The 218,593-nt window shown below is 37.3% G+C and overlaps 1 protein-coding gene, 1 non-coding gene and 2 pseudogenes across 3 annotated transcripts; all 4 read right to left on the reverse strand.

Moving 5' to 3' along the window:
* Positions 1-19,659: 19,659 nt before the first annotated feature.
* LOC111762570 (small nucleolar RNA SNORA73 family) lies at positions 19,660-19,864 on the reverse strand. Its single transcript, XR_002795661.1, has one exon. It is a non-coding gene; the product is annotated as a small nucleolar RNA SNORA73 family (small nucleolar RNA).
* A 22,805-nt stretch (positions 19,865-42,669) lies between these two features.
* NTN4 (netrin 4) lies at positions 42,670-158,341 on the reverse strand. Of its 2 annotated transcripts, none has more exons than XM_058308562.2 (10): positions 158,239-158,341; positions 154,957-155,486; positions 121,677-121,955; positions 85,049-85,175; positions 80,034-80,222; positions 59,503-59,716; positions 59,040-59,152; positions 49,458-49,526; positions 46,552-46,722; positions 42,670-44,082 (listed from the first exon to the last, which is right to left on the reverse strand). In XM_058308562.2, exons 1-10 carry the CDS (start codon positions 158,291-158,293, stop codon positions 43,946-43,948), a joined length of 1,884 nt encoding a protein of 627 aa, XP_058164545.1. In that variant the 5' UTR covers positions 158,294-158,341; the 3' UTR covers positions 42,670-43,945. The 2 variants fall into 2 exon arrangements, with proteins under 2 accessions (XP_058164545.1, XP_058164544.1); XM_058308561.2 differs by having other exon boundaries at positions 59,040-59,155.
* On the reverse strand, positions 83,033-84,903 carry LOC139440204 (DNA-directed RNA polymerase I subunit RPA43 pseudogene; annotated as a pseudogene).
* LOC111762569 (U6 spliceosomal RNA) lies at positions 106,632-106,725 on the reverse strand (annotated as a pseudogene).
* Positions 158,342-218,593: the final 60,252 nt, after the last annotated feature.

The following is a 218,593-nucleotide window of genomic DNA, read 5'->3' on the forward strand; positions in this document are numbered from 1 at the left end:
GTATGATTTCAATCTTTCTGAATTCATTGAGACTTTCTTTGTGGTCTAGCATATCGTCTATCTTGGTGAATGATCCATGTGCACTTGAGAAAAATGTATATCCTGCTGTATTTGGGTGTAGTGTCCTATATATGTCTATTAGACATATAATATAATGAATGAACTAATATAATGTTCAAAGTTTTTGTTTCTTTATTGATTCTCTTTTGAGATGTTCTGTCCAAAGTTGATAGTGGTATATTAAAGTCCCCCAGTGCAATTGTAGAGGCATCTATTCTTTCACTTAGTTTTTCCAGTGTTTGCCTCACATATTTGGAGGCACCCTTGCTAGGAGCATAAATGTTTATGATTGTTCATTCTTCTGAAAGATTATCCCTTTCACTAATATGTAGTGTCCATCTTTGTCTCTCACAATTTTTTTTTGCATTTAAAGTCTATTTTGTCGGCATCTATTCTTTCACTTAGTTTTTCCAGTGTTTGCCTCACATATTTGGAGGCACCCTTGCTAGGAGCATAAATGTTTATGATTGTTCATTCTTCTTGAAAGATTATCCCTTTCACTAATATGTAGTGTCCATCTTTGTCTCTCACAATTTTTTTTGCATTTAAAGTCTATTTTGTCTGATATTATTATAGCTACTCCTGCCCTTTTTTGGTTATTGTTTGCTTGTAAGATTGTTTTCCAGCCATTCACTTTCAACTTCCTTGAATCCCTGGATCTAAGATGTGTTTCTTGTAGACAGCATATAGATGGGTCATATTTCCTTATCCAAACTCCCAATCTGAATCTTTTGATAGGTGAGTTTAGTCCATTGACATTCAGTGTTATTATTTTCAAGGAATTATTTTTGTTAGCCATATTTTCTTTGGACTTGTGTTTGTCATATTTTGTTTGTTTTTTCTTCTCTTTTTGTCTTTTTAATTGCTCTTACACTCTCCTCCAACTCTGCCTCTCCTGTTTTTTTCTTTCTTCCTGCAGAACTCCCTTTAGTATTTCTTGAAGGGCAAGGTTCTTGTTGTATACTCTCTTCATTTCTGTTTATCTGTGGATATTTTGAACTCACCATCATTTTTGAATGCTATTTTAGCTGGATAGAGTATTCTTGGTTGGAATTTTTTTTCTTTTAGTACCTTGGCTGTGTCATACCACTGCCTTCTTGCCTCCATGGTTTCAGATGAGAAATCAGCACTTAATCTTAGGGCGCTTCCTTTGTATGTGAGCGTTCTTTTTTCTCTTGCTGCTTTTAGAATTTTCTCTTTGTCTTGAGCATTGGATAATTTGACAAGCATATGTCTTGGGTAGGCCTGTTGGGATTTATGCTGTTCTGGGTGTGTTGTGCTTCCTGGACATGTACATGCATCTCCCTCAATAGGTTTGAGAAGTTTTCAGCCATTATTTCCTCCAACACCCCTTCTGTCCCCTTTCCCTTCTCTTCTCCTTCTGGGATGTCTATAATCCATATGTTTGTGTGTTTTGCATTGTCATTCAGGTCCCTAAGTCACAGCTGGATTTTTTCTATCTTTTTATCGATCTGTTCTACTATCTGTTTGATTTCAGATGTACTGTCTTCCACATCACTAATTCTCTCCTCTGCTTCTTCTAATCTCCTGTTATTTGCTGAGAGTGTATTTTTGATTTCTTGAATTGTGCTGCTCATCACCATCATATCTGTTATCTTTTTGTGTATGATTGCAATTTCTTCTGTATTCTCTCCAAGCGTTTTCTTCTTATTCTTAATCTCTTCCTTTACTTCATTAAATTGGTTGCTAATATATGTTTTGAGAGGTTTAATTACTTGTTCAATATTCTGCTCCTCTTCCTGGTTTTTAGTTTGTTCATTGGAGTGGGCCATGTTTTCCTGATTATTGGTTTGGTTGTAGTTTTTTGTTACTGTCTGGTCATCATTTTATCTTGATGGGTTTAATCAGTTCCTTAGCTTCTTTGTCTAATCTTGCGGTTTAATTAGTTGTTGTTTTTGCATAAGCGTTATGTCTTCTCTTTGTCACTTTGTTCTTATTCTATTTTCTTGTTGCTGGAAAGGAAAATATTAGGACCAGGGAAAGCAAAATGAGTAAGAAAAGAAAACGTATAAAGTAGTATTGATACTAGATGTTAACAGAGGAACCATGTGAGATCTAGGTGAATGGATAATAGACTCATGTAAGCTGTGTAGAGTTATAGCAGTAAGTAGAGTAACTATAATGAGACAGTCAAATGAATATGGGGAGGAATATAGTATGAATTAAAAGGCCAATGTTTTCATGAGAGAGGGAAAGAGAAAAGAAAGACAATAATATGAAGAGTGAATAAAAGACAGAAAACAGAACAAAGGTATTAGAAATAAAAAATCAGACAATTTGGGGGCCAAACAAAGGGAGGTGGAATGTAAGAGAAACAACAGATAATGGAGTATAGAAAGATATAGGGATAGTGTTGGTGGTCAAAATTAATGCACACAGAAAAGAGGAAATGGAGGATGAGGAAACACAGCAAATGTGAAGTGCTCCCTGCAGCACCTATTATATTAAAAAATAAAAATAAAAAAGAAGAGAAAGGAAGAAAAAGAAAAAAGGGAAGGGTTCAAAAAGGGGGTAGGAAGCAAGCAAGAAAAATAAAAGGAGAAAAAAAACTAAAGAAAAGAAAAAGGGCCTTTGGGGGATAAAGAGGGAGAAAAAACCAGGAAACAATGCAGCAATAACCACCACCACCACAAAAAAAAACAATGTTTCAAGCTAGGAATCCTCTTTGCAGTTAAATAAAATGCTTAGGTATCTAAAGTTCCCCCTTTCTCCCTTCCTCACTTCCCTCTCTCCCAGGGCAGCAAGAAAGCTGTATGAGGGGTCCAGTAGGAGATTCAAGTGGGTCCTTGGTGAACCAACTCAACACAGAAGACAATGACTCTTTATTTCCAGCAAGAGAGCACCTACACCTCACCAGAAACCCCAAATATGCTATGGAAGCTTGGAAAGCATGTCCTACAGTCCCTCCCCCTTAGGTGTGCTAGGAGAGGGCTAATTGATTTTCTGACTCCACCTTCTCCTAACCCAAGTTTCCTATCCCAGGGTGTTTAGGTAAATTGGGGTTTCTCAGCAGATTGGCTTCTCTTTCTTCCCAAGCTCTCCCCAAGTCAGCTGGTATGCTCCTCCAAGCTCAAAAGAAAAAAAAAAAAAAAAAGCGGAGGGCTAGGGTAATCATGGACCTCAGACGGACCTCAGGGCATGCTGGATTTGGGAATGGGAAGTCTGGGGTATTGAGGACTCAAGGTATGTGAGTCTGTGGAGCGTGGGCTATCGGGGTTTAAGGGATATGGACCTGGGAACCATGCATCCAGTAAAGAAGGATTTTAGGAACACTGCAGCACAACCAACAGTCCCCAGGGATCGCCGCAGCTGTCAGCCCTAGGAGAAGGGTCCTGCCCATAACTTCTGACCTCTGTGTCAGAAACCCAAAATTTACCTCTTGCAAGAACCTCTTCTGTCACTGTCTCACCAAATCGATGTCCAGACACCTCCTGCCCTGCAAGTCCCAAAAATAGCCTGCTCCTGCAGGACTCCAACCCCACCAAGCCGCTTCTTTGCTCGAGAGATTATGAGGTGCACTCACTCAGATGCCATCTTGCCCCGCCTCCTCTTATATTTTTTAATGTAACATTTTTTGTGATCTATGAATCTTCAAAAAAATACAATTAAAAAAATGATGGGGGTGCAGGTGTGGGGAGTGGGGTATATGGGAAACTCTTATATATATTTTTTATCCCTCCCCCCTTGCAGCTTTTTTGAGTGCTGTCGGCTCTCTGTGTTCATTTGCTGTATATTCTTCTGTGTCTGTATTTTTTATTTATTTCCCCTCCCCCTTACAGCTTACTTGCTGTCTGCTCTCTGTCTGTATTTATTTATTTTATTTCCCCTCCTGCCTTGCAGCTTGCTTGCTCTCTACTCTCTGTTTCCATTCACTGTGTGCTCTTCTGTGTTTTTGCTTGTCTCTCTTCTTTTTGTTGCGTCACCTTGCTGAGTCAGCTCTCCAGGCATCTGCAGGCCAGGTGGTGCTCCACAGTGTGCGGGTGAGCCTGCCTTCACAAGGAGGCCCCGGGACGTGAACCCAGGGCCTCCCATATAGTAGATGGGAGCTCATCTGATTGAGCCATAGCTGCTTCCCATGATGTTTTTTAATGTAACATTTTGTATGATCTATTAACTTTAAAAAAAAAGGTAGTTAAAAAAAAATCTGATCCTGGAGAAAAATTCAGAAACTGATTCATATGGATCAGGTCAAATTAATAGCCCAGAATAATAATTGAGCACTAACTGTATCATAGGCATTTCCTATATGTTATCTGATTTAATCCTCACAACAACCCTGCAGAGTAAATATTATTATTCCCACATTATAGATAAGGGAATTGGAGTTCAGAGAGATTAAATGTAGAATATGAAATCAGATTGCTACTATTTTGTTTTGAGTTTACACAGTTTTAGCTTTGCAGATCAAAAGCCTATCTTTATCCTTGTTAACTAAAGCAAATAGGGTGTTCAATAAATATTTGAAGAAATAAAGCTAAGAACTTAGTTTGAGGAGTTTTGCATAGAAAGGAAGGTAAAGAATAGAAAAGATTGAAAAGGTCAAGGTTCAAGGCCAGGAATGGTTACAATGGAAAATCAAGCTCAGAAGGCAAGAAATAAGGCTAGGAGATAGGACATGACATCAGGAACCAGGTACATACATGAGACAAGATTTTCAGAATGAGAATCTTCTACAGGATTAAATTCATTTCTGAGTGTAGAGGGATACCCATCAGATTTTTAAAATTCTGTTGGGTAGAAGGTAAAAATACTGTTATTTCAAAACTGCAGTATTCTGTCCATGAGATAAGCCTTAAATATTTACTTGGAACAGACTTTTTAAGGTTTTGGAAGAACATTAAGGACCCTTTAATTATATAAATGCATAGTGTATACAAATATGAAGTATATATATGTAGCATGTAGTATATACAAATGTAAAGTAGATATATTTGGGAAACTTTGGTTTCAAGGAGCTAAATTGTGTATTTAAAAAATACATCCTTTATAGTATAGGCAAAATTTGGTCTCTGCAGAGTTTCCCCCACCCCTTTTACATTTTAATGATTCTGAAATTGCCAGCTGCGCATAAGAGCTTTTGCAACCAGAGGAAATTTATTGCATAGTTACCATTTTCTGTATACATAGAAACTTAGCCCTGCATAGAAATTTCTATTATGTGTCACTTTAGTCAAATTATTTGCATAGAACCATAAATATTTAATTTAAATTTGGCCCCATATTGTCATTTAAAGTAGCTTTAAAAACTTTACACTTTAATGTAGCATTGAAAAGGAAAGTTGCTATATGTCCAGAAAACATGGAAATAAAGCTATAAGGTATACATTTTTATAATCAAACAAAAGTTTGACATCGGCAGACTGGATTACTGTCTGTATTAGCCTGATTAGCAAAACCACACATGCTTTACAGGTCTCAAGCAGGGGAGGCACCCAGAAATATTTGTTTCATTTTGTCACTGGGAAATGTGTAAACGGATGATGTGTCATGGGCTTGGCAATGCAATTAAAGATTGTGGAAATTGCCAAATATAAGACAGATTGGTATGTCTGATTCATGCATCATGAAAGACTTAGGCACTAAATATGTATGAGAACTTCCTAGCTAATATTCAAGAAAAGCTCTCTAACTTCCAGTCACATGTAATTCAATTAAGAAAATAAAAAAATAAATGCAGAATACAGTAAACATGCTGGTATTATTTAATGCACCTTAAAATTATCCTGTTAATTCTAAAAATGATCAAGAAGGACCAGCAAGTGTTAGGCCAAATGGAATGTCAGCATGTGACCATGTATCATGCTGTCTGTGAGAAGTGATTAAGAAGTCTATGACTAGAACAAGACTTAGGCTCAAACTTTGATTGTAATACTGCATAATAAAGTAGAATATAACTGTATAGGTAAATGTATGCTGTTGTTGATTAGTAAAACATTTTTGTGTAACTTTAATATTTTTCTCCTTTTTGAAAAAAAACTGCATTAAATTGATCATGCATCTGAAAAATTGATGGTATTTTGGAGTCAAAGAATTAAAAATGTCTCTTTTCTAGGTATGGATCAAGCTTCTTCTGTCTGTTACCACTTGCTTTTTCTTATTTGTTACCACTTGCTTTTCTTGTTAAGCAGGTGATACCAGATAGTCCAAGCCAAGACCAAGAGAATTACAGGAAAGGGGTATAAGCATTATTTTTAGCTCAGCAGCATAAGAGAGACTATAAAAAGAATTGGATTGAACTTGGCAAAACTCAGCTTGGACTGTTAATGCCTGACTTGTGCTGTTATTTAGGAAGGAATGACCCAGGCTTTTGGAAATGTGTTGAGGTGATTATCCTTGAGGCTGTCAGGGTGAGAGCTTACCTTTGTGTGTTAGGGGTGGTGGTTTCCATGACAGCAGAATTTCCCCACCCCCCATCAGTCATCTTGGAAGAAGCAGATCCTAGGACAGGAAATAAGGACTTGAATGAGTCTTAGACTGAGGATGAGCAGATAACTCTTTTCTCTCACTGCAGCTTTGGGCATTTTGCTTTGGCTTTGCTGTACAGAAATGCCATTACATTACCTGTGGTGGGGGTGACCAAGCCTTGCCACATAAATGCAGGTTGAGATTTAGGAATGGAGGTTCCCTGAGGGTCCCTAGTGTTGGTGCCGGGTCCTGTAGGATCAGAGGAGCCACACCTTATAGCAGTTGTAAATTACTCTCTGTGCCAGTGATTCAAATAGTGCATATATATCACCTGGGGAGTTTTTTATATATATAGGTATCTAAGAGCCACTTTTAGAAATTCTAATTAAGTCAGCCTGAAGTAAGGTCCTTAATCTTGTTTGTAACAAACACCCCAGATGATTCAAATGCTTTTAGTTCACATTTTAGGAGATCATTTTATGTTGTTTTTCTTTTGATTACTTTTGAACTGCTGTTGAATTTTTGATATAGATGGTAGTCTGCTATGATGAATTACTAGAAGGGCCTTTTGCATGCTTGACAAGGCATGGCAAAGGGGAAGGCAATGCTTCAACCCTGGGCCACAGCAGTGGGAGCAGTGGTGGTGACCAAGCTGAAGATATCTATATTTGCTAGAGTGGCTGTCTCATTAAAACCACCAGGAGAGGTAGCAGTCCTAGTTAGGCTGCTGGGAAGGTAACAGAATTGAAGTCTACAAGGACTTTTTCAGGGACAAGAAATAAGCAGAAATAATTTTGGGGTCAAGGATTCAGACAATTTAAGATAAAAGGGCTCACGAGCAGAAGGTAGTTTCCAAAAGAAGGGAAGATCACCCATTCTTCCTTCCTACTCTACCTTCAGAAACATTATTAGCCAATAAAGACTGATTTGTTTCTCTCAAGGGTGACAAACAGAAAGGGAAGACAGCCTGGATAAGATATGATCTGGAACCATTCTTATCAACTAGGGCTTCTTTGGTAGCTCCTAGGGGTGCTGGGGGGACGTTTTCCAGTATGTGTGGCTGGTTCCACACCTCACATTGCCCTCCTGGTTCCCCAAATCTTCCGTCAGCTTTGCACCTGGAAACTTCAGCATCGCCTCTAGAGGGCGCTTGGGTCTCCACCAAAGCCGGAGTGGCCTCCTTGGTTTGCGATTCCACTCACCTGCTGAAAAATTCCTTGTTTCATGTTACACAAGAGAGGAAGGCTTGGGGAGTCCCGCTCAGTGTTCTGCACTCTTTTCTTCATGGACTCAGTGCCAGGTTCCCTCTCTCTCCCTTGCCTCAGGGAGAATTTTCCACAGGTACCCCCTTTCCTGTGTTCCCCCTGCACTTTAGAGTGTTGATGGTAAAACCCATCATTTTCTCCCTGCAGGATCTGTTCTCAGGGGTCTAGTGGTCTTAGCAACAACCCTAATGACGTGTTTTTCTGTTGCTTCAGGTAGGGCAAAGGACCATAGAGGCATAGAGGCTCAGGTAAAGCTGCAGGGATGGATCCCAAATCATGCTAATGTAGATATGCAAACTAACCTTGAAAATTTCCACAGGAAGCATCAATAATATTAATTTCCAGGCAGAAATAAGTGAAAAGAAGTTGTTTTCTGTCAACCCAAAGAAAGGCAGTTTTGGCCTTTTTAGTCCTCAGTAGATTGTTTGCTTGAAGTGAAAAAAAAATGTTCACATGGAATAGCTGTCATTAATATGGGTGACCTAAAGGTTAATATAACCAGGGAATGCTTTTCATTGTTCTGTATTGTTTGTTTCCCTTTTGTGAAATTCTGTGGCCAGGGAACTGCATAGTTTCAGTGTGCGGTCCAATAGCACATTACTAATTGCATACTTTAAAATACAGATTTATGTTGGTTTGTTTGGCCAAACCAGGAGAGAAAGCAGTGTAGGGGGTTATAAAGCGTCAAGGTTATAAACTTCATGGAGCTTTCAGGCAAATGAGGAATTTTTATTAATTCTTTAAATGCAAATGTTTAGTAATATCTCTACTTGTCACACCCCCTGCAGCGCTGCAGGTAGGAAAGGATTGCAACCTGCTCAGTTGGGGGCCAACTGGAGAAAATATTTGTGATTATTCAGAGGCTTTCTGTTTCCAAATAGTATAGCTGAATATAAAAGACCCTCCGTTGCCCCTGACTCCTTTCTTAAAGCAGAGGAATTCCTCCCATTTGTCCCCTTGGCAGGACACATTTTCGAATGAAATCAGCAAGTATCTTGGCAGGCACCCACAATATCAGGTAAATTGTTAACTATCTGACTATTCTTTTACAACACCAAAACTAAGTGTAATGTTAAAGCAAAACCTCCGTATTTTAAACTAGTGGTTCATAGTCCTGTTTTCGATGCCCCTAGATACTCCTTCATAAGAACTTTAAAAGTGCGCTTTCTTATTTCTTGTTTTTTCATTTTTCTTTTTGTACAATAGAACAAATGTCCAGACCTAGAATGATAAATCAACATGTATCAATCACCTTCACACACCAGTGAAGGACATGGACTACCAGGAAAAAAAGATTCCAAATATGTCTTCTTGTGACCAAGTCAACATGGGACAAACTTTTCACACACTATCTGATTACCTGAACCACATACTATTCCTGACCTGTGCTTTTGTATATAATGCATACAGTAGAGTTTTGATGGTTAAAGGAGGAGGAGGAGGTTGTGTAACAACAGAAGTTCTTAACCTGTGAGCTGCAGACACCTGGAAAATGAGATTTAGAGACAGGATTCTACAATCTGCAAGTACAACAAACATTGTCTGTTGCCTCAATAACTAACAGGTCTAGCACAAATTTATGTGCTCTATGTGATTAGGTACCATATTGGCTCTTACTCGCTTTTACTTCTTCAGTGCCTTCCTCAGTGCCTCATATACATTAGGCACTCAGTAAAAAAAAAGAGTAAGAGGAAATAGTAAATGTGATTTTCCTAAAATAAGTGCCTTTGTAATAAAATATAAATTTATTTAAAAACTATTATTAAATTCATACTTTGTCATTGTGGTTTCTTAACAAATACTAACAGCACAAATACTAACCTAGAGGGTCTCAAAATTTTTTATGTTAAAAATGCCTGCAAAGGTTAGAAACCACTCATATCCAACTTCCCTGACAGAAGGTCATCCAGTCTTGACTATTTATATTGCCATGCATCTCATCTCTTCAGGATGTGATATATTTCATTATTGGGCAGACAAAAGTATTAAAAAGTTCTTCCTTATTTTGATCTGATATCTGTCTTCCTGCATTTTCCCATTAGTCTTATTGATTCTAGTTTGGAGAACTAGAGGAATGGCCCTTATCATTTGCCAGCTTTTCAGTTTTTTAAAGTAACTTATTAGAAACTAGAGTCTTTGTCAAATATAACCAAAATTCCTCCTTTTGAGGAAGCAGATTTGGCTCAACTGATAAGAGTGTCCGCCTACCATATGAAAGGTCCAGAGTTCAAACCCAGGGCCTCCTGACCCGTATGGTGAGCTGGCCCATGCACAGTGTTGATGCGCACAAGGAGTGCTGTGCCACACAGGGGTGCCCTCCGTGTAAGAGAGCCCCATGCGCAAGGAGTGTGTCCCATAAGGAGAGCCACCCCACGTGAAAAAATAAAAAAGCACAGTCTGCCCAGGAGTAGCACTGCACACACTGAGAACTGATGCAGCAAGATGACACAACAAAGAGACACAGATTCCTGGTGCTGCCGACAAGAATGCAAGTAGATATAGAAGAACACACAGCGAATGGACACAAGAGAGCAGACAATGGGGGGGGAGGAGGGGAGGGAAATAAAAATTCCTCTTGAAATTTAAAATGGAGCAACATTAAAAGTTTGCTGCTTTCTATGAATTCTGGGTCTTAAAAGACATGGATAGCTATAAAAAACACCTGAGGCTTGTCATTTAGGGCACTGAACGAAAGTGTGAAGCGTTATACAGTGTGCAATGAATGCCTCACTGCCAGAAACTTCATTTCCAGAGGTAGAAAAAATATAGGTAATAAAAAGTTACATTCTCCCATGTAGAGCTCTGCCTCATTGCCACCCCATCTATCTGTGGACATGATAGATCCTCCCTCCTCTCCCAGGTACTCACCACAAAAAATTTCAGTAGTTGAATAGGCTGAGCATGCCTTACCTATGTCCAAAAGATGGGGTTCCATGGCCTCTGCGGGAGAGGTCATACTTGAGGCAGTGCCTCACTCTCTCCTCCCATCAGTCAGCACCGATGAGGCACCTACCCAGCTGCCCTTAACATCTCTGCTCTTTCCCACAATCTGTCAGGTATGGAGAAGACTTGAAATTCTCCCCCACAATCCTCTGTGTGCATTGGCCAACTTTTAAAAACATGCTTTGAACCCAAAGCTATCACTATGATTCATTTTCCTTCCCTTTTCTGTTCTTTCTAGTTTCCATTTCATTAGATATTTGGAGTATTAAACAACCAAACAAATAAACTTTTCTTTCTTTCTTCTGTCTATATTCTTCTCCCTTTTCTCTCCACCATCCTGCCTTGTGTCCCACATACACCTGATTTCCTTCTGTGATTTGTTTGCCAACAATACCATGTTTCTGATTTATTCATCTTAATTAGAAGTGAAAGTCAGTATGAAAACGGGCTCCTGTCTTCACATGTTGATGGAGAATTATTATACTCAGAACACAATGGGCCTCGTGCTAGGTCATACTCTAACGAATGCCAAAGGAGAGCTGACTATTGAGTGAAAGACAAAATAACAAAACAAGCTAGTTGGAGTTGCCAGTCTATACTTGGCTGCCTCTTGAGTTTCCCTGATTATCAAGAGCCAAAATTAGCTCTAAGTGGGAGACTTGCTTTCTATTTTCTAACTTCTACTGCATGTCAACTCATATGGACATTTCAAAAGGATCCTCAGGTTCAAAATAATTTGCAGTGAATACAAATACTTTATTTCTAGTTTTGGCCTTTTTTGAAGGTCTACAAAGGAATTTTGTACTTGATGATTAAATAAAATGTATGGGAACCAATATCTAAATTTGAGATTAGACTTGCTTCTATAAGATCCTGAAAGTTTAGCTCCTCAGTGTTTATTTCTACAAGTGATTCTTTGGTAATACCGACTCATACCATGGAATAAAATCAAAAGGAGCTACCTTTACTTTTTAAAAAATATTTTATTCTCTTACCTTAAAAAAAAAACCACTCCTGTGTACTCAGAGTTTGTCAGTCTTCCTTTAATTCTTTTGAACCGGCACCTTGTATGTGGGAAGCTGATACTGGACCATTGAGCCACATCGGCTTCCCTGAGTTGGTTCTTCTGTCTGTTTTTGCTTGTTGTCTGTTTTGTTTTTTCAGGAGACCCTGGGGAATGAACATAGGACCTCCCATGTGGGAGGTGGGTGCTCAACTGCTTGAGCCACATCTGCTCCCATATCCTTTATTTTTACCATTAATTTGTTATTAATTCTAGTAGCAAGGAAAAATTTTATTCAATCCAGGTTTTCACTGTATTATTTTTAATAATTTAACAGTCACAATTAAATAGCTACTTTGGCTGGTTATTTAAGTACTAAATACCATATTTCAGGTGTTTTACAAATATTCCATTTAATTAAAACTCTGTAAGGTAAGTTTTATTATTCTCCTTTTGCAGCTTGAGGAAACTGAGGTTTAGAGAGATTAACTAACCAGTGTGAGGTTAATAGCAGGTGGCAGCCAACTTGGCTGGCTAATTCAGAATGATTCTCTTAAAATGTAAGTCAGAGTATGTCGTTCCTCTGCTGAAAACCTTCTAAAGACTTCTCATCTTACATGGTAAAATCCAGACTGTTTACAGAATCTACAGGGCCCTTCATGATTGTCTCTCCTCCCCACCAACCTATTCCACCTCATCTTTTTAACTCTTCCTTTTGCTTGCCCTGCTGTAGTCATACTGGCGTCTTAAGTGCATTTCCGTAAATGTACAGAGCATTCTGCTTGGGCCCTTTTCTTGCTGTTCTTTCCCCAGATATCACATGGTTCACTTTCCTCACTCCTTTCAATTCCTTTTTAGGCTTTGCTCAAATGTCTTCTTATCAGAAAGGACTTCCCTGACCATAGCACATATAACTCACGACCTGATATTATCATGTATTTATTTGTTTGTTATCTCTTTTGTCTCAGTAGAATGTAAACTCAGTGAGCTCAGGGACTTTGTTCATATTATTCACGGTCATATCCCTAGCACCTAGAACAGTACCTAGCACATAGTAGTTGCTCAATTACAGTTGTTGAATTAGTGAATAATGACTCTTGGTTGTATCAGGACAGTGATGCGAGTCACCTGTTCACACACATCATAGCCAGACTTGACAACCTATAGGAATAAAATGTAGTCATTGAGAAAGGTCAACAGTAGTAGCTGATATCCTGTTTTATGATATGGACATTGTGAAAAGGCTTGCATTCTGGATCTATTATTTCCTAGCTGCCTGCAGCACGTTTCTCAACTCATTTTAGCCTTAGTTTTGTCATATTAAAACGGGGATAATAATTATTATATGATTGCCAGATAATTATGTAGAGTACCAAGCATATTGTCCAGTTCAAATTTCCATTTTACAGTAAATCAGAAGCTCCCCACTCGGCTCTATAAACCTTTTTGGCTTTTTATAATTTCAGATATCTGATTAGTCAGCCAATAGGTCTGAAAGGACTATTTAATAAACAGGATTTATTAAACAGGATTTATTAATGCCAATGTCCTCTCCTTCCTGTTTGAGCATGTGGATGGTATGAAATAACTGTGCTGATTTATTGAGTTAGCTTTTACAATGTTGTTTATGCTGCCCAGTTTGATAAAAATCACTTCATAATGGGGATTAGATGGTACAAAAATGGCAGTGGTCTCTGCTGGATTTGTCATATTCTTTTTTTTTAACCAAAAATCTCCAGCATGCCAAAAGATTGCACAAAGACTTATTATGAATTTCCAGGACTTAATAAATTAGCTATTGTTATGAGATAACCTCAAAACCTTAAGAGATCCTGGCTAAGAAGTAAAAAAAGATATGGAGCAAAATATGAGCACATTGGTAAAAATATTCTAAAGCCTATGTAGTATTTGTTCAGATTTGAGTGGAAAGTGGCATAACCACAGGAATGTACATTAATAAAAGCAATAAGCTAATTAAATAACACACAAATGTTGTATTGTCTGAGTATTAATGACTGAAGGTCATGTCTTAGTTTATACTAGTCAAGGGAATTTATTAAGGGAGTATTACTTGACAGGAATATTTTTGCCCTACAAATTATGTGCAGTTAAGATAATCAATGTTTTTTTTCTATGAGCAGAAACATAAAGAAAAGAAATCTCTGCAACATATATTTTTTGCTTATTATATTATGGTATTTAGCTTGCAGGACCTTGGGAAGAGAGGAGAAGGAAAAAGAAGAGGAGAGGAGGCAATCTTCATTAGGAATTAAGCTAGTGTTCTAATCAGGTGGCTATAATAAGGGCAACTGAGTTTTGTTCTGGTTACTGGGGTTTAATACCTGACAAAGCAGGAAGCAAATGAGCACTCTGCCATGTGGCTTCTTTAAGGAAACATAGCTGGTGTCCCCTGTATAGAGGAGCCCCATGCGCAAGAAGTGCGCCATATATGGAGAGCTTCCCTGTGTGGAAAAAAACGCAGCCCACCCAGGAGTGGCGCTGCACACATGGAGAACTGACGCAGCAAGATGACTCAACAAAAAAAAAGAAACGAAATTTCCCAGTGCCGCTGACAGGAAGAACACACAGCAAATAGATACAGAGAGCAGACAAGTTGGGGGCGGGGGAAGGGGAGAGAAATATAAATAAATAAATCTTTAAAAAAAAAGAAATATATCAACAGTCCAAAAACACAAAGGTGGGTCTGGAGCTGGGGTTCCTGGCAACTTTGCTGTATATCTTGGCATTTGTTTTGTATTTACAGCCTAAGCAACAGACATGAAGTAATGAAGCAAAGGAGGGAAGTACAAAATAATGACCATAACATAACGTTACTATTTACTCTGGGGTTTTTGATAAGTGGAGGATGGAGGAGAGATGAAGGAGTCATCTCTACTGCATCTGCCTTTGGCTCATCTGTAGCCCAAGCTTGTTCCATCTAACAGACCACAGTTACCCAGATTGCACAATTGATACTAGAGAGTAACAAGGGCTGTGAAAAAGATGTGATGTAATCATCTTTTCAAGGAAACTTACTGGGACTAGTGATAATAGCTGAGTGTCAGAACCCCTCAGTTTTGGTCATGAAGAAGGAACTCAATAAATATTTGAAGCATCTTGAGTCTTACACAGGCTCCAGTCAAGAACTCCATTCCTTTACCGATATAACCCAGGGTGTTGTAGTACTATGTTGGGGGAACTAAGAGATACCCAGAGCTAGTTTTCCTCATGTGTCCCCTGTTTCATCTGGGGGTGGTAGTAGGGATGAGAGTCATGTAGGAAAGGGCAAGAATACACTCAAAGACATGAGACTAAAGAAGAGGAAATGGGCTTGTGTCCTTCCTCAGAGATTCAAAGGGCTGTCCTCAAGAGGCAGCTTTGAGTGGTCTTTAGGGTCTAAGTAGATTAATTCAAAACTGTCTTTGGAAAGAGCTATGGCATACAATTTATGCAAGCAACATGGACACTCAGTGGAGAAACTGCTATGCGCTACCCTTTAACAAAGGCACTGCAGAATAAAGTGTAACTCCTGAGGCAACAAGGTACGGCAGAGTATATGAGAGCTCTGCCACTAGGGGTAGCTGCATTGAGCTTTAGACTGAAAAGATTTTGGTCCCTGTCAGGCAACAGTACTCAATCTGGGTATTACAAACTCTGAAGTAAATCAAATAATGAAATACTCTGGGAGTAGAGACCAGAGTTAAAGATGTTTTTGAAGATGCCTAATATAACGTGAGAACACTCCAACTTTGTGGGTCTGCAATAAATATTACCTTGTTTGCAGAACAAAAGATGAAGGCAGAGATCACAAAAGGAACCTGTAGCAGGGAGATGCAACTAGAACTCAGGAGTGGTGGAATTCGACAGCATTGATGTCGTTTTATGCAGGAGAACCACACCACAGTCAAACAAGGTACCATTGGATTCAGGGAAACAAATATTTCACTAAATGGCAGGACTCAGAGAAGTTAAGCAGTTTTCCAATTTAATCCTTTGTTAACAGTTTAAACCAAGGTTAAAGTGGAATACTTGTTTCATATTTCATAGTCTTTTCTGATTTGAATACTGGTATCATTACTTCTTAATTCCCAGTTTTATGATTTTCTCCATTTCCCACTAGGACCAGTCGGATAAAGAATAAATGTCTGTCAGACAGCAGGAAAATACCATGCATAGCAATTGAAGATGAATGTGCTAGGGAAAAACATCATGTCCCTATAAATAAGGAAAATGACTTTTCATTTTTAACTACAGTTCATTTCAAGCAATTCTTATGTTCCAGAAATAACACTTGCTCATCTTTCTTTAGATGTTGGACACCCAGGTGTGAGAAGGTAAGAAAAATTCTCCGAGACAAATTACTGTGTAATACTAATAGTAATAATTCATTAGGTGAGGAATTTGTTGGTGTGTTTGCCTTTAAAATTTCTTGGAAATGGTGCAGACTGATCTACACGATGGGCACAGTGCTGCTTTTCAGGATTATTGCTTGTACACACCCCATTTCTGCCTCTTATTAAGATTCATTAGAGGGCCCAAGTGGGACTTGAGGTAGGATCAGCATTTTCAGAAGGTAGAAAATCCCTCAGATGCCAACCCTGAAGTGAGGAAGACTAGAGAAGGAGAACAACGCCTGTGTCAATATGTCAGGATCTGTCACCATGTTGGACTCCATGAACTTCTCATGTGCTGTGAGTAGTCTGGGAGAATGGACAGGGATGGGGATGGGGGAAGGAGGACAGAAAGCACTGGGGGGACAATTCGAGCAATAGCCTAAAATTGTGAACATGCCTAATAGTCCGTGGTTCCCATACTGCTGCGATTGGTGGGAGGAGTTTCTTATACAGGCACAAAAGGAAAGGTAATACTTCTACTGTTTCTCTTAAATAAGTGAGTGCAAAGATGGAGGACGTAGATTTTGCTTAGGAAGTTATAAATCAGCCAAGGGCAGTCAGGCAAAGAGGAAACAGTCAAGAAAGATGTCAACAGCACCAGCACCAGAAACTTAGTCTAAGAGAACACAAAGCTTCTCTTGAGAGGTCAGGATTTGGGCAAGAATCTTAATAACAGGACCAGGATAACTTGGCCTCTTTCCCACCAATCTCCTCTCCCTCAAATCCATCTTATACAGCAGTTAGATTTTTCTTTCAAAGCAAAACTTGGTATATATCACTCCCTGATTTAAAAACAAGCAAATAACAACAGCAAAACCACACAAAATTTTGCTTAAAGGAAGAAGTTCCAACTCCTTAGCCAGTTATTCAAGAACTTTAACAATTTGGCCTTAAACTAATTTTCCACCCTCATATTCAACTACTCACCTTCCTATTCATGCTGTTCTGGACAGAGTGGTCTTTTTTACATTCTAAACACAATTTGCTTTCCTATCTGAGAACCCCAGATGAGAGGGTGAGGTCTTACCCTCTCAACTGCCCTATGTTGTCTTCCTAGAAAACCTGGATTGGTGGACCATGTTTCCAGTTTCAGTAGTCACTTCTCAGTTCACATATTTTTTAAGCTCTTAGTGACATTTGACAGTCTCCTTGAAATACTGCTCTCTCTTAGCACTCTTATTTTCTCAGTTTCTTTCTGCACTTGCTGGTCCTTCTAAACCCTTGCTGGGTTTTCCTTTTCTGTTGACTAGTAAGTGCTGAAGTTCCCAGAGACTTTTTCTAAGGTCCAGTTGTTTTTCTACCTACATTCTTACCCTGGGCGATCTCCTCTGTGGTAGACTACATTATTGGCTCCAATTTCACTCCTGCTTCCCCACCTCCTGCATCTAGAATCTCATCAAAGGCAGAGTGTACTTCTTTACCCCTTGCCATGGAGCTTGGACATGTAACTTGCTTTGGGTAATGACATATTAGCAGAAGTGAAGGTGTTTCATGAGCCTAGGTCTTTTTTTTTTTTTTTTAACTTTAAAAAAACCTTTTATCGTTCATACATGGACATACATAAACAATAAGTGTAGAGTAAAATTTGTGAACTTACAAACAAAATGCATATCACCATACAGGGCTCCCATACAATACCTTGCATTGTTGTGAAACAATTGTTATAAACTGTGAAAGAGCAGTGTCAAAACATTACTACTGGGAAGCAGATTTAGCTCAACTGATAGAGCATCTGTCTACCGTAGGGAAGGTCCAGGGTTCAAACCCAGGGGAGAGAAAAAAATAAATCTTTAAAAAAACGTTGTTACTAACTATAGCCAATATCTTACACCTGGTGTATTTTTTCCCCCAACCCACCTGGTTAATGACACCCTGTATTAGTATTATACACTTGTTATAGTTCTTGAGACAATGTTCTCATATTTGTTCTGTTAACCACAGTCCATCTTTCACCACAGGATTCATTGTGTTATTCAGTCCCATGCTTTGTGCAGTGCATTCAAAGTGTACACTCAGTGGCTCTGATATTTACCACAGAATTGTGCTGTCATCACCTCAATTTTAGAACATTTCGATTACTCCAAAAGGAAAACTTCCATACCCCCTTATCCCCCCATTGTTGCTTAGAATTGATATAATATAGTCTTGCCATTGCTGCAAAAATATTACTGTTAACTACAATCCATAGGTTACATTAGTTGCAATTTTCCCATGTATCATCATGTACTTCATACTTTGTAAAGGAAGACATGCTTTTTTTTTTAAGGAGTTCCTGGGGATTGAACCTCAGACCTTGGACATGGGAAGCTGGTGCTCAACCACTGAGTTACATCCACTCCCCTGGAAGAACATTCTTATACTATTAACCACAATCTTCACCCACCACCAAAATCACTGTGTTATACAATCCCTACATTATTCTCTAGCTTCCTTATAATTGAAATATTATATCCATAGACTATCCCTCTCAGCCAAAATCAAATTTATAAATCAGCAGTGTTAGTTAGACTCACTATAATGTATTACCATCGTCTATTCATTTTCACACATTTATAGTAAACCTTTTTAAAAATTCTATGTACATTAAGCATCAGCTCCCATTTTTAACCCACATTCAATTTCTTAGTAACCTATACTCTAGAGTTTACCTCCATGAGTTTACTTATTTTAGTTCATATTAGTGAGACCGAACAATATTGTCCTTTGGTGTCTGACTTATTTCACTCAGCATAATGTCCTCAAGGTTCACCCATGTTGTCATATGCACCCCAATTTCAATTCTTCTTCCAGCTGAATAGCATTTCATTGTATGTATATATCATATTTTGTTTATCTACTCTTGTTGGTTGATGGGCACTTGAGTTGTTTCCATATTTTAGCAATTGTGAATAATGCTGCTATGAACATTGGTGTGCAAATGTTAGTTCGCATCCTTGCTTTTAGTTCTGAATATTTTCCTACTAACAGGATTGCTAGGTCATACAGCAGTTCTATATTTAGTTTCTTGAGGTACCGCCAAACTGTCTTCCACAAAGGTTGCACTATTCTACATTCCCACCAACAGTGAAGGAGTATTCCTATTTCTCCACATCCTCTCTAGCACATGTAATTTTCTGTTTTTGTAATAATGGCCATTCTATAAAGTGCAAAATGATATTTCAGTGTAGTTTTTTTTTCAAAATCATCTTTATTTGAATTCATAAATACATTAGTTTAATAGGATAATCTACTTTGCTCTTATTCTAGGAATACATGGGTTATTTAGTACATTTGATATTAAACTGGTATATGGTTTTGGGGTGACCTGAAAATTTGCATTTCGAGCCAATTCCCATGATTCTGTCTTTAAGGCTGGAATTCTTTGATTTACTCAGTCTTTTAAAAAGCCAAACATGGAGATAGGTGTGCCAATTTTCAAACCCTCCATGATCATCTTCAAGATTATATAGGATCCACTTTCCCACCTCGTATTTCAATGTCAAGGTTTTGACTCCTCTTCTATTCTCAAATCTGAGGTATTTTGGAATTCTTTGGAGAATTCCTGGATCCAGACTGGGATGCTCGAGAAAACTGTTTCCTGCATGGTTTTTCTCCTCAGTCATTGTTAATAAGACTCAGAGAAGTTGTAGGAATATGCAGGTGCAGGCTCAAGAGGCCGACTTCATCTCCAACGTTGTGGAATGGGACTGTACATCACTGGGCTGAGCCCTATGCTCCCCTGCGCCACCTGGACAGAGCCTGAGGAGAGGGACCTCCCGGGGTATCCACGTTGAATCAGTGTAGTTTTGATCTGCATTTCCCTAGTAGCTAAAGATGTTGAACATTTTTTTCATGTGTTTTTTGGCCATTTATATTTTCTCTTTGGAGAATTGTGTATTCAAGCCTTTGGCCCATTTTTAATTGGGTTGCTTGTCTTTTTATTGTTGGGTTCTATTATCTGCTTGTATAACATGGATACCAAATCCTTATCAGATATGGTGTTTCCAAACATTTTCTCCCATTGAGGAAGCTGCCTTTTCACTTTCTTGACAAAGTCTTTTGAATCACAGAAGTGTTTAAGTTTAAGAAGGCCCCATTTATTTATTTTTCCTTTTGTTGCTTGTGCTTTGGGTGTAAGGTTTAAGGAATCACAAGATCTTGAAGATGTTTCCCTACATATTCTAGGAGTTTTATGGTTGTAGCTTTTATATTTAGGTCTTTGATACATTTTGAGATAATTTTTGTAAAAGGTGTAAGAAAGGGGTCCTCCTTTTTTCTTTTAGATGTGGATGTCCAGTTTTTCCAGCACCATTTGTTGAATAAACTCTTCTGGCCCAGCTGGGTAGGCTTGACAGCCTTGTCAAAAATCACTTTGCCATAAATTTGAGAATCTATTTTTGAACACTCAATTCTATTTCATTGGTCAACCTATCTATCTTTATGCCAGTACCATGATGTTTGTTTTTTTCTCTGTAGCTAAGTAATGTGCTTTAAAGTCAGGGAGGGAGAGTTCTCCAACTTTGCTTTTTTAAAAGATATTTTTGGCCTATTTGGAACCTATTACCCTTCCAAATAAATCTGATAAATGGCCTTTCCAATTCCGTAAAAAAGGCTATTGGAAGTTTTATTGAGATTGTGTTGAATCTGTAGATAAATTTGGGTAGAACTGACACCTTAACAATGTTTAGTCTTCCAGTCCATGAACATAGAATACCCTCCCATTTATTTATGTCTTTCCTGATTTCTTTTAGCAATGTTTTGTAGTTTTCTAAATACAAGTCCTTTATGTCCTTGGTAAAGTTTATTCCTAAATATTTGATCCTTTTAGTCTCTATTGTAAGTGGGAATTTTTTCCCTCACTTCCTCTTCATACTGCTCATTAGCAGTATATAGAAATGCTACTCATTTTTGTATATTAATCTTGTATCCTGCCACTTTGCTGAACTCATCTATTAGTTCTAGTAGATTTGTTGTGGATTTTTTCAATATTTTCCATATATATAGGATCCCGTCATCAACAAATACTGAAAGTTACTTTTTCCTTTCCTATTTTGATGCTTTTATTTCTCTTTTTGCCTAATTGCTTTAGCTAGAACTTCTAGCACAATAATGAATAACAGTGGTGATAATGGGTATCCTTGTCTTATTCCTGAACTCAGCAGGGAAATTTTCAGACTTTCTTTATTGAGTACAATGTTAGCTATGGATTTTTTCATATAAATATTTTATCATGTTGAGAAAGTTTCCTTCTGTTCATATCTTTTGGAAAGTTTTCATCAAGAAAGGATGTTGGATTTTGTCAAATGCCTTTTCCATGCAATTAAGATGATCATGTGACTTTTCTTCCTCAATTTGGTAATGTGATGTACTGATTAAATTTTTGTGTGTAGAACCACACTTACATACCTGGGATAAAACCCACTTGATCATGATATATAATTCTTTTAATGTAATGCTGGATTCAATTTTTTGTTGAGGATTTTTGCATCTATATTCATTAGAGAAACTGGTCTATAATTTTCTTTTTTCATGTTTTCTTTATCTGGCTTTGGTGTAGGGGTGATGTTAGCTTCATAGAATGAGTTTGGTAGCATTCCCTCCTGTTCTATTTTTTGGAAGAGTTTGAGCAAGATTGGCATATATTCTTCTTTGAATGATTGGTAGAATTCATCTGTGACGCAATCTGGTGCTGTGCTTTTCATCTTTGGGAGTTTTTTTTTTTTTTTTTTTTTAGTTAATTTTATTCTTAGGTAAGCTTTAGATTGCATAAATGCTACATAAAAATATAGGTGGTTCCCATATACCCTACCCTCTCTCCCTTTGGTAGGTTTTTAAAAATAATTACTTAATTTATTTATTTATTTCTCTCCTCCCCCCCCCCCCCCAGTTGTCTGCTCTCTGTGTCCATTCAATGTGTGTTCCTCTTTGTTCACTTTTATTCTTGTCAGTGGCACCAGAAATCTGTATCTCTCTTTGTTGCATCATCTTGCTGCATCAACTCTCCATGTATGCGGTGCCACTCCTGGGTAGGCTGCACATTTTTCATGCAGGGTGGCTTTCCTTATGGGGTGCACTCCTTGCATATTGGGCTCCCCTACATGGGGGACACCCCCGCATGGCATGGCACTCCTTGTGTACATCAGCACTGCATGTGGGCCATCTCACCACTTGGATCAGGAGGGCCTGGATTTGAACCCTGGACTTCCAATGTAGTAGGCAGACGCTCTATCCACTGAGCCAAATCCACTTCCCTGGTAGGTTTTTGATGACTATTTCAATCTCCTTAATTGTGATGGGTTTGTTGAGGTCTTCTATTTCTTCTAGGGTCAGTGTAGGTTATATGTGTGTTTCTAGGAATTTTTCCATTTCATCTCATTGTCCAGTTTGTTGTTGTACAGTGGTTCATAGTATCCTCTTTTTAAAAAAAAATAATTTTCTTTATTTTTAAATGATACTTAGATTACATAAATGTTACATAGAATGTATAGGGGATTCCCATATACTCCACTCCCCACACCTCCCACATTTTCCCATGTTGGCAACATCTTTCATTATTGTGGTACATTTATTGCAATTGATAAACACATTTTGGAGCATTGCCACTAAGCATGGATTATAGTTTACATTGTAATTTACACTCCCACTCAACTCTGTAGGTTATGGCAGGATATGTAATGGCCCGTACCTGTCTTGTAATGTCATTCAGGGTGGTTCCCAAGTCCCGAAAATGCCTCCATATTACACCAGTTTTTCCCTCTCTCTACTCCCTCCACATCAGTGATCTTTCTTACATTGCTAGAATCACAATAAGTCTATAGTAGAATACTAGTAAGTCTACTTTAGTGCATAGTTTTTTACCCAATCCTGAGGACTCTGTGATGGTGATGCCCATGCCACCTTTAATTGAGAGGGGACTTCACTCGCATAAGGCTGATGGATGGACTCTCTTATTTGCAGTTGTATACACTCTCGGTTCCGTGGTATGTTGTTTGTCCATAGTCTCCTCCTTTTTATTTGTCCTGGGTGAGTCCAATGAACTGGAGAGTAGGTGTTGCAACTCCATTGTGATACAGGGCCCAGCTGGCACATGGACAGCCCCAAGATTTAAGTCTCTTGGATGTAAACCTACTAACTCTACTACTAATTATAGGTTCAGATAGAAGGACAGAAGAGCCATGACTAGGGAAATCACAGATGAATCAAACTCTGTCACACTGGGGAACATAAATTCCAAAGTAAGGCCCACTGGCAAAGGACAAAACTCATGAGCTATCTACCCTGACTATAGTGTCTGGATGTTTCCATAGCCCTCAGGAGCTCCTCTATTTGGGGTAGTATCTACTTTGGTTGTCAATGAGATGCTGCTGAGACATGCATAGGCGTTATCTCTGGAATGACCTCCTGACTCACTCTGAAGTCTCTTAGCCATATAAATTCATTTGTTTTTACCTTTCCCCTTTTTGGCCAAGGTTTTTTCTTTTTCTTTTCTTTTTTTGCATTGTTTGTTGGTACTTGATGGCAATCCCTTGATGCCAGGGAGGCTTATACCCAGGAGTACTGTCTCATGCTGGGGGGAAGCATTGCATTTATATGCTGAGTTCAGCTTAGAGAGAGGCCACATTTGAGCAACAGGAAGGATTCCAGTAGGTAACTCTTAGGTATACCACAACACTAGGCTAAGTTTCAATTTCAAGAACAAAGACTTATAAGCATAGTCATCAAGATCAAGGGCCCATCAATGGACCATCCTCCTTCACTAGTCATCGTTAGTGAAGGAGGGATTGTTGCTGTTTCATTAGAGAATGTGGCAGAGCTCCCATGATGGGAATTTGATATTCCTTTGGTTATTGGGTAAATCTCCACTTACTGTGACAATGCCCCATGAACATTTGAACACTTTTATACACCTGATATGTATGTCCAGGTGAGCTTTCTCCCATCACTGACACCCCACACCAGTGATCCTCCTCTGCCACAGTTGTAACCCTTCTGTGATCCAAAACTTCTTCAAAAATGAAGCCAATAAAATAGCCAAATACAATTAATAAGAAAATGAAATAATAATGATAGTTTTAAACTTCAGAAATAAAATACAGAAAAATTTTTTAAAAACTAAAAATAAAATAACATTTAAAAGTTTGGATACTAAAAGATAATGAAAAAATATTAAATTTTTTTTTGACATTTTGCCTTTCATCACTGTAAGATCTGTTGTCCTGTATGTACAGTGACATTATTTTCTTCCATTTATTCCCTCAGTGTCTTACTTTTTTTCATTTTGTCTTCAAAGAAGTTTTAGGTCACAATAAAGTCACAAACAGAATACAGCATAGTATCCTTTTATGATCACTTTTATTTTTTGTGGGGTCAGTAGTAATGTTCCCCCCATTTCTGATTTTATTTACATCTTTTCTCTTTTTCTTTGTCAGTCTAGCTAAGGGTTTGTTGATTTTGTTGATCTTTTCAAAGAACCAACTTTTGGTTTTGTTGATTCTTTCCGTTGTTTTCTTTTGTTTTTTTCTCTATTTCATTTATTTCTGCTCTAATCTTTGTTATTTCATTCCTTCTGCTTGCTGTGGGCATCACTTGCTGTTCTCTTTCTAGTTCCTCCAGTTGTATAGTTAGGTCTGATTTTAGCTCATCTTTTTCAAAGTAAGCATTGAAGGCTATAGAGTTACTTCTCAGTACTGTCTTCACTGCATCCCATAGGTTTTGATATGTCATGTTCTCATTTTCATTCATCTCAAGGTAGTTACTGCTATCTCTTGGGATTTCTTATTTGACCCACTGATTGTTTTTTAAGGAGTATGTTGTTTAACCTCCTTATAAATTTGTATAATTTCAATCTTTTAAAATTTATTGATACTTGTTTTGTGATTCAACATATGGTCTATCCTGGAGAAAGATCTATGAGAAGAATGTATATATTGCTGTTTTGGGGTACAATGTTCTATATATGTCTTTGAGGTCTAGTTCTTTTATCATATTATTCAAGTTCTCTATTTCCTATTGATCCTTTTTCCAGTTGTTTTATCCAAAGTGAGAGTGTCATATTGAAGTCTCCAACTATTATTGAAAAAATATCTATTTTTCTCTTCAGTTTTGCAAATGTGTGCCTCATGTTATTTGGGGCACTCTGGTTAGGTGCATAAATATTCATTATTATTATTTCTTCCTGGTGACTGCTCCTTTTGTTAATATATAATGTCCTTCTTTATCTTTTATAGCAGTTTTGTATTTAACGTCTATTTTACCCTGTAAGTATTGCTACTCCAGCTCTTTTTTGATTACTTCTTGTGTGGAATATCTTTTTCCAATCTTTTTTTTTTTTCCAGTCTATTTGTGTCCTTGCATGTAAGGTGAATTTCTTGTAGATAGCATATAGATGGCTTATATATATATTTTTATGCACTCTGCCAGTCTGTGTCTTTTGAGTGGGGAGTTCAAGCCATTAAAGTTTAATGTTATTACTGTGAAGGCATTACTTTCATCATCATTATATATTTAGACTTTCCGTTGACCTATCTTGCTATTATCTGTCTTTTTACCTTTTTTGTTACTCTTATTAATAATCTTTATTTCTACATTCTCCTCCAGGTTCTCTCTCCTGTCTTTTTCTTTTAGGTTGTAGCATTCTCTTTAGTATCTCTTGTAAGTCCAGTCTCTTGATGACATACTCTTTTTTTTGTTTGTTTATTTATGAAGACTTTAAACTCATCCTCAGTTTTAAAGGACAGTTTTGCTGGGTAAAGAATTCTTGTCTAGAACTTTTTCTCTTTCAGAACTTTTAATATTTGTACCACTGCCTTCTTGCCTCCATGGTTTCTGATGAGAAATAAGTGCTTAGTCTTATTGAATGTCCTTTGTATGTGATGAATTGTTTTTCTCTTGCTGTTTCCAGAATTCTTACTTTATCTCTGGCATTTGACATTCTTAATAGTAGATGTATCAAAATAGGTTTATTTGGATTTATTCTGTTTGGGGTGTGTTGTCCTTCTTGGATATTAATAGTTATGTCTTTCATAAGGGTTGGGAAATTTTCAGTCATTATTTCCTCAAATATTTTTTTCTGTTACTTTTCCATCCTCTTTTCCTTCTGGAACATCTATAGCATGCATGTTTGTGCATTTTGTATTGTCATTCAATTCCATGAGGCCCTGTTCCATTTTTTCAAATCCTTTTTTTTAAAATGGTATATCCATATCATTGAATTTTATTCAGACATAGAAAGGAATGAAGTATTGAAACATGCCACAATATAGAACCCTAAAAACATTATGCTGAGTGAAAGAAGCCAGAATGAAAAACCACACATTGTATGATTCCACCTATGACAAATTTCTAGGACAGACAAATCCATAGAGACAGAAAGTAGATTACAAATTTCCAGGTGCTGAGGGGAAGGGGCAATGAAGATTGAATGCTTAATGGGAATGGGGATAGAGTTTCTTTTCTGGGTGATGGAAATGTTCTGGAATTAAATGTAGTTGCATTACATTATACATGTACTGTATATAAAAGCCACTGACCTGCGTACTTTAAAATGGTTAAAATGGCCAATTTTCTCTTATGTGAATTTTACCTTAAAAAGTCAGAAATTGACCTCCTCCTTACACAGTTCTCCATAAAAAGAGTAATAAGAATATCTAACATACCTAGATTTTGTAACCATTAGCTAGATTTTTTAAACTCTCAAATCTCAGAGTTATTACTACATCTACCTCTTGTTTCTTAATATTCCCTTTCTCAACTCCAAAGATGCATTTTGGGTATATTTATGAGTCTCCAATTTATTTTGTGTTATTTTTCCAGTTTTCTAAATTGTCTTATATGTTCAACATGGTAGAAGAGGAGATATAGTAGAGAAAAAGGCCAGTGGAACCCAGGCTGGGATTTTCCCTGCTAGTTCATTGCTGAACTTTGTAGCCCTATGAGGTTATGGAGAAGATCAAGGGTAAAGTAGCCAAGGTAGGATACTTGGCACAGAGCCAGGCAATTATTCTGTCTTTCTATCACAGGCCTATCATTAGATTGAAAATGGCATCCTCTCTTGGCCCACACAAACCAGCATCAGTGTGCAAACTTGGGAACCTAGAGCAGGTGGATTTTGTCCCCAATTTGCCCCCTTGTCTGTGGACATTTCCACCACCATACATGATGCCCAAACTCTAGCAAGGGCTTCTTTTCTTAGAGAAAAGTATTTCTAATCAGCATTTATAATCAGCTTGGATTATAATCCAAGGTGGTTCAACTTGCTTGTCTAGAGAATATGTCCTGTAGTTCAAGGCCAGGCTTCAACTCTCCTTTGTAGTCTATGCACATGTACAAGGATGGGATGGGATTAAGTAGAGAGTCAGTAATTTGTTAGGTACTCTAAAGACTTCATTGACCTTGTACTAGTCAAGGTTCTGTAGTGAAACAGAACCAACAGGAGATATCTGTAAATAATATGAGATTTTATAAAATTCTCTCACATGACCATGGGGATGCACAAGTCCGAATTTCTCAGGCAGGCTGCAAACCAGGGCCTCCAATGAAGCCTTTGATGAGTGTTCAGGAGATGCTGGCTGTCCAAAGTAGAGCTTGAAGTTCTCTCTAAATGCTGAAATCACTTCCCCTTTTAAGGCTTTCAACTGATTGGATGTCACTCATTGCTGATGGCAATCTCCTTGGTTGATTGTAGATGTAATTAGTCATTTATGCAATCAGCTCACTGATGATTCAAGTTCATGAACTATCCTCATATTACATTTAGCCCAGTGCTTCCCTGACGGAACAACTGGGTACCATTGCCTGGCTGAGCTGACACATTTACCCAGCTATCACAGACCTTGACAATATATGCATAAAATCAGCTGTCATCAGGAATTACATCCCCAGTGGAATTTACCACCTCAGTTTTCTTGTAAACATTTTTATCTATGTCTTTCTTTGTTTCTGGGCTGCTAAAGTAAGTGTCATACAGTGGGCTGGCTTACAGCAGGCAATTTTTGGCTCATGGATTTGAAACTAGGAGAAGTCCAAAATCCAGATACAAGCAAAGTGAGACTTTCTCCCTGAAGACTGTGGGATTCTGGAGTTGGTTGCTGTCGATCCTTATGTGTTTGAATTTACTGTCACATGACAATGTACAAGCAGCATCTTCTCCTTCTGGGTTCTGTTGACTTCCAGCTTTTCCCTGTGTCTTTCTCCCGGTTGCCTTTCCTTCTCTATACGGCCTCCAGTAAGACCCATCCTGATTCAGTTGGTCACACTTCAACTAGAAATACAGCATACTTCATTTTATTGTGCTTTGTTTATTGTACATTGCAGATATTATAAATTTTTCAAATTGAAAGTTTGTGGCAATCTTGCATTGAGCAAGTCTATCGGCACCATTTCTCCAACAGCATGTGCTCACTTCATGTCTCCGTGTCGCATTTTTGTCATTCTCACAGTGTATCAAGCTTTTTCATTATTGTTATCTGTTATGGTGATCTATGACCAGTGATCTTTGATGTTATTATTGTAATTGTGCTGGGGGTGCCACGAATCTTGCCCATATTAGACAGCAAACATAATCGATAAATGTTGTGTGTTCTGACTGCTCCGCCAACTGGCTGTTCCCACCATCCCTCTCCTCCTTGGGCCTCCCTATTCCCTGGAGCAGGTGGTATAGGCTTTTAGACCCAAGGCTGCACAGAAGCCCAAGTGTCATGTGGGACATAGTGCTCCAAGTACACGAGTTCTAACTGCAAGGATCCCACTTGATTCACCTGGTAATTGATGGTGTTATGGTGGTGGGTGGGCTCATTTTTTCCATTTTTCTTTCTTTCTGTTCTCCTGTCTTTTCAAATTCAGATACTCTGCCCTCCAATTCACTTATTCTCTGTCCTCAACCAATTCAAATCTGCTATTATATGCCACCAACATATTTTTAATCTCCTCTATTGTGTCTTTCATTCCTGTAAGTTCTGTTACTTTTCTTTGCAAACTTTTAAATTCTTCTTTGTCTTCAAACAGTGTCTTCTTAATATCCTTAATCTCTTTAGCCATCTCATTGAATTTATTAAGGAGATTTGTTTGGATATTTGTGATTAGTTGTCTCAAATCCTGTGTTTCATCTGAAGGTTTAATTTTTCCCTTTGGGCCATATCTTCCTGTTTCTTTGTATGGCTTATAATTTTTTGTTGGTGCCTTGGCATCTGATTTTTTAATGTGTTTCTTCTGTGTTCAGTTTCTCTCTTTAGCCTATGGCTTTCTTATTGGTTGGCTTTTTGCTAAAACTTCCTCTTTTCTTCCTCTGTGAATGTTAGTCTGTTCTGTTTGTTTTTTTATTAGATTCTGTATGTTTTTAACACTCTCTTTATCTTCTCTTGCAGCTATTTCCTGGAAGACTAATTTTGGTAGACGTGTCCCCCTGGAGACAAACTTCCCAGCTCTGGTTTTCCAGGCAAAGAGGCTCAGGGGACCTGTGAAGGGAGTGTAGATCAATTCCAATGTGCTGTGGAGAAGAGACCCTAAAGGCCTCCAATCTTCTCTTTGCTGTCTCCCCCAATCTAAAATTTCCTCAAGTACCCAGCAGGTAGCACTCTTTATTCAGTTGTTCCCTGCTATTCTAAGGTTATACCCTCCCTTTAATTCTCAGCTGACTTAGCTCCTGGTGGGGACATGGTTGAGGCTGAGGTTGCCAGCCTACCTGGGATGAAACTATTGCACAGCAACCTGCCACTGAGATCTGAGTTCTCTGATCAACTGTCACCCACTGTGCGGCCCCCGTCTCCCATGGGTAGGTGGTTCTGCCTGCACTGCCTTCAGAGAGAGTGATTAGATGACTTTTGGTTCCTCTCCTTCCTTGGAGATGAGAGTGCAGCAGCTCTTCAAGGTGAACAGGATACACCTGCATGCACTGCCTGCAGAGAGAGTGCACACTTCTTGTCCTTCTAGGGGGCGTAGGAGCCTAGTGTGCTGTGGCCCTTTTAAGATGGACAGGCCTGCGAGAAAGTGCGTGCCTCTGTCTGTCCAGGGGTGCAGAGTGTGCAGTAGCCCTTCAAGGTGGGCTGGGTGAATCTGCTGCCGATGAGGAAGTGCGCGCTTCCCCTTCTTCCATGGGGCTCTGGGGTCCAGTGTGAATCTGCCTGCTCTACCCTGAGAAAGTGCTTCAGACTATATCCAGTTTCTACTCCTGCTGGGTGTGGGGCCTAAACTGTGGCTTTCCAAACAGGGTCTTCTGTATCTGATTCCTACTGCCCTAGGGGACCTTGTGTTTTTCACTTACCCCTGCTTCCATTCCTGCTGGAGGGGGAGACAGCACAAATGCTGCTGGCTTCTTGGTGGCTTCGGCAGATTTAAACCTCAGCTGTGCTCAAGATTGGACTCTAGGTAGCCAAATTTGCCAATCAACAACTGTAGTTTGTGCCAGGCCACTTAACCTCCCCTGCTTTTGGGAAGGAGAGCTTCTGCTTCCAGCCAGAGTGGGTCCAGAGGCAGCAGTCCTCTCCAGTGGGGGGTAGGCAACCGTCTCTGCACCATGGAGGAATCTACCGAGGAATCTTCACCACAGATGGTCAGTCTGCTCTTCTGGTTCTTCCCTGGAGAGTACACTGTGTTGTTCTGGTCTCTGGAGTCCCCTAAATGGTTCCTCCGACTGATTATTTGTTGCTCTGTGGAATGAGGTGATTGTTAGAGTTTCTACTTTTGTTGCCATCTTTGGTTGGTCCTCTTAAGCCTAGGTCTTTCTTATGGTCACCTATGTTTCTGCTTGCCCTCTTGGGCATCTGCTATTCCCATTGCTAGGTTTGTTTGCTTGGTCCCAGGAGGATGACATATAAACTGGAGTTGCCCCAGCTGACCCATAGACCTGTAGATAGAAGCAGAAATACATAGACTGAATCCTAATAAACCTGCAGATGTAAGCAAAAATAAACTATTGTTGTTTCATGCTGCTGAGTGTTGAGAATGGTTCGATAATTGGCAATAGCAAATAATATGCTATCTGTTACCTATGACTCCCAAATATACATCTCTAGCCTTGAACGCTCTTCTTTGTGCTCTAGACTTATATATCCAGCCAACTACTTGGTGTCTCTATTTGATGTCTAATAGACATCAAAACTAAACAAATCTAAGGTGGAACTGTATTTTCATCCCTAAAATTGCTTTTTCAGTCCAAATAAATGACACCACCGTCCCTCTAGTTTTTCAAGTCAAAAAACTAGAAATCATCCTTGATTCCCCTTTTGTCACCATTCCATCTATAATTCATCAGTAAGCCCACTGGCTTTCTTGCAGAAATGCTACATATAAACATAACCACTTCTTTCCATCTTCATTACATACCATCTCTTGTTTGAAAAACTTTCAAACCCTTTTATTGATCTCTCTGCTTTCATTCAATCTATTCTCCACATAGCCAGAGGAATCTTTTAAAAATGTAAATCAGGAGAGTGGATGTAGTGAGTGGTTGAGCGCCTGTTTCCCATGTACAAGGTCCTGAATTTAATCCCTGGTACCTCCTAAAGAAAAAAAAAAGTAAATCAGATCATATCATTTCCCTTCAATTGCTTCTCATAATATCTAAAATAAAATCCAAACTCTTGCACAGCTCTCATGCCCTGGCCTCTTCCTGTCTCACCTCATTTCATGTCACTCTTCTGCCTCACTGGTCATATTGTATGCACTAAAGACACTCGCAACTTGTTCTGATCTGGGGAACATTGTACTTGCTGTTCTCTTTAATAAAAATGCCTCTGCCCTTCCCGTCTTTTCCCCATTAGATGGCTGTTGCTGTCTCTTTGTCGCTGTCTCATTGGATGGTTCCCAACCTCAGTATTTCCTCCTCATAGAGGACTTTCATGGCCATTTTATTTTAGGGAGCTGCACATTCCCACTATCTTATTTGCCAGGTAGACTGCAAACTGTTGTGCTGCCCAGTACCCCTTCAACAAATGTATTGCTGCTCAGCTGCTTTGGGCAGACAGATATCAGATCCTTTAGGGAGTGCTTCATCTGTAGAGATCTGGCTTGCTTAATGTCATGCTCCTTCCTAGGTGGCCCACATCCAGTGGGGTGTGTGAAGGCCTGGACACTTTGACCCAACTTGGGATCACCCTGAAGGATCATTCTACTCCAGGACCCTTGGGTGGTTGGCTGAGGTTGTCATTGGACCCGCTCTGCAGCTCGACAGCTCCAACTGTCCACTTCTGGTTCCTTTCATTCCCTTCCAGAGATGTTGATCCCAAGAACACCCCTTAATAAACATTTTGCATCTTAAACCCAGTCTCAGTGTTGCTTTCTTGAGACCAGGGAAATTTTATTTCCTTCATAGCATTTAAAACTACTTGAAATTATTTTATTGATTTGTTTGTATGTTTATTATTTGTTTTTCCTACTAGAATGTAAGTTACCTACATGCAGAGATCTGTCTGGCTTCTTAACTATTGCATCCTCAGTGCCTTAAACAGCCTGGTGCATCATCCTTGTAATAATAGCAAACATCTAGTATTATTATATGCCAGGCACTGTTCTAAATACTTTACCTGTATTAATTCATTTAATCTTCACAACAAACCTGCGAGGTAGGGCCCTGCTAAGTCCCCTGTTTTACAGACTAAGGAGCTAAAATATAGAAATGTTAGTTGACTTGACCATAGTCACACAGATGGTAAGGGACAAAGCCAGTATTTGAACTCAGGCAATCTGGGTCTAGAGTCTGTGTACTTAGCCACTCCACTATGCTGTCTTTTGAAGTAGCTGTTCAATAAACGTTTGTTGAATGAATAAAGAAAGAAAAGGAAGTAGTTGTCTATGTTTTTCCTAATCTGGGAGTCTTACCCAATTTATTCATTTGGCAAATATTTTTTTGAGCACCTACCATATGTCAGACACTGTGACGTGCATAGGTGGGATACAATATGAACAAAACAAATGTGATGCCTACCCTCAAGGAGCTTGTACAATCTAATTAGATTATTTCCATTAAATATAAATATAAAAACAAAAATATGATTACAAATTACTACTTTCCCTCTTTCTAAGGTGGTGGTCTAAAAGTAGAACCTCTGTCACTGCTATCCATAATGTTTAGTTTTCTTTTCATATCACCCATACCTGTTCTGTAGAGTAGGTTGTTAGGTAATGATGGCAGGATTTATTACACACAACGATTTTATTTTTAAAGATTTTAGGATAGTCATAATTTCTCAGCCTTGGTTGGAAGAAGAGAATAGAGATAATGAAGCTCCTACTGTCAATAGTATTCTGGATATAGGAAGTTACCTGGTTCCTTACCTTAGGCCTCAATTCCTGCCCCCTCCAGGCAAGTGATCCAGAGGATTAGAAGAAAGAGAGAGATTCAGGGGGAACCAGAGCAGTTGGCCGCCCTGCAGCCTGGGAAAGCCTGTGTCGAAGAAGTCTTACAGTGTGATGATTAAGAGCAAGGCTCAGGTTCAGACCTCAGCTTGTGTTCTCTCTCTGACACTGTCTGTAATATAGTAGCCTAATTACTTGAGCTGCCTTTTCCTCAAGTTTAAAATGGGAATGATAACAATAGTACTTGCCTCAGAAGTCAGCATCAAGTTGTAAAGATAATGCATATAAAGCAGCTCTCAGTGGCATTATTTAGATTTCAGAGGAGTCTGGGCATCTGAGTCATCCCAGCTGTTATAAACCTCAATGTGGAGTCTATCCCAACTGCCTAGGGAAATTCAAATACTGCAAGGTTGACTGATAGATCCAATTCAAACCACCTTCTCTATAACGTCTTCCCCAGGTCCCCATTCAGGGCTTCCTTTGCACTTATTTGTAGTTCATTACTAGCACTTCTTCCAGTGTGATGTGCTATACTATTGCTGGTTCATATCAGACCTCTGTTTATGAGTATTTGACTTGCATGTCCTCCCCCTCCTGTGTTGTGGTAGTTGAGAAGGTTTGGTGATCGCAGTATTGAGGGCCAGGATGCCAGACTTTTCTGAGAAGGAATGTTTATTAACACCCAGCCGAGCCCAGAGGACTTCTGTCCAAAGACCGAGCCCAGAGCAATATTTCCAGGTCCTTTTTATACAGAGGATTTAGGAGTGGGGGTCAAACGGTGCTTTGATGCAAAAAGGATTTTCTTTGTTAGTTTCAAAGCCTGTAGAGTCTATATCACTTAATTGGCTTTCCTGAACCAGGCACAGTTGGATGCAGAATTAGATAAGTTTGCATTCATGCACAGACCATATTATCTGTACCCCTCAGTGTCTTGTTCCAAATTATCGGAATGGGCCATGTGCATTCTCATATAGAAGGAAATGTGTCCTCAATCAGTGGCACAATGTAGAAATGGTTTCTCTTTGTAGAGTGTAATAATTACTCCTGCCACGTTATGACTCCTGGCTATAGTAACCTGATTAAGTACCAGGTGAAGTTGCTCAGGGACACTTCCTAATGATGGCGTGTGTGTGTGTGTGTGTGTGTGTGTGTGAGAATGTGGAGAATTTGTTGTTGTCATTGTTCTGCCTTAAGAAAAATTGCTGGTTTTGTTTTTTCTTTTCATTCTCCTCTCTTCCTTTAGAGAGGAAAAGTTAGGCAAAGAAAAGTTAGGAATCTTCCTAAACGGGTGAGTATGAGGTTTGCAAGGGAGATTCAAACAAAGGTAATTTGGAGGATGCAGTTGAGCCTGGAAAAGACACAAGAAAATTTGACTTTCCTGTCCCTGAAAGGAGTGAAGACTTTTCTTTATAACATTAAATAACCATGAATGTGGACTTCCAAAGCTTAAGAAATAAAAAAAAAAAAAACATTCTGCACAATTCTCCAGATCACAAATAATCTACTCATTGCTCAAGAATAGCAATGCTTAATGTTGAGAATCTTCAAACTTCTGAAATCCGTCATTGCCCAGAGCCTCAGGACAATTCACAAAGCCCAAGGTTGACCTCCCTATAGAAGCAGCTTGCAGTTCATGATAAATAAGGCAAGAAGGGAATTTATAGAGTTAATTACTAGGCTTTGGTCTATAAAATGTACAAGCACACATGGCTGGTGGTGGGGCTTTGACGTGAGTGGAGCCTCGAATTCTTTCTTGGGGCTTTGACATGAGTAGAGGGACTTGAAATCTTTCGCGGCTGGCATGTGCTGGAACTTCCCAATGACTTGAAAGAATGCCTAGAATTTCTTTTTATATTATGATCACTGTTATTTCTCACAGAAGCAAGTGAATCTTCCTGAGCTACCATGATGTGAGTAAATGAGCCCCTAGCAAGCTTGTGGAGACACAGCTAACCAGTGCTCCATAGCTTGTGCAAGCAGGGAACTCCGTTTTTCTCACACATGGGTGTCAGGCAGAGCTGTTGTAAATCCTTAAAGCCAACAGGAAAATTAATGAGTGGAGAGCAGAACCTTGTCAGCTCCATAATGGCGATGGGAGGAAGAATTCTGCTGCTTCCCCCTAGGCATTTAGGGTAACTCAAAAAACTTCTGCTTTGTGCTTATTATCCAATTAAAACAGCTTTCCACTCTGAATAATTTTGCCATTGATTGCTTTTAAATCATCTGGGGAAAAACACTGTTCAATACAATCAAGATGATGGGGTCTATTGTATTGAATTTTCCTTTTAGTGATAGAAAAAGATTACTTTTCTTAAATTATTTAGGGCATTAACCAAGTGCTCACAATTAAGCCCTGCAATGTGGAGAAAGAGCAGGATTACTTTGCTATTTTTGAACATTCTCTCTTTCCCACTAAAATGCAAACTCCCTGATAGTAGGGATTTTTTGGTTCACTGGTGTATTCCTACGGCCTAGAACAGGACCTACTACATTGGAAGGCCATAAGAAATATCTGTTAAATTAAGAATGAAGATCTACAAGCCAACAAATGCTATTGAGAAGAGAGCTCAAAGCAGTATTATGTAGCTGAAGGCACATAGGATTTGGAGTCAAACAAATACCAGTTTTGATATTTGGCTCTGCTAATTATTAGCTGTGTGTGACTCTGGGCAAGTTACTTCACTCCTCTTAATCCCACGTTCCTCATCTGTAAAATGGGATAATTCTTCAAAAGGAAGAGTAATTGTGATAATGATTGTGATGGTATTTGGCACTCCAGATATGCAGGTCCTACCCCTACCCATCCATAATTCATGTTGCTTCAGTAAGGAATTTATACAATAGGTCATCTACTCATTGGGAGAATTACAGCACACATTTATTTTCTGCCACAAAATAGATTACAAAGCAATCTTCATGTTATAGGTATTTATTATTTTGTTTTTACAAGTGTGCTGTTTATTTTCTGTCCCAAAAAGGAAAACATATTTCATAACGATTGGACTATGAGCCCTGAAAATTCACCCATGGCTAATATGAAGCTTTAAACACTACTCAAATGGCTTTTACCTGGATAATATTTGGGAGTAAGGGAAAACTTGGGAGTGTTTCCTAAACTTGCTTTTCTTTCTTGGGGCATTTGGTGAAAGCTGCAAAATTTTGAGGAATGCAAACTAAGTAAATATGTCGAAAACACAAAAACAAATGTATTCACTGTATTTTTGCTGCAAACTTCTTGGTACAACATTTATCAGAGTCAGAGAACATGCTGATAAAAATATCCAGTTGTGTATTCTCAATTGTTATCAAAAGCTCTCTAGGTAGCTGAATGTCAGTGCAGGACAAGTCTCCATGCATAAGAGGTTGGAGAATGTATGTGTGTGCACATGGTGTGTGTGAATGTTTCTGATGTTAAGGCATTCTATTTGCTGTAATGCAAGTTGTGCACATTTCCTAGATTTCTCTACCCATACCTACCAAGGAAAATGACCTGAATTTTATCTTTTGTTTACAGGAATGGGAAAGGAAAATGCAAAGCCTGTGTGGATTATTTTTATTTTATTTGTGCCTTGAACCCTCATTTCTGAGAAAGGTTAAAAATGTTAGGCAGCTCCATGCCTTTCTTTGCTGATGTCACTTCTTTTTCACCTTTCTTCTTACTTCTTAAGCCTCTGAATAGGATACAACTGAGTGTGTGAGCAGGACTGGCACTGCCTAAATGGAAATTAGGAAGCTTCCTAAGCAGCCTGATTTATGAGGCATTGAAAGGCAGTTTGACCAAAAATGTCTCCTCCACTGGCCTGCTACCAGTGCCTGAAATTCCCATGATTAGAATCACCCATTAAAAGCTTTCTGCAGGCATGCATAGTTTACTTGGGTCAATAAAACATTGTTAGGGGGAAAGAAGGAAGTGGGAAAGTAACTCATTAGAATGATTTATTTTATCTTATCAATCAATCTCAATCTCTTGGTCAAGACTAGCATCTTGACAAGTAAGAAAATTTTTTAAGGCTGGAAGAAAAGTTGGGAGCTTAGTGTTCTATAGCATCTTGGTGAGAACTCTGAGTAGTAGAAGACAATGGGTTCCTGGAAAGGGATTAACCAAAGTGGATTGAGGCGTTAGATATCAGAGTCACTGTTTGGTACTTCACAATTCTGTTGATGATATTAGGAAGCAGGGGACATGACTGCTGCAGGGATATCCTTTGAATTCACCTCTTCCACCACTTCAAGTTTTGGGTAACCATAAAAGTACAGTACTAATGATTCTGTTATTCATAAAATAACATACGTGATGAAGGCTAAATAAATTTCTGACCAAAGAGATACATTTGCAGAGACAGAACTAATGAAATACTTAAGACTATTCTAAAAGTGTGTTAGAGAAATGCTTTTCAAATTCTTGTCTAAAAGCCACCTATATCTGAACCACTTTATTTATTTATTTTTAAAGAATTTAAAATTTTTAAAAAAGTATTTCTCTCCTTACCCCCCCCACCTCCCATTCCCCACCTTCCCCCCAGACCCCCACCTCCCCTGTTGTCTGCTCTTTTGTGTCCATTAGCTGTGTGTTCGTCTGTGTCCACTTGTATTCTCAGCGACACCGGGAATCTGTGTCTCTTTTTTGTTGTGTCATCTTGCTCCATCAGCTCTCTGTGTGTCAGGTGCCGCTCCTGGGCGGGCTGCACTTTTCGGGTGAGGAAGCTCTCCTTGCAGGGCGCCCTCCTTGTGCATGGGTCTCCCCCACGTGAGGGACACCTTTGCATGAACCACTTTAAAATGTTACCTTTGGTCCCCACCCAGACCATCTGAACCACTCTCTGAGGTAAAGGCCTGGTATTCTGCCTTTTAACAAACACAACTGCTGATTTTTTTTGCATACTATTTGAGAATCATTGGTTTGCAGGCTTCAGTAGAGCAAAAAGGTTAAAAGTATGGATTCTAAAGGAAGTGAATCAGAGTTCAAATCCTAGCTTTGTTATTTACTATGTGACCTTGGACAAGTTCCTTAACTCCTCTAGTCCTCAGTTTCCTCCCAATAATAGAACCTGTTTCACAAGGTTTTTAAATGTAAGGTCTGTGAAGACAATCCACTGTACTAAAATTTAGCACAGGGGGGTGGGGGGCATACTGGAACCTCTTCTATATATATATCTTTTAAAGATTTATTTATTTATTTATTTCTATCCCCTTCTCCCCTCACCCCAGTTGTCTGTTCTCTGTGTCTATTTGCTGCATGTTCTTTGTCCACTTCTGTTGTTTTCAGCGGCACAGGAATCTGTGTTTCTTTTTGTTGCACCATCTTATGTCAGTTCTCCGTGTGTGCGTCACCATTCCTGGGCAGGCTGCACTTTCTTTTGTGCTGGGTGGCTCTCCTTACGGGGCGTACTCCTTGCGCGTGGGGCTCCCCTACGCGGGGGACACCCCTGCATGGAAGGGCACCCCTTGTGCATGGGCCAGCTCCACATGGGTCAAGGAGGCCCAGGGTTTGAACCGCAGACCTCCCATTTGGTAGACAGACACCCTAACCACCAAGTCCACCGTCCTTATATTTTTAATGTAACTTTTTTTTCTGATGTATATATCTTTTAAAAAAAAACCAATTTAAAAAAATGATGGGGTGGGGGGGTGGGGAGTGGGATATGGGAACCGCTTATGTTTTTATCGTTTTTTATGTTTTTTAATGTAATGTTCTTTGTGATCTATTAACTTTAATTTAAAAAGTGTAAAAATTTTTTCAAAAAAATAAAATAAAAATAAAATTTAGTACAGTGCCTGGCACAAAGTAAGGGCAAAAGTGATAACCATTATTAAAATAAGCATATATATTGAAAAAGACTCTTAGGCAATGCTTACTGGTATTAGTGATTTTTTTACTAGGTACTCTATAAAAGTTGAATTTAAAATTCAATTTCAGGGTATGGCAAAATTAATTGGTTTCCTAATTTCCTAATTACCAATATTAAGGTTTCCGTATTGCTTATCTTCTGTAGCTTTTCTGGATCTTCAAACACAACAGGGTTGGATGAAAAATTCTAGAAATAAATATTTTGAAATATCTCACATAAATCATGGTTTCTAGAAATGAAGAATCGATTGACCGAATGTACTCTACTTTGAAATATTTTGCATATCTTACTAGAATAAACCCCGATTCCTTTTTTGGCTGTTGATTTCCTTTACTCTCTTCTGTCTTTATCCCTTGTTTCTTGCCTCCTGCTTTCTTTCCTTGGTTGGCAAAGTGCTTATGTTCCTATTTTTTCATGTTTCTTTTTGCCTTTCTGGGTATAACTCCTTCTCATTCATCTTGCAAGCAGAATTTCTATACACAGCAAAAGTCAGAGCTGAAAGAATTGATTTGAAATGTAGTTGAATTTCACAATAACTCATTCAAGGACATTATTTGATAAATGCAAAAGCAGACTTTTACCTAAATGGATCTCAGAAAACCAGACAAAGAGGAAAAGAGTAAAGGTAAAAAAGAGGTTCTTATCATTTCATCTTAATATGAATTATCATAAACCTATTATATATTGCCCTGGTGGCAATATAACAGTGATAAAGGTAGTAGAAAAATGATATAATTGCAGAGCAAAATAATGGGATATGTTACAATTTGGAGTATAGGAAAAGAAAAATGGGGGAAATGCTGCCCTTCAGTACTCTTCTCTTAACTGTGATACGAAAGAGACAGTCAATGAGGAAAATGGTACAGTTATTTTTACCTCATGTGTACTCTTTTTTGAATGCCAGTATCCCCTTTTTAGTTGTTGAAATATGAACTCTGGGAATCAGAATGCTTGGTTCAAATTCAGGCTCTGCAATTATTAGCTGAGTATCTATGGACAATTTACTTAGTCTTTTTGTGCCTTAGTTTCCTTATCTGGGAAATGGAGATAATAATAACACATACTTCAGGGGGATTAGGCGAATCAAATGAGAGTAACACATGTAAAGCACTTAATGAAGTCCCTAGCGTGTAGTAAATTCAGAATTATTGTTTGCTATTGGTATTATCTCTCTTATTTTTCATTCACAAAGTTTGAATTCCTTGATAGTGTACTGGCTGAGAAGGATGTGTCCAGGGGGTTTCTGGGCAGATCATTTTACTCATTCTGTGAATATTTACTAAGAGTGGCTATTTTTCTTTCTGGGAGGTAAGATTTCCTGCCTGCCCTCTTGTTCAGATGAGTGCACTATGATTTGATCATTCCTAATAAGCACTGACATTTTTGGATTTACGAATTAATTCATACTAGTGATTAAACTTTGGAACTTAGTCACCCATCTGTGATTACATATTTAGAAACTAGAGATGTTTTTGGCATTTACCAAAAAGAGTCCTCTCTCAACATAATACACATCTCACATTTTAGAAATATCTGTTTGTCCCAGTACATATTTCTTTCTTTTCCATGACTAACAAATTCTGCTCTTTAAAATGATTCAGTATATATGAACTGGCTAATAATAAATCTGGGAATTTGAAACTTAAAAAAATTTCAGGTTTCAAATAGTCAATAATTACTTCTCAAAAAGTAGGGAGATGTTTAAAGTCCTTTAGTGAAAGGCGAGAGAAAGAGGGACCAAAACATCATTTAAAAAAAGTATTCCCAAATAATTATTTGAGAGACTTAAAAAAATCAGTAATACAAGGTACACCCCTTTGCTTCTAATTCCATTTTTATCATACCAATCTTCCTTGCAAAATTGAAGTTGTTCATAAATATTTTCCTTCCAAACTGTGGGAAATGAGTTATGAGTAACTTTGGCTCTTTGATAAAGTTAGGTTAGGGACTGCTTATCACTGAAACAAAGAACACAAAAGCAATTCAGTTCTGGGACCTCAGACAAAACGCACTGGCAGGGATGGTGCTCACAGTCCTTGTTCCTGGACATTCCAGAGGAGTGACAAAGGGAGAGGACAAGGAATTTTCAAGGTTCTTTTTCCCACCCTTCAGACTTGATAAGTCTCTGATCATCTAGAAAAGCATATGTTTTGCGAGAACCCAGGATATCTGTGTGTCCCAAAGAACTGTGTTTACCCATAATAGGTTTTGTTGTCTGTTTAAGAGACAGATGGACACTAATTTTTGGACTCGCGGTCACATCCCCACAGATTTGACCTCATCAGTAGACACTATTAAAAGATTGCCCTATTATTGAAAATTTCCATTGCATCAAATGCTAAACATTAGTAACATTCCTCTACAGGGAAAATGACATAATAAGAGGGCAAAGACCGCACTGACTTCAGGCAAATTACGCTGCTAGGTATGTGGAGATTACATAAATAATCTGCTGACTAATACAGCCCAGCAGTATGTGGAGTAAAGCCCTGGGGACAGAGACTCTCTGAGCAGTTCTTGAAGGAAATGTTCAGGTTCATATGAAGCCATAGATGGAAGTTTTATTTGACTGTTGCCTTGGTGCCGAGATGGTTATTTTGAAAGATGCTAAGGAGGAGAAAATGCATATGAGAACTATGGCAATATGACAGAATGGGAGAGAGTCATGAGGGGGCTGGCTGACACTCCATTTTGCTGTTTACTTTTACAAATGGGGAAACAGGCTCTCTCTCTTTCACTTTGGAAGCCAAACAGTATTTAAATTTAAAACTAAAGTGGAAGGGCTTCAGGTGATTTGGGAATTAAGTCATTGAAGGGATGATTATAACTATAATCTCCCTTTTGGAATGTGGCCAGAAAAGGTGCTTGAAAGATCAACTAAGGAAGGAGAATCTAGTCAAAGAGGTCTGGGAAGTCATATTGAACCCCAACAATTTATTAAACTAGATAAAATTAAACTTTTAGCTATGATTTTACTTGAACATTCTTTAAAAACAATGGGTTAAATTTGTTTTCAAAAATAAATTGTGAAAGTATATAAGAACGGTTGAAGAACAGTCAAGCAATGCAGATGTGTATAAAGTAAAAAGGGACGATTTCCATCCTCTCTCTACAAGGGCATACACCGCTGTAATCTATCTTTCATACCATTTGAAACACTAAAATGTTAACAGCTATTAACAACTTCAGTACACTTGGGTTAAATGTGTTTTTCCCCATTATGCTTTTCTGTGTTTTCTACAATGAACTTGTATTTCGTTTTTAATTAGTTAAAAAAGTTAATGTAATTTTGTTTTTTTTCTTTTTCTTTTAGTAAATGTAATTTTAAATATGCAGTGAATTTTAGAAATAGGCTCTTGTTTGATTTTCTTAATTTAAAGAATTAGATTTGAGTTTCCTCATTAAGGGAAGGAAATCTATTTAGAATTATTGAAAGAGTGGATCAAGAAATGAGACACAAATCAGGAGATTATATTCCTTTATTACACATTTGAAATATAAAAACAAATTAACAAAGCAATATATATATATTGCAAGTCCACAGGACCTCAGAGAAAAATATGTTCAATATGTGAAGTTAATCTTATGGCACTTGGTTTATGTTTTGATATTCAAGTACAGCAGAAACTGTATGTAGATTGATTATGCAGGGGTACAGAAGATGAATAATAATGATAAACTATCATTTGGTGAACTATCACATACATTGTATTAAAAAATGGGTAAATATAATGACCATACACTGTAAATAAAGACAGGGAAGAAACTGTTTTAATGGTCAGATTTAAATACTAAACACAAAAATAAAATAAATTCTGTGTCTACAATAATTTTTTAAGTGTATTTAAGTGCATTACAAATAAATGAGCTTTTTAAAATGTAAGTTCCATTTCTGCTTTATCTAAGTGCATTTCTACACTTATGATTTCTTTCTCTTATTTTAAAGTCTCTTCTCATTTAGTTTTTTGAAAAAGATTCATCATGGCCAATATCTGTGGAATCTAACCTCTAGGCTGAAGCTGAGACTTCATGCAAACATATTTTCCTTTAAGGTTGCATCTTCACATAGCTTCTCCAAATGTTCAGAGTTAAATAGTACAAATTTCTTTATGTGGTCACTTCTGTCCACATGTAGTGGCAGTGCTTCTGTTTCAGTAGGTTTTCTTGCATGCCCTTTTCTTTTCTTTCTATCTACAACAGTCTCCAAGCTTTCACAACACAAGTGGTAGGTAGTAAAGTGCTTTATACAAAGAAATACTATATACATGTGGAGAGGTTCCATTTAACACTCCCACAGACCAAAGTTCATACACAATATGCAAGAGAAGGCTCTTTTTAAGAAATACCTTTCCTGATAGTAGGGTTAGGGAATCCTTTTAATCTCATTGATTACTTTAAGTAGCCTCAACAGAAAGTAACATATCTGAAGGTGGGGGTAGTCCTTGTTAGATGGCTAAATATCATGCTGCTATTAAAAATATTGTTAATAGTTATGAATTTTGGAATCAGTTCCATAGAAAACAGGTATCGGCATTGGGTTTCTCTTTCGTCTTTTTGAAGCAAAACTGTATTTAAACATGGATCCCGATGAGAAAAGTTAGACAATGCCCATGCATTGGAACATTTCTATACATTTTGGCACTTAAAAAAATCCAGTTTCATTTTCAAGGTCTATTTTCCATTAAGTTTGTGTTTTGTACATAGAGAAGTGCCCTTCTGTGCTATATGCCTTTATTGCTACTTGCACTCTCTCTTTAAAATATCCATGACTTTTCTTCCAAGAGATGGTTTCCAGTGCTGGACAAAACTTTTCATATTCACAACTAGTTTGCCTGTTCTTACATCCTCATGTCCTGCTACAAGGTACTCCAAACCTGAAAGAGAACAAAATTAGGGGCTTTATGGCATCATACGTAACTGAATGGGGATATTTGACTTTACCAGTTTCATATATTCATGGTTCAATTCTTTTCTTGGTTTTGATATTGCTTGTTATCTATAAGATAATAAAATCCTCATTTGAAAAATACAATAAATTAATTTTAGGAAACATTAATGTTAAATCTAGAATTTTAAATGAATTTACTTTGAAACAAATAAAATAAGTACTGCAGGAATTTATTATTAAAGTATAAATACAAATTAAGCTAATAAAAAAGATGAATAAATGATAGAGCAGCATTATAATAAAAATTAGCCTGTAAAATAATGTTTTCTGTTGCATTTCTTGTTATTATTTACATTTTATCTTCCTCTCTATGCTTTTGATAGATACTTTGTTATATATTTGAGGGAGCAACATTTATATTGTAGCCATAGAAAAAGCAAATATACTTTAGTGCTGTACTTAGTATTCTAAAATATATGGCTGATGAATGAGTAGATGTACGGATGAATGCAGGACTGAATTAATTTGCAGGGTTGGCCAATTACAGTGCTCCTTTTCAAAAGTAGCAAAGGAAGCAAGTTGGCGTGTAAGGTTTCAGAATTTTCTTATCAGCTTTCTTTGTCCTTAGCTATTGAACTTATAAAAATGGAAAAACAAAGTAAAATGAAAGAGTGTCTGGTTTTGCTTTGGCAGGTTCCAGTCTTTTCTTCAAAGCAAGTAAACATGTTTTCAAGAATTCTTTGAATAATTGCTGTTATGTTTTCAATTGTGATGAACTCAGTAGATTTTTTGACTCGTTTGGCAGAAACCTGATTAGGAAGTATTGTTCACTTCCTGGAGGGTGGCTCAGATGGTTAAAACTTTTGTTTATAATGTCTTACTAAAAGATTGGGCAGACCTTTCTTTCTTTTTTTTTTTTTCTTTGATAAGGTTAGAAAAGTACTTGTGGGAAGAGCCCCTAAGCCCAGATCACTGGGAAATAGAATTGAGTTAACGATTCTTAGTTTGTTTTTCTTTATTTATTTTTTATTTTAAGTTAATGATTCTTAGTTTCTGATATTCAAAATTAAAGATTCTGCTTCCCCCAATTTGTTTCTTGGAACAACATTTTTAAAAATATGTTTTTTATGATTTTAAATATCTTTTCCTTATTAAAATTCAGATTAATTTAAATAAAATTCTGAAGAGGGTAGAAAAGGGTGTTAAGTTGGTCAACAGTTGAAAAAAATCAAGAGTTTTATGTCATTGTTTACATTGTTAAGGTTGGGGTGTATTTTACTGACAGCTTGCTCTCTCACACTCACTCTAACTGGTTATCTCTACTTTCTCATATTTATTAATAAAAGACTACAAGACTTCATATTAACATAGCTGTGGTTTCCTGTACTTATATTTGGAAGAAATTAGACTCAGAAAATATTTTATGCTCCTGTTTCATCAGCGCCACTGAAAACACAGATGGCAACTATACAAGCAGGGAAATACAGAGGACTTAGGGGAAATTTTTATTTGTTTTACTAGAACTTACTATCTGGATATTAATGGTAGATATGGGGTACTATGATAAACATCTAAATCCTGTCCTCAAATTCAGTGAGAGTGACAGAGAAATCAGCAACTGATGACACAGGATGAAGGCTGTACTTGTAGATTGTAGGGGTAAGAACCTGATGCTTACTTGCTTGTCTCTACCTCTGCCCTTTTGTTTTTTAGGTGCAAATCAAATTTTCCTCCATCCTAAGGAGTTTCTCTAAGATTCTACAATTTTGTTTATTTCTGTTGTTTCTAATTTAAAACTAAAATGATCATTTAATGAAAAACAAGATGATGAGAACTTGAGAGTTGTTCTCTATCCAGGAGAAACAGATGCTTCTCATATAATAGTAAAAATGAATTCAGTATTATTTGCACAGATGGAAGTTTTGCATTTGAACTTCCTTTGGGAGCAGGCTTTACCCAGGGCACTGTAATAGGACCTAGCTTTCAGATAAAGTGTTAGTGGCAGATAAATTCATGAAAGTGCTCTCTATGCTACTGGCACCTGACATTATTATGACACTTTGCTTTTAGGACAGAGAGTATTATATTGATGGATTTATAAATATTATATTTTACTTTTATAGAGCACATGGAAGAGAAATAATTTTTTGATGTCAGTTCAAAGAATTCCATTTGGATTTTCCTCAGAATTCAGATGGTGAAAAGGACAGACACTATTTCCGAGTTTATTTAGCTTGTGGTTCAGAGACTGTAAGACAAGCAGTAAATCAGTAGAGACAGGGTATACTTAGCTCAGTAGATATTTGCTAAAAGAATAAACAAATACATCAACTGTTTTTTCCATTAAGCTAAAGAATAGTGAGGGGGAAATCTTTTTTTTTTTTCCCCCTAAGCCTATCAGAGTATTGCATTTAATAAGGCCAAGATATTTTACTACATCAAGTCTAATACTCACCAGGATTGAGGATTGGACAAGTACAGCCTCTGTTAGTCCATGATTCTGGATATAATGTTCGCTTTCCTCGTAAAATCTTCAATTTGGTAGATTTTAAGACCTTTTTAATCTTCACGTTGACCTCAGCATGAGAGCCTTTATCATGAGCTGATAAAATTTTTATTTTTAACACTGTAACAAAACAATTCCAAAAGTCAAAATGCATTGAGTTTCACATTATCTTTTGATGTTTGAACATCAGTTTAAATATGGATTTCAGACTATAGTGGAAAGTGATTCAATAATGATGAGAATGTGGAAATTTGTTTTAAAAAATCATTAGGCTCATTCATTTTTGCTTTACCACATTTGATCTATACTAACCATACTTTTCCTTCTATGAAATTTTTAATTTTCCTATTTCCCACATGCTAAAAGAATATCATCCATTTGCCTATTGCAAATATAATCTTAAACACATTCAGTTATCAAATTTAAATAAGAAAAAGATGCATAAGATGTAGAATTGTTATCTTGACTTTTATTTAGATTATGGCTATATTCTACTCTTATGGCTGACTGTGCATAATTTTATGACAGAGAACAAAATGTTATTGCCAGAAGATATCTTCATATTCTGAGGAGATTAAATAATATTGTTGTTCACTTAATTTTTTCCCCTGGTGTAAAATGCAAGCTGACTAGTGTTTGGGAGATTGTCCCCCTCTACCAGATAGCAAGCTCCAGTATTTATATGACATATGTGATTATGCTCTTCCATCTATGAAATGGATGTGGCTGGGGATTAGATAATAGAATAAGTTGGGGGTATAGATAAAACTAGAACTAAGGAACATCAGGATGCAAAGTTCTACAGCATTAGAAGAGTTTTTACTGGCACTTCTACATCTTGATGGAAGACTGTATGTAATAAGAGAATCTTATCCTGGCTAGTCCCATACCCTGAGAATATGGCTGGTTGTTAGGCAAGTATCTTTATAGAATTATAAAATTTAGACTTCTAAGGGATATTAAGAACTCATCTAATCTCATTTTAGTAAGTTTTAGAAATTAAGTGAGTTGTTCAAGTTCACATGGTTGGTTGGTTAGTGGTAAAATCTGGACTACAACTCTTGATGTGATTAATTCATGATGAGTACATAGCACAGTGTCTGGAACATGGTCAATGCTTAACAAATGTTTACTATTATTCCACTAGGCTGTAATGTCAAAGAGCAGGGACCTTGTCTATTCACTACCACAGCTCAATAAATACTTGCTAAAGGAATAAAAGATGGGAGTGGATGTGGCTCAAGCTGTTGAGTGCCCACCTCCCACATGGGCGGTCCCAGGTTTGGATTCTGGGTGTCTCCTGAAAAAAAACAAAATAAACAACAAGCAAAACAAACAGAAAAACTATCTCAGGGAAGCTGTTGTGGCTTAGTGGTTGAGCACCAGCTTCTCACATATGAGATCCCGGGTTCAATTCCAAGCCCTGGTACCTTAAAAAAAAAAAAAAGGGAATCAGAGAATGAATCAAGTGTTTTTTCCATTAATGGGGAGAATGGGGAGAGGGAAACCAATTTTTTTCCCCAAGACTGTAGGAATATTGCTTTTATGAAGGCCAAGATTATGTCATTCCATTAATATGAAGCTCAAGTTCTCTTTTAAATAGAAAATCATCCAGTTATATTAAAAGATGGCAACATGGTTATTAGTACGTTCAGTCAGAGAACTACCAAATCTATGTAACAAGGAGAAAAACATTGATACTTTCACTGAACTAAATGACTTTGGATGAAATTGTCATGTTTTTAGGTTTTAATTATAAATGCTATACCCTCTAAAGTACCTGTCCTTTATTGGGCACTATACATTTCAGAACTTTTCTCCTATTATTTAGCCAAGTTGGGAGGCAAAGGGAGGGAAATGTGCATGTAATTTTAACACTGATTTTTAAAATCTTGTATTAGATTTAATTAAATCTAGAGCCTAAGGACTTGGTTTCTGAAATCATGGCTTAAATTTTTCTCTTCATTGTAATGCATATTTTAGGCCATATAAATTATTAAACAATAAAATGCCTCAGACACTAGGCGAGGCTCTAGGTTGGCAAGATAAGTTATCTTGAATATATTTAATAGTAAATATAAAGCCATTTAGAATTATTAGTAAGCCTTTACTTAGGCAGTACCATTTTCTTTTTTCTAAATGAGATGTTTTCCTGGTGTTTGAAAGGTAGAGGAGTCTAGAGCTTACAGAGGTTAGGGAAGAGACACAGAGAGAACTAGTTTCAATGCCTCACAGATATATTAAATAGATCCTCTTCCTCTGTACCATTTACTGAGCATTTAATATGTGATAGGTAATATGCTGTATGCATTTTGAAAATCTCATTTCATAAAGAAGATGGCATGATCCCTAGCTTATAGATGAGGAAATAGGTTTAGAGAGGTTAAGTTACTCACCCAATAAACCAGAAGTCAAACCAATGCCTGAATCCAAAGCCTGTGCTCTCAATTACTGTGAAAAAAAACTGCCTTAAACTTGTTTCTGTTCAATACTACTACATGATAAACTAGCACAGGAATCCTTTATGTGGCTAGAGATGTCCCCTTTAAATTAATATGGCATATAGCATCTATCAGAAAGGATTATATGTCCTGACGTTTTTCTTTTTCCTATGTTTGCCTCTTTCCCTTATTGTACAAATGCTTGACAACCATCCTGCCTTCACCTGGAAACTCAACACCATGTGCATTAGGAAAATCCAGGCCAAGGCCAGAATACTGTGTTTATTATCACTATATAAGATGAATGCTTTGATTTATTGAGAGTATTATGGGATAGACCTCCCATTTCCTGAACAACTCTTTGTACTTAATTTGAATAGGTTCTCAGAATCATTGAAGGACTTTTAAACTTACCATATGAATATTTCATTCCACAGAATGCCTTGGAGTTTCCTAATACCTGTTCTTTACATTCACATTTACCTATAAAAAGTAAAATGAAAAATGATGCTAGTTATTTAGAAAGGAAAAAACAGGTGTCAGCAAATAAATGCAACTCTTTAAGGCTCAGGTGACTCATACAACATAATCCACGACTACCAAGAAATCATGAAAAATCATAAAAGGATACTCACTTTCTGAGTTGAATTAATTATTGAGACATAAAGGAAGGCAGGAATAATTATATATTTTAATGCTTGTAATTAATGTCATGATAAATACTGCTCAGTACTGATATTCTATGCCATTGGAAAGAACAACTGAATGGATAACTTATTGATAAGATATTTGTCTTTTTTTAAAAGCAGGTACTTTTTTAAAAAATAAAATTCTATTGAAGTATATCATTCACACATGAGCATACATAAAACATTTGTCTTTTCATAATTAATGTTCGCCACACAAAATTCAAAATAAAATGATTAGACAGTCCATTTAAGCTAATGTCATCCAATTATACAAGTACTTATTGAGGATCTATGATGTGCAAGGCAAGGTATTCTAAAATTCAGCATAAATAAAGATGAACCAGATACAATTCTTGCCTTAAGACTTACAATCCAGTAGGGCAAATAAAACAAATATATACAAAGTGATGAATTTTCTTAGAGACTACAATATGCTTGGGGTGGCACATCACATATAGTTTGGGAATATGGGTAAAGTCTTTATTATAGAAGAAGGATTTGAAATGAACTGTGAAAAAGAGTAAGATATTTTCTCCTGACAGTAAGACTATATATTGCAACTAGTATGTATGAGAGATTTTCCAGGCACTGTGGAAGACATTCAAAATGCCTCCATATATAGTCTATAGCATTATTATACTTATTTCTGTGTCTGTTTCCTGGCTAGACTGTGCTTTTGAGGACAATGATCATGTCTTAATCATTCTTATATTCCTAGAACCTAGAATAGATTTTCATTTTTATCAATTATAAAATTAGATGTAAAATTCCCTCTTCCTTTTTAACCTCCCCTCCTGCCCTCATGCATTCCATTTCATAGGTAGTGAGCGGTAATAATAACAGTGGCTAACACTTAATGGGGGGCACTCAATACAGGGCAGGTACTATTTTAACCATTTTACTGTATTACTCATTTTAGATTCTGACAAATAGAAATCTGGCAGGAAGGTAGAAACTAAAGAATGAGCAAAGAAGCATTTAAGTGAGAAAGGACAGGGCACGTTCACTGAAGAGTGAGTAATTCTGTTTATCTAGGATACAGACTGAGTTGAGTTGAATAGTAGAGGCTACCATGGAGGATTTTGGTTGATACACAATTAGGAACTGAATTTAATTTGGTAGAGGAAGGGGAATTTTCAAAGTTGTCACCTTTTAGTGCCTCCTCTAAACCATTCACCCCATAAGGAACTTTACAATTATAATCTTTTTTTTTTTGAGTTTTTAAAAAATTTTATTCTGGAACCACATAGACAACCTAAAATTTTTCATTTTAACCATTTTCAAATATTCAATTTAGTGGTGTTAATCACTTTCACAATGTTCTGCTACCATCATCAACATCCATTACTAAAACTTTTCCATCACCCCAAACAGAATAAGTCACTGAATTTGGAGATGGGTTGTTACACAGCAAGAGACAGCTGATACATTCATCAGTGAATACCATATACCTAAAAAAGAGAATAAGCAAGTCTTTATTAAAGTCATAAGAAATACTCTCAGATTTTTTTTAAGATTTAAAAAGCAAAGTGCAGAAAAACGTAAGGTATAATTGTTTGTGTGAATGCATTTGCATGCATTTTGAGAAGATACACCTGGAAAGGTACACATAAAAACTAATATAAGTTGGTTGCTTATAGAAAGGTGAACTGGATGGCTGAGGGCAACGTGATCTTGTTTAATATTTACAATAAATTTTTGAGATAAGTACTATCAATGTATGGAAAAAACGAAGGATCAGAGAAATTAATAAGCTCTTCCAAGAGTTGTGAAAAGTACTAAAATAAGTGAAGCCTGATTTTAAGCATGGATCTAGGAGAATTTGAAACCCCTGCTCTTTATACTATACTGTTATTCCAAGTCAGAAGTCATATAGCTCTGAACTAGAAAGATGGGTATGGGTCTAAAAAGGAAGAAATATCAGTGACACTGCAGAGTTAGGTTCTATAAATCTTGTCGATTGATTGGATGAAGGCAAGGGAAAAGAAGTGTAAAAATCAACTTGAGGCTTTCAGCCAAGGTGACAGAAAAGATTATAATGTCCCTAATAGAAACAGGGAAGTTAGGAGAAGGTATGCACTGCAGGAGTGTATAAGTTAGGGATTTTTTTTTGGTTTGTCTAACTTGATTCTTGAAAGGATATGAAGTAGCTCACAGAAAGGAGGAAGAAAGGAAAATTTGAAGAACCTGGACTCAGAAAGGACAAGAATCAAGAGGGCACTAGAGATCTAGTTAACAGGAACTGGCAGTCTCTTTTAGGGCTTCACCATTGAGCAATATGAACATTAATCATTTTCAGACTTTGTATCTTTCAGCTCAAGATTTAAATTCCAGGGAAAAAACATCTGATAGGCCTTTCCAAGACTGTATTAAACAGAGGACGGATGGTTTCCCAAAGAAAAATTGAGTTGAGGTACCATGTGAATAGCAGAAAAGAATCAGGATCTCATCAGGCAAAAACAGCAGAGGTCTAGTTTGAGGAGAATATAATGCATTAGCGATGCTGACAGAACAACCAAGTGAAAATGAGAGTATGGTTCTGGTAAGACCGGTTAGGTAGTGGTAACAAGATGGAAAACATCAACATATTGGCTCTAGTTAAAGCTGCTATAGAAATCAGAGAATGAGATTTGCAAGTGGAAAATCACAGTGGAAATCAACAGTGGGAAAGAGAAATTAAAATCAGCTGTTGTGGTTTGTTAAATAATAATGCTTAGAAACTAAACACAGCGGAGAGGATTACTCATTCAGAAATCTTAGTAACCTGAGTAGATAGCCTTAGATAATTCCAGTAAAGTAGGAGAGTATGGTGAGCTAACATACCATAAAACCTATTAGAACTCCAAGTGGCCTATATTCTTCCTAAACATAATGCTCTTCTCTTTAGTCCTTCATTTTTAGCTCAAATGAACATATTTAGATCTGTTATTTGAAGATCTTTTCTTTGGCTCCTTCCCAACATCCCCTTTCATATGGTTAGCATTTAAATATTAAAATTCATTCTTAAATGAATCTTTGTTAATTTGGCCTCAGCCCAGATGTGTTTTCTAAAAAGAAATCTGGAAGGAGCATAAACTATTTAGTTAGACTGGGTTATTAAAACATTTAAGGAAAGAGCATTGTTTATAATTCTGTATTAAAGCCAGTTTCATTGTTCAGGAAATGAAATTTTATATTTGGTATTCTCTACGTCACCAGAAGTAGTGAAAATTAAGGGTATCTTGTTGATCTAGTACATTACACTCCTGGTTGAAAGCTGTTTTATGGAATCAATGGTACAGAGATAGGTAGGCAGGCCCATATATTTGAGGATACAACTTTAAAACAAAGGTAATACCACTGGGCTTAGGAAATTGGTTATTATTTTTTTGTTGGAAAAAAAAAAAAAGGTGCCCAGGAGCATTATTCTAAACCCAAGGGATTATCACTATTGAGCAGGAAACTGAACATATTCTTCAATCTGGAGCTCATCCAGATGAATTTCAGAGACTCTTTGGGGACATCACTGACCTAACAGCTGTTGTGGGCATGAGAGTCTGGAGTCATTATGTTGCCAGCCCTTTATGTGCTTGATTGGTATAGTGCCAGCTCCCTGGTAACATAAAAGATTGGCTTAGTGAACGTCTGATAGTGCTAAAAACTTGATTATTACAGATTTAGATTAGTGGACAAAGGTGGAGAATTATGAAAATCATTGTGTTAGAAAAATAGAAGAAATATTTAAAAAGAGATCTTTAAAAGCATAAAAATAATAGAATTCAGACTATATGACAGCTTCATGTTATCTTATCATTCCCACCTTCTTTCCTGTTGTGAATTAAAATGAAACCCGTAGTAAAATGGTAAGATTATGTTAAGTGTAAAGGTCATGTACAGAATTGCAAATACCAGTGTTTCTCAGATTTGAATTCTGTATTCTTAAATGGACCATGAATTCTCTATGAGAATGTTATAAAATTGTGGTTTCTTTCTTATCTAAGGGATGAATTACTGGATGGATAGAATTTAGGTAGTGAGTATATGCATATACAACTCAAGTATTCTGTATGTCTAAAGATTTTTATAATAAAAAAACAGGTAAAAAATTATCATAGAGACTCTTAATCAACATGGCTTTGTAAGTTCATACTTTAACTCATCCTCTGCTGAAAACACATAGCAATGTTAGATTAAATAAAAAATGAAAAAGACAGTCTATTGGGGAGTGGATGCAACTCAGTAACTCAGTAGTTGAGCACTGGCTTCCCATGTACAAGGTCCCAGGTTGGATCTCCAGCCGCAGTACCTCAAAAAAAAAAAAAAAAAAGGACATAGGTCTTCGGTCAGTATCTGCTGTTGCTGTCTTGAAATGCTCAATGGATTTTTGAAAAAGGGGCTCCACAATTTCATCTTGCACGGGGACTTGCAAATTATGTAGCTGGTCCCATAAATGGCCTAGAAACTGAACAAAGTTACCCTCCTTGTTTTCAAAGAATAGATGTAATAATCAATATAATAATAGATACAGATATAAGAATCAATATAATATGATGAAATTAGATTAGAAATCATGTATAAAAAGATGGTTTAAAATCCCTATGTTTGGAAAAGTAAATATATCCAGCTCCATAGGTTAGAAAGGAATTCTTAATGGAAGTTACATAAGATTTGGAACTGAATGATATTGAAAATAGTGCATACAAAAACTATGCAGCTAAAGGGGACTAAGAGAGAAATTTTTAACTTTAAATGTACTTGTTAAAAATAAGAAAAACTAATAGTAAATGAGTTAATCATTGGACCCACAAAGCTCGAAAAAGAGCAAACAAAAAAAATATGAACAAGAAAATAAAGATAAAAAATTAATGAAATAAGAAACAATGAAATAATACATCAATTTAACCAAAAGTTGTTTTTTGAAAAAGCTAATTAAACTCAGCAAGATTAATTAAGACAAAAAGAAAAAAAGACACAAATAATGTTAAGAGACAAAAAAGGAGACCTAACCACAGATTGAGTAGATTTAGTAAACATTAAAAGTGAATACTAGGTATAACTTTATGCCAATGAGATTTTAAAAAATTAAATGAAATAGATAATTTTCTAGAAAAATTTAATTATCAACACCAACTCAAAAATAAAACCTTTAAATAAATTAATAACAAATATATTGAATCAGTAATTAAACACATCCCCTACTCAAATTCACTATGCCCAGATGACTTTACAGATAAATTCTACCAAACATTCAAGTAGCAGATTATTCCATTTTTATATAAATTATTGCAAAGAATAGAAAAAAACACAGTGGAGAGGTACTTCTCCTAATTCACCCAGACTTAGTACAATGTATTATAAACCACTATCAATTATAAACATAGATACCAAAAATTGAACACAAACAAGCAAATAGACAAAAAAACAAAGTGACTAGCAGATAAAATTCAGCAATGTAAGACATAAAAATATATCATGGCCAATAGGGCTTATTCCAGGCCTGAAAGAATAACTCATAACAGAAAACCTTAATATTATTCACATTAACAGTACAGAAGAAAAAGCATATATTTTTTTCAATAGATGCAGAAAAGCATTCAACAAAACACAAAACTTATTAATAATAAAGTTAGAAATATAAGAGAATGCTTTTTATTTGAGAAAGTCTAACTAGCAAAACTCAGTATCAAATATTCTCACTGGTGAAATTTTCAAAATATTTTTATTACATTTGGGAACAACATTGCATCGGAGACATCACTCAGTGCAACCACGCAACCAGTTCTTTAGTTATAAGAACTAAAAGAAGAGACAATAATTGCCTTTATTTGCCAATGGAATAAAAAACTATTAGAATTAATAAGCAAGTTCAGTGATTTTGCCAGATATGAGATCAAAATACAAAAATTAATAGTGCTCCTGTATATCATTAATAACAATTTAGACAATTCAAATAAAAAGCCCTTCCCAATAGCAACAAAATCTAAGGTATCCAGGAGTAAACTGAATAAAAGACAGCCAGAGCTTTTTGGAGAAAAATTTAAAAATATTTTAATTTAACAAATGGAAAGATATTTCATGTTCGTGTTTGGAACTACTCAATATTATGAAGCTACCATTTTTACAAAACAATCTATAAAGTCAAGGCCATTGGAATCAAAATCCCAACAGAGTTTTTTGTGGGGTTTAATATGCTTATTCTAAAATTCACACAAAAGAGCAAAAAATCCAAGAATAGCTAAGATGCTTTCAAGGAAGAAGAACAAAATGGATAGACTTGCCATATCAGAGAGCAGGACTCATTATAAAGCTGTAATAAGCCATTGTGGTAGCTCATGAAACAAAATAGAGAAAAGATTCAGATCCATACATATATGGAAACTTGATATATGACCACGTAGCATTACAAATAATAACCTCAGTTACTCACTTCCACGGTCATATTCTAGATTTTGTCATTATCTATAACAGCTACTCTTCCAATTACAAGCATCCCATTCTTTGACCATCACTCCTTTCTTTCTAGCTAGCTCCCAACTCCAACAATCCTTTGACCCCACTTAAACCCTATTATCTATTGGCCCTCCCCCTTTTCACCTTCATGTCCCTTCTTACCCATTTAAATCCCACGAATGTCATTATAATTATTTCCTTGTCCCTCTCTTGCTTTATTCTTGCTTGGCAAAACCTTAATCCAGCTTAAATCCAATTGTTTGTTTATGCCAACATCCACAATGCGAATGTCACCAGGGAAAATATGCAACCATGCTGACTATGTTACTTTAAATGCCACATTACTGTTCAAAACCCTCCAATGGCTTCCATATTACACAAGGTCAAAGTCAAAATCCTTCCAGTGGCCTATACAGCCTCCATTACATCTCGATCTCCTCTTTCCTATTCTCTGCCTTGTACACTCTTTTCCAGCCACGTTGGCCTTCTTGCTGTTTCTTGATTACACCAGACATATTATATTCCCACTTCAGGGCTTTTGCACTTGCTATGTCTTCTGCCTAAAATCTCTTCTCTCTATTATCTGTAAATCTTATTCCCTTACCTCCTTTTTTTTAAATTTTAAATGTTTCTCTCTCTAAAATGTCATCTTTTTATAGGACTTTCCCTGATCACCCTAATTAATAATATAACCTTCCCAGGCACTTCATATCCTCTATTTTCCTCCTTATTACTCATCAACATCTAGTATACTAAATATTTTACTTATTTACAGGAATTTTTGTTTATTTTATTCACCAACTATATGAACAGGATTGACACCTAACATAGGTGTTCAATAATACTTGTTAGATGAATGAATTCATTAATATAAAGAATTCCTACAAATCAATAAGAAAACTACAATAGGAAATTCATAGAAAAGAAAACCTGGATGGCCAAGAAATGATGAAAAGTTGTGAAAACTTCTTAGAAATCAGGAAAATGCAATTTAAAAGGGTGAGATTCCATTTCATACCAATCAGATTGGTGCAAATGGAGAGATTTATAACATTAAATTTAGAAGTTGGATAAATATGCAATAATTTAAATATTTACAAAGCGCTTAAAACAGTGCCTGACCCGTTGCATGAGCTATGTAAAAATTTGTTAAACAAAGTGTTAGTGAGGATGTGGAGCAATAGGGTTTCCTACCTTGCTGGTGGGATGCAAATTGTTGCAGCCACTTCAGAGAGCAATTTGGCAATATGTGGTGAATTTGACAATAAGCATACCCATGACCCCAACAGTGTCTATATTGTACACTAGAGCAAAGGTCAGGAAACATTTTCTATAAAGAGACAGTTAGTAAATATTTTAGGTTTTATTGGCCAAGAGGCAAATTAAAAATATTGTGTAGGTACTTTTATAACCATTTAAAAATGTAAAAACTTTTCTTAGCTCACAGGTAGCTTTCATGCTCTGCAAAGCCAGGTGGCAGGCCAGATTTGTCATGAGGGCCATAATTTGCCAGCCCCCGCTCTAGTAAAACTCCTTCTAGTAACACTCCTTCTAGTGATAGCATTATATATAATAATGAAAATTGGATCATCTTAAATGTCAAACAATGAGAATAAAAAGTGGCATGTTCATATAATAGAATGGATAAATCTCAAAAACATAAATAGGTAAAAAAAGTTTTCAAAGCAAGGAAAGTTATCATGTACATGAAATTTTAAAAATACTCAAGATATATATAGGTAGTAATGTAATTAAAACATGAATGAATGATAAACACCAAATTCAGGGTAGTGGTTATTCTGTGGTGTGTGGGAGGGTAGTGAGTTAATGGCTTAATACACAGGGGGAGGGAGGGCTTCAAACGTGTCTGTAACATTTCAAAAGAAAATATGGAACAATTACGGCAAAATGTAAGGTTTGATAATACCAAAATGTGTGTAATTGGGTGTTCATCATATAACTTTTTTGCTGTTTGTAATGTTTCCTAATACATATTTTTAACTTATTTTAAGTTTGATTTGGATTATTTGGTGAGCACCCAACAACCAAGTGACACAAGGTTTCATACCAACATCTGTGTTTATGTTAAGGAGTTAGTTGGTGTAAAATAGACCACTTGATTTTCTAATGTGAAAAAGGAAAAAATAGAAGTGGGCTGAATACAGAAATTATATATTCACCCCAATATCATAGCATGCTTTTCAAATGAAGGAACAGAAAAACATGACAGGAAAACTGAATCAGAGGAAATATCAGTAAAGACTTAGTAAATTCCAAGAACCATATGTATATAGTGAGCAGTGTTTTGGCTTCAGGAGAGATAATTTTTTTTTTCAGAATCAATTAATGTTATTCATTTGAATTTTATTGATCTTGTTATTTGGTTAATATTTAGCTTATAAAATTATTTTTGTTTTATAGTTGTAAAAAAGCTATAGACATAAGGTGTTCACACCTAGCTTTTGCTTTGTACGTTTTTAGTTACACTCTGTCTGTAAGAATATTTTCCCTTTTAAGTGGATCTGCATATTTCCAAATCTGATAATTTGGTTAGCTCTCAAATGTGTGAAAAAGTATGCTTAGAGAGAGAACACACCAAAGTGTTAACAGTGGGTAGTGAGATTTGGGGTGACTTTTTTTTTTACTGTGCTGTTTTGCATTTTCCAGTTTTTCCATAATACCTAAATACATTTCTCTATAATAAGAAAAAGGAACAAAAGCTTGTTAAAATTTCCTGCTAGCTATATTTAATCGTTGCACGCTTATGGGCTTACTACTTTATTAAATCTCATAACTAAAAAGTTTCACACACAGAATTCAAAAGCTGTTTCCTAGTTTGTCACAAATCACTGATACCTGATCAAATCTGTTGCCTCACCTGAATGTCGAAGTGCAGAAAATCCTTGTTCATCCTCCCATTCCCACGTTGGTTTGCTATTATTGTGCATGGAATGGAAGTCAGGAATTTCATGAATCCAATCTATGTCTGTGCTGCTAACAAAATGGAAAATGATGAAGCACTTTTTAGGGAATTTCTTAGAACTTGAATAAAATGAATATATTTAAACCTTATCAGCTTTCTCATCCTTTCACTTTTCAGAAATAGATGCTTTCTCTCCGACTTACGGATCTATTGTTAAGAATAATTTATTTTGCAAAATTGAATCTCTAGAATCTTATAAGAAAAATTGCTTGATTATGCAACTTGACAGAATTCTTTTAAAAGATGTGCAAATATATATTTATTCCACTAACATTATACAAGATTTTCCAAATCACTATCACATCTTGAAAAGAATCTGAAAGACATATAAATGAGAACAAGAGCTATACTCATTCACCTGCTGATGCAATCTCCCGTGAAAGGGTCACAGCTTCCGGCACAGTCACAGGGTCTGCAGCCGTAGTCTCCGAAGCCCCAGTATCCCACCATGCACCTGTCACAATGTGGTCCTGCCACCCCAGGCTTACAAGGGCAGTCACCATTGCTGGGATCACAGAAGGTCACTGAGCTGAATGGAAGGGCAGCTGATCCAGTGGGATGGCAGGAACACACTACAATGAAGGGGTCAAGCAAGAATGGATGAGTAACTCTGTTATCTGTTTGTAGATTAGGCTCCTGCAATCCCAAAATGGCTTTTCCTCACACACAGCATATTTCTGAGACTAATGCAAGTTGGTGTATGCTCAGAGAATAAAAGCTAATTAAAATACAGATGTTATAATCAATAAAGCATGTCTGCCATAGAATGAATGACATAATTTAATACAAAATAAAATATGAATGTCGGAGTGATAAGGACAAACCAGCAAAGAAAACAGAGAAGGGGAATTCAGGGGAAAAATCAAGAGAGTGTGGTGTTCTAGAAGCCAAGCAAAGAAAGCTTCAAGGAGGAGGGCAACACCAACTATGTCAAATGCTGACAGGTCAAAGAAGATGAGGAATGGGAGTGAAGTACTGCACTGCAATTTAACTCCATCAAGGTCATTGGTGTTCTCGATACGAAGAGTTTCAGTAGAATAGTAGGTGGACACCCTAATTACAGAGGACTCAGGAGAGAATGGGAGGAGAGGAACTACATGAGGAGTTCAATTAAGGAGCTTTTCTGTATAGGCAAAGAAATGTGGTGGTAGCTGAAACAGAATGAGGATATGAACTCAAGTAAAGGTGCGGATTTTTGTTTGTTTTGCTTTAAGATGGGCAAAATTATAGAATATTTGAGGCTGAAAAAAATGACCAAATAGATGGGGGAAATTGACAATCAGAAGGGAGATGAATTGTTGGAGGGATTTGGGGGAAGGGAGTGGGATTTGGTATAGAGGAGGTGTTGGCCTTAGCTAGGAACATTATCAGTTCATAGTAAAAAGACAGAAGGCAGATTAGTGGACAAATGCAGTGGTGGGAATTTTCTTCTGAATGCGTGTACTTTCTAGATTTTAAAGCAATTATCACCTGGTGAGATGAAGGATGGAAAAGAGACAATGGAAGTTGGAGGGGTGAAAAAGTGAATGAGAAATGTAGGAAGTGAAGCATAATTGCCAGGAATCATTGAGGCCACATTTGAGATTAGAGGGCATGAATTTATAGTGGTACCAGATTAAATGGTTGGTTGTTTTCTCCACTCCCATACAGCTGAGAGTGCAGGTACCGGGAACCAATCCTGGGGCCTTCTGGAGTAGGAGAGAGGTGATCATTCTCTTGTGCCACCTCAGCTCCCTGGTCTGCTGTGACTCTTATTGTCTCTCCTCTGTGTCTCTTTTTGTTGCGTCATCTTGCTACTCCAGTTCTCTGCATGGGCCAGCACTCCTGCACAGGGCAGCACTCCACATGGGCCAGCTTGCCACACAGGCCAACTTGCCTTCACCAGGAGGCCCTGCGTATTGAACCCTGGACCTCCTATATAGTAGACCGCAGCCCAAGTGCTTGAGCCACATCCACTTCCCAAGGATCTTTACGTTTTTGTTTTTGTTTTCTAAGTCCCAGAACAATGTCTGATACCCAATAAGCACTGTGGAATTGACCTGAAGCACATTCCAGGGTGTGGAAACTCATAGGTGAAAGGACATGATCCATTTGAGGAATGTGAGAAGTTTAGTGTCTAGAATGTAGGTCAGTGGAAAGTAGTTGAAAGAGGTAAGGTAGGAAAAGCTGTAAAGTTAGTTAGGTTGGGGCCAGATTATGAAAGAGGTTGAATTTTTATTCTATGGGCATAAAGGACATAAGAGATTTTAAAGCAGAATCATGACATGGTTACAACTTGATTTTGACAGATACTTCATTGGCATTGTATGGAATAGGCTAGAGTCAGGAGATAGCAGGAAAACAAAAGAAATGAGATAATTAAGATCTGGACTAAGGCAGTAGATGTGAAAATGGGAGAGGTTAGAAGTGAGAAACTGCTTTTTGTTTTGTTTTGTTTTTTAGATAGAAGTGATGGGATTTGGAGGCCATATGGATGGGACAGAGAATTGTTGAGAGACAAACAAAAATTGAGGGTAATTTTAGGACTTCTAGTTTATGAAGCCTTCCCTCTGCCACCCTCGCCCCTCCAAGTGTGAAATCCAGGGCAGCCACTCCAACTTCCTATCTAAGGGACAGACCTTATCCCACCCAACACTGTTTGATATGATTTTTCTTTTCTATGAAACCCTCTATTGCTTTAAAAAATGACTTTTCTTCTTATAGTTCTGATCACAGTCTACTCTGCACTAAAGATAATTGGGTATTTTACTTTTCTCTCTTTATCAAATCAGTCTGTAAGGTCCTTCAAGGTACACATGAGTCTCCCTTACCTATTCCCTGCAGTGCTTAGCCCAGTGACAGCACAGGCTGTGGAGGCAGACTTGAATTCACCCACTAGATGAATTTCTTTACCTTTCTGAGCTCCACATTTCTATTTTACCATGTTGTGTTTAGAACTAAACGAACACTAATGCATATCCTTAGCCCTTAGCAGGCAATTAGCAAATGGCAGATACATCTGCTCAAAACAAAACAAAACAAAACAAAACAAAACAAAACAAAACAAACTTGAATTAAAAGGCAATGATGAAAAAGCTATTAACAAAGGGCAAAAGATGAAATTGAAAGTTAAACAGTGTGTGTGTTTATTGCTTAAGGCAGCATTTATTTATCTATCCACTTATTCAATACACTTGGTTTTTTTTGAGGTACCGGGTCAGGGATTGAACCTGGGACTTTATACGTGGGAAGTCACCACTCAGCCACTGAGCCACATCACCTTCCCTGAGTTGGTGCCTTTGTTTGTTTGCTTGTTGTTGTTTTTGTTTGTTTTTAGGAGGCTCTGGGACTGAACCATGGACCTCCCCTGTGGGAAACAAGTGCTCAACAGCTTGAGCCACATCTGCTCCCTCAATAAACATTTTAATGAGCATCTGCTATGTGCTGATTACTGAGCAAGCTGCTAGGGATATAATTTGAGTAAAACAGTCTTGGCCTTTGAAAAGATCCATAGTTCAGAAGAATAATTATTCCCAGATATTAACAAAAAACTTACTTAATACAGGGAGAAAAGTAAAGATTCTTTCTCTACAATATTGAGTTTTTCAGGGGAATAGCTTTATTGAAATTCACAGAGTTAAGGTAATTGTTTGTTCCACATTAACTCCCCTAAGTTTTTTCTTGGTTGGGTTTCATTATGAGATCATTTATGCGTTTTCTCTTAATGTAGCACTTCACTATTGATTTTTCTTTTTTTTTTTTTTTTTGTTTCTGCTTTTAAAAAATTTATTTATATCCCACCCTCTTGTCTGCTCTCTGTGCACATCCACTGTGTGCTCTTCTTTGTCTTCTTGTCTTCTCTTTAGGCAGCACTGGGAACTGATCCTGGGACCTTCTGGAGTAGAGAGGGGTGCTCAGTCTCTTGTGCCACTTCAGCTCCCTGGTCTGCTGTGTCTCTTATTGTCTCTCCTCTGTGTCTTTTTTTGTTGCGTCATCTTCCTGTGCCAGCTCTCCACTTGGGTCAGCTTGCCATGTGGGTCAGCACTCCACATGGGCCAGCTGTCCGCTTGAGCCAGCTTACCATGCAGCCCAGCTTGCCCTCACCAGGAGGCCCCAGGAATCGAACCCTGGACCTTCCATGTGGTAGACGGGAGCCCAATATTTTGAGCCACATCTATTCCCTGTCATTTGTTTTTAATTAAGAAAGAATCTGGAGGGGTTGTATATAAAATGTAATATAAATATATCAAAGTGCTATGTTTCACATGAGTGCATATTACATAATCCAATATGAAAATAAATGGAAATTACATAATCCAATATGAAAATTTCATCATTTTGAAATGTTTAGACCAATAGTTAACTCCATCACTCAGTTAATTCATTTGGTTAATTTGATTTTTGACAACAGAGAAGTGAGGTTGACAAGGACGGTGCTGGAGGACCCCCTCTCTTGTAATATATGGCATTCTACCACTACCAGGATCTTTTTCTCTAACAGAAAATTACAGTGTTTCAAGGATTTGACCTCTCTGTACTACTGTATATTTTAAAACCTACCCACATGCTAATGGGTATTTGTCACTGTGACTTTACATATTATAAGATAAAAATACTGTTGGAAACTATGCAGAACTAGCCCTGATACCTCTCATAGCATACCTTTTGACTACACATGGAGGCTTGCGTGCATACTTATCTCCTGAATTTTGTAAAGCAGTCAATATCGGACCCACATAATCTACATTTCTTAGTCTTTTAAAATAAAATGTATTTTCTTCTTAATTGGGGGGAAGAAAACGATCTAACTAGGTTCTGATTCCCCAACATATATTTCATACTGATTTTTGCTCCTAAATGCAACCCAAGCACTTTTCCATGGATGAATTCAAAGTCACAGCCCAACTGGAGTGACATAAATCCTTGACTTCATCTTCGTCTTTGTTCATGTTAGACATAAAACCCAATAGTGAAGACTGAACTATCATCATATACTATCATTCTGGACTTACTTATTCTTTTCATTATAATTTCTAGTGTATACAGCTGAGGTGAACTGTCTTGTGATGAACTGTCATGCTTTAAGTGGCAGCCAGTTATATTTAGGAGAAAGCCATGTGGTCTATTTGGTAGCAAAGCATTTACTGGGGGAGTAATCATATTTCCCTCCAAATCAGTTGCCCTAGGGTGTGCTTACTTGCAACCATATCAACAAAACAAAAATTATTGAAAATATCATTTTAACTCCCAATTAAGAATAAGAGTTCTTTAATAATGCAAATGACTTATTTTGAATCATACATTCTGTACTGGGGTGTCCTGCTCTAAAGAACACCCAACAAAACAATCCAAAACTTTCAAATCAATTGAAATGGCAGAAATGTGCACTTGACAAAATATTGTATAATATGTTCTCTTCAAATAGTAAAATTAGACAATTGCTAAATGTACAACTTTTATTTACAGATACATATTTGCAGTAATACCTCTATTATGTGAAGCGCTGTCTCTCTATAGAGTATTTATAGAAGAGTTAGGACATAAGACTGTTATGAAAGATCTTCTACCAGGAAGCTCAATTGTTATGAAATAATGAATGGACATTTTCAAATAGCCTTGTGCATCTGTAACACTCTGAAACAAATATTTGTTTTAATAACAAAGACTGCTTGGAAATTTCCTATAAAATCTCTTTGAAAGACAGAAAATAAAATTGAGGCAATACAAAGTGGGTAAGAACATGAGCTTAGGAGTCAGAGATGAATTCAAATTTTGGTTATGAGACAGTCTTTATTAGACTGTGAAATTCATCTCCTCAAGTCTCAATTTTCTCATTGATGAAGTGGTAATAGTAATACCTATGCCATGGGATTGATTGGTTGTATGAGGATTAAATGAAATAGTTCATGCATTTAGTAACATTTCAGATATTTACTAGCACCAATGCTCAAAGAATAATTATCATTATTGTCTGGATGAACATATTACTTTTCAAATGCCCACCATTAATTCACTCACTTATTCACATCTTCATCAAAGAGGGTTGACAGGAAGTATGCAAGGGGCTGTAGATAAAAAAATGAACACTAAGAGCTATATCTCTTGAGTGGAGAAAGAAAGATGTGCAAATACATAATTACAGGGCAGTAAGTATTATAACAAGAATAGTCCACAGTGTATGGGAGCACAGAGGAGTCAGCAATAACTGCCTCACTGCAGATATGGATTTTTTCAAAAAGAAATTAATGATCTAACTAGCTTTCAAAATATGCTGAAATTCCTTGCTTTGCAGCTGGGAGTAATTTGGTGACAAAGAGGAGCACAGCTTTCTTGATTACTCTACATCCTATAGAATTAGCTTTCTCTCCTATTACACGTTCCTTGCCTTGGATAAAAAAAAAATTATCTGCTACTTTCTCAGTTTATGTTAAGAATTGAGAAAAGTACCAGATCTATGGTCCTGATGCTTGAGGCACCCTGCAAGGTAATGTAGGACAAGAGACACAGCTGTCAACCTAAATGCACATAAGAATAAACGTGTAACTACAAGTACAAAATGGCCAGGAACATAGTGGAAGAGTTTTATCTCCCTTTATTCTGATGGGGTTGCTAATGCTTGTGGTGGTGGAGTCAAAGGAAACCATTGCTGGCATGTCATGTTTATTCCCACCTTCACTGGAACTCTAGGAGTCTGTTTGCATGTCTTTCCCTCACTAGAGAGTAATCTATGATGCCAAGCTCACTGTAGAAACAACCAGCGGAGCTCAGACCGTTACTCCCTTTAAAATGCCAGGACTCGTCAGTATTACCTGACAGCTCTAACTTTTGCTATTCTGCTAGTAAGAGTTACACTGCAAGCAAAATACCCTGAAGTATTTGCTCTTGATTTAGCTTTTCTAAAAATGGAATTCAAAGTTCAAGGCCCTCAGCTGGGAAAGAAGCTGCTTGTTAAGTCCTTTCACCACTGCCCAGTTGCCACTCCTTCAGCAGCGCCTCCCAGGCTCCCAATATTGTTTTCTCCTGAAAAGGCCAAGGCCCTACAGAATTCCTGATGGGGGATTTTTTATAGCAAAGTCATTTCAAAAGCTGCTCAGCTTCCTGCTGAGTCTCTTAGAGGGAATGGGAGTTATGGGAGATGACTTTGAGATGCAGCTCTAAGCAGAAAGGAGATGAAACTGTTATTAATATATTGAGTGTGGAGCAAAACGTTAGATAAAACAAAATCTTCTGCCTTTTTTGGTGTTGATTTCTCCATTCCTTCTACTTCCAACTATTTTTTATAGTGGATAAATAGCTGTACAGAATGAAGAAAAAATTGTAAATGAACTTTTCTCTGTGAAAGCCATTATGGTTTACACCTTTACATTGATTCTTTAAATGTCATATACATTGTGTTAAAAGATAGCTAGTACCACAATATGCAAGGTATTTAATTGCAAATTAGAATATGTTAGAATAAATCTAATAAGGAAATAATCTAAATTAAGATTTACCTTTAATTTACTGAAATGTAATATCTCCTGAAAGAGCTATTGTACCTCTTGCACAAAAGAGAGAGATCCATTTTTCCATATCTAGTCATTCCTGCCTCTATTTAATGCTTTTTTTTAAAAAAGTAAGATATTAAAGGATATTTCTTAGTTGTCTTTTATAAACTTTTAAATGCACAATGCAAATAAATACGAAAGTCACAATCTTTATATTTAACATTTTACTATGTGACCATTGCTCAAACATTCAACTTGATTTTGCTGTCATTCCTTTGCTGTTTACTAGTTGTAACTAGGCCAGTTACTTTTTTTTTTTTTTTAGTTAGACCAGTAAAAAGAATTTATTGGAAAATGGGGAAAAGAACAGACCTCACTGTGAAATGGGAGAGAAGAATGGAAATATGCATCAAGATTTGGTGTGGACTCCTCTAGGCAGAGAGAACCAAGGCGAGTTACTATTAATGCTTGAGTATATACAAGATATCTTAGGCAGTTAAGAAACAAATTTTCTGGTCTTGGTTTGCTACTTCAGTTAAAATAGAAGAAAACGCTTTTGAATGTACAAATTTTATTATGGGAAAACTTTTGATATCATTTTGGTTATGTATTTTTTATATATATAGAAATAACACCTGCTCAGCCTCTTGTATTCCTAATCCATGCAGGCACCTAGCCAGGAATTGGGATCATCCCTAACCCCATCTTCCCCTGGAGAAACAAGCTGTTTTAAACATCTCTCCTGGTTCAGTATCTTAAATCTCTCTTTGAACTGATATAACTGGTCCCTGCTATAATCTGTCACTGCACCATTACTTTTTCTTCCTAATACTTTTTGCGGTTTTTGATTACATATTCATTTATGTCTGTGTCCATGAGGGGAGGGACCCTGCCTGTTTTGTGAACTAGCATAGGTCAGCCACAAGGAGGCACTGAAAAAAAATCTATGTTGAATTTTTAAAAAAATGAATTACAGTCACAATAAATATACATTTTAAATGATTGAATGGTCTTCCAGCCTTCAATGTAATCTCGTATGATTTTTTGCCCTCACTTCTGTCTCTATAGTACACTGTGAGGGAAGGAACCACATCTTTTCATCTCTGTGTCCCCAAAACCTTGGACCATGCCTCACCCATTTTGGGGATTCAGTCTTTGTTGAATGAATAAATGTTCTCTCAATAAGTGACAACAATTAAATGATTTTATGTTTTGATAAATTTCCTAAAAGGCTCACACTATTTTTTTATAGGTATCTAGTATCTAAGCAGTACATGTTATTGTATTATGGTATTAGAAACAAACAAAAATCCAACAAATCCTTAGAAAACTGCAATAGTAAAAGAAAAATCCATCATTCTAAGTCTTCCAGTCAGCAACTATCCCCTGCATGAATGTAAGACTATTTCCTATGTTTAATGCTTCACTAACTCAGTCCAGTTTTATAATTTATTACTTGTAATAAAAGTTCTTTATTCTAATTTCTTACGAGGCATTTCCACCCATAAACGCCTCTCACTAGAAACAATCTATTTTCACATTAATCAACCTGAATTCACATTAATCAACCTGAAAATCCTTTCCTCACTTTCATCCAATTATATCTAATTATGATTCTTTGTTTCAGGGAAGTAAACTATTTTTTGCCACCCCCTTAGGTCAATTTACACTTTTTGAGTATGTGTAGAAAGTTATTGTATTCTCACTGAGAAGTTTCCTAGTTAATCTGAGAATATCCTATCCTCTTTCATATTTGGTCATTACTATTTCCCTTTTCTCAATTATTTTTGGCGTCCTACCTAGAACACTGTCCAATTCCATCTATCTTGTGCTAGATTCCTTAAGATGAATACAGTTCTTTACATTCAAATTTTACACGGCTGTAAGCATGACCTCACTCAAAACCAAATTCTGTATGTTTTTTAAAATTAGATATCTTAAAATTTATTTTCAGTGCTATTATATATGTTTTACTATTTCTGCCTTTGTTTACTCATTTTGTTTTCATCAACTGAGTCAGTGAGGAATAGAGTTCTTTAGATCTTTGTAGGTCTTTGGATCAAGATCTTTGGAGTCAGGCAAACCTGGTTTAACTTCTAGCCCTGGCACAATTGATTTAAGCCTCAGTGTCCTTATTTGTAAAATAGAAAAGATATCAACTATTTCATAAAGATTTCTAAATGAGAGAATTTATGTCAATTGCCCAGTAAAGTGCATAGCCCCTTGCAGAAGTTCAACAAATGCTAGTTCTCTTCTTTATATCTCTTCTAACTTCGGGCATTCTGAGGGATTCAATATTTTTAAATTATTTGTTTGATTATTTAATACTTCTCTTCAAATGCAGAATGGTATATTATTTATTTATTCAGTGAATTACACTCATTGTTTTAGAGACATTTTACAGAATTTCAAGATGTCTCCGACTTCTCTTCCCAAATCTGACTGATTTATCATTCACTAATATATAAAATTTCTCCTTTATGGGGGTGAATTTAAATGTGCTCTTTAAACTTTTTTTTTTAGGATAGACATAATATGATTATTACATTATGATGTATCTATTTTTATATCTTTTTCACTTCTTAAATTTCTGGTTTTATTTCCTAGTTTGAAAAACAATCAGAGATTAAAGTTCCCCAACTAGTACTGCCAAGTCACTGGTTCTTTTTAAAGATTGCTTTTCAAAACAGTTACTACATATTGATTCTAGGCTGGAAACAGTCACAGTTGCTGTCAATATAAAACAAAGATGTCTATGTTGTTTTTAACAACATATAATGAACTCATGTGACTTTGCTAAAACTATACTTTGAAAGAAAAAGCCCACCAAAGTTACAATTTGAAGAGCCCTCAATGACCTTAGGAAATAATCCTTTTTGAGACTGACTAGAGAACAGGCACAGGAAGGAAAAATGAAAGGCATTTATGAGTTCCTAAGAATGTCATTGTGCTAAAATATTCTGGATATGATTAATTTTTAAATTGTATTTTAAGATAATCTGCTGAGAAAGAAAAGCCATAGTAAAGGTAGAAGGAAATAATTGTTAAATAGAGACAAAAGCCAACAGAAAAACACAGAGATTCTTCTCAGGAGCATCAGAAGGGGCCATGTGAATATCCTGTGAAGGATGGAAAGACAGTCTGAGGCAAGATGGTCACTCACCCAGAGACTTGAACTTCCCTCACTTGAACAGTTGTCACCTAAGCCAGCAAGAAGGTAAAAGGATAGATGTGGATGATAGAACCCTTATTTACAAAGATAGCTGGCTAGTTAGGGTTATGGTAACCAAGTAACCAGATGGAATATTGGTAAACACTTGGTTTGTGTTTTAGGGCAGAAAGACCAAGTTTATTTTAGTCATTCTCTTCACTCTCTGCTAAAAGGCAATTGACTACATTTATTTTGGCCCACCATGGAGGAAGGAAAGGCATGTCAGTTTTTCAAGAGGTTGTTTACTTTGACAGGGAATGAATTCTGCTTTCTTTCCACTTGCTGATTTTTCTTAAAAAAAGGCGAGAGACTGCAATCATTAAAAATATGTGTCTTGACATGACTATAAAATTTCTTGTAAATGAACGAACTGGCCTATAGAGATGTGACTGTTATCTAAAAAGAGAGCTTATTCTGTTCCAGGAAACATTTCTTCAAACATCTCATTCAAACCATGTGTTCTACTAAAGTAAGGCAAATTTTCTACAGGAAAGTTTCATGGAATAGCTGTCAATTTTCCATACTTAATCAGTTTCCCATCCATATAACATTTAACATATCCTTAGGTATTAAAAGGAAGAAGGAAAGTGGACTTCATGAAGAAATGAATTAAATGATTATTTAAATACCAATGCAATAACATACCTATGGTACTTTAATGTTATGTTCTGAAATATGTAAATATGAAAATTGAAATAAAACTAACTTTATTATAATTTCCAGTTTCATTATAATAATTCATTCTTAAAGTATGAGGTATTTATGGTAAATACATCTATATATTAATACTATGGACATACTATGAATAAGAGGGAGTTCTCCCAATATATTTATTTTAACAGTTACATGAAAAACAGACATCTTAGAATTTCTGCCAGAAATTTTCTTGGACAAAAGCAGAGTTTATATGTTATATATAAACATATCTTAAGTGGGAGAACATAACTGGCACGAATGCTTACCAGCATTTATAGTTATCATTGTGTCAGGAAAATCATATCTGGACAGAGTTTTAGTAATCCTTTATGGTTCTTCTGTCAGAGATATGGTTAATTTAGTGAGTAAGGTAAGTTATGGGCAATTATTAGCTCAAAATCTTTCATCTAAGTATGAAAATGAACAGAGCTTACACTAGAAATAGGAATGGAATATACAGTGGTGTGCAAATGCTAGCTGGAAGACCAAAAGGCTAAATTAGAATTAGCAATGATACCTTTTTAAATAAAAAATACAGGTTTCTGGCACTGTCCCCTCTTGGAGGTTCTGGTTCAGTAGATCTGGGGTAGGGCTCTGAGATTCTATATTTTCAATAAGGGTTTCCAGTGATTCTGATCTCCAGTCAAGTTTTGGAACCAATGACTTGAGAGGAGCAGGGCTTGAGATCAGAGAAATGGGGCTCTGAAGGTGGAGGCAAGCCCAAAAGAGAAATCATTCTACGTTTGCTTTAGAGTCTGTCAGACTTCCTGATGAAAAGTGATCTAGTAGTTTGAAATTGGCCATGGTGGGAATATTTAAACCAGAAAAATTGGTGAGTGCTAGAAATCAGGGCTCCACTCTGCCCTTTTCAGAGAGCCAGTTTACCAGCCCACCAGTCTCACATTTTTAATATGGCTGCCACAGAAAAATCTAATTAGGTAATAAGATATCAAAGCCATATATATGTCTTAGCGGTTTCAAGTGTGTTACTCTGAAAGAGACTCTGCTCTTTTAGAGCAGAGAAACAGTATTCCTTAAAGACCTCAGTACAGAGTAATAATTATATTTTTAATTTCACTTCTGTACCTTAGCTAGCAGTTAGCTAGCTTGAGTCTCCATTTCTGTTCTCAGCCCTGGATTCAGCTGCAGAGATTTCATATTTCCCCTTGTGTTTACAGACCCTAAATGCACTGTTCTTTCTAATGTGTTTTTTTTTCTGAGTTAAAGAAATAAATTCAGTTTCAATGATCGCCACTTGTCTTAAAAAATCAACATCTCTGGAATCCTCAGAAGTGATTTCTTGGCTATGGAAATGTGTAGTTGATTGCCTAGGTCCCACAGTAGACTCTGGTTAAGGTTTAAATAAAGAGCAAATACAAGCAAAGATGATTTAGTTGCTTACAGGAATAAATCTACTGGCTAGTAGATGTGGTTCAGGGCCCTCTTTACTCAGGGTTGATGAATTCATGGCCATTAACTAAAAGGGTACACATAAGGACCACAGTATTTAGTATATTGCTTAACCCAAGAGTGGGAGGGAAAAATAGTCTGGAATAATGATGTTGCCAATATGTCCTTGACTTATCTGGCAGGGAACTGGTTACCTAACAGCAAATAGCATCTCAAGTATAAGGTCACTAATATTTTTAAAGGGAGTAATGTGTACAGGTAAGTATTCTAATAAATTTATTATAGTGGATGCTGCGAGAAAGAATATTCTTCTAAATAATTTTCTAAAACAACCCATAAAGGCAACAAAGGTAACCACTGAGTTTAGAAAACAGGACAAACTCTGTGACTTTTAGAGGAAAACATAAAAACAGGCATGAATCCCTGGCACCGAGGGACCACTATCAACTACCAACTGATGATGCAACTGGAAAATGACCTCATATGGAAGGTTCAACGCGGATCAGCGGAATATCCCTGTCTACATAAAATAACATGACTTTAAAATGCTGTTTGACCTAATGTAAGGGGGAAATGGAAAGGAGAAATGAGTTTATATGGCTACGAGTCTCTAAAAAAGAGTCTGGAGGCTGTCAGAAGGATTGCCCTTATGCACAACTGAGCAGAGTCTGAGAGACAGATAAAGCAGATACAACCCCCAGATATCGGTTCCTTCGAGGGCTAAAGAGACCCATGGGAGTTATGGTCATGGCCGATGGGGTTAACTACCAGGTCAGATGGCCCCTCTTTGGAACTGGTGTTTATGTGTGATGAATCTGGACTCAGATGGGATCTCTCTTCATAAGACTTTCATGCTAATGTGCTGGAGGTGCAGTTAGTGTTGGGGTTTAAGATATATTTAGGGGATTTGAATCTCTGGACTGACAATGTGATAGCCAGGTCCTGAGCCTCAACAGACACTAGCACCTACAATCTGACTTATTGGGCTCACCACACTCAGCTAAGATGGAGTTGAAGAAGGACAACCACCACACCATGGAGCCTAGAGTGATTACAACTGAAAGTGGGAGGATTGCATCCAGCATCCATGTGGAATCTGAGCCTCCTCTTGACATAGAGGTGCAATGGACACAACCAATCCAATGTCCACATAGAAAAGGTGGCATTGGATTGAGAAAAGTGGACATGATGGCTGATGGGTATGGGGAAAGGCAGGAAGAGATGAGAGGTGGAGGCATCTTTGGGACATGGAGCTGCCCTGGATGGTGCTTCAGGGGCAATCACCGGACATTGTAAATCCTCACAGGGCCCACTGGATGGTATGGGGGAGAGTATGGGCCATGATGTGGACCATTGACCATGAGGTGCAGAGGTGCCCAAAGATGTACTTGCCAAATGCAATGGATATGTCATGATGATGGGAAGGAGTGTTGCTGGGGGGGGGGGGGGGGGGAGAGGTGGGGTGGAGGTGGTAGGGTTCAAAGGGACCTCATATATATATTTTTTTTAATGTAATATTATTACAAAGTCAATTTAAAAAATAAATAAAAAATAAATAAAAACAGGCATGAAGAAGTATCTGAGGCATCTCCTCAAGGAAGGCCTTCCTTAGTTGCTCCCACTCCACCCCCACAATCTCCCTAAGGCACTTAGCGAATCTTTTTTTTTATTGCAAGTTTTTCATATAAATTGGGGATAATAATGGCATTATACCTACTTCAAAGTGCTGTTGTGAAAGGTAAATGAGTTAGTGCATATACAGACCTTTTAACAGTCCCTGGAAAGCAGTATGCACTCTGGAAATGTTAGCTATTACCTTATCATTATCACCACCACCACCACAGTGTATTGAAATGATCTGTTTCTATACATGTCTTCCCATCCTGCATATAGGATCTTTCAGGAAGAGCTTTTTATCTTTATGGACCTAGTGCTTACCACGGTGCCCAACATAAAGGAGACACTCAATAAATGTTTCCTGAACTAAACTGAGCTACTATTTATATACTTCTAATAAACTTATCTGACCTGCTTCTTCAGGATTTCAATGGTTCCAACTCCTGAGAAGATATAAACTAGGAAAGAAAAGAGAGAAGGACAGAAGTCTTGTCATATATCCATTGTTAGCAGTCCAATAGATTGTAGCTTATCCAGGTCTAGTTAGTATTATGTTTGTGATTATTTCACTGATAGAAATATAAGATAAGGTTTATCATTTCCCTGATAAAAAGTTGTAGGCTCTAGTACATGGGAATGAAGAACAAATGCACAGAAGGAATCTTCTGGGGTATGTACTCCCAAGTGAAATCTTCTTGGGATATAGATCTGACCATTTTACAACAGTAACATTTTCCATTGTGTTCAGTAGAACACTGGTCCCATAAGACACTTCTAAGAAAACATTCTCTGGTTCAATTTGAGAAACACATTTCACAGCACTCTAGGAATTTATAATAAACATCAGTATATCAAAGGCTCTGAGAATTGCTGAAGTAAAGAAACCTTTGAGTAATTCACCATTTTCTAAATTTGAAGGCTCATATGAAAATTTCCTCTTGCATAATTACATTAATCTCTTGGAATTACTGATCATTGGATCAAACTCTGGTAAATGCTATATCATAGAAACACGTTTATCCAGATATCCATTTTTCCTCAATAAATCGGTATGTAATTTTAAAAATTCTAAGTCAATAGGCACACAAATAAAGATGTAAAATTTTGTTAATTTGGATGTTCAGGGAATAGTGCAGTAGGAAGTTTTGGCTAATTTTTAAAAATTAACTATAGGGTAAATGCTAAAATACTTTTAAATCTTGTTGAAAAGCATTCTATAGCACTTTCAAAACTTCAATGACACAATCACCTAGGAATTTTATTAAAATGCATATTTGATTCCATAAGTCTGTGGAGGCATCAGAGATTTTGCATTTCTAACCAGTCAACCAGATAATGTCAATGTTGCTGTTTATGGACCACACACTGAGTAGTAGGTTATTGTTCTGCCTAGTTGAGCCCAGTAGAGTAAATATAATAAAATTGTTATTTTGAATAACACTACATGTGTTGATTGAGTCACACACTGATCGATCTATCTATCTATCTATCTATCTATCTATCTATCTATCTATCTATCTATCTATCATCTATTTATCTATATTTTAATATCAGCTTGTTTTTGAAATTACCTTCCTCATAAAAGTCTAGTGGGAACTATGGGGGGGGGATTTTTAATTTATAGCAGTATCTTTACTAGACCTACCATGAAATTTGGTACATTGAAGGTTCCTAAATGTTAAGTATAATAACTTATTTTCATTGACTTTACTATCACAGTGCATTGGGGTTGAGGAACTAATCCAGAAAAGTATATTATAAATATCTTATTAAGTTTCAGGCTTTTGGGGAATATCTTACCGGCATTTTCAATGAAATGGCTTTAGTGTCTTTGGTATTCTGACATTTGAATATTACCTATAAATATCAATTTGACAAGGCCTAGTAAATAATATTAAATGGTGCTTGTTGACTGATTATCAACTACTCGTGGATAGTTCAATTTATGACCCACCCTCGCTCACTGACTGAGATGTTCAAAACCAAGGCTCCATTCCCCCATCCATCCTCTCTACTGCTCTCATTCCCATACTGCCTTATTGCCCCCCCTCCATCTTACTTGCTTCTAAGGCCATTCTGAACTTTTTTTAGTTCTCAAAATATGCCATATTCTTTCCTCTCTGTCTCCTCTTGGTATTGGTTGTTCCCAACAGATATATTAAACTTCAGGTCGCAGGTCTCAAGTCAAACTCAGAACTACTTAACGCTTACTAATTGTCCCTCATATATGCTCCTCTCCACACTCTGTAACACAATACTGATCATACTTTATTGTAGTTGTGTGTATAGTGTGTGTATACATGTGTATATAATGGTTGTGTGAATGTATATATCTCTAACTCTATCTATCTATCTATCTGTCTGTCTGTCTGTCTATCTATCAATCTATCTATCTATCTATCCCATTACAGAGACTGTGGAAAGATTGTGTCTCTATTGCTAACAGTTATAATTCCTAGGAACTAGCACATTTAGCACATAGTAGTGTACAATAAAAATGGGTTGAATGAAAGAATAAGCTTTAAAAATATCCTAATAAGCTTTAAAGATATCCTAATTGCTCAAATCTGTGGAAGTATGTTCAGACATTTTCAGGAGCTGAAAAAAAGTTGCTGGTTTCAGTTATATTTTCAAATTTTACTTATGTTTCTCAAAGGACTTATAGTTTGGGGACCCAAACCTATGAAATCTATTCTGCCCAAGGCTCTAGAAGAGGTATTTAAGTACATAGTGACGAGTAACAAGGAATGATTTTTTTTAAATGATCTAATTTTTCATGCTATTTTTTAAAAAATCTTCATAAAACTTTTTTCTTTATAAAATTATGAGCTCTTTAGGATTAAAAAAGCTAGAGGTGGCAACCTTTCTATACTTAGGTAAGTATATGAGCCATTAGTTGAACATAACAATTTAAAAAAAACAAAATAAACAAAAAATATTTATTCTTTCTTCAAGTGTGCCAAGAAACCTTTTCTTTTTCTTCTTTTTTTTGTTTTGATTAGATTAGGCTATAAAAAAGGTTATTTTTGTTTTACTCCTATTTATATTGACTCACCTTCTTATTTTATCAATCTAAATAATTTAAAATTTGATTAATAAAATTTAAAAATCAATGAATAATATGAAATGCTTTCAAATTAATCTCAACTGTGCATCTTTAAAATATATTGGAAATATAAGACACTTTTCTAATTAGTTCAGTATATTGGCTCCCACTGCCCTAGGGAATAAACACCAAATTTTTTAGCCTCACACTTAAGACCCTCTGAAATCTGGCCCCAATCAATCTTTCTTTCACTATCTTTCTTGATCTTCTGCTTTTTACTCTAATGAATGTGACTAGCTGTTTGTCATGCTAGCACATAGTAGATGCTCAAATATTAGTTAAGTGCTAGGTTTTAGGGGTCTTCATTTACACCAGTGATCAGATTTTGCATACATTAGAATCACCTGGAGGGCTTGTTAAAACTCAGATTGTTGGGTCCCATCATCAGTTCTGCTGATTTATAGGTCTGGAGTGGGACCTGATAATTTTCATTTCTTACACATTCCCAGGTGATGGTGATAAAGCTGGTCCAGGGACCATACTTTGATTCAACTGAAGTTGAATGTTAAAAGTACAAGCTCAATATGAATTGAGCTACCTTTGTACAACACAAACATGGTCTTTTTGAAATTAAGTCAGATGGTGCTATTTGTCTGGTCAAAAACTTGCATTGGCTCATCATTTCACTCCAAATAAAAGCTGATGAGTTTATAATGTCCTGAAAGAGCTACATACATTATTTGCCCTCCCCTCCCCAGTCACCTTTCTAGTCTCATCTCCTACCACCACCAACTCCTATTCTTATGCAGCCACACTAACCTCCTTGTTTTCCCTTGACACATTAGGCATCTTTTGGTTTTAAGACATTCGCTCTATGAATTTTGTCTGTCTAGAATGCTCTTTCCCAGTTAAATATTGTCCAACTTCCCCGCTGTCTTCAACTCTGCTTAAATCTCACTTTGTCAATGATAAAACCTCGGGAAACAGACTTGGCCCAGTGGTTGGGGCGTCCTTCCGTCTACCACATGGGAGGTCTGCGGTTCAAACTCTGGGCCTTCTTGACCCGTGTGGAGCTGGCCCATGTGCAGTGCTGATGCGCGCAAGGAGTGCCCTGTGGCAGGGGTGTCCCCCGCGTAGGGGAGGCCCACGCACAAGGAGTGCGCCCCGTAAGGAGAGCCGCCCAGAGGGAAAGAAAGTGCAGCCTGCCCAGGAATGGCGCCGCCCACACTTCCCGTGTGGCTGACGACAACAGAAGCAGACAAAGAAACAAGATGCAGCAAATAGACACAGAGAACAGACAACCGGGGAAGGGGGCGGAAATAAATAAATCTTTAAAAAAAAAAAATGATAAAACCTCCCCCAACCATCCTATTCTGCGCTCCAACTTGCCAACTTTCCTCTCTTCCTCTTCCCATCCCAGACTCCTAGTGCTGGGGATCCCCTCTAACTTGTGTTTCTCTCTCTCTCTCTTTCTCCCTCTCTTTTGTGACAACAGTACTAATGAGTTTTGAACATACTACATACCTCATTTATTTATTATATTTATTGTGTGTCTCCTCTGTTAGAGTATAAGTTCCTGGAAGGCAGCAATCTTTATTTTGTTCCCTAATGCATTCTAAGCAACTGGCACATAATAGGCACTCAATATATATTCATTTAATGAATGAATGAATAAGTTAGGTACACTGTATACTGTAGTGTTTCAAGTAAATGTTATACCCATCTTCTCCAAAAAGATATGGTAATTTATTTAAGGTACTCAATGACAAATTTATTTCCTTTCCTGTTTTATCTTCTTGGTGGTTCATGCATTCTCATTTCGAGCAGTCTATTAGACATTTTTACTAGCAGTCTGAGGATATGGGATACATACTTACACAAATATATTTAAACATCCTGTATAAACTGGTGTTAGTATTGAATACTATCTTGGTAGAGGCAATACAAGTAGACATTCTGGACAGCATATAGAGTTAAGGATATTTTAGTATATTTTAGTCCCTAAGCTACTGTGGATTTTAAAGAAGTAAATATCTTTGATATAAAATTTTTTTAGCCAATAAAGAGAAGAAACCCTATATTATTGTTTCCCACCTTCTATCTTATAAGACAATAACAATTATTATGAGTCTCCATTTCTTGCGGGCTTATTATATGAATGATAATCTGATAAATACTTTGCATACTTTGTCATATGTAGTTCTCACTATAACCCTATAGGGAGGAATTTTACCTATGAAGAAACTGAAGTCCAAAGAATTTGAATAGCTCACACAGGGCCACACAGCCAGTAAGATGCCGTGAAGGCATCTAATCTAGGTATGTTTAAACCTATTAAAATGAAAGTCTTAGCAGAAATAAAGAATCAGGATGAAAACAGAATTCTTAGAGAAATATGATGCCAAACTAAACTTTGGACGTGAGAAACACTCTATCTTCCACTATGTGAGAGAAATCCTTGTAACAAGCAAGAAGATTAAAATTCCATGTTGATATCTCCTGTCTGATGTTAAAAATGTTTTCTTTTAAATTAAAAAATATCCCCAAGATTCTAAATGATTATCTCCTGTTGCTCTGCTCCCTTCCTGTCACTGTTTTTGAGCTAGAACATGGAGTCCTTGGTGGGAGAAGGAAGGGGATAATCATCAATCTCCATTAACAGGCTTGAGTGGTTTCATTGTCTAATAATTTCTGAGTTGATAGACATGTAAACGCTCATGAAATCAGATGAGCTCATCTATATTTGACATTTATTTCAGGTCCGAATACATGCTTTATCTTCACCTGTTTCAGATAATGTTGTATGAGTTGTGTAAATCTTTTAAAATTCTACTCTATTTTCAAATAAATTTATTGGAGTTATGCCAACAAAAACAAAAAAAAACAGAACCCATTCTTTAAGATTTTAGTATTTGGGAGGAGAGCAAAAAAAATATTATTATATTCTAAAGTACGTTATGATGATACAGGAGTACATTAGAGCAGTGCCAACCAAAGTACATTAATAATTTTTTAAAAATCTGTGGTTTTTTAGGTGTTAAAGTTTACTATACAGATGAAAACTAGAATGACACAATGCAGGTTTCAGCTTGAATCCACTTATAGCATATAATCTACTCATATATTTAGTCTTAAAATAATCTCCCTCTTCATTTTGCTTTATCTTTTATTAGTCATCTTGTTTTCTGAATTGTGGCACTGCAGGAAACAATTTTACTTTACAGGGAGTGAGGAAGGAGACTACTTTTATGAACACTGTACTGTTTTCTCCTACAGGGTGAAAATTCTTGCCCCTCATCAATGATGAAATTAACTGACACGTGTGAGTATATTAGCTGAGGATTTCATAACCTCTCTCTTTCAGCCAGCAAAATGAAGGGTGGAAAGATGCACCTCTTTTGTACAAGGCATCCTCTCTTTTCAGTAACCATGAGTTCACTCACCTTTGCAGGCATCTGGAGCAGAGAAGGGTCTCTGGAGGTCACGGTAGAAACCTGGCTTACAGCGCTGGCAGTGCTGACCTTCCGTGTTGTGCTGACAGTCCTTGCAGACGCCACCACTACGATTCCCTGATGCCTCCCACACATTAAGGTCAAAATGGCAAACATCAGCATGCCCATTGCACTTACAGGCTAGAACAAATAAGCGTGGAAGGAAAGCAAGTAATTAAAAATCAAAGAGTTTTCTAACATTTAGGCACTTAAAAATAGAGTAATCTGGTTACTAATTTTTATTTTATTTTTTGTATAGTGTACATTTTCACTGTACCAGAATCAAAACAACATATAAAGGTATATATTGAGAACTCTGGCTTCCCATCCCCATTTACCCTGTTTTCCCTCACCTTCCCTTCCCTCGCCTTCCCTTCCCTCTCCTTCATTCGCCTCCCCTTCCTTTCCCTTCCCTTGCCTCCCCTTCTCTCCCCTCACTTCCTTTCCCTTCCCTTCTTCTTTCTTAGTTTCTTGTGTATCCTTCCAGTATTTCTTTATAGATTGTCAATTTTAAAAAAATACTTTTAGGATATGCCTGAAAGTCAGCAAAGTATAGATTCACCTAGTTAGGCCTCTGCCTAACACTATGGTTACCTTAGGAACTAAGGTTGATAATTATTTTGGAGAGAATATTTGAGTATTTCTCCCTCTCTGATGGTAACACGTCACCATTTCCATTTCTGCTCCTTCCCAAGGATGACTGTCCTGATCTTGCTCGGAAAACTCTAGACTGCCAGGCATTATTTGGAAATGACAATTTATGTTTCAGATGCAGGCATGAACTCATGCTCACTCATGAGCTGAAAAGAAATTTCTGGCTGAGAGGGATTAGTAACTTGGCCAGCAGAAGTACAGTAAACAGAGATACCTTTCATGAAATTCTATTTCTTAGCTATTGTTGTACTAGTAAGTACAACATAGTCCCTACAGTAGTAGCCTCAATTTTCTTCTAGAAGAGGCCTACAGTGTTTCTTGTGCAACAATTTCTAAGGCATTTCTAAGATTATCAGTCAATAGCATCAAGTAACAAGTCTCTGTGTTCTATATGTATTTAGATATGCAGTTGGTTTTTGTGGAAAGGGCCAAATGGCATTCTAGGAATTTAGGAGAAATTCTTTAGATTCTCCAGATGAGTACTTTAGAATAAGAATTGACATTTTTTATAGAGGTTAACAGTGTTTGAGAATGTTTGTGCTATTGTTTTTCATTGTTTCCTTGATGTGTTATGATATTTTAACCAGATTAATGATATTTAAAAAACAGATTATAAGACAATTTAAGATTTATGCTTAGAGGAAATCCTTTACATTTCCTAGAAACAAAATTTAATCAGTTATGAGTCTAAATGATATATGGGAAGAGGCTTCTCATGACTTTAGCCACAGCACTTCCCTTTAAATCCTTATAAAATTGAGGTTTAGTGAGTGTAAGCATTGTTATGGGAATATGTATTTCTCTGCATGTTTTTAATTGCAAGGAAAAAAATGGTTCATGTTCCCATGCTTTTAACCCTCCCATCCAATCTTCAACCTCAAACATAAAGTTACTCCTTGTGATGGAGTCTCCTTTTTAAAAAAAATCAATTTTAATATTTAATATTTTAATATTTTCTTTAACCTATTATATCAAAGATACTATGATTTCATCAACGTAAAAATTATGAAGTTACTTTACATTCTTTTTTCATAAGCATCAAAATCTATTGGGTGTTTTACATTAAGAGCATATCTCAGTTTAGACTAACCATGTTTCAAGGGCTCAAAGTGACATGTATCTAACTGTCTGGAAAGATACTGGCCTGTACCCTGTACACACACTTGAAGATAGACTTTGTGTATATCTGCCAAACTCTGTGTCCTATCATTATATATTTAGATCTAGATTTACCTCTAGCAGAATTTATTACATAAAACCATGTGAGATCAGCACCATGTGTGTACTTGATAAATAGCAACAAAAATGGCTGCCATTGGATTCAACCATTCATCTATCTGCAGGTAATACAGTTAACAGTGAGTGGGTAATCAATCTTCCTTTTCTTCATAACACAATTTCTAATTATTGTCTGTATATTCTTCTTTATTCATACACTGTGTGTATGCATCTGTCTCTCCTATGATACTCCATGAGGGAAGGAACTGCATCTATCTTGTTTCTCATTATATTCTGGGCTTTTATAGAATGTTGTACACATAGTAGATAATAAAATATTTGTTGAATGAATGACTGTTGCTATGCAATGGTTATTAGCCCAAACTAGCTTGTCATTTCATAATCAATGTTTTCTAACTAGTCAAGATACATTACACATTTTCTCAATGAAAACTATGAACAGCCGTTTTCTCTGCAGAACAATTTCTAATAGCTTAGCCCAATCATTAGAAAGTAATTTGAAATTTCCCACTGGTTTGAACCACATTTATTCTGTCTTCAGTAGACTCTCTTTCTCCAACACACAACAAAAGCAGACTGATTAAAGCACAAATGTACAAGTACAAGCATACAGCCCTCTCCATCAACCTCTCAGACTTAAAGAAAATGAAAACATCACCCATACACCTGAAAGGAAAGAATAGTCATTGTTTCCCACTATATGGTCAGTAGTGGCATAGTTCTTAAGAGCTCTGATACTTTGGAGGCACCTTTGGCAGACCATTCTAAGTTAAACAACAAAAATATAATACTGTAACAGTCATGATAAAGGCAAACCTACAACTAGTAAATGTCCTATTTTAAAAAGTGAAATAAAAGGGCATTGCAACATCATGACTCAAGATGAAACTTATTACCTAAAAAACAGAAAACCCCAAACTCATTCTTTAATGATGAACAATATTGTATGATAATGTCATTTTGCTAATACTGAGATGATAGAAATAATTTCGTTTAGTATAAGGCCTGAAAGAATTCTGGGGTCAAGGGCAAGAGCAGCTCTTATCTTTTTACTCTTAGACAATAAAATGGCACTTCAATAAGACTGGTATTACCTGAAGTAATTTATACTCAATTTTAGCACAAAAAAACTCCTAATTAATTGTCTTATTTTATAAGCTACCACAACACACATGCATTTCATATCATTTAAAGCATTTATTCATCTATAGTGTATAAAACTAACTTTAAATAAAAAACTGAATTATGTTTAAAATGCACTTAAAAAATACTTTTCTCTTTTTTTGGTCATCTAAAACTGTGGTAACTTCAGCATCCTCACAGTGTTTTCTTTTTCTGGCCACTTTGGTAACCACTGGAGACATTGCCTTGGAAACAGGGTCTAGGTCCTGATCCTCCTGGGGCTTTTTCTTCTTTTTTCCTTCTTGTTTGGCTCTTCCTCCCAGAGGCCATCCACATTATTTTTAGTCTGCAGGTCTTTTCCTTTTTGAGGACACCCGCAAAGTCTGCTAGCTCTGTGCTACCATCTTCTTCATAAATCTCTGGGTCTTTCTTCTTTTACTTCTTCAGAGGTTTTTCAACAGCTTTCTCAGTGTTGGTTTCTGTTTCTTCTTTAGAAAGTTCATAGCACTTCGATTGTAAACTAATGATAATTTTCCCCAAATACAGACTACTCCAGTAGCATCTGAGCCTAAATGAAATATTTCAAATTCTAGTTCATCACTCACGTTTATCTTTAGGGGCTGCCATTGCTCAGCCAGGATCTTCTCAGGTTTACGGATGGATGCACTGAAACACCTGTGTATTAAACAGCCAGTGGGCCTGGAAGACAGTTTATTAACTGTACCCATAAGCTGTTGCCCTGGTTCGGGGCAGGAAATAAAATCTGCTTCACCATTAAGATGAATGTGTCCTTGATCATCATAAATATCTCCCATAAATAACATCCACTACTTTGATGTTGTCATATGGACAGAGGACACCTAAAAGACTCTCGGAATAGCACAGAAGTTCTGCATGAAGCTGTTCCCGGATGCAGGTTCACTTCTGTAGAGGCAGTACAGCCACAGCACAACGTGCCTCCATGACGTCTGGCCAGCAAGCAGGTGCAGCAGCTACTCAGCAGCGGGTGAGTGGCATTGTAGGTCAGCAACTCTAAGCAAGGAGGATACTGGCTGGTCCCACCAGAGGCTAAGGCACCTCTGAGCAACCCACAGCCATGTGGCTTGTCAGGTTCCCCTGGATCAGGGGCTTTTGACCAGGGATCCCTGGACCCCTAGAGATTTCAGGGGGTCCATGAGCTTGAATTTAAAAAAAAATCAACCTATTATATTTATTTTCTCTGACCTCTAACTGAAATCTAGCATTTCCTTCACTTATGAATGTATGCAATAAATAAATTTCTGTAGTATTCAGTTTACCTGATTGGCAAAGAGGTCTGTGGGAAAAAAAGGTTAAAAACCCCTGCCTTGGTGTCTCCTTCTTGACTGACAATTTCAAATTTGATTTATCATTTCAAGTATCATTTGGGAAAAGATGGTATCATGGGAAAAGTGTCTAATTTGAAGTCTAAAAAATTGGAATCAAATCCTATCATTTACTAATTTTAGCAAGTCACTTACTCTAATTGAGCCTCAGTTTCCTGATCTCTAAAATGGGATTAATACCGCCTACTTTATAGAGTTGTTTGAGAATTGAATTCAAGATAACTATTTTCAATAATATAATCACTCTCTGAGTTATGGGAGTAATCATACGTCATCACCCTCATTTGCTCTAGTATCTAATCATGTTTTATTAGGCAAAATTCCTCCTTGAGGAGGGTGCTTATGCTCCACAAAGAGTCCAAGCAGATAGGCAACACATTCTTGGCAAAATAGTCATATTGGCAATTTGGCAAACAGTACATGTTTCCAATGGTTGAAGTCATAGTGGGCAGTGATATGGACTGTTTGTGTACTTTACAGCTGTCTGTCACCCACCACTTTATGTTCTGTTTCTAGAGACAACAAATTGTCCACAGATGAGTTTACTTTACAAAGAAGGCTTCTGAATATTGTGGGCTTGTTACTTACTTCTGCACTCTTTGGGAGCCCCTGTTTTGCCATCAGCTGCCTCCCAGGGCCGGTCATTGTATAATGGTGCGCAGTGTTGGCAGTGGGTGCCTGCTGTGTTGTGCTTACACAAACACTTCCCATGGACCTATAAACAAAAATAAGTCAGAGCTATGAACACACATGTTGCTAGGGAAAAGTTCTTTCTACAATCTCATGTCATTGGTTAGCTTTAGCCATAAGACTGTCATTGACTTTTCTGAAGACATTAAGTGATCAAGATGAGAGCTCCTTTCTTTAGGTTTGTGTGTGTGTGATTAATTCAAAAGATTAAGTAATATATTTTCATGCTTATAGGATATGTGACCCTAATGAGCAAGTCTGAGGTACTGGCTAGACATTTACTTAAATTTATAATACTTTTAAAATTTTTTCTTTACAAAAGCAACACGTGTTCACTATAGGAAATTCAGAAATCTGTAATCCAAATCACAAAGAGACATCATTATCAAAATTTGGGGCATATATTTCCCATACTTTAAATATGTGATTATATTTTAAACATTTTTTCATGTAACAATACATTGAGAATATCTTTCCATTTCATTAAATGTTCTTATATGACATATTTTAATGGCTCCCTTGTATGGTACAATTTATTTGACTAATCACCTATTTTTGGTTATTTAGGCCTTTAAATATTTTATATATTATATATATTTTATATAGTATTTTATATATTATATAATATTTTATATATTAATATGTATATAATGAATATCCTTGTAGGTAAGTATTTGTGTAAGGTGTTTTATATATATATATATATATATTTAAGGCTTCAAATACATTTTGTCAATGAGTCGGTGTTTTCTTTTGACCCTACAGTTCATAGTAGTTGAGAGTTTATTAAAATAGTATTTCTTACAGAGAGGAAAAACTCAGTAGAATTCTTAGAGAATGGGAATTTTGTGAGAATTTTTATATATTGTATTATTTCACTAAAAATTTCAAAAAATTAATATTTTGAATCATCTAGAATACCTCTTAATAACTATTTCCATAAATTCCAGTACTAAGATGCATTTATTGACATATGATGTCATGATGGTACAAATGGAAGTTTTATATATTAGCTCAGAATGGGGTTCACAAATGTATTCTGGGATCTATGAGGTTTTTTTCTTTCTTGAAAAACAGTGTTAAAGGTAATTCAGCATAAAGGTAGCAGATTATATTAACCAATCAACAAATATTTAATGAATATCTGTAAATGAGAATCATTATGCTAAATAACAGAAAGCATTATATATAGGAAAATTATAAATGAGTCTAATTCTGATACATTGGGGAAATAGGTTATAATATATTCCAAGTTAAGGCCTACCAATGGGGTGCCAATTTCCTGGGGTTGTTTGACATACCTATAGTGTTTAGACGTCTCTAGAGCCCTCAGCAGCACCCCTGCTTGAGGCAGGGTTTATTGTGGCTGTCAGTGAGATACTCCTGAAATGTGCATAAGCATAACCTCTGGAATGATCTCCCAACTCACTTTGAAATCTCTTAACCATAAAAACTCATTTGCATTTCATATTTCCCTCTTTTGTGGTTTCCCTAAATATGGCTCTTCTGGCCCTACTAGCTGAACCTATAATTAGTACTAGGGTTGATAAGTATACATCCAAGAAACTAAAATCTTTGTGCTGTCCATGTGCCAGCTGGGTCCTGTATCTCAATGGAGTTGCAATACCTACTCTCCAATTCATTGGACTCACCCAGGACAACTAACAAGGAGATGATGATGGACAAAGATCATCCCAAGGAACTGAGAGAGTCTACTACTGCAAGATAGTTCCATCCATCTGCCCCATGGGATCGAAAGCCCCTTCTCAATTAGAGGTGAAGTGGGCATGACCACCCCAGAATCCTCAGGATTGGGAATGAACTATGGACTAAAGTAGACTTACTGGTATTCTACTATAAACATTATGATTCTAGCAATGGAAGAAATTATATCACTGATGTAGAGGCAGTGGCCACTGGAGGTCCTGAGGTCAGGGAGAAGGAAAAATAGGTGTAATATGGGGGCATTTTTGGGATGTGGGAATTATTCTGAATGACATTATATTGACAGATGCAGGCCATTATATATCTTGCCATAGCCTATAAAATTCTGTGGGAGAGAGTGTAAACTACCATGTAAACTGTAATCCAGGCTTAGTGGCAATGCTCCAAAATGTTTTCATCAATTGTAACAAATGTACCACACAAATGAAGGATGTTGTTAATGTGAGAAAATGTGGGAGATGTAGGGAGCGGGGCATATGGGAATCCCCTATATTTTTATGCAACATTTATGTAATCTAAATATCTTTTTAAAAATAATAAAAATACATATTTTTTAAAATGTCCCCCTTTTGGGAAATGCATCACTAGTTGGTATTTGGTAACAGTCCCTCAGGAACAGGAAGGCTCATCCCTGGGAGTCATGTCCCATGCTGGGGGATGGTAGTACATTAATATGCTGAGTTTAGCTTGGAGATAGGCCACATTTTAGCAACAAGGAGGCTTTCAGGAGGTAACTCTTAGGCAATATAAATTACTAGGCTAATTTTGAATTTCACAAGAACAAGGTTCATAAGTACAAGCATCAATATCAAGGACCTGGTGTATTGGTATGTCCTCCTTTGCTAGGCACTGTCCATGTAGCAGGACTCCTCAGGATGGGAATTCAATATTCCATTGGTTACTCTATGGGTTCACCCACCAAGACAACACCTCATGACCATATGAACACATTCATATTCAATACCTCATTACCATATGAACACATTCATATGCCTTAGGTGCACCCCTCCCCACACATCCCCCCACCACCAATACCCCACACCTGTGATCCTCCCTTGTCACAGTTGCAACCCTTCTGCAATCTAAAACTTACCCCAAAACAAATCCAACAACAAAAAACAATAATAATAAAGTAACAATTTTTAAAGTCATAAAAATAATAAATTATTTTATGCATTGTGCCATTCATCACTGGAAGATGTTATCTTTTGTGTATATTGACAATTTCTTCTGTATGTTCCCCAGTGTCTTATTTTCTCTTTCACTTTATTTTCCAAAAAGCTTTAGGTTACAGAAAAGTCACACAGAAAATATAGGGGATTCCCATATACTCCCCATCGCCCCACATCCTACCAGTAACATCCTACATGACTATGATACATTTGTTACAATTGATGAACAACTACTGAAGCATTGCTACTAACATTGGTCAAGGTTATAGGTTCAAATAAATGGTTCTTCTGCCACATTTATTTGAACTTATAATTAGTAGAATACCCTTTAAATATATATATCCCAGAGACTTAAATCTTCCAGCTGTTCATATGCCAGTTGAGCCCTAAATCTCAGCAGTGTTGCAGCCAACACCTACTCTCCAGTTATTCAGACTCACCCAGGAAAACTAGCAAAAGGATGATGATGGGCAATGCCCATCCCAGAAAACAATAGAGTATCTACAACGGCAAGCAAAACAGTTCCATCATCTGCCCCATGGGATCTAAGCCTCCTCTCAATTGGAAGCAGAATGGGCATCACTATCCCAAATCCTCAAGATGGAGGAAGGAACAAACATAAGGGGGGAATGCAACTATGGACTAAAGTAGACATTATTATTATGCTAGTAATGGAAGCATTTGTAACACTGATATAAAGAACCAGGGGTTCTGAGGGGAAGGAGAGGGAAGAATAGGTGTAACATGGCATTTTGGAGACACTGGAATTGTTCTATATGATATTGCAAAGAAGGATACAAGTTGTTACACATTTTGTCAAAACCAAAGTGTAAACCATAATGTAAACTATAGACCATGGTTCATAACAATACTTCAACATGTGTTCATCAGTTGTAACAAATGTACCACACTAATGAAAGATGTTAATGGGGAAAGTGTCGGAGGGGAAGGAGGTGGGGTATATGGGAATTCTCTATATTTCAGATGTAACATTTATGTAAGCTAAAGCTCCTTTAAAAATAAAGGGAAAAAAAGAATGAAGAAAAAAAAGAAAAAAAAAAGAAAACATTATAAAGCATAATTTTTGCCTTTAAGAAAGTACAGTGTAGCTGGAGAAAATGACTTACATAGAAAAAGCATCGATAAAACAATAAAGTGTCTAAGAAATGAAATGAGGCTGGAATTCAAAAGATACAGACATCTCTATAGGTTGGCAGTTGTGGAGAGCTTTTTGGAAGGGGCTGTGGTTTGAACTAGCCCTTGACAGATGGGCACTATTTCCAACACATGGAAGGGGAGAGACTTTCCAAGAAGAGGAAACAAAGAGAACTAAGGCGTGGCATTAGGAGGCTAAGGAGAATCTGTGAATAAAGTTTATTTTCATACATCTTAAATAGTCAACTGCAAATGGTAAAGTAACTACTCAAAGTGACAAGTACTCTTTGGCCAAAACCAAAATGAGTCCCTAATATAGAATTGAATCTGGAAATAGCACTCTAATACATTGATGTACTACTGCTTGATCTGAGATAACACTCCAATAAGTTGTTTCATTTCACCCAGGAGCCCCTTTCTCTTTTAATTCTCTCCTAGCACACATGTCTTTGGTTCTGCTGATGGAGGTGCTCTGGAATTAGCACATGCATTATCCAAGTGTGTTATATGACTGCTATGGGCCTGGTGCCCACATAATGTTCAAGTGCAGGAATTATACACAGGTTTTGGAGGACCACAGGTTGCTTGTGAATGAACCATATCAAGCCTAAAAGTTATAGTAAGTAATATTTCATAAATAATTATTTTGGTTGTCATTTTGCTGAATTTCCTTTCTATTCCTATGTATTATAATATAAGGTTCTCATGCTTAATGAGATTAATTAATTCTTAGGGATTAGTGAGGATATAGTTTTTTTTTCAGAGGGTGGAACTGGCTCCTTGATGTATGATGATGTTGCAAAAATATTTGCTGATTTTCTCAATAGAAACTCAACTAATATTATAGATTCAATTAATTGCTTTTGGTCTTGGAACATGCAAATACTTCCTTGGGCTTCTCTTCATGAATAGCTCTGCTATGAACCGTTTAGATGTAGACGTCCCCAAGGAGTTGTAGGAGTTTACTACACATCTCCATGCACATATCCAGGCAAAATCCAAAGACAAATTGGCACTTAAATTTGGAGAGCTGCAGGAATTCAATTTCTATTGCTCTTTAACAGTGAGGTCTTTTCATCCTAGCTCCTGGATATCTGATTTTTCATTTATTCTTGTAGAGATGTTTTAGTCCTACTGCTTATATTAAATCTTTTTTTATTCAACACTTCCTCTTACCCTGAAAAAAAAAAAGAAATTCTTTCATACCAAAAAACCTCTGCATTCTTTAAAGCTGCTCAGTAAAAGCTAGATGATTCTTTGTTTAGTTGTAGTAGAAGATAATGATTTCAAACAAAATGGAGTCTTTGGAAAAATTGACTCAGTAGGAAGAGTTTAGTGATGTGGAAGCTTACTTATGTAGCTGGCAGAAGTTGGTAGCAGAAGGAAGATTAGTAGGAAAAGCAGTTTTGTAATTGTCTAGATTTGACAACTTGCCAAAAAATAAAACAAAACACACATACACAATACCCAAATACGAATAATTTGATAGAATTAGGGTCAGAATTCCTAGAATAAACCATTTCCAATCCATCATTGCTGGTAAAGGGATTCTGCAGCGGCTCTGAAGAGGGCTTGACAGAAAATGTCAGTGAGTGTAAATAGACACCATGGTCAATAAATGCTACCTGTAGCAAACTTCCAAGTGTGGTCACTGAAGCTGTGTCTTGAAGGGTGCATAGGATTTCTGTTCAGGAGCAAAGATGAGGGGATAAGAAAATATTCAGGGAATGGTCAATTAACAAACAAGAGGTTGTGAATTGGAGAAGTAGTTTGGATCCAGATGTTGGGACATACTAAACATCAGGTTAAGGGGGCTGGAATTTATTGCAATGGAAATCTGTTGAAGAGTTCTGAGTAAGGGAATTGAAAGGAATATTAAATGCACTTTCTTTTATAAATTGTCTTTCTGCCTCACACCTATTTTATGCTATGTTCTTTCTCCCCCTTCCCCCTTATCATTTCTTTTTTTTTTTTAAGATTTATTTTATTTATTCTCCCCCACCCCCCACCCCCATTCCTCCATTGTCTGCTTTCTGCGTCCGCTTTGTATTCTCATTAGGCAGCTCTGGGAACTGACACTGGGACCCTTCAGAGTGGGAGAGAGACGACCACTCTTCTGCACCACCCCAACTTCCCGTTCTGCTATGTCTTCCTATTCTCTCTCCTTTGTGACTCCTGCTATGTCATCTTGCTGTGTCAGGTCTCCACATCGGCCGGCACTCCTGTGCAGGATGGGTTTCCCGCACTGGGCGGCATTCCCATGCAGGGTGGCACTCCCATGTGGGGCAACATTCCCGCGTGGGCCAGCTTGCCGTGTGGGCCAGCCCGCCCTCACCAGGAGGCCCTGGGCATTGAACTTCCCATATGGTAGACGGTAGCCCAATTGGTTGAGCCACATCCCTTTCCCATCATTTCTTTTATATGTCTTTTAACCTAGCTTATACCTTCCAACAGCCTGTGGAACCCACATGCATTTTCTAATAATCAGAATTTTAAAAGGTTGTTGATCCTCATTTAAATATTACTGTTTTTTGGCATCCTTTCTACTCTTTAACAATCACCTGTTGAGTATATACTATATAAAGTATATAAGGTAACTTTTTTTAAATTAATTAATTAATTTATTTTATTTATTTAATTCCCCTCCCCTCCCCCGGCTGTCTGTTTTCTGTGTCTTTTTGCTGCGTCTTGTTTCTTTGTCCGCTTCTGTTGTCGTCAGCGGCACGGGAAGTGTGGGCGGCGCCATTCCTCGGCAGGCTGCTCCCTCCTTCGCGCTAGGCGGCTCTCCTTATGGGTGCACTCCTTGCCCCCACGCGGGGGACACCCCTGTGTGGCACGGCACTCCTTGCGCGCATCAGCACTGCACGTGGGCCAGCTCCACACGGGTCAAGGAGGCCCGGGGCTTGAACCGAGGGCCTCCCATGTGGTAGACGGACGCCCTAACCACTGGGCCAAAGTCCGTTTCCCTAAGGTAACTTTTATAAAAGTTTTGTTAGAGTTTTTAGAAGAACTCAACTAACAATATAGGTTCAATTTACTGGTTTTTGTCTTGGAAAGTTTACAACCTATATGTAATTTCAGCCAACTAACTCATTGGTTAGACCTGATCCACAAATTCCAGACCTTGGAAAATCACAGATATTTAGGGTAACCTCATCAAACATTTACATGCACTACAAGATAATGTGGACAGATCAGTTCCCTCTAGAGTAAGGATTTCAGAGCATTCCCTTCTTCCCACATGCTGCGGAATGGGATGAACCTCCCAGGGTCTGAAAGATGCCAGCCCAGCAAATTTTTCTGCATACAAAAAAATTCAAGGAGCTGCCATTTTGAGAATTACCCAAAATATCTGTAAATCATTACCTAGATCATTTGAAATAAGAAATCCTTCCTCAGCGATACAACTGTTACTGTTCAAGCTTGAAAGATCACCCACTATTTGATGCTCGTGAAAAATGTGCAAGTAAACCTAGGTCTTCATTGTAAAAATCAAAACAGAAAAAGGAAACTTAATTAAAAATTAAACATAGCTCTTATTTGGTACACAAACATGAATTTGAAAAAGGGGAGGAAAATGGGATTAGTGCTTAAGGCTTAGTTGAAGAAGAGTTGTGTCTGGCTGTTTAATTGGAAAATGAGAAATCTACTTTAACAACAAAACTATAACATCTAATTACCCAAGATGTACAACTTGGCATTTTTGGACATTCTATGCATTTTGTAAACCCCTCTATTATAATGAGTACTTTTCTCTGTTGATGTAAAAAAATTTCCTACCCATATCTAATTGAGATGGTTTTTAATATTGACCCACTTTAAGGTGGGAGTCATACAAACTTTGAAACAGTAATTTGAGGAATTACTAGAACAGCATACTCATTAATAGGTGTGTACTTTGGGGAAAAAAATATTATATACTAGAGCCAAAAAGACATGGAAAAAAATACCATTTCTTCATGTTTGAGACTTCAGACATAAGAACATAGATGAGATCCAAAGTGAGGAAATTATTATCGTTTGGATCTATCATTAGAAGATGTAACCATGTGGTTGAGGAAATTGGCCAATGCAAGAGGTTGTGAGAATCTGGTTACTGACAAAGTCAAGCATATGAATTGGACAATCACTTATCAAAATGTCGTAGAGTATTTAGAAATTCAATGAAAGATTGGCTAAGATAACTTTTAGTGTCCTTCTCTTCCTTAAAACAAATTTTTTATTTTTTATTTTTCAAGAAGCTTTAGATTACATAAATGTTTCATAAAAAATATGGGGTATTCCCATATGCCCAACCCCCTCTCCCTCCCACACTTTCCCACATTAACATCCTTCAATAGTGTGATACATTTGTTACAATTGATGAACACATTGAAGCATTGCTACTAACTGTGGACTGCAGTTTACATTATAGTTTACACTCTGTCCTGCACAATTTTGTAGGTTATGACAAAAATATATAATGGTCTGTATCCATCATTGCAATGTCATGCAGGACAATTCTTAAGGTTCTATTATTTTAAGGCCTGCTTCTTTGTATAAGGAATACAGCTTAGTTGCAGACAATTGCCCATAATCTTTTCTGAGCTACAGAGAGGAATTAAATGTCCTGTTGCCATGCCACCAATGCAGACCCTTTCCAGAATCATCAAAAATCAAACAGGGGAGAGCTAGGAGAATATTTTTTTCTTTATTGCAGACATCACCATGTGGTATGGCACAAATGATAAAGTAAATGTTAATAGATAGTATCTGAAAATGGATTTTCATTTGGTGATATTGGCTATACCCAAACTAAAATAAATTCTATTTTTTCTTATTTCTCACCCATTGCTTTTCCCTTCTCTATTTCACTTATCCCATTGCTTGTGGCTAAAGTAATCATAGACTAAAGATTATTCTGACTCCTGCCTACCATATAAAGGCATACTTCATTATCTAGTTCATCATCATCACAGACATTCACCATAACAGAATTACAAAAGCAGAAAATCTATCTGGTTAATGCTTTGGAGGACTCACATTAACTGAATTCTATAAGAAATATCTGATAAAATTTGCTTCCCAATTGCTTTCTGAGAAGGGAACAGTTGTTTGATTTTCTCTTATTCATGTCCTACTAAAATTTTTAATAAAAGTCAGTGAAAAAAATTATTCATTTTACAGCCAATTTTTCAGAAATTCTGGAATTTCATAAATTATTTCCTGGTCCTGTTATGTCACTATTTTTAGTAGATACCTGAATATACTTTCATTCTTTACCATGCAACTTTGAAATCAAATGGAAAATGAATATTCTTTCATACCATCACTGGAACCTTTAAAAATGTTTGTGAAAAGAGGACACAAACAGAGCCTATTCTATAAACCAGAGACAAATGCCCACTTACAGGCAGCTGCAGTAATTCATGGACCTCCATTTAACTATGACAAATGATTTAGAAACTGGAACAATGCTATGCATCAATTTAAGACAAAATGTGAAGGCAAAAACTTATTAATTTCTAAAGAGATAGTACATCTCTTTTTGAGAAAAGGATTAACTTATAGAAGAATGAACTTCTTATGTATGAAAAGAGAGAAATTCTAATAACAGTCTAGCCTGTTAGAACCTGCTGCTCTTATGCAGGACAAAAACATTCACAACAATGCTACAACACAAGCCTTTTGAATAGAAAGCATGTCTTTTCATTAATGAATAAAATATGCCTTTTTTCCCATTAAAAGTTTGCATTTTTAAGTTAACAGAAAAAGTGGGAGTTCTATGGTGAATATGAAGCATGACAATTGAGTTGGGTGGAAAAGGCAGCTTGAAATATACTGTCAGAGTGGGGTAAAATAGACTGAAGGCTCAGTATCCAAACCTTTGCCTAATCATACATATAGTAAGAATGCAAGCAGTTAAACAGCTTTGCAATGTGTTCTTTGATTTGTACTTGAATGGTAGAGAAAACAGCTCTTATAAGAAAGCATAGGCAATAAAATAAATATAGGTAGAGGGCAGAAACTATTGCAATTAAAATAACAAAAACTGGTCAGTGTTCAGACTTTTTTCTTCCCTGCTAGCCTGTTGCCTAAAATTCTTCCTTGTAGAGATTCATTCCTTTAGGTCTTGAATGGTGTTTTATGTTCAAGAACGCCTTACAAAAATGCGCCTACCTCCAGGAGTTATTAGCAAAAATATATCAGTGGGGGTTATACTTACCTGTTCTGAATCTTAGAACTAGACAGGAGAGTTACCTAAAGGAGAAAGGGACTTCCTGGAGGAGGGAAAGGGATTGCTTTCAGGGGTGAGGAAAGTGGCTGTAGATAAACTGTGCCTACTTCACTATTTTGCCAAGAACTTGCTCTGGCTGACAGACCTGGAAAAAAGCATGAGTGGGACCAATGCAAATTTCAAGAGAAAACAGTGTTTATCTGCTTCTCTGCACTAGATTTTAAGCTCTTGCAGGGAAGAAACAGTTGCTTAAATTTCTTTGAATCTTCAGGACTGGTATATATGTATTACAGAGAGAGAGAGAGATTGAAAACTTAAGTTTCATTTTAAAAACTTGCCAAGAAGGCCAGAGTGCTAATTATGCATTTGAAGGGGGGAATCAGATACTTTCAATTGCTTGCCACATATCAGGATTTTTGATATAGCAGGATTGAAAGGCATTCAGGGAAGCAGATATGGCTCAAGCAATTGGGCTTCCCATCTACCATATAGGAGGTCCAGAGTTCGATACCCGGGGCCTCCTGGTGAAGGCAACATGGGAGCTGGCCTGTGTGGAACACCCAGGCAGGAGGAGTGCTGCCCTGAGCAGGAGTGCTGGCCCACATGGAAAGCTGGTGCAGCAAGATGGCGCAACAAAAAGAGACACAGAGGAGAGACAATAAGAGACACAGCAGGCCAGGGAGCTGAGGTGGCGCAATGGAGTGATCACCTCTCGCCCACTCCGGAAGGCCCCAGGATTGGTTCCTGGTACCACCTGATGAGAATACAAGCCGACACAGAAGAACACACAGCAAATGACCACAGAGAGCAGACAATGGAAGGAGGGGGGAGAAATAAATAAATAAATCTTTAAAAAAAAAGAAAAGATAAGAAAGGCATTCAGCTTTGTCCAAAGTGTTTACTGTATACTGGCTCACACCTGCACAAGGCGTTTTGGTAAATGTTTTCATATGTAATGATTATCTATAGTTGCTCTCAGAGATCTACTGTATGCCCAAGGAAAACATGTCAAACATGTAGGAAAATGGGAATATTAATAATAACAATAATGATGATGATTAATAAATAATAATAGTAATAGAAATAGCAGTAGCTAAAATGAGTAGCACTATGTACTAAGCATTTTATAAATATTAACTCATTTAATCCAAACAAAACCTATAGAGGGTACATACAATTATTATGCCATTTTAGAAATGAGGAAAACTGTGACCCAAAGGGTTTAAGAATTGTTCAAGGTCACAAAGCTAATAAGTGATGGAGCTACTGGAACTCTGGCAGTCTGACTCCAGAGTCATCTGAATCCCTAAACTGAGCTACTCTAAGATGCTGGGGAGTAGGATTTTGGCCAAGTTCTCTATAGGATATTACTTAAATAAAGCTAGTGTGTACCAAACCAACTTGTCCTTTAAGAGCTCTTCAGAACAAAGTTGGATTGGACTCAAGGTGAGCCATTTCGAGGGATGTCTGTTCTTAAACGAATTACTAGTCCTCTTCCTCTGAGAAAAGCCTAGCAATTTCGGAGATAGTTGACTGACAGGAGGAATAGCCCCAATTTCAAATTCCTGGGATGAATACATTCAGACCATGTAAAGATAGAGAATACTTTTTGCTCCTCACTGGTTAGAGGTAAAGCCTTTCTGTTCGTGCTTTGAAAATTCTGATGCCTCCTAGGGGCATTTCTGAGCTACTGCAAGTAATAACAAATCCTACTTAAAAGAAATGCCATTGACTAAATTTACAAAAAGAAATGAGTGTCATTGAATTCTAAAGAATTGCTCTTTGTGGATAGCATTTTCTTTATATTATTACTATCTGTCTTAGACACAATCTTGTAGGGAAAGTAATAGCATGTAGTGTGATGACTTTTGCGTTCAGTTTTTTCCCCCTTTATTAGTGAAGTTGTGGGTTTACAGAACAATCATATATAAAATGCAAGATTCTCATGTACCACCCTATTGTTAACATCTTGCATTGGTGTGGTACATCTGTTACAACTGATAATAGGACATTTTTATAGTTGTACTATTAATTAAAGTCTATGGTTTAACTTGGGGTTCACTGTTTAACTTGGGGTTCACAAAGATTGTGACTCTTTGAATTTGCTTATTCTAATTATTTCAAATCATTACAGTCAGTGTTAAGTTAGGTTGTGAAGAATGATAAATGAGAACACTGTGTAACCTAATGAATCAGAAAAATTGCTGAGATTGATGTTGTTGGCTTATTTTCACGTACAAATTTTTGTATGCCCCCAAAGTTTTGAATTATATATCTAAATGGCACTTTATCTGTACCATTCTGCATGCCATTTGGCATAAGAAATCTAGAGTTGAAGGAGTTTCCAGAAGCATGCATTAAAAAAAAAAGGAAAGAAAAAGAAAAATATCCCAAATGCTACTACCAAATCTGTGTACTCCAAAATGTGAGTATTTGATGTCAAGACTGCTTAAAGTTGTTTAGTAAAACTTCCCCCTCCCTTTTTGTAGTATTATAGCTAGAATTAAGAACCAAATTAAGGTTTGTGGTTTATCTTGTCAACATTTAGTACAGCTCCTTTTGCAAAATTTGGGTGATTAGCCAAAAAACAAAAGCAAAACAAAGTAAAAATGAAACTGCTTCAGGAGAGAAAAGCATAACTTGGACCTTTAAAATAAATTTTAAAACACTTTTGAGTTTAAAAATACTGTTAATAAAATAACCTACCTTAAAAAGTCATGTGAAATAAAGTTTTGTACTATGCCCATTGTTTTAAAATATACTATTGATTCAATAGTATTTTTGCTTTTGTAAGTGACTAGTTTAAACTTTGGGTTCTTTAGTAATTTTAGGTAGGATTCAGAGTTATGAGAATCTTTCTCTCTCTCTCTGTCTCTGTGTTTCTCTCCCTCCATCCCTCCCTTTCTCTCTCTCTCTCTGTGGGTCTAGGGATAGGGACTTACAAGGTTCAAATGTAGCCTCCTTTGGGAAACCTCTCTATCAGAATGTTTTTCTTTACATATTTTTCTAATTAGCAAATCATATTCCTGCTGTCAGGAATATTATGAAAGACTTTGAAATGGTCCTAAAAAAACCCAAAAAACCAACCATTACTGAGTGCCCTGTCTAGCACACCTTCTGGGTTATTTCTGCCTTTTATTATCATGGAGTTTTGTTATCATTGACAACTGCTGTAAGTTGTAGAAATCTAAAAATAATGCAAATTATTCTCGTCTATAGAAATGCAAATTAGTTGTGCCTGGTAGACCGCAATTGATCGTTGCCCTGTGTATAGACCTGTTTTGCATCTATTTGTAAATTCATTTCAGCATTCCTTATGTGTCTATATATGTGTGGTTCTTTGAATTTTCCTTTGAACTAGCTGTAATGTTTTATTAGATCTCTCATTAATTCAATGAGTTAAAATAAATCTTTGACACATGTTAATTTTATATCTGTGTGAGTCATGATTCTTACCTTTATAAAATTTCACTTTTAACATTGCCATTTCTTACCCTCTACATGTTTCCTAAAGGTTTCCTCTCAAGTCTACATGAAGATTTACTTCTAAAAATGGAATTTCTACATGCTTCATATAGCTAAGTGTTTTGAATGTCTTATATTTTCACAGGATTAATTCTACTAGCTTCTTCTTTTCAGTATCATCAGGCACTTTATCTTCCCTCTGGGGGCTGTAATAAATATTTCTACCATAAAAATGCAAATAGCATTGAACTAAAAATGCCTAGGAGGCTTATGAAGATGTTATTTAGATAAGATCATGCTATTACCAATTTATGAGATCTTTTGTCTACCATTTCTTGATTGCATAGACCTGTTTCTTATTTGTTTTTTGATTCCAATGGGGTTTTAAGAATTATTTCTAAGTACTGGGTTTTAAAAATTTATTTCTGTATGACAGATATATTTATTTGGCTAGATCCTACAAGTGAATTGAACTAGGTTACATGTATAAGGCAGATTTGCATGTATACAATGACAATATAATAAGGCAGTGTATCTAAGACTTTCAATTGCCCTAGAATATCAAATTGACCTCCCTGACTCCTTTATAGAAGCTATAATCTCTTCAGCTGCAAGATAGAGAGCAAAAGAAGAAAAGATAACATTAGATTTTTGCTGCAGTTCTTACTCACAGGCGGTCTTTGAGTTTCCTATAATACTATATAAGAAATGGTCTTATATACAGCAATGTAATTTGAAGTTTCTTCAAGCCATGTTGCTTCCTGGCCACTGTGTTGAGTCATTAAGACAGTTGCTACATGGTCAATTGACTCACTTGGTCTCTGCCCTTCATTTGATCTCAGTTGTCTTTTTTTCACAATCCACTTTGCACTTGTCTTTTTATATTTAAACTTTTCCATGGTCACAACCCTAACCAGAGACAGAACATGGAACAGAACTCCCAAGAGAGAAACCTAAAATATTAAAGGCTCCATCTTAGAACAGTGATGTCAACAGGAGGATTTTTTCCCTTCCCACGAACACCTAAAATAACTTCATGATATAATCTCTTTGAGGCCAAAGGGATCATATCAATTTCAATGTATTAGTACCTAATACATTTTAATAATTTCAGAAATAGCAAATGTGGAATTAACAATATATAACTTCTAATATGCTCCTAAAACTCTGAACACAACAGCTATCAAGCCAGAACCTGGGAAACTCATTTCGTAAGCAACTCACCTGTCAAGCAGGGTTTGATGTGAGAATGAAACAAGGTTTTATGAGGTTTTGTTCAATGTCTTTTAGGATTTAGATGGGTTTTTGTAATTAGGTGGGGACCAGGTAAATTCTATTAGAAATGCTTGGGGATTATTAAGTACTTTTCATCCCACAGACATTCACTTGCTTAACGTGTTCACATAGCTTCTGGTTATTTTAAAGGAAAATTCCTTGTCACAGACTACTTTGCATTCTCTTACAAAGTCTTCTTTTTTTTTTTTTTAATTCATTCTAGTGCACATTTCCCACTGTTTTCCTTCTCCCTTGACAGCTCTGTTTGACTGTCACTCAGTATTCTATACAGTGCAGAGGTTGTTACAAAAGTTGACTTGTTTAAGATAAATGAGTCCCTGATTATTGTACAAGAAGCCAGTTGCTAGGGCATGTTTTCTTCCATAGTCTTTTTGTTGTTGAATTAATTCATTCAGATGCTTCTTTTCATATTGCAAAATTGCTTATTTCTAGATGAATATAGTAAAACACAGTCTTCATTATTGAGTATGCTCATATGAAAGATCAAGGTGGAAATACTGATTTATAAAAGTTATACTCGTATTGGCAACTCTTTATCAGAATACAGAGTGATTAAGACATCTGTGGTCAGTTGATATGTCTAGAAACAACAGCCATAGTTATTGAAAGGATTGGTTTTCTTTAATACTCATCCATCCAAAGCTACTGCTTTATAAAACAGTTAGCTCAAGTGGGAAGTGTGGGGAGTGGGGCATATGGGAATCCCTTATATTTTCTTATGTAACATTTTCTGTAATCTAAGTATCTTTTAAAAATAAATAAATAATATATTTAAAAAGAAAATAAACAAAACAGTCAATTCAAAGTGACTGGTTGATGGGCCTTTGGGTTGCTTCCATCTTTTGGCAATTGTGAATAATGCTGCTATGAATATCAGTGTGAAAATATCTGTTCAAGTCCCTGATTTCAATTCTTTTGGGGATTTACCTCAAAGTGAGATTTCCAGATCATACAGATTTGGAAAGAAATATATTCATTCTGGAAAATTCCTACATAACCATCCTTTATATTTTAGCTCTCAATTTTTAAAAACTTAGATAACATTCATATAACATAAAACTCACCATTTTAACAATTTTAAACTGTACAATATAATGGATTTTAGTATATTCAAAATGTTCTGCAACTATTACCACTATCTAATTTTATTTTTTTGTCTTTAATTATTTTTTAATGTTACATTCAAAAAATATGAGGTACCACTATCTAATTTTAGAACATTTTTTTCCTTCACCCCGAAAGAAACCTCATACTCATTGAGTAGTTATTTCCTATTCTCCCTTCACCCCCAGCTCGTGTCATCTACTTTCTGTCTTTATGGATTCACTATTCGGAATACTTCATATAAATGGAATCATACAATATGTGGCCTTTTGTGTGTGTCTTCCTTCACGTAGCATAATGTTTTCAAGGTTCATCCATGTTGTAGCATGTATCAGAACTTCATTCCTTTTCATGGCTGAATAATATCTATTGTATGGACATAACACATTTTGTTTATCCATTCATGACCTGATGGACATTTGGGTTGCTTCCATCCTTTGGCAATTGTGAATAATGCTGCTATGAACATTAATGTGCATATATCTGAGTTCCTGCTTTAAATTCTTTTGGATATATATCTAGAAGTGGGATTGCTGGGCTGTATGGTAATTCTATTATTTTCTGAGATACTGCCAAACTATCTTCCATAATGGCTGCACCATTTTACATTACCACTAGCAGTGAATGAGTGTTCATTTTCTCCATATCCTCTCCAACACTTTAAGACTTGTAATTTTCTGATTTTTTTTTTAATAGTAGCCATTCGAATGGGTGCGAAATGGTATCTTTTTATGGTTTTGATTTGCATTTCCCTAATGACTACTTATGGTAAGCATCTTTTCATGTGCTTATTAAACATTTGAAAATCTTCTTTGGGCAAATGTCTGTTCAAATTCATTGTCCATTTTTAAATCGGATTGTCTTTTTGTTGTTGAGTTTTAAGAGTCGTTTATATATTTTGGATACTAAAACCATATCAGATATATGATTTGCAAATATTTTCTCCAATTTTGTGAGTTTTCTTTTAACTTTCTTTTTTTTTTTTAAAGATTTATTTATTTATTTAATTCCCCCCCTCCCCTGGTTGTCTGTTCTTGGTGTCTATTTGCTGCGTCTTGTTTCTTTGTCCGCTTCTGTTGTCGTCAGCGGCACGGGAAGTGTGGGCGGTGCCATTCCTCGGCAGGCTGCTCTTTCTTTTCACGCTGGGCGGCTTTCCTCACGGGCGCACTCCTTGCGCGTGGGGCTCCCCCACGCAGGGGACACCCTTGCGTCGTGCGGCACTCCTTGCGCGCATCAGCACTGCGCATGGCCAGCTCCACACGGGTCAAGGAGGCCCGGGGTTTGAACCGCGGACCTCCCATATGGTAGACGGACGCCCTAACCACTGGGCCAAAGTCCGTTTCCCTCTTTTAACTTTCTTGCTAGTCCAATTTATCTTTTGTTGTTGTTTCTTCTTCTTTTGGTGTCATATTTAAGAAATCATTTATTGCCTCAGACCTCATCAAAATAAAAATCTTTTGTACCTTACAGGACTTTATCATGAAAATAAAATGACAGTCTACACAGTGGGAGAAAATATTTGGAAGTCACATATTTGATAAAGGTTTAATATCCATAATATATAAAGAAATCCTTCAACCTAATAGCAAAAAGACAAACAACCCAATTAAAAAATAGGCAAAAGACTTGAATATCTCTTCAAGGAAGATATATAAATGGCCAGAAAGCACATGAAAAAGATGCTCAACATCATTAGTCATCAAGGAAATACAAATCTAAACCACAAAAAAGATACCATTTCACACCCATTAGAATGGCTGCTATTTTTTTAAAAAAAGGAATATAACAAGTGTTGGAGAGGCTGTGGAGAAATAGGAACACTCATTCATTGCTGGTGGCAATGTAAAATATTGCAGTCACTGTGGAAGACAGTTTGGCAGTTCCTCAGAAAGCTAAGTATAGAGCTACCATATATATAAGCTGGCAATCCCATTACTAAGTATATACCCAAAGGACTTTAAAGCAGGGACTTGAACAGATATTTGCACACCAATGTTCATAGTGGCATTATTCACAACTGCCAAAAGATGGAAGCAACTCAAGTGTTCATTAATCAGTAAATGGATAAATTGTGATGTATACATATAAGGAATATTACTCAGCCTCAAAAAAGAATATAGTCCTGATACATGCAGTAACATGAATGAACCTTGAAGACATCATGTTGAGTGAAATAAGCCAGACACTAAAGGACAAATATTTTATTATCTCACTGATCTGAAACAATTAGAATAAGCAAACTCATAGAATCAGAATGCAGAATATAGATTGCAAGGGGATGGGGTGGAGATAGGGCTTAAAATGTACAGCAGTCATATTTGGAATGATGGAAAAACATTTTTTTCAAATAATCATTTTGATGGAAATGTTTTGGTAATGGATGATGGTGATGGTAGCACAACATTGTGAACACAGTTAACAGCACTGAAATATATACCTGAATATGATTAAAAGGGGAAATGTTAGATTGTATATATGGTAACAGAATAACAATTTTTTAAAAATTCATGGAACTACAATATACAGTAAACCCTAAGTTAAACCATGGATTTTATTTTATTTTTTTTTAAAGAGTTATTTTTTATTTATTTCTCCCCCCCCCCCCCCGTTGTCTGCTCTTTGTGTCCATTCACTGTGCGTTCTTCTGTGTCTGCCTGCATTCTTGTCAGTGGCAACAGGAATCTGTGTCTCTTTTTGTTGCATCATCTTGCTGCATCAGTGTGCTGTGCCTCTTCTGGGCAGGCTGTGCTTTTTTTTCCATGCTGGGTGGCTCTCCATGTGGGGCACACTCCTTGTGTGTGGGGCTACCCTACACAGTTGACATCCCTGCATGGCACGGCACTCCTTGCACATCAGCACTGGGCGTGGGCCAGCTCACCACACAGGTCAGGAGGCCCTGGGTTTGAACCATGGACCTCCCATATGGTAGGTGGATGTTCCATCACTTGAGTTAAAATCACTTCCTTAAACCATGGACTTTAATAGTCCTATTGTAAAAATGTGGCATCATCAATTGTAACAAATATTCTAATGCAAGGTGTTGATGATGGATGGCATATGGGAATCCTGTGTATTTTATACATGATTGTTCTCAAAACCCTCAATTTCTCTAATTAAAATAAAAAACCATTCTCTGATCCAAGGTGATGAAGATTTACATCTATGTAATCTAAGAATTTTATTCTTTTAGTTCTTACATTAAGGTCTCTGCTCCAGTTTTAGTTGATTTTGTGTATGGTGTGGGGTAAGGGTCCAAATACATTCTTTTGCATGTGGATAGCCAATTGTCAGAGGACTATTTGCTGAAAAGGCTATTATTTCCCCATTGAATAGTCATGGCACCTTTGTATAAAATCAATTGACTGTAAATGTGAGGGTTTCTTGATAGATTTTCAATTTAATTCCATTGGTTTATACATCTGTTCATACTGTCTTGATTACTAGAGCTTTGTAGTACTTTTTTTTTTTAAGGTACTGGTGGTGGGAGATCAAACCCAGAACCTGTATGAGGGAAGCTGGTGCTCAGTCATTGATCCACATTGGCTTCTCTGAGTTGGTTTTATTGTTTATTTGCTTGTTATTTGTTTGTTTCTTTGTTTTTTCAGGAGGCACTGGGAACTGAGCCTAGGACCTCCCATGAGGGAGGTGGGTGCTCCACTGCTTGAGCCACATCTGCTCCCTGTAGTAATTTTTGAAATCGGGAAATGTGAGTCCTACAACTTTTTTCTTCTTTTTAAAGATTATTTTGGCTATATGAGATCCCTTGCATTTCCATATGAATTTTAGTTCAAGCTTGTCTATTTCTGCAAAAAACAGCAGTTGGAATTTTGATATAGTTATACTGAATCTGTAGATCAACTTGGGGAATAATGTCATCTAAACCATATTAAGTCTTCTAATCCTTGAACACAGGATGTTTTTCTCTTTATTTTTCCAACAATATTTTATAGTTGCTTCAGTGTGTCAGGTCTTGGACTTAATTAAGAATATTCCTGGGAAACGGACTTTGGCCCAGTGGTTAGGGCGTCCATCTACCATATGGGAGGCCTGCGGTTCAAGCCCCGGGCCTCCTTGACCCGTGTGGAGCTGGCCCATGCGCAGTGCTGATGCGCGCAAGGAGTGCCGCGCCAGCAGGGTGTCCCCTGCGTAGGGGAGCCCCACGCGCAAGGAGTGCACCCATAAGGAGAGCCGCCCAGCGCGAAGGAGGGAGCAGCCTGCCGAGGAATGGCGCCGCCCACACTTCCCGTGCCGCTGACGACAACAGAAGCGGACAAAGAAACAAGAAACAAGACGCAGCAAAAAGACACAGAAAACAGACAACCGGGGGAGGGGAGGGGAATTAAATAAATAAAAATAAATCTTTAAAAAAAAAAAAAAAGAATATTCCTAAGTATTTCATTAATTTTGATGGTGTTGTACATAAAATTGTTTTCTTAATTCTATTTTCAGATGGTTCATTATTAGTGCATGGAAATAAAACTGATTTTTGAATATTGATCTTATAGCCAGAATTTTGCTGAACTCAGTTATTAGCACTGATAGTTTTGTTTTGTTTTTTTAAATGGATTCTTTAGAGTTTTCTATATATAAGATCATGTCATCTGTGAATAGAGATAATTTTGGTTTTTCCTTTCCAATCTGGATGCCTTTTATTTATTTTCTTGCCTCACTGCCCCAGCTAGAACTTCTAGTAAATGTTGAATGGCAGTAGATATATCCTTGTCTTGTTCCTGATCTTAGGAGGAAAGCGTTCAGTGTTTCACTAGTAAGTACGATATTATCTGTGGGTTTTCATGGTTGTCCTTTATCAGGGTAAACTATGGAACACTTCTTAAATTTGCTCGTGTTTTAGTCTGCTAAGGCAGACTAAAACTGATGCAAGATACCAGAAATGAGTTGGCTTTATACTGGGAAATTTATTAGGGTAAAAGCATAAAATTTTGAGACTGTGAAAATGTCCAATCAAGGCATCGTCAGAGATGATGTCTCAGCAGGTTTGGCTGCTGGCAGGTCCTGGGCTCCTGCCATGTAACAAGGCAAGATGGTGGCTGGTCTCTGGAATTTCTCTCTCTCACTTGGCAGGGTCAAAATGGAGACTTCCTTTCTCTGTGTGTTTCTGCTTCTAGTTCTTTAGTTTACGTAAGACCCCAGCAAGAAGGAGCAGACCCAACTTGGGTCACACTTCTCTGACATAGTCCAATGAAAGACACTAAAGCAATCTAATAAAAAAGTGATCTAATCAAGAGATCCCTTACCTTAATCTAACCAAAAGGTTAAGTTTTACACTGCATATACAGGCACAGGAATGGGTTAACTTAAGAACATAATTTTCTGGGGTCTGCAAGAGACAAACCAGGACATCGTGTCATCCTTGCTTAGGGTCAATGCTAATCTTCTTTGTCTCATTCCAATTTTAGTGTATATGCCCCTGAAGCAAGCACCAAGCCATGATTTTTTAAGGATTTTAACTAATGAGCACATAAATTTTCTGTCTCTGCAAGAGTCAATATCCCATTGTGTTAGAATTTTTGGCAAAATTTATATCCAGCTCAATTTTTAAAATTTTTTTATTTTTAGTTTTTTGAGGTCCTGGGGCCAGGGATTGAACCCTGGGCCTTGTATGTGGAAAGCTGACACTCAACCACTGAGCCACATCAGCTCCCCTGAGTTGATTTTTTCATTTGTTTGCTTGTTGTTTGTTTTTGCTCTTAGAAGGTACCGAGGATAGAACCTGGGACCTCCCATGTGGGAAGCAGGTGCTCAATCCCTTGAGCCCTATCCGCTCCTCTCAATTATTTTTTAACTGAAAATTAGCTGATAAATTCAAGCCAATGAAATGTATTTGACAAAGGTGTATCATATTTAACCCTTCCCCTAGAAGCCAGGTTAGAAATTATTCCTTACCTCTAATTCAAAACAATTTTCATAATTCTTAAATGGCATTTATATGAGTGTTATCTGTTAAACAATGAGCCTCAACCTTTATAGAAACTGAGGTCTGGATTACCCTAGCAATGGCAATGGAGAGAAATTTCTTGAAAGAAGGAGTAAGGAAAATATATTTATAAGAAGTTAAATCAGGAAGCGGACTTGGCCCAATGGATAGGACATCCACCTACCACACGGGAGGTTCACGGTTCAAACCCTGGGCTTCCTTGACCTGTGTGGAGCTGGCCCATGCGCAGTGTTGATGCATGCAAGGAGTGCCGTGCCACGCAGGGGTGTCCCCCGCATAGGGGAGCCCCGTGCAAGGAGCGCGCCCCATAAGGAGAGCCGCCCAGCGCGAAAGAAAGTGCAGCCTGCCCAAGAATGGCACCGCACACACAGAGAGCTGTCACAACAAGATGACACAACAAAAAAAGAAACTCAGATTCCCAATGCCGCTGATAAGGATGGAAGCAGTCACAGAGGAACATACAGCGAATGGACAAGGGAGCAGACAAACTGGGGGGAAGGGGAGAGAAACAAATGAAAAAATAAATCTTTTAAAAAAAAAGTTAAATCAAGTGCTACAAGTTCTATTCATATAATGACATCAAATAAATGTATACTAGAACCTGCCTCTCTTAGCTTCCACAGACAGAATTCTGAATGGACAGAAAAAGACAAATGAACAAAAGAAGAGAACTGAGATTTGACCAAGTGATCCTTGGCTACAGAATAGGTAACAATCCTCTAAGGAAAGAGAGGTGGTGGTCAGAACAAAACATACATGCATAAAATATCTATAATTATCTATATTTAGCTTAACTCTTCAGCAAATTTAGTTAATGGTCAATCCAAATTGTGAAAATAATTTATTCTCAAGAAGACCTCTTTTTAAGTCCTAATAAAGAATATCAGTAGGCTACTGATTTTCAAATTTGTGTGGACCATAGAGATCGTTTGGAAATCAGTCTGGTTATTGGATATATTTGCTTGAGAGAAAATATGAGATTTATGATAACTGAATTTGGGGATAATCATTGGCTCACTTCAAGTCTTTTTCTTGGTCATGATCAACTCACATACTCAATTTGTAAACAGGTACAGAAATGTCTGGGTGAGACAGATCTTGTAATATTCAGAGAATGCATATGATGAAGAGAATCACTCTGTATGAAACAATTAGAAGAAACTACTTTCCCTTCTTTTCAAGAGCAAGGGTTTATTGTTTATTTGTTTTGAATATACTTATGTCTCCACAGATACAGGCTTTAATAGAAATTCTCTGGCCTCTTCCCTCCGTTTCCAAACTGAGCTAAGTGCCCCTTCTCTTTCATCCCCATAGCAGTTTTTGCCAACTATCATTATGGTACTTACTACATAAAATTTTTATCTCTGTTTCTGTCTGATTTAACAGTAAATTTAAGGGCACAGGTCAGATCTTATTTTTCTTCATAAGTCTAACACCTGGTGCAATCTTTGACACATAGCTGGTCCTCAATAAATGGCTTTTGGACTTAATTAAAGAGAAGATTTAAAATATTTATCATGTTCAGACATGATAATTAAGAAGAATTTAAAAATACATAGAATAAAAATATATAGAATAACATTTTGTAGCCAAGAATATACTTCTCTCCTCTTTCTTTATTGGGGGAATATATCTGCTCCTTCCGAAAGTTTTAAAAAAATAGTGCATCAGTCGTGACTGGGTTATCAATGACAAAGATGTAAAAATATTTTAAGAGTTTATTTTTATTTAAAGGCAAGATTAAATTTCCATACTATGAAGAGGTTGGAGGATATGAAAGAAAATCCAGCACAATAAATTGAGTGAAAAATACTTATTATATTTATTATATTGAGGGATAGCAGGTGTATTAAATCAATATTTATAAATTCTTTATTCTGTTTTTCCAAGGACTACAATTTATGCAAAGTGGCTGTACTAGGATTTGAAATATTATGATAAACTATTTGCTATGATTCCTTTATGCTATAGTAGCTCTTTGGTTTTTGAACATTCCATTCAAGCAGATGTAACTATGTTTGATTGGTATAATTTATTCCTAAAGGTTGAACTTTTTATACTTCATAATTATGAACTATTTAATTTCTAAAAAACCAGAGAGCAAGATCTTACTTTCCTAGACATGTATTGCCTGATAACAGTTCAATTTTCTGGCAAAGCTGTTTCAGTTCTACTATAATCAGAAAAATCTGAGGAAATAATTACTGTGGAAAGGCATCAAAGATCTCTTATGGCTTAAGTCCCTTAGCAACATTACCATTGGAAAATGTTACTTGTAGCATTAAATTAATTTAGTGGCATATATTAGTCACTTCATAAATGTTTTGGCTGCTGAGGTAATTATAAAATAAGTGACTTAGGTTGAATTATTAAGGCTTTTTACAACATTAAAGAAAAAAGCAAATTAAGTTTGGAATGGCAATGTGGATGAAATAGAAATGAATTTATGTTATACTTTTTCTGTTTAACTTAGAAAATCACATTAAAAATGCTCAAAAGTTTTTATGTCATCTACACCCTGAAAAATACTGGCAACATCAGAAATAATCTCATTATATGTTACTTTTCCTCACTTTTCAGAAATCCAACATGGATGAAATCTTGAGAACTTTATGTTGAGTGAAGCAAGCCAGGCACTGAAGGGCAAATACTACATGACCTCACTGATATGAATTAAGCAAATTGAGCAGACTCACAGAGCTAGAGTTTGGAAGATAGGTTTATAGGAAATAGAAAGGGAGAAGAAAGTTGTGAGCCAATGTCCATATAGGCAAAATCTACAAGGTAGAAGTGTGTAGTTGTATAGTGGAGGGGCTTGAGAGTGGTATAATGATACTGTTGGGTTGGGTGGTGCTGGTCTGTGAGGGGAATTAGTCAGGGAGGGTGGGTGGACTACCCATGGACCTGGGGGAAGGGTAGGGGAAGGGAGCAGGTGAACATAGCAGGTACATGATTGAAACTACAATTTTGGGAATGCTCTTTTGGCAATATGGCAAGTGAGGGTTGTTGGTTTTGTGTGTTTTGGGGAAGTATTTGGGAAAGGGCACACCTGGGGCAGGCTTTTAGGGAGTATGTGAGTGTTCATCTTACCAGAGTGTGCTATATCAGTGGGTGGAGACCCACATAATGAGGAGCAAGGTGGTAGATGTTTATCCTGGGGAGGCCTGCTGTGTTCTCAAATAGAGGGGCAGGAGTCTTTCAAGAGCATGGGCGGTATGTAATAGGGGAGGACAGACCAGTGTGTCAAGCCCTCAGTGTTGCTGCAAGTAACTATGAATCTTGTCCTTGAAGGAGTGAAGCCTGGTGGTTGCCACGGGTCCTGAGGGAAGGGGGAGAGAGGAATAGAATAGATGGAACAGGGGGCATTTTGGGGGCAATGGAAGTGTTCTACATGATCTTGCTATGATGAATATAGGCCATGTTGAGTTGCATAAAAGTTTATAAAAGTGTATGGTTCAAAATGTATACCATAATGTAAACCATTACCATGGTTGGTAGCTATGTTTCAAAATTTGTACATCAGTTGTAGCAAATGTACCATCCATATATAAAGTGTTATTAATAGAGGAAGGGCAAAAAAAGGGGAGGATGTTGGGTACATGAGAGTCACCTGTATTCGGTTTATGACTTTTCTGTAACCTAAAACTTCTTTGAGGACAAAATTTAAAAACTGTATGACACTGGGGGAATAAATGGAAGAAAATGTCACTGAACATATAGGACAACAGATCTTACAGTGATGAAAGGCAAAATGTAAAAAAAATTGTTTTCAAATATTTTTCATTATTTTTTATCCCAAATTTTAATTTTTTTGTTTTTATTTTTAACTTTTTGTAGTTTATTTCTTATTTTTTAAACTATCATTATTTCATTTTCTTATTAATTGTACTTGGCTATTTTATTGGCTTCATTTTTGAAGACATTTTGGATCACAGAGGGATTATAACTGTGGCAGGGAAGGATCATTGGTGTGGGGTGTCAGTGATGGGAGGAAGCTCACCTGGGCATACATATAAGGCATATAAATGTGTTCAATGTACATGGGGCATTGTCACAGTAAGTGGAGATTTACACTATAACCAAAGGAATGTCAAATTCCCATCCTGGGGAGCTCTACCATGTTCTCTAATGGAATAGCAACAATCCCCCAAGTACAGGAGCAAAGACTAGTGAAGGAGAATGGTCCATTGACAGGCCCTTGATATCATTGATGACTGTGCATATGAACCTTTACTCTTGAAATTGAAACTTAGACTAGTATTAGAGGATGCCTATGAGTTGCCTCCTTGGACCCTCCTTGTTGCTCAAATGTGGCCTCTCTCTAAGCTGAACTCAGCATATAAAATGCATTACCTTCCCCCCAGCATGGGACATGACTACGGGGATGAGCTTCCCTAGCAACTAGGGATTACTACCAAGCATCAACTAGCAAAGCAACTGGAAAAAGACCTTGAACAAAAGGGGGGAAAGGTAAAGACAAATGAGTCTATATGGCTAAGAGACTTCAAAGTGAGTTGAGAGGTCATTCCAGAGGTTGCTTATGCACATCTCAGCAGGATCTCATTGACTGCCAAAGTAGACACTACCCCAAATAGTGGGGCTCCTGAGGGCTCTGAAGACATCCAGACACTATAGTCAGGGCAGACAGCTCAGGAGTTTGGTGCCTTGCCAGTGGGCCCTACTTTGGAATTTATGCTCACCAGGGTGACAGAGTTGGACTCAGTCATGGTTTCCCTACCATGTCTCTTCTGTCCTATTTGAACCCATAATTAGTACTACAGTTGGTACGTGTATATCCAAGAGACTTATATCTTTAGGCTGTCCATGTGCCAGCTGGGCACTGTATCCCAACAGAGTGGTAACACCTATTCACCAGTTCATTGGACTCCCCCAAGACAACTAACAGGGAGGTGATGATGAACAACTACCATAACAAGGAACTGAGAGAGTCTACAACAGCAAGCAAGAGTACACCATCCATCAGCCCTATGAAATCACAGCCCCTTCTCAATTACAGGTGGAGCGGACATCACCACCCCAGAGTCCTCAGGACTGGGGAATAATCTATGGACTAAAGTAGACTTACTGGTATTCTACTATAGACTTATTATGACTCTAGCAATGGAAGAAATTGTATCATTGATGTGGTGGCAGTGGCCACTGGAGGTTCTGAGGTCAGGGAGAGGGAAAAACAGATATAATACGGGGGGCATTTTCTGGACTTGGGAATTGTCCTGAAGGACTTTGCAACTATAGATGCAGGCATTATATATCTTGCCATAGCCTACAGAATTGGGTGGGAGAGAATGTAAACTACAATATAAACTTTAATCAACGCTTAGAGGCAATGCTCCAAAATGTGTTCATCAATTATAATGAATGTACCATATTAATGAGGGATGTTGTTAATGTTGGAAAGTGTGGGAGATGTGGGGAGCAGGGCATGTAGGAATCCCCTATGTAACACTTACGTAATCTAAGTATCTTTAAAATTAAAAAAAAGAAAAGAAAGCCAAAAAAAGAAGAAAAGAAATACTGAAGATAATTTAGTTATTCTCTGAAGAAATGTTATTCTACATGCAAGGTGGAACACTCAATCTGCCACTCTATATTTATATGCTTACATTTATTTACAAAGCATATCTGAGAGAATTACCTTTCCTCAAGATTATATTCATATATATTGTTAGCCTTTATCTTATTGCTTTTATAAGCCTACAATAATCATCAGTGAAAACATTAAGCAGTAACACTTTAATCTACATGAAACTATACTGAGGAATTCTGAGGTTCTTTTCTTAGCATTAAGTGGATAAACGTGACATAAGGAGAATAAACTTTGAAATTATATATATGAGGTTCCTAATCCTTGTTTCAAAATCTTGAGCAAGTTCCTTAATAATAAGACCATTTTCTACCTATAAAATGAGGATAATAGCAGCCCTATGTATTTGTTTGATAATTAAAAGGGAAAAGATATAAATGTGCTATAGTCAATAGAGCAGATATTATTAATATTACTAAAATTATCTGAAATGAATCTCTTATCTTTTCAATGCCATTAATTAATTCAGTCATCCACTGGCCAAAGACTTTTGAACCTATTACACATTAGACACAGTGAATTCCCAGTAATTGCCCATTAATAAAGCAGATAATTTAGCAGATAGGGAAAGTTGGGTATATAAACAAATAATTACAATACAGTGAAGTAAATGTTTTAGTCAAGTACAGGGGCTTCAGGAAATCTGGAGAATTGGTGGGTTTTTTTTTAAAGGTCAACAATTTCTAACTGACCAAATAGGCTGTATTTCTTTGTACTATTTGAAGGACAAGTATCTTCATTGCTTCTACGCCTATGTAATTTCACAGAGTCAAGTTCCCTTTTTATTACAGATGAGAATTAAATTAAATTATAAATCAGAGTTAAAAGATAGGTGTGCTACAATTATGATGTTTAACCTCTATTGAGTAACTGGAAATATTATGACACTGTGTTCTTTTTTATTTTAATGGCAACGAGGGCCTTATCTGGGAAACGGTGAAATCAGTGCTCTTCCAGAATTCTGGGACCAGATGAGCCAGCTACATAACATACTTGGTAGTGGTGCCTTTGGCAATACAAAAATGAAAGGCAAAAGACATTTCATCAGTGTATACTTGTATGAATTTCTTGACTGTATTGTATATAAAATATTTAATAGTGGAACAAATATAATTATCAAGTGTTTATAGTTTTTCCATTTCTAGTATATGAGCTTTCTTCAAGATGAGAAATATATTCTTTCTTTTTTGTTTTTTGAAGCCATAATTTTATCTATTTTTTTCCTATCTAAAGAGCTAGAAAGAACTAAAAATATATCAGAATGCCTTATTACTAAAAAAGAATCCTACTAAGAGTAAACAAATATGCATTTTTATTCTATTAAAATATTTACCTTCCTAAGATAACATACAACTGAAGCCCCTATTATATTATTAAGGTTTTGAATGCCAACATTAACAGACCTTGTTGTCCTTACTATTTGAGATGGTTGTGAATTTTCTGTCTTCTGGATTATTATAACATATATGTATGTGTGTTTGTTGTTATTTTAGTCTTATGGATCTAGCTACTAAAAATTCTCCTTGCAAGAGGGAATGAGGCCTTAAATTACAGCTTATCTTCTGTTGAATGTAATTGTTTTAGAACAAATTGAAGTACATTTCTAGCTCTTACAAAATTGGCAAGACACAAATGAAATACCACAGAGAAATGAGACCTGAGGTTGTGAACCAGAAGTCAGATATCTATCTGTAACTTCAGCTTTTCTCTTTCCATGTAGCTTTCTCTTCCCCATTATATCAGAAGTGAAACTTGGAGACCAGGCCTTCCAGACACAGAGCTCTGACTCCAGGTTCCCAACTACCCACAGCATGGACACAAAGGTGCTACACTAAAAGGAAATATTCATGAGAACATTTTCACAGTGAGAGATGCCTTCGATATCTAAGGAGTACTTTACAGTAAGAAAAATGTCAGATATAAGTTGTTCCTTCCTAAATTTGAACTAATAGTTCAAACCTATTTAAGAAAATAATTTTTATACTGTTACAATGCCCCAAATCTGACATAATTTTTGGCAAAGCATACTCATGAAAAGTTGAATGAACAAATATTATATTTTGGAGAATCTACTTTCTCATTGACATATATTTTACTTTTTTTTTTTTTTTAAGAAATGTCAGCTCTGACACCAACGTTTTAGCTTTCAGGTATTTTTTTATTCTTTATACTCTGAAATAGTCTAAGGCCTATAAATAAATGTTTAAATGTCTGGGGAAACCCTTGACAAGAACCCCATAAAGAATCCTTTCATGAATGTAAAAATTATTTTGTAATCTCTTGGTTTTGGAGTCTTTTGGTTTCTTAATCATGAAATAAAAAGAGTAATCTTAGGCAACTTTTCTCATTAATTGAAAGTGTGTCTTGTAGTCTACAGAGAAAATAAGGCTAGGTTCCTTAGCAAGTCTGTCAGCTAAAACACTAAAAATATCCACCCATGAACATATTTTACTGGATTGGCCTCCTACTAGGCAACACAAGGTAATGAATTAAGTATAATCAACATTCTGTATAATGTCTATGGCATTTATAGTTACTCACTGCCAAGGAATTACAGGCAAAGCCAAACCATTCTAATACAGGAGCACTGATACTAGGTTAAAACCTTAAAATGGATGAGCATAGTCTTAACACTAACTATATCAAATTGGCAGTCTTTATATTTTGCTCCAATATTTTCCTCTTACATATTAAAATCAAAATACAACATTCTTTCCCCTTTGGTGATAGGATTACCCATTCCACTACAAAGTCTAAAGAGACAAATGAAATGACAGGTGGCTCCTTGCTGCCTTTCATTTGTAGCAAAAGTGATTTAGGGCTAGAGATGGACATTTAGGAATGGCAGTTCCAGAAGTTCCTCTTCTTAATCAAAGATATCCATCAAAGATGATGCATAATTCCCAAAAGATAGTCACTTCTAGATTATTTACTTTGTAGATTATCAAAATTTATTGCTTTTACTCTTTCTCTTTTTCTTCCTTTTGGGCCATTTCACTAAAAGAGAGGATCAAAGCTAAGTTCCTAGTTCCATATTAAAATGGAGATGACCCCCTATGCTACCTAACCCTATCCCTATAAGAAGAGTCTTTTTAAGAAAAGTTTCCTTTTGGGGGCCTATTGGGTGAAGGCAGGTACAATAGTAAGAACTCTTGAGTGTGAGTAATTACACTGTCACTAGGACTTCAAGCAAACAAATTAATGTCTCTGACTCTTAGTTTCCTTTATGTGCAGAATAAAAATAAAAACGCTTATCTTCCAGCACTGGAGTAAGAATCAAGTGACATATATTTCACTTTTACTTTTCACATAAGAATGCATGTGAAAGGGCTCTACAAAATATAAAAACAGCTCACCTTTTTTTGTGTGGGAATAGGGTCTGCTCTCATGTCCTCATTTCCCTCCTTACTCAGTTTAGATTCCATGGTCCATCATGATAATCAATCCATGGTACCCTTTCTCACCTCCCTTGCTCCTCTCTTCTGTTCTGTCCTCTTTTTTTCATTGTTCTTGGCATAATCTTAACTCTAGTTAGACCCAACTCTTAATAATAGCACAACAACAAGTACAAAAAGGGAATGGGCTTTGGGTCCAGTTTAAACTGGTGAGGTTTAATCTGTGACACTACCAAGAATTAGTTTTGGGGAAGTCAGTTAACTTTTCCAAGTTCCAGGTCCTCAACCTTTAAAGAGAATGACTAAGATACATCATCCAGTTGTTGTGAAGATTAAACTCAATAATAATTTAAATATGATGGCATAAGACCTGGCACATAGTAAGCATTCAGTAAGAAATAATTGTTCTTATTAGTATTTATAATCCATGATAATTAGTTTTCTATGCCAAGAAGAACTAAAAATAATTTACATTCCAAATACAAATATGTTTTACTGTATAAAAACAATTTAAACTTCTGATTTAATAAATACCCTCATTTAATAACTTTACTGGTTATTTTTAAATTTTCTCTTTTTTTTCCCTCAGTGCCTCAAAAAGTCAAGAGTTTCTAATTATATTTTTAGCTTAATCAAAGTACAGTAAAGAAATATTAAGAAAGAAGATGAAAATTGTGACCTTAAATCTGTTCTGAATTTATACAAACAAGACATATGAGAAATGCAAAAATAAAAAAACATGAATGGTAGGTTCAGTTTGGAAAAAACTTTTGTGATGAAATTATATGAATGATTCTAAAACCTGCCTTACATAGCTCATCAAAACCCGTTATAGGGTTCCATAGTTCTCAATGTCTACTCTTAGATTTAGAACACACCATTCAACATATGGGCAATTTTTAATAATGAATAATGGTTCTAATAATGAATTTAATAATGAATTTTAATAATGAATACAATTAATAATGAATTTAATGTAATAATGATTACAACAGAAAAATCCATCTTAACCAACTGTAGTTCAAAACACTTAAACAATTCTCTATGGTATTCTAAGGCCTCTGTTATCCAGTAGATATTTTAGTGAAACAATGATACTTTCCATGTTCCTTTTTAATACTACCTGTCATCCAGCAGCTATAAAAATCACCAGCTGCTGGAGAAAAAGAGAGCTAAATCAGTCCTCTATAGTTGCAAAGAGAAAAAACCTAAGATCTCATCTTCACATAATTACTGGGATCACAGCATGCTAGAGCCAAGTACAGTATTCCTTGCCCCAAGACCTTTAGTCTTGTAAGCATATCAAACAGCATATAAGCTATGATTTATTTTTGTCATAATAGGGCAAGAAATATATATGGGAGAAATAGAGGTGGCTGAGATAATATAAAATAATAACAGCAATGTAAGTAGTGTCTCCTGTATCCTAGGCACTGGCTGTCATATTTTTTTAATCCTCACAATAACTGTGTAAGGCCAGATATTCATTTTATTAGGAAGCTACAGTTCAGTAAGATTGAGTACTCAAACTTAGTAAATGCTGTCAGGAGTCAAAACCATGTCTGTTTGACCCCAGTGCTGGCTGAGCTGCCAATCACTGCAATGTTATGCTTTCCAGAAAAATAAGAAGATGAGGAAAAACTGAACTGATGAAAGCTGAATGGAAAGGGCCTGGAAAGAAGGGCTCACAGAAAGTGGTACTGCTTTAAAGACACTGGAGTAGCATTTTAAGGTAAATAAGGCTGCCAACTCGAATCCAATACTTGCCTCTTCCAATCCAATACTTTCTTGCTTCTTCCTATTCCCTTCCCCCAAAGAAGTGAAATGATCCTAAAATCTTACAGAACTTAAAAAGCAGACTAAAGTATTATTGCCTTTAAAGTCCTCAACTCTCTATCATTAGCCATCACAAATTCTAGCCCATAAAATCAGATTTCACTAATTACTTACTTGTCCTAATAACAATTTTACCCACAAATGAACTGGCATATTTTATAAAGCAGGGACTCTTAAACTTTAGTGTGCATCAGGATCACCTGCAGAGCTTGTTAAACACAGATTCCTGGGCTGTACCTCCAGAGTTTCTGATTCAGGAGGTCAGGGATAGGGCCTGAGAATTTATATTTCTAACAAGTTTTCAAAGTGGTGCTGATGTTATGGGGTCCTGAGACCACACTTTGACAACCTCTGCAAGAAAAACTGTGCTCAAGAAAGTTAAATTTGTACCTATGACAAGTTGACTTGGAAAAATAGCAATGCTTAAGAGGCTATCTTTCATTCTGTAGGTACAATTTATGAACCCAGGTAATCACAGTCACACATGTATAAGAATGGTGTCCACCAGTACACAAGTATAAGAGGACAATCGACTTTATGGCTGCATTCTTAATGAAGCAAAAGACTACTCTTTAAAGGTGCAATTTTGTCAGCTAGGCAAGTACAGGAATAAGAACATCACATTCAAAAGGGGCAACTATTTCCAAATTCAATACCAGCTTGTTACACTCCAGAAAAAAAAAAAAGACATATATATATATATATATATATATATATGATGCACTCAAACTTAGGGGTGGGACAAATCTGACACCAGAATCATTTATCTTTCCAACTATATGCCTTTGCTGATCCAATTGCTTATAACATTTTAAAAAACAAGAGTAGAGACAGCTAGGAATCTCATGGAAATGGATCCCTGAAAGCAACATTGCCTTGGCCACTTAGCTGTTTCTTACTTCTTTCCTGGCCCTAGCTCTAGGTTTGGCTTTGACCTGGTTCAAGAACATGGCTATAGTTACAGCATAAGGAGCTACCACCACTGTTGTAGAAGTTGAAATCAATATCAAAACTGGGCAACAGGATGTCACAAAAGTAGTACTATTTTTAAAGGAAATTGTTTCCAAGATTAGAAAAGAAATAAGGTTTCCATTCTCTCCATTCTCTTGGGTCTTCTTGGATGAAGACATCTCTTTCTATGGTCCTTTTGAAATGGAAAAAAAACCAAAACACTTAATATGTAATCTCCTTTCTTTGGTTATCCAGATTTTCTTTTTTTGATGGATAATTTTCTTGATGGCAGAATACTGTATAGAATAGTTCTATTATAAGGCTCCTGCAAAATTCTCTGATAACTTTGGATAATTATCCCTTGTTGAGTTCAGTGGAACTAATAGAAGCTTCTAGAATTTTCCCTTCAGTCTTAGAAAGCATTGCTAACTCTTTGGAAGTTTATGTTTAGATGTCTTGCTTAAAAAGAAACTATTATTTTTAAATAGATATATATGAAATGTTTTATAAGGCTTTTGAGATCTCTGGTAATTTGGTTTGGTCAATCAGAGTCATTTGTATTGTCACATAGATCATTCACTTCACAAATATTTATTGAGGGCTGACTCTGTGCCATGTTATGGTGGCTTCTAGGCTTGTGTCTGTCATTTGCTCAGAACTCTATCCTAAAATAGTCCAGTAAGGCTTGGACTATAAGAGACTGTTGATTGAGCGAGCACAAGGCCTACATGCTCTTCTTTCATTAGTTTTCTTAAATATAATGGCAGGATTTATTCACACTCTATCTTACATAAACTTTCTAATTTACAGGCCAGTAGGTTGACATGTCTCTAGAACAACTGGATTTTTTTCTTTTCTTTTGTTTTAAGTAAACTTTAATTAAACTTTAAAACTGTTAACTGTAGTGTATAAATTACATTAATTGTATTTTCCCCATGTATCACCATATTCTAAACACCTTGTAGTAGAGAAACATTCTTATATTTATATTATTAACCACAATCCTCATCTACCACCAAAAGTATTATGTTATACAGTTCCTAGATTATCTTATAACTGTTGTTAACCTCTCTAGATTACCCCTTTCAGACACAATGACATTTATAAATTCATCAGTGTGTGTAATACTCATTGTAATGTGCTACCATCAACTCTATCCATTACCACATACTTACAATCAACTTTATTAAACATTCTCCATACATTCAGCATCAGCTTCTCCTCAACCCACATTCTATCTCCTACTAGCATATATTCTATAGTTTAACTCTGTACACTTACTCATCATATTTAATTCATAACAGACCACACAATATTCACTTATTTAACTCAACATAATATCCTCAAGGATATTTTCTATTATTTTCTATTTGACTCATACCTGAGCCCAATTAATTTAGATATACCAAATTATTTCACATTTCATTTGAAGCAATATTAGTCCAGAGATCCTTCAGAGCCTGGAGATTAATAGGTGTTTGTTGAGTGAACACTGCATTTTCTTCAACTCTGGGAGCCCCAGCTTCACTTACATAAGTAATGGTACTGACTGCTGTCTTAGTCATTTTAGTTAACCCCAATGATGACCTACACTCTGCTGATTCAGCCCAACCAGCACAAACTCTCCTGCTGGCTAAATGGTTCATTGCCTGGGTGGCCCAAATCTATATCAGGGCTGGGAGAAAGATGGAAGAGTGTGGAAGTCTACCCTTTAGGTCACGAAATAAGGATACTCTGACGTATTGTAATTTCTATTTTGTTGTTGTTCAGAAGTATTAAAGCAAAATGTAAAATTAAAGACTTGAGAGCACCCTCCTATTTGTCTTCTCCTTGCTTAATCTCCACCCATAAACTCTGGACGAATCCCAAAAAGGTGCTTGCTGTCTGAGCATCTCTGTATCTTTTTTGGAAGAAGGTGAGGTGAGGACAAATAAACAATGGCACTAATTTTTCATTATCTCCTTATTCTTATGTTGCTATCATGCAATCAAACACCTATAGTGTATCTACTTCTGGCTCAGGTGATGCAGTAAGCTCTGAGGATACAAAGATTACACAGCCCCTGTCTTTGGGGATATCATGGTCTCCTGGGGGACTCAGACAAGTAAAAGTTCAGAGGAAAGCACAGGGAGATGTGTGAAAACAGAGGAAAGAGAGCTTGCCTCTGCCTTGGAGTGAAGAGGGGGTCAGGCCACTCTTGAGAGAAGAGAATCACTACTCATTCCTTTGGCCAGGCAGCAAAAGATACCAGGCACGAAACTGAGGTTCTTATTTTTTCACTTTAAAATCTACTCCACAATGGTCCCCATTTACTGTCAAAATTGGCTTCTGTATGATAATGCCACTAATATGATTATGTCAGCATCTTGCTACTGCTCACCTTACACTTTATATCTGAAGGTCATGATACTGAAAACTAGCATGGGTATTTTCACTGAACACGGAATCTGGTTATCATGACTACTAAAATTCTGAAATTGAAGATTAAAAAACAAATTAATAAGCCTTTACAGGGTGGCTATGGAGTGGAGAGAGTGAATCAGAGGAGGAAGAAACAAGAATCCAACTCTAAGAGAACTTAGAGTACAAATGCCCAAAGCTGAGGGTCTTATGATTTGTTTTTCTTAGGTGAGGCCTTAGTTTACATACCACATGAAATGCTCCTGGTGCCTTCACAGGTCTGAAGCCATCAACAGGTACACATTGATCAGCGTGGCCATTACAGAAGCAGCTGCCCTTGACAATGAAATCATAGATTGCATAGTGTGTAAAATGCTGAGGCTTTACATTCAGGTCATTTCTCTGACAGGGACAAGGCTGTCGTTTCAGCAGCTGCACACGGAGGTTGGTGATCTTCAGCTGCTCCTGGATTTTGGCACTGTATGGGTTCTCTGCATCATACGGTGGTAACAGAGCTCTGAAAATAACCTGTAAAGGAAAAGAAAATGGCATGTGTGTACAGGACAGTGTGCAAGCCCGACTCTGCTTACCCAATCTAGTCCTAGTTTGATTTTTACTTTTTGTCATCTGGAAGTGATAAGATAACAAGAAGTGTTCAGACCTTGAACACACCTGGGGAAGTGCTGTCCTGTTAGTCCAAGGAACGTATGTGCTGCTTGTTTGGAAATAGAAGAATTATAAATAGAGTAACCAGCAGAGACCTAAAAATTGAGATGAAGCCACCCGTGCAAAGATTTGGGCGAAGAGCATTCTGGGCAGAAGGTGCAGCAAGCATGAAGACCTTGAAGTAGAATCAAGCTTGGCTTGTTCAAGAAATTACAACCAGGCCAGTGTGCCTAGAGTGCAACGAGCAAGGGGAGAATGCTGAAGAGGAAGAGACAGTATCTTATAATCACATGTAGTGCCCTTTGAAGGCAATTAGACAACTACTCTAATTGCAGTGGGAAGCCACTGGGCTTTAGGCAGAGAAGTGATACGACCTAATTTGCATTCTTAAAAAAAGATAACCCTCACTTCTGTGAGAATGGGTTATAAAGGTAAAGAATAGAAAACAGAAGGTCAGTTAGGAAGCTATTGCAAAATCAAGATCCAGGAACTTTTATTTCAAGTGAGGCTTGACCCTTTCCATATAGATGCTTTGAAAGGCTATTTGGCTCACAAAGTTCTGAAAATTTCTTAAGCATTTCTTGGCTTTTAAAGATGTATTAAAACTCTATTCACAAAAATATTTTGATAACCATGTAGTATGAAAATAAAGTAACTATTAAAAAGTAGAAATCCTATTTTGGGAGGATATATCTAAAAGAAACTTTCCACAAATAAAAACTCCTTTAATGAACACCTTGGATATAAATTTTCATTTTAGAGATCAGTTTTATACTTCAGCAGTATGAAAAGGCAAGAATCAACTGTATAGGATCACATCTCCAGGTCCACTGGTACAGATCTGTCCTCAATGAAAGATAACTTTGGGGTTGGAGGCAGCAATAATTCAATGGACACTTGGTCTCCTACGGTCTGTTCTCCATCCAGCAGCCTGAGTGATTCTCTGTAAACCAAAGTTGAATCCCTTGCATATATCCACTCCCATCCAAAGACTTCCCATTTCTTTCAGAATAAAATATAAAGAACCTGCCTGTTTTTGCTCTTAGTACTTTTTACTGCCTGACAGGGTATATTTGTAGTTGTTTATTGGTCTATTGTCTTCCCAGTCTAGAATGTAAACTCCATGAAGGTAGGGACTTTGTTTCAGTCACTGCTGTCTCCCCAGCACCCAAGACAGTACCTGGACATAGTAGGTATTCAATAGATTTTTGATGAATAAATTGACTAATTATAACATTGTTCTTGGAATTCATGCAATAGGTGAGATTTTTTTACAATGAAGTCCTTTTTGAATTTCAAATAACAAAACTTCCACACATAGAGTCCTAAATGGATTCACATACTGAATTTTATGATATAGCACCAGAAGGTGAAGTATAAGAACTACTATTATAACAATAGTAGTAAATAACTGAATAATTAACTAAGTTTTGAACTTAAAAAAGTTAGAAAAGTTGCACCTTAAACTCAATGTTCTGCCCTGTTCATCCACATGTAAAATGGTGAGAAGCAACATATTATGCAGTAAAATTTTCCAGAAGTAATGTCATATATTTGAAAGTCAATACAGAAGCAATGCCTTTTTCTTTTAATAATAGCCTGAATTAGAACGTGATTTTATATTTTGAATCATTAAAAAAAAAAACAATAAAACCCAGTTTGAATCCATTGTGATCTTTATGTGGAACTTCTTTTCAATAAGACATCCCAAGTATTGGCATTTCTATTAGACATTCATGAAGAACTCTTGCTCTAAATAAAATAAATGATGTGGCTACCTCCTATTTTATCAACCACAGTAAGACAAGGACATGGGAAAGTGCTAACGAAATAAGCACCTCACTGAAAAGTCTGTGGTGTCCTCCTTCTCTCTGTTGCCTGCCCACCCTTCCTTTTCCTGAACATTGGTGGCCACTGTTTGCTCTCTCCTTTCCTGTCTTGACATTTACCCTTGCCTGCCTCCCCACCCCATCCGCCCATCACACTGACAATTGCTCAGCACATTGCAAGGCCAGGGGAAGATCTGTCAAGGTTCATAGGAACTTAGAGGCCCTTTCGCTTCCTGAACCCAGACTGTGGAAACTGAATGGTGGCTCTGTGCTTGGTGTGCATGACACCACAGTTGGCACGCTGGTATCAGCAGGGAGGGACAGCATGACCTCCGGGACTGCATGCTGGAAAGGAGACAGCAGAGTGCCACAGACACAAAAGTGAACGGGAATTTAAACCATGAAATCTTTTCTCCAGAAAAGAGACGCCTTAATCTGATACCCTGGGAAATGGATCTACCCTGCATCAGGAAACAAAGAGTGCGCCAATCCAGATGCTTCAAACTTCTGGCAGGTCGCCCTTTGGGTCCCACCCAGTTTTTCTTCCAACTTCCCCAGAAGAAGCCTGCATGGTGCTGCTAAAATGAAGTAAGAAAAGGTGCAGAAACCCTCTGTATAGTTTCAGCCTTTTACATTCTTGTCTCCATAAGAAACAGGATGTATTTATAGGCTCATCACTGTTCCTCTGCCCATGACCACTTCTGAATATACAGTCCCAATAAGATATATTTAAAAGCCAGAAGGTGACCAGGGTCAAGCTTATTTTGATATTTCAAGCTTGTTAGTACTATTGACCAGGACTTTGTGATCTTATTTTTCAAATTTAAAAAGTTTATTACTTTTTAGTGATTAATGATAGTTCATTTTTTAAAAATCTGTCATTCAAAATGTAGAAGACAATAAGTACCTACAATGTGATCCACCCCAAACACAACCAGGGGTACCAACTCAGTATCTTTCATCAACTTTCTGTATGCATACTACACAGTTAGAATAAAATGTAAACAGCTTTGTTTTAACTTAACAATAACTTTTGAATATATTTCCAAGTCAATAAATATACCTCTACATCAGTGGTAATTAAAGTGTGGCCCCTAGGCCAAAAGCATCAAAAATCAACTTGGGAACGTGTCAGAAATGCAAATTCTTGGGCTCTATCCCAGAATACTATACAGAAACTCTGGAGGTAGGGCCCAGCAATCTGTGTTTCAACAGACCCACCAGGTGATTCTGAGGCCAAATAAAGTTTGAGAAACACTGCTATCCAATTTTAAAAGCCTGTCTAGAATTCCATAATATGGAGATGACATAATTTTCTGGCCAGGCCTCTATTTTTAGGCATCTAGGTTCTTTCCAACTTTTCAGTAGTACCAATTGTGATTAACAATCTTATCACTAAAACTTTGTGAACATTTCTAATAATTTCCTGAGGATGCATTTCTAAATGTGAAATCAATGAGTCAAAGGAAATGTATAACTTTTACAATATCTGACCTTATGAATGAATCATGGACTCTGTCCTACCTAATCTTTGGAATCTTCCCATTTCTCTGGTATTGCCTGACTTCTTCTCTAAGCCTAGGATCCTTCAAACTTTGCCTGAGGATTTGGATTCTTTGCTCAGGTTCTACCATATCTTATGCTCCAATATAACAAAGATACATAAAACTCTCAGCAATACTGGTAGTAGAAATAGCATTCCATATGTATTATTTATGCTCTGAGATAAAAATTTTAATGGAATATCAACACAGTGTGAACAGAATATGGAGTAAATATTAGGAATTCAGTTTCATAGTCAAATTCAAAGCTGACATATTGCTCCATATCTAGAATTTTATTGACTATGTTGAATCATAATAATTAAAGAAACTTAGTTATCACATGACAAAACATTTCTTTTTAATCGCTAGCTTGAGAAATAGTTCAGATACAATTTGACAACCCATCCTGTAGACTCCCCTGGCACTTGTATTTACATCCCAATGATAGCATTTTTACATTGCTGTATTGTATGGCCTATTTACACTAGACTCAGTACTCAGATGGCAGGAATCCTGTCTACCTGGTTAACAGCCATGTTCCCCAGCACTTCCCACAGTCTCAGGCACATTATAGCATTTTTTAATCACTGTTGAATGAATAAATGAATGAATGAACTATTTCTCCAAATACCATTTTAAAAAAGAGAAGTCAAGCAAGGAATTGAAGTTAGAAGAATAAAGAAAGCAAGATGCTCTTACCCAAAGTTCTGCATTCTTGATAAGTATTATGTCAATCTGATAATCTGTGCCTGTTCATCGGAGTGTTTAGACCATTTACATTTAATGATTGTTGATGTGGTTGTTTTAAAATCTACCATCTTGCTATTTGTTTTCTATTCTGTTCCCTTTTTCTTTATTCCCTTATTTCTTTAGGATCCCATTTTTATCTCCTTTGTTGGTTTATTAGTTATAACATTTTTAGCACAGTCTACCTTTAAGAAATAATTACCTCTTCATATATAGTATAAGATTTTACAGCAGTATACTCCCATTTCTTTCCTCTTAACCTTTGTGTTATTATTGTCATGCATTTTATTAATTCTACATATATTATGACTCCACAATCCATTTTCAGTCAATTATCCTTTAAAGAGATTTTTCAAGTAAGAAAAGATGGTTTTATATTTATCAATATATTTTCCCTTCCTGATGTTCTTTTTTCCTTTGCATAGGTTCAGGATTTCATCTAGTATGATTTTCTGAACTTCCTTTAACATTCCCTATAATGAAGTTCTGCTGCTGATGAACTTTTTGAGGGCTTTTCTGTCTAAAAAAAGTCTTTATTTCATGTTCTTTTATTTTTTATTTTTTTAGGAGGTACTGGGGATTGAACCCAGAACCTTGTACATTGGAAACAAGTGCTCAACTACTGAGCTACACCCATACCCCCATTTTCATTTTTTAAAGATATTTTTGACAATTTTTCTTTTCAGTGCTTTAAAGATCCTGTCCAACTATCTTTTGGCTTGCATTGTTTCTTATAAAAAGTCTGTTGTAATTCTAAATTTGTTCCTCTGTATGTAATGTATTATTTTTTCTTTGGCTACTTCTAAGATTTTCTCTATCTCACTGGTTTTAAGCAATTTAATTATGGTTTGCCTTAGTGTAATATTCTTTATTGTGCTTAAGATTTGTTGCACATCTTGGATTTGTAGATTCATAATTATAATCCAGTTTGGAAAATTTTTAGCTCAATTTTATTTCTTAATTATTTCCCTGTCCCTTTTTCTCTCTCCTTTCCTTCCTAGATTTCAATTACACATGTACCAGATTGCTTGAAGTTGTCCCACAGCTCACTGATGCTCTATTCTTTCTATTTTGTATTTTATCTTCCTATATTTCATAATGATCATTTCTATGTACTGCACTTTATCAATATTTTCTTCTGCAATGTCCAATCTATCAATTCTATTCAATATATTTTTCATCTCAGACATCATATTTTTCAACATTCGACATTCAATTTGTTTTTTTCCTGTTTTCTATGCCTCCTTAACATGCTCAATCTTTCTTCTGTGTTTTTGAATATAGGTCATATAGTTTTAATAATGATTTTGATGTCTTTGATTGCTCATTCTATCATTTGTGTCATTTCTAGGTCTGTTGCTACTGATTTATATACACTTTTTCTCCTCATTATTGGTTTTATTTTCCTGCTTCTTTCCATGTCTTAACTGGATGCCAGACATTATGAGTTTTACCTTGTTGGGTGCTGGATATTTTTGTATTCCTATAATATTCTTGAGCTTTTCCCAAGGATGCAGTAAAATTACTTGGAAATAGTTGGATCCTTTTGAGACTTGCTTTTATAAAGTAATGTTAGGTGGGTTTTGTTAGTGTAAGAGTAATTTTTCTCCTCTATTGAGGCAATACCCTCTAATTATTCTACCTGTTGCCCCTTGAATTATGTGGTTTTCTATTCTAGCTGACTATTCCTGACCCTGTGTGATCTCTGGGGCTTGTTCCCTTTGCTGCTTTTGGGTGGTTTTTTCTCTGGCCTTGGTAGTTTCCTTACACACATGTATTAATCAATATACAGCTGAATATTTGCGGGGCACCATTTGCAGATCACTGCAAATACAAGTCTCTCCCCTCTGGTCCTCTGTCCTGCAAAATTTAGCTACTTTGGCCTTCCCAGACTTTCAGCTTCTTAATTCAGTTAGTCCATCAAGTTCTACCTAAGTTTCTCTAAGCAGTAAGCTGAGACAATTACAGGGCTCACCTCATTTGCTCAGGGGTCATTGTCCTCTGCGCCTAATGTCCAACACCTGAAAATTATTATTTTATCTCTTTGGTCCAGTGTTTTAATTGATTTGGGCAGGGGGATAAATTTGGTCATTTTTATTCCATCTAAGCTGAAAGCTGAAGGCTAAACACCCTAAGCAGGTTAACTTTATAAAAATACAATTTATAAAACTGTTCATTGACTATACCCTAATATATACAAATATTGTAGAATCATAGATTAGATGTTTTATAAAAAATCTAGAGGTATGGATAAGAAAACATGAAAAACAAATTAGTTTTTAAATTGGACATAACAAACTAAGAAATATGAAAAATAATTTAAAATGTAAGTATCTAAACTTTATTCAATAATCATGTATTAGTAATTTTTATCTTTCAACAGATATATAAAGCATTACTATAACTTTATGTGTAATTTATGATATTTAATATAATCTGCTTTATATATTTTTTATGTTTATACTGTTTGATGCATCATTTTATCACCAAAACCTAATACAGTATCATATAGATTCTCTATAATATAATGGAATGAATGAGTCAATACAGGATTATGTTAAGGCAGGTTTGTTTTAATTTTCTGATATAAGAATAATAGAATAATTTTAATAAAATTTTCTCTTTATAATATACACGTAGGTCATAAGAGGAAATACTTGGGACAGAGTACTTCATAATAAACATTATCATTGTACAGAATATTTTAGATTTATGTTAATCTTACACCATCTCCAACATAACTGGTAAAATTTTATTTTATAGAAAAACTGATTTAATGTTACTCAATATTAAAGCATTTTTGAGTGCCAAATTTAAATAATGTATTTACAGTAATAAAATTACACCAACTGCAAGAATGATTACAAAATATTTAAAGAGAAAGCTTTGGAACTATAACCTAATATAATCTAATAAAAAGACAAATCACCTTCACAGTAAAAACTATTTCTATATATGAAAACTCACACTTCTTCCTTGCTCTTTAAGCCTAGTTAGAATAGCATCTATATTGAGAAACATTTCTGAGTCTATTGTAAAGTCATCATTTATTTTATTTGGTTGTTAACAAGCAAACAGCATCTGGTTAATTCAGTAGAATCTTATTACTATACATTGAAAAACTATTCTGATTATTGTTAGGTTGGTGATATACCTAAGACCTAAATGTGGAAACTGATCTGTTTGTCTCCATCATTACTATTTATCTAGCTAGCTCAAACTGATAACTCTCAAACTTTTTAAGTTTATAAAATTAAGTGGGATTCACACACTGTAGTTTTTGTATTGCCACCTAATTGTAACAAGAAAAGTTTTACTTCAATTGATTTCTGAAGCCAATTGCTGGTATCATTTAAGTTGAAGATTTTAGGAATATGAGTAAAAAACTCAAAGGAGCATAAATTCTGTGGAATGAGTACATGTACCCTAACATGTTCTTGAAATAGGCTCTCTGCTTTCATGGCTGGATAGGTAGCCTTTTGAAAGTACGTGAAGATTCAGGCTTTTAAAGGGTTGCAGTGAGTGGGAGTTCTAGTTTCAAGGAAATAGAAGGCTAGACAAAGAGAAGATAGCATCACTGACATGTGGGCGTCTGCAGTGGAGCAGCTGGTTGGTTTAATTTTAGAACATTGGTCCTTGACTGTGCCACTTTAAGTGAAGCACCTACTTGTCTTAGAGAAGTGTGTCTGTCTTTCAGGCAGCACCAAAATTCTTTCACTCACACTCTGGAGCATTAGACACCCTGTTTCATCAGATAGCCCACCTTTTAAAGTGAGAGAGTCTTATCTACTCAACTAGTCCTTCTGAGATAGGGCAATAGAACCTAATAAAGCTCTCAATGGAGCAAGCGGAAGAATGCAGTGCACTCAAGTGACTTACTTGTACGATAATAACCTCAATTTGTAAGTACACAAAAGCCTCCTTGCATGTTTGAAGGGCATATTTACAGTTTCAAAGTGATGAAAAGGCAGCTTCTTAAATCTTCAGGGAGAAGGGAAATGACACAACTGCAAGGAGGAACAACAAACAAGAGGAAGACCAAAATAAAAATAAAGATTGGGACTAAAAATAAATGAAAATTTCTCTCTAATGGATGTGGAATCCTAGCTTTTCCTTTGCGCTCAATACTATGAGTCAAAATTTGAATGTTAGAAGAGTCATTAGCAATGAGTGATGTAGTCCAGCTCATGGAAACTGAGGCTTAAAGTGAATTTCCAAAGGTTGGTGACAGTTAAGATTAGAACTCAGGCTCTTAACTTCAGTTTAATGATTTTTCCACCATATCCCACTTTATACTTGTTTTTACAGCTAGCTGTTTCTGGATTAAAGTTACATTTAAAATATACAATAAAAGAAAATGTTATATGATTTATCTCACTGCCAGTTGCCATTCTAATATCAGATGTGACTAACTGTGCCACCTTTATTTTAATAATTGATATGACTAACTTGATGAAAGCAATGGTAGATTCCTTCCTGGCTCAGGGATGCAATGAAGATTTTTAAAAAGGTATCAGATATTGAAATGCTTTGAAAAATCACTGCTCTTTATAAATAAAATTGTTTGGTATGTACCCTTTTACTGGGAGCCTGCTTTGTTTTTTCCAATCTCCCCTTTTTGCACCTGAGTCCCATGCGTGGATGCAGACCAGTGGTTGGGATTCATTGACAGGCCTTGAGGTAGTATCTGTCTGTAGACCTGGTAACTCAACAATATTGCTTATCTTTGTTTCCTATCACTATGCTTGGCTGACATTTTGGAACACCCTGCTACTTTATCTTGAACTGTCTATACCTTCTGTTTGATTGACCTATGCTGGAAATTTCTGCACCCTTGAACACTACACCCTATCTGTCTGGGTGTAACTCTATTGTCTACTGGGCTTATCTCCGTATCTAGCCCTTCCTACTTGGAAATGCCAGGACCTGATCATAAACTCCACCCACACAGTATATCCCCGAGTAGGTTAGCTTATGTTAGGGACCACTCAACTCCCACCTTACCCCTCAAACCTGTCATTTAGCATTTCCTATTTATTCTACCATCTATCTCTTGAGTTTGTCCATTTTTCTCCATTTCTACTGTCTCTACTCTTAGGCCACCATAAGTCTCATCTGGATTATTATAATATTTCTCAACTGATCTCCTTACTTTCTCTGCCCACCCCTCCCACTCTTGTTCCCTTTGTTTGTATTCAACATTACACTCCAGTCATACTGAACCCCTTTATGTTCCTAGAAATGTCTATGATCTTCCACCTCTCCAGGTCTTGTTAATGCTATTCTCTTGCCTGGAACACTTTTCACACCTCTACCATCTCAGCTACTTCCCTGACCCATTACTTGACCAACTCATACCCATTTGTTTTAGCAGCCAGGAATCTAAAACAGGGAAAAGCTAAAAGTCATCAGAGCTAGAGGAAAAAGTAGAAAACATTGCCATGTGCATTGCCACATGACCAAAGACTGCTGGCAGCCAGCTCCAGAATGTTACAGGCTTCATGGAGAAAGTATCACTTTGTGGCCACCTCAATTTTGTACTTCTTCCTAGCCTCAAAACAATGCCAATTTTTAAAAAAATGTCAGTAAATTTCCATTTTTAATTCAACCCATTTTATGGTATTTGTTTTAGCAGCCGGAAAACTAAAACAGTTTTTGGTAATGGAAAGTGGGTTGCTGCTATTACAAATACCTTAAAATATAGAAATAGCTTTGGAATTGGTTAATGGGTAGAAGCTGGAAGAACTGTGAGGGATCAGCAATGAGTAAACACTGTAGAGAAAGTGTATTAGAGAACAGATAAATAATCATGAACAGAATGTTGGTAGAAATATGGGTGTTAAAGGCACTTCTGGTGAAGCCTTGGAAATGATAACTATGTTATTGGAAATGGAAAGACAGGTGATTCTTGTTATAAAGTGGCAGAGAACTTGGCAAAATTGAGTTCTGATGTCAAATGGAAGGTAGAACTTGAAAGTGATGATATTTAGCTCAAGATTCCCAAGCCAAGTGTAGAAGGTACAGTCTGGCTTCTCTTGCAACTTTTAGTAAAATGCACAAAGAAAGGAATAAGGTGGAAAAGTCTTAATTGATGAGAGTTCTAGTTGCTCCACATCCTCATCAACACTCAATATTGTCAGTCTTTTTAATTGTAATCTTTATAGTGAAAGCAAGCAGTGTCTCACTGTGGTTGTCATTTGCATTTTCCCTGCTGACTATTGATGTTGAGCATCTTTTCATATGATTGACATACATCTTCCTTGGTGAAGTGTCATTTCAAACCTTTTGTCCATTTTTTTATACTGGTTATTTTTATCGTATGAGTTCTTTATAAATTCTGATCTATAAATATGTATTCAGACATGTGATTTGCAAATACTTTCTTCTAGTCTGTGGCTTGTCTTTTCATTTCCTTAATGGTATCTTAAAAGCAGCAGTTTTAAATTTTATTAGTTCAATTACTCAATATTTTCCCTTATGGTTTGTGCTTTTTGTGTCCCATCTAAGGAAACTTCACCTAAGTCAAGGTCATATATGTTTTCTCCTGTATTTTCTTTTAGAAGTTTTAAAGTTTTAGCTCTTACATTTAAGTCTATGGTCCATTTCAAGTTAATCTTTATATGGTGTGAACTAAGTGTTGAGGTTCTTTCTCTATTTTGCATATGGATGTCAAATTGTTCTAGAACTTTGTTGAAAAGACTATTCTTCATAAATCATCTTGGCAACTTTGTTTGGTGTGCTTTTCTTTATGTTTCTTTTGCTTGAGATTTACTGAGCTTCTTAGATCTGTAGGTTTATAGTTTTCGTCAAGTTTGGAAAAATTTTGTCTATTATTCCTTCACCTATATTTTTCAGTTTACTGCTCCTCCTTTTAGACTCCAGCTACATAAAATGCTTAATATAGTCTCATACATTACTGGTGCTCTTTTTATTCAAGCTTTTTTTCTCTCTGCTACATTATTGTATAGTTTCTATTACTATGCCCTCAAGTTAACCAGTCTTTTCTTTGGCACTATGCAATCTGCAGCTAATCCTTTGCAGTAGATTTTTAACTTCAAATATTACATTTTTCATCTTTAGAAGTTCCATTTGGATCTTTTTTATATCTTCCATTTCTCTCCTTAACATATTCATGTTTTCATGAACATTTGGACTATATTTATAATAGCTCCCTTAATGTCCTTGTCTGCTAATTCAACCAACTGTGTCATTTCTGTTTCTATTTCTATTAAGTGACTTTTCTTCTGGTTAGAAATCATAGTTTCCTTCTTTTCATCCCAGGTCATTTAAATTGAACATCAGACACTATGAATTTTATATTGTTGATTGCTGGATTTTGATGTATTTCTCTAAGAAGGGTTAGGGCTTGTTTTGACATGCAGTTAATTTACCCAGTAGCAGTTTTATCTTTTTGGAGACTTGTTTTTAATTTTTGTTAGAGTGACTGGAAAGTAGCCTTTTTCTAGGGCTAATTTAGCCTCACTACTAAGGCCTTCTGAGGACCCTTCTGAAGGCTCTACCTCGTACCTATGAATTATGAGGTATTTCCACTCTGACTGGTGGTAACATGAACTATTCCCAGCCTTCTGGGAATTGCTAGCTTCCACTTTCTAGGGGTTCTTTCCCTACTTTTGTGGAGTTTCGGCCCATGCCTATGCAGCTCAGAATTCAGCCAAAGATTTGAGGAGAACTTTCTATAGATTTCTGGACCTCTCTCTCTATGCAGTTCCCTCTCCTCCAGTATTTTGCCTCCACACTTATTGTCTTGGCCTCCTTGAGCAATGTCCCCTTAACTCAGTAACAACACTGGACTCTGGGTTCCCCTTTCCTATGCTATGGCTTGGAAATGCCTCCCATAAGTAAAATGGGGCAATTACAGGGTTTGCCATTTTTGCTTTTTCTCTCTCAGGAATCATAATCTTGGGCTGCTTGTTGTCCAGTGTCTAAGAACACCTGTATCATATATTTTGTCTGGTTTCCCAGGTTTTTACTCTGGAAGGTTAATTCCCATAGCATTTATCCTTTATAGGCAAAAGTAGAAGTCCCTTCCCCTCTTATTTTAAGAAGCTCCTTTAGTGCAGGTGTGGATACCTTCTATAACTTATGGAGGGTCAAGTATGAGACAAAAGTAAAAATCTATTTTATTTTAAGGAGATCAGTTTGAATGCTTAAGTGTAGTTACTTTTTCTTATTCCCTCCTTTATCTACCTCTTTTTCCTCCTTAAAGGGTAGAAGATTCTACTTGAGATTTTTCACTTGAGAAAATGAAACTTGCAGGGATTTCTTTTTATGTAATTTGTTGTAGTTGGCAGTATAGTCAGTATGTAAATAGCAATGTTTCAGATATTCATTTTTTTTATAAAGTATTTGAAAATTACAATAGCTCCAGATGAATATTTCACTTCTTGACTCAAAAGTTTCTAGACATTCATTTTGGCCTAACTAACTCATTGAACATGATCAGAACAAAGCTATTTATACTCTTCTATGCCTCAGTAACTTGATATATCAACGTACTTTAATGCAGAAATGTAAAATCCAATGTATTGTAAAAGCGAATTTTCCTGAGGTAGGACAATAGAGATATTCCTTTAAATGAAGTACATTAAGAGTCATCTTAGTTCTCTAATTCACCTATAAAACCTAGTCATACTAGAAAAAAGATAAGCCATGAACACTCAGTCCTTAATAACCATTCTTTAAGTCTACCTAAAGATACCTATATTGCTATAAACACATGGTTCTATTATCCCTCACTTTAAGGGTGAGACAACATGTAAACCCTATCAAGCCTAAATGCCAGTGAAATTAACTGTAAATTGTGGCAAAAACTTTTAGCTTTTTTTTTTACATTGAAGGTTTTAAACTGGCTTTATTCCCATCTGTTTATCCCTTCAATTAATCTTCCTTATAAAAATGCATATGTATAGGTTAAAAATAAACACTTCCCCTGACTGTGTGCCACAGCAAACCACAGTTGGCAATTAGTTTGACTTTAAAACCAGGTTTTTTGTGGAACACATGTGTGCCTATTGGGGGATTTCCAGAATATACTTTTAACTTTTCATTCAAGAGGCTTAATCTGTAACAACCAAAATGTTCTGATTAGAGTTTTTTAAGAAAATCAAGATTTAAACACTGTTACTCTGGTGGCGAGATTCTGGCTACCAAACAAATAGACTTCAAAGGACCTTCCAACTTGCCCTAAGTCATAGACAAATATTTGCTGTTAGCCTAGTACTAGGTAGCATAGTACTGGGCCACTTTGTCCTTTACTTGCAGGAGACCTTGGCAATAGATATTAATCACCACCATGAAGTTTCCCCAGCACTGACAATCTCATATACCTTTTCCCCATTAAGTTTCAGTCTGAAGTTTGAGGATTAGTTGTAAGAGTTGAATTAAGGAAGAGAACCGAAAGCTGAACTAGAAGAACCACAAAGAGACTTGCAGAAATAAGGACCAGTAATTGGTTTAAAAAGTAAAAAGTGGATATTATTTTATTTACTTTGACCTATATTACTGAAGAACATGTAGACCTAGACTGGTAGGTCGAATTTATATAATTCATAAAGATAGAAAAGAATAAAAGTTATAAAATTAGTCTATATTTCCTTCTGATCATAGAATATATTGATTATAGAGGAGAACTGGTAATAAAGAATTTTTCAGGATGTTTAAGCCAGAAAAAGAAAGCTCATGATAGAAATCTGGGGCTCACAGGAGAAACAAGATAACAAATGAAACAGCATTTCAGCTTCTAAAAATCTTTCTTTCTTATTAATTTAAAAATTAAAGACATTTCTAACCTAGACAGATTGCAATCTTGGCTAATATAAATTGTGATTCTGTTTCCTAAAATCAGTGCTGTTTTTGTTTCTAAATGATGGCAAAGTTATGACTAAATAAGATAAACCCCAGGTTTATGTATCATTAAACCTTCTAATAAAGAATCTTTTATTTATTAATTCAACCATTATTTACTGAGCAAATTTTTTAAAAGTCAGGTACTGCGTTAGGTAATCTGGGTACAAAAATGAGTAAGAAAACCAATAACTTTTAAGATTTGTCTTCCAATTCTTGAAAATTGAAATGTCAAAAGTGATGTTAGAAAACAACTCAAAATATTTTTTAAAAATCAGGAGAGAACCTAAAACCATTTAACCCAGCTTTCCTAATGCAGGAAATTCCTCCATAATAGTTGATATATATCCATCCCCTACTTGATCCTATACCCTCACGAGGCAGCATGTTTCGTTCTTGGATGCTTGTAATTACAAAAAAATTTCTTCTGTATTAAGCCAGGATTTGTCCCCTCTAACTTCTACATACTGGTCTTAGAATTAGAAAAAATAAGTCTATTTCATTTTTAATATAGAAGTCCTTCAAATATTTAAGGGCTGCCATCAACTTAACTTTAATTCTCCAGTTAAAATATCTATAGTATCTCATGTCATAGAGATTCCAAACTATCTACCACTTGACTAAGCCACTTCTCTTTATTTATGCATGTAAGCTCCTGATGATATTTTATAGACATTTTCCCCTCTAAACTGTCAAACAAATTATAGCATCTGTTTCTGAATGTTTGTTTTTCCAATTTCATTTTTTATCTATTCCAAAAGGTTTTCAATAACCTAAACCATATTCAGATTTTTAAGACCTATACTATTTTCACTATAGCTATTTGGGGAAGCAATGGAGTTGACTGAATAGACAGAGATATGAAAGGGAAAAAATGTGTTCTATATAAGACAGATTGTTTACGTAGCTTCTTGAACTCACCTCTAATCATGACAAAATAAGGGAGGCAAGACTGCAGTTCCATGTCATTTCTGGAGGTGAAGAAGGGATAGGTGGGAAAAGGGAGAAATGTCACTTTGGCATCTGGATGAGAATGTTATGTCATTATCTGCATATTTCCATAATACATATCATTCTATTATCTGCTTCATGAGAAAGTAATAATTCTGGTTACATGTCAGCTGAATTGACAGGAAGGCTGGCAGAGCTCACGATGGGGTGGGGGTGTGGGATTGGCTGCAGCAGGATCACTTCCCCTTCTTCCCTAAGCAGTCGCAGTGATGAAGGTGACCAGCTGGAAGCTGACCAGAGGTTAAAATTGCCCTAGCAGATGACAGTCCCAGGGGCCAGCTCCATAGGTCATGAGACCTCCAGGCTGCTCTCACGGCACCTGCTAGACCATCTACAAGTGGCTAAATGCCTTCTCAAGTGGGTTGTTTTTTCTCTCTCCCATTTCCCCCCACCCCCAGTTGTCTGCTCTCTGTGTCCATTCGCTGTGTGTTCTGTGTCCGCTTGCATTTTTGTCAGCGGCACTGGGAATCTGTGTCTCTTTTTGTTGAGTCATCTTGCTGCATCAGCTCTCCGTGTGGGGGGCGCCACTCTTGGGCAGGTTGCGCTTTTTTTTTTTGCACAGGTGGCTCTCCTTATAGGGCACACTCCTTGCGCATGAGGCTCCCCTATGTGGAGGACACCCCTGCGGGGCAGGGCACTCCTTGCACACATCAGCACTGCATGTGGACCAGCTCACCAATGGGTCAGGAGGCCCTGGGTTTGAACTCTGGACCTCCCAGGTGGTAGGTGGACGCTCTATCAATTGAGCCAAATCCACTTTCCCTCAAGTGGGGTTTTTAAGAAGAAGAGCTAAAGAAGAGCAGAAATAATTCATTACTGGTCTCTGAGCTGTGAATTGCCACGTGCATCTGGTTCATGTTTTATAAAATCCCTCGAAAATAGGTGTGCGTGCATGTGTGTGTATGTGTGAGTTTGAAAGTATTTCAAAGTGATAATCTTTTAAGCATATTATAACTCCTGACTACTCTGAAAAGGACCTCAAGAGAGGTTTAAAAGCATATGATCTGATCTTAAAAAAACCCAGGTAGTGGTGCTCCTGAGGGCTATGGAGACACCCAGGTTCTATGGTCTTGGCAGATGGCTCTGGAGTTCAGTGCCTTGTCAGTGGGCCCTACTTTGGAATTTGTGCTCCTGAGTGTGATGGAGTTGGACTCAGATGTGACTTCTCTACACATGCCTCTTCTGTCACTTTTACTGAACCTGTGGTTGGTGCTGGGGTTGGTGTATGCTCAGAAGACTTGAATCTCTGGATTTTCCATGTACCAGCTAGGCCCTGAGCCTCAGGAGAGTTGCAACACTTACTCTTTGGTTCGTTGGACTTACCTAGGCCAGCTAACAGGGAGGTGAGGATGGTCAACCACCACACCAGGGAACCGAGTCTATAACCTCAAGCAGGAGAATTCCATCCATCAGCCATGTGGGATCTAAGCCTCCTCTCAATTAAGAGGTGGAGTGGACTTACTGGTATTCTACCATAGAATTATTGTGACTCTAGCAATGGAGGAAATCATAGCATTGATGTAGAGACAGTGGCCACGGGAGTTGCTGAGGGCAGGGAGAGGGAAGAAGAGGTGTGATATGGGGGCATTTTCAGGAATTGGAGTTGTCCTGAATGATATTGCAGGGTCAGATGCAGGACATTATACATCCTGCCATAACCCACTGAATGGACTGGGAGAGAATGTAAACTACAATGTAAATTATAATCCATGCTGTGTAGCAGTGCTCCAAGATGTACTCATCGAATGCAGTGAATGTGCCACACTGATGAGGGGGTTTGTTGATGTGGGAGGAGTGGGGGTGTGGGGGTTGGGGTATATGGGAACCTCTTATATTTTTAAAATTTTGTGTGATCTATGTATCTTTAAAAAAAAGATAATAAAAAAGTGAAAAAAAAAAGAAAAAAAAAGTCCATTAATCTCAACAACGAGCCTGTTAGTCAAGATCATGAAAAGTCTCTATCCTTAAGAAAAGATTAAAGGCAAAGCCACACAGGGAATCTGGATGAGGGTCAGGACCCAACTCTGCTCGCTCACTCTAAATTCACTGCAGAGTAATAATCTCTTACTAGAGTCACTCAGAAACTCCTTCATGAGTCTGAAATACCAACAAGATGTAGGTGGATATATTTTTTCAGTTTTGATATGAAATTTCAATTTAAACTTATATTTGTATCTTGCAATAACATTGCCATTTTAAAAATACCATTAAAAACTTAGTTCCTTATCTTGTACTTGATATATAGTTCATAATATATTCATAATATATATATATATTCATAATATATTCATAATATAGTTCAAAAAGAATTTGTAAAGTCACAATAGATATGCGAGACTAAATCTGGAATTAATAGTTATAAATTGTCCTTCATACCTCTGATTTGTTGATTTTTCTCTAAATCTAACTCTTCCCAGTCTATTGCCTGTATAGGAAAATGGCTGGACTACTGCTTCAATAAAAAGTACATAATTCTCTATATTCACTTTATTTACTATTAAATGACCAAGACTGATGATGTTCTTTAACTAAATATCTGTATGAAATCATTAAGCAAAATGTAGACCCCTGATGCCCTTAGATACATTGACTGTTAACCTAAAAAGTTAATACAGGAAGTCCTAATTTACAAATGCTTTGTGTTCTAAAAACTTATTTGTAAGTCAGTTGCTTGGGTTTTAGACAGCATTTTATGCCTATCTTTTTTCTTATAATCCCTCCCAAAGATGGCTCCCTCAGCTGTCTGCTCACTGGGTCTGCTCGCTGTGTCTCCTTGCTGTGTCTGCATGTTGTGTCTGTTTATTGTGTTCACTTGTCTTCTTTAGGAGGTACCAGGAACTGAAACTAGGACCTCCCATGTGGGAGACAGGTGCCCAACTGCTTGAGCCACATCTGCTCCCTGCTTGTTGTTTCTGCTCATGGTTTTGTCTGCCCACAGTGTCTGCTCATTGCATCAGCTCAATGCATCAGTTTGTTGCATCTGCTTGTCTTTTTTAGGAGGTACCAGGAACTGAATTCAGGATTCTCATGTGGGAGGCAGGCACCCAACTGCTTGAGCCACATCTGCTCTCCTGTCTATCTTCTCTATTACTGTATCCTCAGAGTCTGGGATACTGCTGAACACATAGTGGGCATCCAGATATTTACTGAATGACTGGATGAACTGACCCCCAAAGCCCATTTTACTAAAAATGTAATGATTACAATAATAATGTAATTATTATTAATAGTTAACATTTATATAGTACTTAGTCATTTATAAAATCCACTTATACATGCCTTCTTTTATTCTTGCTCACACTGATACAATTTACAAATGAAAAATCTAAGGTACCCCCAAATAAAGAGTCATTTAGGCTATTTAGAGATTGGATGTGCGGGAGGGTAGACAGAACTAGAGTGGCAGCAGTGGAGCTAGAGAACCACCTCAGAGGTTACCACCAGATCCTGGTGACAGATTAGATGTGGGACTACCACTCCTATACTCATTACGCCACATTGCATCTCATATATCATAAAATGTAGATGTCAAACCGATTAATATTCTTGCCCTAGTTCATTTTTCCACAAAACCAAAATAGACTCAGACAGTAGGAACTCATTTCTTCCCTCCCCACCCCACCCCCACAACTGGCAGTTATGAAGTGACTTCTTTACATTCAACGGTTAAGAAAAAAGACCTCTCACGTTGCAAGAGCAAGAAATAAGATATCCCCAATACAGTAGCACCAAAATTGAGTGTTCCTGCCTAGCTAGCCAGAAGACTAATGTGATCGAGATAAGTAGGGTAAAACACCGATTTTGGAGTCATTTTGATGTAAAAGATTTTCTTAAGTCATTTATTTGGCTCTCAGGGGATATCTGTGTTCCACACTCTATGGCGTAATCCATATACTGAGATTTGGATGGGGCATTAGAGTATCTGAGACCAACCTCTAAATCTGCACACAAATCCTCTCTATATAACATCTCTCTTCGTGGATCTTTCAGCCTCAGCTGAAACATTTCACTGGATGAGAAACTCAAAGGAGCCCACTTTGTTTTTGAACATATCTAGTTGTTTAAAGTCTTTCTTTGGTCATATTCTTGCCTTCTGAAAGCATCAGAGTCCATTTAATCCCTCTTCAAACATCTCAAGAATGCTAGAAATTCCTGAACAGCCATAAATCCTCTCTCATAGGCTAATAAATATCCCAAGTTAATTGTTCATTACATAACAATGTTTCTAATTGATCTCAGCAGTTCTGCTCATCTTTCTTTTAATAGGAATATCTTGACCTGACATAATATCCTAGCAATCCTTTGACTAGAGAAGAGGACAGAAGGCCTATTCTTTCCTTTGTTTGGAACACTGTTCTCCTATTAATGCAGCCTAAGATTGCATTAGCTTTTCTGGCAATCATGATATATTGTTGACTCACATTGAGATTACAGTCAACTAAGCCCTCAGGACTTTTTCACATGAATGGCTGATAAGTCATACATCTCTAGTGGTAGTACAGCTGATTTTTGCAAGAAGAAATTGGTATTTATCACTACTAAGTTTAATCTCATAAAGTTTACTCACGAATCTTTCACACTACTCTGAGTTTTCTTTCTTAAACAGTTCTGATTATGTTATCTCCACCCAGAACTGTTGCTGGATCTCCAACTACCCACAGGATAAAGTCCAAAATACCTGGCACCTGACACTCCGTAAAATCTCACCTGAGCCCCAAGTCAGCCCCCTATCTCTGTGTCCCTTCCATCCCCTCCACACCATACCTTCCAACCGTTAGATCATTGTCTTTCATCATACATGTGCATTTTTCCATGGACTTCTTTTCTCCACCTTTCAATTATTATTCATCCTTGAAGAGACAGCAATTTAAAAATAGTAGTTCCTACCAGACTGAAATCCTTGAAGGCAGGAATATTCTACAATGACTATAGGTAATAGAGAAGAGAGGCAGCTTAGAAATAGAAAGTTTGGGTGGTATGTATTTTAGCAAGGAAAATAATATTTAAACCTCTTTCTCCAATGCTAGTTTCTCTTCCCAACTCTAGAATGTAGGTGAGGTGGATTTTACTTATTTCAAGTAGAAATTCTTAGAGAGAATAACAAGTTTGACAATTTATTCAAGTGAAATGAATAGCTGCAAAATCTTGTCCAGAGGCAGTGTCATCAGAGATGATTGTTTATTTTCCAGAATCATGGAACAACCATCCTTGCATCCAATACTGAATTGTAAAAAAGGAACTCAGCTGGGAACACTGCAGAAATAAAAGCTTGAGCCACCCTATTATTTACATGATATTGATGTAAAATTAAAATAAATGAAACAAGTTAACCTTTATGTGTACTTTGCATTGTTTTCCAAGAGGCGGAGAGAGATCTGTACCTTTCCATTTAAACTGGAAACCTCACTGCCAGGCCTTCGTTGATTAGGAATAGAGCCTGTGGTGTTGGGTTTGCAAAGGGATGGAGCCCATGACACTTTTCTTATTAAGAAACTGAACTAATCACCTGTCTGTCTTTGGATTTACCTAAATCATTAACTCCTGGGATACTTAGCACGTCATCTCCCAGACTGTTTTTAGTGTGCTGACATGAATGACATGAATGAATGAATGCTTTAAACCACAAAAAAGCAATAAGAAGTCATTATCAATAATGTCAACAATAATTCCTCATAGTTCATTCAATTGGTAAATATCTAATATATCAGGTAGCATGTTAGATGTTAAGGCAGTATTTCTCAAAGTGTGGTCTGGACGAATTTAAGGAGCTCACAAAAATATGTGATTTATCACATGCTAGGTGAATACAGGGTACTGTGGGCACACATATATGGTGCACATGTATAGTGCACCTAATAGAACTTTGGGAAGAAGTAAGGTTTGAACAAAGTCCTTAAGGATGAGTAGGAGTTATTATCTAGGCATCCATATAGCTATCCATTAAAAAAAAATACTTGAGTTACTCCTTCACTGAGTGAATGAAAGGTATGAGTGGAGGAGAAGAGGGAAGAGAAGGGGATCTCAGGCAAAAGAATCATCGTGCAAAGGTCAGAGGGTGAGAAAGAGCATGGAACCCTGGAGTAATACAGGTAGTTCAAAAGGCAGAGCAGGCAGCCAGGGGACACTGTAAAAGGGCCTTATATGCCTCGAGAAAGAATGTAGAGTAGTATATTATGAGGAGATGAGGAGTCACAGAAGAGTTTGTGACATTTTATATTTTAAAAAGATTTCTCAGAGTACAGTATGGGGAACAGATTGGGGGAGAGCAAGCGAGAGAGTGTAGAGAGAACATTCAGTGCACTGTGGCATTCAGATGAAAGTTGATGGTTGTTGGCACTAGGGTGGTAACTGCAGGGATGAAGAGAAGCACATAATCAGGAGGTACTCAAGTGGCAGAAGGGTAGAGGACTTGGTGAACGACTGAAGCTGGCTGAAGAAGAGAAAGGAACTGAGCATGACTCGCAGCCTTTGGGCTGGACGGGCATTTCTGGGTTCAACAGTGATGGCCACTCGTACAGACTCTGGTTTTCTCAGTAGGGTAGAAGGTAAGCTCTGTAGCTGAGGATGAGCAGGGAGTGGTGAGGAGGGGTTTTAGGGAGAGAACAGAATCTCTGAAGACTGAGGCGTTGAAAGAGAGCTGAAGAAAGAAGGATACCCAGGGAAGTTGGAGGGCCAAATGAAGATTGAAAAAGATATATTTGTAGAGACGTCTCTCAATACAGTAGTGTTGTTTTTTTCCCCAAAAGATTTCAATTATCTAGTCAAAAAGGCAAGAAGGTGAATATTAGGATCAATCTAGGGTTAGGATGTTCTGAGAAGACAAGGGGGCAACAGAGTTGAAGGAATCGATGGAAGATTTTAAAGAAGAAATCATGAGGGCACCTGGCAAACAAATAGGTGTAATGAACTGTGGAAAAGAGATTAAAAAGTGGTCTAACGTGACATAACTAGATAGTCTGAGGGAAGAAATGAAAATTAGGAAGAAAAATGGTCAAAATAACAAATAGGAATTGATAGAGCATGGGAAGTAGGGGAATTAGGGAGCAGGAACTGACAAACACATTTCACACCCCCCGCTACACATCCTTGCTACACCCCTCCCCGAGAAAGGACACTCCGGGGGGCTTACATTCTTCTCTAACTTCGTGAATCCAGAGAGGGGCTATGGTTAGAGAGAGGTATTGTCTTACCCTTTCAGGTGTTTTGGGATAGGAAACAAAAAGCATGAGGGTTCCTGAAGACTGAGGTACCTGTTCTAATACACTGCTTATTTGTTATGTCCTCTGTTTCCTTTGACTTTTTATTTGGAGGTGGGTATGGGGTCAGAGGGCTATTTACTAGGACATAGGCTATGAAAGAAATGTAGGCATCAATTACAAAAGGAATTGATGGGAAACTTCAAAAACTTCAGAAAGATCAGACTGGCTGAAATAAAAAGAAACAAAAATTCTTAATGTAGACTAAACAGTACAAGAGGATGATCACATTTTCTCTCTTCAATTCAGTTTTAAAACAGAGAAGTCTTTTTCAGTAGCAGCCAAAAGATACAATGTTAGCACAAATGAATGTGGTATCATGTAGAAAGCATTTGAATATTTTTCATAGTTATTTTTTGTTTTCGGAACTGTAATCATGAAGTATAAAGTAACACCAGCAAACATAGCCAAAGCCTGGAAAGACTTCTACCAGTTAGTTGCAGGAAGATTAGGAAAAGAAGAAAAATATGAGATAGAAAGAGGGGGCTGTTTTTTGTTTGTTTATTCATTAGCAAGACAAACCACCTAAGAAAAGAGTTTGTTGCTTAGTGATTAAATTAGATGTATGCACAGTGCCCAGCACAGAAACTGGCACATTTGTGATTTCCAAATGTTGGCTTTCTCTTCTCTTTAACAGAATGAAGTTTATTAGATATTCATAAGATTTAAAAAAAAAATTCTACACACTAGTCATATGAAAATAAAAACGCTTTTACTTGTCTTTAATCATACGGCTTTTTTTTAGTTTACTTGGGATTAATTGGATAGCTTCCCTGCCTTACAATAGGTGCTCTCCATCACAGTTTACAAATCCAAATTCTATAACACACTAAGAAGAAAAGACGTACAATGCTATATTTTCATTTCCATAACTGTGATGACTCAGGAAGGTTTCAAAAAATTGCTGCTTAAGTAGAATTTTGAAAGTCAAAAAAGGATGAAAAGTTTGATGAATCAAGACAAAGTGGATTATGAGGCCCTCAAAATCTGAAAGCCCCTAAAATTATAATTTCTCTTTTCAAAAATTCCTTTCTCCATCACTGTCCCCTCTCCCTTTTTCATAATCACTCCTTTTCTGATTAATGTTTCCCTGCTCCCCATTTGTTTTGATTCCTCTCTTGAAAATCTAAAGTTGCAGCTCCCATGCCTTCCCTCTCAATTCCCTCTTTACCCCTCACTTCCCTTTTTGCTAGAATTTCCAACCACCATCCTGCCTTTGGTAAGTCAATGTTATTCAACTCATGTTGCTGCTTAATTGAACAACAGTTGGAACAATACTGTAGTGAGACTGGATTTCAGCTATGCATTGGAAGTTATAAAAATGTGTTCAGTAGTGGCAGAATCAATGGAATAAGTTTGGTCCTCCCCTGAGCTCAGTTTTCAGAACTTCCTTTTTCTATCCACACCCACTCGCTTGATGAGCTCATCCAGTTTCATGACTTTAATTATCACCTCTACACTGACTTGCCCCACATTTATATATTTAGTGCAGACCTCCCCTCTGACCTCTAAACTCACAGATCCAACTGTCTATTCAGTATCTAACAGGAAACTCACACTTAACTTCCCCAAAATGAACGATATTCTTCTCCAAATCTGCTCCTCCTCAGTAAATGGATAATTCCATTCTTTTAGGAGCTCAGGCTAAAAATCTTGGAGTCATCCTTACTTTCTCTCACACCCTATATCAACCCACTAGCAAATTCTGTTGTTTCTATCTATAAAATACATCTAGAATTCAACCACTTTTCTCCATTTCCACAGCTAATCCCCATCCATGCAACATCTGATATAGCCTGAATTATTGCAATAGCATTCTAACTGTTCTCCCTGTTTCCTCCCTTGTCCTCCTTCCCTCTTTGATCTTAACACACAAGTCAGAGTGATTCTATTAAAAATAAATCGGGGAAGCAGATGTGGCTCAGGCGACTGAGCTCCTGCCTACCACACCGGAGGTCTGGGTTCGTTTCCCCATGGCTCCTAGAGAAGATGAGCAAGACAGCGAGCTGGCATGGCAAGCTGACACAAGATGACACAGTGAGATGACACAGTGAGAAAACACAAAAAGAGATGCAGCAATAAAGCAGGGAACAGAGGTGGCTCAGGCAATTAGATGCCTCTCTCCCACATGGGAGGTCTGGGGTTCGGTTCCCAGTGCCTCCTAAAAAGAGAAGACCAGCACACAACAAACAGACACAGTGAATGCAAACAATGAGGGGGTGGGGAGAAATAAATAAAATAAATCTTTTATTTTGTGTGATTTATTTACTTTAAATACATATATATAATTTAAAAATCTTTTAAAACAATAAATACATTGATCATATCATTCCTCTGCTTAAAACCTCCAATGGTTTCCAACATCACTCAGGAAAAACCGATGACATATAAGGAGGATCATAATAATTTATGGTCCAAATTGGGACCCCTAGGAGTATGAAAGAGAATGCTAAAAAATAATTATCAGGCTTTAATTGATCTAGGAATAAATCTGGGCCATCCTGTGCACCCTACTTATAAAGCCTCACATAATCCCCCCTCCCTCCTTCATCTCTCTGACCCCACCTACTCTTTTACCCCTGACCACTCAACTTCCCCATCATGTCCTCACTGTTCCTTAGGGCCTTCTCTTTCCCTCGAGATGCCCAGGGCTCACACCCCACTTTTCTTCAGGTCCTTATTCAAAAGTATCAGTGAGGCATTCCCTGGCTGCGCTGTTTAATCATTTAAACCCCCCCCCCCCCAATTTCTGGCTGTATTTTATTCTTTACACTTATCACTAGTTAATACCCTACATTTTTTTACTTTATGTATCTTATTAAGCATCTTACATTTAGAATGTAAGCTCAAGGGCAAGAATAGTTGACATTTTGCTCTGTATCCCCAACTCCTAAAATAGTAGCTAGCACATAGGAGACACTTTATAAATATTTGTGGAAAGAAAGAATGAATAGTGACCACTTTGAAAGGATCAGGACTTTGTAGATGCATAACATCTGACACAATAAATAAATACAGTTTATATTTTACAATTATTTTCATAGAATTCAACTCAACAGGTGTACTTTGTAAAGATCTGTGCTAGGTCCTTATAGGAGGTGGGGGGCTGAGAGCTGTGTAAGAGTTGGGGGACCTGGAGCGACATAGCAAATATGAAGATACAAAGGACAATATCCCTCCAGCCACTGAAGAGATAGAGGCATAATATAATAGTTACACATGAGTGGCAGAGTGCATAGAGGTTCAGAGGAAAGAGAGATTGCAGCCAATGAGTTCCCATACACTTCTATTACTGATCAGAAGCAAGAAATTCCATGTTTTCTGGCATGATTCATCTTCATTCTCTTCCAGAACACCTAACCCCTAATATCCCTACATTCTGTGTTTCTAGGGTTCTCCATTCCTTGGTAAAAAGCTGTCTTGGATGCACAGATATATACCTGAGCTCCAAGTACCTACCCCACAACCATTCTTCATTGTCGGGCCTTAGTTTTCGAATGTGTATCATTCATTACTAACTCAACATTTTACATTCTGATTTCTCAAAGTTTCCAGAATATTTTACCCAAATACTGGCAGTGTTAAACCATAAAACAGAACAAATACAAACAAATACTAAATATTTTTAATAGCTGGAAAGGCTATTATTTTTGCAGGAAAAAATCTGGCCTTTGAAACCAATAAATCAAAGTTGATTGACTTAATAATCTCTGGGTTTAGTCTTATTTTTATGTAGCTTCTTCAAATAATTGTAATTGGTAACCACCTTTTGGGTTCTTTTAAACTAAAAGGGGATTTTTTAAAAACATGCTGTTATAACTCTCTAACCTCACCCAAAAGGATGGGAGTAGCCCCAGTATGTGTATCACTGAACCACTCTAAACAAATATGTACATCATGTGGTTTTCAAGTAAATTCACCAAAATTATAACTGAGAATGTGCTTAAGGGGAAACATTAATGCACTAGATGACTAACTCAGTTAGAAAAACTACTTAAAGTAGTTACTAGCTGGATAAAAAGTACTCCCCCCACCAAAAAACAACATGCAAATAAAAATTATACTAAATAGTACTGAAGAAGTGTGATATTCATTTCCATTTAGTTTTTCTTAAATGATCTTGGGTAACATTAAATGCAAATAATTTTCAGTTGTTATAGAAATTTTTCTTTGTAAAGTAAAAAAATATTAACATTATTATATAAAGTTCATGAAATACCTAATATTTGCCAGAGCAACTCAGGATTGGTTTTTTTGTTTGTTTGTCTTGTAATTTCAGAATTTTAATAAAATCTAATCATATAAATTATGTCAAGGCAAGCCAATAATCCCAGCACAGGCTAGCTCATTACCTCTTTCACCAAATTACTTTGACTTGCTCAGTCTGTTTCTTTGTCTGTAAAATGGGGTTAACCTAGTTAACAAACTTCTTGTGAAAATAAGGGATGCAGTGCACTCAGCAGAGTGCCTGGCACGTGGAAAGACTTCTGTGGATATTAGCTGCCCCCATGACTCTAGCACTGCTGTTGCTGCTACTGAAATAAACATGAGTCCATTTCACTAATTGATGAAAACAAGTAGTTAACCAAAGAGTAGAGCTTAGAAAGCATTCCTACTCATGTATTAATTTGTTTCATCTGCAAGTTTAAAAAATCCTAAAGATTGCTTAGCATGTTATAAATGTAAATACCTGTAAAAACCTGGTTAAATCAGGTATCATTTTCTGCACAATTGTACTATACTTACTTTATCACAAGGTATTGAAACATAACCCTTTCTGTGGCCTAAAGAGACGTATCAATACTTGGATCTTGAAAGGCATATCATCTACACAACATATTTTAGGAATTAATCATATACCATTTCATATTATTTAATAAATCAGTCCATAAATTGTCACGTTCATCTCTTACCCAATAGATTATAAGGACATCAAAGGAAAGGACATATGTAGTTTTGTATCTTTCACACTATCCGGCTTGGCACAAAGGAGTTTCAACCTAGACAGTATAGTGCAAATAGCACTGGGCTTGAAGTCAGGAAATACAGGTTTTAGCTGGGTAATTGTAAGCACATCACTTAAACTCTCTTTAGGCTTCAGATTACTCATTAATTAATAAGGTTCTTTTACATAGATGGCATTTAGGTTCCTTTTCATACTCACATACCAAGAAACACTAGCAAAAGGGATTTTTACCTAAGTTTCTCATATTAATAATAAATACACATTCTCGATTTCCCATATCTTCCAGGCCAAAAGAAATGGGACCCTAAATTACAGATTTTGTTTACACGTGAAAACTTTCCAGGAACTCAGAATCTTTGTCAATGTCCATTCCATCAAACAATCCTTCCATCTGTTTTAAAAATAGCAATTTTTCATATCTTTCCCTGTGTTATTTTCTCCTTAGTACATATCACCCTCCAACATACTGTATATTTTACTTAATTGTTTCTTGTCTACCTCCTCCCCACTAGAATTTAAACTTCTCAAAGACTGAGATTTTTATCTCTTTGATTTATTTCTATATCCCTGGCACTTGGAACAGGTGCCCATACATAGAAGGTGCTTAAAAATTACTTTATGAATAAACAGATGAACATAATTTAAGATCCTTCATTAATTGCCATTCCCCACACCAAAATGTATCTCATATTTCTACCAATTCAGCTTCTCCATGATCCAACTCTGAATCTTATTCCCCTCCCCAAGGAAAAATTCCTACCTATGTGTCATTTTTTGATATCCCTGTTTGTCATATCATTCATTTGATTAAAAACATATTGTCTACTATGATTCAAGCAAAAAACTGTTTGGTTTAGTTGGTTGTTCTCCAATTTTGAATAGAGTTCTTTTATAGTAAGTCAATAGAGCAGGGAGCAAGTGATATGCACTTCTAAGAAGACGATAATGACATCACTTTAGAGTTGCTTTTAGGAACAGATGCAGTTTCCTAAACAGTGATAAACAAAATTCCAGTTCCTTGAAGTCTGGCTATGTGAGACCTAAAATGGTTTGCTACAGCCCCTGGCTTCCCTGTGTTTTCTGTAAGCCTCCTTATCCATCTCTACCCCCGAGGTGCTCTGAGCCTTGCTTCCTCACAACCTGAAAAGACCTAATAAGCCTATAGTCTCTAGCTTCAAGGTCATTATTATCTACTGCTGCAACTAAATAGGAAACTAAGCCCCCAACTGACTGAGCGTCTAATGTCAAACCAGGCTAAACACCAGGGCTGTCTGTGCTTCCACCCAGGGTCTGAAAGCACTTAATGTCTCCATTCCAGCATCTCCCAAATTGTGTTCTGGGGATCTCCAGAGTCCTGGGAGACAGTAACTGGACTTCTACAGAAAGAGGTTTCCATAAACACGTGAGTATGGGAATGTCGTATCCTATAGCTCCAACTGGGGAATTGCAGAGTACATAATGAGAATATAATGTGTTTATAAATATTTAAAAGTATTAAACTCAATGTTTCCCAACCTAATTTGACTATGGAAACTTTTATTCCCAGAACACCATTAACGCCTCAGAGAATATTACTGTTCCAGAGAAAACCATTTGGAAAATGCTTTTATACTTTTATCTCATATCCAAATGAATAATAAATGGCTGTAAGAAAGTGAGGGAGGGAAATTTGAATGTATATCTCTGCCAGGATGTTCTCATGGAAAGAGAACATGGTTTTTGGGACAAATGCTAGGCTTAGAGTCAGCAGACCTGTGATTTGGTCCTAGTTCTGTCATGTAACTAACCATCTGTTGTTGGACATACACTTTACCTCTGGGCCTCAATCTCTTTTCCTATGAAGGAGACACATTTTCGGATACCCAAACCCCATCAGTTTCAAAGCCTTAGAAAGGCAGAGTTGTGCCATATGATGACCTCACCCCATTTACACTAATTGGACAAGGACATCCGGATTCATGAAAAGGCTGAGTCACTCATATACCTTCTCTTGAGAATTTCAACTGAGCAACACATCATGGGAGCTTGAACTGGAAAGTTATGTAAAGTTGGCGCTTGCATCTGTACCAGAGAAAGCCAAAGCCACACAGCAGAGACCAAGAGCCTTGTAAAGAAGCCTATTTGCAAAGAGGAATACAGAGTAGAGATTCAGAGAGAAGCAGAGATGAGGGACTGTAAAAGAAAAGAAAATGGAGAGAAAGGGCACTCAATGATTTTCCAGTTCCTATAGGCCTAACTAAATTCCATGTAATTAGATTCTAAAGGATTTCCATATAGCCTTTCAATGAAATCTCCTTTCTCCTCGAACTAGCTCGAGCAGATTTCTGTTATGTGCAACTGCAGAGTCTTAACCAGAACAATCTGTTAACCTTTTAAATAGGACAAATACTACTTACTTATTTCATAGAGCTTTCAAGAGAAGCAACTAAGAAAACTCAAGTGGAGGAGCAGTTTATAAACAGTAAACTTCTACTCAAATGTAAGTAAGATATTATAAACAGTAGCAATAGCAGCTCAGTACTATGTTTCAGCAAGAGAACAGGGACACTTTAGGGGAGCAAAGCCACTCAGTCCCACAAGATGACTCCCTCTTCATAATTTCCTTGGAAGTTTTCTGCTCCATTTAGAAGTATCTTCTTTGTGTCATCTCTCTTTTAGAACCTATTCTAGCCTACCTACACTGTATCTGTGTATCAACTACATGTTTCATGTTTTAAAAAAGAAATATAAAGTTAACAATGATCTGATCTTTTAAGTATTTTTCTGGATGAGATTTTGGATCTAGGTTTTCAAAGTCTTCTTTCAGATGACTAGTGCCTTCAACCCTGAAGAGAGAGGTATCTGATTCCTTAGACATGAAATTGCAGGTGTTCTGGGACCCTAAAAGCTCAACAAAGTATTTTTTTAATAAACACTGGAAACAAATGAAGTCTAAAATACATTTATCTTAGCCTGAGTAGCAAGAAAATGCCTAGGGAGGTACTAAGAAGTCTTATTGAAAATGGAGGGAGATATATAATATTATAAATGAACAATAAATGAAATTTGAGATTGCTTATTTGAAACTAGTTTAACTGGCTTATTTTTCTGAACCTGCAATTTCAAGATGGCCATTGATGATATAAGACTACACTGCAAAATTATTTTGTAGCTCAGCACTTATTTATATTCCAGATCAAGAGAGGAGAGGTAGGAAATATTCATTTCTGGGGAGGCTTCCTGTGGGCCTTATGTTACAGGAAGCCTCTATTCTACTGTAACTCAAAAGGGAAAGATTACTTCCCAAACCTGTCCTCTGTTGGAAAGAAACACTATGTGACTTAATGTATGTTTGTAAATAATGCTCTAGTGGGAACCAGGAGGCACTTGATATCTTTCTTGCTGATAAAACTTGCCTGCAGAATTAATAACTACAATTAAAAATATTTTAAAACTGGATAAGATGGTGTCTGTGCATTGAAATAACTATCATATATTATAGTCTCTGTCTGCTTGAAATCTGATATAAACATTGGTAGAAATAAATAGTTTGGCTATAAAGAAGACATAAGATTTTGCTTCCACTGTAGGTTAGGTGAGTCACTTTGGGCATCTCTAAGTAATTGCTGGCCCATTGTGTGCTATATGTAGCTTCGGTAGAATAGTCAAGGTGATATTTGTAGGACAGCATGCCTGCCACTGGTTGCTAAAACTGCATTTTTGCTACTTATTAGATACACATTGCCCAGTAGCACCCCTATCAGCTAGATGTACCTAGGTATATCTAGCCGATAAGAGCCTTGTGGATCAAATTCCAAAGCAATTTGAGAATTCAAGCCTTTCACTTGTTTTCAACACAAACGGTTCTCCACATAAGAAAACAATGAGTCTAACTCATCTGTCTCTTTCCTTGTCCTAGTATCTTAAAAAATGTCCATTGTGACAGGGTACAGATGAGCTTACGATATGAAACAACTTTAGGGAAGAAGAATGGAAAAACAGTCAGTGTGCTGCTTGCACCACATCTTATGTGGTTCTGGCACCAGCAACCCTATTCCTTGGTGGTCTTTTCTGGGTGCATACAAAAGGAAAAGTAGCCAGATAATATGGCCAGAGTCCATATATGTCATTGGCCATGGGAGGAAGGAGAAGTTCCCAAACCAACATTCTCATCAGGCTCCTGCTAAGCACCACCGCCAACCCAGGGCAGAATTAGTAACACTTAGTACATTGGGCTAGACTGAGTCATGTAGATGTCAGCCTGCCACAGATTGTGAAGCTCTTAAAGGAAGAGACCTAGAGCACAGCTCCTGACACACAGTAGGAGCTCAATAAGTGTTTATTAAATACCATCATCTAGGAGTCTGTGAAGAGTAGTATAAGTGATTGTTAGAAGAGCACCTGCTTATCTCAGAATCTGTAACCATTGAAATGCTTGCATTGGTTGTGTGCCTAACACCGAGTCAAGGTTCTCTCAACCTAAGGACAATTAACTTTGGGGCCAGTTAATTGTGATGAGGGCTATCTTGTGCATTGTGGCAGCAGGCTTGGTTTCTATCCACCGATGCCAATAGTTCTCCTCCCCATTACTAACAATATCTCTGGACTTTGCCAAATGTTGCCTGGAGGGTGAAATTGCCCCTGACTGAGAACCACTTACCTATTCTATATGATCATGACATGTACCAGAATTTAGAAAAATTGTCCTCTCTCTTCTCTTTTTCTGAATCAATATTTCTTGAGCTACATTTTGAAGTTATTATATTCTTTTGATAATCTGCTTCCATCTAGTTTTCTCTGAATATTGTGTGTGTATGTGTGTGTGTATATAGATATAGATATATAGATATAGATATAGATATAGATATAGATATAGATATAGATATAGATTCTTTTGGGGAGGATACTTCCCAGTTTAAGAAGCTAAAAATTAAAAAGAATTATTTCCCTCTCAGAGGAGGAGAGTTATGAAAGAAGAAAAAGAGAAAGAAAACATTCTATACAGAAATTGGACTAGTAGTCAAGGAGGCTGTAGAGCACAATGAGGTGGAGATGGTCTTGGGCCCAGGATAAACCCAAATCTCTAAGCTGAAACTGATGTGTCTGGGAGTCCAAAAAGAACCTTTGTTTCTTAAAAGAAACTACCTTCACTTGATGCTATGCACTCTTTAAATCTCAACAATAAAATTCCACAAGCATACAAAACTATCCTTCTGACAAACAGATTTTTTTCCTCCCTTGGCTTTGTTTTTATTTACTTCCTATTTATATTAAGAGTATCAGGAAGATACTGGCATGGGCTCCAAGAACAGGCTGTCTCGTTAACTTTTGCTCCCTTCAAAAGCACAGTAAGTTGTTTTGCTAACCGAACAGATCAGTAGTCTTCTTAAACCTTTAAGCCAGAGTGATGGTATTGTGTGACTCTTCTTTCTTAAAATGAAAATAATTAGAATCTCAGAATTCTTACTTAAGCCCAGCCAGTGGGCTGCCTGCATGAAAATGACTACGCATCCTTGTCGAAGAGTGAGAAATAATTTATGACAAATAAAGCCCCTGAAAAATTCTAATTTCATTCATGTTGCTACAAGTATACCTTCATGCTCTAAAAAAAATGTGGGCTGGTAACATTTTTTCACCTTACTTACAGAGTTAAATGTGTGCCCTTACCTCTCCTCCAGTGCATGGGAAAGGATTGGAGTATCTAGACGTGCACATAGCTCCCTTCTTGACAACATCATCTTCCAGGCCAAATGTCGCTGAGCAGTTAGTTGCAAAGTACTTATAAGGCTTCCATGTTTTCCCAAAGTCCTGGGACCGGTCCAGGACCATGGCTGCGGGCCTGGGAGACTTGAACACCATAATTAGGTGAGTGAAGTAGAATTCAGCTTCCAGGTCTAACTGGATCTTTTCTCTGTGAACATCCTCAGCAGACTGCCACCATGTGCGAGGAAATCGGAAGGACGAGTCTGCCATGGCAGATGGCAGGTGAGCCAGGTGAGGATGGGCAGCGTTACACTTGTCACATTTGGGCTGCCGACAAGTCAGATCAGTGTTCTCACTGTAGACGCAGTACAGTTCAGTGGCGTTCTGACCACAGGTGGTGTCTGCCCAGAGTTTTCTCCCTAAAGCCAAATTTCCCATCCGAGGGTTACAGGCTTTCTCACAGCGGGAATGCACTCTAACTACTCCAGTCAGTCCTAAGGAGGGGAAAGCATATGTTATTCAAAACAAACCCATCTGGAACTCTCCTGTGCCTACCTAGTCCTGCTACAACCGTCAAGCTCTCCCCGAAGAGCTCGAGACTTCCAAGAAAGGGGAAATGCTTCCAAATTTAAGCAGTGCTGCATTGTGTGTATGTAAATATGTGTATTTGTGTGTGTATCTTGGTTAGATGTAAAATACACATAAGAGAAAGTGAAATCACTTTGGGTAAAGGGGGAGAGGAGGGAAAATGGAAATATTGGGATAAAGATTATTGATTTAAAACTTTTCTAGTAATCCACTTGATCAACATCTCTATATTTGAAACATAAATTATTTGACTTTGAAGTCATGATTTTAGCACCAAAAAAACTCCAAACAAACAAACCATAATTCAGTCTTTCAAATATAACTTGAATAGTTAGCATTATCTAACATGTTTATAAAAAAGCATTTAGTGAGAATTAGAATCCTATTTTATTTCTACATTTAAGCCAGTAAAGGGATAAATGTCCTAGGAAAAGCAATATGAGATTTTAGTAAATATACAGTGGGACCTCATTTAGGGAGGCAAAGCTTGAGACTACTGGAGCTCAAACACATAATATCCATTTCTAATAATAAGTATTATAACTAAGGAAAAAATTCTAAATTGCCAAATGGCAGAAAAACTTATTTTACATGTTTTGTCTCCTGAGTGTGCCTACCTACATAGTATTTAGCTGTTTGCTTAACTAGAGAATGTGTACAGTCTGGGGGCCACTAACTGCGCCTTTAAACAATCTGTGAACTAAAACACCTTAATGAAACCTGCTTTTCCACACAAACAAGGGCCAACAGACTTTAATGTTTCAAAATTACTTAAAATGATAAACATTATCCTCTCAAAATTCTGACTACATATTACAATCCCTTAATTTGGGCTTGTCATTCTAATTATGAATACCTTAAACAAAACCATCTATTTTAAAAGTGAAAACAGAGAAAAAGAAAAAAAGGAAGTCAAACCCCAAATTCTGGCTAATTGAACATTTCTGCTTCTTAAGAGGGAGCACCTCTGAGCTGTTATCACTCTGCTACTGGAGTGAGCCAAATGACAGCTTAGATTAAAACACTTTTCACACTGACTGCCACTAGCTCCACACAGCCTGGCAACCAGAATAAGGGGCTTCCTTAGGCACATTTTTAAAATGTCAAATTAAAGTGTGCATTGTGTCTGGACTCTGTTTGCTACCATTATGATTAGCTAGGGCAACAGTTGGTTGTGGCCAGGATCACACAAATACACAGTGGGCTATGACTCACCTGTAAAGCATTTCAGAGAAAATCATATACTGCCCATACAAGTATTTTGGACTTGAAACACTTGCCTTGTGATATTTATTTACAACCTCTTGATGGCTTGCATGTTTTTGCATAACATGGTTTGGAAAAGAGAAAGGTTTATTTTAAGTTCACATTATGATTGGGGAAGCATGCCTAGGTATAAGTAGGAAGGGTTGAAGTAGTACCTTAGACCTTTATCTGTTCCATCTGGAGGAAATTCTGAATAATTGCACATATTAATTTTAAATAAATTTAAATTTTAAACTAATAAGTCCAGAAAAGATTTGAGCCAGATAAATAGTCAGTGAACAAAACACATGAGGATGTCTAAAGAAGTAAGCATCCAAGTATATAGCGAGGATGCTCCATGAGGCAGATTCGCTTTGGGATGCGGGTTCTAGAGCCAGGATCTTACTGTGTACTAGCGTTGGGGCGGGGGGATGATATGGAAGAAGCCAAAGAGAAGAGAGAAGTGCGACAACACTCTCTCTGCCAGTTCATTCCTCCAACCCACACCCTCCTTTCTGGAGCAAGCGAGGTACCTATGAGAGACAGGGATGGATGCTCACTTTTTCTCTCCCTCTCACGCAGAGCTGCACTCATGCCTAACTGGAAACGAGGTGACCCGCAAGAGGGAAGGAGAGAAGCACACGGCGAGCTAGGAACCGGCGGGCAAGGGCAGCCCAAGAAAGCCGGGATGGGAATGGGTGGCAGAGGGCATCTAACGACGTCTCTGCCCGTTGTCCAGTTACCGAGACCTGGAGCAGACCCGCCTCCGACCCCCTGCGGAGCCTCGGCCAGGGTACCAATTCCCTTGGGGCAGCCAGCTGCGTCCAAACGCAGGGTGCGCTTCATCTATCGTCCCAGCCCGGGTCTCACTGCGTCGCAGCCACTTCTCCAGAGAGAGGGCACTCACCTCCCCCCAGGTGTCCCTACCTGGGTCCCCAGTGCCCAGCGCGAGGTCGGGGACGGTCGCCATCGCTTTCAGCGAGAGACCGGCCAGGCCCACGCGCGCCCAGGGTCGCTGGGCCACCCCTCCCCATCCTTCCCCAGGCCATGAAGTGCCGGGGGATGGCGAGCTGGGGCCTTTGTTCCCTCACAAAGTGGAAAGGCAGTTTTTTTTTTTACAAGCCCAAACCGAGAAAGAAACCAGGGTCGCCGGGTCTCCAGCTGGGCGCACCCAGGCTACGGGGTTATCCGAGGGCATGTGCATCCAGTTGCAAAAAAAAAAAAAAAAAAAAAGCAATCGTATTTTAAACTGCGGAGACCCGGGGGAAAGGAGCCGGAACATGGCCACTCATTTCATACTCGAGAGCCGAGCTCTGCGCTCCCAGCCTGGACTCCCCTGCACCCCCGGTCCCGAGATGGGGAAGAAAAGGAGCGAGGGAAAGGGGGTGGGGGCCCAGCAGCGTCACCACCCACCTGCGGCCACCGCGGAGCAGCCCCAGAGCAGCAGCAGCCGCGCGCAGCTCCCCATGGCCGGGAGGAGCCCGGAGGAGCCAGGCCGGGCGACTGCGGGAGGGAGCCCGGAGCGCTCGGCTGTGGGATGAAGCGCCAACAGTCGCCGGGAGGAAACGGGGTTCTTTATTTCCTCCTCCTCTCGGGGCGCGAGGCTCGGTCAGCGGGCGCCGGCGGCGGCGAGGAGCCCCGCACTGGGGTCGCGCCGGATGGCGGGGTGACCCTTGGGCACCGGCCTGGCGGGGCCCGGGCACCTCGGGGGCGGCGGGAGCCCCGGGACCATCGCCAGCCTGGCCGCGCTGCCCCGCCGAGCGGCCCCGCGGGTCCTCGCGGCTCGCCCGGGACCCGGCGCCCGCAGCAGCAGCTGAACTTTGCGAGACCTTTCACTTCCCGGCCGCCGCCGCCGCCTCCCGGGCGTCCTCCTCCGCTTTTACCACCTCCTCTCGCGGCTGCGTCGCGGTCCCGTCCTTCTCCACGGGCAGTTCCGTGGGATGCATTTTTATTGCACCGACAGCGCGGCGCTCCGGTGCCAGCCCTCCTCCCCTCGCACCTCCACCCCTTCCTCCGCCCGCCCCCCGCGCTTGACAGCCCGGGAGGCGCAGCCCGCCAGGCCGGGTCGCCGCGGCCGCTCCGCCGCGCGGGGAGGGGTCCCGGGCGCCCGCACCCGCCACCCCCGCTGCCTCCCCGCCGGCTCGTCCCGACTGCAACAGCCCCGGCGCCCCCGGGTCACCTCGACCCCCAGCTTCCCTCGCGCCTCTCGGGGCTCTGGCCCTGCATCTCCCCCACGTGACCCCCCTGCTGCCCTCCAGCACCCACAGGCCTCGTCTAGGAAGCAGGCTCCCACCTTCTCCCGGAAAATTCCTGAGAGCAGTTGGCTCCCTCTCGATCAGGTCAGGGCATGCCAAGGGGCTTTAACTGCGATCAGGCTAGAACTTCCTTCCCACACCACCAGCAAAACGAGCCCTCCCTGGACCTCCTGCCACCCCTTCTCCGGGAGTCCCATGCCCCGGCACTGAGCCCCCCAACCCAACCCGGGGTCGCGGGCACTCGAGCCCGCACTGTCTGCGGAGTGGCCTCCGCTGCTCCTCCAGCGCCTTTGGGGGGCGGGGAAGCATCTCGGGTAAAGGATCACTGCCCGCTTTATCCCAGGCTGTCTCCATTTTGGTGTAAAAGGTGTCCCCTGATTAAAACTCAAGGTGCCAAAACGGAAAGGGTCCCAGGATTAGCTAGTGGGCAGTTTAAGAACACCCCTGTCTTAGAGGCAGGAGCATGCCTGACAAAGAGAAACCTCTTTGGTCCTTCCAAGCCCTCTCACGCTACAGAGCAGGTTGTGCTGTGATACTACAAAGTATATTGTCAATATATAAAGAAATAACTTGTGCGGAACAATTTAGTAGCAACTACAAGCAGCTCATTGTGGATAAATCTGCTCAGCGCTGGTGCTTACGGAGGGCGAGTAAATCACGCTTGAGTCTGGGACTTTTGCTAGTTCCACGAAAATCTAATTCTGTACATACATCCAAGAAAATTGGCAAAAGTTAAAGAGAAAGCAATTCATTTTTGCCTCTGAATATTTTCCAGAAAATTAACTATTTTACCGAAATCATCCGGCTGTGTGTGTTATGAATTAGTTACAGATCATGACAATTCAGAGCTTTGGGGCACGTGTACGTACAATTTATAATGATGTAGCTGGTGATAAGAAGAAGTATTAATCTGCCATGAGGAACTGGGCTGAGGACAACATAATCCATTTGGAATACATTAAAATTATTCATCTGGCCAACAGTGGGAAGTGGCAAAAGTGTACAGGGCAGCTCTCAGTGTAACATCATCCACTTTAGAATACAAATCATTTGAGTGTTCAAGTATTGGCAATATTGGGACTTTCTTCAGATCTTATAGATTTATCCCCAATTTGGAATCACTGAACACTCTTCAAGTTATTCTTTTTACCATATGAATGACAGGAAACCCTAACAGCCAAATGCTCTTAGCCCAATCTTAACCTAATGGCCAAAGTATTAATATTTTTTTTATTCCTCCCCCTTGCATTTTGCTTACTGTATGCTGTGTCCATTCGCTGTGTGTTCTTCTGTGTGTCTGTATTTATTTATTTATTTCCCTCCTCCCCTTACAGCTTGCTTGTTATCTGTGCTCTGTGTCCATTCGCTGTGCACTTTTCTGTGTTTTTACTTGTCTCCCTTTTTGTTGAGTCACCTTGCTGAGTTGGCTCTCCGCAGCGCTTGTGGGCTAGCCTGCCTTTACAAGGAGGCCCCGGGATGAGAACTCAGGGCCTCTCATATGGTAGATGGCAGCCCTACTGATTGAGCTACAGCTGCTTCCCCTAATAAATTTTTTAAAAAAGAAAATGCATCCTTATTTATTAATGCACGAATGAAAAAGAATCAACATTCTAATCAATTTCACTTGGTTATATAGTCTAATTTAGTCATAAATTATATTTTCATATTAAAGAAGCCTATTTAAAGAAGCCAGGAAAAGCCTACTTATATAGGAAAATCTTGTGAGTGATAAGTATATTATTGCTTATGATTTCACGTTTTTTAAAATTTATAATAAATTAAAATTTTTCTTTTATGAATTAGTAGGAAGCTTACCAACTTACGAAATTTCAGTAGCAAGTTTCCAGGAGCCATGTAACTGACAAATTTAATCTAGAACACTGCTGAGAACCTGTAAGAATGCTAAAAGGGCATTTGATAACTAAAATAGATGGCAAAAAGTCCACGCACCAAACACCTTTCTCATGGGAGAGCCCTTCCCGGCCTCACTTAGATTATTCATGTAATTTTAATAAATTCTGTTGTGATGTTTTCCTAGACCACAACATAATAGAAGTGACAAATTAGAAAGGAGTGGGGTACTTTTAAAGACAAGGAATAAATTGAGGCAATCCGGTAATAAGTATGATGGGGCAGCCATAAAATGTAGCCATAAGAACAAAAAAATACCCCCATAGCAATCTGGGGCTATTTGGTCCAGGAGCAAAGTTCCAAAAGGTTGTAAAGACATCACCCTATTAGAATTTTGGTATTATAAACAAAGTTTCTAAGGCATCACAGGATATGGAGAGCCAGAAAGGACCTCAGGGCCCCTTGAACTCAACTTCTCATTCCATCAGGAATTCTCTCCACAAAATCTTTCTGTCTGATGGTCATGCAGTGTCTGTTCTGAAAATCTGAACAATCAAAAGGCTCAAAAACACCATTTTTCATTTTCATGTTTGTTTGATTTAACCATGACATCTCCTTAAAATTCTACTTATGTTTACACTTTAGTCATCTGCAACTATACTGAACAAGTCCAGTTTCTCCTCTGAATCATTTTTCATTGCTCTTCCTAACTATTGTCCTCTACAAGTGTTTATTTAATCACATATGACATGAGTTCCAGCTCTTCCAACATTTTAATTGTCTCTTTTCAGATATACTCCAGTTTGCCAGTGTTGCTCTTATAATGTGCACCTAGAACTCAACTCCAGCTTTGTCTGATCAGTGTGGAACAAAATAGCTGTGCCCTTTAGCTAGGCCTAGAATTTTAATTACTGTAGCCTAAAAATGCATTAGTCGCTTTATGATGCTGGCTGATGTCATGCTGCAAGTCAGCTAGAATCCTTTTTATTTCCACATATTGATGTTTTAAAGAGTCACTAGTAAAATGTAAAATACATTTTGTTTAACTAGAAGAAAAGGTTTCCACTATCACATACTGCATTTAGTAAGCATTCAAGAAGTATTTGTTTAAACCAACAGATTGAAAGTGCTAAATTTGAAAAATTCTAAAGAAGAACCTTTTACTACTTAATGGGATAAGTATCTGTTTTCTGGGGGGGAAACCCACTATTTTGGAAAACTTTACTACCCGACAACACTAAGCACATATGGTATTACTACACATTTCTGAGGAAAGGAAGGACTTTGAAAATAGCAATATTTTTAGTATACCTAATATCCTTCCTCCGTGGAGCTATAAACATCATCTTATTTATTCTCACAGTATCAATGTGTGGGAGGGAATAGAAATAGTTGCATTTACTGAAAGAAAGTGACGTGAAAGATAGAAGCCAAATTTAGATCATCCAACAAATACACAGGGGAAAGAGGACCTTGGTTTCCAGATTAAAAAATCATTGGCTGTCCATCAAGTTTTCATGAATACAATCTTATATCTTTTTGAACTGGAAGACTATTGGGTATGAAATGGAGAATTGTTTCCCTTGAAATAATCCTATATTTTGTTTTCCACTTAGTCTATGCCCTTTAAATGCCCTTTAAACACATCATCTTGGGAATTTCCTTGAGCTTTAATCTAAGCCTCCTGCCATTGGCACTGTTTCCTATTTCATGTGCTTCCTGGCTACAGCTGCTCATTCCTAGGAAGGGAGTGAGAGCCTTTGAAAATACACGTGCTCCTCAAGTAAGGTAACTAGTACTTTTCTGAAAGAAAAAAAAGCACGCATGCTCTCTCATGTTTAAGGTAATTATATGGAGCCTAGAAAGTTCAAACAAGAACAGTTCTGTTGTTTATTATTGAGATAGCAACTCTTGACAGTACCATACTGACACGAATTTTAAACACTTTCTCCTCCAAATGGCTCTTAGCTAAAACTTTATATATTGCTATTTTGGAATAGATTAAAAGATCCTCCAAGACAAATTATGATTTTTTAAATGAAAGAAAATAATTACCAAGGACCTCATGAGAATGAAAGAACAGTAAGCAGTATCTGGTGATCCTTTATACCTTTTTATAATAGTACAGTGGTTAAAAACATGGATTTGGGATCTGCCTGTCCAGGTTTGAATCCTGGCTCTGCCCCTTACTAGCTGTGTGACTATGGAAAAACTACCTTAGCTCTCTCTGTGTGCCTTGTTTTCATCATCTGCCGTGGATGGGACACTAAAAGTACCAATGGGAATAACACTATTACTTAAATCATTAGATTATTATAAATAGTAAATGAGCTTTTAACAGTATTTATGAAGTGCTTTGAAGAGTACAAGGTGCATAGGAAATACTTTCTAAATTTTGTTTAATACATGAAATCCTAAAACATAAGTCTGCATGTATATCCAGTCTCCTTTAATCTGCCCTGAAATTCTATCTTTAAGTTTTATATATTCAGTAGGAAAAAGGTAAATAATTGCCTTAGAATAATTTTAAATGCTGCTTTGCATCTATGAAATTTTGTGTGGTCTTAAACAATGTTCGTTATATTGCTTATTATCCTGTGTTTCCTACAACACAGATGAGATGAGAGTATAAAGACAAAACATCTTCTCCACTGACTGGGCAGCTACAATTTTGACTAAGCAGCAACAATTTACTAGGAACAATGGCGAGTGCTTGATAGTCATCATAACAACCCCCTAAGATTCCATACTGTCAATCCATGATGAAGAAACTCAAGCTCAGAGACGTTGACTAAGCCAAGATAACACAGCTAAGCAACAGCTGAGTCGGGATTTGAACTTTATTGTGTCTGACTTTAAGCAGATTATTCTTTCCATTTTCACTTTCTGGAAAGGTGATATAGCATGGTGGTTAAAAGGATAAGTTTAGAAGTAGGTTGCTACTTTCCTCATTGGTAAAAATACAAGTATGCTGTTTTCTCCATGCCAGTCGCCATTTAACCCATAGAGCCCATGGGTTTAACCTTGCTCACTCCCAGATCTCACCCCTGAGCTTTATGACTGTATATCCAACTGTCTATGGACAGCTGCACTTAGACACCTCAAATTTGACATGTTCAAAACTAAATTCATCATCTCTCTCATAATATGTTATTCCTCCTGTATTTACTATCTTGGTAAAACATCACAACTATCACCTACTGGATCAACACAAAAAAGTTGCATTTTCCAAACTTCTGCAGAACATCCAAGCTCAGTGAGATATACTAAGTGTTCTGAGGAAAAAAGAAATTTATAGTCAAAAATTTTTAAGGAGGTACCTAGAACTTCATACATGCAAAGCAGGTGCTCAACCACTGAGCTCCATCCACTCCACTGTAGTCAAATAATTTTAATATTAGGTTAAATAAAGTTAAATGAGACTTTTTGGAATCTTTAATATCCTAAGTTCATTATGGATCACCAAGAAATGGATATCTGATTATATTAGCTAGAATTGCATTCAATTGTAGGAATAGAAACCTAACCTAGTAGCTTAACTAAATTGACATCAATTTTCCTCACATAAGAAAAAGTCACGAGGTAGACCGGTACAAGTGCAGCTACTCAAGGAAATCATCAAGGATATGTCTGGTTTTCTTCTCCATGGTAGCAAGAAGGCTGCTTTGCCTCCAGGACTCGTGTCCACGATATAGGCAAAAAAAAAAAAGTAAGAAAAATAATTGCCTCAGCCAAGACTCTTTTTATGAGGAAAAAAGTCATTTTCCTGGCAGCCTCACCCACCTTCTTACATCTAATTGGTCAGAAGTGCACCAAATGGCCTTTCCAAACCACACTGAAGCCTGGGGAGATGAGTATTTTCCCTGACCACATAGCCACCCTTAACAAAATCAGGATTCTATTAGAAAGAAAGGGAAATTGCATATAGGATAGAAGACTAGCTGTATCTATCATAAAAAGGTAGCAGCTTCACCAATGTGTTAATCCCATGCTCTGTGGCTTTCCATTTTTGGCAAATGGAATTCAGGCTGCTTGGCTTGCACCCAAGCTTTCTGTGACGTAACACTCCCATATAGGACCCTTACTGTGAACTGTCTACCCCACCCACAGTGTACTACCTGAGATAAAGCATACTGATTTTTGCCTCTTGCTTCTGCTCACCCCCTCTCTTTGCCTCCTCTTCTCTTTCTGGCTAACTCTGGCAGGTCCTTGGAAATTTATTTTAGGCCATAACAGTTATGACACCCTTCTTTTTATTCTCTCCTCTTTGAACTAGGTTAGTTGCCCCTCTGTGTTCCCATGTCACCCTCTGTATTATTTCATTATGCTCAATTATAGTTTTTTTCTTAGATTTTGAGTGGAAAAAGAACCAGAAAGAAAAAGTTTATATATGCTTTAATTATAATTGTGGGAAACATACATATGAACAGGGCATGGAAGGAAATCTACTGAAATTTTAGAGGTGACTTTTTCTGGCTTCTGAACTTTCAGTAATACCAATATAATTTTTATAATTACATTTGTTTGTTTTAAATATTTTGTTGTGTTAAAATATACATAACACAAAATATCCATTTTACCATTTTTATTAGAGTTGAGGGTTTACAGAAAAATCATGCACAAAATACAGAATTCCCATATTACTTTTACCATTTTAAGTGCACAATTCAGTGGTATTAATTCATTCACAATGTCTTGCTACTATCACCACCACCCATTACCAAAAGCTTTTCCTCATGCCAAGCATGAAGTCTGTACCCCATCCCTCCTCTCCTCAGCCCCTGGAAACCTTGAATTAACTTTCTGTCTTGATGAATTTGCTTATTCTGGATATTTCATAAAAGCAAAGTCAGACAATATTTGTCATTTTGTGTCTGACTTATTTTATTCAGGATAGTGTTTTCAAAGTTCAACCATGTTATAGCACACATCAGAACTCGATTCCTTTTTACAATTGAATAACATTCCATTGTACCACATTATATTTATCCATTTATCTGTTGATACATTTTTATTTTTAAAAAGTATAACAACTCAAGGCAGAGTATGATAAAATATTTAGCCGTGGAACACCCTGGGCTCAGGAGGTTAGAAAGGTTACGTGAAGGAACTGACCGAAGCTGAGCACTAACAACTGGGTAGGTTTAGATGGATGTGGTGGTAGGTATGGGTGAGCTTTGCCAGTCATAGTCTTGAAAGTGCTCAGGTAGGAATATACAAAATACCTCTAGGAGAGGGAGTAGAGTCTATCAGGAGAGGAGTATTCACGGGGAGCACTGAGAGATGGGGGTGAAAAAGTAGATCAATTTGGTGAGTCAGACTATTTGTGCCGAGAAGTTACATGATTGCCACTGTCATTATCTAGCTGTGATAAGTAATAGACTAGAAAAGAGAGAACCAAGAAGGAGGACTAAGGGCTATTCTATGAAGAGGACAGAGACTAAATCAAGGCCTGATAGAATGGAAAGAGATAGTGGGATTGCAGAAAAAAATCTAAAAACAAGAAATTGACAGGACTTTTTAACTGTATGATCATGGGATTAGCAGATGGCTGGGAAGAAATTAAGAATGACTTGGTGATTCTGAATCTGGCTAGTTGGAAAAAAGAGTCACTTTCTTAGAGGAAAGCCAGCAATTTAGTTAGTTTGGGAAGCAGGAGGATGGGAAATGGACAATTTCATTTTGAACTGGTTGATTTAGGATGGCAGGTCATATGTGTCCAGTTGACAGATCAGATCAGACAAGTCTCCAGATACTGGTTTAGGAATCGTTTACATAGAGATACGAGTGAAACAATAGAGAGAAAAAGCAGAAATGAAATCTCTGAGAGAAGAGGACTATTTTAGGAGCATCTGTCATCAGTATTATAATTTTTTCTAATTCATGATTATGATAAAACATTAGCATAGGAAAAGACCTTTAAAATTATTTAGTCCAACTTCCTTTTTTGATCTGAGAAAGGTCCATTGAGATTATACATTTAAAACCTATTATTCCATAGGCCCCAGTCTATTCAAGGTTATACAGCTTACTAGGATTAGTGACTGAGTTAGGACCACTAACTAAGCCTTCTCTGTACTAAGTATTCTTATGTAAGCAATCAAGAGCATACATGGTCTACTAATTCTTTCCAGCTCTTTAGCCTAGAATCAAAGAAAGCGCTACTGTCCCAAAATTAGAAAACTAAGTTTGAAATGCCCACAATCTCCTAAAGCAGCTAATTAGGGGAAAAAAACCTTTAGTCTATAGGTGGGATCTCAAGCTATATCAGATAGAACAATGTGTCCAAGCTGCTAATTAAGTTAAATATACTTTCAGTTTGATTTTCCCCATAGGTCTTCATTTCCGTGGATATTTTCTAATCCTAAGCTTGTGCTGCAATTTAAAACATAAGCACATTCCTGAAATTTAAAATTTTAAATCTCACAAGATTACAATGAAATTTAGGTGGCAAATTTATGGCACAGTTCACTTTAATCCAAAATTCAATATAATGGATCTCATCATAGAAGAAGGATTCAGTTACCAGGTGTGTCAGACAAACATCATTAAGTAATGTGCAGTGATAACACTGTCCTCAGAGCTCAAGATAATGGCTTCAGGGTATTAATAAATTTTTAAAAACTCAAATGAATTATAAAAGAATTTGGAGGTCATGGCCACTCGTGGTTACAATAAAAATAAGTTCATTTATATTTCTGTACAATTCAAAATAGCACATAGCATGTTTCAACCTTAGACCTTTTCTACTTATAAATGCTGTTTACTCACAGAAATAGTCACTATTAAATATAAGGAATTAAAACCTTAAGGCAGATTTAGTACAAAAATATTGATTGCTTTTTGAAGTGCAAGATTTTTTCATGCAAGCGGTCAGTCTCTCTAGCATAACTATAGAAGATTTCCTCATCAAAAAGAATAGTACATAATATTCCCCACTTCCTTCTTTCAACCTTCTGAGATATTTGAATAAATATGAGTTTTATTGCAGAGAAGAAAGGATCTTCTTAAAAATGATTATTTATTGTTACAATCCATGATATCCCTATTATGGACAAAACTCTGTATTTATTGATGAAATCATGTAGTATTATATTGACGCTTTTTAAACAATATTAAAGCTTTATAGTAAAAAGAATTCTGAAGTAGCAGGAGATTTTTCAGTCTATTAATGACCCCATAGGAATTTCCCTTGGTGGTTCTACCATATTCTCTGGCCTCCCACCCACTGAGAGGGGAAAAGGAGGAGGTATAAATTACTCTGCTATCTCTTGCTCTGGAAAAAAAAAAATTAAAACCTGCAGACTTGAGGTAATAAGGAGGTTAAGGTAGTAGCCTTGAATTCTTGCCAGTCTCACTGGTGTAGCCCTAGCTATAGCATTTTTAAATACACAAAGTCACATATATATACGATATCCCAGTGTGTACTTTTTTTTTCCTTGGTATGTAAAGGATATTTAATTGCTCCTTTAAGGACCCAAATATGCTGCAATCAGTAAGTAAATGTCTTGAATATGCACATCATTCAAAGGGATAAATAGAGTCCTATATAGAAATAAAAACATCCCCATGGAAATGTGATTGAACCTGTTCTAATGTACTACTCATTTTAGTGCTTATTTTTTCTAAAACAATAACTTGCATTTATTGGAGACTTTGTGTGTGGCAGGCTGGCTCTGTGCTAGACACTTTTCCTACATCATCACCTTCAGTGCTCACAGTGCTCAATCTTCAACTTCATTTTACAAATAAGAACTGAGTCCCACACAACTAGAAAGTGGTAAAAAAAAAAAAATTGAGCATTTTTCCTATGTTTGCTAATCAGTTTTATTTCACCTTTTTTCATTAGTTCCTAAGGAGGAAGCTTAGATTATTGATTGTAGATCTTTTTTCTTTATAATATATGAATTTAACGTTATTAATTTCAAAGTGCTGCTTTTGTTATACTCCACAAATTTTGATAAGTTGAATTTATTTTCATTTAATTCAAAGTATTTAAAATTTTGTTTTATGACTCCTTCTTTGAACTCATAGGTTATTTAGAAATGCGTTAATTTCCAGATGGATAGAGATTTTCCAGCTATCTTTCTATTGTTTCTAGTTTAATTCCATTGTATTTTGAGAACAAACTTAGTACAATTTCTATTATTTTAAATTTGTGAAGATGTGTTCTATTGCCCAGAATATGGTCTATCTAGTGAATGTTCCATGTGAATTTGAGAAGAAATGAGTATTCTACTGTAGTTGGATGGTGTATTCTGTAAATGTCAGCTAGGTCAGGTTGATTGATAGCACTGTTCTTGTAATCTATATCCTCAACTGTTTTTCACCCTTTTGAATTTTACTTACTTTCAGAAACTAGTGAACAAGACCACAGAAGGGAAAATAAGTGAAAATACTAAATTACACTGAAAGTCTGTTTTGTAGGAAACAGATTTCCACGCATGCATGCTTTCCATGAAGCTTTTTGGTTTGTGTGCATTGACTCTTTCTAACAATGAAGAGGATGTACGAGAGGAAAAGCAGGGTGAGTGGGTGAGCCAGAAACACAGAAGAAATGTTGATAGGAAACACCAATCACGTCACTAGTCTGAGATTTTTCCATCTTCTAATAAAAAAAAAGCGTGCTAACCAAGAATTTTATCTTTATATCTGTCTTCTTGATAATACATACTTTTTAATGAAAAGGTAATAATTTGATTCTAAGAAAGATTGTCTATAATCTTGTGTTTTGAACTGACTCTTGATTCCATTGTAAAATACCAAAAACTCATGGTAATAGAGTGGGAAAGGTAACTGTAGTACAGAAAGGTTGGTTGGTTACATAGTATTGTAGTTTTAAGAGCTTCTTCAAAAGCGATCAGACTATTTGGAAAAACTTTTTAATAACAGATATGTTTTTCCTTTAAAATGTAAACACTGAGCCAATATTGGAAGTAAACATTGCCTGCATACTTACAACAAGTTGGTTGTTTTAAGTATTTTATTTATAACAATGCAAAAACATGAAGCATAAAGTTTACTTTTTAACTCCAACCCTGTTCAAAGATCACTTTTTGGCCTCTGAAAGAACAGGTGGTATGCCTGTTATAGTTTAACAAGTGGCCTTTGGATGAGGTATAGTCATTCAGATACCTCTGGATGCTTTGGATGCTCTCATGTGTGGCAGGGTGCACTTGCTAAAACATTCTCCTCTTTAGATATGGAATTCTAGAGTCTATATCCATATTAGAACTGAGCAAGGTATGCCAGACTTCCCTTCTGAGTCATGGATAAAAAATGGCATCTTGGGCGGGAAGATGGTGGAGTAGGCAGCTCCAGGAATCAGTCCTTCCACCAGAAAAACTATTACGCAGGCAGGAACTCTCAGAATCAACTATTTTGAAACTGGGAGTATAGTCCAACACTACACAGCATCCAGGGAAGAGCGGAAGAAAGAGGCTAGCAAATTATGGTAAATACCAGTAAATTGCTCTTTCAGTGTGGTGGTGACTGGTGCCCACCCCTACTCTCACAGCAGGCATCAGTGGGGTCCAGCCTGTGACAGAGCTTGCTGGTACCAAAGAGGGACCTAAAAACCCACTTCCCCAAATGAGGGTTAGGGTGATCTCTGATAACTGCTTTTGATAGGCTACTTTGAATCACTGGGTGCCCAGCTCTGAGGGCAGCCATTGCTCCAACCCACCCCAGACACAGGTGGTAGAGGAGACGTAAAGATGGCATGCTTCCTCAGGGTTGCTGAGCACAGTTGAAGGGCTACATGCTGGGCAGGGGCTGAGTCACTAAAGCACAGCATTGGGAAGCCAGAGAAGAAGCTCCTGGCACCCTCTTGGTCCTTCCCAAGGACAGTCTGGAGCCAGTCAGTACTTCCTTTGTGGGTCCCTGGCCTTGCTCTGGCTGGGAAAGAATGATTTGGGAAACTCCTCTCCAGTGTTACCTCCCTCCCAAGTCAGAATTTGCCCTAAAGGCAAAGCAGGATGAGCAATAATTGAAGCAGACAGCTAGGGCAAAGGTTTACCTGCTTTAAGTCCTGCAGTGGAAGACCCAAAAAACAGACCCGGGTCTTCTTCCTGGGAAGCAGAGGGGGAATTCAAACTCCTAGGAACAGGGAACTCCTATGGCCACTACCAAGTACAAGCCCAGTGCTAGACACAGGCCCAGAAAAGAGAGGACTCTGCATTTTACATTGGCCATGGGCTGGCCATCCTGATAACAGGGCTGAACTCTGATGGAGAGCATCAGCCAAAGCCAATTTGCAAAGATGGTGAAAGGTATTTTGCTTAGATTTCCTTGGTTTTGTTAGCTCCTGACACTCAAGAAAATCTGTCTTATTACCAGCTGGTTACAAACTCAAGAAACAGACATGTCAGGGAATAAATCTTAGAGTTAACATTTAAAAATATTAAAATATACACTGTGCAACAAGATTGCAAGACAAGCAAGGAAACAGGAATTGATGGCCCAACCAAAGGAAGAGGATAAAATCCAGAAAACATCAACGAAGGAGACCAGACTGTGGACATACCAGACTTTTTTAAAAAAATGATCTTCTGTATGTTTATGGAGAGGAAGGAAAATACAGAGAAAGATCTAAAAGATATTAGGCAAAAAATGAATGAACAATATGAAAATCTCATTAAAGAGAAAAAACTTTTAAAAAAAGAAATTAAACAGAACTACTGGAGTTGAAGACCACAATAACTGAAATGAAAAATTCTCATGATGGTTTCAATAGCAAATTGGAGCCAGCAAAAGAAAGAATCAGTGACACAGAAGACAAAATAATTGAAATGAGTCAGGCTGAGGAACAGAAAGAAAAAAGAATTAGAAAAAGTGAAAATAACTGAACAGACTTCTGGGATACCATCAAATGTCCCAATATATGCATTATGGGAATCCCAGAAGGAGAAGAAAGAAAGGGACAAAAGGGATATTCGAAGAAATAATGACAGAAAACTTCCCAAACTTAGCAAAAGACATGAATATGCACATCCAAGAAGCCCAGAGAACTTTAAACAGGGTAAAAATAGAAGAAAATCATGGTCCACCATATACTCCTCAAACTGCTGAATGCAAAGAGGAAGTTCTGAAACCGTCAAGAGAAAAGCAACATGTTATGTACAAGGAAGTCTCAATTAGACTGTGGATTTCTCATCAGTTCCATAGAGGCAGGAAGACAATGCATTGAAATATTTAAAGTGCTGAAAGAAAACAACTGCCAACCAAGAATTTTATAGCTGATTAACTTTCTTTAAAAAGTGAGAGAGATATTAAGACACTCCCAGATAAACAAAAGCTGAGTTTATCACCACTAGACCTGCCCTACAAACAATGCTAAAGGTAAAGACACTAGCTAGTGGTTCAAGGTGGCATAAAGAAATAAAGATCTCCAGTAAAGATCACCATTTGGGTAGTTATGAAAGCCAGGACTATTGTATTGTATTCTTGTTGCTATGTAACTTCACTTATTACTCCCTACAGGTGTGAAAATGCAAGTGCATAAGAACTAATGATAAATCTATGGTTTTGGATATACAATGTACAAAGCTGTAATTTGTAACAGTACAAAAAAAAAAGGTGGAGGTCAGAGGGGTATAGGAACTGTGTGTGTGTTTGCTGTTGAAGTCAAGTTAGTATCAAATCATATATGATTGTTATATATTTAGAATGTTTCATTTTAACTCCATGAAAGCCACAAAGAAAATTTTTAAAAAATATATCCAGATAAAAGTGACACGAGCTCAATATAGTACAATACAAAAATTAAATAAATATGGAAGTTGGCATTAATGGAAGAATTAAAGGACAAAAAAGGTACAAGGTTTACAAAGACTATAAATAGTTAAATGACAGAACAAAGTTCTGTATTATTAGTAGTAACTTTAAATGTAAATGCATTAAACTCTCCAGTCAAAAAGCAAAGATGGGCAGAATGGATAAAAAAGTATGGTCCAACTACATGCTATTTAAAAGAGGATTCACCTTAAGTTCAAAGATATAAATAGGTGGAAAGTAAAAGTATAGAAAAAATATACCATGCAAATAGTAACCAAAAGAGAGCTTAGGTAGCTATACTAATATCAGATAAAATAGACTTTAAGCCTAAAATTGTTATGAGGGACAAAAACAATCATTATATATGGATAAAGGAATCAATTCAATAAGAAGACATAAAAATTATAAATGTATATGCTATTAACAGCAGAGCCCCAAAATATGTGAAGCAAATAATGACAAATTTGAAGGGAGTAATAGATGGTTCTACATTAATAGTAGGAGACTTTAACACACCACTCTCAATAAAGGATAATTTATTTTTATTAATAATTTACTGACAGAAGATCAATAAGGAATTAGAATAAAGGAGTTCAAAAGCAGATTGCTGCAAGCAAAAGAAAGGACCAGAAAACTTGAAGACAAAATAATTAGAGCAGAAAGTAAAGAGGATGAAAAACAAAATGAACAAACATCAACTTCTCTAATAAAAAAAATCAACAACAGCAACAATAAAATTTACAGTACCTGAAGAACCTGAGTCACCACCAAACATACCAATATATGCACTATGGGAGTCCTAGAAAGAGAAAAGAGATATAAAGGGCAAGAAAAAATATTTGAAGAAATAATGGGAGAAAACGTCCCAAATCTGATGAAAGATATGAATATATAAATGCAAGACGCTTAATGAACATCAAGAAGGATGAACCCAAACAGATCTACACTGAAACATATGATCAAAATGAAAAATGCCAAGGACAAAGACAGATTCTTAAAAACCCAGCAAGAGAGAAGCAATGTGTCCCATCTAAGGAAATGAGATTAGCACCCTTTTTCTCAAAGGAAACTATGAAGGACAAAAGGCAATGGAGGGAAGCGGATGTGGCTCAAACAATTGGGCTCCCAACTACCATATGGGAGGCCCAGGGTTCAATTCCCAGGGCCTCCTGTTGAAGGCAAGCTGGCCCATGTGGAGTGCTGGCCCAACTGGAGTGCTGGCACAGCAAGATGTTGCAACAAAAAGAGACACAGAGGACAGACAATAAGAGATGCAGCAGACCAGGGAGCTGAGGTGGTGCAAGAGATCGAGCACCTCTCTCCTACTCCAGAAGGTCCTAGGATTGGTTCACAATGCCATCTAAAGAGAAGACAAGTAGACAAAGAAGAACGCACAGCAAATGGACACAGAGCAAAGACAATGAGGAGTGGAGGGAAAAATAAATAAATAAATCGTTAAAAAAACAAAACAAAACAAAACTTCTAAGCCTTATTCTACTTCTGAGAATAATAATAGGTTAAAAAAAAAAGAAGAAGGCAATAGGAGGGCATATTTAAAGTGCTGGGGTGGGCTGGGGTGGAGTGGAGTGGGGTGGGGTAGACTATTATCTGAGAATAATATACCCAGTAAACTTGTTCTTCAGAAATGAGGGAGAAACTAAGACATGTCTAAAATGAACAAAAACTGTGGGAGTTCATTACCGCCTAGACCTGCCTTATAGGAAATGCTAAAAGGAGTCCTCCATGTTGAAAGGCCACTAGACCATAGCTTGATGCTGGATGAAGAAATGAAAACCTCCAGTGTAAGTAACAACATGGGTAAATATGAAAGTCCAGTATTATCTCATTTCTTGCAGCGGCTTGCTCGGTCGGTAGAGGTGGGGTCTGGCTGCGGACGAGGGGTCGGTCCAGCTTGGGACGAGGGGTCGGTCCCGCTTGGGACAAGGGGTTGGTCCCACTTGGGACGAGGGGTCGGTCCGGCAGCAGACGAGGGGTCGGTCTCACAGGGGTTGCGCGGTTCGGCTGACGGGGTCGCCCGGCAAAGCCGGCGACGAGGGGGTTGCCCGGAGAAGCAGGCGACGAACTGGGGACAAGGGAGGCCAGGCCCTTGTCGGGGGCTCTCGGGACTGGAGGGTGCATGGCAGAAGAACTATCGCGGAGACAAGGTAAACACGCAAGTCCACTTTATTGAGGGAGAGGCAACAGTTTTATAGGGGCTGGGGAAGGCTGATTGGTCGAAGCCATGCCCTGCTCTGATTAGTTGCCGGAGAAAGGTCAGTGGGAGGTACTGGACGGGGGAGGGGTGGTGGTTAGGGATTGGCTATTGCTGTTGTTGGGGGAAGGGGCAGGGTTTAGGGTTTGGTGGCTGCTGTTGCTGGGGTAGAGGGCAGACTTGAGTTTCCCGCCCACGCCTGATTGTTGCTGCTGTCGGGGGGAGGGAAAAGGGCAGACTGGAATTTTCCGCCCTGCGCCTGCGCAGGGAGAAAGAAGAAGAAGGCATCGTGTGGCGCTATCTGGGAGGAGGGGCGGCCACGGAAGCATGGCTGCCGAGAAGGGGAGACCCGAGGGCACTCTGCGCCCATGCCGAGCTTCCTTGAGGGGCGGCGGTGGGCCCGACCAACCACCCTATTATGGGGGCAGCGGAATTAGGCCTACCGCGGCCGCTCCCCCGCCAGGCCAGCAAACCACACTTCAGCCCGAGGGGTGACTGCAATTTCTCATTTGTAATGCTGTCTTTTACTTCTTAAAAGCCTTAAAATTTAAATATATAAAAACAAGTGTAAATTTTGTTACTAGGAACACAATGCATAAAGATATAATTTTTGAAAATTGATCCAAGTATATGCTGTTTACCAGAGATCCATCTCAGATCCATAGATATAAATATTGTAAAAGTGAAAGGATGGAAAAAATATGTCATGCAAATACTACTAATTCAGGGGAGGGGGGAGGACGGTTGGCTATATTAATATCAAACAAAATTGACATTAAGTCAAAAACTGTTACAAGGACAAAGAAGGACATTAGATATTGATAAAACTGTCAATTCAGGAAGATATAACAATTATAAATACATGTGCACCTAACAACAGAGTACCAAAATATATGAAGCAAACATTAACAGAATTGAAGGGACAAATAGACAATTCCACAATAATAGAGATTTCAGTACACCATTTTCAATACTAGATAGAACATCTAAATAGAAGGTCAGTAAGGAAATAGAGGAACTGAACAACACTGTAAAACAACTGTATCTGACATATATAGAATACTTCACCCAACACAGTGGAATACACATTCTTTTCAAGTGCACACAGATCATTCTCTAGGATAAACTATATAGTAGGGTACAAGAGGAGTCTCAATAAGTTTTAAAATATTGAAATAATAATAAGTAATCTCTCTACCTGTGATGGAATGAATCAATAACAGAAGGAAAACTGGAAAATTTACAAATATATGGAAATTAAACAGCATACTCTTACATAAATGAGCTAAAGAAGAAATTACAATGGAAATTAGAAAATACCTAGAGACAAATAAAAACAAAGACACAACGTACCAAAACTTATGGAATGCAGCAAAGGCAGTGCTCAGAGGGACATTATAGCTATGAATGTCTATATTAAAAAAGAAGAAAAATCTCAAATTCATAACTTTAATCTTGAGGAACTAAAAAAAAGAAGAGCAAAGTAAACCCAAAGTTAGCAGATAAACAGAAATAATTAATATTAGAGCAGAGGTAAATGAAATAAAGAACAGGAAAAAAATTGAGAGAATGAATAAAAAAGCTCTTTGAAAAAATAAAGTTCTCAAACCTTTAGCTACACTGATAAGTAAAAAACAAGTAAATAATTAAAATCATAAAGGAAAATCATAATATCACTACTGAACTTACAGAAATAAAAAAGGATTATAACAGAATATTATTAACAATTTTGTACACCAACAAACTAGATAATCTAGAAGAAATGAAAAAAATTCCTAGATATGCCTCAGTTATCCAAATTACTCAAGAAGAATTAGAGGGAAGCGGACTTGGCCCAATGGATAAGGCATCCACCTACCACATGGGAGGTCCACGGTTCAAACCCCGGGCCTCCTTGACCTGTGTGGAGCTGGCCCATGCGCAGTGCTCATGTGCGCAAGGAGTGCCCTGCCACCCCACAGGATCCCCACGCACAAGGACTGCACCCCATAAGGACAGCCACCCAGCGCGAAAGAAAGCGCAGCCTGCCTAAGAATAGCACCGCCCACACGGAGAGCTGACACAACAAGATGACGCAACAAAAAGAGACACAGATTCCTGTGCCACTGACAACAGAAGCGGACAAAGAAGAAGACGCAGCAAATAGACACAGAGAACACACAACCGGGGTGGGGGGGACGGGAGAGAAATAAATAAATCTTTAAAAAAAAAAAAGAAAATATCAACAAACCTATGACAAGTACAAAGACTGAAACCTTCCACCAAAGAACAGTTCAGAACCAGATGGCTTCACTTGTGATTTCTACTAAACATTTAAAAAAGGATTAATACCAATCCTTCTAAAACTAACTATGTGGTAGGCGGATGCCCTATCTGTTGGGCCAAATCTACTTCCCTGGCCAATTGATTTTCAACAAGGGTGCTAAGCCCTCTCAGTGGGAAAACTTGATATTCACATGCAGAAGACCCTTACCTCACACCATACACAAAAATCAACTCAAAATGGATGAAGGACTTAAATACAAGAGCTAAATCTATGTAACTTTTAGAAGATAGGGTAAATTTTTTACCTGGGATTCAGCAATGGATTCTTAGATATAACACCAAAAGCATGGGCAATAAAGGAAACAGTAGATAAATTTTATTTCATCAAAATTAAAAGCTTGTGTGCATCACAGGAAATTATCAAGCAAGTGAAAAGACAACTTACAGAATCGGAGAAAATAGTTGCAAGTCATATATCAGATACTCTTTTAATATCCAGAATATACAAAAAAAAAAACTTTTACAATGCAACAACAAAAAGACAAACAGCCCAATTTAAAAATGATCTAAGGTTTGAATTGACATTTCTCAAAAGAAAATATACAAATAGCCACGAAACATGAAAAACTCAATATCATTAGCCATTGGAGAAATGCAAATTAAAACCACAAGATACCACTTCACATCCAGAAGGATGTCTGTTATTTAAAAAACAAAACAAAAAACAGAAATAAAACAAGTGCTGGATAGGATACAGAGGAATTGGAACTCACATGCATTGTGGGAGTATAAAATGGTACAGCCAGTGTAGAAACAATTTGGAGGTTCCTCAAAAAGTGAAATATAGAATTGCCATTTGACCTGGCAATCCCACTTCTAGGTATATACCCTAATGAGAGTGAAAACAAGGTCACAGCTACTTGTATACCAATGTGAATAGCTGCATTAGTCACAACAGTCAAATGGAGGAAATAACCCAAGTGTCCATCAACAGTGAATGAACAAAATATGGTACATTCATACAATGGAATATTAATCAGCTCTAAGAAAGAATGAAGTTATGAGACATGCTGCAGCATGGAAGAATCTTAAAAACATGCTCAGTGAAATAAGCAAGATACATAAAGAAAAAAATTGTAACATATCACTTAAAACAGATGAGTAGAATAGTAAATTCACAGAGAAGCAGGTTAGAGGTTAGGGAGGGAGGGAGGTGTGGGAAAGAGGAATGTTTGCAAAAAAAATAAAATTAAATATAAATTAAAAGAAATCAGTATGTCCCAAAATCCATTTGTTATAGAAATCATTTTGGTCAGTTATTTTTAAAAAGTTTAAAAGGGAGAGAGAGAAGGATTACATAGTATAGTTGCTGCTTTCTCAGTAAGAAATGTCAATGTTAATGATGTTTGCCAATTATACAGTGAGGACAGATTCCCAACTATATTATAACTTTTAAAACTTTCATTCAATGTCCATGCAAGATCAAAATTAATTTTACCTGATTGAAACCGTTAAGTTTTCTTTAGAAAGGCAGGTCTTTAGTTATATACTAAAAAGAGTAAAGACTATAGCTAATTAATCTTTGTATCTACACATCTAGTCCAGAGATTTAAAGTTTCTGTTTTTGAGTGTGATTTTTTAAAAACTTAAATTAGAGAAGTTGTAGGTTTACCTAAAAATCATGTAAAAAGTACAGTGTTCCCATATTAATCGCCCCCCCCCCCCAACTATTTGTTAACACTTTATATTAGTGTGGTACCTTTGTTACAAATGATGAAAGAATATTAAAATTGTATTTTTGGGGAGCGGATGTGACTCAAACTGTTGAGCACCTGCTTTGCACATGAAAAGTCTGGGGTTCAGTTCCCAGTGCCTCCTAAAAAACCAAAAATAAACAATGAGCAAAACAAATGAAAAAACCAACTCAGGGGAGCTGATGTGGCTCAGTGTTTGAGTGCTGCTTCCCACACGCAAGGTTCTGAGTTCAATCTCTGGCCCCTGGTACCTTAAAAAAAAATTATATTATTAAAATTGTATGATTAACTATAATCCATAGTTGACATTAGGGTGTGTGTTTTTTTCCTATATACCACCATATTTAACACCTTGCATTAGTGTGGTCCATTTCTTATAATTCATGAAAGAACATTTTTATAATTGTACTATTAACTCTAGCCCATCGTTTAAAGTAGGGTTCACTGTGTTGTCCAGTCCTATATTTTATCTTTTAATTTTTATTCTAGTAACATATATATGACCTAAGCTTTCCTCTTTTAACCATATTCACATATATAATTCAGTGCTGTTAATTACATTCACAATACTGTGCTACCATCATCACCATCCATTTCTAAAACTTTACAATCAACCTAAATAAAAATTTTGTACAAATAAAGCATTAACTTCCCATCCCCTATCCCCAAACCAGCCCCTGATGATCTATATTCTAGATTGTATCTCTTTGAGTTTTCTTATTCTAATTATTTCATATCAATGAGATCATAGAACATTTGTCCTTTTGTGTCTGGCTTATTTAACTCAGCATAATGTTTTCAAGGTTCATCCATGTTGTCACATGTATCAGGACTTCATCCCTTTTAATGGCTGAATAATATTCCATTGTATATATATATACCACACTTTGTTTATCCATTTATTGGTTGATGGGCATTTGAGTTACTTCCATCTTTTGGCAGTTGTCAAAAATGAGCAAATCTTTATACATAAATGTATATTTGTGGGACTATTTCACTTATTCATTCAATAGTATTTATCCAATGCCTTCTATATTCCAGGCACAGTTTTAGGTGCTAGTGGCTACCATATCAGATAGCACAGGTCTACATCTCTTGGGGATAATATCACAAGGGGAATAATATGTGCTACCTGCAGAGTTAATGCATGTAAGAAGGCTTGCATTATCAAAAATAACAACTGGGTGCTGCCAAAAGAGGTGTGTAAATCAATCATGATCATAGAACAGGATAAAATTTGGACACACTGACTTATTCACAAATAATGATGTTAATATAGGAGCTAAACAAAAGGCAAAAATAGAGACCACAGGTGATAAGAAAAAGATTTGGAATTTCAAGAGTTGGAAAGCAACTTCACTTAAAACAGTAAAACCAGTCTGCACTACCAATGTACAAGGTTCATTAGATTTGCTGCTACCTGGGGCAGCGACTGTGGTTAATTCACCCGGATATTGCTGATGCCCAGCCCAGAGTAAGTTCTCAATAAGTATTTGTTGAAAATGGAGGAAGAATGATCAATCAGATAGCTATGTGACCTAGTTTGAAAAATCCCTGTTGGCCAACATCTCATGTGGTTAAAGAAAATCTGTTTCTGAGTTGTTTTTGTGGGTGTGGTTCCCGGGCAGCATCAGTGACACATCAGGGAAATGGCAAAACAGACTGAGAACGAGTGCTGTAAAAAGTGATCTCACTCTAACAGCTTGGGTGGGCCTGGTAGCTCAGTTCTCATACAGGCACATTCATTCTAGAAAGTTCTCATATGTCCAAGAAGAACTTGACAGAAATCAAACAGACTTCATCATTAAACAAATAGAAAACATCAACTAGGTAATGGAAAATGTTGAACAAGGACAGGAGGAAACATCTTTAGAGACTATTAAAGCCCCTGGCCACTTTCATTCCCTCTCACACACTCAGCTCTTTCCTCCACTCCCACCCTAGACACATGAACAAGGCAGGGATGTTTCCCTTTAATCCATTCAAGATCACTATCTTTGGAAGTTAAGTAACTTGTACCAGGTCCCCTAAGAAAAGTCAGAACCAAGATTTGAAAAATTATACTCGAGAGTTCTTGGTTGTTACCAGTACAGTAAACTGGATCGTGCAGTAGTTACATGACAGGCAGAAGACAAAGTGTCTACAAAGATTTTAATAGTCGTGAACCAGCAATGGTCCATCAATGCAATCCTAAAGCAAAAATTACAAACCTCCTTATAAGAAAAATCACCAAAAAGTTTCTAATCACTCACCAAAGTAAAACAAAACACCAAAAGATCTATAAGATCTTTAGGAAGAAAGGGATAGAGGTGAGACAGGACAGGATGAGCATGCTACCTCCCATTCATACCTCATTCATTAAAAAAAAAAAGGAAGCAGATGTGGCTCAAGCAGTTGGGCACCTGCCTAACACATGGGAGGTCCCAGTTTTGGTTCCCAGTGCCTCCTAAAGAAGACAAGCAAGACAGTGAGCTAACATGATGGGCTGGCGCAGCAAGTTGACGCAATAAGATGATACAATGAAGAGACACAATAAGTAAACACAATGAGGGACACAACAAGTGAGGAGTGGAGGTGGCTCAAGCCATTGGGCACCTCCTTCCCTCATGGGAGGTCCCAGGTTCAGTTCTCAGTGCCTCCTAAAAAGAAGACAAGCACAAAACAAACAGACATGAAGAGCAGATAGCAAGCCCAAACAATGGGCATGGGGTGGGGGGGATGATAAAAAAAATAGCACATATCGTATAAGGTTGAATAAGTTAATTAAGCACTTAGAATAATGCTTGGCACATAGTAAGCATTTAATAAAAGTTAATTATTAGTTGTCTTTTTTCCTACTAGGTGGAGTTTTTGTTTCCTAATTATCCTATACAGAACTTCATTATCACGTATGTCTTTTCTTCCTCTGGATCAAGAATGTGATTTCTAGCAATGCACTCATGTTTTTAAAAATTGTGTATAACATATTTGAACATTCTAGTTTGGAAAGGAATACAATCTACCATAATTTACTATTTTAGCCAGACATTCTGACTGCCTTAACAAAAGTGAATAAAATATTTTAATGTGGCTTAAGAAGAAATTTTAGGTTGTATTTATCTTAATAGAATAAAAATTTTAAAAAGGAAGAAACAGGACTATACAACACAAACAGTGAACCCTAATGTAAATGATGGACAATACTTAATAGTACAGTTATAGAAATGTGCTTTCATTAATTGTAGCAACTATACAACACTAATGCAAGGTATTGATAATAGGGCAGTATATGGGAACTCTGTATTTTATGCAAAATTTTTCTGTAAACCTGCAATTTCTCTTTAAAAAAGAAAAAGGTGGAAAAAGTAAATTAAAAGGATCACACTGCAGTGGCAGAATGGTGAACTGCCTGAGTTAGAATCCCTGCTCTTTTACTCACTAGTGGAGTGACCTTGGGCAAATTACCCACCCTCTCAATGCCTCAGTCTCCTCGTTTGTAAATTGGGATAGTAATAATATCTACCGAAAGGTTTGTTATGAGTATTAAATGAGTCACTACATGTAAAGTATTAGGAATAGTTACTAGCATACGGTATGTACTTGCAAGTATGAGTCATTTCTTTTATACTTTTTCTATGTAGTTGAAACAATATATTTTGCCAATTGATTTTTTAGAAATTTGTTAATAAAATGTTATAGACAATCACAAATTTCTCTGCTGTTAAGTGCCTAAAATACATGTGATAGGTGGATGAAATTCAAGCCTTTTGAACTATCTGCCTAATTGTATTTATTGCTTTTTAATTCTTAGATACTTAGTGAAGGTAGTTGCCTTTCATTGTTCCAAACTGTGTCTCTTTCAATAATTCATGCATAGATTTAAACTACAATGTTTATATAATTTTTAGCAGATTCCTCAACAAAGCAAATTGTTAGAATATAGCAAATACTTAGAATATTTTTATCTATTTATATACATGCTGCTAACCATAAATCATAGGCCTAAAAGAGTAAAGAAAATACGGACACATATTTAATCTTTATACTTAACCACTGTTTATGAAGTACTGAAATTAACAACAGGCTCAAATCAAACAGAGAAATGTGATCGTGACTCATCACATTTTAATGCTGCTTAATTTTTAGGCTTCCTGTGTGAATTAGCTAAGAGATACAGTAATGTGAAGAATAATGGCAAAAACCTTTTCTATTTCCTGCTAATTTCCTTTTTAAGGAAAATACTTGTTTTTGTTTTTAATTTATTTTTTATTTATTTCTCTTCCCTTCCTCCCTTCCCCTGTTGTTTGCTCTCTGTGTCCATTCGCTGTGTGTTCTTCTGTATCCACTTGCATTCTTGTCAGCAGCACCAAGAATCTGTCTCTTTCTGTTGTGTCATATTGCTGCGTCAGCTCTCTGTGTGTGTGTGGTGCCACTCCTGGGCAGGCTGCACTTTTTGTCTCATGGCTGGCTCTCTTTGCAGGGTGGCTGTCCTTGCGGGGCATACTCTTTGTGCGCGGGGTTCCCCTATGCGGGGGACACCCCTGTACGGCACAGCACTCCTTGCACGTATTAGCACTGTGCGTGGGCCAGCTCAACACATGGGTCAGGAGGCCCTGGGTTTGAACCCTGGACCTCCTCTATGGTAGGCAGATGCTCTATCAGTTGAACCAAATCCGCTTCCCAAAAATGTTGGTTTTGATACTACTCAAACATTCTCTACATAAAGGAAACCAGGAAATTAGTTTTCTTAATGAGCATTCTTCTAGAGCTAAGAATTTCAGGTGAAGAAACAAGTGATTGGAATAAATGATCTTTATAAGTTTAAAGAGGATGCATCTACATAGATCCAGATTTAAAAAAAAAACAAAACTCAATCAAATATTGCCTAAGTTGTGTTGATGAAATAATGTTTTGTTGACTCTTCCAGATTCATCCCAATGTCTGGCATCTGCTCATATCTGCAAGCCAGGTATAAGGGCATCAGAGCAGCAGAGTAATGATAAAAAGCACCTTGAGAAATACAATGAGTAGAGAATGCTTGCCATTTTGGTTAGTCCCAGGAAACTTGCAGAGGCATAATTTTTTAAAAGCTGAAACTACATAGGCATTTTAACAATGGAGTTAATTTAGGAAGAAGCGAAAGTGATCAGTTTGCTTATTTACAATTAGGGAAAACATGAAACTCACATTCCTAAGGGTATAGATAACTTTCTTTAACTACAGCTATGTCCTCTCAGTGAACTGAATACTTTGTAATTTATGTACACAATTTATTTAAAATCAATTGACTATCCCCCCAAAAATTGTCTTTCTCTGCTTATAATCCATGATTTATAAGGAATTTGCTTTAGCACTCTTTTTTGAGCATAAGTTGAAAAGGCATTTTACTTTCCACCTTAGAGTAATTTTAAAACCACATCAATTATTTTTCATGTGCAGCTGTTTTTTTAATCCACAAATTATTGCTCTAGGCATTTTACTTTAACACACATTTCAGAAGAGGAGGAATGAAGGGGAACCAGCTAATCGACAAATGCTTCACCTACAGTAGATCAGACCACAAAAAAAATGGGGGTTGGTGAAGAGATACAAACCAAAACTTCTTTAGAAAAAGGAATTACTCTTTAATAGTCTAAAAATGGAATATATAATCCACTTAACTTGCATTTACTTATCACTAAAGTGTTGATTCCCAATTTACTTTTTCCCCTGCCGCTATTTGTTCAATAAATGTTTATTTATGTGCTGGGAAACACAAAGGAAGCATAAGACTGTTCTTAAAAGGCTTACAATCTGCCTAGGTATACAATAATTGCACATAAAACAAAGAGAGGATAATATGAGCAATAAAACACATTAGAGACTGAGATGCCAGGAGTGGGGGGGCAGATGGAAATGATAAGATTTGGATTCAATGAAGAAGGGAAGGGAAGGCATTATCCAAAGATACAAGTGAAAGTTGAATATGTATAAGGAACATTTGGCACCCAGTGAGTAGGCATGTTTTATAGGACCAGATACACAAGGGGAAGTAGAATAACAGAATTTAGCATTGGAACAGAGATGAGAGGTTTTCTAGGCCAATCTTCTTGAACATGCAAAAACCTCTTTATAACATTTCTAGAGACTGGACACTTAACGTCTATTATCATATACTTGTTTGTTTAGCACAGCACTTAGATATTATGTACAAGACACTGTCCTAAACACTTTACAAACTTTAAAGAACCTTATGACAGAGGTAGTAGCATTCTCCCCACTTTACAAATGGGAAGACGAGACCCAAGTAGATAATTATGTGTCTCAGGTCATAGAGCCAGGAAGTGATGGGGCCAGGACCTTCAAGTAAACAGTCTGGCTGTAGAGCCCACGCTCTGACAAGGTGCTCACTATTTCTCAGGGGGTGATGGTCCATCTATCATTGGGCAGCTCAAATGATTAGCCAAGAGGTTTATAAGCGTTCCCATTTTTTTCTTTTTGCATATTTGTGATATAGAATGTCTCACAAAAATTCAAACTTCAAGTAAAGAACACAGTGGACCTGTAAGGATTTCAATATAAGTGAGTTAAAATGGTCACAAAGCATAGTTACCTAGTACTTAATACTGAAACCAGTGATAGGTCTGATTTTTTAAATTCTCTTACAATTTATAAATTGAATATAATTTGACAAAATTTAGTGATTCTGTATGTAAAAATAAATATACTAGTCCAGTTCAGTTGTGCAAGTCTTTAAACAACCCAGTGAATTAGAATACCATAAAATAAATAAAGGTATGGGTCACTTTAGTGGTAGAATTTTCTCTGTGGACCTTAAGAACATTTATAGTTAAGAATTCCTCTTCGTTTTCATAATTAGATGCAGTCATACCTGGGTCTAATGCCATCCATGAACTTCTTCCCATGCTGAGAAATGCTTAACTTTAAAAATATTAGTGGAGCAGATGTAGCTCAGTGGTTGAGTGCCTGCCTTGCACATATGAGGTCCCAGATCAATCCCTGGTACCTCCTTAAAAAAATGTTAATAATTTTAAGAGTCAAGAATGATGGCAAAAATAAACACTTAAATTTGACATATGTTATTAATATGACAATGAATTTATCATTGACCAAAATTCATTTAATGTTAAATTGTTAAGTTTAATTTAAATGTTCAACATTGAAACCAGATAGTAAATATAAGATCTTGGCTATAGAACTGGCAATACTAGTCTCTTAAGTCACGCATGGCCCATATAAGATGTGTTCTTTCAAAGAAGAGGATGGTCATTTAATCAAGCACTTGAGATGATAGTTTTTAAAAAGAAAAGGTAGGTACTTCCAAGTCTTAAGGCCAGAGAGAAATAGTTAAATCAATAATTGAAAATGTACAGATTTTATTGGATAAATGTTAAGTACCAAGTTGTGAAAATATATGATTTTGTCCATAGAATGAAAACGTTTATATTGATCTTTTTTTTTTAAAGAAACCATCCAAGGACACTGTCAATTACAAACAAAGAAGATAAGTACTCAGGCTCTTCTCTTTAAGGAAACAGTACTCTGATTTTTTTCTTTAACTGCCTAAATAAAACTGCTGCCTGAAGATCTTGATGCTTCTAATAAAAGCCTTTTGTGCTTCTATATCTATTAGTAATAGTTGTGGAAATTTTTGGTGGTCGAATAATTAGAAGCTGAGGTAGATTCTGTTCCTCTTACAGCAGTTTCTGTTTTCACATGTAATTTCACAATGGGTGCTACAATTAGCTAGCCCTATACATGGTCAGTGCCCCAAACCAGGACTTTAAGATACTATTGGTCTACTTTACCATGATGTAGTACATAGAAGAGAGTAGCATCATAGGAAAAAAATACCTTGGTTGTATCATGTTCATAGTAGTAACACACTCCCTAATGATTAAAACCACAATTTAAAAAACTTGGCCTGATTCATCTATTATAATCATAGCCAAAGTAGTTGAAATAAAAAGATTATGATAAAGAAGAATCTTGCTTCTCATTCAACACCAGATATTGGTAGATCTGTAATATAACTAAAAGAACTGAAGATCCATGGAAAGAGAGGGCCTTTTGATAAGGCAAGGTGTGCTCTAGCAGAGATTGCATTTCAAGATTATTCGTTCAGAATATCTTTACACCATACAGTAAAACCTCATTAATTTGTATCCATAAAACCAATTAATTTCACCTAATATGGGCTAAAGATTACTTTTGAAATGTGTATGGTGTAAGAAAATCAGTAAAAAAAAATTTAAAGTAGTTCTTTCCAGTTAGGAGGTCTAAAATGAAAAGTTGGACAAATATTCAAGTACAAGAAAATATTTTAATTTGTGCAGCAAATTATTTATATCAGCAAATATGCCTTAGCATATTTATTTTCTTAATGTTCTGATAGAAATATATATGTAAATATTTTGGTATCTATAAGTCAAATATTTCTAAAGTAGATATTGCCCATGTTTGGTTAATACCTGAATTTATGGGTTAGTGTCCATACTGTTCAGTCAAATGATCCAACTGTTTTGCCCATATCATGAGTACAGGGCCTAGCTGCACATTCTGATCAGTTCTGGAGAGAAAGCTGGTTTAAGAAGCTTGAGAAAGGCAATTAGGCAAATGTTTTTACCCATTTTAGGCAAAGGATCTTAATCGAGGGTCTATGGATGTGCTTTAAGGAAGGCTGCATATCTGGGGAAATTGAATGTAGCCTTTTTGTTTATATTATATAGGGACATAAATTATATTAATATATATGTAAAGTCCATGGTTTTCATCAAAGGTCCTTCTTCCCCTAAAAGGCTAGTGACTACTGATTTAAGGAGTCCTTATTTATCCAAGATCCAGTGCTCCAATAAACTGATACAACCTTGGGTTAAAAGATCTGAAACACTATCTCCCTGTCTGAAACACTGTCTCCCTGTCGTCCCACAAACTGAGCTTGGAGATTAGGGTCGTAATCTTTACTTTGCAAACTTCTGTAAGGTCTGCCCCAAATACTAGCTACATTTGAAAGAAAAACAGTTCCAAATGTATTTTTATACATTTCAGAGGCATGAAACATTTCTTCTGCTAAAGTCTTTGTTTCATTTTGAGGTAATAATATTTACTGCAAACCTATTATTTATGTTCAGTAGATGCTGAGGATAAAACGATGAACTAAAATAAACATGTTCCTCCCCTTCCTGCACTGATATGTAGCAGCAAGCACTCTCATTTTTCCTCATTCTCTATATCGCCTGGAGAAAGAAAACGATGAGGTAGACGCAAATTCATCTAATTTAATGTGTGGAGAAAGTGACATCTAGTGTTGGCTAAGTGGAAGTGAAAACTGTGTCAGGAAAATGGGTAGCTTTAACTTACTCTTTTGAAATAGTGTAAAATTTGGCTTTGTTAAGTGACCAACTCTTAAAAGTATAGCTTTATTTCACAATTTTACAAGTATTTTAGAGTAATTTTGAAATAACCTTAGACTAAGTGATAATAACCTTGGTTTTACTTTTTTTAGAATAAAATACTCAATGTATATAGAAAAGTACAGAGGAAATAATCACACTTGTGTCCATCACCAACTTCGGTAAATCTTAACATTTTGCTATATTTTCTTCAGATACTTTTAACATAAATCATAATAGGCACATGAGGTGCCCTATAAACTCTTCTCTGATTTCATCTTCATATTTTTCTACTGGGAAGTAATCATTATCATCCTTGTGATTGTTTTTATATTTTATTTCATATTTATGCATCCATAAAAATTTTCATCGCATTTTTCCAATTTATAATATTGATATATAAGTGTTAACACACTGTGCATATCCTTCTGCAACTTGTCTTTTCTTGCTCTATATTATACTGTTGAAATGTATTCATGTGAGACATCTAGTTCTAATCATTTAACTGCTGTGTGGTAGTAATCTACTGAATGACTTATAAAAAATGTATTTATTTTATAGTTGATGGACATTTAATTTGCTGCTACAGGAACACTCTTGTACCTGACTCCTTGGGCACATCTTCAAGAGTTTCTCTAGTATGCATGCCGAGGAAGTACTGCTAAGGAATATACTTTTCCAATATCTATAAATACTGAAAATTTGCTCTCTGAAGTGGTTGCACCAATTTACACCTTCACTAGCAGTGTAAAAGAGTTTCTGATGCTCCACATTCTCACCCACACTTGCTATTGTTAGGGAACTTTTGAAGTCTGCTGGTGAAAATGTTATCTTATTTTTATTTTAATTTGCATTTTTGTGATTAGTAATAAAACTGAGGGTTTTTTTCCCATATGCTTTTACCATTCAAGTTTTTCTGTGAATTGCATATTCCTATCCTGTCTCTATTTGAACTGCTGGCATTTTCATTATTAATTTGTTGGAATTCTTTACATATTCTCGATCCAAGTACTTTGTAGGTACAGGGCATGGCCAATGTTAGCCCTCAGTTTATGCCTTGGCTATTTACTATGTTCATGGGATCTTTTCATTTTGATGTAATCAGCTTTATCAATCTTTCCCTTTTTATATCTTATTTCATCTTCTACATTAAGCTTTGAGTTGTTAATTTTGTGAGGTAAGGAACCTATTTTTTTTCTATAGATAATCAATTGTCCTAGCATTATTTATTGAAGAGAGTGTTCCTTTCTCATTGTCTAGTTTTATCTTATCAACAGTTACTCAAGAAATTAGTTTTGTAAACTTTCTTTTATATTGCACTACTTGGATCCTTGAACTACCCTCAGTTAAGTCAGTGTATCTACTTACCTCCACTTGTGGGTTTATCTTTACTCACACACTGACCTTAGACTTCATCCGGCCAGGAACCTCCTGCCTGAGAAATATCTGTGAAAATCAGAACCATTCTTCCCAGTGTTCCCACATTCTATGCCTGTGTTCTAACCACTCCTTTTTCTTTGAGGTCCATATCCTTGTTTTTTTGACACTATTCTGGATTCTGAGCTAGGTGATCAACCATCCTGATTCACCTGGACCTGAGGGACACAGGACTTTCAGGGATAAAACGGGGAACAGTCCCATGCAAACTGGGGCCCTTGGTCGCCTTAGTTCTGACCTCCAGTTCTTTCTTTTTTGGCCAATCATATTTACCTTGAACTCCTATTTGTTGAGGACCTATTGTTTCAGATACTGCGTGAAAGGTATTTCCACATATAATACCTCATTTAACAGTAAGAACAACTCTGCATGTGTTCCTTTTACAAATGAGGAGAATTATATTTAATTGGCCAGGATCACAAAGTTACTAACATAAAAAGTTAAACCCACACCTCCTGACTACAAATATTTTGTTTCTATCATACTTGCTATCTGCCCTGCCTGAGGAACACAGCTGCAATTGCATTTATATAGGGCCTAACATCTGTACTAACTGAACTGGTAGAAAACCATTAAGCCTAACCTCTGGTTGTCCATCACACATGTTTTATTTAAATACAGATCTTGGTACATATGGCAGTACATGAAGTCAACTTTGTATAATTATTACTTATATAAAGCACAAATAATAGTTCCATTTTTATCAGATGGTACAAAAACATCTCAAATATTTCTTTAGGTTAAAAACTAAAAAGAAAGATACACAATCACCATCACATGAAAAAGTCTACTGCCACATCAGATTTTATCACTCCAGTCAAAATTTCACTGTATGGGGTATGGGGAAATGAGGCAAAATAATTTGTACATGTGGGGTGGGGCTGTAACATCCAATAGTTTCCTTTATACGCTATTGCTTATAAAGGATACCAGGAATCTTTCTTATATGAAAACAGGTAAAATAGGGCAAGAATATTACTACCTAATACAAAACTTAAAAATCTTTTCTAGCACTTCACTATATGATTTTGCAGGCTATTAGTTCCCCAGATAGTAACAGGAATTGGGACGTGGGGTGGGGGTGGGGGGACGGGGAAATGGTCAAACTAGTTTGGGAAACAAGTTTCTTTATTATAGAATTTCTGTGACTTAACTTCGTTAATTTACATTTGTGACTTTCTTACACAGAGATATAGTATGTAGTATTTACCAAAGATTTAACCATAAAACATTTTTCGGTTTGTAATGCCTCATGCACCCTGGAATACACATTGGGAAATGTTTTCACCTGTAACCACCCTCCAGAGGGCAGCAGATTCCCTTGGTATATGGCCCGTCACCTCTACAGTGACTAGATTAACAAAGGTTCTGAAGTGGGTTTTCATTTAATTCTGGATTTAAAAAATCCAGATAAAATCCAATCAGAGATGTAAAATTTCTAGTTCCTGTAGCAGAACTAGGCATTGAAATTTAGCTTGTCTGATGACAAAATATGTGTGTGGCACTGAGAGGTAATACTCAAAAATAAACCAATCAGTTCTCTGATCGATCACCACTGAGTTGTAAAACCTAGATCACGTCTTCTACTTTTCCTCTTCTCCTCAAACAACAAATAGTAATTGAAAGTTCCATAAGGAATAAAATGAAGTATTAGAATCACTTGCCTTCCCAAGGAGTTTACTAAGACACTGGGGAAATACTTAAATAAGGCAACACATTAGTTCCTTGACCTTATCTCCTGACTGCACTTTAGAAACACCTGGTGTACTCTTCAAAAATACTAAGGATCAGGTCCCACCTCAGAGCAATTAAACTTGAATCCCTATGGTTGGTGCCGGGGAAATCACATTCTCAGATTATTCTAAAGAGCAGCCAGGGCTGAGAACCACTGTATTAACATGATAAATAGCCTTTCACATAAGTGGTTCTGGCCTTTTGAAGGAAAAGGAGACACTTACATTGCTCCCCGCCCCCACCCCCAGGGGAAATCTTTAAAATATAGACATATACAAAAAATAGTCATTCCTACATCCTCCATCCAAAATTAACCCTTAACACATAGCACATTTGCTTCCAATCTTTCACTCTCTCCTTCTTTTGAAAAAAAAGAATTTATTTAAATAATAAAGATATTAATAATGAATTCAAGCAATGGAGAAAACCACACAGATGAAAGTTGAAAAAACTACCCTACATCTCAATTTTTTTAAGATGGATGAACATTCTTTTATGAAAGTGGAATCACGGAATTGATATTATTTACCTAATTTCATTTTTTTTTTTTTTTTTTTTTTAAAGATTTATTTATTTATTTAATTTCCCCCCCTCCCCTGGTTGTCTGTTTTCTGTGTCTTTTTGCTGCGTCTTGTTTCTTTGTCCGCTTCTGTTGTCGTCAGCGGCACGGGAAGTGTGGGCGGTGCCATTCCTGGGCAGGCTGCTCTTTCTTTTCACGCTGGGCGGCTTTCCTCACGGGTGCACTCCTTGTGCGTGGGGCTCCCCCACGCGGGGGACACCCTTGCGTGGCACGGCACTCCTTGCGCGCATCAGCACTGCGCATGGCCAGCTCCACACGGGTCAAGGAGGCCCGGGGTTTGAACCGCGGACCTCCCATGTGGTAGACGGACGCCCTAACCACTGGGCCAAAGTCCGTTTCCCGTACCTAATTTCATTTTTAAAGGTTTAAGTGTATTTTAATTGAATTTAATAGAAGAAAAAGAAATTGAAATGGAAAACAGAAAAACTATTTTGTTGTGTTTTTTAAATTTTTTAAAATATATTTTTAAATTTTTTAAAATTATAGTTAATAGATCACAAGGAATGTTACATTAAAAAACATAAAAAAACAAAAAATATAAGAGGTTCCCAGGAAAGTGGACTTGGCTCAACAGATAGAGCGTCTGCCTACCACATGGGAGGTCCGCGGTTCAGACCCAGGACCTCCTTGACCCGTGTGGAGCTGGTCCACATGCAGTGCTGATGCATGCAAGGAGTGCTGTGCCACATAGGGGTGTCCCCCATGTAGAGGAACCCCACGTGCAAGGAGTGTGCCCCATAAGGAGAACCACCCAGCGTGAAAGAAAGTCCAGCCTGCCCAGGAGTGGCGCCGCACACACGGCAATCTGATACAGCTAGATGACGCAACAAAAAGAAACACAGATTCCCTGGCTGCTGACAAGAATAGAAGCGGACACAGAAGAACACACAGCAAATGGACACAGACAGCAGACAATTGTGGGGGGAGGGAAAGGGAGAGAGAGAAATAAATAAACACCTGTAGACATCACAAATTCTCAAGAATTTTAAAAAAAAGAGGTTCCCATAAAACCACTCCCCACCCCCACATCATTTTTGTAAATTGTTTTTTTTTAAGCTATATACATCACAAAAGAAATGTTATGTTAAAAAATATAAGAGGTTCCTGTATACTCTTCACCCCACCCCCACCCCACTCCTCCCACACCAACAACCTCCCTCATCATTGTGGCACACTCATTGCACTTGGTGAACACATTCTGGGGTACTGCAGCACTACACAGATAAGAGTTTACCGTGTAGTTCACACTCTCCCCCAGTACATTTAGTGGGTTATGGCAGGATATATAAAGCCCAGCATCTGACCCTGCAATATCATTAAGGACAACTCAAAATTCCAAAAATGCCCCCACATCACATCTCTTCTACCTTCTCCCTGCCTTCAACAACTACTGTGGCGACTTTCTCTACCTTGATGCTAAAATTTCTTCTATTATTCATCACAATAGTTTTATAGTAGAATATCTGTAAGTCTACTCTAGTCCAAATTTTATTCCTCCATTCTGTGGACCCTGGGATGGCGATGTCCCCTCCACCTCTAGATCAAGAGGAGGCTTAGATTCCACATGGATGATGGGTGCAATTCCTCTGCTTGCAGTTGTAGGCACTCTTGATTCCCTGGTCCCTGTTAGCTGACCTGGGTAAGACCAACAAACCAGAGAGTAGGAGTTACCACTCTGCTGACGCTCAGGGCCCAGCTGGCACATGGGCAGTCCAGAGATTTAAGTCTCCTGAGTATGGACCATCCCTAGCACCAACCACAGGTTCAGTAAAAGTGACAGAAGAGGCATGTGTAGAAAAGTCACATCTGAGTCCAGCTTCATCACAAATTCCAGGAGCACAAATTCCAAAGTAGGGCCCTCTGACATGGCACAGAGCTCCAACCCCATCTGCCATGACTATATACCCTGTGGATCTCCATAGCCTTCAGGAGAACCAGTACCTAGGGTTGTATCTACTTTGGTTTTTTCTGGGATCCTGCTGAGTTGTGTGTAAGCACAACCCCTCTGATGACCTCCCGACTCTTTTTGGAAGACTCTTAGCCATATTAACTCATTTGTCTTTGCCATTTCCCCCTTTTATTCAAGGTCCAAGAGCAGTTTTTAACACTTGATCCAACATGTAGGCTGAGATATTCTGCTGGTCTGAGTTGACCCTTTTATTCGAGGTCTCTTTCTAGTTGCTTCTCCAGTTAGTGATTAGTAATAATCCCTTGGCACTAAGGAGGCTCATCCCCAGGAGTCATGTCCCACGCTGGGGAGAAGGTAATGCATTTACATACTGAGATTGGCTTAGAGAGTGGCCACATTTGAGCAATATGGAGGCTCTCAGGAGGTAACTCTTAGGCACCCTACAGCTCTAGACTTAGTTCATATTTCAGGTACACAGGCTCCTAAGCATATTCATCAGAATCAAGGGCTCATTATTGGACCATCCTTGTTGATCTTTGCCACAGAGAAACTATTTTATACTTCAGAAACAGCAACCCACCTTAACTCTTATAAGGGTTACTGAGCCATTTATTCGTTAATTCACAACCTCCATTTTGAGCAGTAGGCACCTGTGTACCACGGTGAGCAAAATAGAAAATGTCCCTGGGACTTAAAGCTTAATGGAGAAGTTGAGGTGAGCAGTTTATACATAGAAAAAATAAATGTTTATGTGGAGTGTTTAAAGGAAAAACACAAAGCCAAAAGCTTCTTTGGGAGATCTTAACCTCCTCATCTCAAGCAGCAATCAAAATGGTTTAAGGACTTTGAACATTTGAATTTTTAAAACAAGATTCTAGAACATAAATTATTTTACTTTTTTCATTTTTTAGCCCTCAGGCTAAAATCAAATTAAACAGGTAAAATCAAATTAAACAAACCCTACATTTTATAGTTCTTAAATTTCAGAAAACATTTCATAGGCTTAGAGCAAAAGACATGATTTTTGTTTTATTTTTGCCTCCAAAATCCATGATAGTTCACCTTAGTTAACAAACACCCTGGTACATTCCAAATAGATCCCACTGGGCCTATGGGTCTCATTTGACAAACATGAATTCTGTTCATTTGCCACTCTTTTGCCTGAATAGAGCTAAGAAGCTTACTTGTGCAAAGACAAGAGGGGATGGGAGACAGAGGTAAAGGGCAATGCTGGGGAGTGGAAGGCCTGATTGTGGAAATAAGTCAAACTAGTGATGTGAGGGAGCAAGAAAACATGAATTAATATATATCTTCCAATTGCAAAGAGGTATGGAGCAAGTGCCTGCCTGGATGGTTGGAATGAGAAGTATAATCCATATTTATGGATTAGAGGTTTTCTTTATGCCAAATTAACTTGCTTATATTGGAAAGTGAATGCACAGAAATGTGATCCCCTCATGATCAAACCTACTGTGAGCTCAGTTAGTGTCAATAACCTAGAAGAATTGCTCTGTTTAGGGCATTGTAGAACTGGAGACCAACGGAAGACAGGCAGAAATATGGGCTCAGTTCCTCTGAAAGCTAATATTTTATGGAAAAAATCTGACTCATATTGTGCAAAATACAAAATGCTATATATTTAATGTTTTTAAGTTCGTTGTCATTCTATAGTAGGGTTTTTAAAGGAAAACTTTTTTTTAAAAACCTGTTTGGGAGAAGGCTTTTGGTGGTTTCCTAACTCACAGAAAATTAGAAAGAAAAACACCTGGCCAGGTCTAGTGAAGTATACCTTGCATGTTCCAGACGAAGATATTACTATTATCCTCATTTTAGAGATGAGATTTCTCAGAGAAATGAAGTAATTTGCCCAAGATTACAAGCTAATAAGTAGCAAACTGGGGCTTGAAACCAGGCACCCTTCAGAGTCTATGTGCTTAAACACTGCACTTCACTGCCTTAGAACTTACAGAGGGGAAAATACCACATTGCAATGTGGAAAATGTATTTTCCAACTTTAATATATTACAGCCTCTTCTAAGGCACATAGTTTAAGGTCTCTAAAGTTAGGATATACCTGACAATCAAAGATGTCAACAATTACAATGGACAAATAAATTGATACATAAATGATATCTATAATTATAATTGATACGTAATTGGTACATAAAGTAATGGTGCATCTTTAAAATACTAATTCATCTGCCAAACACTTAATGAGTTTGGAGATGAGAGCAGTAAAGAGATCTAACTTTGGAGTCAGAGAGACTGGGACAAATCCTGACCAAACCATTTTTAGGCTACATGACCTTGGATAAGTTATCTAATCTCTCTAAATCTCATTAAAATGGAGATGTAAACAGACTCTCATAGCGTTATTCTGAGTATTCAATGTAATAATTTATTTAATGGGTGGCACAATGTTGGGCACATAAATTCATGTATGATTATCATTATTATATTTTTAAATCTGTTAAACACCTCTATGGTGACATGTCATGTTCTAAGAAAAAGACATTGTCCTCATAAAATTTATGTTCTAGTAGAAAAAGACACAATTATTGCATTTACTATGTGGTTGGCACCATGCAAGTCACTGAGAGCTAAGAGTTGAATACGATGCCTTCCTGGCCCTCAAGATATTTACAGAGTAGTAAACTAGTTATGTAATAGTTGAAATCTACTTGTAGAAAGCCTCTTTGAAAGTAGCTTATATCCTTAACAAGGTAATTATAGCATTTCTATTTGTGGTCTGGAAAAAGATTTAAAGTAGGTAATTCAAAAACATTTGTCAAATCAAATTGGACTGCATCTCTTCTGTTTAATTTTCTGTAAGTTAGGAAACCACAAGAAGCCTTCTCCCAGACAGGTTTTTTAAAGAAGTTTCTTGAAAAATTCTACTATAAGAATCATAAGAAACTTAAAAACATTAAATGCATAGCAGCCACCTTCCTATTACCTACTCAAATGTGTCACTCTTGTCACATATATTATCCTTGCATAGGAACTAAGTTATCCTGTATCACTATAATAATTACCTTTATTACCAATTATATGCTGAATTACCAAAAAGCCAGTTGACCACATAAGGTGAGGTAGTCGCTGATAATTAATTCTTAGTGGTCTTTTTACTGAACTCTAACAATCCTCAAATTTACATAAAATCAGAATGAGAGAAAGTACAGTGGTTTATTGCCTCAGTTTCCTTATGTCAGATGAAAACTAGAGAAAGCACAGTGGTTTCATGGTTCTTACCTCATAGCTGAAAAGTTGCCGAACCAGTACAGGTTTCCCAACTCCAGTCTGAGGCCATGATTCACTTGCATAATATTCCTGGCTTCAGTTTCCTTATTTGAAAATAAAGGGACTGAGAGAGATTTTTTTCTTTAGGTATTTTCAACATTTAAATCATTTATATACTGACTTACGAGCATTTGAAAATACAGAAAAATATAAAAATAAAAACAACCCATCATCTTACCATCCATAGAAAACCACAGTTAACATTTTGTCATATTTCTTTCTCTAGAAAGAAGGAAAGAGAAAAACAGGAGAGCACATATATATACAAAGTAGGAGTGAGATGTAACCAGATGTATAGATGAAATCAACAAATAGGAAAATACTTATTGTTTTATGAAAATAAATTAAAACAAGATATGAATGATTTTTAGGAAAATGTATGTTACCATAATTGACTCAACACGAAGCAGTAAAAAAGCTGAATTGATTTAAAACGATTTTAAAAACTGAAAACATTTGCAGAAACTTACGCCCATGAGACAGGTATCACTACTGTCCCCATTTTACAGAATGGGGAAACTTGAAAGTTTGAACCACACACACACATACACACAGAAACAACAACAAAAAACAACTCATATTCTGATCAGGAAGTCGTTTTACCATCTTAACACAGCATCTACTCTGTGCTAGGCACTGTTTTGAGTGTAGGGGATACAAAAAGGAATAAGGTACAGTTGCTACATTCAAGGAACTTCTAATTGAGTCAAAAGAGACAAATTAGTTTACAGATTTTAATACAGCATGCTAATGGCTATAACAGAGACATAAAAGGGCTGCTGAAATGCAGAGGAAGAAGTGGGAACCAGGGACGAATTCACACTGAATGTGGCATTTGGTTTGACTCTTGATGGACAGACAGAGAAGGAAGAGAAAGGCACTGTGTGCAAAGGGAACAGCATGTGTAAAGGTGCTGGGCTATTGCTAGCCTGCATGCTGACCTGTTCACTCACTTTCCTTGAGCACAAAGGGACATTATGCTGCTTTTGACAGATGATCATTCTTAGTGGCATCCTTTCCTTCTGCCACTAGGACAAAATGCTATTAGGTCACATTATAATGGTAGTGGTGTTTGGCAAAAATTGACTGCATCCTTCCTTAATGAGTTGTCAGAGGTTCTGCTGTGCCATTTGTCTTCTAAGCAAGTTATTATGAAGGCTGTCAGTAAAGAGTAAAGATGGGGATAAGCAATATATTCACCAGTCAGCAGGAGGCTGAGAATCTGTTCATTCAGAATCAGCAGGCGGCCATGGGAAAATGTCTATTCTTGAAGCATGCCCTGTGAAGGACTACCATTCAAAAGACTGGGTAGGTTTGTAAGAAGCTAAGAAAGTTTTTCTCTAATTTAATCTCCCAGGAGCCTTCTGTGGGTACTCTGCTTACAGAGAGTGAAATAAAGTATAGCAGGCATTCTAATATAAGGATGATCTTAAGTTTGAGAACTCACCAAAATCTAATTTAGAGACTAGCAAATCAATCTGATACTAGAAGGTTGTCTGTGTGGAAATTAAGCAGATAGTCACATATCTCAAAATAATTCACACTCAGTCTGTAACGCAGGAATTTTATTGTCTTACTGAGTCTATTAAATATGTGTGGAATTGAGAATTAAAGTGTATTTTTTTTCCTTCTAAGGTTTTATATTTTCAGTTTGAAGGAGCAAAGTTTGCAGGTAGGCAGATCCTTGCTCTGTGGCTTACTCATTGAGGGACTTTAAGCAAGTTACTAAGCAACTCTTACTAATAGTACCTACCTCACAGAATTCCTGTAAGGGTTAAATGAGATAATGCATGTAAAGTGTTGGTATATAAGGGCTCAATAAATAGCAGTATAATACTGCTGCAGATGATGACTTAAACATTATTATTATATAGATCCAAGAACAGTCTGTGCTTTCCCTAAAATGGAATGCATATCTATGGTAAGATGAAAGCTTTTATTCAATCTAAATAATAATGGATAAATAAATTATATAATAAAATATTTTCTGCAGATACATTTTATCTTCTACACTGCAAAACAAATACAATCTAACCTGCTATCTGCAATAAGGCAGAAATTATTACAGTTCTAATACCCCTATTATTCTTTGGGAATCAAGATACAAGTATTAACAGCATCATTGTGAAATTTCATTTTATAGTGTATGGTTTAAAATAATTATTTTTCACTATCTAACCTCCTCAACATAAATGGAAATCTGAAAGATTTATCTATAAAAAAGTTACTATTATTTAACTTGAAAAACTGAAAGCTAAAGCAGGGGAAAGGGGTATAAAGCCTATTTGAAAATTGGAAGTATAGTTACAAATAAAGAGATATGCTTTCTTTTAATCTTCATTTGTCTAATTATTAATTTAAGCCATCAAAAAATACAGTATATTAAAGTTGAAAGATCTTTACTATTTTCTTTTGTGACTACATGAAGGTAATAAGGCTTGGGGAGGACAAAGGACTTAATATCAATGGTACCAAGTTGAATATTAAAACATCTTTAACTTTCATGCTAATGTGCTGGAGGTGCAGTTAATGTTGGGGTTTAAGATATATTTAGGGGATTTGAATCTCTGGACTGACAATGTGATAGCCAGGTCCTGAGCCTCAACAGACTCCAGCACCTACAATCTGATCTATTGGACTTACCACACTCAGCTAAGATGGAGTTGAAGAAGGACAACCACCACACCATGGAGCCTAGAGTGATTACAACTGAAAATGGGAGGATTGCATCCAGCATCCATGTGGAATCTGAGCCTCCTCTTGACATAGAGGTGCAATGGACACAACCAATCCAATGTCCACATAGAAGAGGTGGCATTGGATTGGGAAAAGTGGACATAATGGACAAAGGGTATGGGGAAAGGCAGGAAGAGATGAGAGGTGGAGGCGTCTTCGGGACATGGAGCTGCCCTGGATGGTGCTTCAGAGGTAATCACCGGACATTGTAAATCCTCACAGGGCCTACATGATGGAATAGAGGAGAGTATGGGCCATGATGTGAACCAATGTATATGAGGTGCAGAGGTGCCCAAAGATGTACTTACCAAATCCAATGGATGTGTCATGATGATGGGAACGAGTGTTGTTGGGGGGGCGGAGAGGGGGGGTGGGGGGGTGGGGTTGAATGGGACCTCACATATATATTTTTAATGTAATATTATTACAAAGTCAATAAAAAATAAAAAAATTAAAAAAAAAAAAACATCTTTATTCTCATAATTGCAGCAAATATAAGTAATAGAGCCTGAGGACTGCTATTAGAAAATAATAAAATTAATTTACTATGGAATAAACCTGACTCTTTTTTTTAATCTTAACTGGTTCTCATACCTAAAAACAAATACCAACTATTTGGAACATTGTGAATAAGATTAAGTGCCTCATTCCAAAGTTCCTTTAAAAAATAGCCCACGTTATTGCTATAACATATGGGAAAATTCTCTAGTACCTTAAAAGTTAAGGTACTGTTGAAAGTTGCTCATTTTAGGTATTGGACAGAATTAGATGCAGAGTAGTATCTGGCTTTAGAAATGTACACACCTTTCCTGCACAGTTAATAGATCCCTCATATACGTCTATATTGTCATGTTCACTAAAACTACAACAAACATTGTCAACAAGATAAAAAAATATTTTTAAAAGAAAAATAATCTTTCTAAAAGAGAATAACACAAAGTTGCTATTTTCTTTCAAGCCAATTGATACCACTCTATAAAATACGCTGTAATTTTGATAAAAACTAAAATAAACTTCTTAATCTTATATGTCAATAATTTTTCACTCATACACATTTGGTCATGCAGGAAAAGCTGTCCTTTCAATCTAGATCATTTCTGATGGGTCTTAGCTATTCTGACACAACAACAGTCAGAGTGATTTTATTATCCCTGTTCTGGCAGTTAATTGCTCTATTTGTTTATTACTGAGGGCACAACTGATCTGATACATTGTCAAGTTACAAATCATGCTGTGTTTGATATCAAAGAATGCCCATCATGTTTCCAAAGTTACTTCTTCAAAGTTAAAATGATATGTGCACCATGAACATTTTTTCCCTTTAAATCAGTGCTTCTCACGTAGGGACTTTGCTTCCCCCTCCCCCACCCCAAGGACATTTGACAATATCTGGAAACATTTTTGATTGTCATAACTGACCACCACCATCATCCTAACAAGGAATTATCTGATCCAAGATGCCAACAGTGCTAAGATTAAGAAAGGCTGCTAAACCGACAGTTGGCGCTGGAGTTGGTAGGTGTATGTCCAGGAGAGGGGCTGTCCATTTGCCAGCTGGGCTCTGAGCCCCAGCAGAGTTGCAGCACCTACTCTCCAGCTCATTGGACTCACCCAGGACAACTAACAAGGAGGGGAGGATGGACAACCACCACACCAAAGAACTGAGAAAGTGTACACTGTAAGCAAGAGAGTCCCATCCATCAGCCATATGGGATCGAAGCCCCTTCTCAAGTAGAGGTGGAGTGGGCATCACCATCCCAGAACCCTCAGGATTGGGGAATAAAATATGGACGAGAATGGACTTACTAGTATTCTACTATAGACTTATTGCAATTCTAGCAATGGAAGAAATTATATCATTGATGTGGAGACAGTGGCCACTGGAGTTGCTGAAGGCAGGGAAAGGAAAAAAGAGGTGTGATACGGGAGCATTTTCGGGACTTGGAATTGTCCTGAATAACATTGCAAAGACAGATACAGGGCATTATATGTCCTGCCATAATCTACAGAATGGAGTGGGAGAGAGTGTAAACTACAGTGTAGACTAAAATCCATGCTGTGTGGAAATGCTTCAAAACGTGTTCATCAATTGCAATGAATGTACCACACTAATGAAAGAAGTTGCTAATGTGGAAACAGTGGGAGGTGTGGGGAATGGGGCATATGGAAATCCATTATATTTTTTAATGTAACATTTTATGTAATCTATGTATCTTTTAAAAATAAATTTAAAAATATATATATATATTTTAAATCCTGCTATAAACCAATGAGAGGCCTTCTGCCAGAAAAGTACTTCAGGACAGCTAGAAGAGCCACAGGCACTCTGCACCTCATAAAATTGCATTAATAAAGCAAACAACTTTACTTTCTTCTTTAAATTATACGTTGCTCTCTCCTGATTTGCTACCCACCCCCAAATTTCTTTCATACACTAGTCAATGAGTCCAAACAATAGTTTTCTCACCCTGCATGTATACTACTGCAACAAAAGTGAAAACAAAAAATATAATTGGGTGTTTGACTTAGATTTCAGTTACATGAAACCAAGAGTCTTGACAAATTTGAGACAGCAAAGAAATTCAGACAAACACAGAAAGAAAAAAAAACTTAAGGTCATTTGGGCTGCACTGAAAGAAAACAAAACGGTTAAAGGCAATGCATTCCTACAAGCACCAAAAATTGCCATAAAGATATGTTTGCTTGTTCTGGTAGTAGTCACAAAGAAAGGCAAATGCAGGTACCTACTCAACAACTCTCCTCTGAGCAAGCATATTGAGAGATGACTCCAGACTCTACCTATGCTTCTTCAGCAGAAAGCAGGGATGGATGAGGAAGGGATTTAAGGGGAAAGCAAGTGACACTCAAGAGGACCCCACGACTTCTGGAAGTCCCTTCTGCAGAAAACTTTGATTTGAAAAATGGCTCATTCATCATCATCTGGTGTATTAGTCAGCCAAAGGGGTGCTGATGCAAAATACCAGAAATTGGTTGGTTTTTATAAAGGATATTTATTCGGGGTAGGAGCCTACAGATACCAGGCCATAAAGCATAAGTTACTTCCCTCACCAAAGTCTATTTTCACTTGTTGGAACAGGATGGTTGCTGACGGCTGTGAGGGTTCAGGCTTCCTGGATTCCTCCCTTCCAGGGTCTTGCTTCTCTCTAGGTTCAAGTTTCCTTTCTTCCTGAGGCTGGCTTCTCTTTCCTCTGTGAACTTATTTTCCAAGGCTCCAGCTTAAGTCTTCAGCATCGAACTCCAACATCAGAAACCCTCAACTCTGTTCTTTGCCATGCCTTTTATCTATGAGCCCCCACTCAACGCCCTAACCATAACTCAATCATGCCCAGGTACAGATCAGATTACAAGAACAATCCAATATCTGTTTTTGGAATTCATAACCATATCAAACTGCTACATCTGGTAAAGGAGAAAATACAAATAGACAGAATCAACCTTCATTGCTTGATCAGAGTAATGTTTGCCAGGTTTTTCCACTATAAAATTACTTTATTTCCCTTTCCTTACTCTTCTCTTTGGATGCAAGTTGCTAAGTCTCCAATCAAGGGAGGGAGAGTAGGATTAAGCCCATCTCATATATATAAATTATATAGAAGGACTGGAACATAAAGATGCAGAAATTTTCCATAAAGTAGAAACAAAACCAAAACATATAGAAAATAGGAGGAAAAGATAAGGAAATTAGAGAATCAGTCCAGGATATCACTAAATTTAACCCACCCTCTGGGTAGTGGTGGTGGGAATTAAACTCCAAAGAGGGAGTAGCTACATAAATTATTTGGAATGCTTTCCTTTTTTTTTTTTTTTTTTTTTAGTCTCTTTCCCCCATTGATTTATTTATTCAATCCTTTATTTAAATCAGTGTAGTAGTTTAGTAGTTTAGTATTGTTTATGAATTCCAAAAATAGATATTGGCTTATGTTTGTTAACTGGTCTGTTCCTCCAGGCGTGTTCCCTTTTAGATTCTATTGGATTCAGAGGGTTCACTTTTACTTGATTAAATAATGATTAAGGCTTTGATTGGGCCATGGGCAGTAGGATGTTGAGTCCCTGCCCTTTTGGTGGACAGGTACTCACAGAGAAAACTACAGGGCAGAGAAGTTAGTTGAAGTTTTGAGCTGGAGCCCCCTGGGAAGTAAATACACAGAAAAGCAGATGTTTGAGGAAAGACAGAAAACTCCATTAGACACGGCAGAGGCCCCAGGAAGAGAGACAAGCCGTTCACCTGAAAGTTTACAGCTGACCTTGTGGAGAGAGCAGAGCAGCTGAGCCCAGAGATGAACGAGCCCCCAGAGAAAGATGAGACTCAACCCAGCCTACAGCTGATATTGGAAGAAGCTGGGACCCCAGAGGCTTAAAAAGAGAAGCGTGAACCCTTACAGATGTCGGTAGCCATCTTGCTCCAACACATGGCAACAGACTTTGGTAAGGGAAATAACTTATGCTTTATGGCTTGGTAACTGTAAGCTTCTACCCCAAATAAATACCTTTATAGAAAACCAAAAGATTTCTGGTTTGCATTAGCACTCCTTTGGCCAACTAATACAATCAATATGGGCTCATGTATGTTTATTTTATACTTTGGATGATAATCCAATACTATATTCTTTATTTTGTTGCTCAGATTGATCCAGCTTTGGTCATTTCAGGGGGCTCCTTTGTCCTCTTCACATTGCCCCCCATCCTTTTGTGGTTTTTGAGCACTTCCTTCCTGCAAGATGCTCCAGGCTCATCTTATATATTCTCCATCCCAGCCCTACAATCATCAATCTCTTCAAAGAGTCCCAGTTTCTTTTATTAGAGAATAGTATTTAGAAACCAATATCTGGGTACTGGGTGTGCTCATTGCTACTGGGATGCCATTGCTTCTCTCAGCAGATATATATAATAGAATATATATATATACACACACCACACATATGCTAACCCATGTATACATATGTATCTATAATTATTTGTATACTTATCCATCTATATATTTTTCATTAAGCTAAACATAGTTTCATACTGATATTGCAGACTTTAAGCCAGTACTGCAAGGTTCCTTTTAGTCTTCCTTTGTTCTTTATCTGTAACATCCCTCTCCAACAATGAGAAATCTGGCTCCCACCATCCACCATCTATTTCCTTATTTGTTCCATCCCAGTATACATGTAAAGCAGTTTCAGAATTGTTAACCTGTACCCCTGTGAGAAATATTTTCTAACTACATAAGACTGTTTATGTGCAGTTCCTTTTGTCTTTAGTCTTACAAATTTCTAATCAAAATACTGCTTTTCAACAAATGCTTCTTTGTACTTTTGGGGTGTTTTTTGTTGTTTTTGTTGTTGGGCTGGGAGGGGGCAGGGAAGATATGCTTTACAATATATGCCCTTGATTTTAGTTCTCTGATGTCAAGCTAAATAGAATAAAAATCACAATGTATATCAGAAACAAGTTACAACTTCTAAGCAGCAAAAGAAATCTTGAGATATGTAGAATTGGATGCATTTACAATTCTTAAAGCTAAATAAATCTAATAATAGTGTGTGTTTTAAGGATTTGTATGAACTAATGAAGAGAAATGACACATATATTAGTGAATATTATCAGGGAACAGTTAATTATTAAGTTTGGGACTGTTGGGGTACTGAATGTTGGAATTCTTCAAGGGTCCTTCAACTTAAAACCAGCACATTTTTAAACAATAAGATCTTAGATAGACTTATCATAGAGATACAAATGCATTAGACAGGATATCTCCCACACCCCTTTCTCCACCGCTTCACTCCTCATTTTGGCTTCTAGAATGTTGGTAGCCAAGCCTAATATTGGAAGATTTCTCTGTGGGGACAAAGACTTAACTGAGAAAAAATAATTACAGATACAGTGGGAAGAGGAGAAGGCCCTAACACTGAAGGGCCAGTCCCTACCTGCAGAGTCCACCAGTCAATAAGGTTCACCAGCTCAAACAGAGCATCTGACTAGCTTTCTAGTGGCTGGCTCTTACATGAAAATAAATCTCCAAAGAGCTCTGGACATTTGAGAAGAGTCTCTAATATGAAATGAGAGACCAAAATAAAGCATGCTGTTAAAATTATTTCAGGAAAAACTTGACAATACAGGGAGCATAAAACCTAAAATTAAGTCTATCATTGACCTCACAGAGATAGGAGATATTGCAATCATGAAAAAGAGCAGTCTGCTATAAATGGGAAACATTCAGAGAACCGAAGTTACAACTCAGAAATTAGAAATATAATAGTAGAAGTTTAAAAACCCAGCTAAAAGGATTGGAGGATAAATTTGAGGAAATTTCCCAAAGAGTAGAACAAAAAGTCAGAGATGGAAAAGTTTGAGACAGATGATCAGTATAGGAGGTCTAATATTCAATAAACAGAAGTTCCAGAAGTAGAGGTCAGAGAAAATGGAAGACAGAAAGTTATCACAAAAATAATGCAGGAAAATCCCTAAGAAATAAAGAGCAAGAAGAGATTGAAAAAGTTCACTGAGAGTCCAACATAATAAATGAAAAAAACCCACACCAAAAAATATGGCAAAGACCTGGTGGTGAAATGGGAATGTGTTAAAAACTTCCAGGGAGAAAGAACGGGTCATTTAGAAAGGAACAGGAATCAGAATGGCAAACAATGGATCAATGCAGTCAACATTTTGGGGGAAAATTATTTCCAGATGGATTTCTATTAACATTTGAAATATTAGCAGGCATTTATAGACATGCAAGTTCTCAAAAAATTCACATGCCTTGGACGTTCTCTGGAAACTATTATAGGTGTGATGTGCCAAAACAAGGGAGTAAACCAAGAAAAAGGAAGATAAGGAAATAGGAGAATCAGGAAATAGGGGAATCAACCAAAAGAGAGGTAAAGGGGATTCCTGACATGAAGTGAAAGGAAGTCTCTGGAAAACAACTCCAGATTAAAGCCAGATGGAGGATGTCGCCAAGAAAAAGAATGGAGCTCACAGGTTACCTCATGTGTTGGTGTGTTTACAGCTCAGTCAGAGGGACTGGAGATCAATGTGATAGATATATAGAAAACTAAGTGTGCCAGTTATCCATTGATTGTCTCCCGCTTCCGAATCTACCTGTCTTTGCCCCGGTTTTTGATAATGTAGTTGGACCCTATAAACCTCTTATTTGCCAGCAGGTGCAACGTTAGACTTTGCCAATAGAGGGCACTGGAGGGACACTCTAAAGCTGGAACTGGAGGAAGGGACTTTTCTTGCTTCCAAAGCTGATTTTCAGCCCAGTAGCCAGTGAATCAGGGTTAGGAGGCTCATTAGTGCTCTCTTCAGGAGTCCGCGTGGGCCAGCTGCAATCCACACCCTTCAGAAAGTTCTCCATCATCCAGTGACTGCTCCTATGGATCAGTTCTGCAACGCATCCTCAGGCAAGTTTCCTCGCTACTCAGTGGACTCTTGTAGACCAGTTCCAGTCTGCTGCCTCCAACTTCTCCTCCACCCAGCGGACTACCTCTACAGACCTCCTCTGCCCCTCGCCCTCTGGAAGTTGTTGCTTGTTTTGTTGTTTGTTTTTGCCACCAATGGCAGCCATTCCCTCACCAAAGAGGTCTGCGTCTCAGCCTAGTGGAGGGCCCCTACCAAGGTACTGGTTCCTTCTTGTTCCGGCTCCCTCAGCCCTACAGGGATTAGCTGCTTTCGGCATTTGTTACTTCTGAACCCATCAGGACCCCTCTACCCTTTAGCTAAACACCTTTAACTAGTTTACAATTCATTATATTAAGATTTCCCTGTTCCAATTACTGGTGTGTTTCTGCTTCCTAAGAGGACCCTGGCTGATACACTAAGCAAACAAAAAGGAAGGCAATTATTAACTCAATTTAAAAAAATTGATTAGGAAAGTAAATTTCATCAGAATATACTTTGTGGCTATGTCCTAATGATGTAAACACTGAATAGTGTTCTTAAACTAAACACCAAGTATCTGTAATAAGAGTTTAGAAGGAAGAGGAGAAGAGAGAGAGAAAAGAGAAGAGGAGCACTGTCTAAAATGTAAAAGCTAAGACATGACAGTATAAACATGTTATTTTGCAATTTTGGGGCAGATAACAGAAGACTAAGGTGGCTCTCTCCAAGGGAAATTGGGGATAGGAAGAGTGAGACGGGATTTCTGTTTTCCATTATAACCCTTGTAGTACTACCATACCTGATAGATTCTAAGACACAACCTTTTTTTTCCCATGTTTCAACATCTGTGAAATTCATATAGATCTTTTAATGTATGGTCTCTTACAATTAAACTAGCAGTATTTTTATCTTCCTTATATTTCTTAAAATAATAGTATAATTAATAGCATCTAAAATTAGGTGAAATCATATTTTTCCTTTGTAAGTGAGGTATACTGATTAGTGAAAATAATAAATTAAAAACTAAAATATGGCAGGTTTAAGGATCATCTTGAAATGTAAAATCAGCTGTTAACTTGCTATAATCTCAGCTGAACTCTGACGATTATGGTAATGGGTTTAAGAAGATAGTACTTAAGAAAAACTAAACAGAGACATTGCCCATTCCTTTTTTTGTTCACTGTTTTTCTACTGCTTCCTTTTTTGTCTTGAAAGTCTTTTTCTTCTTCTCTTTTTAACTGGGTCCTGCTAGACCCAAACGGACAGGAACAGAGTCAGTGATAAAGAGATATTTACTGAAGCATGGTAGCTGTACTCTGCTAGCCTAGTAATGTACCCCGGTATGGGCCTGCACTACCCCCCAAGAAGGGGCGCCTTTTTCTCCTCTCAGGTGGGCCACCCTTTTCTCATTTGCACAAGCACCTTGAGTGCTGGCACCAGTCCTGCTTTTCACTGTGGTGAAGTGAAATCACACATAATATAGCCTTCCTGCACATTCAATTTTAAAGGTAAATATAATACCTTAAATGTAACAGAAAGCAGAAATAGTTTATAATAAAAATAATATTTCAATAAACAAATGCTCAAGTACTTCTATACTAGAAAGCAAAACAAAGAAGTCAGCTGCATGAACCTCTCAACAGCTATGAATGTAGACCGGTGCAGGTGTGCTGTATTGTGATTCACGTGCAACTTGCAGTTGGTATCATCAGTTTTCTGAAGTTGTGAAAAATCACTGGTAAAACTCCAAACAAAACAGTCTTCCCTGAATTTACATGATAATTGCATTTGGGCAAATTTGGTGTTCAGAGCAAAAAATATTTTTCTGTAAAATGATGTAGGGTAATTATAAACAGATTTTTTGCCTGAAATCCCTGTAATATATCATGTTGTATTAGACATTGTTTTCTTATTTAACCCATTTTATGACGGACCTTCTGGTAGCAGAGATTGCTGGTTTCCTGCCCAAATTACCCACCAGTGTTAGCACCCTTGAATTTTTAGCCAGGCACAGGGTCACCGGGACTGTAAGAAGCACTATCCCAGCCTCCTTTGCAGGCTGGCTGTATGGCCACATGACTAGGTTCTGGTCAATGGTCTATAAGCAGAAGAATTAAGTAAGTTCCTGGAAATTTCCTTAAAAGACAGTTGGGGGAAGCGGACGTGGCTCAACTGATAGAGCGTCCGCCTACCATATAGAGGATCCAGGGTTTGATCCCCAGGGCCTCCTGACCTGTTTGGTGAGCTGGCCCATGCGCAGTGCTGTCGCGTGCAAGTTCTGTGCCACACAGGGGCGCCCCTGCATAGGGGAGCCCATGTGGCCCATGTGCAAGGAGTGCGCCCCACAAGGAGAGCTGCCCTGCGTGAAAAAAACACAGCCTGCCCAGGAGTGGCACCACACACACAGAGAGCTGATGCAGCAAGACGACGCAAAAAAAAAGAAGTGCTGTTACCCAGTGCTGCCTGATAATGCAAGCAGGAGCAGAAGAACACACAGCAAATGAACACAGAAAGCAGACAATGGGGGGAGAAAGAAATAAAAATAAATCTTAAAAAAAAAAAAGGGAGAGGAAACCCAGGCCAGTATATTTTTACTTAAAAAAAAAAAAAAAAAGACAGTGCTTGCCCTTTTTTCCCCACTTCCTCCATTTTGCTACTTGGAAATGTATATGGTAGTTAGAGGTTCATCTTGGATGATGAAGGTGAAGTCCATAGCCCAGGAGTGGTAGGGTAAAATGCTGGAGGCAGCCAGGGCCTCTGGGGATTTCAAGGGGCAGCACATCATACCACTGCTAGACTATTTAATTTTACAACAGAGGTTAAACTCCTACCACGTTTAACCATCATTAGCATGGGTAATGTGGGTCCATAGCTGAAACTAGTCCCAACTAAATCATGCTCTATCCCTCAATCCTAAGTAACTCTAACTTAGTGGATCCCTACCTCAGTCTTAATCCTTTTACTTTAATTTTAATTAAAATCTACCAGCCTATCCTTTTTACATCAGTGAAACTTCACTGATAAATAACAGGTTCTTTCTAAGACCTAGCTGATGTGCACAAGGAGTGCTGTGCCATGCAGGGGTGTCCCCCTGCATAGGGGAGCCCCATGCGCAAGGAGTGCACCACATAAGGAGAGCCGCCCAGTGCAAAAAAAAGGGTAGCCTGCCCAGGAGTGGCACTGCACACACAGAGAGCTGACACAGCAAGATAACGCAACAAAAAAAGAAACACCGGTTCCTGGTACCGCTGACAAGAATGCAGGCAGACACAGAAGAACACACAGCTAATGGACAGAGAGAGCAGACAACTGGGGGCAGCGGAGAGGGTGGGGAAGGGGAAATAAAAAATAAATCTTAAAAAAAAAAATACTGGGAAACAGACTTGGCCCAGTGGTTAGGGAGTCCATCTACCACATGGGAGGTCTGTAGTTCAAACCCTGGGCTTCCTTGACCCGTGTGGAGCTGGCCCATGCGCAGTGCTGATGCGCGCAAGGAGTGCTGTGCCACTCAGGGGTGTCCCCCGCATAGGGGAGCCCCACATGCAAGGAGTGCGCCCTATAAGGAGAGCCACCCAGCGCGAAAGAATGTGCAGCCTGCCCAAGAATGGCGCCACCCACATGGAGAGCTGACACAACAAGATGACGCAACAAAAAGAAACACAGATTCCCATGCAGCTGACAACAACAGAAGCGGACAAAGAAGAAAAGACGCAGCAAACAGACACAGAAAACAGACAACTGGGGTACAGGGTGGGGGTGGGGGAATGAATAAATAAATAAATCTTTAAAAAAAAAAAACTTACACACTGATGTTCATAGTGGCATTATTCACAATTGACAAAAGATGGAAACAACTGAAATATCCAACAACAGATGAATAGATAAACAATTTATGGTATAAACATACAATAGAATATTGCTCTGCCATAAAAAGAAGTGAATTTCTGATACATGCTACAACATGGATGGACCTTCAGGGTATCATGTTGAGTGAAATAAGACACAAAAGGACAAATATTGCATGATCTCAATTATATGAAATGATTAGAATATGTAAATTCATAGAGTCAGAAACCAGAATACAGGTTACAAGTGGCCAGGGTGAGTAGGAAATGGGGAGTTAATGATTAATTGGTACAGAAGTTCTGTTTGGGGTGATGGAAGAGTTTTGGTAATGAATGGTGATCATGGTAACACAACATTGTGAATGTAATTAACACCACTGAATTGTATATTTGGAAGTGGTTAAAATGAGAAATTTTAGGTTTGTGTACAACACAAACAGTGAGCTCTACTCTATGGATGATAGTTTACAGTATTATTATAATATTGTTTCATCAATTCTAACAAAAGTATTAAACTAATGCAAAATGTTAATAAGGAAAACTGTGTGAGAGAGAGGGGGGTATATAGGAACTCAGCACTTTCTACAAGATTTTCTGTAAAATCCTAACTTCTCTAATAAAAAATGTATAATCTGAATCTAATCGTAAGGAAGCATCAAATAAACCTAAATTGAGAGATTTTCAACAAAATTAAAAGCCTGTAATCTTCAAAAGTGTCAAAGTCAAGAAAGTCAGGGAAAAATCAAGGAACCATTCCAGATTGAAGGAACGCTACAAGTGATCCTGGATTGGACACTTTTTCCATGAAAGACATGAATTAGATAATGTGGAACTTGAAAGTGGTCTATAGATTCAATAGTAGTAATGTTTCATTGTTATTTTTCCTGATTTTGATTGTTGTATCATGATTATATGAAAATGTCCTTGTTTGTTTGTAGGAAATATACAATAAAATACAAAGGTGTGATGGAGCATCATTTTGATGATTTACTCTCAAATGGCTCAAGAAAAGTAAAGTTTTCTTGTATATGCTTTTAACAGTTCTGTAAGTTTGAAATTATTTCAAAATAAAAACCACTTTACTCAGAAGGCTCAAGTTCACATAGCTAGGAAATAAAGAGCCAGAGGAGCCAGAACTTGACCTCAGACAGTGCCTGCTCCAGAGTCCAAGCACTTAACCACTACACTAAACCACCTCCAGTAGAATACAGGCATCCTTGCTAAGGAAAGACTCATAAATATAGAGAGATGTATAGATATATAGGAAAGAAATATACATAAACATACATGGGTAGGATATTTCTAGATTGTTATTGTAAATAGTAACAAATCAGGAAAGAGCTCAAATGTCCAACAATTAGATATGATATCTAAGTATGTGACAGATATTGTGCAGCCATTAAAAATATTGCTACTGAAACATTCCAAGAATGAGAAAATGTTAATGCTACAATGTTAAGTGAAAAATAGGATATAAATTTTACATATTATTCCAACCATGTTAAAATGCATACAAACTTATCCATACAGAAAATAAAAGATAAAATGTTAACAGTGGTTATGTCTGCATATCTCTATGTAATTATAAATACTCAAGTCTAAAGAAAAGCAGTGACTAGTAATAAAGACTGATAACACTAATAGAAGGTGGCAGAAAATAGAATAAATGTAAATAGATGGTGTATAAGAAGGGCAGGTAAATAATATAAAGTAACCTAATTGTTAGAGTTGTTGTTGGGAGTGTGGCAGAGACCTCCCTGTGTTCACCAAAACCCATTTCCTTTTCTTCCCATGCCTGGGCAGAACACATTTCCCAGCTTCCACTGGAGGTAGGTGAGGTCATGTGATTGCATTCTAGCCAAAAGAATGTGAAACGCCATGTGTGCTACGTGACTTATAAAGCTCTTCGGGTGATCCCCAATCTCTTTCCCCTTCTGGCTGGATGCAGGTAAACTAGGTGACCTGGAAGCCATGTGGTGAAGAAGGTGGAACCACAAGAGGGAAGGAAACTTGGTCCCTGGGTCACCAGTTGGAAAAAGCCACCTGCTGACCAAGAACACCTGTTTAGGACTTTACATTAGTGAAAACAAATTTCTGTTCATAAAGTCTCTAAGAATAGAGCCTTATCTTTAATACACTGAGTGATAGTTGCTAACATAAAGTAAAAGGAAAAAGAAAAACAAAATGTATAAGACAATAAACTAGATTATTACAGAAATACAAAAACATCCAAATATGCACACTACTCCCGAATATCTTACAGTGAAGTTGGAATGTTGCATGCATACATAGAGGTAACAATTCTCAAATCTATAAGCAATAAGTGACAAATTAATGGTACAGACAAATTAATGCTACTAATGTAATCAGGATCCCTTTACCATAGGAAAAAACTCTGATGTATATGAATGCAGTTCAATATGCTGGTTAACTAGATTACAGATTAGAAGGAAATCGTTAGTTTCAATTTTTCAAATTACTGAGAATAGAAATTATTAGATATAGTAACAGTTTCAAAAGATATAGAACACAAAGCACTTGGTAAATTTACTAAAAGATAAAATGATAAAGACTCTACTATATCACCCTGTAAAAGCAAATAATTCCAAATCAAATACTTTGCTATTCAGTTTATTCTATTCTTCTGAGTAAGGACAGTGGATGCCCTGCTCCTCTGTTTTTGGCTTTGCTATATTTTCTTTAGAAAGTATAAATTGGTACAGATTCTTAAAGTCCATGTCTATGAATTCAGTTTGTCATTTATTCATTCAACACATTTACTGAGAGTCTATTACCTGGCAAGGAATGAATAGTAGTAGCAACAAATGAATTTATGGACAAAATATTTTTTCACTGAAATAGAGCAGAGTTAATGTTAAAACAGGATCTGATGGAGTGGATCCCATGTGACAGAATCACTGATGTGGAGAAGTTAGAGGGACCTGCAGTCATAAAGTGTCCATTTCAGCCTGACCATGAGGCTAAGATGAGGAGGAATTTCCCAGGCAGAGCTAACAGAGGAGGGGATTTCTAGATTCAGGGAATATCATGAGTAAATACATGGCAATTTTGTCCCCCAGTGGACATTTGGCAATGCCCAAAGACATTTTTGCTTGTCACAACTAGGGAATGGGGGAGTGGGTGTGCTACTGGCAGTGTATAGAGGCTAATGATACTACTAAACATCCTACTATGTACAACAAAGAATTATCTGGCTCCAAATATCAATAGTGCCAAGGTTGAGAAACTCTGATCTAGTCAAATTCCTTCATTGTATAAATGAATAAAATGAGACTCAGAATAGTTAAATGACTTTTCCTTCTATTTTTAAATTTTTTGTTTAATTTTCAATAGGCAATTCATTCAAGCATTCCAAAAATAGAACATTAAAAAGGAATATAGTGAAAAGCTTCATTCTTGTCTGCTTTCAACTCAATTCCCACTATACTCCATGGGTATCCAATGTTTTTATATTTTAGGAATACTCCAGTTTATTTATAAACATACAAATAGATTACTATCCACCCTTATACAAGGTAGCATATTATATCATTCTGAATCATACTTTTCTCAGTTAGCAATTTAGCTTGCAGATCTTTCCATATCTATTTATAGATTCTTAGTTCTCTGGCACAACTGCAAATATTCTATTTTGTAGATGAATCATAGTCCATCTCCGCAGTTGTTTATTGATGAACACTTTGGTTCTTCCCTACATGAATACCCTCTCTTCCTGCTCAGGCTCTGGCTCCACATTGGGCTGCCACCTTGTGTGGACATCTTCCTTACCCCATTTGGGCCACTGCAGCCATCCCCATCTCCCAGTACAGATGCCTACTTTGCTCAGCTCCACCTAATTGTTCAGGAAGGGAAGAGGAAGCATCTTAAATTTCCTCCCCCCCCCCAGATGTTTCCCTCCTCTGTCTGCTCATTGTCTGCTCACTGTGTCTGCTCGTTTGTCAGCTTGTTGCATAAGCTCATCTTCTTTAGGAGGCACCACAAACTGAACCCAGGACCTCCCTCCCATGTGGGAGGCAGGCACCCAACTGCTTGAGCCACATCCTTTCCCCTGCATTTACTCTTTTTTTAAAAGATTTATTTCTTTCCCCTCCCCCCCCTCAGTTGTCTGCTCTCTGCGTCCATTCGCTGTGTGTTCTTCTGTGACCACTTCTATCCTTATCAGCGGCACCAGGAATTTGTGTTTCTTTTTGTTGCGTCATCTTGTTGTGTCAGCTCTCCGTGTGGGCGGCACCATTCCTGGGCAGGCTGCACTTTCTTTCACGCTGGGCGGCTCTCCTTTTGGGCGCACTCCTTGCCCGGGGGCTCCTCTAGGTGGGGGATACCCCTACGCATGGGACAGCCCTACGCGGGGGACACCCCTACGTGGCGGACACCCCTATGCGGGGGACAGCCCTACGCAGGGGACAGCCCTGCGTGGCACGGCACTCCTTATGCGCGTCAGCACTGCGCATGGGCCAGCTCCACACGGGTCAAGGAGGCCCAGGGTTTGAACTGTGGACCTCCCATGTGGTAGACGGACGCCTTACCCATTGGGCCAAGTCCACTTCCCTGCATTTACTCTTAATGCTCTCTACCACTCTGGGAAGAGCAAGAATTCTTATTTAATGGGGGAGGGGGGGAGCTTAGTGAGGTTCAGCAACCTTCCCATGTTCCTACAGCTAGTAGATGTTGGAGCTAGGATTCAAACCCAGATTCAAATCTGGCCTCAGAACCAGCTCTGTTAACCATGATGCTATCAATCACAAAACAATCATATAAAAAGTGCTTTTAATATACTATAACAATGTTTTCAATGACATCTATTACCTCAAATACTTTCCTTTTTTTATATATAATCCTGTGTATGTGAACAAATCTTATACCTCAACTCAGGTTTTCTGTCTCACTTATTTCCCAGGTCCTTGGCTGCTAGTTTCTAAAAACAGCCCTATAAGAGAAGTACTATTAATATCTTTGTCATCCTCTCTTTATTGATGGGCACATTGAGGCAGATATATTAACTTATACATGGCAGAACCAAGATTTGAACTCAGGCAGTCTTGGTTTCTAACCACAATGCCAGATTCCCTTTAAAGTATAATTCCCTCTACAATAGAAAGAGAAAACGCTTTGGACCACCACAAAGACTTTGATCCTAAACTAGGTTTAGTGGCTTTATGATGTGAAGAAATTAATATATTTTTGAATCTTTATTTCTTCACTAGACAAAATACCACATCTCTTAGATCTGATATAACATGAATAAAACTTCAACCAAACAGAAGGCACTTGAATCTTAGCCTCCCCCTGCCCCCCCTTTAAAGCTACTCTGGCCATAACTGTAACTGAATCAGACCAAAATCATAGAAAAATAAAATGTTGAGATAATGGGAAAGAACAGAAAATTTAAAAAGTAGCGCTCATTGACTTTAAAAGTAACTTTCTAAACTCTACTCCCCTTCACGCTGCTTTCATTTTTGGATTTCTATATATTTATTTGTACTCTATTCAGAGGGTTAGCCTTGCCTCTTAGGCTTTATAGCCATTTCACCTTCTATGTGTCCTTGGACAAAAATATATAAACACTCTCTCCTTGGCTCTAAAATGTGGATAATAATGCCTACCTTGACATGCTGTGGGGATTTAAATAAGATAAATTACATGAAATTCACTAGCACACTAGTGGCAGCCACTCAGTGTGTACTAGTTCCCTTCCTCTCAAAGATGGTTTTAAGTTCCGCAAGGGCAGAGATCACATGTCCATTTTACTCACCATTTTTCCCTCAGAGTACAAAGAAGATCCTCAATAAATATTTCTTGATCACTTAATAAATTAATTTTTAAATGTTTGTTTACATTGGAATTTTTTTATCATATGCTGAATTATGGTAGAACTTAAGCCTTACTAAATTGTTTAGACTGAAGTGACCGCTTCCTCAGAATGTATTCTATCCTCTCTTCAAAAAAATATAAACCCTTTAATATCCCCCATATTAAAACCAATTCTTCTGATGGATATTCTGTTGAATCATTTGTCAACATTGCAAAATATACTTTCAAAAGTCTTTAAAGTAATAATGCCCTTTAATCCAGGAAGGATTAGGTATTTATTATAAAGAATCAAAAATACACTCAAAGATTCATACACAAGTATGTTCAATGTACATTGTTATAATAGGGGTAATGTGAATGACAGAAGAATGATAAATAAATTATCACATATGCCTAAAACAAGGTAGAATGGAGACATTAAACCACATTTAAGAAGAATATTTAATTATATGAGAATTTGCTCAATATAAAGTAAATAAGTTACAAAATGATCTACATCTTTAAAAAAAGAAAAGAAAAAGAAGTACACCAAGAAAGGCAAATCACTCGTTTTCTTCGTCTGGTGGAATTGCCAGTGATTTTTGGTTTACTTTTTAAAACTTTCTGTATTTTCCAAAATTCCCACAGAACATGCCTAGCATTTACCGTTATAATACTCAACAGGAGAAGAAAAACCAACTTTAAACAAAACTATCTTTACAAAGATTACTGTAATATTTTCTTTCACTTCACTGAGAAACAGCTTTTTTTTTTTAAAAAAGTAAGCCTTCTAAAAAATATATTGAACTTTTGAAAGTTATGGGTGGAAACCTAGTTCTGTGGCCTGAGCAAGTTACCTGCTGAGCCTGTTTCCTCATCTTCAAAATAGGGCTGTAAGTACCAAATCACACACTGTAGTATGATTTCCTTGATAACAGCTGTGAAAGACCCTGGCACATATAGGAACTCGAGGTCTGTACAAAGGCTAAATATTTATTGTATGGTTGCCAAACTAAGGAAAAATCCAACGAAATTGGAGGTAAGTAATTCCAAAAATTGCTTGGCATAAACTACACAAAAGCAAAATTAAAATGACAGTTAACAGCACAGTTCCAACCGCTTTTACATTAATTATTTAATTCTATGGTACTATTTTTAAGACCATGTTACAGCTGAGGAATCAGATGTACTCGCGGGTTAAGAAACTGCCCCACACCATCTCCACTTGATGGACCGACGCTCTGAACACTCAGAATGCCTCCAAAGTCTGATACATATGCTACAATGCCTCAGCTAGTAATACTTAATCATCAATTCTAAATTCATCTTTCTAGAACCGCAAAAGCAACACTACCCAAAGTGCCATAGCTTATTCTCCAAGAACAGATCTAGGTTCCTTTCAGATAAGAGTGACATGAACGTCTTTAAGATGAAAAAAGAAGCGAGATTCTGATTAACACCATTACATCAGAAGGATAATCTGTGATAGCGTAAATCAATTCCCACGTCCTTAATTATAAATTCATGCAAAAAGACTATACCAC

This window comes from Dasypus novemcinctus, chromosome 12 (assembly GCF_030445035.2).
Source record: "Dasypus novemcinctus isolate mDasNov1 chromosome 12, mDasNov1.1.hap2, whole genome shotgun sequence".
In the NCBI taxonomy this organism is placed as follows: domain Eukaryota; kingdom Metazoa; phylum Chordata; class Mammalia; order Cingulata; family Dasypodidae; genus Dasypus; species Dasypus novemcinctus.

Bases quoted from the DNA above. Each gene is read 5' to 3' on its own strand.
- NTN4 (XM_058308561.2), bottom strand. From the start codon at position 158,293: ATGGGGAGCTGCGCGCGGCTGCTGCTGCTCTGGGGCTGCTCCGCGGTG. The intron at 155,487-158,238 runs GTGGGTGGTGAC...TCCCCTCCTTAG, and splicing joins CTGCTCCGCGGTGGCCGCAG to GACTGACTGGAGTAGTTAGA. The intron at 59,717-80,033 runs GTGAGTGAACTC...CCTTCATTGTAG, and splicing joins TGCTCCAGATGCCTGCAAAG to TGTGTTCCTGCCATCCCACT.